Source organism: Sinohyriopsis cumingii, chromosome 11, assembly GCF_028554795.1.
Source record: "Sinohyriopsis cumingii isolate HCF-2022 chromosome 11, ASM2855479v2, whole genome shotgun sequence".
Classification (NCBI taxonomy): Eukaryota; Metazoa; Mollusca; class Bivalvia; order Unionida; family Unionidae; genus Sinohyriopsis; species Sinohyriopsis cumingii.
Window position 1 is genome coordinate 55,384,770 of NC_142971.1, and position 288,358 is coordinate 55,673,127.

At 36.7% G+C, this 288,358-nt stretch overlaps 6 protein-coding genes across 11 annotated transcripts in view; 3 read left to right on the forward strand and 3 right to left on the reverse strand.

The window, feature by feature from the left end:
* The first annotated feature begins 29,843 nt into the window (after positions 1 to 29,843).
* LOC149788487 (uncharacterized) lies at positions 29,844 to 45,346 on the forward strand. Of its 2 annotated transcripts, XM_089974482.1 has the most exons (3): positions 29,844 to 30,218; positions 35,409 to 36,548; positions 43,522 to 45,346. In XM_089974482.1, exons 1-2 carry the CDS (start codon positions 30,076 to 30,078, stop codon positions 36,499 to 36,501), a joined length of 1,236 nt encoding a protein of 411 aa, XP_089830608.1. In that variant the 5' UTR covers positions 29,844 to 30,075; the 3' UTR covers positions 36,502 to 36,548; positions 43,522 to 45,346. The 2 variants fall into 2 exon arrangements, with proteins under 2 accessions (XP_089830608.1, XP_089830607.1); XM_089974481.1 differs by having other exon boundaries at positions 35,409 to 45,346.
* Positions 45,347 to 57,035: 11,689 nt separating this feature from the next.
* LOC149788488 (ubiquitin carboxyl-terminal hydrolase BAP1-like) lies at positions 57,036 to 121,325 on the reverse strand. 2 transcript variants are annotated; one of them, XM_089974483.1, is made up of 14 exons: positions 121,199 to 121,325; positions 115,465 to 115,494; positions 108,196 to 108,250; positions 103,034 to 103,163; positions 101,101 to 101,220; positions 99,204 to 99,265; positions 97,939 to 98,081; positions 96,979 to 97,057; positions 93,359 to 93,482; positions 87,380 to 87,397; positions 81,905 to 82,520; positions 77,920 to 78,026; positions 65,043 to 65,135; positions 57,036 to 57,579 (listed from the first exon to the last, which is right to left on the reverse strand). In XM_089974483.1, the coding sequence occupies exons 1-14, from the start codon at positions 121,233 to 121,235 to the stop codon at positions 57,379 to 57,381; spliced, it is 1,815 nt and encodes a 604-aa protein (XP_089830609.1). In that variant the 5' UTR covers positions 121,236 to 121,325; the 3' UTR covers positions 57,036 to 57,378. The 2 variants fall into 2 exon arrangements, with proteins under 2 accessions (XP_089830609.1, XP_089830611.1); XM_089974485.1 differs by lacking the exon at positions 87,380 to 87,397.
* Positions 121,326 to 135,719: 14,394 nt separating this feature from the next.
* Positions 135,720 to 211,002, forward strand: LOC149788489 (UBX domain-containing protein 7-like). Of its 4 annotated transcripts, none has more exons than XM_089974487.1 (13): positions 135,720 to 135,818; positions 143,423 to 143,594; positions 145,669 to 145,733; positions 150,318 to 150,386; positions 154,188 to 154,297; positions 162,282 to 162,428; positions 166,470 to 166,560; positions 167,467 to 167,520; positions 175,092 to 175,162; positions 183,438 to 183,969; positions 190,252 to 190,331; positions 194,805 to 195,007; positions 204,832 to 211,002. In XM_089974487.1, exons 1-12 carry the CDS (start codon positions 135,782 to 135,784, stop codon positions 194,961 to 194,963), a joined length of 1,587 nt encoding a protein of 528 aa, XP_089830613.1. In that variant the 5' UTR covers positions 135,720 to 135,781; the 3' UTR covers positions 194,964 to 195,007; positions 204,832 to 211,002. The 4 variants fall into 4 exon arrangements, with proteins under 4 accessions (XP_089830613.1, XP_089830614.1, XP_089830615.1 ...); XM_089974488.1 differs by having other exon boundaries at positions 194,805 to 194,968; XM_089974489.1 differs by lacking the exon at positions 194,805 to 195,007.
* A 1,215-nt stretch (positions 211,003 to 212,217) lies between these two features.
* LOC149788490 (proton-coupled folate transporter-like) lies at positions 212,218 to 229,304 on the reverse strand. The gene is made up of 4 exons (XM_089974490.1): positions 227,548 to 229,304; positions 220,449 to 220,532; positions 215,250 to 215,406; positions 212,218 to 212,642 (listed from the first exon to the last, which is right to left on the reverse strand). Exons 1-4 carry the CDS (start codon positions 228,677 to 228,679, stop codon positions 212,576 to 212,578), a joined length of 1,440 nt encoding a protein of 479 aa, XP_089830616.1. The 5' UTR covers positions 228,680 to 229,304; the 3' UTR covers positions 212,218 to 212,575.
* Positions 229,305 to 232,508: 3,204 nt separating this feature from the next.
* On the forward strand, positions 232,509 to 235,695 carry LOC149788491 (U3-aranetoxin-Ce1a-like). The gene is made up of 2 exons (XM_089975719.1): positions 232,509 to 232,629; positions 235,314 to 235,695. The coding sequence occupies exons 1-2, from the start codon at positions 232,582 to 232,584 to the stop codon at positions 235,638 to 235,640; spliced, it is 375 nt and encodes a 124-aa protein (XP_089831845.1). The 5' UTR covers positions 232,509 to 232,581; the 3' UTR covers positions 235,641 to 235,695.
* Positions 235,696 to 288,201: 52,506 nt separating this feature from the next.
* The window catches only part of LOC149788492 (proton-coupled folate transporter-like), a 15,197-nt gene continuing 15,040 nt past the window's right edge, over positions 288,202 to 288,358 (reverse strand). Inside the window, exon 4 of the mRNA XM_089975720.1 lies at positions 288,202 to 288,358. This exon is cut by the window's right edge and continues 186 nt beyond it. The gene's annotated coding sequence lies outside the window, so the exon portion shown is untranslated.

The window sequence follows — 288,358 nt, forward strand, 5'->3', positions numbered from 1 at the left end:
AGATCTTACATATGATAAGATAAATTACATTCTCTGTTTTGCACGTTTTGTTTGAACAATGTATGTTTAGCTTTTCTCTAGTCATTTTGATCAAAAATGTCCTGATCTCTACCATATGTTGACAGGTTTTGCACCTTTTATCGTCACAGAGACCAGATTGACTAGGGTGGTCTTGAATAGTGATTGGCGTTAGCTTCGCCCTGACTAGGATGTCCTTGAGGTGTCTTGGTCTCCGGTAGGCTACTACAGCTTTGTTAGAGAGGATTAACTTTAGTGTATCCGACGATTCCACGATGGGCCAGTGTTTCCCGCTGATTTTACCTACTTTGGGGTTGTCTGGATGGTAGGTCAGGATAAATGGTATCCTATCAGCCTTTTCTTTCTTTCCATATTTTAGTAGGTCATCGTGGTTTGTTTGTTTAACCCTTTGGGTTGCCTCCGCAATCAGGTCTTTGTCGTAGCCTCGGTAAATTAAATTTCTAGATAGCTCTTCAGACCTTTTTAGGAATGTTTCATCGTCAGAGTAAATTCTGCGTATTCTCAGTGCCTGGTTATATGGGATGTTCATAATACAGTGTTTTGGATGACAGCTGGTTGGAAGGAGATACTAGAGTTTGTCGGTTGGTTTCGAGTAGATATCTGTATAAAGTTTGTTTTCTACCAGTCTGTTGTGTCCAGGAAAACATGGTTTGAGTTGGAGACTTCTGCCGTGAATATCATTGAAGGATGAAAGTTGTTTGCCTTTGATATGAAATCATCTAGACTTTCTCTTCCATGTTGCTACTTCATTTCTATATCATCGATAAAGCGTACCAAATGGTATGGTGTAAGTTCAACCGATGCTAAAAGTTGACCCTCCTGTTTTTTCATAAAAAAATATTAGCATACGAAGGGTCCATTTTTGACCCATTGTGATTCCATTGAATTGGAGGTAGTTTTCTTCATTAAATTCAAAGTTAATGAGTTAATGAGTTTTAGGACAAGCTCCAGGAGTTGGACTAGGAAGAACTCTTTGGTGTCGATACGACAATCGACAAAGCCTCTGTCAGGTTCAGGTTGCTGCTGCTGCTGCCGTTGTTGTTGTTGTTGCTGTTGCTGCTGTTGCTGCTGTCTCTGAAGTCTGTACTTCTCTGTCCATTCTTCTTTTCCCCTGTTCACTTCTTCTCTGACCCTATGCAAATTCACGTAGGTTTCGTTGAGCTTAGCTAGTTTGGAGCACATCTTCGTAGGAGGATGAGTCGACAATGGATGGTTAGACTGGAAACTGCCCCGGTTCTTAAAGTCAAAGCGGGGACGTGAAGTAAAACATCCCCACACGGTTTTCGAGCCGCAACGTTCAGTGAGTGTCATGAGAGGGATAGTAAGAAATTAAAGAGCATCAATCAAACATTCTTATAGCTAAACAAAAGACAAAGGCATTTTTTTCAAAACACAACATTTTTTATTCAAAAATCACTTAACACTAAACAACATTTCTAACATTTTTAACAATAATCCAACATGATAACATCAAACATTTTTTCTTCAAAACAAAAAAAAAAATGACAAACATTTTTCTCAATTCACACTCTACTTTAAACAGGGCTGACAACGTTGTGATTTCCACTGTTGGAAATCATTAGGCCATTGATGGACACTACGTTTCCTAGCTTGAGACAAAAGATAAGCATAATGGTCACAAAACCATCGATCTACTTTCACATCGTTTCTAGTAGAAGAACGAGGATCAAAATTAGTCACTAAATGTTCTAAGGAATAGCCCAGGCTGCGATGATGCAGAAAATACACACAATATTGTCCACACACCAAGGAATCTGTGCCTTGTAATTTCACATTATTGAATCGGGTGGTCTGAGCATTTCTTCTCATAAAGTCAATGATATCGTCTTCCAAAGGGGGCAATCCGTACGAATCGAAATATTCCACACATCCTTCTTGAGGAAAGTAGACGGCTACCCAGTGGGTTCCTGGGAGATGACTGTCGTCCGTGTTGATCACGTAAGCTAGATGGTCTTTAGGTTTGCGATGAGGGAGTTCATCTTTAGCACAGACGACAGGATTCCAAGAAGCCGTATACGAACTGTGGTTCAAAAGGTAATAAAGTTCCCAGGTATCCATGTTTTGTGTGTTTTTTCTTCTTCACAGGTAATAATAAGTCGTCAATTCGATCCTGACTTTTTGCTTGAAAATGTCTGACAAATAACCGTTTCTTCGTTTCGTCTCCTCACTCTGATTCAGGAGAGCTTCGATACGATGGATCTCTTGAGTGGTTAATGGTGGACAAGAATGTTCACGCAAGTCTTTATACCACTGGTGCCACACGTCTTCGTCCGAGATGAGACTCCAAGCTTCGTCCAGATACTCGTCCAATTTTTCTTCTTGACTCAACATCAGGCATTTATCGTGTTGAATTTGACTGGGATGATCGTTTTGACATCCATAGCAATTTTTCTTGATCAATTCCGTCATTTTGTCGACCAAGTGTTTGGCAAAACAGGAGATTAAATGGGCTTCTTGTTCTGGCCATCTTGACTTCATCATGATATCTTCTTCGTCTTTGTCTTGAGATTCTTCTTCCACGGTCTCCTCACATTCCATCTCCAAAGTTTCTCCACTAGGTAAAGAGGGATAACAGTCTTCTATGGTTTCTAGTAATCTAGAATGACTTCTCTCAAACTGTTGATTTCTATCGTATTATCGAATTCGGCATACAGAATGACGTTCACCGTTTCATCAGGGTCTCGGTCTTTAAACTGAATTTCCACACGAATCTGGCCGGATTTTATAGGGTGGAAATGTCCCTCGTCGCTGCCTTGGTCTGGAGTGAAATCAAAAGCCCACAAAGCATAGCCTCCTGCATAATCCTCGTACGTAATACCGTGACTTGTATTGGTTCCTAACTGTCCGGTGGCTTCGTACAAGGACAAGTACGATCTCAAGTAATTCTTCTTGGTAAAGTCAAGTTCAAAAGGTCGGGTACACAAGGTTTTGCCATCGCGACTGACTTCGATTTTGGATTAGCCAAAGTGTTGAAAGTAGAAAGGATTTTTTTCGGCAGCTCCGTTGAAGGCTGTATTCTCGACGATACCGACGATCAAACGTTTGGGTAACTGTCCTTGGAACAGATGATCTTCGATTCGATCATGGATCGCTGTCCCTTGGGAATGGTGAAGGTTTTCACGTCCACGCGTCGTATGGGATACTTGGCGGTCGTTCTGCTCAACGTCTGACTGATGTCGTTTCCCACTTTAGGTAACACTTCCACACGGCGTACGTAGAGTCTGGCTTCTTGGATTTTGGTTTTGTAACCGTCACTATCAGCCATTAAATGGAAAGCGGTACTGCTACGATTCAGTCTCAGGCGGACATCCACCCCGTTCAGCAAATACTTTTCTTGCAACCACATGTCCAAATGCAAACGATCCATCAGTTCTAAACTTGTGTCGACTCCCGTGATTCTCTTTCTTCGTTCTAGAAATCCATCATTGTTGTCTTTCTTTTCATCAGTTTCCAATATTTCAGACTTGGTAGGTTCGTCAGCTTCCCATACCACACAGGCATTGAGATGAGTGTTCTTGGCATCTATTCCGTACGTCAAGAGATTTTCCAGGTAGGCACGATAAGGGTAAGTATCCATGCTGCTACTGACCAGTTTGTTATTCAAGTACAAGTCCACTCCACTGAACAAGGAATGCATGAAATTGTTGACGGGAGCTACTGCTTCATCGTCTATAGGACCTCCAGTCTTATCTAGAACTTTGACTTTCAGGTACAAGTAACTGCTATTCAGATCGATGTAATCTTCGGGCTGTCCCTTGATTTCAAACTCGATGAGGGCGGAATCCGTCAAAGAGGAGACGGGGTGAAATTCCACCCACTGGGATTCTTGCATGCTCATCAAGGTGGGGGGCAAGGCAAACAGATCCAGTTCCGACTTGGAACAAGCGCAAGACTCTCGGTGCATCATTTTTTTGTTCTTTCTCAATAATCGAAAACGTCTAAGTCTCGAACGGTTCTTCTTTTCTTGGCCTTTCTAGCTTGAAGTCTGGTGAAAGGGTGTTTTCTGCGTCGTCTCTTTCTGCCTTGTCCTTGCTGAATGCCTGACTCGGTAGCGTGCAGGGCATTTACAGGTGTTTCTCGGCGACCCAAAATGTCTTTGCTCGTTTGCAGCAAGACATTTTTGCCTGCCCTCATGAAGGCTTCTTCAGGGTTTTGTTTGTCGATGATGACATTTTGGAGAAATTCTTTGCCTTGCGTCAGTGCCGCATCTTTCAAGGCGTGCAATCCGCGTGTCACCATCGGTTTCAACACCGGGGCCACCGAACGAAAGGCCGATTTTAACATATCTCCTAAACCGTGTCCTCGCTGTCGAGCAACCCCTCGGTACACTGGATACATGACTTAAGAGTCGTGAGAAAACCGTTTTCGAAAATGGAGTTTCACCGTGACTTTTCCTTTGGTGAATGGAATATTTTGTCCCAAATCTCCTTTTATAGTAATGTTGACCGTGTCCAAATACGACTTGCTGACCGGCAAATAGTGAGGATGTACAAATTCGCGGTGGACGTGGTAAGTGTTTCCACCTTCCTCGTCAGCGTTCGTGGCAGAATCCACTTTGAAAGGAATGACACGCAGTAACGGTACGGAGGTGTGTCCCACCACGTTGTACTCCACCACATCGGAATACACGAACATCAAATTCAGTCCTTGATTCAGTTCTACAGGGGTACGAAATAACTTGCTAAAAGAATCGTTGTCGTAAACGATGGGTAATTCGTTTTTCTTCATTATGGTCATTCTCATGTCAATGTCCCCGCCCAACATGTCAAACAATTCAGGACAAAATAAAATGGACACGATTTTACTCCGTTCAAATTTCATCGAGAAGCGACCAGCTGCTTTGTGGTACTCCATGGTGACACTTTTGTTGATATGCTCCAAAGCTTTCAGAAACACGCCATTAAACCTGGTGACTATGGTGCTGACCAAATGTTGACCACTAAAATAATAGCCTGGGGGAATGAACAAGTGACAGGTGGTGTACTTTTGTGTACGGGATTTCTTGTCATATTTGACATTGCTATCCATCCACTGTTGCAATTGTTCGTCATGAACTTCCACATCAAAAAAGTTTTGATTGGGAAGGACATTGAGGACTTGGGTCGGGTGAATGATTTCTACTAAAGCCACTTCCCAATGGGCTTCGTGATCTAAGGGGATGGCCTGAGGTAATTTGGCCGTGTAACAGCACAACGTGTTGTGGGGAAACACCTCCATGGAACTGTCACTAGGTAAGGTCAAGTAAAATTGGTTTTGGTGACTCATAATTCCAGAGTTCTGTGGCTGTCCGAGGGGTTACTGGACGTCAGAGGCGTGTCTCCGCCCAAAATGGGGTTGTGGTTGTTATTGGAGTGGTGACTGGCACTGGCACTGGACACAAGGTTCCCGGGGTTCCCGTTGGAAGAGAATTTCAGGGAGGGATTGGGAAGCAGGTAACCGATGCAACTACTCAATAAAATGGTCCACAATTGTTTGTCTCCTTGTTGCAAACTCAAATTGGCAATGGCTGCTCCGATGACACAATACACCACGAAGATTTGGCAGAAAAAGACGATTTGCGTTTTAGGCACACGTTCTCCACACCACACCCACAAGGGTTGTTTTTGTAAATCTTGCACAGAAGAACTAGGTGAAGAAGGAGTGGTCGACGTAGCTGCGTCTGATGTGTGAAAGGGCATGATGGTCACTTCTTCTTTTTATAGTCGATGACTTGCGAAGCGTCGATCCAAGAATCGAAACTGGGTGGATATCCTTTCCAACGTACTTTGACTTCTTTGACACGTCGTTTGCCCACTTTACGGGTTCTGCGTTCGAGAATGCTTTCGATGTCGTACACGTCGTCTTCTTTTTTGGTGACACGTTGTAACTCGGGCAAATAAAACGTTCCTTTGAGTACTTCTCCGTTCACGTCTTCCAATTTATAGACGGCAGGATGACGGCCATGCACTCGTCCAGTGACGCGAAACAATTCGGTCGTCCAGTTAGGTAAGTAACCTTTGTCGAAAGTGCGTTTGGTTTTGCCAATGCGCACCCAATCTCCTACGGCCAACTCTCCACTTTTCTTGGGGACAGCCCTCGTCGGGGACGTACCGAACAGGCGCTCAAACACCAGCACTTCGTTGTCGGGAGTCACGTCTTGCGGGGCACGTCCGATGCTTCGATGGTAAGATTGGTTGTACGCTTGCACCAGGTGCGGTAAGATGTCGATGTACTTCAGAGTGCGGTGATGCGTAAAATATTTCCACATGCGTTCTTTCAAAGTGCGTTGAAAACGTTCCACGATGCTGGCTTTGGTTTCGGGATTCTCGGTGGTAAAAAAATCAATGTCACGTTTCTTTAATTCTTTTTGGAAAGCTTGGTTCAGAAATTCGGTGCCTTTGTCCGTTTGCCATCGAAGAGGGTGACGACCGCTTTGTTTCAACACCCGTTGCAGGGCTCGCACTAACTCGCTGCTCGATTTGGAAGTCAAGGGCACAACCCAGGCAAATTTGGAAAAGACGTCGATGACACAAAACAAATATTTGTAGCCACGATTGTAGCTGGCCAAATGAGAGACATCGGCTAAATCGGCTTGCCATTGATGATCGATGCCTTCCACTCGGGTGCGACTTCTGGCAAACTTGCGTCGAATGGGTTTGTGCAAAGTGTAGGTAGCTTGTTCTTGTAACCATCGTTGCACTTGAGGTAAACGGAGACTTTTCAGTCGCGTTTTGGCAGCACGATACAATTTTTGAACTCCTGCGTAACCTGCAGAATGGGAGGGATCGTAGTAAATGCTGGCTAAGACTTTTTCCATTTTTTTGTGTTGATTGGTGTCTTAATAAGGCACCCACTCTTGGAAGAGGCTACTCTTTTTCTCTTGGGGTATTTTCTTGGATTGCAATGCTTTGCGTGTGCGACCGGCAATAGGTGTTGAAGAGGAGGAGGAGGATGTCTGAGCGGGGGATATCGGTTCTTGTTTCACTTCTGTCTTCACTTCTGTCTTCACTTTCTTTTTCTCTTGTGAGGAAGAAGGGGTGGCCATCATCTTTTTAATCCATCCAATTCTGGAGGTAGGTGGTGTTGTTAACTTGCGTACTTTCTGGTGGAGTTTGAAACCCTTCTTCTTCTTCTTCTTCTTCTTCTTCTCCTTTTTCTGTCTTGGTCACGGGTAGTGGTGGTACTGGTATTGGTACTGGTACTGGTGATGGTGCTGGACTTTTCATCGAGGTCTTAAAATCTTTCAGAGTGGGTAGAGCTGTTTCGTCTAAAGCTTTCTGGTGAAAGAGTTGCAGTCGTTGCAAAAGTTGACCGTACTTTTGCGATTTTTCTGTTTCGGACAAATCTTGGCGATCCATCAAGGACAGCAATTCGTGTTGTAACTGGGACATCTCGCTCAAATTGGGATTGGGAGGTAAATGCGGGGTGCGTTGTTCTTGCCACCGATGGTATTCCATCCATCGTTTGTAAGGCACTAAAGCTAGTTTTCGTCCTTCCATGGGGTTGTCAGCGGTCGATTCTGAGATCTTGGGACTTCCGAGGGCCTTTTTATCTTGCTCCCACCAGTCCTCCCAACACGGTTCCCAAGACTCCTTTCAGTATGGGACCGAACAAGAGGGGTAAAATACCTCCACGTTGGACCAACATCTTTTTTTGACGAATGGGAATTTTCTTTTGAACCATTTGGCGAAGAACGTGACGATGTTTGCCTAAGCATTGTTTCTGGTGTTTGGAAAAAGGGATCGTGCCTTTCAAGACGTTCAAACAACATTCGCACACGGTATCGATGACCTCTTTGGAGGCCGATTGAATGAGTTTTTTTCGTAGGGGTGGAGAAGCTTTGGACAGGACAGATAACATGTCCCCATGTTTGACTAAACGTAATGGCAGTCCTTTCCTTTTCTTTCCTTGGGGTTTTCTGGAGGGTGACATCTTTGAGTCTTCAGGAGCACCGAAAAAACACTGATACCCCCGACATGGTCACAGGCCTTTTTTATACTGAACGCGTCGCCACTGATTGTCTTTACGTCGTATCAGTTTGAGGACAGGCATGACACGTCGTGCAGGGGTACGTAACGGACTAAATCGAGCCAGTTCTTGCTTGGACAAATCCAGTAAACTTTGTAACATGCCCGATCTTTCTTGGACTTTGATTTTGGGAGAAGGTACTTTGTGAGCAGCAGCCACTGCCACTAAATTGGAGGGCCCTGCCACTGGCGAAGTTCTTTTTGGGGTCATCAACGGAGAAGTTCTTGGTGTGATCAACGTCTCCAAGTACTCTTCAGTTCTTGGTGTCATTAACGGAGAAGTGGATGAACGTGAGGATGCCGGAGACGCAGTCACCGCTGTGGCAGGTCGTGGTTTGCGAGTGTAAGGTTGCGTCCTGGCCGAAGTGCCTCTCTTGCGACTAGTTTTCTTCTGTGGGCTTTTCTTTTTCTGGGGACTTTTTCTCTGTTTCTTTTTCTGGGGGCTTCTTTTCTTTTTCCGGGGTGGTGTCTGATAAGAGGAGGGTCCCGCCTCTGGAGAAGTTCTTCTTGGGGACCTGGTCTTTTTCTTCTTGGGGCTTCGTTGAACTTTTTTCTTGGGGAGAAGTTTGGGGGCATTAGGATCCCATCTTAAGAGAGTGCGAATGATGACCCCTCCTAGAGTACCGCTCCCTCCAGGTTTCAAAATGATTTGTTTTTTGGTTTGAGTGTCGATGCGGGGATCGGCCAGTTGGACCAAAGCGACTTTGTTTCGATCGAAAAAGCGTTTGGTTTGATGAGGAATCTGAATGATTCCTTGGAGTAATTGACGTGCCGTCACCGTGAACCATCGTAAGACTTCTTTGAGACTAGCTTCTAAGACACGAGCTCGTATTTGTGGATTTTTTTCTCGACTGATGCCATACAAGGCACGAATCAATTTGACGGGAAGATGCGACTGAAGGGACGACATGTTCAAACTGTGTGAGACAGACGAAAAAGGGTCTGAGGTTTTTATAGATTTTTTATGTGGAGTGAAATGAAGTCGAGGACGGAGACGTGTACAGGACAGGCCCTCCGTCTTGGCACCAGTGGTGAAACAAGTGGGTACGAAATCGCAAATCCTCGGGGGTCGTAGGTTTCAAATCGACGAGTAAATAGGCGTGTGGAGTTTGAGTGGCATCGTCGTACGCCTGAGTCAGCCAAGGCCTTCCTAACTGTTTGGCTAAGACTTGCACTTGCGATTTATCTCGAGGGCTTTTAAACAAGACCACGTAATGCGCATTGAGACTGATGGTGCGATGGGCTTTACTTTGTTGAAACAAATTTTGGGTGATGTAAACGACACTGGCATTACGGTGATGCCCTTTGCGCGTGAACCACAGTTTAATTTCTTCTTCGTCTTCTCCTAACATGTCGTCGAAAATGACCAAATGGGTTTGACGGGAGTCAGAGACGATACCATCGTCTTCTTTAGGAATGCCTTCCACAAACACGATGGAATCGCCTTGACTTTCTCGCAAGAGGCTGTACGCCGATTGCCACTCTTTGTAACACCACACGATCCGTTGAGGTGGTCGATCGATCAAATGATGTTTATGTTCGATCAAACGTTTGACGAATTCGGTTTTGCCTGAACCGCTAGGTCCAGCAATGAGCATGTTAAAGGGATGGCGAAGATACAAAGCCTCCCAACTGGCACGATCTAAGTGTTCGTCGATGACTTTGACAGTAGAGGAAGAGGGAGCAGAGACAGCAGAGGTAGCCATAGTGTCAGAAATGTCACTTGTGACACGAAAACAAACAAGACAAGAGTTTATATACTTTTTTCAGAACACGTTTATTGAATGTTTCAAACATCAATACGAAAGACAAAAATACATAAAAGCCAAAGGCTTAAGTACAAGGATAAAAGGCACATGATAACCATTTACGTGGAATAAACACAAGTGTCTGTACAACATGTTTTGGGTAATGTTCTAACCAGTTCTATAGTAGGGGGTAAGGTCACACAAGTGTCCTCCCGAAAGGGTCTTTCAGGCCTGTCCACAACAGTCCCGCCCTGGGTGACGGGTTCTTCTGGCACCGTCACTAACACGGGTTGAAAAGTAACTTTTTTCCTTGAACAACTCTCGTGCATACTGGACCACTTCTTGGGTCCAAGCCTCAAAATCCCATTTTTTCCAGGCACGGACATCTGTCCAATGGGGATGTAAGTCACAAGCTACACACACATCGTCATACACGTCTTGGGTAGCTAAAAGTTGACGAATCTTTTTTTCCTGTTGAGGTCGAGAAGTATCCAGATGAAAACGCAAGGCTTTGAGCAAAAGGAGTTTTTCGTGACCATTTAAGGCCATTGAGATGGTAAGTACTGATCGCAAAGAGTCCACAAAGAATCGGCTGGTAAACGAAATCCCAGAAAACAAGTCACTAAGACACACACCACTTGTCGACCCAAATTGAATGGATACAGTTCTTGTAATAATCGATGGTAATGATCTACGGTTTGAATATGGTCATTGAGTTCCTTCCACGGAATCTGTTCAATGACATGTGACATAAGTCGTGGCATGGCAGCCTGTTTTTATATTCTCTTTTTTTCGGATGCAATACACGTACTTTCTAGCCAGAGATCTTCGTTCTCCAGTAGGGAATCTAAATGTTACATACTGTAACCGAAACGTCAGAGTTTGTCTAGATGTTTCGTCTTCCGCTAAGCAGATTCCACGTAACAAATGTTGGTAATCCTTTAACTCGTCTTCCTCAATACGTTGCAGTAAGTGAATGTCGAAGTAACCAAAATTATGAACATGTACATCACTGGCGACCTCAAAGTTTTGAACAATGTCTGACCACTGAAACAATTTCTGACGAATCAGTTCTCTTATACCATTCAGGTACCAGTGGTTAAAGATCTGGTGACGTAACGGATGCAATTGTTCTTTACGTTTGACTTGTATTTTTACCAGCTCTCGGTAAATCCTTTCTCTCAACTCCTCAGGCAAGCCCAAAATGTTCTCTTGTAAAGTATCCATAAGTATATACACTGTTTTTGGAATCGTTGGGTGGTGGCCAATAGCCTCGTTTACCTTTGTGCCTGATGTAATATCCACTCATAATCAGTCTTCTTATACTTTGGAACAGAGCATAATTTAAAAACGGTTGAATAACTTTGCGTTTGCGTTTCACTTGTATTTTGATCAGTTCTCGGTAAATGCGTTCTCTCAACTCCACAGGCAAAGCACGAATGTTCTCTAGCAAAGTATCCATGAATAGGTCATACTAAATCCTCTTTGGTCTGACACAAGACATGTACTGTTTGCACAGACATGGTTTCAATTCATTGTCGAATCTAAATCGTTTAGTTACTAATTTACACGTTACAATTCGTTCAGAAGTTTCCTCTTTCACTAAGTCGACATTGCGTAAAAGATGTTGGTAATTCGTTAACTCTTCCTCTGGAATTCGATGCAGTACGTTTACAATGTAGTAGATAGAATCATCCAGAACAAACCATTCCTTTTTAAAACCAGGGGGTCGTCTTGACCAGAAATATGTACATCTTGTTTTGTGGATAAGTCACAGACAAGTCCAAGTCCATAGGTCGTTATGAACGTTAGGAATATCCCCTCATTTTTTCAGAAATATCAAAGCTTGTATGTGCATTTTCCCTTTTCCACTCTATATTAGTGCTTAGATTTGTTCCAAAAAAAGAAAAAAGAAACGAAACAATTTTGAAGAAAAAAACAACTGAATTTTGAATTCAGGTTTCTCTCTGTTTATAATTTTTTTCAAGTTGATGGTGCATGACAGAGTAAATTCGCCTACCTTTCCAAAGTGAGAGACATTTCTTCACATGTCACTGCCTTTGTTAAATTCGGTTTCATTGGTTAGTTATCGTTAATCTTTAATTTTTTGATGCATTTCTTTTTGATAGAAGATTTAAGGCTTTCTAGTGTTGTAACGGTATTTATGTTGTTTAGTCTGTTGATGAAATTATCTATAGCAAAGTGCTTAAGATTTTTTCAGGTTTTTTATTATTTCAAGCCCTACAAAAGGAGACCAAGTTTGTCTTCAAAGAGGATTGAAACTCTAAATTACACGGGCGTGAAGGAAAACATCGTTATGTTCATTCTAATCATGCTTGCCGTATCTCTTTGTGTTTTAGAGGTCATATTTCTTCTTAAGTAAATACACGCATCAGTAGACAGACAGATTGGGTCATCATCCTTGAGTTTCACTGTACTTTCGGTTCTTTACTTCATACAAACCCCAAATTCATTAGTTTGAAAAAAAAAGATAACATGCCCCTCAATACTGTAACACGTCTGTTCTGACTCTACCGATGTGAGTGTGAGCGTTTATGTTAAAATGTTTAAGTGAGATATAAAAAAAAAATGGTCAGCTTGAAAACGCGAACCAATACTGTGACGCTCAGTATTTTGATGTGGTAAGAAGAAATGGTACAACACACACAAAGAGGGCTTGTAAGTTCACATTTCAGTCTGTCTGCACTGTAATGGTAACAACGCAAGACATAGGGATTACTATGCCACACAGTCCTAGAACAAAACAAAGCATCACCCGTTGTAAGCCATTTCATTGGCTATACTTATTTTCTTACCGCGTTCACTTCGAATTGACTTGAGTAGCTATTCACACAGTGACGAGAATGGCCATGCTTTACTGGGTCTATCCTATAGGCGATTTATATAAAAAAAATATTTTAAAAAATTAAACTAATGCACGAACAATGGTTCCATTGGCGATCCCATGGAAATTGTGTCCGTCTTATTGCAAAATACATCAACATTTAATTTAACCGTGCAGATCGCTAGAACAAACCTCTGATCATATACATTTTGAAAAGTGTTGTGTGACACGGATCGCCATTGTCGCTTGGTGTCTGCTTTCTTGTTCGAAAAGAGATCGTTTCGTCTTGACTATAAAAATTTAATTTGACTAAGTTTTACGCACTACTTGAACTCATACATTTCACGTTGTAGGTGTAAGCCGTCGTTCTCAGTTTTCTGGAAGTTCGTTTTTGCGTTTCTCAGATGTGATACTATTTTTTATGGACCGAACGAAATTTCTTTTGGCGTGAATCAGGACTCGTGGTTTTGTGGCATAATTGGAGAGCATTGATGAAAGCTCAGTTATGTCGTCTTCGAAATCGCTGACACGGATCTCAGCTAACACTTCAGGTTTTGTGTGAGGCGATAAGGTACATCATTGCCTTTTACTTCCTCAATGAAATCGTTTCATCTTATTGCAAAATTACATTTGACTAGGTTTCATACGCAGCAGGTCCCTGTATATAAGGAGAGTGTCTTAGCGTCAGAGTATTCATTCCACTCTCAAACGATCAAGAAGATGGAAGAGTCAGCACAGATCGACCTGCTGGTCAAATATTTGCTAAAAGTCATACGAAAGCATAATTCACAGGCGAAAGTGGCAACAAAACTTACTCTTTTGGTCGTTGATTTGATGAGAGTCATACGAAAGTGTGTGCTAATGAAGTTTGCTATATCTGCAAAGGTAAATGGGTATTTGTCTCCAGAATACCTGCTTCGTCTAAGAAAGAGAGACAAAAGTCAAGATACCTAATATCGTTGTCAGGGGAAAGGACACTGGAATTCAGAGTGCCCTACGAGAAAAAAGAAGAAACAGAAACAAGACGAAACAGAGAAGAGGGATTCAGAAGAAGAAGAAGAAATTGAAGATGATGAAGAACTTGTGCCAGTAAAGACATGGAAATGGAAAAAATTGACAATGTGAGCCGATGCGTTGGCCCTGATGTGAAATTTCATACTACCTTCTAAAAGAGAATAGACCAGAAAGAAAACGTAAGTGTCTCTTGGTCTTGACATTGTACAATAAGGATGGCGTGTTTTGTTTTTACTCACACTTTATGAAATTGTGCTCTTTCACCTCTCTCTATCCCTCTGGATCATGTTTTAGTTAGAATTGAAATGGAAGGATGTTTTCCTTCACGCACGCTCTTTAGGCATGCAAGTCCGTAAACAATAGTCAGTCTATTCATCCATCATTTTGTGTCTTGATATTTCATAAATCCCACACTGATGCCATAAAATAACGGGTTAAATGGGTTTTGTAATGTTGGGAGTGGTGGGTGGGGTGTAGGTGTTTGGCAGAGTTGGTCATTGCAGGTGAGGGCTTAGGTGCTTTCAAAAAACTTTTTCTTCTTCACTCTGTGTTGATAGTATATTTGGGATTTGTATGCGTTCGCGTACGTTTGTGTGGATAGTTTATTTGGGGTTTGTTTTTTCCTCTTCCCTGTGTGTATGTGTGTGTGTGTGTGTGTGTGTGTGTGTGTGTGTGTGTTCGCGTACGTTGTGTAGATCGTATATTTGGTTGTTTTTTTTTCTTCTTCCTCCCGAGTGTGGATAGCATATTTGGGGTTTGTATGCGTTAGCGACGTTGTGTGGATAGTATATTTGGGGTTTGTATGCGTTCGCGTACGTTTGTGTGGATAGTTTATTAGGGGTTTGTATTATCTCCCTTCTGTGTTGATAGTATATTTGGGGTTTGTTTTTTCCTCTTCCCTTTGTGTGTATGTGTGTGTGTGTGTGTGTGTGTGTGTGTGCGTGCGTATGTCTGCGCGCGTACGTTGTGTGTGTGTGGGTGTGTGCATTGGTCTCTGTTTGTCCCTATAAAACTCACTTTACCCCTATCAGATACACTCCACCTACCTACCTGCAGTAGCGTGTATTCAGGTCAGCCACTTGCAACACTGTTGACACTTATCCCCTAGTGTTCAGTACAGTGACGTCACTGACGCTGGAAATTTCGAGACTATAAATATGGACTTGGGGATTTCCACAGGTTGTAGCTATACATATATACTAGAGTTCATAAACAGGAACGTCACTCAAGCTGAGGCTATAAAAAGATAGTGGGATTTTCCAAAGGAATAACCCACAAGTTGGAGCTATAAATAGATAGTGGAATTTCATAGGAATTTTAGCTGATTATAGCTATAAATAGATACATGGGTGTTTATCGACGATCGTCACACAAGTTGATTTTGTAAGTAGTTACTATTTTTATCCATTTTATTCTAAACCGTTGTAACTTAATTTTCGGGGATATGTTTATTTTCCTTTAAATTCTGGGACAATTTCGTCATTTTAGCGTTACTTTTAGTCACATCCATTTTGTCGTTGAGCATTTCCTTGATTATAGCTATTTATAGCATCATTACAATTATGCAAATTTTTGAACACCCCAGCAAGATTTCAGGTCTTGGTAATGCTTTATATATAAATCTCACGCTTGTACTAGTGTATGTATATATGTCTCTGTCTCTGTTGTGTTTGACCCTCTACCATCATTGTCCCTAGACAATCCCACCATGTTCAATTTCCATTAACGCTAGACAGTCCCACGATTTTTCTCCATATTCAATTCCCCTTGACGTTAGAGTGGCCCACGATTTATTCCCATGTTAAATTCCCCTTGAGGCTAGAGTGGCCCACGATTTATTCCCATGTTAAATTCCCCTTGAGGGTAGAGTGGCCCACGATTTTTCTCCATGTTAAATTCCCCTTGAGACTAGAGTGACCCACGATGTTTTCCATGTTAAATTCCCCTTGAGGCTAGAGTGACCCACGATTTTTCCCCATGTTAAATTTCCATTGAGGCTAGAGTGACCCAGGGGTCTCTGTAATGATAATTCCCATTGAGGCTAGGGTGACCCACCTTACTACTAACATAAACATAATAATAATAATAATTTATAGAGGGTGATTCATTAGTCAATGACTATTCTCCCATGATGCCCTCTTAAGGAGAGTAAAGCAATACAAATTATATGAAGACATCAATAATTACTGTTTATTTTAACATGTTCAGCATTAAAATACTAAATTCTATTATCTGTTAGAAACACATGTATGCTCATGATATCTCTTCATAAATACTATAATATTTTCAGCAGATTTTACATGTAGTTGAAGTTTGTTCCACATAACTGTACCAGAGTACTTAAAGCACTTTTAAAATTGCTCTGTTCTTGGTTTTGGTGCTAGAAGGTTTCCTTGTGATATTGATCTCAACTGGTATTGTGTTGAAAAAGGCCTGATTAAGTCTCGAAAATACTCTGGTGCAGTTCCATGTAGACATTTATATAAAAGAACTGCCCTGTGAAAATCTATTCGTTCATATATTGTGAACCATTTGAGTTCTGTAAACAATGCTTTTGAGTGATGATCAATAGATGCATCTAAAATTATGCGTGCTGCTCGTTTCTGAAGTTTATAAATCCTGTCAAACTCAGATTTAGCACAGTTTCCCCATACATTTGAACAATAATCCATTGTTGGAAGAATAAATGAGTTGTAGCATAGATTGCGAGTTTCCATGGGTAAATATTTCTTGATTCTGCTGAGAAGGGCAATTTTGGATGACAGTGTTTTTTACAAAGTTGATCAATATGGTCATCCCATAATAAATTATTATCTATGGACACACCTACAAGCTTTTCATGTTTGACATTTTCTAACAGATGAATATTTATTGCAGGAGATAGTTCTGGGTTGCCTGACTTGTGAAACTTCTGTGATGTCCCCAAAATCATACAATTTTGTTTTGCCTTCATTAATTACCATCCTATTTTGTTGTACTCTAGTAAGGTCTGAGTTTAATCTATTTTGGATAAATTCAGTATCAGAAATAGATGTATACAAGGTTGCATCATCGGCAAACAAATCTGTATTTATGGATTCATTATTTAATGGTAGATCATTTATATAGATAAAGAAGAGGTGATGGCATAAAACTGAGAATTGAGGAACCACTGAATGAACAGTGCGAGTTTGAGAGCTAATATTGCCAATGCTTACTTCTTGATACCTTTGGTTTAGGTATGATCCAAACCAGTTTAAAGAAGGATTGTCGAACCTTAAACAGTTCAACCTTTGCTGCAGAATTTCATGATCATGAGCAGAATTCCATTATCCATTTCCTTCATCCAAAGATCAATTCATTTGTTAATTTCTGTTTGGCACGAGTGGTACTTTCTAAATTCTGATTGTGCTTTATGAAAAAGAGAGTAAGTTTCAAAAAATGTATAGACCTGAATGGCTACATGCTTTTCAAATAATGTTGACAATACATGTAGAATTTATATTGGTTTGTAATTCCCTGGATCCTCCGTTTCTCCTTTTTTAAAGATAGGTGTAACCTTTGTACATTTCAATGTTTCTGGAAAATTACCACTCATTATACTTAAGTTTATGATATGTGTTAATGACTTTGTACTTACTGGTGCAGCAATTTTAAGAATTCGTGGATCAATACCATCCAATCCAGATGATTTATTAATATTCACCTTAATAAAAAAACATCAGTTTCACTAACATTAGCTATTGAAAAATAATTAATATCAGGAATTTTTGTTCTTATAAATGACAGAAAAGCATCAAGTTCAATTGGGATGTTAGTCTGGTTCTGAATACAGTTACTAGAGATGCTTATGAATAAATTGTTGAACATTTCCACAATGTCTTGTACAAATGTTGAAATATCATCATTTTGCTTGAGTCTAGGGGGTAAACAACTGTTTTTGGGTGGGTTCAGCTCTTTTAGATGCTTCCACAGTGTCTTGGTACTCTTACTTTCATTAATAGCCTGTTTATAGTAGTTCTCTTTTGCCTTATATATCAGGTGCTTAGTTTTATATCTCCACTTTCTATAGGTTTTCATGCCTTTTGTTTCTTGTGGAAATTATCTCTTAGGCGTCTAGCCTCATTGATCTCAGGGGTAATACACTTGGATGTAATTTGGCATTTAACCTTTTTTGTTTTAACTGTTGCATTCTTGTCTAGGGCTGCATTGAACATCCGAAATTATTTGTCTAAGGCAGTGTTGACATAAGCTATATTGCAGACTGATTGGAAGGGATTTCAAACTAAACCATTTAATAACATTTCCTCATCAAACTGTTTAAAGTCCCTGTATTGTATTTCAATGTGTTGACCATTTTTATATGATTTCGAAAGATGTCTTCTATACAGACTGGATAGTCGTCACTCAGTGCATACACTGACACATTAATTTCACTTATGTTGTCAGGTCTTTTTAGTATCCACATGATCAATGATAGTGGCACTGTTATCTGTTACTCTAGTAGGGGTCTTAATTAACTGAATAAAGTTGTAAGTTTCAAAGTTACTTATCCATGTGAATGGTGGAATTTTCATGTAGTCAACAATAAAATCACCTAATATGATAGTTTCTAAATATTCCTTTAGTAATGAATTTTGGATTTGCACCTCAAATCTATCAATCCAATCAGCTGTGGAACTAGGTGGCCGATAAAGTGAACATAAGCGTATTGGCTTAGACTGGGCAAGGGTTACTTCGATCCAGATATTCTCTATCCCAATATTCTCTAGATCAACACGTCTGTTATAACTAATGGAACTGTCTACATAGAGAAGATCACCCCACCCCATGGATTCCCTATCTTTTCTTTAAAAGTTGAACCCCTGTATTGGAGAGCCAAATCATCAGTATCATCAGAAAGAAAGTTTTCACATAGACCTACAATATTGACTGATCTAATTTGCTGTAATATGAACTTTATTTCATTCAGTTTAGGGAGGATATGTTGAATATTTAGGTTAATTACTTGCAGACCTCTTTTGAGGAGGCCAAACACGTGACAATTTTTGATCAGAGGATTGATTTTCAGACATGGTAGTATGCAATGTATTGTTTTTAGACTAGACAGATTTCTTTTCATCACCTTGATTATTTACATAAACACATGAGGAAGGTAACATACAAGATCCATCTGTTGTACTAGGACCAAATGTAGTCGAGTTGGATATATATATATATATATATATATATATATATATATATATATATATATATATATATATATATATATATATATATATATATATTAGTTTATTGAATAAACTACTTGAAGAATGTAATTCAGACAAGCTGTTGTTTAGTACTCTCTCTCTCTCTCTCTCTCACACACACACACACACACACACACACACTTTATTATCACGTATCCACAAGGCGAAAAAATTCCGAAAGGCAGGTGCTGCCATGGTAAGAGAACATCGGAAGTGGTCGATTCTTGACTTCTGGAATATGGAGTTCGTATTTATTTGTCGATCTGAGACTCCTACCAACATTTGATGATCTCAGTTCAGTTAGGTTAGAGATATAATCTTTAGAAAGGTTGTAATTAAAACTAGTCCAAATATAAATGCAATGCAATAAGAAAAGCTTTGGAATCCAAATATAAACAGAACTATACAACTAAACTACATAAAACTATAACCTGATATATATATATATATATATATATATATATATATATATATATATATATATATATATATATATATATACACGAATACCATTTTTATCATATAGGACACCAGATTTAAATGAAATAACAAAATTAAACTTTACACGACCTCTTACACAAATTAGAATTATTGCGCGCGCACACACACACACACACACACCTTGATTTCTTTCGTATGAATCTGGAATGACTGTGTAGATTTATGAGAATGTATTACTAGGTCGTCATGCGAAATTTGTCTGCTACACACGATTGCATATAACACCGATTGAGTAACATCATTCTTTTTGGTGATGTGTGCTTAGTGGAGAGGAAATATGGGTTCGTGTGTGCAGGAAAGAGATGGGTGCCGTTTACCCTCGGACCTGGGTTCGAATCTCTGTAGAGAACGGATTAAAAAATTATCTAACCCAAATTATAATATTATTTGTATTAAAATATTAAATATCTCTCTCTCTCTCTCTCTCTCTCTCTCTCTCTCTCTATATATATATATATATATATATATATATATATATATATATATATATATATATATATATATATATATATATATATATATATAACCAAACCGTTGTATTTGCAAAACTTTACATGTCTGTTTCTACAGGAATTAAACCTTTAAATTTATTGTTTCAACTAGTTTATTTCAACTTGTTGAGGGTGCTGGAAAATAATTTTATTGACCTAGAATTGGATGAGCCATAACGACTTCTGTTATTTTATTTAAATTTATGTAAACACAAATTATATCCCGGATATTTCATTCTTATAGTAGTAGTTATAGGGAATTAATTAAAAGAAAATGTGTCGGCTGCAAAAGATAATTTTATTTGTGCTTGACTGTCTTTTTCTAGTTTCTTGGTTTAAACCGCTTGGTTTCAATGTTCTACAGCGGCGTATCCAGTAAGATTCCTTTCCTTTCCTGGTTTCGGAACTCCAGTTGGGGTTGTGAACAATTGCATCACTGAAAATGTGGCCTGGTGAGGAGAAGTGTTCTGCGACAGGGCTTCTGTACAGCTTCTTTGTCATCCAATCAGATCTATGAAGGTCGATCCTTTTGCATGGCTTTTCAGTTTCTCTGACATACTGAAGGCTACAGATCTTACATATGATAAGATAAATTACATTCTCTGTTTTGCACGTTTTGTTTGAACAATGTATGTTTAGCTTTTCTCTAGTCATTTTGATCAAAAATGTCCTGATCTCTATCATATGTTGACAGGTTTTGCACCTTTTATCGTCACAGAGACCAGATTGACTAGGGTGGTCTTGAATAGTGATTGGCGTTAGCTTCGCCCTGACTAGGATGTCCTTGAGGTTTTTTGGTCTCCGGTAGGCTACTACAGCACTGTTAGAGAGGATTAACTTTAGTGCATCCGACGATTCCACGATGGGCCAGTGTTTCCCGCTGATTTTACCTACTTTGGGGTTGTCTGGATGGTAGGTCAGGATAAATGGTATCCTATCAGCCTTTTCTTTCTTTCCATATTTTAGTAGGTCATCGTGGTTTGTTTGTTTAACCCTTTGGGTTGCCTCCGCAATCAGGTCTTTGTCGTAGCCTCGGTAAATTAAATTTCTAGATAGCTCTTCAGACCTTTTTAGGAATGTTTCATCGTCAGAGTAAATTCTGCGTATTCTCAGTGTCTGGTTATATGGGATGTTCATAATACAGTGTTTTGGATGACAGCTGGTTGGAAGGAGATACTAGAGTTTGTCGGTTGGTTTCGAGTAGATATCTGTATAAAGTTTGTTTTCTACCAGTCTGTTGTGTCCAGGAAAACATGGTTTGAGTTGGAGACTTCTGCCGTGAATATCATTGAAGGATGAAAGTTGTTTGCCTTTGATATGAAATCATCTAGACTTTCTCTTCCATGTTGCTACTTCATTTCTATATCATCGATAAAGCGTACCCAATGGTATGGTGTAAGTTCAACCGATGCTAAAAGTTGACCCTCCTGTTTTTTCATAAAAAAATATTAGCATACGAAGGGTCCATTTTTGACCCATTGTGATTCCATTGATTTGGAGGTAGTTTTCTTGATTAAATTCAAAGTTAATGAGTTAATGAGTTTTAGGACAAGCTCCAGGAGTTGGACTAGGAAGTGTGTAGTTGGATTGTCTACAGTTCTTGTTTCCCATGCTTCTTTAGACGACTGTATCCCATCTCTGGGCGGTATATATATATATATATATATATATATATATATATATATATATATATATATATATATACACACACACACACACACACACACCTGTGTGTGTGTGTGTATATATATATATATATATATATATATATATATATATATATATATATATATATATATATATATATATTAGCAGCATTTGACCCTCTCTCTATGGATTTAGTACGTACAGTCGTGATGAAGAGTGCACCAAAGTCATGTGAACTAGATCCAATTCCAACATCACTGCTGCCTGAGTGCTTACATCCGGTATTGCCTTCACTAATCTCCTTGGTCGCATGTGCAGAACATCAGCAAACTTAACTGCTAAAATGGTTTTCCTCTGGGCTGTTGGAAATTTGATTTTTGACCCCCAACATAGCTACAACTCTTTTATATATGATATAAATACTGTACTCAAAAAATGATTTAGAAGACTATCTCAAGGACTTTATTTTCACTGGAAAATTCCCAGACAAAATAACATGGAAAAACTTAATTGGGACAAGAATACAGATATTTGAAGAGAGAAAACATGAAATGAGTATCAGAAATCCATCAGAGGGATTCGGTAGATTTTTAAAAATTAATCCAGGATTAAAAATGCATCATCTATGGAAAATACATTACACTGAGTCAAGCAGAAAAATGGAATATGGGACATTAATTTGTATTGGAGGAATGCAAGCAAGACCTGGACTGTGTCCCCTATGTGGCAAAATGAGTCATGACCGTATTTTGCACATTTCGATGAATTGTGCCTTAACCTTAGACGACAGAAACCACTTGATGGAAAGTCTATTTTCGTATATACCTCCAGTGATTTACCGTGATTTCTGTGATCAGATTGATGATGTTATACTGATTATACTACTTGGTGGTTTAAATGATTTATCAGAACTCTATGAATTTGAGGCATGGATAAATATGATCAGACTATCTACCAAGTATTTCAATAAGATAAAGTATATTATATATTCGATTCAATAGAGAACTCAAACATAATATAAGGAAAGAAATACTTGTACTGGATTAAAAACGATTAGGAAACTAACTATTTTTGTTGTGAGGTTACATTTTCAAATGTTCTATCGTATATATATATATATATATATATATATATATATATATATATATATATATAGTTTAGCAATGATTTTAATTTATTTATTCGTTGCTATTGGAAATAATTCAATAAGTAACGAATCCACTATTTTTTTGATTCTATGTATTTAATTGCTTTTCATTTTTGTCATAAAATCTTCAGAAAATGGAGGAATAAAAAAAAATATCATCACCATCTCTCTCTCTCTCTCTCTCTCTCTCTCTCTCTCTCTCTCTCTATATATATATATATATATATATATATATATATATATATATATATATATATATATATATATATATATATATATATATATATATATATATATATATATATATATTAGCAGCATTTGAACCTGTCTCTATGGATTTAGTACGTACAGTCGTGATGAAGAGTGCACCAAAGTCGTGTGAACTAGATCCAATTCCAACATCACTGCTGCCTGAGTGCTCACATCCGGTATCGCCTTCACTAATTGATGTTATTAATACCTCTCTCTCATCCGAGAGATAATATTTATTCCAAAGTAGATACTTTGCAATGTTGATTACTTCGCTCCAAAAGCAGCAACGATCAAATTATTACCTCTGTCCAACAAGAAAATTTAGTTCCTTTAAATCAGTCACCAGATCACTTCGCCGTAGCTACAATGAATGTGAATCAGGTTATTTCCCCATAAACTATACTGAACACTTTGAAAGAAAATGTTTTTAATTTAAATTTGTACAATTATCTGCTAAGAATTTCAAAATCATTTACAGTATACTTGTTGACCTCTCCGGTGGCATAGTGTTTAGAGCGTCCGCCTCGGATGCAGGAGGTCCTGGGTTCGATCCCCGGCCGAATCATACCAAAGACTTACAAAAATGGAATAACGGCTGCCTCGCTTGGCGCTCAGCATTAACAGACTAGTGTTAGGACTGGTCGGCCTGGTGTCAGGATAATGTGATTGGGTGGGACATCAAGATACATGTCTACGGCATGATGCTCCAGTGATTGGCATCACTATAAACTGTCACACTGCAGACGTCGTAGCGATATGACTGAAAAATTGTTAAAGCTACGTTAAAAATCCAAAGCACACACACAGTGTAGTTGTCTATTCGTTGATTAAAAAGTAGTTTACCTTGATTTATGCTAAAACATGAATTACCTGAACAAAAAAGACATGCACATGGTGTTTACCTTTATATTCTTACCCTTCCTTTAGCGGACACATCGTGCAGACGACTAATAGCGAAATGTGTAAAGAATTCAATACATATGCAAAAGTAGTAGTAGTTCAAATTCACTTTGAAATTAAAACACGTGTCATCTGAATCGGAGACTTACATGGAAGTTATATAGGACACTTAATGTCAGTATAAGGGTGAAATTCACTGAAGCGTATGATCTACCAAAATTAAATACGACTGTGTTCGGTATAAGTCAATTTTCCAGTAAAATTTTTTAAACCAAAATCAAAAATCTCCTGGAAATATACCAGTTTTTCCGTTACAAAAAAGGGTTAGGGGACTTTTCAATAAATAAAAAAAAAATCTTTAAAGTCAGCGTGTACATGTTCAACAGCAGAATTATCATTAAAACATCAGATCTTGCATCCATAAAAGAATATGGACAAACAGTTGTATAAAAAAAAGATTTAATTGTAAATCCAGTCGTACAGGCATATTTGTATTTTTTGCAATGGACAAAATGGAGTTTTCGTTCTTGTTTAACGATTCTTCCACTTCCCTAATAAAAACAGCATTGTGCTCAAAGGCAATACGTATCAGCTATTTGTAATGTGTTACCAAATACAAAAGAAACAGAGTCAGGTTGCTTTGAATCTAATGCTATTGTGTTTGAAACATTGTGTTTTAGTCTAGAATCCATTCACATTTTTCAAAGATCTTTTACGTTATCTTCAATAATAAAGGTATCATCAGCATTAAAGATAGCGTGTACCTTTAAGTTCAGCTAGAACTTTTAAGTTCAGAGTAAAAGATAGCAAATACCTTAAGTTCAGCTAGAACTTTTAAGTTCAGAGTCAAAGATAGCAAATACCTTTAAGTTCAGCTAGAACTTTTAAGTTCAGAGTCAAAGATAGCAAATACCTTTAAGTTCAACATTAAAGATAGCTAGTATCTTTAATTTCAGCAGAATGTATGTTTACTGATATCCAAAATTGCACCTTTACAATCTTTTGCTAGCGAAAACGCATCTAAATTTGAAACACATAACTAAGATGGGTGAAAGATTTTCAGCTAACCTTTCTCTACATTGATAAGCAAATAAAAAGGATTTTTTTTCATATAAATATATGACTACATTCAGCAATTGCCATTAAAATTATTTAAGACCAGTTTGTTATTTTATTTCGAAGACCTGACCTCCACATGGTGTCAAATGCCTTTTTGAAATCGACAAATGAACAAAATAATTATTCTTTTCTTATACAGAGCGAAGTAACCTTTTTCAAAACCAGTTATATGAGAATAATATACACTTGAAATTACAAACTTTTTCTTTCCTGTTTATTATTATTATTATTATTATTATTATTATTAATATAGATGGATTTGTACATTAATTAAAAGATTTTTTAACCTTTCAAAGATGAATATAGTATACAAGATAATCGAGCAGTATTTTAACCAGAAAAAAAGTAGGTCAGAGAAACTCTTTACGATTGAAACAATTATTAATAAATACAAGTGTGTCTTTCCAAAAAACGCTGTTTTGAATTTACAGACTTGTATATTGGATTTACAGACTTCTACATTGGATTTACAGATTTGTATATTGGATTTACGGACTTCTATATTGGATTTACAGATTTGTATATTGGATTTGCAGACTTGTATATTTGATTTACAGACTTCTACATTGGATTTGCAGACTTCTACATTGGATTTACAGATTTGCATATTGGATTTACGGACTTCTATATTGGACTTAGAGACTTGTATCTTGAACTTACGGACTTTTATATTGGATTTACAGACTTCTATATTGGATTTACAGACTACTACGTTGGATTTTAAACTGTATAAAGGAAAAATTGCTTTTGAAACTACTGCGGTTGAGTTTCTTGCTAAGTTTCTCGAAAGCAACAAATTGACGTGTGGCATCAGTACATCTAATTAATTCAAATTAAATAATGTTCTAAATAGGCTATACAAACACAGGATATAAAAGAGATGATAGTCTTAACCTGAGTCTGCTTAAAGAGATGATAGTCTTAACCTGAGTCTACTTAAAGAGATGATAGTCTTAACCTGAGTCTACTTAAAGAGATGATAGTCTTAACCTGAGTCTGCTTAAAGAGATGATAGTCTTAACCTGAGTCTACTTAAAGAGATGATAGTCTTAACCTGAGTCTGCTTAAAGAGATGATAGTCTTAACCTGAGTCTACTTAAAGAGATGATAGTCTTAACCTGAGTCTACTTAAAGAGATGATAGTCTTAACCTGAGTCTGCTTAAAGAGATGATAGTCTTAACCTGAGTCTACTTAAAGAGATGATAGTCTTAACCTGAGTCTACTTAAAGAGATGATAGTCTTAACCTGAGTCTGCTTAAAGAGATGATAGTCTTAACCTGAGTCTACTTAAAGAGATGATAGTCTTAACCTGAGTCTACTTAAAGAGATGATAGTCTTAACCTGAGTCTACTTAAAATATTTATAAATGATCTGCATTTTGAAGAAAATCAGTGGGACACTGTCACAACTGAGTATATGAAATGAATACATCTATTATGGACAGAATTTCTGCTCTGGAATCCAAAAATGAATAAACCTATACAAATAAACTGCATACAGTTAAAACGTGATATTTTAAAAACGAATACAAGATCATTATTATATACGACACCATATTTAAATATGGTACAAAAACCAACTTTAGACGAGTTGTTACACAAAACCAGAATGATTGCACACATGATGGAAATATAAGTAGACAGATATAAGAAAGCTGAATGCAATCACGATTTGATTGCTTAAATCAGCAAATGAGAATGAAGTACATTTTTATATTAAAAAAAGTTTGTCCTTTTCGTGAGAAACAATGACAACTTTTGTAAAAGAAAATTAGCAGATAATTATAAATCTATTTAATCTGAAAATTTGTTTGAAATTTTCAAGATGAGAAACAATACACGTACTAAAAACAAAAGGCACCTATAAGCTTGCATAAGGGCCTAATCTGGGAAGAGGGTTCGGGACCCCAGCCCCATCCACCACCCAGCTACAAAAAAACCCAGCTACAAAAAAGAAAAAAGATACACACCAAATGTACGATCACTTGTCACTTGAAATTTGAACATCGTCTTATTCTTGCGCACGTTTAATAGGTATTATGCACACTCTGAGTAAATAGACAAATAGACTTTTGATTTGACACCTTTCGAGAAAGTCCAAGCCGTTGTGAAAATCTGGAACCTGTGACGATTATTATGGTCGGGGTGGGGTGGGGTGCTCCCAATATTTTATGAACCTATTATAGAAGTCCCACCTGTACTCTATTTTGTTGGAAGTTAAATTTAGCGAAAGATAGATGTAAAGCTCAGAGCCCCCAGTCAGCAATGCCGACGGTTAGATGGTTAAATACACAAAAAGGTTGAAATTCAGTGAATAACAATTTAATAACAATTCATTAATCAAATGATTCAAATTTCTAATTACACTCCTTCCTCTCTACCCTATTGCATCACTTGATTAGCATTGTGAGTGTGATTTCCACCTGTCTTTGTATTGATACTCATCTGTGAAATTCTTCTCTCTCTCTTATTTCTCCTCTTCCTGACCGTTCCGGTAGCCTAGTGGTACACCTCGGAAGCGGGATGTCGTGGGTTCGAACCCCGGCCGAGTCATAAGAAAGACTTACAAAAATGGTACTAACAGCTGCCTTGTTAGGCGCTCAGCATTAAGAGGTTAATGTTATGACTGGTAGGCCTGGTGTCAGGAAAATGTGACTGGGTTGGACATCATGCTACCTGTCTGCGGCATGATGCCCCAGTGATAGACATCACTATAAACTGTCACACTGCAGACATCGTATCGATATGACTGAAACATTGTTAAAGCTACGTAAAAAATCATAATCACACACACACACACACACACACACACACACACACACACACACACACACCTCTTCCTCTCCGACCTTTCTTCAAATTCCTTCTCGACTTTATCTATACTCCTTCTCCTCCTCTTCCACTTTCTCCTCCAGAGTCCTTTTCCTCCTCCTCCACTTCTCTCCTACGTCTAGACTTATGTCAACTTCGACTGTCTCGGTTAGACTCATTTCCGTCTCCAACCCTAAAATGCTTTGTCTTTCCTTAGAATCTACCTCTAAGTTTTACCGCCAAAGTATGAATGGCTTCTCTCGGAGTAATTCTATTGCTCAGCTATCTTCCTTGGCGAAAACTAATTTTTCATTTACAAGTTGGAAGGTAACATTTGCGTCGAATTGTAATCATTCCCTCCTATCACAGTTTTTGATTGGATATCGCTGTGGACAGATCCAATCAAACTTAGCGTACAATGTCCATCTCGTTGTCTGCCATCGTGGGTACGGACAAGAACACCCACCGCCCCCCCCCCCCCGCAGACTTTCTATTGATCTCTGAACAAACTATTAACATGTAGGTGTGTAACGGCAAGCCTTTGTTAAGTGATGCGAGGGATCTACCGACTTTGTCGATTCAAGATTCTGGTCTCAGGCCAGTCTTGTAATATTGCGTAAGAGTTCAACACTAGCCTCGTGTCAATGTTTGGAGATCACACACAACGCCGAGGTACTATTCAAAACAGGTAATTATAGCTTGTACACGACTTTATAGCTGGGGCTTAGCAAACATGACGTAACCCCCCCACCCCCACCACCACCACCACACACACACACACAACCTGATCCGGCTGTGCATGACCACATTAGGGTTGTTGTCATATCAAGGGAAACGATATTTATACTAAAGAAGATGGTTTGCTATCTTGATTACCTCCGTCCTTCCCCATCCCACCCCCAGCAAATGTCACTAGATTACTTCCCATAAACTACAGTGAATGTAAATATCAATTAACTGTTATATTACATGCTGAAAGGAAATTTTAGTTATATGTATGTTTATTTACTTTTATATTTGTTAGTATTTTAGAAAACTTTCAAATTTACTTCTATGTATTGATAAAAGGTAGTTTACCTTCACTTTATACTAATACATGAATTACTTGGGGGAAAAAGAAAGACACGTACGCATGCTTTATATTCGTACCAGCATCTACTTCATGCAGACAACTAACGGAAAATATGTTTGTATAGTTTAAAGTACATATGGAAACGTAGCAGTTTTATTAAATTCGTAATTATAAACCTGTCATCTGAATTGGAGACAGGTGTAGCACAAATATATAGGCCAAATATCAATACACAAACATTAAACATGTAAATCTATTTACCCAAGTATAACAACTGCCCATGACTTCCGCATTACTATTTTATTTCCTGTTTCAATTTCATTAATGTTATATCAATACTGAAAAACACAAGAATATACACCTCATGTTGAAAACAATGCTTTTATAAAGACCGTCAAATAGCGCCACTCAATATAATTAATATAGACAGGGCATCTTATATTTGATATGAAATATAGTTGTCATAAACTAGTAACGTGTATTAATCATGAAAATATTAGATGTATTAAACATGAAGCTATTATATAATTAAATAGATCTAGAGCATACATGGACATGAAGGACATGACCTGTAGGCGTATGTATGTATGCATGTGTATGTCTATGTACGTCTGTATGTATGTATGCGTGAATATAAGCAAGTACCAGAGAAAAGAAAAGTGTGTGTGTGTGTTTATTCTGGACTTGTTGATTGAGAAATAAAATTAAACACATTTCATTAAATAAAAGCGTAACATTTTCAACAAAAGATCAGCAAGTCGTACTAATTTAATTTGATTTGTAAGAGATCGTGTCATGGAATTTCACTGTTGTCAATCTGTATCGTGGGTATGGCAAGGGCACATCACCCTTGATAAACTGCGCAAACGATATCGATTTGCCGAGGACTGTCAATGCCTATCAGTTACTAACGACTCTTGGTGGGAGGCCAAGTCAATTGAAAGAGTATAATAGATCCGTATGTATTAAAAAGTAGACTTGCATGATCATGGGATCGGTCTATAAAATGGCGGACCGAGTTGAAGGAGACGTGTGAACTGAAGGTTATTTCATGGACAATAATTATGCAGTTTGCAGGCTCGTGCTCCGTTATGATGAAGGCACGATGCAGTGCTTTACCTGCATAGAACTTAACGAAATTTTAACTGGAATACGCACCTCTTGATTTTATACCTGAGCGAGAACGGCGATCATTTAAGTAGTAGACGTTTCCGATTGACCTACTTACAAAATGGATACAGATCCCCTGTTTGAACTGCTCCAGGTTATGCTGAGCAGTTTTGCTTCCAATAGAGTTAAGCCTGGAGGACACAGTGAGGATATATTCCTAGACTTAACTGAGGACGAAAAGGAAGAGCTAGAATGTTCAATATGGTAAGAGAACGTAAGACACACTATTTAACTGTGGGATGGGGTGTAACGAGTTATTGGATTGAAAAGAATATGGTACCATAAAGCTTAAACAAATACCCGTGCGCTGATTTGCAGAGAAACAAACTAATACTATCCATCAAATTAGTTGAAGATAAAAGTTAAGAAAGAAAAATATCGGTTGACAACACATCTTAGCCCCCAACCCCCAACGAAAATTGAATGGTAAGTGATGGGTGTAAAAAGGATGAAAATTTGGTCTTTGATAGAGTGATTATCTTGTTCTAACATAAAAGTGTAAAATTTAATTTAAACTGCACAAATAGACAGTCAAATCCCTTCTGTATATCTTGGTAATATTAGGTCTAACAGCATACTATGCTTGAAAATAAGGCTATAGTATCATGCTGCAGACACATAGCATCATGTCTGACCCGGTCACATTATCCTGACACTAGGCCGACCAGTTCTAACACTAATTTATTAATGTTGAGCGCTAAGCTATGCAACTGCTATTACCACTTTTATGTCTTTGGTATGACCTGGCTGGGGTTCGAACCCGCGACCACTAGCATTTACATTTAAGTACAGATGATTATAGTCCCAGGCTGCTAAGTCTATTCACAATCGAACAACAAGCAATTATCATTTAATGCAATTAATGAGGTTCCATCGTGAGATAAATGGGTCGACTGGCGAGAATAACGTGATGCGTTATGTTCAAAACAAAAGAGGGTCGTAGTATAAGTGGGACAAAACGACTGAGAAAATATTTTAACAGTTCGCCCCCAACCCTCCCCAAGCAAATCGAGAAACATGCTCCAGCTGAACAGGCATTGCATGATGAAACCACCAGTGTAGATGAACAGTCCCAGAATAATACTTTAATCTAATGAGCACGTTGTAGTTCCAGTACATAATCTAAACAAACGTATCCTCTCAAATAATATCTAAACACAACATTTATTACGTCCAAAGACTGATGTTACAACAGGAACATAAGAAACAAGACTGACCAAAACTGTGCAGCTTCATGGGTATATGGAGAAGTCGCCACAGAGTGGTTGGAGAAGTCGCCCCAAATGGTTGGAGAAATCACCCCAGAAAACCTATTTAATATTAATCTTGAAAGAAATAAGTTATTTAAAAGATAGAAATGTGTACCTTAGAACAATACTGTTAGCAACGAAGATGCCACAACATGGTGGTTACCGCATTTTTGATCGTATTTTGAATTGTTCAATTACCTAATTGATATTATGATTCATCGTGATTAACATTCGCACTGATATTCAAATATGCCACCCGACACACGTCGTTTTCCACTGAAGTCCTGTATATGTCGGACTATTATTACCGATCATCGCGGAATCGCTGTTTGCTGTTGTTGATGCTATTCGGTACTGTTACGATTGTCAGGCGTTATAGCAGACCTGTTTGTCTGCTTGTTACCAGACACGAGATAATATAGTCATCTGTGTGGTGTCCTGGATGGTAAAAAATGCATGCATCCCCGATTGTTACATCATATAACAGATTATTTTACAGTTTCCTAATTTCCCTCATAGATTTTGTCTCCATCCATTAAAAACAGACCGTTCATTGTAACTGTTTATTTAACTATTTATTTTCAATGAATGTCATTATTTTCAATGGAATTTAACGTATGCCTCTAATTTTGGTAATATATAAATTATATCAGCAAGTACCCTTTTTAGTAGTTACAAACCTTGGTTAGAATAATTGAGATACGTCTTGATTATCTGATGGCTTCACTCCGTCTGTTCTAGATTATATGTTGCACCTGTATCCTAATTCTATTTTATTACGTTTGTCATTCCAACGTAATGGTACAAATGTCATCGTACCAAAGTGTATATTCCTTTTTGATCATTTGGTAAATTTCAGTAAGTTCAAAGATATCTGCAGTAAATTTCAAAATCATTATCAAATTTGCTGAGATCATTCTTTTCATCGGACATCTGCTGAAACAACAGGAACACTTGTTTAGAAATTAATATTGTTGGTATCAAGGGTTCATTTAGTGAAGTGTTTAGAAGTGATTCGATAGCATACAAATAGCACGATTCGTCATGTTTGTAACTCTGATATAAACATTTTTGTTCTTAATCCATTTTGACAAAATCTATGCAAGTCCCATGCGAGACTGATTTAAATTCATCTATGTTCAAATAAATGTAATTAATTTTATCAAACTTACTATTAAATAGTCACCGTCATTTTTGAGTAAGTAGAGGGTTCAGATTGTCAAATAGATCGTCGAATACCTTTTCCTTCATTGAATATGTTCAGCGCGTATCCGAATACATTTTTTCTTCATTATCTTGGGCGAGCCAACGCTTGGTACTGAATAATATGGGAAATATTGCCGTTGTTTTCTATCATTGCTCATCTCTGACAGTTTATACGTCAAAACTGTTTCAATACTGGTAGCAAAAAGCATTCGTTTTGAAATCCTTACTTTAGATCGTTGCTGAACTGTGATATTTATATTGTAAAATTATATTAACATGGGGACTGGAACAATCCTCTATTTTTTTAACTCTTTTTCTTTTCTTCTTCCAGCTTTGAAAAGTAAGAAATTATCTACCAAATGAAATAACACTAAAGACATGTTTACGCTTTGTCATTCAATGTTTCCAACATCAGTTTATTATGCACCTTTGATTTTGTATGTAACTGTATCATATGAATATGCATTTTTCTTGCCACACTTCCGTTCAAGACTGTTTTCCACTCGTTGTATAATAAACCCTTCCTTCCCATTCTGCAGTCATCTTGTTTGTGTAATGTCAATAATAGAAGAATAAATCAATTATAATTGAAAGTATGTGTGTTCATATTAACTGGTTAGATTTCTTATAACAACACATACCGGAACACCACGAGATTTTTAATTTTTTTTTGGATATTACTGTTAACTTTCTTTCAGATTGACATGTCTATTATACTAACATTATTCACTAATGTGGTAATTACTCTCAAACTCGGACCAGGCTGATTCGGTACAAATTACTGACTGATTAGGCCCAGATTTCTGGCTGATTCGGCCCAACTTCCAAGCTGATTCGGTCCATGTGAAATATTATTCAGTTTAGCACAGGATTTAAATGTGACATTTGAATTTGTTTTTAAAGATGATCTTCTCATTTTGTCCCAAGTACGTCGAGCAGCTCAAATATGCACTTAAGGTAACAAAATCCCGTTAGTACGCGTGATTATGGTGTTGTTCTATATAATAAAATAACGTAATTTTGTTTATTCTGCATCGGCAATTTACTATTGAAATATTTGTTAAACTTCTCGTTCAACTTTAAATAGTTTGTTTTATTGAGAAATAATAAAATTACGAACACTGACAAAAAAGAAAAAATAAACTAAATGATGGGCGTAGTACATGTGAGCTTATAGAAACCGTCCGAATTCTGCGCATTAGCCATGATGTTGAACTCAGTAACGACCACATTTCTTAAGTAGATGTCGATTGGTTTTTTTATCGAGTTCAAGTAACATCATTCGTCATTGTTTAGCCAATCTCCATGAAAAATCAGATTAAATTATTCAATTAGACGATACTATAACCCTTTGGCTTGTTGACGGTCAGCACCAATTCAGTCGATTTCGTGTTATAGAAGCCCATGCCATAAAGTCATCTCAGGATGACTTTGGTGATTATGTTGGAACCCTTTCATATATAAAGCTGCAGACATCACATCATGCTTACACCCTCTCTATTTTTCCAAATAAAATGCATCTAACCATTTTAAGAGCAGAGCAAAAAGGGACAGAGAACACTTTTCTCGTTAAGTACAGAAGCGGAGTTGATCAAATGGAAAAGTTGAAAAGTTGCACATTTTATAGATTCAATAAGTTATTAAGTTGAAGAAAAAAAAACAATAAATAAATTCATAATAACCATGTGGCTACGCCATAGAATTATTATATATGATCCTTGGGGCGACTTATCCTGACACATGGGAAATGTTCTCCCAGGGCGACTTCTCCATAATTCGCTTTATATATATATATATATATATATATATATATATATATATATATATATATATATATATATATATATATATATATATATATATATATATATATATATATACACACACACAAGCATAAGCTGTGAAAACACATTTTACAACTGCTAGCTGCGTGACTTTTTGCAAATATCCCACATCGTAAAAAAACCTACCTGACCTAACTCCCCCAATGAGAAATAACTTAATTCTTCTAATAACCAACTAGCCAATGAGAAATTACCCCTAGTAGTAATGATTGTAAATACCTAGGTAAGTAACTAATTATATATCCTACGTAAGATCTTTATACCATTATACAAAATTTAAACTTATAATATCTTGATTACAGATAATAGTTACACTTTACAGTCATGAACGAAAATTACACATAATATAGACAAAATCATGAACCAAGAGTTTATATATATGACGTCATTAACTATATTCTGTTTCTAAGTGATCAATGATATAAACGATATGAGATAACAATATGACACACACACACACACACACACACACACACACACACACACACATATATATATATATATATATATATATATATATATATATATATATATATATATATATATATATATATATATATATATATATATATATATATATATCTTGGCATCCGTCCGTCTACGAGAGACGATGGCATAGCTCCAAAGTACGCTTTTGAAATATATATATATATAATCTGTGCGTGTGTGTCTGTTGGATATAATCTGTGCGTGTGTGTGTTTGGAGAAGGATCAGCTATTAGTTTACAGTCCTCAGTTTTGCACGTCTAATAAACTTCAGTAGTGCTTTTGGACCGTCTGTTGGTTAGGCCATTGTGCCCTAATTATACGTGGTTTCTGAACATGATGTATGTTTGAAACTGTTGACAAATGTATTGGCTCAAGAGTAGTTGAAACTGAAATGGATACGAAGTTTGAAAAATGCTCCACTTTTTCAGTTGACTGATTAGGTCAACTTGACCTACTTTTTCCTCTGCTGGTGTCCTTGTTATGGTGGCCCATTGCCAGAGTCACTTCGAATGTTCGCACTCTATAAGTCACTTCAGTGTTACACTAGCACCTAAGAACTTTCATTGGAAGGCTGCATTTATTTGCTTCTGATATTTCTTTTTCAGTTACAACATCCTCAAAGAGACAAGAGAGTGCTCAAATAAACACAGGTTCTGTTATTCTTGCATCTTCGTTTGGTCAACAAGCGGAAATCCCATTAATCACGGCAGGTGCCCGATGTGTCGGGCTGACGGGTACTATGTCCGAAACAAAGTAGTAGACGAGATAATAAATCAGAAACGAGTCAAATGCTCCATGGAAAATTGTAACTGGACCGGGCCATTAAAAGAATTGGGATCACACAAGCACAATATTTACACCACACCTAAGAAAGTCAAACCAACCCAAGAGAGTGTTACAGAATTACCTTCATTGAACAAGCAATCGAGAACGTCTCGAACGTCTGGAAGAACATCACAGTTGCCAAATAGTAGCTATAGGTCGACACAAAAGGCTTCGCAGTCATCTAGACAGAATGGTGCTTCTACCAGAATCAATGCCGCCTCTTCCACAAGAAGCACCAATAACAATACCTCATCACAAAGACAACACAACCTACCAAACCGACGGTCATCAAGGCTGCTATCAAGAGGTCAAATAAGCCAGGATCACGTTTTATCCGAGTCCAGACATCGAGGTCAGAGCTCAGAGGAGGAACCCAGTGTAGCTACACCCCGAACTCCCAGACCACCCTCGTCACCAAGACCAGCCAATCTGCCGAACCTAAGACGTCGAGTCACAACTCTGCCAAGTCTTATCCAAACTGACAATAACAATAACCAAAGTAGCACAAATAACGACGGCGATGACGATACCATGCATGCACGTGTAATTTTCACAACACCTAGAGAAGAATCAAGACCGCAAAGAGAGGTCCAATTTGTTTCGATACGAGATCGTCTGGTTGAGAGCAGAAACAGGCTGGACAACTTGATGGGTGCCTTTACTGTTGAACTGGAAAGAGGCAGACGAGAAATTTCTGAGTTTCAAGAAGAACGCGAACGCCGGCGTCAAGAACAGCTAGAGGAAGTTAGGGACCTTGGTAGACGCCTGGGTAACGTGGCAACAGAGCTTCGCCGTCTTTTGAACCAAAGGCGTCTCCGAGACACACTCGATGACATGGTCCCCACTGACGACGACGACGACGACGATGAGTAGATCCAGGCATTCAGCAACTAAATGCGAATTACTGTTTTGGATTATACGTAAGGAGATCAAGAAAAGATACTTGTCAAAATTAGTCCATCTGCCGTCACGAAATATATCAGTCATCAAGTTAGCATTTGCTTATATTTGAAAAAAAATCTGTTTAATTTAATATGATCTTATCAGAGTTTGCAGGAATATAAAATATACATAATAGTAGATGTAGAAGTTCAAAGGTCACCAGGATGCATTAGTAAAAATGTCTAAAAGTAGAAGAATCTTCTTTTTCCGCGTAATTTTATTTCAGCACTCCCACTGTGTACAACTTACGATAAAATATAGAAAGGAGGCGGGGTGAACTCCATTCTGAATGTTATTCTCCCCAAATCACAGTAGATAACAAAACAGCAAGAAAGAAAGACTAATATATAGCTGAAGTACCATGGTGTATAATTCGGTCTTTTAGAAAGAAATTTTGCTCTTTGTCTCGCGAAGTTTAAGTGTGCTACTTTTGTCATATTTTTGGTATTATATCTTTATTCGATGATCGGCAGCTTTCTCGTCGCCCTATGAGTGTAGTTATTAGACTTACCATGCAGAATAAAAATGACACACAGAATCGCAATAACGCGGTTGGCAGAAAGATTCAAGATCAAAAGCACTTTGCGTCTACGTTTCGACGAGATTACACTTTATTTGTATACGCCCTCCATTAGGCTGTGGGTGAAGACAGAACTGTATTGATTTCAAAAGGCCAAATGTCAAGGACACATACTGAAAGAAGAAATATAGTTTGTATTACCAGCTTCGTTTCCGCCCAATAATAAGTTGAACACAATCTACAGATACCAAACTTTGTTGATGACTTGCACTTTGCGTACACAAGAACTATGGATTTCGAGGTAAAAAAGTTTAAAGGCCAATGTCACTGATTTTAAGAAGAAAAATGGTTTGCACGCATTTACTCGAGTTGTCAACCATTTACAGCAACTATACTTTGCGGATGGTTCCACTGGGATTGAGGATGAACCTTACTGATTTCGGATTCAACAGATCAGAGTTCAGTGTCACTGAAAGAAGAAATTTGGTTCTCGCAGAATAATTTAAGTTCTCAATCATCTACAGAAGACCAGTTTTGTGGCTGGCATGCACTTGAGTAAGGAAAAACTATCGAATTTTGGGTCAATATATGAAATTTCAAAGTCACTATGATTGAAAGACGAATAAGAATTGATGCACAGTAGCTTGCGTTTTCCATCATGTATGGTTACCAAACTTTATGGATAACTTGCACTTAAACTAACGAAGAACCCTAACGGTTTTGTTTTGTTAGACGGTAAAAGGACAAGGTCATTGTGACCAAAATAAGATAAAAAGTTTCCGTTTTAAAAAACACAATAGTTCTAATTCATAGACCTGTATCAAAGCATGTTGATGGCTTATACTTGGTGTACGGAAGTCTACCAATTTTCGTGTCGAAAGATCATTGTGACCTAAAAAAGGAAAATGTTTTTGTATGGAGGACTATTAAACACGGAGAGGATGCATACTATGTCGGTGAAGGTACTCCTGTTTCCTTGTGCATCTGATTACGTCTTATAAAATTGTAACCTTAGATACTTCATACTGCAATTCAGTTAGAAATAACTCATATTATCAATTAACGATTTTTTAAAAATGTGTGTAGTTGTCGGCATTAATCGATACAAACCATTGGTCTCTAGTTATTGTGCTCATCATGTATTTATACGGTTGATATCTGTGTATGTGAAGTAGTTAAATACTTTGATATTTGTGTCTTCTTCAGATTATTGTAACATTTAACTCAGACCGCTCAGGTGGCCTAGTGGTTAGATCGTCCGTCTCGGAAGCAGGAGGTCGTGGGTTCGATGCCCGGTCGAGTCATTACAAAAATTATACTAACAGCTGCCTCGCTTGGCGCTCAGCATTAAGAGGTTAGTGTTAGGAATGGTCGTCCTGGTGTCAGGATAATGTGACTGGGTGGGACATCATGCTACATGTCTGCGGCATGATGCACCAGTGCTAGACGTCACTATAAACTGCCACACTGCAGACATCGTAGCGATATGGCTGCAAAATTGTTAAAAGTACGTTAAAAATCCTAATCACACACACATGCTGTACTGAGAGACGGTTGCTGGGTTAGACATTTAAATCATCTGGCGATAAAGAAAACATTGATCTTGTTCAACTGTTTTAATCTGATTTTAAAAAAAAACCTGCATGCTCAATTTTCGACAGATTTTCTTTTCAGATTTAGGCTTGTAAGGAGAAGCGATTTGCATGAGCCTTATTAATCTCTAAGAATTTTTTTTAAAAGTTTCATGGTAATAGCAAGCCATGCTTTTTAAAACTCCATGGTAATAGAAAGCCATTCTGTTTAAAATTCCATGGTAATAACAAGCCATGCTTTTTAAAACTCCATGGTAATAGAAAGCCATGCTGTTTAAAATTCCATGGTAATAGCAAGCCATGCTTTTTAAAACTACATGGTAAACTCCATGGCAATAGCAAGCCATGCTGTTTAAAATTCCATGGTAATAGCAAGCCATATGTTTAAAATTCAATTGTAATAGCAAGCCATGCTGTTTAAAATTTCATGGTAATAGCAAGCTATACTTTTTAAAACTCCATGGTAATTGCAATCCATGCTTTTTAAAACTCTACGGTAATAGCAAGCCAAGCTGTTTAAAATTCCATATTAACAGCAAGCCATACTTTTTAAAACTCCATGATAATAGCAAGCCATGCTTTTTAAAACTCCATGGTAAATTCCATGGTAATAGCAAGCCAAGCTGTGTTTAAAATTCCATGGTAAAACTCCATGGTAGTAGCAAGCCATGCTGCGTTTAAAATTCCATTGTAACAGCAAGTCATGTTGTGTTTAAAATTCCATGGGAATAGCAAGCCGTGCTGTTTAAAGTTCCACGATAGTAGTAAGCCAGTATGTTTATTATAGAGGCCATTCACATTATTGTACATTCAGAAGTAGCTCAGTTGGTAGATCATCGTAATATAACGATCACAGATTAGATATACGCTCAAATTGGGCATCAACGGGTTGTCAAGAGTTAAAATTGAGCTATCAATGTGGAATGTAAATATGAAAATATGATGTAATTTTTTTTGTTGTTTTTAATTTTGCTGTTGACAGAATTCAATGTAATTCAAAGCTTTTTAGCATGGCTTAATTTCTGCAGTAAAATTTGAGGCTGTGTCCGGTCACGATGTGCCATGGTGTGTTGCTTCAGTTGGCATGTAAGGGACCGTATGTATGGCTGTGATAGAAGGCTCTGATTTCATCGACTTTTTTCTGAATCTCGAACGTTAGTCTATTAGTATGAGGGAAAGATAAAAAATTATCGCTGAGAGAGAGAGAGAGAGAGAGAGAGAGAGAGAGAGAGAAGCTATATAATAATATAAACACTTAAATGGCATATACTTTATACATATGAATTTTTATGTATTCTGTCACTTGAAGTGGAGGTATACAATTGACCTGTATAGTAAATAATCAGGTGAAGTATGCAAACCATTAAATGCAATAATTTTTAAACAAAACATTATGAACAAGATGCTTTATTGTTATTATTATTCCTTTGAAATACATATTTAATACATATTTTGTGCCAAAATAGTAACTATCAGGTATTGAAATCTATTTAAAATTGGTATGGTTAGCATTCAAGTACAGGTATATGGTGTAGTCAGATCAACAGGGAACTTCAATTTGCATACAAGTATATGGTGTGGTCAAATCAAGTGGGCTTTGATTTGCATACAGTTATATGGTGTGGTCAAATCCAACAGGGGACTTAGATCTGCATACGATGATATGGTGTAGTCAAACCAACAGGGGACTTCGATCTACATACATGGTGTAGTCAAATCAACAGGGGACTTTGATCTGCATATGATGATATGGTGTAGTCGAACCAACAGGGGACTTCGATCTACATACATGGTGTAGTCAAATCAACAGGGGACTTAGATCTGCATACGATTATATGGTGTAGCCAAATCAACATGGGACTTTATATGCACAGTTTAATGAAGGAAGATCTAGCTATCCATTTACATTGGAACAAATGCTTTCTTGTTCCATTGTTTTAATGCCTTGATAGAATTTCATAACACAAGATGAACTGCATGCGCTTAGCACTCTTTTCAATACTATTCATTTGTGGGATAACTTTTTATTTTTGTCTGACTTGGGAGGGCTTCGGCTTCTTTCATAGCTGTTATTTTTTAAGCATCTGCTGCTGATATAAGTGTTTATAAGTAATAAATTCAGCGTTGTGACATACGTCTTCTGTGCTGAGAACTGTTCTGAAAATATTTCCTGAATCTGAGCTATACATTTAAAGATTTTAAATAAGTAACATATCCTTTAAATATTTTTGTAGACATTTACACTACATTCTTCTTGTGAATTATTTCATTTTGTTTGTTTGTTTTCATCTGTCAACAAGTTAAATTTCATAGTATATATTGTTTTTCTTTCTTTGTTTTTTAATCAAAAAATCTGTGATATGTTTTTCAAATATATATTTTCTTGTTTGTTGATACACGTATTGTTTTCATTTGTCAAAATAACATGAACACTTTGTATCATTCTTTCTTGCAAAATACAAATTATGAATCTATGGATTTCCAATGAATACACAAATCACAATCTTCTGTTCAGTTTAAACAGCATTCCAAAAATCTGTGCTAGTGTTACATGAGCATCAATTCCTAATTATCAATCTAGAAAAACTAAACCTTACCTTTTTTTGTAGCCTTAGAATATTTTTAAGTGGATAAAAGAAACTGTAAGGAACTTTAAAGTATGGGCATTCATTTTTATGTCAAAAGATGTTTGTGATCTACAGGTCCTAATCTGATTATGATTACCAAACTTTTTGGTTATGTAACACCTGCAAGTCATATTGTAGCCCTCATACAGTGCCTTAAAAATCATTAAAATCATGACATTTTTGGCTTTTCAGTGCATTAGCTCCATTTTACAATGTCACATACCACTTCACCAAGAAGTATGTTGCCTGTACAAATTTGTGGGTTCAAAGCTAATAACAAGCATTTAACTAAAATTACATCATGTGCATCAAATTGTTGAAAAACATGATTTAATAATGTTGTTGTTAAGGGTTTTAATGCGATAGGCTTTTTGTAGCGGCCAGTATGTCTTGTGGAGGAAGAACATTGGAAAACCTGGAAAATCACATACTGATGGAAAACTGCTGGCAAGCTTTTCACATACCCACATTGGCTGAGTCAGAGGCTCAAGCCCACTTGGACAGGCGAGATACCAATGACCTGTCACCTTAGACCACTCAGCTGCTCTGGGTCCAAATTTAATAATGTTTACTGATAAAGTGTTTACTCTTGTTGTCTTTTTCCTTATATGCTAGATGAATTGTCATATTTATGATACATTAGGCAAATCTTTTCCGATATATTGTCATATTTATGATACATTAGGCAAATCTTTCCCGATATATTGTCATGTTTATTTATACATTAGGCAGATCTTTCCCGATATATTGTCTTGCTTATGATGCATTAGGCAAATATTTCCCCGATATATTGTCATATTTACGATACATTAGGCAAATCTTTTGTGATATATTGTCATGTTTATTTATACATTAGGCAGATCTTTCCTGATATATTGTCATATTTATGATACATTAGGCAAATCTTTCCTGATATATTGTCATGTTTATGATACATTAGGCAAATCTTTCCCGATATATTGTCTTGTTTATGATACATTAGGCAGATCTTTCCTGATATATTGTCATATTTATGATACATTAGGCAAATCATTCCTGATATATTGTCATATTTATTATACATTAGGCAAATCATTCCCCAAATGATATAGACTTTCTTGGTACAATGCTATTACCGACTCCAGATTGTCTTAAACATGAATGTGCATGTGTGATATTATGTGAAATCTTTCATTCAGATTTGTGCATATCCAATATTCTTGACCACTGCTAATGTTTTGTCATAATAAAAGGCATGAGATATATTAAATCTGCATATCAGTCACCACAGAAGGCATACGCTGTCTTGCCAAATAATTGATTTTTTTGTCTCGCCTGTATCAAGTATTGCCTAGCAGTTACAATGCACCATCTACCCAGCATTAACCTTCTGTTGAAGTCTTTATGAAGGACAATATCACCTGTTTTCATCAGACTTTGCCCACAAATGTATCAGGAAGGAAGGAACATCTGAGATTGTCAGCCAGGAAGCTCAAAATACAAGGTCCCAATCATCTAAATTTTAGGTGGATGATCAATGGTTAAAACAGATCTGGCAGTACCTTCTATCTTTGCTATGGATGATGTGACATCACGTACAAAAAAAAATATGTTTATCAGGAGGTATATTTTTTTCTGCTAGTGTGGAAGTTCAAAAGTCAATATCACAGTGGTTTCTTATATTTATTGGAAAAAATACTTGCAGCATGTGTCTGTGGATAGGCATTCAACTTTGAACCAGATTTGCCAGTGTACATTGTGTATCCTTGTAGATTATGTAACCAGGTAATAAAAATCATGGGGTAACTTGTTAACAGCTGTACGAGAGGGCTATATATTGTGTTTCTATAAATGTATTGTTACCAGGTTTGTCACATTAACATAAGAATGTTGTTGTATTGATCAGAGGTCAAGGTCAGTGTTTGATCTTGTACTACTACGTTCCAGTGATAGTGTCACATATTAGACTCTAAACTGATGGGTTTTTCCATATGTTATCATCTTTTATAATGAAGTTGGTGTTCCTATCAGTATGTGTAACTATATAAGTGTCTCAATGCAATAATGCACCAGTTTCTTTGTTAAAGTCATTCCTTTCCAAAATAATATTAGACCTTTAGCACACAGTATTACTGTTCTTCTTATTTGCACCATATTATTCTTCTTCTTACTAATACTACCCTCATTATAATCTAACAGTATATGATATATTGAACACTGAACAAATTTATAGAGAGAATTAAACGATGGAAGTCAACACCTGCATGCAGAGACTAAAATCACTAGATGGAAGTCAACACAAGCATGCAGAGACTAAAATCACTAGATGGAAGTCAACACCAGCATGCAGAGACTAAAATTACTAGATGGAAGTCAACATCTGCATGCAGAGACTAAAATCACTAGATGGAAGTCAACACAGAATGCAGAGACTAAAATCACTAGATGGAAGTCAACATCAGCATGCAGAGACTAAAATCACTTGATGGAAGTCAACAGCAGCATGCAGAGACTAAAATCACTAGATGGAAGTCAACAGCAGCATGCAGAGACTAAAATCACTAGATGGAAGTCAACACCAGCATGCAGAGACTAAAATCACTAGATGGAAGTCAACACAGCATGCAGAGACTAAAATCACTAGATGTAAGTCAACAGCAGCATGCAGAGACTAAAATCAATAGATGGAAGTCAACAGCAGCATGCAGAGACTAAAATCACTAGATGGAAGTCAACACCAGCATGCAGAGACTAAAATCACTAGATAGAAGTCAACAGCAGCATGCAGAGACTAAAGTCACTAGATGGAAGTCAACACCAGCCTGCAGAGACTAAAATCACTAGATGGAAGTCAACAGCAGCATGCAGAGACTAAAATCACTAGATGGAAGTCAACACCAGCATGCAGAGACTAAAATCACTAGATGGAAGTCAACAGCAGCATGCAGAGACTAAAATCACTAGATGGAAGTCAACAGCAGCATGCAGAGACTAAAATCACTAGATGGAAGTCAACAGCAGCCTGCAGAGACTAAAATCACTAGATGGAAGTCAACAGCAGCATGCAAAGACTAAAATCACTAGATGTTAAGTCAACAGCAGCCTGCAGAGACTAAAATCACTAGATGGAAGTCAACACCAGCCTGCAGAGACTAAAATCACTAGATGGAAGTCAACACCAGCATGCGGAGACTAAAATCACTAGATGGAAGTCAACAGCAGCCTGCAGAGACTAAAATCACTAGATGGAAGTCAACACCAGCCTGCAGAGACTAAAATCACTAGATGGAAGTCAACACCAGCATGCAGAGACTAAAATCACTAGATGGAAGTCAACAGCAGCATGCAGAGACTAAAATCACTAGATGGAAGTCAACAGCAGCATGCAGAGACTAAAATCACTAGATGGAAGTCAACAGCAGCATGCAGAGACTAAAATCACTAGATGGAAGTCAACAGCAGCATGCAGAGACTAAAATCACTAGATGGAAGTCAACACCAGCATGCAGAGACTAAAATCACTAGATGGAAGTCAACAGCAGCATGCAGAGACTAAAATCACTAGATGGAAGTCAACAGCAGTATGCAGAGACTAAAATCACTAGATGGAAGTCAACACAAGCATGCAGAGACTAAAATCACTAGATGGAAGTCAACAGCAGCATGCAGAGACTAAAATCACTAGATGGAAGTCAACAGCAGCATGCAGAGACTAAAATCACTAGATGGAAGTCAACAGCAGCATGCAGAGACTAAAATCACTAGATGGAAGTCAACAGCAGCATGCAGAGACTAAGAAGTCAGTGGTATTGCAATTATTTTTTTTAACTCTCTCTGTGCTGAAGGACACATACAAGAGAGTTCTGAAAATTTAAAATTCTTAAAACAAAATTTTCTTATAGTCTATAATATTTACTTTCTTTGTATAACCATCTCAAAAAGCTAGTTTTACATGACTTTGTAGTTCTTGTATTTCACATAATGAATTTTGTTAAAAATGATCTACATTTTAAATGTTGACATATTTCTGACTGACAGAAATAAATAATGAATGAAAACTTGTGTATCTTTTATATGTCTGGCATTTTATATTGAAAACTGATGTCTGGTGATGTCATTAACTCAAAATTGATGTCTGGTGATGTCATTAACTCAAAACTGATGTCTGGTGATGTCATTAACTCAAAACTGATGTCTGGTGATGTCATTAACTCAAAACTGATGTCTGTTGATGTCATTAACTCAAATTGATGTTTCTTTGCAAGCTCATTACTTTGAAAAAGCAAGGTGCGATATTGTTAAATGTAAAACTTTAAAAGCAAATATACAGATGTCAGACTGATATAATTTAACTGTGAACCTTACCATCAGCTTTAGCATCTCAGATAGCCATATATCATTCTTGGTTTGACGTTCTGCAGTACCACAAACCAGTAGGTAATTTAGAGTCAACTGGAGTAAGGTACCTTGTTAAGACATGATAGTTTATATGATGGCAGGATTCAAACCTGCACTATTCAGGTCGTTGGTCCTGCATGCTAATCTCTTAAACATTGTGGCTCCTCTATCTGCTGTACAAGGATTAAATGCAGACAGTATGAGTTGTTGTTGTTGTTGTAGGGTTTTATGTCATTTTTCAGCACATGGCTATACATGGCGGCCAGTATTAATGGTGGAGGAAGAACCCAGGAAAACCCCAGAAAGAACCACCGACCCACGAGAAGGTACTGGCAAGCTTTCTCACATACCCACATTGGCCAAATCTGAGACTCGAACCCACGCAGACAGAGGTGAGATGGCAGTGATCCGTAACAGAGAGTGCTTTAGACCAATTGACCACTCGGGGCCCCCAGACAGTATGAGAACTGTGTTTACATGGTTAACCTGCAATATCAATATAAAGCAAAATCCAAAGTTAAAATAATTGGTGCAGTAGATCACTAGAAGCACACATTCTAACACAAAATTAATGGAATAATAATAATGATAATAATAATAAATCTTACTTGAACTTATATTAGTACCATATGAATGCATAATTGTTTTTGAGTTTGTATGAAAATCTTTATGTCAGTCACTTACATAGCTAATTATTTTATGGCAAGAGTTTGTAGGATGAAATTATATGAAAGTAACCAGTCTAGAAGTACTGTTGTTTATGTATGTATGTATATATGTATGTATGTATGTATGTATGTATGCATGCATGCATGTATGTATGTCACATTTTTCGCTGTTTAACAGTGTTATGGCTCTTTTATGACTATGAAGCTTCCCCATGCATCCTCAAGCAAGGTGTTCTTTAGTCCAATTTGACACCTGTACACTCATAAAAAATACTTTATTTAGATTGGCTTTGTGACTGGGTCAGTAAAAAGGACGTACAATCTAATGTGTTGGCCACTCAGGACTGAGAATAAAAAAAATCATGATTTTGAGGTTTTAAAAGCAAATGTTGCTGTGCCCAAATGTCACGGTATATAAATTTGACTGCCCTGATCCCAAGATTACAAACAATTTTCACACTAAAATTCAGAATAAACTAAAGTTCTGATGTCTGATTCTGCAAATCACTGACCAATCAAATGTTAGAATATTTAGATGAGTCCAAGCTTGAGAATTGAGCATAACCATAATGACAATGCATACAGTTTTCATGCCAGATCGGTTGCAGCCTGGGTTACAAATGACTGCGCTATCTGCCGGACACCAGGATGGAGGTGACAAGTATGCTTCTGGTGCAACTACCATCAAAGTATGGGTAAGTGATAGCATTACTATTAGAATATGGAATGTCAGGACATTAAGACCAACAGGGAAACTCATGGAGCTAACCCATGAGATGGAAGTTTCCAATGGCACATACCTTGGACTCTGCAAGACGCACTGGAAGAATTTCAGCAAAAGATCAACGGATGAAAGACACAGGATTTACTTCAGTGGGCATGAGGACAAGTATGAGCTTGGAGTTGGATTTACAAAAGGAGATATTGTGAGTGCAGTCATGGGTTGTCTACCATTGTCTAACAGGATGATAACCATAAGGCATATCCCTTCAACATCACCACCATATAAGTTTATGCCATAACATCTAAACATGATGACCAGGACATGGACCAGCTTCAAACTCTCACTTATTCAAGAAGACTGGAATGCCAAGGTCAGAGAATATTCACAGGAAGACTGGTGAGAAGTCAGTGAACCATACTGTAATGAATAAACCACAGAGAGGACTCAAGCTCCTGGATTTTGCCACCTACAGTAACCTAGTGCTAACAAACACCCTTGTCCCCAACAAACTATCCAGAAGATGGATTTAGCACAGTCTAGATGGAAAACAAACAGACTATGTCTTGGTGAGGAAGCCCTTCTGGTCTTGCATTAACATTGCTAGAACATGTAATTTCTCAAGAGCTGTTGCTGATGATGACTATCAAGCTTCATATGAGTAAGACCAAGAAGATGCAAAAAGTAAGGATCAGGTCTGAACCTGAAAAACTTAAAGATCCAAGCATGGCCAAGCATCTGAGGCTCCAATAGGTGGCAAATTTGCAAGACTCACAATTCTAGATGCTGAAGTAATAAACCTAGACTCTTTGATCAACACCTTCAATATGGCAGTAATATGCACAGCTAGAGAGATCCGTGGCAAACATCATGTGATTAAGAAACCCGGAGTCACAGCAGATATCCTCAACCCTGTTTTGTAAGGCAAAAACTGAGGAGGAAGTGAGGAGACCTTGAAAGAGCAAAAAAATACTGGGAGATTAACAACATGATTAAGGAGAGCTTAAATAGAGCAACAGAAGGCTGAATAGAGGACCAATGTAAGGAAGTTGAGAAAAGACTGAACCACAATAACAGAAAAAGACATACTGGTTGGTGAAAGACCCGACAACAGAGAAACAGGGGAGATCACCCACAATCCAAGACAAGGTTGGTAAGAGTCACACAGAAGATCAAGTGATTCTGAACAGATCGATAGACTTCTGGTGACCAAGCTGTACTAAACTTCCCAATGACCATAACAAAGGCTGACCACCCGGTCCATAGGGCAGAAATAGAGGTTGCAGTAAAAGAGTAAAGAAAGGTGAGTCAGCTGGTAGACATTATACCAGCAGAACTTGTTAAAGCAGGAGAAACCTCCATGACAGATGCACTCACAACAATCTGCAACAAAATCTGGCAAACAGGAAAGGACCCAGTCTCTGATCATCACTGTTCCTAAGAAATGGAATCTGAAGCTGTGTCAGAGCTTCTAAATAATCAGTCTGATCAGTCATCCTAGGTTATGCATAAGATCATCTTCAACAGACAGAAACCCCAAGCGGAGCACATCATTGCTGAAGAACAGGACATAGCACTACACAACAGATCATCAACAGGACCTCTCATGTCTTCATTGACTTAAAAAGGCTTTTGACAGAGTATGGTACGCAGCCTTGTGGGCCAACATGCGGATCTACAACATAAATGCAAAACTAATAAGCATTATAGAAAACCTGTATGACAGGGTAACTAACACAGTTCTCGTAAATGGCAATAAATCTGACTGATTCAGAACCACAGCCAGAATCAGACAAGGGTGCCTTCTCTCACCCACTCTCTTCAACACCTACCTAGCAAGGATAATGTCCAATGTCTTGAAAGACTATGAGGGCAGTGTCAGTGTTGGAGGCAGAACAATCACCAACTTTAATTTTGCTGATTATATCAATGGTTTAACTGGAGATGAACAAGAACTGGAAAATTTAGTGAACCATCCCAACCAAGTACAGTATCACTAAGGCATTGGATGGCAATCAGCACTGAAAAGACCAAGTTTATGACAAGCAACTCCAGTGGCATCCAAATAGAAATAAGAATGAAAAGAAAAAAGCTGGGCAGAGCAACAAGCTTCAAGTATGTAGGTGCTGTAATCTCTGATGAATGTTCAAAACCTGAGGTTCTTTCCAGGATTGAGCTGACAACAACTGCACTGGCTAGTCTGAAGACTATTTGGAAAGACATCATCATCCTTGGATCAAAGATTAAGCTTATATGCTCCCTTTTTATGTCCATATTCCTGTATGCATGTGAGACATGGACCCTGACAGCAGAACTAGCAAGAAGAATTCATGCTTTTGATATGAGATGTGATCGAAGGATCCTGAAAATCTCATAATTAGACCACATCTCTAAAGATGACATGTGCAACAGAATCCAAGATGCAAATGGACCATATGAACAACTGCTCATCACCGTAGAGAAATTCAAACTATGATGGTCACATCTCACACTCACCTGGCCTATCAAAGAAAATCCTACAGGGCACAGTGAAAGGAAAGAGAAAACATGGCAGACAGAAGAAGAGATGGGAAGATAACATCAAAGAGTGGACAAGCATGGACTTTGCAAAGTCCCAAAGAGCAGTGGAGAACAGGGCAAAATGGAGAGAGATTGTTGCAAAGCCATTAGCGGCATCCCTACGACCAGGCACGGTTACAGGGGAAATGAAAAAAAATATAAATAAGGGCTGGTAAACCAAGCTGCAAACAGATATCAGCATAATCAATGCATCTGGTAAACCAAACTTTAAACATGTACATCAATGGCTGTGAAGTTCACCTGTAATTGACTGTCATCATATCCTGGGAGTACCATATTTTGGAGTGTAGAACACACACTTGTTGCGACCCTATTTTCATACAATAAGTGCACATAGGAAGAGATAAGGGTTTCTGATCAGTCTTATCAAACATTTGATTCTTTTTAGTTGTGCCAGTCTGAAATTAATAACTATGGATGCAGTTCTTGATACTCTTTAATAAGTTGTCTATGTCTGTTATAACCTTTATCAATCTTTTAAGATGCACACCAGTTATCAAATAACTGTTCTTGCTCCCTAGTAAACTCAACATGGGTTGGGCTATTTTCTTTTTTGCAATTCTGAAATCCAACAGAGGCAAAGGACCAGCGTTGCTATTATTACCTATGAAGCAAACCCTAAAATATCAATTCTAATATACAAATTACCTGGTTCTATAAGGTGGATGCTGTGACTAAAGAAAACTAATCTATTGGTATCTAACCCTGGTGGAAACTATACTGTAATATAACTGAGTTTTCTATAGTACTCACAATAAATGCACTGAAGCATCACTACTGATACTTACAAAGTGGATGCTATAATAACAAATGTAAGACAATGTTACCTTAGGAATGGCCAAATGATGGTCTATACAGGTAAAATAAGAAAAGCGTCATGTTTATAACTATAAAGTGGATGCTATGACTAGATTAATGAAGAAAACATAACTGTATATATCTGACCATAGTAAAAATTATACTGCATATGTGTCTTCTATATCACACACCAGACATGCACATATTTAAATATAGCTAAAGAATGTGAGGGGATGCACTAGCGACCCATGCAGGTGTGTACCTAGGGCACCTAAGTGTGTAAGGACAGCAAAGTGATGATACTAAAAATTCAGAAACTTTGTCATCAAAGAAAGAAAAGCTGGAAATTTATTGATGGAGTACACTTCCTTCAAAAAGAACACTCTTCTGACATGCTTTAAGGTTGAAAACTCCCAAAATACTTGTATTCTGATTGCAAAGCCTCACTGTCTGTAGAAAGCATTCTACTTAACACAAGTGGAAGTAGGAACTAAAGTATTCACTGGATTTGGCACCAATCCCTCTATCAAGGGGAGATCACTCTAACTGCCACCTAGATGGACAGAAAACTTTTAGCATTTAGCTAAGACATTTTAACCTTGGAAGGTTGAATTTGTTAGGCAGTGGTAGTTTTCTGAAGGTATCATGATCGACTAACATATCTGAAGAAACGAAATGAATCAGAAACTTGAATTAGAGTTTCATATCCCTCATGGCAGGAAGCAATTTAAAAATATTCCAAGACCTTGACAATAAAGAGTTTTAAGCATCAGTGTACTTGGGTATATCTTGAAGGTGTGACCTAAAGTGTATAGCCATATTTGATAGAGCAGAACTATTTGTCATTGGATGAGACTGTAGGACAAGTTTTGAAAACCATGTCATCTACATCATCACAAATCATTCAATTTGGTGATCTATTGTCATATCATGTCATCTGAATCAATATGAATCATTCAATCTGGCAATCTACTGTCATATCATGTCATCTACATCAACATGAATCATCCTCTCTGGCGACCATATATCATATGTCATCTACAGCAACAAGAATCATTCAATCTGGCGATCTATTGTCGTATCATGTCATCTACATCAACATGAATCATTCAGTCTGGTGATCTATTGTCATATTATGTCATCTACATCAACATCAATCATTCAATCTGGCAATCTTTTGTCATATCATGTCACTGACATCAACATGAATCATTCAATGACATCTTCACTAGCCATCCTAGTGTTAAATGTGTGGAATAAATTCATTCCAGAAAGATAAAACATGGGTGCAAACAGTTTAATGACTTATTTAAATAAATGTAACAGTAAGCACCATAAAAATATGGTCTTAAATTCAGCACATTTTCTTAATATTTGGACTAGAACCTCAAGTGAATCTTACATCAAAAGTTGGTTTTAAAAAATATGACATGAAAGTATTTGACTGAAATTAACAAGCCATTAATCTGAGAATTAAATAAATTTGCAAGTGTAAAATAAACTCCATTTATACCAACACAATTATATTTACAGAAGATGTTCACAACCACAGACAATCTAGATTCCAATCTGCCATTACAAAAATAACCAAATGGACCGGGGTCTATACTATTCAATCTAATTAATATAGTGTTAATGAAATGTTGCAGATCCTGACATGGAAATCACATGAATCCTGGCATGAAAATCATATGCACGAGATCCTGGCATGGAAATCATATATATGAGATCCTGGCATGGAAATCATATGTATGAGATCCTGGCATGGAAATCATATGTATGAGATCATGGCGTGAAAATCATATGCATGAGATCCTGGCATGAAAATTACATGGCGAAGATCCTGGCATGAAAATCATTTGTACATGATCCTGGCATGGAAATCATATGTATGAGATCCTGGCATGAAAATCATATGTACAAGATCCTGGCATGGAAATGACATGGTAAAGATCCTGGCTTGGAAATCATATGTATGAGATCCTGGCATGAAAATCATATGTACAAGATCCTGGCATGGAGATGACATGGTAAAGATCCTGGCTTGGAAATCATATGTATGAGATCCTGGCATGGAAATCATATGTATGAGATCCTGACATGGAAATTATATGTATGAGATCCTGACATGGAAATGACATGGTGAAGATCCTGGCTTGGAAATCTTATGTATGAGATCCTGGCATAGAAATCGTATGTATGAGATCCTTGCATGGAAAATCACATGGCAAAGAGCCTGGCTTGAAAATCATATGTATGAGATCTTGGCATGGAAATCATATGTATGAGATCCTGGTAAGGAAATGATATGCATGAGACCTTGGCATGGAAATCACATGGTGGAGATCCTGGCATAGAAATCATATGTATGAGATCCGGGCATGGAAATAATATGTACGAGATCCTGGCATGGAAATCACAGAGTGAAAATCTTGGCATGGAAATCATATGCACGAGATCAAATGGTGGAGATCCTGGCATGGAAATCAGATGATGTAGATCATGGCCTGGTAATAACAAAAAATCCTGAGGTTGAGTGTCAATATTTTTTTGTTGGCCAATCACAAATGATGCAACTTTTAAAAGCAGGTTTTTAATAGCTCAAAGGGGAACCACAAGTTTTCTTCTTGTCAATATGGCTGATTTGTTGGTGAATTATGTGATGTATTATCTTAAGGGTTAAATTTCTATGAAAATCCATTAACCTAATCAAATGATAGCAGTAATGAAAACTTTTACTTGCCTATAGTATTCACACACCATCCCATTTGTTTGCATCTAACTGCTGATTTCAAATTTGAAAAGCATAAAGGATATTAAAAATGCACATTTCATTCATCAATTTATAACTTCCACCTTGATTGTCATCAGGTGGTCCCTAACAGTGTCAACTTTTTGGTGTTTCAAACCAAATGGAAGCTCCTGATGTCAACAAATAGCCACTATTCACTGTCCTTTTCTGGTTTCTGGAACAGTTCATTTCAGTAAACACTGTGTTGTCTGCATGCAATATTTGCAATGCTTAGTTTTAAGATTACTAAAACAAAATGAACAATTAAAAAGGATTAACTCAAAAATACATTAATTCAAACAGATGCCACTCCAAAATATATGGAATTAGAGGTGATTTAAAAAAAGGGAACTACATGTACATCACATCTGTTGCTTGAAATAAAAAGACTTGCCCATGCAAATATGAGGAAGATGTTGCTAAGGAAACTTCCTCTAGATTCAAAATGGCAACAAATTTGCAGTGTTGGGACCCCCTGGCAGCACTCAGGTTAGAAATTACAAATTGATGAGTGAAATGACAAAGTTTGGGCATGGTTTATATACTTGATGCCATTTGTTTTTAAAATTGTTTTTTTTTAAATACAAACAATTGGGAGTATGTATCTGAATATAGAATAAAATTTTACTCCACCAGTTTTACAGAAATTAAAATGGTCGAAAATGTTAAAAACCTAAATTTAATCATGTGAAAGGTTTTTCAGAACTTGTTCTGTTATGTTTATAACACCAGTTATAAGTAATTTCAAAGTTAGACCAACTTTTCTCCTTCTGGTCAGTAGTTATTAATACAGAAGAGTGAAAGCAAAGCATTTGTAAGAAAATGATTAAAAAACAATTGGAAAACAAACCAGTGGTAGAATGTATGGACTTTCAATGAATAAATCAGCAATATTATTGACAGAAATGGTCCATTTCATAAATGAGAAACACAGTCAGCCCTGAATTGGTCATCATTCCAACAGTGACTGAAAAATTCTGAGGTAAGTGAATTTCAGCCCCTGGATCAGGGTCTTAGCTGTTCATAGGTACATGTAGATTATATATGGATAGATATGGTGCCAGGTAAGTAATTATGTCTCATAGTTATCTTATATATGGATATATATGGTGCCAGGTAAGTAATTATGGCTCATAGTTACCTTATATATGGATAGATATGGTGCTAGGTAAGTAATCATGGCTCATAGTTACCTTATATATGGACAGATATGGTGCCAGGTAAGTAATTATGGCTCATAGTTATCTTATCAGGACCTTTATTTATTGCTTCTTTAAATTTGAATTCAAATTGAGAAAGCTGTCATGTAAGGTTCAGATTTTAACAGATAATGTTAAATAATGTATTTTGTTCTACATTTCTGTATATTATTTTCAACCAATGTGAATTCATTTTGTTGTGGCATTTGTCAGAACAGTGTGACCCCAATATAACATGCTCCATTATAACACAAATCAGGATCTCATACATATGATTTCCACGGTTGTGGCGTGGCTCCTGAAATTTCATATACATATACTTTTTTCATACACAATTTTTTTTTCTTTCTTATGAAGTACAAAAAGGTTTTATCTCGTACTTGAAACAAGTTTTTTCTTCTTATAAGTATGAAATGTAATGTGTAAAAAAAGTTTATTTTGGGATCATGCTGGGCTTTGCCAATGTCTCAAATTGAGAGTTATATTCCTTACTGGTGACAAATTATACCATCTGGCAATTTTTTAAACCAAAATTATTGACTGTTTAAACTTGTATATACAACCTTGGGTTTGGAGTGAAGAAATTCTGAGGCATCATTTAAAGAAGCCACAAACTTGATATAAAATACACTGAAATTTATCTACTGTTAGATAAATTCTTTGTTGATATTGACAATGTTAACACAGTGCACTGTTATAACAAAATATCCTTATTCTGGCACCTGGCCTGAGTACGGTATGCTGTGAGATCTCTGCATTTTTTATTTTTAAAAACATTTCTGGTAGTGAAAATCAGATGGACAAGACACTATCTCACAATGGCTCTTTCAGACAAAGCAGTGTCGGATTATTGGCTGCTTGCTAGTAATTAATATATTTTGACTGACCACTGCATGTGGATGGTAAGTGAAATTCCTCTTCTTTTCTCTCAGAGAATTAAATCTTTCAGAACACTCACATTTTCTGTAGTAATCCCTGCCAGAACAGAACAGAACACCCGTGTATTCATCATCTGTTGGCCCATTTTTTAAAATAAAATTTCTAACATGTGTGGAAGGCGGTATCACTCTGCCACCAGAAATGTGAGGAGAAAAAAAACACCGGAGATCTACTTGATGGTCTCCTTATGCTACCGGGACTAGATACTATCAACCAACTTTCGAAGGCAGGAAAAGTAACTGCTACAATCAACCAAACAACAGCTAATTCCTTTTGTTTGTTTAAAATGTACCCAGAATAAAATAGTTTTGCTGAAACTTCATAGGAAATTGATCATCTTTGAAGCACTGATCATTGCGTATAAATACTAAGCAAATGAAAAAAACAATTCAGTCTCAATCAATGTTCTACATTTGATGTTGCCACCACAATTAGAAACAGACATCTGTTTGGTCTTCCAAAGTTGTCCTTTAGCAGTAACTTCAATATCACATGCACCCTTCATCAAAGGAAGCCAACTACAATCTTCAATAAAAACAAATAACCTTTCATCAAAGGAAGTAAGCACCAAACTTAAATAAAATAAAAGCATGGAAATCTGATAGATTGTTGCATTGCAACACATTTATTGTGCCATGAAAGTTTCATTTTTGCAGGGGAAAATATTATGCTTTATGGTTGCTACCAACAGCAAATAAATTTCCAATTTTTTAAAACCATATATATATGGCTGTCAAGTTAAGTGAAGACGGGCTATCTTTCAATGGTGTTTGTCAAACCTTTTAATTTGTTCCAGTTTTCATTTCCCTATCCCTCATCCCCTGGGTAGCCTTGAAAGATGCTGCTGTCTCCAACTGACCAAAATCTAGGCCAATTTAAGTACATGTACATGTAAACAGCAATAGCCATGTGCTATTTGTAACAATTTTAGTGAAGTGAAAGTGATAATCCGATATAGATCAAAATGAGGAGTACCATTTGTTTAAATAAATATGCGGTATTTGTGTTTTCAAACAGGATGTGAGTCATGCATGAAGTTTATAACGTGATCTATATCTGAATTCATGGATTTATTATATACAAGTTCAGTACTTAATGGATTAGGGATTGTACAACACAAATGTAAGTTGTCAATATACAAGTGTTTTTCAGACTAGTTTGTTTACATTTAATCAAAAGCACATATTTTTGCTCCTGCTTTTATTACCCAACTGTCCCCTGCCCACCATATTTTAGGTCAGCTAACTGACTTGTTTGGTTATAACACAGTTCAGTCTATAACATGGTCAGATTCTATGGACCCCAACTACCGTGTTATAGCAGGGTTGCACTGTATTCAATTTCATGGACTGAATAAGAATCTGTACGTTTTCCTCAGAAGAATCTCTATTCTGTATACTTTATAATTAATCTCTATCCTGTTAACTTGATATTTTAATTTCTATACTTTACACTTTTAATTTTAATATCTATACTATCTATTTCATAGTTTAATCTCCATTCTTTATCCTCTAAATTTTAATCTCTATTCTTTAATACTTTAAATTTGTGGCTTGTAGTAACCAGGATATCCACCAAAATTGGTATACCACAAAAAAATCCCTGTGAATTTGATGCATCTTTTCACTGGTACAAAATCTATTACAAGAACAATGACTCTTTAACCATTTATTGGTACAAGAAATATCTCTCCTCAACATCAACCTATTCTGAGATAATTTACCACTTTTAAACTGACAGGAAAAACTTTCAACAGAATTTATTAAATGAACTATTGAATATAAATATACCTTTAAGACACATCAAAGCTTTATTTTTTTAATGTTTCTTTCTGAGTTTAGAGATGGAGAAAACTTCCAGAGCACCATCATTTTCCAGACATATAACAGTGTTAATCTGTTAAACTTAATATCTATTGCTTGAATTTATATCTCATCAAAAAATACTTAGAGCAGAACACTGGAAAATAAACAAAGTCAAAAGAAGTTGATGACAATCATCGTTTGCGCTTTGGTCGTGGTCTTTTCCGCTTTTCACCCTGGGAGACCTTGTTAAGACTACTGGACCCGCTACTATGGTGCTTTTTGAGCAGAGAGTGCTGCTGTACGAGATCAGCTAAATGACCTTGCTCTGCTAACATTGACAAAAACGTAATTATGAAGGGGTCATAATTGTGTCTTCTCCGGCAGTCATCAATCTAAAAATACAATTATATAAGAATGATTATGCAGTCATCAATCTGAAAATACAATTATATAAGAATGATTATGCAGTCATCAATCTAAAAATACAATTATATAAGAATGATTATGCAGTCATCAATCTAAAAATACAATTCTATAAGAATGATTATGCAGTCGTCAATCTAAAAATACAATTATATAAGAATGATTATGCAGTCATCAATCTAAAAATACAATTATATAAGAATGATTATGCAGTTGTCAATCTAAAAATACAATTATATAAGAATGATTATGCAGTCATCAATCTAAAAATACAATTATATAAGAATGATTATGCAGTTGTCATCTAAAAATACAATTATATAAGAATGATTATGCAGTCGTCAATCTAAAAATACAATTATATAAGAATGATTATGCAGTCGTCAATCTAAAAATACAATTATATAAGAATGATTATGCAGTCATCAATCTAAAAATACAATTATATAAGAATGATTTTGCAGGATGTTATTTCCCTTCTTGGATTTACTTCCATGTGTATGATTTTAACAAAAATTACCAAACAAAATCTCTGTGTCTATAAAACATACATGCCCCCAGTGAAGCCAAAATGTCCACATCCAGAATGTTTGAAAGAAAAGTTTCTAAAGTTGTTAAATATTGCTTTAAAGGTATTAAATATCTACATATGCTTAGAAATAGGTCTACCAAATTTTGTTTTAATACCTCATGTACATATGCTTACAAATATGTCTCCCAAATTTGATCTGAATAGGGGTCGTCCATTTAGCATGTACGCATGGAGGGGGTTAATCCAAATGCATATGCTTATAGGGGGTCTACTGATAATGTACGTACGCATAGGAAATAGTGTGTGTGTGTGAAACGTCGATAATAATTTGTCTAATACGTAACCTGTTCGACTGGGTTCAGTGGGTATTTGAATTTTAGCAGACACTGCAACCAGACATTCAATGTCGGTGGACTATCTGCTTTATTAAACATGTTAATATTATTAATGTTTGATAGTTTCTGCATGGATTAAATATAGGCCATTCTATATAATTGGGGTGGGGTGTGTGCATCAAGCATATGTACACAGGTGTGTGTGTGTAAAAAGTATGCATGTATACAGAGACAGGGGAAGGTGTCAAGCTTTGCCAGATTTTTGCATATGTACTAAACTGATGGCCCCATACCTCAACTGGTTTCTGCTAATCATCAAAAAATTACAAACCGTGTAAAAAGAAGTGAAAAATTGTTTTAATGGCCAGAAAATCTACTCAGATAATCATCATATACATACAAAAGCCTGCTAAATTTTATTTGCCAACCTGAAAAGGCTTTTGCTTAATCGTGCTAGCAAAGTTTCATAAAAATATTCCAAGTTCAAAATATTAAGAAATGTGTATGTATGGATGGATGGATGGATGGATGGATGCATGCATGCATGTATGTGTGTGTATTATCAGAGAACCTGAATTCACTGTATTTGAAGGATAAGACTGACAAGTCAAAAGTGACAGCACATAATTTGACAACAGTCAAATGACATCCTAGATGTCATTATAGTCAATTGTCTCAGATTTGTTTATCCATTAAAGTGTCAAACATAACAATGAACTAATATTCAAAGATGATTAGCTCTACACATGGTTTCTTTGTTACACTATTAACACAGTGTTGTTGACAAAGCTTGCCAAATCGCTGGAGGGCTATAGTCACAGTCAGCTGGTTAAACATAAGTTGAAAAGTAAAACTTCATTCTTTAGTGGAGAAAAATTTGAAGGTAGGCTTGTCAGTAAAAACAAATTTTAGTCAATTATGTTTCTCTGGTAATACTTAATGGATAAAATTACCTTATGGATAACAGTTTGCTACCTCCAAACAAAACCCTCCCAAAAAGACAAAAAAAGGACTTCTGTGTCTATATATTATACAGATGAAGGGAAGCAACTCTTAAATGTTAACTCATTTCTATTCACTAGGTGGCCACCTTTATACCTCGATGTGCCCATTTTTTGCTTGCATGAAAACTTGAAGGATGCCTGCATTGTAGGAAATGGTAGGAGGGATCATTTGAAATGTGATCAGGTAAATATTATTGGAGAAAGATAATTTAACTAAAATATTTCCTTTCCCTGTCGACCTGATCACATTACATTAGAAAAATAGGCAAAAGGATATGGAAATGATGAGCATCCTACTTCTCCATGTTTACTAAAAGGATGAACTTATAATGTTAGTTTAGCACAACAAGAGACATTTAGTTTAAATACCTGTGCAATTCAGCACTTGATTATTGTCTCACCATCAAAAGCTTCACAGGCAATTCAAGTGAAAATGAATTTCATGTCTGGGTAGAGGTTCTGCTTCCATCAGTTAAAAGTGGTCATTACCTGTGCAGCTACCACTAACCCAATGAGATTCAGTTCTCTCATTAGTGAGGCCACTTTATGAAAATGGAAGCAAGAGAAGGCAGACTGGGCATGCCAATCAGCTGATTCCACTATGTCCCAAACTGAGACATCACATTCAAGGCCTGTCTCATGGAAGTCACTCATATTTCATGAGATGAAAAGTTCATTAGTGTACGAGGTTGTGTAATTAGAATAACTGAACCATCAGTTGGGATCTATGGATAACGTATGTAGCTCACTTGCTCTGCATGTTTAAGTTAGTTTATAGTTATATCATAAACTGCATGATAGCTACTTCAGTGGTGGTGGTGGTGGGGAGACATCAGTTTAAACTTAGCAAGTTTGGCCATGTCAAAACGCAGGAGAGATTCCATTGGGAATAATGTGTGTGTGTGTGCTTTGGAATTTTAACATAGCATTAACAATTTTTTCAGTCATATTGTATGATGTCTGCAGTGTGACTGAGTATGGGAATAATGCGACTGAGTATGGAAATAATATAGCTGGACATATCAGAATTGGACCACAAGTTTGAGATTGCCTTGTTGTTGCCAAAATTGTTCCTTGAATAAGTCTGAACATGTCTGAGATCATGGAAGGAGACCTTGACTGCAATAGGGTTAACTTCCTGTCTTCAAGGGGAAGAGAAAGAAGTTCACCATCTGAGAATCGGTACAGAAAGTGGTGTGAATTCATGGATGTAACACCAGTCAATGACAATACATGATTTCCCCTTACATGTCTTCAAAATGAAGAATCTTCATTTGTTGAGATCTTCTCCATGACTGAAGCTCCAAACTCATTTTCAATCATAACATCCCTGAAAAAGGAGCCAGGAGTTAAGGAAGAAGAAATCTCTTACTCATGGAATAGTACTACATGAGCAGAGTGGAAGTTGCTACAACTCATCTGCATACATCTGTTACTAAACTGAGCAGAGTGGAAGTTGCTACAACTCATCTGTGTACATCTGTTACTAAACTGAGCAGAGTGGAAGTTGCTACAACTCATCTGTGTACATCTGTTACTAAATTGAGCAGAGTGGAAGTTGCTGCAACTCATCTGCATACATCTGTTACTAAACTGAGCAGAGTGGAAGTTGCTACAACTCATCTGTGTACATCTGTTACTAAATTGAGCAGAGTGGAAGTTGCTGCAACTCATCTGCATACATCTGTTACTAAACTGAGCAGAGTGGAAGTTGCTGCAACTCATCTGCATACATCTGTTACTAAACTGAGCAGAGTGGAAGTTGCTACAACTCACGTGTGTACATCTGTTAGTAAATTGAGCAGATCATTGATCCAGGATGTTTCATCTTATTGGGCTAATCTGATCTGATCACACTGCAGTCTGTATCCTTCATTTCTTATTTATCTTCATAATCAAAATGGAAAGAACAGGTACAGCCCATGCTTCTGGGGGTTTGGGAAACATGAACGAGAAATTTCAAGCATTAGGCATACAACTCTGGATGAAGCAGTTGTCTTCCCTTGACAATGAGTCAGCCTGGGGTTGGGGAATCATGAACGAGAAATTTCAAGCATTAGGCATACTACTCTGGATGAATGAGATAGACTTGAATTTACCTGATATTGGGGGTACACATATTATTCCCCTAACTGTGAGGCAAAGGTCTGGTGATTTCAACCCCATTGCAGATGTGTCACCACAACCAAAGTGCCAGTCATTATCAGGACCAACGTCTTCAATGGATGTGTTCTACCCACATGTGGTAGGCACTGATAATGGCTTCTCTTAAAAAAATCCATATGCCATCGACCATCACAGGTCCACTAGTAAACTAGGATTTAAAAAATGACACAAATAAAAAGGATGAATGTTTAGAATTTGGAGAAAGTATATAAATGCAATAACAATAAATGATTACATTTACAGAAAATAAAATGGTATAGCTTTCGATTTGCCAGAACTATACCAAGTGAATGTTTAGAATTAAGAGGAAGTATTCAAATGCAATTAATAAAAGAGAAATATACAGAGCTTCGATGGAAGGTCAATATTGACACCCTACAAGGGACCCGCTTACCAAGCCAGTATACAAACAAGAACCCCAATATAATTACTAAATTATATGCCAAGGCATACTCAAATAAAACTTAAAACAATAAAAAAAATTCTTCAATGAAGGATTTTATATGCTAATTTGATTATTAATTATGTGCTATGGCACAAGTAAAAAACTAAAAGAAATAAACACAATAGGTGTTATGACACCATTTTCATATATGCCAAGGCATATATAATACAGATGCAAAACACACACTCACCATACACTTAACAATACACCATTTATTAATTTTGGGGATTAGATAGAAAAAGAAACTCTCTGAATTGACCTAGAAAATGACTCTGGCAAAGTCACTGCAATAATAAATAAATGATAGGGAAAAGGGAAGGAAATTAGCCGAGGGCTTAGTAACCTTTGGGGTAAGAGTACAATTTGGTAGAAATCAGACCCACTGTCAGCTCGGACCAAGGGAAGAAAGTATACCATAAAGCTTCCTTTTGGGATAAATAAATAACTCTAAATATTTGATGGATAAAAAAGAAATCAACCCTGCAAAATTGTATACCACATCATTGTTTTCTAAACAAAAAAACACTAACAGATCTCCAAGGGAGACAGGGGAAACCCACACCAATACACTTTTAGATATAAACAAGGTGTCGCTCTAAAGTCCTAACCAGCTATATGTGCTGGGATGGGGCTTAAGGGTGTCAACAATCCACTAGTAAACTACATTGTAGCAGATCCAATCCCACCCTGAATAGGATGGCAGACATAAGAAACCCGCTCACCAAGCAATGTTTTGTCTGATGCTTTTCTGAAACATGAGCAATACTTTGATGTGTTTGAAGACACTAAGTTACTATTTGTTAAGAGTTCCATATCTAGATGGACAAAAGGTCAGACTTTTTCATACTGACTATCCAGTGGCATGTGCTAAAGGTTCTATACTAAGATGGCGTGTAATGTTAAGTGTGTGTGTATGTGTGATTTGGATTTTTAATGCAGCTTTAACAATTTTTCAGTCATATCGCTACGATGTCTGCAGTGTGGCAGTTTATAGTGATGTCTAGCACTGGGGCATCATGATGCAGACATGTCGCATGATGTCCTACCCAGTCACATTATCCTGACACCAGGCCGACCGGTCCTAACACTAACCTCTTAATGCTGAGCGCCAAGTGAGGCAGCTGTTAGTACCATTTTTGTAAGTCTTTGGTATGACTCGTCCATGGATCCAACCCACAACCTCCCGCATCCAAGGCTGACTTTCTAATCACTAGGCCACTGGAGCAGTCATAATGTTAAGAAAAGATAAGGCCAGACTTTTTCACATTGACTATCCACCCTGAACCGCAAATCAGGGAAGCAAGGTTGTTGTTGTCATTAACCAAAACCTTACTACCAGAATGTTTTATAGTGTGTCATCCAGGAAAGTCCACCTTCTGTGGAAAATGTCCTGAACTGGGATATGGCTTGCTGTCATGTGTTCTTAAAGGTACATCTTCAGTGTCTTAGTTGATGCCTTCTCTGATGCATAAATGATTCTTTTGATGAATTTGAATCGAAGATGCCAAGTTATATGTATGTGCTAAAGGTTCCATACTATAATGGGGCATAATGTTGAGAAGGGAAGACGTCCGACTTCGCTACACTGATTATTCACCACACAGTAAAAGAAATAAGGTAGTTCATGTTGTGAACCAAAACCCAAACTTACCAAATGGTTTTGTACTGTTTCTTGTAGGAACATTGGAGGCACTGTGGTGGATATCTTGAGCTCTTAGTGAAGGTCAAAGGGCTCAGCGTGGGGCTATAAATCATTATATGGAACTACATCAAGACCGCTCATATATTCATTGCAGGTCTCAATTGCTGTTGGATTTCATAACCAGAAATGTTCAGGAATAAAAGTCCTGTTCGTTTGCTTTTGTACTAACTATGTCACCCTTTACAAGCAGAAAAACTAGATTTTTTTGTGTAAAAACATTGCTTCAAGTGATCAGCTGGAGCTGGAAAACAAAAGTAGAAGGGTTCGGATAATGAAATCCCCTCTGAAAATAGTTGTATCTCTCTCCCACCATTTTTCAAGAATGGTTGGTACAAATCTGATGAAATGGTAAAAGTCTGTTACCTCAGGTGGGTTGTCAGAGTGTCATGGTGTAAAGAGAAGGCCTGTGAAAGGAGAAACAGTGTTCCCCTCTCTCTCCCCTCACTGCTTGTGAAAGTAGGACCTTATGACTTGCTGTTGCTGAGAACCGCCACTGTGAATTCCCTGGCAACAATCACCCCTTCTCATGTTCCCTAACAAGGTCATGCTGAGATATTAGATTGAACTGAAAACTAAAGGGCAACTCTTGCACCTCTTGCTTTTTCACCTCCCCAATTGGAGGCCCTAACTGAAGTTGAGATCAAAAAGGGAGGAGGTGTTTCACCTCCCCAATTTGAGGCCCTAATTGAAGTGGAGATCCAAAAGGAAGGAGGTGTTTCACCTCCACAATTTGAGGCCCTACTTTAAGTGGAGATCCAAAGGGGAGGAATTGTTTCACCTCCCCAATTTGAGGCCCTAACTGAAGTGGAGATCCAAAAAAGGAGGTGTTTCACCCCAATTTGAGGCCGTAACTGAAGTGGTGATCCAAAAGGGAGGCAGTGCAAAGGGAAATAGTAATGCTGAAATAGCTGTCATATTCTCTGGCAATAGACCCAACCAGACTGGGCATCTCAAAGTCAAGCAGACTGCTGATGTGAGGTGATGTCCATGTACAGTGGAAGTTTCTCAATGGCATAAACCTTAGCCAGCTCTTTTGTGGTTGCTTCCTGGCAATGCAGCTGTGGAGGAGGAATGTTGCTGAGTACTAGCAGCCATGGTAAAGGAGTAGGATGTAGTGTTCCAGAGATTATATGTATGAAAACTGCACACAAATACATATCAAAATAGGCAGGATAACCAAATTCCCACTATCTTTTAAAAACTGAGGAATAAACATTCTGTGGAAAAATATTGCTTGTACATTCTTACCCTGTACTTCTTCATCTTTTCTACCTCATCTTTCAGATTCTGCTCACAAGTTCCAATCTCTTTCTCCACATTCTTCAGAAGGGCTAACAAGTCCTGAAATAAGCATAATGTATCATGGTAGCATACTACTACAGTTAATAATAATACATGCAAAACATTAATAACAAAAAAAACTCAGGCACGCAACTAGAAACAGGATGAGGGTCACAAGCTCATTTCTAGAAATTCTAAGTTGTCAACAAGATAAAATCTGTCACTAAAATTATAATAAAAAATGTGGTAAACATCAGGCAAACCAGTTTTTTTTTTAATGTCCTGGACCCAGGCAATATTTTCACCTTTATTGATAATGATCACAACATTTAATGCATACTCATCGAGAAAAATATTAACTATATATAATTTGTTTATGAAATAAAATTTACTGGTCAGGCACACAATGAACTTGATTTTGGAGAAGGACATGTCCAAAATACAATTATACTTAACATAATCATGGAGAAAAAAACCCCATAACAAACAATACAAATTAAATATACATAACACCAGATACTACAAAAAAAATGCATGTCTAGGTGACTTTTCCTAAATCTGGTCAACTCCAAAAAGTCTGGATAATCCTTTTCTAGATCATCCATGTCCAGGTGACTTTTGGATAATCCTTGTCTAGATCATCCATGTCCAGGTGACTTTTGGATAATCCTTGTCTAGATCATCCATATCCATGTGACCTTTGGATAATCCTTGTCTAGAGCATCCATGTCCAGGTGACTTTTGGATAATCCTTGTCTAGATCATCCATGTCCAGGTGACTTTTGGATAATCCTTGTCTAGAGCATCCATGTCCATGTGACTTTTGGATAATCCTTGTCTAGATCATCCGAGTCCATGTGACTTTTGGATAATCCTTGTCTAGATCATCCATGTTCATGTGACTTTTGGATAATCCTTGTCTAAATCATCAATGTCCAGGTGACTTTTGGATAATCCTTGTCTAGATCATCCATGTCCAGGTGACTTTTGGATAATCCTTGTCTAGAGCATCCATGTCCAGGTGACTTTTGGATAATCCTTGTCTAGATCATCAATGTCCAGGTGTCTTTTGGATAATCCTTGTCTCGATCATCAATGTCCAGGTGACTTTTGGATAATCCTTGTCTAGATCATCCATAGGCTTTACAAGAGGGATCCTTATCCTTGCTTCCTACAAAATCATAGTTGCTGTAATATCGCAGTATTTGAAATTTGTAGTATTTTTCTGCACAGTGCCACTTACTGTTTGCTTAACTTAAATACAATGGATGACCATAAATTACTAGTTCTGTATCACCATTTATTTTGGGAAAATGTTGGGATTAATGGCGGTACAATGATTTTAAAAATGTACCCATCAATATCACTGTTTCTAAACATTGCCATACCCAATGTTCTCAAACAGAATGAATGTCTTCTTAAAATTGATATCACTGTGAACAATCTGTTAGGCAGAATAGTAACAGATAATATCCAAAGATGTCATGCAAGAGTCAGATTACATGATTAACATATTTGTTAAGAAGGAAGACATATAATATATGTTAGCATATAAGAATCAAGATGTGAAGTATGTTAATGTTGTTTTCTGTAAGTTCTGATGGCTTCTGAAGCTGACAGTTGTTGACTTTAAAACTGTCTTACCTTATCTCTTTGGGTATTAAATGTGAGTTTAAAACATGTTAATCAGTTGCATGTCTTTTTCTCCCAAATAAAACCATTTCTTATGCCTTATGGCTTTGAGAGAATTGATTGAGATATTAGCATTCTCAAATAGAACAACTGTGTGTGTGTGTGTGTGTGTGTGTGTGTGTGCGTGTAGACACACATCATCAGTCTATCTACACCAAGAAACTGACAGAAGAATGATCCCAGCAAAAAGGTTTATCAGAACAGAATATCAGTTTGTTGCTGTTTGTTTTATTTAACTAACTTCCTCGACTTCCAGTGCATTTAAAGTTGTTTTACACTTGTGCAACAAGTACATCAAGTTCACAACAATAGGACAGGTATATTGTAAAGATATTTTTTGGGGTATTACTGTGATGTCAGAGTAATCCCCCTTGCCGAACCTGAAATCTACATGGCATCTGTTCATTGATCATTTCCCACAATCATCTGACTTAAACTGGAAATTAAATGCATTTTGATAAAAAGCATAGAACAACAGATACACATAAATATCTTGAAGGTATGTGTCTCTATTTACTTGTTTGCTGATAGCTATTAAAGACCATTGATACCATAGTACTCTGGCTACAAGATGGATCAACATATATTTTGCACCATGCAAGAGGGATCAGACACAGTTTGTCTTGCGCAAACACTGTAAATAAGTGATCATACACAGTTTGTCTTTTACAAACACTGTACAAGAGGGCTCATACAGTCTGTCTTGTGTAAACATTTGCCAGAGGGATCACACAAATACTGTACAAGAGGAATCATACAGTTTGTCTTGTGCAACATTTGCTAGTGGGATCTTACAAAACCCTGTACAAGAGGTATCATACAGTTTGTCTTGTGCAAAGATCTGCCAGTGGGATCTTACAAAAGACTGTATAAGTGGGATCATACAGTTTGTCTTGTGCAAAGATCTGCCAGTGGGACCTTACAAAAGACTGTACAAGTGGGATCATACAGCTTGTCTTGTGTAAAGATCTGAGAGTGGGATCTTACAAAACTGTAAAAGAGGTATCATATAGTTTGTCTTGTGCAAACATTTGCCAGAGGGATCTTACAAATATTGTGCAACAGGGATCATACAGCTTGTCTTGTGCAAACACTGTACAAGAGGTATCACACAAATATTGTACAAGAGGTATCATACAGTTTGTCTTGTGCAAACATCTGCCAGTGGGATCTTACAAAAGACTGTACAAGAGGGATCATACAGTTTGTCTTGTGCAAACATCTGACAGTGGGATCTTACAAATGACCGCAGAAGACATCATACAGCTTGTCCTGAGCACTGTACATTTGAGATCATACAGTTTGCTTTGTGCAAATAGTTGCCAAAGGCATCACAGTTTGTCTTGTGTAAACACTGTAAATGAGTTAACATACACATTTCATCTTGTACAAACACTGTACATGGGGTGCCAAGTGGCCGAGTGGTCTAAAGCGCTCTCTGTTATGGATCACTGCCATCTCACCTGTCTGCATGCGTTTGAGTCTCGGATTCGGCCAATGTGGGTATGTGAGAAAGCTTGCCAGTAGCTTCTCGTGGGTCGCTGGTTCTTTCTGGGGATTTCCCAGGTTCTTCCTCCACCATTAATACTGGCTGCCATGTATAGCCTATCGTGTGCTGAAAAATGGCATTAAACAAAAACAACAACAACAAACACTGTACATAAGAGAGCATACAGTTTTATGGTACAAACCCTGTACACGAGGGATCATACAGTTTGCCTTGTGCAAACATTTGCCAGAGGGATCATACAAACACTATACAAGAAGGATCATCCACAGTTCATCTTGTACAAACACTGAATAAGAAAGAGCATAAACAGTTTGTCTTGTACAAATTCTGTATAAGAGGGACCATACACAGATGTCTTTTACAAATTCTGTACAAGAGGGTCTGTACAGTTTGTCTTGTGCAAACATTTGCATGAGAAACGACACAAATACTGTACAAGAGGGATCATACAAATTCTGTCTTGTACAAACACCATACAAGAGGGATAATACATGGTTTGTCTTGTACAAACACTATACAAGAGGGATCATACATGGTTTGTCTTGTACAAACACTATACAAGAGGGATCATACAAATTCTGTCTTGTACAAACACTATACAAGAGGGATCATACAAATTCTGTCTTGTACAAACACTATACAAGAGAGATCATACAAATTCTGTCTTGTACAAACACTATACAAGAGGAATCATACAAATTCTGTCTTTTACAAATGCTATACAAGAGGGATCATACAAATTCTGTCTTGTACAAACACTATACAAGAGGGATCATACAAATTTTGTCTTGTACAAGCACTATACAAGAGGGATCATACATGGTTTGTCTTGTACAAACACTATACAAGAGGGATCATACAAATTCTATCTTGTACAAACACTATACAAGAGAGATCATACAAATTCTGTCTTGTACAAACACTATACAAGAGGAATCATACAAATTCTGTCTTTTACAAATGCTATACAAGAGGGATCATACAAATTTTGTCTTGTACAAGCACTATACAAGAGGGATCATACAAATTTTGTCTTGTACAAGCACTATACAAGAGGGATCATACATGGTTTGTCTTGTACAAACACTATACAAGTGGGATCATACAAATTCTGTCTTGTACAAACACTATACAAGAGGGATCTTACAAATTCTATCTTGTACAAACACTATACAAGAGAGATCATACAAATTCTGTCTTGTACAAACACTATACAAGAGGGATCATACAAATTTTGTCTTGTACAAACACTATACAAGGGAGAGCAACACAGTTTGTCTTGTGCAAACATTTTCCAGAGCACATGTAATGAGTCTGAGCCAAGGGGTAAAATATGTTGTTTTTATCCAAGTTCACCAAAAATGTACACACAAGCAAACCTATGAAAGAACCTATGACTGGAAGCTAAACCTGTGGAAAATAAACTTGAATTTGCCTTTTACATTGACTAGAGATTTTTTCAATACAAGTATTGATTTTAAAAATAAAAGGATTTGTAGAAAAGACATGGAATCCACAGGTCCTTTCATTTCTGGCACCATGTCCCTAAATTTCTAGCCTTACAAAGCTTGAAGATACAGTCAAACCCGGTTATCTCGATTACGTCGGGGGTGTAAAAAAATCGTCGACATAACCGGGTCCGGAGATATCCGGGTTCATAAAAACAGGTAATTTTAAAAATGTCCTTGAGCATTACTCCTGTCTCTTGCTGGTGTTTACTGGAATCCCCTCCCACTGTATGTTACAATAAAATAAACAAAACGCTTAATTGATAATAAAATGAAATGAACTAACCTGGTGTTGTTATCATTTATTCCTTTTTTATCATCATAAGTAATTTATTAAAGAAAAAATATATCTATGAACTCCTTATATCACATGTAGCGTATGCATCCATTACTGTAGTGTGCATCACTTATGTCAGATAACACATGACACATTTTTATAATTGATGTGAATATTGAAAAACAAATCATGTTTGGTTGTACTCAGAGGTTTGAATATGTTATCAGATTGAAAAATGGATCAAAGAAAATCACAAACGAGAGAGTGAGAGAGAAACATCCACCGATTGCTTTCAGGCACCCGCCATTCACGCATAACACGGTGTTAGGTGCAAAATAACCAAGATTGTATTATATCCAGGTTAATATATGACAGTATCTCGCAGATAAAGATCAATAAATGTTTTTGAAAATACATGTACATGTACATGTACATTGACTGTGAGTGCAAATGACACTCCATTCGCTAGCATGGGTTACAAAGAGTATTTATTAAAGCAAGTTAATGTTGAGTAGACTACTTACCCCGCAGCATCAATGCGAGTTTGTATCAATTATGATTCCAGATGGCAAATAAATAGATGCGCGGGTGGTGAATAAACACATCCGGTAGCGAGCAGTAAACTAATTCTTTGAACTTACCGGCAGGATATCAAATACAAAGGTTATTTTATTGTCATAAAATGCTATACAATAAATCGTCATGATATTACGTGCATATGGAGCAATTTCATGACCTGAATATTCAGCCGATCAGCACTTTTCCATCTGCACATTGATTATTAATGTGTACATGTACATAATATTTCATTACTTGTATCTCCTTGATTGTTGTTTCTTGTATACATGTACTTCGGAACATAATTCATATCTGAAATGTACCTTAAGAAATAAAAGGGAAATGATAAAATACACATGTAGCTGACATCTAAGATTCTGCGTTTTCGTAAAATAAAGTTATATTGTAATTTGTACACACTCTTGTCTTTGTGAATCCTTGAATATTTTATGTAGTGAACATGATATATTCTTAATAAACTAATCGATTAAGCTACTCTTACGAACCAAAAATAGAAAGAATATGAAATAAACATGTGACTACTGCCGTAACGGACCAAAATTGTGCCTGAAAATCGATCGCTTTTGCTGACTATTTCTTGTACAATTTCTGTGAGATTGACGTTAAAAAGTTGCATTTCGTTGAATTAAGCGGGTCCACATGTTACTTCGGACCGAAACTTATGCCCGACATAACCGGGTTATCGACTTAACAGAGGTCGAGATAAGCGGGTAAAAAATAGCATAACAAAGAAGAATTTTTTCGGGACCGGACCAAAACGCTCGACATAAGCGGGTTGTCGAGATAACCGAGGTCGAGATAAGTGGGTTTGACTGTACATCTTTATGTACCTATGTTTCATTTGAGGCAACAAAGAGGCTAATTTGGTCAAAAATATATCATTTTCAATTTTATCATCAAATCATACTTTTGCATTTGTTCTCTGAATTCATGCAATTTATAGCTTGACAAGTTTATGTCTGATAATATTGAAAAATGTGACCATTAGGAGACTAAATAATGTCTTATACATAACACAGGTAAGTAATATGGATAGGCTTACAAGGCTCTGTTGGATTCTTTCAGCATGTTTAACTACTTTGTCCTTACCTGACAACAACAGAAGCCTTGTGATAAAGGAGCATTAATTACTTAACCCGCTACCTTATGTAAATGCCTTTCGATACTTCTACCCCATTCTCATGGAAGTGCCTTTGGAAACCTCCACCCGATTCACAAGGAAGTGAGTTTTGACACCTCCACACCATTTTTAAAGAAGTGTGTTTGTACACCCGCTGTAAACATCAGCCATTCTGAGCTGGTTTTGAAGATCCACCTTTGGGGAAAACCTATTATTATATATATTTATTGATGTGAACGACCTTTACATCAGATTACATGGTCATTGTTTAAGCTCTAGTCGTAATCTGCTATTTAAAGTAACTTAGTCGGATTTTCCACTCTCCGAAATGGAGGCCAGATTTGTTCAGTACTTTCTGGAGTTTGCACAATTAGAATCATGACTATTAAAGCTGAAAACCATTTATACAATGATGCCTTCTGTCAGTCGTGGTTTCCATACTACTGTACTATAGTACAGTGAGCCCATTAAAGAAAACAAAATGATTTCCTTATCTTCACCAGTAGAAGAATATCACTTTTTCATTTACTGTCCAGCAATATTTAATCCCTTCCTCCAAAAATCAAAGGTGCAGAAACTTGTTGAAATCCAGTTGACCACAGACAATTAAATTTTAAAAAATTACATGTCATGTAAAAATTAACTTCATAGCTAAAAGAATAATGGAAGGCAGTAATGATTAAAATGTTTACTTTTATTTCACCGTACCACATTGATGCATGCAATACTGATCCGTCAGATGTCAGATATAATGTATGATACTTCATCTTGTTTAATGTTACCTGTAAAAGGTACTATCATCTGGGAGTACATTTAATTCTTTTGCAAGTCTCTAAAGACCTGCTAGAAATATATGACTATTTACTTCAAAAGTCTACATAAATGGCAATTTGAGTTATGAATCCATTACTAGAGAGGGAATTTTCGTGCACATCAAAGGACGTAATTGTATGAAGCATCTGGAATGGTGTCTCCATATTATATTCAACAAAACAGTACTGAAGAAATGTACAAGCAGAGTAACCTGCATCATTGTGAAGTTGCTAAATGACACAGAAATGCAGTCTGTTGCACAACTGAATGACATAGAAATGCAGCCTGTTGCACAATTGAATGACACAGAAATGCAGCCCATTGCACTAATGAATGAGACTGAAAAGTTGTTGTTGTTGTAGGGTTTAATGCCATTTTTCAGCACACGATAGGCTATGCATGGCGGCCAGTATTAATGGTGGAGGAAGAACCCCTGAAAACCCCGGGAAGAACAAACAACCCACGAGAAGCTACTGGCAAGCTTGCTCACATACCCACATTGGCCGAATCCTATACTCAAACCCACGCAGACAGAGGTGAGATGGCTGTGATCTGTAACAGAGAGCGCTTTAGACCACTTGGCCACTCGGGGCCCCACACAGAAAAGTAGCCCACTGCATTAATGAATGACACAGAAAAGCTCATTGCACTACTGAAAAACAGAAAAGTAGTCCGTTGCACTACTGAATGATGCAGAAAAGTAGCCCATTACACTACTGAATGACACAGAAACGTAGTCCGTTGCACTACTGAATGACACAGAAAAGCAGTCTGTTGCACTACTGAAGGACACAGTAGCCTGTTACACTACTGAATGACACAGTTAAGTAGCCCGTTGCATTACTGAATGACACAGAAAAGTAGCGTGTTGCACTATTGAATGATGCAGAAAAGTAGCCTGTTACACTACTGAATGACACAGAAAAGTAGCCTGTTGCACTATTGGATGACATAGAAAAGTAGCATGTTACACTAATGAATGATGCAGGAAAGTAGCCAATTGCATACTGAATGACACAGTTAAGTAGCCTATTACACTACTGAATAACACAGAAAAGTAGCCCACTGCACTAATGAATGACAAAGAAAAGTAGCCTGTCACACCACTGAATGACACAGAAAAGTAGCCAGTTACACTAATGAATGACACAGAAAAGTAGCGTGTTGCACTATTGAATGACACAGAAAAGTAGCCCATTGCATTACTGAATTACACAGAAAAGTAGCCCATTGCACTACTGAATGACACAGTTAAGTAGCCCGTTACACTACTGAATGACAGTTAAGTAGCCTGTTACACTAGTAAATGACACAGAAAAGTAGCGTGTTGCACTTCTGAAAGGCATAGAAAAGTAGCCTGTTGCACTACTGGATGACATAGAAAAGTAGCATGTTGCACTACTGAATGATGCAGAAAAGTAGCCTGTTGCATTACTGAATGACACAGAAAAGTAGTCCATTACACTAATGAATGACACAAAAAAGTAGCCCATTGCACTACTGAATGGCACAGAAAAGTAGCCTGTTGCACTACTGGATGACAGAAATGTAGTGTGTTGCACTACTGAATGACGCAGAAAATTAGCGTGTTGCACTACTGAATGACATAGAAAAGTAGCTCATTGCACTACTGAATTACACAGTTAAGTAGCCCATGACACTACTGAATGACACAGAAAAGTAGTCTGTTGCACTACTGAATGGCACAGAAAAGCAGTCTGTTGCACTACTGAATGACACAGTTAAGTAGCCCATTACACTACTGAATGACACAGTTAAGTAGCCCATTACACTACTGAATGACACAGTTAAGTAGCCCATTATCTTATAGGTGTTGTCTAATGTTGTAAAGTGCTTAGAGCTTCTAAAGATTAGGCGCTATACAAAGTCCTCATTATTATTATTATTACACTACTGAATGACACAGAAAAGTAGCCAGTTACACTAATGAATGACACAGAAAAGTAGCGTGTTGCACTATTGAATGACGCAGAAAAGTAGCCCATTGCATTACTGAATTACACAGAAAAGTAGCCCATTGTATTACTGAATTACACAGAAAAGTAGCCCATTGCACTACTGAATGACACAGTTAAGTAGCCCATTACACTACTGAATTACACAGAAAAGTAGCCCATTACATTAATGAATTACACAGAAAAGTAGCCCATCACATTAATGAATTACACAGAAAAGTAGCCCATTGCATTACTGAATTACACAGAAAAGTAGCCCATTGCACTACTGAATGACACAGTTAAGTAGCCTGTTACACTACTGAATGACAGTTAAGTAGCGTGTTGCACTACTGAATGACACAGAAAAGTAGTCTGTTGCACTACTGAATGACACAGAAAAGTAGTCTGTTGCACTACTGAATGACACAGTTAAGTAGCCTGTTACACTACTGAATGACACAGAAAAGTAGCCAGTTCCACTACTGAATGACAGAAAAGTAGCGTGTTGCACTATTGAATGATGCAGAAAAGTAGCCAGTTGCACTACTGGATGACATAGAAAAGTAGCGTGTTGCCCATTATACTACTGAATGACATAGAAAAGTAGCCTGTTGCACTAATGAATGACACAGAAAAGCAGCCTGTTGCACTACTGAATGACATAGAAAAGTAGTCCATTGCATTACTGAATGACACAGTTAAGTAGCCCGTTACACTAATGAATGACACAATAAAGTAGTGTGTTGCACTATTGAATGACGCAGAAAAGTAGCCCATTGCACTACTGAATTACACAGAAAAGTAGCCCATTGCACTACTTAATGACACAGTTAAGTAGCCTGTTACACTATTGAATGACACAGAAAAGCAGCACGTTGACGCAGAAAAGTAGTCTGTTGCACTAGTGAATGACACAGAAAAGTATCCTGTTGCCCTGTTGAACGACACAGAAAATTAGCCTGTTACACTACTGAATGACAGAGAGAAGTAGCTAATTACCCTAATGAATGACACAGAAAAGTAGACCGAGGTGAGATGGCAATGATCCGTAATGGAGAGCGCTTTAGACCACTCAGCCACTTGAGGCCCCTCACAGAAAAGTAACCAGTTGCACTGCTGAATGACAGAAGTAGCCCACTGCACTATTGAATGACATAGAAAAGTAGCCTGTTGCACTGCTCAATGATACAGTTACCTGTTGCATTGCTGAATGACACAGAAAAGTAACCTGTTGCACTATGATATGGGTTCCACCAAGTCAAACTGAACTGAAGAGTCTCTGATGTAAAAGCATTCATCCATCTCTGAGCTCCATCATACAGCTTGGATAACATCAGTTAAGGAACAGTTACACCTAAATGCTGTGCATAAGACAACTGACCTAAACATGTGTGCTGATATGAATAACAACTTTAACTGGTCCTGGGTTAGTTCCTGGTAGAGTAACAACTTAATCTGGTCCTGGGTTAGTTCCTGGTAGAGAAACAACTTAATCCTGTCCTGGGTTAGTTACTGGTAGAGTAAAAACTTAATCCTGTCCTGGGTATGTTCCTGGCAGCAAAACAACTTAGTCTTGTCCTGGGTTAGTTCCTGGCACAGAAACAACTTAATCTGGTCCTGGGTTAGATCCTGGTAGAGTAACAACTTAATCCTATCCTGGGTTAGTTCCTGGTAGAGTAACAACTTAGTCTTGTCCTGGTTAGTTCCTTGTAGACTAACAACTGAATCTGGTCCTGGGTTAGATCCTGGTAGAGTAACAACTTAATCCTATCCTGGGTTAGTTCCTGGTAGAGTAACAACTTAATCCTGTTCTGGGTTATTTCCTGGTAGAGCAACTAATTAACCCTGTCCTGGGTTAGTTCCTCATAGAGTAACAACTTAATCCTGTCCTGGGTTAGTTCCCTGTAGACTAATAACTTAATCTTATCCTAGCTTAGCTTCTTGTAGAGTAGACTTAATCCTGTCCTGTGTTAGTTCCTGATAGAGTAACAACTTAATCTTGTCCTGGGTTAGTTTCTTGTAGAGTAACAACTTAATTCTGTCCTGGGTTAGTTCCTCATAGAGTAACAACTTATTCTTGTACTGGGTTAGTTCCTCATAGAGTAACAACTTATTCTTGTCCTGGGTTAGTTCCTGGTAGAGTAACAAATTAATCTTGTCCTGGGTTAGTTCCTGGTAGAGTAACAACTTAATCTTGTCCTGGATTAGTTCCTTGTCAATAGTGTTTGGCAGGCTGAAAACTGTGTTGGTGATTAGGAGGTCATGTCCAGTGCATTTCCTCAGTAGCATGAGTCCAACGCTGTTGCATGCCAAAGCCATTTGACAATGTGTGTGGTATTTGGATTTTTAATATAGCTTTAACAATATTTCAGTCATATCACTATGATGTCTGCAGTGTGGCAGTTTATAGTGATGTCTAGCACTGGGGCATCATGCCGCAGACATGTAGCATGATGTCCTGCCCAATTACATTATCCTGACACTAGGCCAACCAGTCCTAACACTAACTTCTTAAAGCAGAGCGCCAAGTCAGGCAACTGCATGTACCATTTTCATAAGTCTTTGGTATAACTCGACCAGGGTTCAAAAGCACAATCTCCCAGATCCGAAACAGTTGCTATAACCATTTCCACTTGACAATGACATATGGCCATGTCTAGTCTGCCTTTCATACTTCAATAAGAGACTCCAGGTCTCCCCCACATAAAAAGTTTTTTGACTGATCTCGTCATGGTTGGTCATGTTGAATGCATAGGCATTGATGATAGTTGCATACCTACGATGTCTGCAGTGTGGCAGTTTATGTCCAGTTTAGAGTGTTGTCTAGCACGGGGGCATCATGCGGCAGTCATGTAGCATAATGTCCCACCAAGTCACATTATCCTGACACCAGTTCTACCAGTCCTAACACTATATAGTAACCTCTGGATGCTGAGTGCCTGGATGCAGCTGTTTGTACCATATTTATGTGTTTGGTATGACTCAGCTAGAGTTCGAATCTACGATGTCCAGCATCCAAGGCAGATGCACTAACCACTAGGCCACTGGAGCAGTTGATACAATTTGCAATTAAAATAGCATATAACAGGCAGATGGCTGCATGGACAATAAAAATAAAAATAGGGATAACTTAAAATTCTAGCCAGAGAGACTCCATTTTCTAGATGGCACTGTGTCTAGTCAGGATAAAGCAGAATAACAGGATTCAGAAAATACATAATAGTATGATGGGCAGACGGACGTACATGTTGACTTGACTAGTACACCTGCCAAATTTCATTTGTGTGGTTTATAAATATACATCTAAATAATCAGAATCAATTAGCATATGTCAGTTAGCAAACAGTTCCAAAAGTCTTCCAATTGCAGACAGGCAGAGTTATGTACCTTTGGTTTGAAGCCATGCTGGCTGCTGAACTTGTGTTTGTGATGGGAGGTGGATGAGCCTGATGTTCCTCCATATTCACCATCTACTTTGTCTGATACAGCACCCTCTGAAACATTAATTAAACACGCATATATTTCACAAGCAAGGTTTCAAAATTTCAGATACATTAAGGAGTACTTGTCAAATGGAAGACTAAATGATGATGTAAAGACAGGATATCATAAACTATCTTGACTTCTCTTAACCCCCAACCCCAAAACAAGAATTGTAAATAACATACTATTTGCCTGCCACATGATGAAGAGTATAATTACACTTCTTTTATGCAAAACCATCTTTTATTAGTTGAAAGCTCAGGCAGTAAGAGACATAGCAGCCATTTAACTCATGTATTATCAATATCACATGGTTTGTGGCATAGGACATGAGATATTTTTAAGGCTGTTGCTGTTATTGGGTTTAATGCCATTTTTCAGCACAAGATAGGCTATACATTGTGGCCAGTATTAATGCTGGAGGAAGAACCCGGGAAAACCATGAAAAGAATCACCGACCAGACCCAAGAGAAGCTACCGGCAAGCTTTCTCACATATCCACATTGGCCGAGCCCGAGACTCGAACCCACACAGACAATGGTGAGATGGCACTGATCCGTGATGGAGAGCACTTTAGACCACTCGGCCCCCCCCTTTTTTAAAAAGTAACTATGATTCTAACTTTTCGTGGGCCCAAGTGGCCGAGTAGTCTAAAGTGCTCGCTGTTACGGATCACTGCCATCTCACCTCTGTTTGCGTGGGTTTGAGTCTCGGGTTCGGCCTATGTGGGTATGTGAGAAAGCTTGCCAGTAGCTTCTCGTGGGTCAGTGGTTCTTTCCGGGGTTTTCCCAGGTTCTTCCTCCACCATTAATACTGGCCGCCATGTATAGCTTATCTTGTGCTGAAAAATGACGTTAAACCCTACAACAATAACAACTCTAACTTTTCACCTTTTTAACCCTAAAATGAATGGGTAACTTTCTTTTCTGAACTGCAAGCCATCAATAAAGGTTGGTCAAAGTATATGAAGCAAAACTAGAAATAATGCAGAAAGCACTTTTCTTGTCATTGTGACCTTGACCTTTAACCCCAAAATCAATAAGTATTTTTCCTCTCTAAAATGCAAGCTATTTACATACACACTGTTTGGTGAAAGTAACTAATGTACAGGTCAAGTGATTGTGTGGAAGTAGTTTTCCATCATTTAGTTCCTGTGATGTTGACCTTTGACCAACCCACATAAATAGGTGCTTTCCTTGTTTAAAAGGCAATCAATGCAGGTGATAAAAACCTGTAGATATCATGTGGAAACAATTTTTCTTCTTGGGTCACTGTGAACTTGACCTTTGACCTTTTTGAACCCCCAAAAATCAATAGGTTATGTGTCCTTATTCCTAATGCAAGTCATTACAAAATGTAGTCAAGGTATCGGTATACAATTTAAGTTATTGTGTGGACAGTTTTCCTTCTTTCAGTCTCTGAGGACCTGATGTTTTCCTTTCGATCCTGACATTTTTCTCCTTGGTCTTGACCAGAATGTATCCTACTTACTGTTTGGTTATTAGATGATGGTGGAGAACTTATATAAGGAAACAAAATAAGGAACAAAATGACAGATGGACATCATGATAACATGTTAGACTCCACCTTATGGCAGGTGTATAAATTACCATTCCCAAGCAGAGAAGTGCAACTTGAACACTGACAGTTTTGGACCTATGACAAAATGGCATATTTTTAAGAAAATAATTTGACTATCAGTGCTGCAGAAAGAAAATAACAAATACAGAAAATCAATGTGTTATTGAGACAAAGCAAATTTTTAAGTAAATTAGGTTTCCCCAAGAATACTTACCCGATTACATTACAGTTAAAAGTATTTAACATAGGGAATATAAATTTATTATCTCCCATCCCTGGTCAAAAGATGACAATTGTCTTTTCCATCTATATCAAGTAGATGAAGGGCAGTAACTCTTGCTCATCACTTCTCTTTGTGGCTTCCAGGTGTTGCTAGTTTTAAGCTGAGCAATTTATCAATATGATCACATGGTGGGCAGGATGGGAGGGTTTTAAACTAATGTGATTGGGTAAGTCAAACGTTTACTTAAAATTTGAGTTCTCCTTCTTATACATATCCTGATCACATTAATGTCAGGAGAATAAATAATAGGAGGGAATGCTGGGCATCCTAGCTTTACATCATGAATCCTTCGAGTGAATAATGGCTGGATTCTCTACAGGAAAGATGATCTGTTCTTCTTACCTGGAAGCAACACAGTCAACAGTCTTGTGGTCAATGACAACCATATCAGGCTAAGATGATGATTATTGGACATTTAACTCTTCTTACTGACAAACTATTTTTAAACAGGAGAAAGTGCTGACTATGTGCTTTAGACGGCTATCTTGATTTTAACAGGATCTGGTGGTCATCTGGGTAACAGTCACTTTACCCATTAGATCCATATTTTGTCTCTGTGAAGCTAAACCCTGGAGATAGACGCTGCATGCCTACCAACAGCTTCTATTAAGTCTGAGGTTGAAATGTTATATTTGAACAGGAGGTTCACAGCAATCACTTTAATACCAAGAGGTAAAATTATCATGAGGTGACTCTGATCTTTTGAGATGTCGGAGCATGCCAAGCATACAACCCACTTCATGATAGAGTCTGAGGGGTGATAGTCTCTTTACTGCCATTCACTAGGAGAAACAGCCATTGTTTTCTTCGAAGATATTTCTGTGTGGGTGCAGACAGTATCCAGCATGGTTGTGTCTGTTGAAGAAAGAGAGCATTTAACAAGCCTCTGACTGCCCACTGGTAGCAGCCTATTCCTGGCTACAAATTTAACAGAGATCTTTATCCTGACTGATATCCCTACAATGCCTAAATATGTAAGAAATCATGAAGTGGTAGCCTTTGATGGCAACTGGGGCTGACTTGTTTTTCCTCATTGAGCCAGAGAAAAAAAGTGGTCCAGTTGTGAGATTACAATACTCTTAGGGAGAATGCTGTGGAGTCTACGCCAGTCCCTGAATACATGCCACTTTCCTTCATGAGCCTTCAAAGTGGAGAGCCTTCTTGTTTGTGAGATTCTCTAAACAACTGAAGGTTTAATTTCTTTGTGTGCAAGGTTTCCCTGAGAAGAGCCAGGAATAGAGGAAGAGTCAGTCTGGATAGGGGTAGATCAATTGCTACCATGGTTGTTTGAGACAATTTGGTTTGGTTGGATTCTTCTCAAGCAGATCAATTACAGTTCAAGTAGATCATAGACTCAGGTCTTGTCCCAAATGAGAGGGGCTATCAGAATTATCTTGCAGTTCTAAACCCTCAACTTTGTATTATTTTAGGTAACAAGATCATGACCCACAACCCTTCCCAACTGACTGAAAAGTGGAAAAGGCAAGCAATTTGATATTCCATCTTATCACAAAATGGTTGATCAACAGATGCTGCAAGATCACATGAAAGTCAAGTTGATAGATAGACAATTCTGTATGAACAATCTCACCTTTCTTGACAATAAGTCATCAAAAACATTGAGTCTGCTGGAAAAATGTCTGATTTGTACACTGATACCGAGTTGTGGGCACCAACACAGAAACTGCCAAACCAGAATGCACAAGTCCGGTGATATAATATGCTTGTTTAACTTGTGACATAAAAATATATTTAAAAAATGTAATTATAAGTTAATATGCTTCAGGACAACACACTTTTCATTGGTTTGATTTAATACTGACATTTATTTATAAAAATCCTAATTTACAGAGCTCTATCAGATTTTTGGATAAGCTCATATGAATTCAGACCACGAACATCACATGTAACTTGTCATAGGTATAGAGTATTAAAAATATTCATATTAATGTATGTGAATATTCATCAAAATGGTGTTTTGCAATCATGCAATACTGCAGTCATGCTCTACTTTTATTTACTAACCTGGCGCTTTGTCTCCTGGTGCTGTGTTAGGACTGTTTTGACAAGAAGTTCCCATTGTACTGCTTGGGGAACTAAAACAGCTTCCCACCTCTGAGGCTGTGTCTGTGCTCTCGCTACCAGGACCAGATGAACCCACAAACTTTGTTTCTATAGTCAAAGGTTTGGTAACATCAGTCTGTGAAGCAGTCTGGGGAATCAGCATACCACTTCCTCCTTTGTCATCTGCAACAGAAATCTGCACCTTCATTCCACTGTCTTTCATTGACTCCCCTTGAGGATGGAGGTGTTGAGGTTTGGACCCAGGTTCATTTTTTATTGTGGAATTCTTTACATCAAGCATTTCTACATCAACTATCTGATCTTTTTCTTTTTCACTCTCTTTTGATGGATTTGCATTGTTTGAATCATCCTTTGATTTGTTGAAACTTTGTGACAATTTTTCATCCTGTGTATTAGAATTATTTTTCCCTGCTGAAACGTCCACTGGAGTTACCTCCACTTTGGGAATTTTTGCTTGCTTTGGACCCATCATTGTGGAGTGTTCATGTGGTTTTTCTGAGATCATGTACTTATCCTTTTCAGCTGCTGTGAGACCAGGATTTGTTATTTTCACCATCTGCATGAATTATACAAACAGTAAAGTAAGAAGAACAATATGCATTAAGCAGTGTCAATAAATGGTACTTACATACTTTTACTTACAGTAATGCCACTGTCAAACAGATTTTATATTTTATTATCAAGACAACATTTTCTACTGATGAAAATGAAGGGAAAAAATGAAGCAAATTTATTCTGAATATTAATGCAAATGCAACCAACTGTTTATGCAATCTATCATACTGTTTTGATGAATGCAATGATCTATCCTTTGGGGCAATTCTAGATGTATTCCATTATACTTTTTGTCATAAATGCACTGAACTATCCCTTGGGATGACTCTTGATGTATTCCATTATACTTTTTGTCATAAATGCACTGAAATATCCCTTGGGACGACTCTTGATGTATTCCATTATACTTTTTCTAATGAATACACTGACCTATCTTTTGGGACAATTCTAGACGTATTCCATTATACTTTTTGTCATAAATGCACTGATCTATTTCTTGAAAAACTGTAGATGTAATCTGTTATACTTTTCTAATGAATACACTGACCTATCCTTTGGGACAATTCTAGACGTATTCCATTATACTTTTTGTCATAAATGCACTGATCTATTTCTTGGAAAAACTGTAGTTGTAATTTGTTATACTTTTTATAATGAATACACTGACCTATCCCTTAGGACAACTTGTTTGAACCATGATGACACACTGTTGCTGCTGCTGAAAATCTATATTGAAATCTGGTCTTTTCTTCAACAAAAATGATTATTTTGAAAGCTGTAAAGTAAACTTGTAAATTTATGTCCCTAGTAGGAAGAACCACAAAAACATTCCTACTGTAACAGAGCAAGGTACCTCAAATCTGTCAAATTTGGCATCAGTAAGGTTGGGCAAATTTGGTTCTTATTGGTGTCATTTTACCTTATTTTTCTGATTTTTATTGTGACTTTTTAGGAAAATACTTATTTGATAGAGCTTATTTATACCAAATTTGCCACAGTACGACAAAATGTACAATACAGTACAATTGTGATTTAACCATTTCCTCATGAAAATCATTCATGCAATCTGATGCTGATATCTGAACTTGTTTAGTTTATAAGATAATTAATCTATGGTTCTTTCCCTTTTGTGACTCTATTAATAATCCTCCTACATTGATATTTCTTATTTTGCCCCGAAAAATGTAGCCTGGAATGCTGTATTATGGCGGTACTTAATGTTGTTATCAGTACGTATTAAAACCGTTTCACTATTGCTGCTTGGTTACAATTTGTAAAGTTTCTATGACATGCCCTCAATCGATCGCTACAAAAAAATCTCTGTCGATCGAAGCATGTAAATGTAAATCAAACAGTATATAGTGGCTGACCCCGACCATGGGGGGAACAACTCAATATTATCGTCTTTTTAGCCTAACTTGGGTATGGTAGCATACATGAAATATAATATAAACATAAATTGCAACTTATCTACAAGAAAGAATGTCCACACTAGCACTGGCTGACTGAATGTTTCCCTCAAAACAAAAGGATCAAATGATTAAATTGAACAAACAAATGTAATTAAAGTTGAAATCAATGAATATCAACAGTAGAAATAAAAATAAAATTTCATCTAACTTTACATTAATTTTAAATGCGTGGGCAAAGAAATATAAAATTATCAAAGAACCTGTTAATATTATTATTATTGAAATATTACCAATTTAGAAAAGTTTCATTATTTTCCTATTTATGTAAGATAAATAGAATCATAAGCAAATTTTGTCAATTTTGGTCCATACCTGCTACCATGAAATGAACTTCCAAGCATTACCTAGTAAAGACATGTACTTTACCATTGGTATGTGACCTACAATCATCAAACATCAGACGATACACTGAGTATATTTCATAATCAGGACCAGTGCAGATATAGTAAGTTTGAAAAGTGTTTTGTATATGATGATCAATAGAACTAAATGCACTTTACAAAAATGTGATGTCCATTGTTCTTCAATGTAGAATTTAAAAAAATGTGGACATTTTTTTAGGAAATTATGCTTTAACAGATTTCTGTGATTCCTGGCTTGAGTTTTAAATCTGTATACAACTGATAGACTATGCATGTTCAAAATTATTCAGGAAATCCTGTTTGCCATGATAATACAGCTGAAATGATGAAACTGAGGTCTGCAGTCATTAAAAATAATGTGAGCAATATTCCATAATTAAATTCAGTTCTGTTGGAACATGAATCACAAACCCCATATATGCAGCCAAACAGCACAGTATAGTGTTATGGCTCTACATGCCCTGTCCAAACGGGACTTGCCCAAGTGGCCCATTAGCTCCACCACATGCCCTGTCCAAAAAGGACTTGCCCTAGTGGCCCATTAGCTCCACCACATGCCCTGCCCAAAAAGAGACTTGCTGTAGTGGCCCATCAGCTCCACTACATGCTCTGCCTAACAGGGGCTTGCTCTAGTGCTCCATTAGCTCCACCACATGCCCTGCATAACAGGAACTTGCCCTAATGGCCCACCAGCTCCACCACATAGATCCACCGCATACCCTGCCAAAATAAGTCTTGCTCTAGTGGCCCACTAGCTCCACCACATGCCCTGCATAAAAGGGGATTGCCCATGTGGCCCACCAGTTTCACCAAATGCCTTGCCCAAAAGGGGCTTGCCCATGTGGCCCACCAGTTTCCACCACATGCCATGCCCAAGAGGGACTGTCTCTAGTGGCCCACTAGTTCCACCACATGTCCTGCCCAAATGTGACTAGCTCAAGTGGCCCACAAGCTCCACCACGTCATGCCCAAATGGAATTTGCCCTTGAGGTGCACAAGCTCCACCACATTCTCTGCACAACAGGTACATGTAGTATTTGTAACAATTAAGTGTTAAGTTTAGGTCTAATAAATATAAGGCACAATGTTAATGAAGCTTCTGTCTGTGACAAGAGTTTCAAGTGACAGTCAAATGCACGAACAGTATAAGTGTTAATGAAGCTTCTGTCTGTGTCAAGAATTTCATGTCACAATCAAATGCATGAAATGTATAATTGTTAATGAAGCTTCTGCCTGTGTCAAGAGTTCCAAGTGACAGCCAAAAGCATTAACTGTATAAATGTTAATGAAGTTTCTGTCTGTGTCAAGAGTTTCATGAGAAAGTCAAATGCATGAACTGTACAAATGTTAATGAAGCTTCTGTCTGTGTCAAGAGTTTCATGAGAAAGTCAAATGCATGAATGGTATAAATGTTAATGAAGCTTCTGTCTGTGTCAAGAGTTTCATGAGAAAGTCAAATGCATGAACGGTATAAATGTTAATGAAGCTTCTGTCTGTGTCAAGAGTTTCCTGTCACAATCAAATGCATGAAATGTATAATTGTTAATGAAGCTTCTGTCTGTGTCAAGAGTTTTAACTGAAAGCCAAAAGCATGAACTGTATGTATAGTTAATGAAGTTTCTGTCTGTGTCAATTGTTTCATGAGAAAGTCAAATGCATGAACTGTATAAATGTTAATGAAGCTTCTGTTTGTGTCAAGAGTTTCACGAGAAAGTCAAATGCATGAACTGTATAAATGTTAATGAAACTTCTGTCTGTGTCAAGAGTTTCATAAGAAAGTCAAATGCATGAACTGTAAAATGTTAATGAAGTTGTGAATGCATGCAAAAAGGGATAAACAAAGTCACAAGTAACAATGAAAAGAAAACATCCCTTCATGACAATAAATAGATTTCCATGCAAAGGGTAAGAAATTAAAAAATAGATCAAAACAAGGAATTTATGTATAAAAGCAAACCCTGACCACACAATATGCATGCGATATATGTACACAAAAACACAATACAGAAAATATTAGATGACTAATAAAAATGTAGTAAAGAAAATCTTAATGCACGACATGAAAAAATATGTAAACCAAATACATCATTACATACAGCAATTTATTTTCCTTGTTATCATGTAATTTATTTTCATGTTTGCTTAATACTAATTCAGTAATCAATGTGAAATGAAAGAATTTGATTTGAAGGACAATTATTGCAAAACGAGTCTGAAACAAATTCATTAATCCAGACTTCTTGTGAGTCTAAATGAAAGTGTTAAAAAAAAAGTTGGAAGTTATTTTTAATTACATAAGATATGTGTATGCCATAAGGATACTGAACTAACCTACAACATATGTATTTTTAAAAAAATTGTTCATTTAAGTTGACAGAAACTGAAGTAATTTAAAAACATTGAGCAACAACAAAAAAAACACCAGCCATTGTGACCTTCTTTTGAAAAGATTTAGATTCATAATACCAAACAGCCTCCTGTAAGATTTATTACCATGTTTCTGACTGATTGTATAACTTATATACACTGATCTAAACAATGCTTACAATTGCATACTTCTTCAATCATGTAAAAAAAATTGATCTGTATATCCTTCCTGAATTTGACATGAATTCACATACTTAATACATAGTACAGTACAACTGTATAGAGAATGACAGACAAAATAAAGGACAATGCCATACCCTACATACTTAATACATGGTACAGTACAACTGTCTATTGACAGACAAAATAAAGGACAATGCCTTACCCTACATACTTAATACATGGTACAGAACAACTGTATATTGACAGACAAAATAAAGGAGAATGCCTTACCCTACATACTTAATACATGGTACAGTACAACTGTATATTGACAGACAAAATAAAGGACAATGCCTTACCCTACATACTTAATACAGGTACAGTACAATTATATAGAGAATGAGAGACAAAATAAAGGACAATACCTTACCCTACATACTTAATACATGGTACAGTACAACTGTATAGAGAATGAGAGACAAAATAAAGGACAATACCTTGTGCTGTCCAAGCATCTTGTTGAAAGCAAGACAAAACAAACAAAAAGAGTTAGTAATTAAATCCACTAGAATTACTTTCATCTGGTGTATTGCCAGATAGAAATTCTAATTGAACATGCTGTTTCTTCACCCATGATATATCAACCATTCACTGTTTTGAATGCTACCATCAAATCAGGTACTTTGACCAATTGGGACAATAAAAACATATTGTTATTCTGCTGAAATATCAAACAGTTTGGTCTGTGCTTACATAGGCACCCTATTGCAGTTATTGCAGTATTGCAATACTATTGCAATTATTATCAAAGATGACTGATGTAAATATCATCTCAATGATGAATAGTTTGCTCCCTCTGCTCAGTCCAAACTGTATCATCCATCATTTCTTGAAATTCAAATTTTGTTAACAAGTCTAGACTTGCTTGAATCCAGCTCAATTAATGCAATCGATTCCCAAATTCATCAATATCAGGAAAAGAATGTGCATTAATTGTCTTCTTAAATGTCTTACTTTTTTAAAAACACATATATTATGATTGGAGATATGATGGGATACACTACAGCAAATTTTGTAATAAACATCTCAATCACAATACTACAAATTAAATAAGCATAACATATCAACAACAGGTTAATTTCTTTCTCAATAATTTAACAAGCATGCATTAATTTCACACTGGAAATTATTTTTGTTGTAACCAATTTTTTAAAGCATACATTTTAAGCACCAAGACAAGCATGTACAATGACTTCTATAAAAACTGCAATCTAATACAATAGTTTTTCCCAAATGGACAGAATATACATGCATGTAGTATGCCAGATTATGGCTCTCATTCTCTCACATCCTAAATACTATATATATGTATGATTTGTATTCATTCTCTCACATCCTAAATACTACATGGTCCCTCTCTTGAACACCCCCCAAGCAGTGGCCACTCCATTTATACAGCCAGAATCCCTTGGTACTGATGAGTTTGTGTTCAAAAGAACCCCTCAAGAATAACCACCTCTCTAATGTGACCAGCAGAAAGCATATTCGTACAAATGTAAAATGTTCCTCTCACAAACAGCCATGTTTTATTTTAAATGTGTCCAGAACAAATAATGATTTGATATAAGTAATCCTATTATCTCTACCAATACCGATGGCAGGTTTCCATCACTAAACAAGTGTTGGCTAATGTACATATAAAACTAACATTAATATTATATCATTATCTATAAAAGAAAATGTTTACTGGAAAAGGGCTCAACAATGTTCTGATAGTTTTGGGCTTCACACAACTGTTGAGTTCTTCTCTTTGACTATTTGATGTTGTAGGGTTTAATGCCTTGTGCCAGCACAAGATAGGCTATACATGGCAGACAGTAGAAATGGTGGAGGAAGAACCCTGGAAAACCCCAGGATGAACCAGTGACCCATGAGAAGCTACTGGCAATCTTTTTTACGTATCCTCATTAGCCGAACCTAAGACCCAAACCCATGCAGACACACTTGAGATGGCAGTGATCCATAATGGTGAGCGCTTTAGATCACTCAGCCATTTGGGGCTCCCTCATCGATTAATACAACCAGATGTAATTTTCAAAATCAAAGTCAGCGTAGGCTGAATATGGATTTTGTGGATTGACAAACACAGAGAAATTAACCTTGAACAAAACAGGTTACCAGACAAAGACCTTAAATCACATGACAGACATGATGACTTCCTTCATAAAGAAGGCATTCTGTCCACTCTATGCAAGTTTTGTCTGCATAATTAAATTGCAGTACTGTACTATTAGCAATATAGGAATAAACTGTTCAAAACTGTAACATGTCATCTTGCAAATGGAGACTTATTACTTTTGAAGAAAGTCAAAGTTTTTCAACTTGAAGACATTACATATACACATCCCATTCTCTTAATCTGATAAGTAACACAGCCTGTGGTCATTTTATCCATGACCACTATACCTGGTTAAGATGATTACTGAAATCTAACCAGCAAATTTTTCCTGATAAATCCAGCAAAGCTAATAGGCTGTGTTACTTTTAATTGGGTCTGGTGATCATTTTAGATGCTGCCAATGGACTCTCCAGGTTCAAATTTTGTCTCTGTGAGGCTTAATCTCTGCGATAAAAACTAAAGAAGGTTGACTGTGCATGCCAGCCAACAGCTTCTATTATGTCTTGGATCAAAATGTTATGTTTAAACACAAGGCTCGCTCTAATTTCATGTCCTGAAATCTTCACAAGGTGACTGATCTTTCATGACATCACAGTATGCTGAGTGTATAACCCACTTCAGCCAGAATATTGGGTTTGAGGGGTGATAGCTTGCTTCCTGGCTATCATCAGAAGAAAGAAACGCTTGTGTGTTCCACAATTTCCTTCAAGTACTGCTTGATGGCGTGAACAGGGTCTTGCACAGCTGCTACACTGCGTCTATGAATGAGAGGAAGCGCATAACAACTCTCTGATTGCCAACTGATGGTATCCAATTTTTGGCTACAAAGCCTGGTTGCATCAAGAGGCCAATGAACCATCCAAGTTTAACTAATGATAGTTCTGGTCAACGGAAAGGGCATGTAATTCACCCTTCATGCAGAAGCTAATGCCATCAGAAAGCATGTTTTGTAAGATAGTAGCTTCAGCAAAGTGCAGGCAAAAAACTCAAATTTATCTGAACTGAACCAGGTCAAAACCCAAGAAAGATTACATTTTGGAAAAAGATTGAGGGATTTTGGTTGATTCTGATCAAAATTGGCTAAAAGGTCTGATAAATCATTCCTGTGACCTGTAATTGCATGAAGATGTAGCCATAATTATGATTGGTTAGACAGATCTATGAATAAAGTCACCAAACTGGAACAAATGGGCTGGCTGGAAGGCCGGGATGCCTCTGGATAGCATAACTGCATCAAAAGATAGATCCCATGGATTTGGCCAAAAAAATCTACACTCAGACTTACAGGCCCAAAAGTCATGCCCTGGTATGTGGGGGTATTTACAACCACTGAGCTGCCTAAAATTGGGGGGAAAGAGGAGGCAATGGACAGAGTTATTACCTTTGGTCTATATGAGTCAGAATAGACAAATTTTCATCTTTTCAGTAAGGTTTGATTTGGGAGGTAGCAGGCTTATATCCCTAATATTACTGTGATTGGGGAACATATTTTAAAGATAAAATGACAACAGATATACCTAAAGATAAAAAATATACAATACAAATAATTCTTAACTGCAACATGTTCAATTTACTTAATTTTAAAAGAGTGTTTTTGTTGCTCATATTACAATAATTTTAAGTCTCCTGGAACTATGGGTGTAAATAAACCTGGTATAATCTTGAAATGTGTACAATTCATAACAAACTTCACCTAAAGTGTACAACTGACTTTCATTATTTATTTCATATCAATAGTATAAAATGTACCACACTCAGTCAGTCAATGATTTCCTGTTGTTAATTTACATAGTAATTGTCTTAACTTGAATGGCTAAATGGTAAAGCACTTTCAAACTTAAATCCAGATCAAGCTGCAAATGGTAAATATTGTGTACTCATTTTTATTCATAGGATATTACTCTGTACACATTTTATTCCTGTGATTGACACATCTAAATAGAAACCCTTTGGTCTTACGTCCTCAATTCCTTTTCAAAACACCATTATTTAACAAATTTTGATAGTGTCTGCTATAACACTGCTTTTGTATATTATGCTATTCTCAGTATATCATGATTCTGTACATATCACTGATTGTCAATATAACGTTGATCAGTAAATATCGTGATCAGTGGTTATGGACCCTGACTACCATGCTATAATGACAGCTGTATTGAGCTCAGCACAAAGTTTAGTACAATTCAATGGACCAAGTTGTGCAACTCCATAGACAAAAGTGACTGAGAAAGTGGAATATATGCAAAGGTTATCCAACATCGCTGGTCCATGAAATATAGGTCAGTGAAACAATTTTCACTGAATGGTGTGGTACTCCACATGACACATCAAATACTAACGTAAGTGACTCCACGAGTAATAGTGAGAAAATTTACAAACACAAAACTACTACAACCAGGAGAAATTAACCTCAACCCAAATGTAAGCACAAATCACTGAACCATGAAATATGTCAGGCAGCTTTAGCTTTAGTCAAAAGTTTAATAGTCCAAATGACACACGTAAAGACCAATTTGTGTGACTCTACAAATAACATCTGAGAAAATGATTTAAATACAAACCCTAACATGCGTGTTAACACCAAAGAGACACAAAGTTGGAAAGACTGAAAGGACATCAGTAATCCACAGGATGGAACTCACGTACAGTCAGACCAAAAACCACCAATGGCCAGTTTGCAAACTATGAATGCTGTAAAATTATTTTATTCATGGGGCATCAAGCTTTGCAGATTTCTTTTTTCCTCTGTAAAATTCAACAGAGAGAACTAATGCAACACACAGCTGTAACACTCCTCATAAAAAAATTAAATACCAAGTAATCTGAATTAATCTCAAACAGTAATTGAGAAAATGAGCTGAATGCCAAGGTTAACAAAAATTACACAACTGTAAAATATAGATCAATGACCTAATTTTCACTAAATGGTGGCATATTCTGCATATAACATCTAAACACCAACCTTATGTGACCCTGAGTAATATTATCTAAAAAAATGAGCTAAGTGAAACCACAACCTAGAGATACTTAGCTCAACTCAAAGGCAAACATAAATCAATGAAACATGGAATGTAGGTCACAGTGACCTAATTTTTAACAATGGCTTAAGTACTTGTGTGATTCTTTTTGTAACTGCCAGTGAAAATGACCTTAACACAAATCCCGAGTGTTGATACGAAATGGATGGATGGGTATACATAATGAATTCGTAAGCTAGAACTGTTTGCCAAAATACTTAATTTACACTTTTAGAAGTGCTTCATATTTAATAATGTCAGTACTCTCCTTTACTCTATGTTCTACTGCTGATTTTATTTCTGTCCGACCCCTGTCAATGCTGTTATGCCTTTATACAAGCCTTCAAATTTGCTCACCCTTGTGAGCTAATTGTAAATGTGTACTAGCATGATAAACGCTGACATTATTAGAGAAAGCTAACTTGATTCATGATAAACTCTGACATTATCAGCCAAAGGTAGCTTTGGGAAGGCTTTACCTGTCATCATAACCTCCTTATATGTTAAATCAATAGTTCTAACATCATAGTGTTACTGGAAAGTTCTGACAGGTTAGTATCCATGTGGATGTGTACTATAGCTACCTGTTGCAAAGCCTCCAGAACAATCTGTCTATTGGTTTTCAAAGTCCTCTGGATGTGAACTGTAGCCTACCTGTTGCAAAGCCTCCAGAACAATCTGTCTATTGGTTTTCAAAGTGTTCTGAATGTGTACTGTAGCCAACCTATTGCAAAGCCTCCAGAACAATCTGTCTATTGGTTTTCAAAGTGCTCTGGATATGAACTGTAACCTACCTGTTGCAAAACCTCCAGAACAATCTGTCTATTGGTTTTCCAAGTGATGTGGATGTGTACTAAAGCTACCTGTTGCAAAGCCTCCAGAACAATGTCTATTGGTTTTCAAAGTGCTCTGGATGAGAACTGAAGCCTACCTGTTGCAAAGCCTCCAGAACAATCTGTCTATTGGTTTTCAAAGTGCTCTGGATGTGAACTGTGGCCTACCTGTCACAAAACCTCCAGAACAATCTGTCTATTGGTTTTCAAAAGTGCTCTGGATGTAAACTGTAGCCTACCTGTTGCAAAACCTCCAGAACAATCGTCTATTGGTTTTCAAAGTGCTCTGGATGTGAACTGTAGCCTACCTTTGCAAAACCTCCAGAACAATCTGTCTATTGGTTTTCAAAGTGCTCTGGATGTAAACTGTAGCCTACCTGTTGCAAAACCTCCAGAACAATCTGTCTATTGGTTTTAAAAGTGCTCTGGTTGAGAACTGTAGCCTACCTGTTGCAAAGCTTCCAGAACAATCTGTCTATTGGTTTTCAAAGTGCTCAGCTTGTGTTCATACAGCTGCAGCTTATTGGACACAACAGCCATCAGGTTGAACCGGATGTCATGGTATGGTTCTCTGATTGATCAAAATAAAAGTAAACTGTATTTATCAAGATATAACATTCAGGTCCTGCAGCCAGAATCAAACTGAAAGTACACTGGTGTGTTAATATCAATATGCAGCATTCAGGTCCTTGAGCTAGAATCAAACTGAAAGTACATTGTGTTAACATCAGTATAAAGCATTCAGGTCCTGCAGGCAGAATCAAACTCAAGTACACTATTTTAACATCAATACACAACATTCAGGTCATGCACCCAGAATCAGCCTGAAAGTATATTGTATTAACATCATTGTTATGTTATATCTATACTGTGTCCTTAACTTTTGGTCCAAGACTGCAGATTGCAAGGAACAATAAAGAGATTATTTGATTTTTGTGTTCTATATATTCAACCTCTTGACAAGTTTTTAGTGGATGAATGAGTATTGCAACATATGACACATGAGGATGTAATGTGAAATATTTCGTGTGGGGATATTTTTGGTGAAATATGTCACGTGAGGAGGTACTGAGACTGAGTTGGAATAGAGGCATAGAGATGTATTATAAAGATAAAATATTGATTCATTCCTGATTCCTATGGGTTCTTCCCCCTCAAAATCAGCCAGTATATGTATTTAATGTTGTGTTTATATGTAATTTCAGAAGAATCATTTGTTTGGATTATTCATTGGAATTACAAAGTGGTCCATGACTTTGGACTAAAATATTATTTAGGGATTGTTGCAAATTCATTCAAAGGAGTTTTGAACAAGGTCATTGTGATACACCAAAATTGTTGGCACTTCAGCATATTCAAGGATATTGGCACTTCACCACATTCAAGACCTGAAACTCATTTGGAATTCTCCCTTTTTTGGACTTGTCATAGGACTTTTAGGATTAGTTTGGATTTAATTCATAATACTGTTACATAGCTGCCAACCTTCCAGGCTCACAATTAGTAAAAGTAGGGATAAAAAGTCGTGAATTTAGACAAGAATTCGTGAAAAATACCATGACAATAACTCCATCCACTCTGACCACTCTGATCGTCAATACTACACTATATCAACTTCGCAATATAAAATTAAAACACTACATATATGCAGAAATATTTATTTATCAAGACATGACACTGTGACAGACTTAAACTTCCTCAACTGCTTGATCGTAAATTTGTTTTCTAAACAGTTCAGACTTCTTGCCGGCTAAAGTCTTATTTTTCCTCACAAGAGAAAATACACTTCGCTTGCACTGTTGCTGTGAGGAATGCACAGGAGCTGCAGCACTTTTGGTCCTTCCACAGGAAAATTTGGAATCGATTTTCAAGTCTGGCAACATTTGTCAGAACAAATGTTTAGCATGGTCTCCAGCTGATAAAGGTAGATTGTGTTCGACAAGAAAACTCACAAATAATGCTTCAGTGTTGGTAGCCTGCATTTCCTCCGCCAATTGTTTAAAATATTCCAGAGCTGAAATATGCGAATTCTTAATTTTCCCAACTTCTATGTGTTTTATGCAACCGACGAGTTCCTCACATCGTCTTTGCGATGGTGCACTGAGTGCAAAAAGCATGATGAATATCAATGTTTAATGGCAGAATGCACGGCCAATTTTTGATTTATTCCAAATTAAACTTCACTTTTTGAGTAATAGAGTTCTTTTTTCTTAGTGGTGAAGACGTTTTCAAAATTGTACATGCGATGCTGAACCGTAACTCAAATCAGTGTTGGTGACGGAGCAAAATTCCGGTTAGGCCCTGGTTTCTCTCAAAAGCATTTGTAAAACTACTCTTATACATACAGATTAAAATAGGCTAAAATGCTTGCTACCGGGCCAACTGTACTAATCGGCTGTAGATCTACTAATATCGCGTCCAGGAGTACCGGACCGTTTCGGCAACTGCGAATATCACGACTAGCGCTTAACGGGAAATCGGTTATTTTATTAAAGATTTAAAATAATTGAGGATTGGAGAATTCGTGAAGTTTTGGCTTGCGGTGTGAATCCGTGAATCGCTGAAAAAGTTGTGAAATTCACACCAAATTCGTGAGGGTTGGCAGCTATGCTGTTAGCACCACTTATATTTTCAATTTATAACTAAGAGAATTAAATTATTTGTTAAGCTTTACAAAACTTTTTGATTTTGCTTCTTTCTGTTACTTTCTTTAAGACCATAGAGTCAACTATCAATATATAACATTTAGGTCCTGCAGCCAGGATCAAATTGAATTTTTTTCCCTAGTCAAGTTAGTCTTTGAGTAAACTATCTCAAATTTCAATGTAGAATGGGAACTCTGGAATTTATGAGCAATATCTAGAATTTATAGAATGGGATGGAAAACTCTAGAATTTATTAGCAATATCAACAAGACCTCCACTTCACATGAGTAAAAAATCTGAATATTTTTCTTATAACCAATGTGAGGTTGAACTTCAATGTTTTGGCTTGCTGAACACTAGAAAACTTCTATTCTGCTGATAAACTTGGCTACGACAACCTGTCAAGGACAACAGGAAAGAAAGCTATTAAGTTGGATACAAAAGAAAAAGACAAAATGGCAGTATATGTCATACACTTAAAAGACAACAAACACATAATTTGCTGCTTCTGTGATATGAATTAAACACAACATAAATAAACACAAGATATAAGCTGATATAAATATTTTGGCAAATCCAGGAACTCAAATACTGATTTGACAACTTGAAAGGATTTGTAATCATCAAACTCAGTTATGGCTGTATATGGGATGTGTTCAGTCAAACCCACCTATGTATGCTTAACCCTAAACAATATTCAGTAAGTCTTCTTTATCTTCTATGCTACTTCAATGTAATGTGGCTGACATTTCTTTGATAAGCACACTGGTAACTAAAATGACTGCTCCCTTATGATAAAAAATTCAGCCTGAATTAGTCTAAAGTACACTATCTTTAGGACCTATTAAAATAGGGAAAATGAATTTTGTCAGACTAGACAATACCAGCTTCTGAAAGTGCTATGGATGAATTACTACATATATAAATGTAAAAAAGTTATCAGCTCTTTTTTAAAATGCAATTTACATCTGAAGTCCAGGGAGTGAAAATGACCAAGAGGAGATAACAATTTCTGAAAGGTGCACATCTGGAATAAGCCCAAGCTGTATACTCTATAACCCATAGTACACCCATCAATCATACACCAAAATAAAGGGAATTAAAGGCTCTTTGAAAAAAAATTAAGATATTCAAGGTCTTTTTTTAAATAGCCAGTATAACCCAGTGAAATTCTTTAAAATTCTAACCCTAGACAAAATACGAAACTGTAGAGTGCCACTTAATACATGAATACTAGCCACATATACCAGCCTAGTGGGCTATGCACAATACATGAGTACTAGTCACTAATTACATCCTTAAGGGATATGCACAATTCATGAGTACTAGTACCTAATACTAGCCTAGATGGCAACACACAATACATGAATACCTGTCATTAATAATAATAATAATAATACTTTATTTAAAGCTGTAACTTACCCTCCTGTTGCCATACCAAGCCTTTCTGTGATAACACGCCTAAATTTTTCTGTCCAGTCTTCTCCTTTCTCCCAGGGGCCTTAAAAAATATGGCAACTTGTTGATACTCTTTCATCACTGCTACTACCAAAAAGGGAACCATTTCATTCTTCCAACCCTTTTCATTTGCAATGTTATAGTTATTTTCATTCACTGACATTTTATGTCTATTTTAAAGGTCAAATTGAACAGTGAAAATTATCATTGCAAAGGTACTAACAAAAATAGGTTCACACTCTTGCAGCCCATAATTTCTACAGCAACAGCCCATACTTTCTATAGCAATAGTCCATAATTTCTATAGCAACAGTCAATAATTTCTACAGCAACAGCCATATTACTAGATAGCTAAAATTTCTTTCCAAGGCAACCAGTGGTAAGGCTTATGTGCCAATGTGGCCAATATGTACTATTACCCACAGTTGAAGCTTGCATGTTTAGATTAGCTATCCTATGAGACATATCATCATGTTTTACCCAAGTTTCTGTTGAATAAAGCAATGATGCAGAAGACAGATGACCTTAAAAGAGCACCTTTACAATGTTGACACCATCACCACCATTGCTGTTGTCACCAGAAAAGTGGTACTTATGTCTACTAATTCAATGATGAGACAAAATGCTGTTTAGAATAAAGTTAAAGGACTTCTTTTTATATAACAGATGAATAATAAATACAGTGACCACTACGTTGCACCATACATCTTCAAAAGGAAGGTTAAAAATTAATGATCCATGTGTACAGTTATCCTTCCACAAATGTCATAACCAGGTGTACAGATATCCTTCCACAACTATCATAACCATGCATGAAATAATATTTTACAATATCAGTCTGTCCCAAATGTTGTGACTATTGCATTTCCCTCTTACCATGATCAATAGGGTATGGTTTGAGTCCATACTGTATTCCCCTCTTACCATGATCAATGGGGTATGGTTTGAGTCCATCCAGCTCAAAGAGATGACCATTGATAGGAACATAGCTGACAAAATGGAAGGCCTCCATGATGCGTGTAGTGGATATCCCTTGCTGCTTCTCTGGTAGGCGAAATGGCTCTGCCCTATATGTACAAGTGACGCATATTTGAAACAACCTCAATGTTTAACAATGGTAGGCAAAATGGCACTATTCTATGGGTACAAGTGATGTGTACATGAAAAAACTTAAGCTTAATCTTTAACAATGGTATGTAAAATGGCTATGCCCTATGGGTACAAGTGATACATATTTGAAACAACTTAAGCTTAATGTCAAACAAGTCTTATAATTAACAATATCAAAGAACAGAATTGCCATACTGGCAATACAAAACTGGAGTATTAGGATGGCCCTAATGACACAGAAAACTGGAGTATTAGGTTGGCCCTAATGACATAGAAAACTGGAGTATTAGGATGGTCCTAAGGGCAATAGAAAATTGTAGTATCAGGATGGCCCTAATGGCAACAAAAAACTGGAGTATCAGTTTTGAACATTATGGTTGCTCTTCGTCCAAAAGCTGAAATGACAATAATAAATAGAATGTTGGATAAGTATACATCACATGAAGAAATGCTGAACCTGTAAGATTCACATAACTGAGACATTTACATGTCTTAAATTGAGATGATGAAAATTAACTCAAAGTCTTATGGCTTGAAATGGATATTAATAGCTTAAGCTCAAATTTTCTGTCTATATATAAATTTTATTTTAATGGGTCGGGAAAGTATCAGTCTGAGATACATTGGTCATCAAAGGGTCTGTCTGTTTTCATCAAAATTCATAATGATAACATGCAAAAAGACCTGGCAATGAAAACCTACCTGGCATGACTACTGTGATGAAAACCTATCTGGCATGAGTATTGTGATGAAAACCTACCTGGCATTACTATTGTGATGAAAACCTATCTGGCATGACTATTGTGATGAAAACCTACCTGGCATTACTACTGTGATGAAAACCTACCTGGCATGACTATTGTGATGAAAACCTACCTGGCATGAGTATTGTGATGAAAACCTATCTGGCATGACTATTGTGACGAAAACCTACCTGGCATTACTATTGTGATCAAAACCTATCTGGCATGAGTATTGTGATGAAAACCTATCTGGCATGACTATTGTGATGAAAACCTACCTGGCATTACTATTGTGATGAAAACCTACCTGGCATGACTATTGTGATGAAAACCTACCTGGCATGACTATTGTGGGCTTTAGCAAGTTCAGGTACATTTCCAATGGCATAGCCTTTTGTCTGCAAGGTAGGAAAATATATCTATAAATGATTATATTTTAAAAAGTTGGTATCAAACAGTTGCTAATACCTACACAGGCGCAACAATTCCAATACTGACCTACTCACAGTATAGTAAGACAACATACCAACAAAATGGCAACAATTCCAATATTGACCTACTCACAGTATAGTAAGACAACATACCAACAAAATGGCAACAATTCCAATATTGACCTACTCACAGTATAGTAAGACAACATACCAACAAAATGGCAACAATTCCAATATTGACCTACTCACAGTATAGTAAGACAACATACCAACAAAATGGCAACAATTTCAATATTGACCTACTCCCAGTGCAGTAATGTTAGTGTGTGGGGTGTATGGGAATTTACTGGATGGGTAGCACCTCTGGTGAACAGCCATGTAGCTTTGGGGTACCTCATCCACCCTTGTCCCTGCATGCACCCTGCTCTCGTCTGTGGCTCCAAGAAGCTGTAACATGTGCAGCAGCCACACCCTGGTAAACCACTTTGACTGGTGGCCTAAAACTAGGTGTGGGTAGCTGATAGGTCTTAAACCCTCTGTGAGCTAGGGCTTGCAAACCCAATCATATGAAATCTGGATTAGGTGGACTGCATGGAGGAAACTGATAGCTAATTTAATGGGCAAGGAGGTGATTCACAGCAAGGCATTGTGGAGCATGATGAAGCATCTAGGCAGTCCATGGACATCCACTGCATCTGATTCCATCTCCAGCCATTTGATTTTGTCTTGCCACTGACTCCAGATGGTCTTGGAAGAGAGAGTAAGGTCAATGACATGCAACTATTCCTCACGTTAAACTAAGTCATCCTTGGTCAACCTTCTCCCTAAAGTCCTATGGTGATTGACAAGCAAAGAAGTGGCAGGTATGGGTACACTGGCAAACTGAAATCCCAAATAATCTTAAATGTCTTATGACAATTCAAAAGTTTAGAATGACTTCCAATAGTCTTGAATGTTCTGACGTACCAAAATGATACAATTCAGAATGTCAATGAATGAGTTCTCAGTAATTCCAAAATAATGTCTTAATCCAAAGTCAATAAGCACTTATATAATTCCAATGAATAATTAAACAATTCCTCTTGAATTATATCTGAACACAACTGTAAAATCTGATAGCAAATGGATTCCAGATACTGATATAAAACAGAAAAGAATTATTTGTTTACCAAGTAACTATTTATACACATTTTCACCTGACCTAGATGCAAGTCAGTGTAATGTAAAATTCCAATCAAACTGTAAACAACTCCAGTCTAAACTCATAAAAAGTTATTTATAACCTAAAATCATTGACAAAAATTAGCCATGTAAACATCCTGTTTACATTATCTAACTTACATTTATGGACAAAAGTTAAACACATGATCTAATTTAAATATACACAACAGAGTCAACATGTATCAATATATAAATCAAGTGACCAGCACATAATCTGTATGCAAGATAATCAATGGAAAGATGCTGCCACATATTTATTTATAAATTTAAAAAAGGCATTCATGAATTAGGTACAACAATTCATGAAAGCCACGGGTAATCTGTGCAATATATCTAATACTGAGTTTAAAAAGTTGAATGACTCTCTGTGAGAACCCTCTGAACATGTGACATGGCAGTATCTCTGCATATCCTTATCAGTGTAAATAATAATCCATATGTTCATCAATAAAGATAAGTAATAATTAATATGTATATGACATTGTGAACAATGTCATAAGACATGTCAAATCATAAAACAACAAATAAAAATCATATAACAACAAATACATTGTGAAAGTATCAAGATATGTGAAACTAACCTCTGGATTCATATTTTTGGAGAACTCCTTGAACCCAGATAGAGTTTCCCCCAGCTTGACCTTCTCACAGTTTAACAGAACACTTAGCAAAGCATGTGTTGCACATGAGTTAGGGATGACCTGCAAGAGAATATAAAGAAGGGTGCCAATAGTTTTATTGAATTGGGAATATGATAAAGTTTTAACAAGCATAACAACACTGCAAATCAAGTAATGAGAATGTTATCCAGAAAGAAAATTAAAAAAATATACGACTTTTTATAAAAAGTGAAGAACTTATCATGTTGATTAAAATTTCTGGTACTAACCACTATTTTTAATGATAAAATGAGCAATATATCAAAGTTTCTTCTATTAATTTTGGTTGTGCTTTTTTTCTTTACGTTGAACAAATCAGACCATAATTTTCTTCCCTATAATCAGAATAATATACCACACAAAGGATTTATCTGTCACTCTGAAATTCTGGTGGAAAATTTATGTTATTTTTAGATTTCTTGAAGTTTCCACCCTGTCAATTTATCATGTAGTACATTCTTGATGAAAGAGATGGTAATGAGGCAGCAAATGCTTACATATTACAGCTGGAAATGATACTATGATAAAACATTCTTAGGCCAAGTATATACATTGTCAGACTGACAGGTCAGCCTTGTTGAAAGACTTAAGAAGCTTTTCAAGAGGTGTGATTAAGAAAACCCTACTACATACGTGTTGTCAGATGATGTATCATAAAAACACTGTTCCGACTATGTACATGCTATCAATGTAAAACAAAAAAACCCACACCATGTGCTTGCTATCAGACATCACGATGTATAATAAAAACAGTTCCCCCGATGTACTTGCTATCAGACAATGTATAATAAAAACACTGTTCCTACTACATATTTGCTATCAGATGATATCATGTACTTTCTGCTGCTTCATGACATGAACACAAGGATAATCTTATTAGCCCCATGCAGACTTTGACGTAATTAACCACATGTATACTGGGGTCTATTTATCCACCTGTAGACCTGAATCTTATTATTCATATGTTGACTTGGGCATTATTATATACGTATAGACTTGGGCCTTATTTATCCACCTGTAGATTTGGGCCTTCTTAGTCACATGTATGCTTGGGTTTAATTATCCACATGTAGACTTAAGCCTTATTATCCACATGCAGACTTGTATCTTATTAGCCACAGGCAGACTTAGGCCTTATTAGCCACATGTAGACTTGAGCCTTATTAGCTACATGTAGACTTGGGCCTTTTTAGCCACATGCTGACTTGGATCTTATTAGCCACATGTAGACTTGGGCCTAATCATCCACCTGTAGACCTGGGGCTTATTAGCCACATGTAGACTTGGACCTTATTAGCCACATGTAGACTTGGGCCTAATCATCCACCTGTAGACTTGGGGCTTATTAGTCACATACTGATTTGTTCCTTATTAGCTACGAGAAGACTTAATAGATTTTAATCTTTTTAATAGCATGGCAATTTTTGTGCCTTGTGCCTCTCATGGTGCAAGCTGTTACGGTAAGGTGCACTATTATCCAGATTTCCAACAATACTGCTTTGAAAACTTGCTGCAGTACTTTCATGGGCCTTACCTATTTCATTTAAAAAACTGAACATGTATATCCGACAGATTCATAAAATGTATGAATATGATTTGTGTTAGATTTACCAGAACCAGGCTGCATGCAAGTGTAAACAATATTTTATTTCCAAATCTTACATTGAGTTTACATATTATGAGTGTTTAGTAACAATTAGTGACTTCTTGCAATGTCCCATCTCCTTGCTAGATGCATGTATGTAATTCACATAAGCAAAGACAAATTTTTATATTGAAAGTTTCTGAAATCCAAAAGGCTGAAAAATGCATTAAATACTGGAAGCACTTCTCAGATTCTTATTTCATGTTTTACCTGCTGTGCAAAGAAAATGCTATTGACAATCTCTTCATCTTGGACAAAACTTTCCTCTTCTGTAATGGTTTTCCGCCTTGACCTCCGCTCTTCTATCCAGCGGAAAAGGAATATAAAGCCGTACACTGGCCTGAATAAAAAGATAACATTATCCTTATATATCATAACTTGCACATCTTAGTTGATTTTTTATCCTCTCAGGGCTCAGGAAAATATTTTCCAAGCACCTGTCAGTGGGTTGAGTTAGCTACAAGAGTTACTTGTCCCTGTCGTCCTTATAATCAGCATAATACACTTGTCCACTACACTGCTGACACTTTTACGAAAGATCCAGATGTACCTGATGCATGTTAGATACTCAAATACTCAAAAAGCATGAAAATATTATAATCTAATACATGGCTCATTAATTAGATAACTGTATACTAAAAGATGTGGCTTCTAATTCCAGAAATTGCAGTTGCACACATAGCCCTTGATTTCTACGTTGTATTTGTATTTGCAGTCTATCAGTAATCTGGGTATCATCATTTTTATTTTAACAAGCTGTCTTATATCTTTAAGAATTAGATATGGGAGAAGTCAACAGAATATCAACATTTTATATTAGCTCAGACATTGGTTAACTCACCCCAGATCACATGTATTTTCAAGACTGTGTAGCTTTATTAATACACTGTCATGGCAGCGTAAAGATGCCAGCAGATATGTGTAAAAACTTATCATAAGAAAAATACCAGTAACTTGTATTTAAAAGAAGAATTCTGACAGTATCAATTTCCACAAAGTTTCATACAACATGATCCATTTTGGTCAAGCCTCCATTTTAGAGAGCTACACACAGGTATCATAAAAAGGAAGACTCCTTATTGGCCAAAAGAATTGGAATACTTTTAGATCATTACCTCAGCAATATTTTTACCAATTAGCTGTTGTCTTGACATTCTCTACTTTATAAATAGACTGCATTAGTGTGCACTGTGTGTACGTTGGTGAGAATTGGCTGAGACACTTAAAATGCTCGATCGGAAAGCATGTTGGCAACATATTTCTTGTGAAAAGTAATGACATTCTTACAGAAATCTAGCTGGCATCTTCCCTTTAGCACAAGAGTATCAATGAAGTCTTGGAAATACTGGTGATGAGGGGAATCTGTAACATTGCCTGACAAGATAAAAATGTTCTTATTCTGTCTCTTAAGGTCTCCGAGTTTTTACTCTTAAATATTTGTGATAACTTGCTGATAGCATTCTTTACATCAAAATCACGCCTAAATTACTGCAAAAGTGTTAGTGAAAATGCAAAGACCATTAAGAAACAAGTAAAGATGAGAAACTGCAAAATAATATGCTCATAATTTTCAACCAATTTTGCATATATCCGATACCTTTGTTAAAAAAGAAACTGATAATAAAAAAAGAAAAAAGGTCATGTCATTTGCAACTTGTTCTGGACTGACTAGCAAGCAAATTAGTTATAGATTATTTATAACTGATGCATAGCAAATGTAAGGTGATGTTGAACTTCAGTTCAAGGGCAAAAAATGATCTCAGATTTATTCTCAAGTTGTGAATCTGCATCTAGTAGGCCCAGGGACGAGTACACAATAAAGTTTTACTCGTCCCAGCCAAGTTTTTTTAATTGAATGAGGCATGAACCAAAAAACGCTGTGCAAACTGAAAGATCCACAAAGTCATTATATAAAAGTTTGCACAACACTGGTAGGGTTGATACTGCTTTGAATTTAAAAAAATAAACAGTCAATCCTTATAATGAAATTCAATATCATAAATAGTTAAATAAACCCATAGTTTACTAACGTTCTTTTATTTAATTATATTGTGAATTTCACTCAGTAAGGTGGAATAATACAGAACAGTGACTACTGTACACTGGCTTTTATACATTATTAAATACAACATCTGTCAAATGGCTGCATAGCTTGGTTGGTTAGGGCATCATGCACATAATGTGAAGGCTGTGGGTTTGATTCCCCTTATGGCCACACTATTTTGTTTTCTCTTTTCTTCTTTTATTTACATTAATACATAAATACATTGATGAATTTCACAATGTACTGCCGTGTCTTCACATCAAGATATTTAAGCCGATGATGTTTATTTATTAATTTAAAATGTATATTACTTGTAGCATTAGCAAAGATATTTCACTGATTTGAAAAAAGATCTAGTACTTGGTTCATATTTAAAATCTTGCATAAGAAGTGTGAGTTTGAATGATCCTATATTCTAAATATAGCCCTCATTCAATAAGTATATGCACAAAAAATTGTGCAGGTGGACATAGCATTAAAAACAATTTGGGTTCATATAGGCATGAACCCAAAAGTTCAAATGGGCCTGGCCAATCAGACTGCTGTAAATCATAATGATTAAAGAAAATTTGAATTGCTGTTATTTGATTGGTCAATAAACTGATATGTAACCCAACTATAAATCAGGTACTCTACTACACCAGAAGCCCTTTTCTATTTGTTTGCCTGTACCTCGTTTTATTTATTGCTATCTGTCCCTCTGGGCTTATTTCTTTCTCACACATGACCTTTTGTTATATTATTCACATGACCTTTCATTATATTACTCACATGAACTTTTGTTATATTATTCACATGACCTTTGGTTTTATTATTCATAAATCGCTTGCATAAGATCTTCTGACAAAATGCATATTGTCTATCAAAATGAAACAATGAAAGCTTGCACACAAAACTGAACAATGAAGCAAACAAACAAATGAAACATAAAACATACAAGTAAACTACACTCTTTAAGAACTTAACTCTGGGTATGTATCTAAGAAATCTGGTAATGTATCTAATCAGAGGTCACGCTACCAGGCGAAGTGGGCGACTAAGTCACCTAAAAAATGTAAACTATGTCTTCTTCTGTTAGGAAAGTGAAAACGACTTTGCTGTGTGAATGTGTTAATTTTTTTAGAGGTATGTTGACTAACCATACTTTTTTAGATGCCCCCTCGCCTTAGCCAGGTTAATTCTAGTACTGTGTTATAGCAAAATGTATTCATCAAGGCATCAGTAGCTAGGCCAAGTTTTGATATCAATAATGCTGACAAACAAACTCTTGCACATTCACAGGCATGTGTTTTGAAAGCTGACTGACCACTAACCATTTTCCGAGCAATTATCACGGCCCGATTTCTGCATGTTATCCTTTGATGATAAAAACATACAAACTTGTGTTTTGAAAATTTAACAATAGTATGTAAATAGTAATTTGTGTATTAAGATCAGAATCGGTGATCTGAATATTTTAACTGCCTCTTGTATGTTGTTTTGTCACAAAATCACTGTGAAGCTTAAGTGAATTAGTAATGGAGAAATAATGGCAGACACTGCTGTGTCTGGGAAGTATCAATTTATTAGACGGTCTGTTTTCGTAAATCACTGGGCAAATATATTCAGAAAAATATATGCAATTCATAGAAAGCAAAGCCTGGGTATTACGTTATTTAAGATTTAACTTTAAATGCAATTATGTAGGTCAGACAGTGCTATGTTGTGGAATTTGCGAGAAGTGTTTTACGGTCGAAGTTGTTTTTTGATTTGACTTGTATATATGAAAATACGGAAAAAAGCAGAAAAGCAGATACTATTTAACCAATGCCTAAAATTACTACAAGTATGTACACAAATAAAGAGGCCATAAATTTACAATCCTATCAATGGACTATTGTAATGAAGTGAGTGAGTGATTGCATTACGAAAACCCATCCTGTGTTGATTCAGTTGGAAAAAAGTGTTTAGTTCAGTTACTGTCTATAAAGAAGCCACGTCTGTAATTGTATGCATTTTAGCATGTTATGTATGAATAGTTATGGCAATGTTTTATCTGCAACAAAGAAATAAGGATAAACAGTATGGTCTGAAGACAAATAAACAGTATGGTCTGAAGACAAATAAACAGTATGGTCTGAAGACACAAGTGCATTTGCCCCCATGTACATAGTACGGGGTTGTTTCAAATGGGTTTAGAAATCTTTGAAAGTGCCATTATTGTGAACTTCTAGAAGGTATTAAAAAATTCTTTTAAAAAATTGATTAAAGGTAGTTGATTAAGCATTTTTACCAACTTGCAATTACAATAATGTAATCTGGCTACTTAGTTGAAATGTGTTACAACATGGTTTCTATTATTCTCTTTTAGAGTCACATGGCCAAATAACTTGAATATTTTCTACTTGAAAATAAAGTATTGCTTAAATCCAATGTTAAATGCATATATGAATACTGGGAAATAGAGGGCATAATTAAAATAGGAGAACACACATTCTATATATATATATATATATATATATATATATATATATATATATATATATATATATATATATATATATATATATATATATATATAAAACATGTTTCTTGCTTCACATCCATTTTTCCCTGTGCTGTCCAAACGGACAAGTCACTTCTTAAAATTCAGGTCTAGCTTGATCCCTTTGTATCATTAAGAAATCTGGGAATGTATCTTTGAGAAATCTGGGAATGTATCTTTGAGAAGAATGGGTAATGCATCTTTAACTTTTTTGGGTAATGTATCTTTAAGATTCTGGGTATGTACATGTAAGAAATCTGGGTCTGTATCTTTAAGAAATATGGGAATGTATCATTGAAAAATCTGTGTAATGTATTAGACATGCATCTTTAAGAAATCTGGGTAGTGTATTTTTAAGAAATCTAGACATGTATCTGGGGCCTCGAGTGGCCAAGTAGTCTAAAGTGCTTTCCGTTACGGATCTCTGCCATCTCACCTCTGTCTGCGTGGGTTCGAGTCTAGGATTCGGCTAATGTGGGTATGTGAGAAAGCTTGTCAGTAGCTTCTCATGGGTCGGCGGTTCTTCCTGGTGTTTTCCCGGGTTCTTCCTCCACCATTAATACTGGCTGCCATGCATAGCCTATCATGTGTTGAAAAATGGCATTAAACCCTAGAACAACAACAACAACAACAGACATGTATCTTAAAGAAATCTGGGTTTGTATCTTTAAGAAACCTGGGTATGTATTTGTAAGAAATTTGCATGTGTATCTTTAAGAAATCTGAGTCTGTCTCTTTTAAGAAATTTGGGCAATGTATCATGAATAAATCTGGGTCTGCATCTTTCTTTTCTCAAACACTTACCCGTCTATTGGCTTTTGCAGGTCATAAATCTCTTCAACCTGAATTCCTTTCACACCTAGAGGATAAAAAATGTACAGATAACTGCTTATTCTAAACAATAATGGTGCTTACTGGAGATTATGGTGATCAAATAAAAACAGAAACAATGTACCTTTCACAAAGTTAAAGTAGTGTAGTCAATGCAGAACATAAATACAGTGAACCATCTCAAAAGTGAAATCCCTTAGGATCAAAATAAAAATGTATGCTTGGAGAGATTATCAGCTTACTGAGGCTTTCAGAAACATGAAACAATATCTTTTTTCCTAAGTACTTATGTGATGAGAGAGAGAATATAATATTGAGAGAACATCAGCTTGTCACATGAATAAATACAGTTATTCTGTAAAGAAACAGTCCTAATCAAAGGAAACATTTGAAAAATGAGATACTTTCTTAACTTTAGTATAAATAAGATACTTTTATAACTTTAGTACAAGTTCCTCAGATAATCCATGTTTAAATAATCCATAAAATTCATAATGTTTAAATATTCCATACAATTCATATTTAAATAATCCGTATAATTCATAATGTCTAAAAAATCCATAATAGTCATGTTTAAATAATCCATATAATTCATAATGTTTAAATAATCCATAAAATTCATAATGTTTAAATAATCCATAAAATTCATAATGTTTAAATAATCCATAAAATTCATAATGTTTAAATTATCCATAAAATTCATAATGTTTAAATAATCCATGTAATTCAAAATGTTTAAATAATCCATATAATTCAAAATGTTTAAATAATCCATAAAATTCATAATGTTTAAATAATCCATATAATTCAAAATGTTTAAATAATCCATGTAATTCATAACATTTAAATATTCCATATAATTTATGTTTAAATAATCCATATAATTCATAATGTTTGAATAATCCATAAAATTCATAACGTTTAAATAATCCATAAAATTCATAATGTTTAAATAATCTGTATAATTCATAATGTTTAAAAAATCCATATAATTTATAACGTTTAAATATTCCATATAATTCCTAATGTTTAAATGATCCATATAATTTATAATGTTTAAATAATCCATATAATTCATAATGTTCAAATAATCCATATAATTTATAATGTTTAAATAATCCATGTAATTCATAACGTTTAAATATTCCATATAATTTATAATGTTTAAATAATCCATATAATTCATAATGTTTGAACAATCCATAAAATTCATAATGTTGAAATAATCCGTATAATTCATAATGTTTAAAAAATCCTTATAATTTATAATGTTTAAATATTCCATATAATTTATAATGTTTAAATAATCCGTATAATTTATAATGTTTAAATAATCCATATAATTCATAATGTTCAAATAATCCGTATAATTCATAATGTTTAAAAATCCGTATAATTCATTATGTTTAAATAATCCACATAAGTCATGTTTATAGTTTAAGAGCCAATTGAGTGAATCTAAAGTTTTGAATACTGCTTTGTCAGTCTCCATCATCAAAGCATCCAAGTGAGGCCACATGTCTAGTTAATAATACCCTGATATTGCTGTTAAAAAACTAACAAGAAATGTTCTATTCATCATGCATACAAATGAATAGTCTGATTCAAAATTAGATAACCAGCAGATAAACACAGTCTTTCTTAAAAGACTTACCGACAAGCATTTAATTAATGTGCCTTCAATACTGGCTCTTTCTCACAGTGCAAAGATTTCAGATTAGCCTATTGTCAGCCCTAATCAATGTTAATATTAAAATCAAGAACTGTTTTAACCTCACATGACCTGTGGACATTTTCTGGATCTCTGTCTCGCAGGTAAGCCTACTACAGTACTTGCTGAAGAAAATTAATCAGTTAAAGCAAGTGTAAGGAATTTAGCAGCTAAAATACATTTCCAAGACTGGACTAAGATTTGGTTTAATGTTCATTTAAGGCATAAAACTGAAATTTGGAATTGAAATTTGTTTTGGTATTCAAAGGTGAAAGGTTTTAGTTGACTGGAGAAAAAAAATCATGATATTAATGAAGGAAAAATTTGGAATTCCAGAAATATTTTGGTCTTGAGGTGATTCTAGTACAGTGAGGGTTTGGTTTTAAGGAGTTTAACACTGAATCCCGCTTACAAGAGCCATTTAAGAAACCACAAATTATGTCCTTTATAGATACTCAGCTTTATGGAGCCGAGTTATATGGCATGATAAGTGATGTGTCTTTATAAAAACAAGTTATGTAGGTATAATAACTGGTGTGTCTTTATAAAACCAAGTTATGTAGATATGATAAATGATGTGTCTTTATAGAATCAAGTTATGTAGGTATAATAACTGGTGTGTCTTTATAAAACCAAGTTATGTAGGTATAATAACTGGTGTGTCTTTATAAAACCAAGTTATGTAGGTATGATAAATGATGTGTCTTTATAGAATCAAGTTATGTAGGTATAATAACTGGTGTGTCTTTATAAAACCAAGTTATGTAGGTATAATAACTGGTGTGTCTTTATAAAACCAAGTTATGTAGGTATGATAAATGATGTGTCTTTATAGAATCAAGTTATGTAGGTATGATAAATGATGTGTCTTTATAGAATCAAGTTATGTAGGTATGATAAATGATGTGTCTATATAGAATCAAGTTATGTAGGTATGATAACTTTTGTGTCTTTATAGAACCAAGTTATGTAGGTATGATAAATGATGTGTCTTTATAGAACCATGTTATGCAGGTATGACAACTGATGTGCCTTTATGGAGCCAAGTTATGTAGGTATGATAACTTATGTGTCTTTATAGAACCATATTATGTAGGTATGATAAGTGATGTGTCTTTATAGAACCATGTTATGCAGGTATGATAACTGATGTGCCTTTATGGAGCCAAGCAATGTAGGTATGATGACTAATGTGTCTTTATAGAACCAATATATGCAGGTACAATAACCAATGTGTCTTTACAGAACCAAGTTATGCAGGTATGATAACTGATGTGTCTGTATAGAACCAAAGTTATGAAGGTATGATAAGTTATATCTTTATAGAACCAAGTTATATAGGTATGATAAGTGATGTCTCTTTATAGAACCAAGTTATGTAGGTATGAAAACTGATGTGTCTTTATAGAACTAAGTTAATATATAGGTATGATAAGTGATGTCTTTATAGAACCAAGTTATGCAGGTATGATAACCAATGTGTCTGTACAGAACCGAAGTTATGAAGGTATGATAAGTTATATCTTTATAGAACCAAGTTATGTAGGTATGATAAGTGATGTCTCTTTATAGAACCAAGTTATGTAGGTATGAAAACTGATGTGTCTTTATAGAACTAAGTTAATATATAGGCATGATAAGTGATGTCTTTATAGAACCAAGTTATGCAGGTATGATAACCAATGTGTCTGTATAGAACTGAAGTTATGAAGGTATGATAAGTGATGCATCTTTATAGTACCAAGTTATGTAGGTATGATAACTGACATGTCTCTATGGAGCCAAGTTATGTAGATATGATAACTGACATGTCTTTATAGTACCAAGTTATGTAGATATAATAACTGACATGTCTTTATGGAGTCAAGTTATGTAGATATGATAACTGACATGTCTTTATGGAACCAAGTTATGTAGATATGATAACTGACATGTCTTTATGGAGCCAAGTTATGCAGATATGATAACTGACATGTCTCTATGGAGCCAAGTTATATAGGTGATGTGCTATTATGGAGTAATTATGTTGGTCAATGTAAGAAAGAGATGATAAATGTTGTCTTTTAAAGACATGTATTTTACAGACCTGAGTTGTGTAGGTAAATCCAAGGATAGATAAATGATAACTGTTGTCTTATACAACATGTTTTTATGGAGACAAATTACATCAGTTAATTTAAAAAAGAGATGACAAATGTTGTCCTTAAATGTGTCCTCTGTTCACAGGCGAGTTATATAGGCAAGTGAAAGAAAAGGGAGGAGGAAAAATGTCCTTAGCAGACATGTGTCCTCTGTTCACAGGTGAGTTATATAGGCAAATGGAAGAAAAGGATGATGATAATGTTGTCCTTAACAGACATGTGTCCTCTGTTCACAGGTAAGTTATATAGGCAAATATAAGAAAAGGATGATAAATGTCCTTAATAGACACATGTCCTCTATTCACAGGTGAGTTATATAGGCAAATGTAAGAAAATGAGGATGATAAATGTTGTCCTTAACAGAAATGTGTCCTCAGTTCACAGGTCACACATTTCTGTTAAGGACATTTATCATCCTCCTTTTCTTGCCCATATAAATGTGTCCTCTGTTCACAGGTGGGGCCCCGAGTGGCCAAGTGGTCTAAAGCACTCATTGTTACTGATCATTGCCATCTCACTTCTGTCTACGTGGGTTCGGCCAATATGGGTATGTGAGAAAGCTTGCCATTAGCTTCTCGTGGGTCAGTAGTTATTTCTGGGGTTTTCCTGGGTTCTTCTGCCAACATTTATACTGGCTGCCATGTATAGCCTATCTTGTGCAGAAACATGGCATTAAACCCTACAACAACAACTGTTCACACGTGAGTTATATATGCAAATGTAAGAAAAGAAGGATGATAAATGTTGTCCTTAACAGACATGTGTCCCCTGTTCACAGGTGAGTTATATAGGCAACTAAGAAAAGGAGGAGGATAAATGTTGTCCTTTATAACAAACTGTTTGCAAAATATATTTCTGTGCTTATATGTTCTGTCCATGTAAATCTGCAGTTCTTGAGATAAGTCATGGGCTAGACTTAGTGTATTAGGGCCAAGTCATGGGCTCGACTTAGTATAATCCTGGGGCTAAGTCATGGGCTAGACTTGTGTAACCTTGGGGCTAAGTCAAGGGCTAGACTTAGTGCAACTCCAAGGCTAAGTCATGAGTTAGACTTAGCATAACCCTGGGGCTAAGGATGGATCCAGGGGCCAATATTAATTACCTCTCTGAATTCCTCGTTTCATGCCCAGTCAATTGTATAAGTAGGTTGGGGATCTTAACCATTTCAGATTATAATTGAGATGCAACATGTCTGCCTTTGAAGCGTTACTGAGAAGTCTCATTCAACCCCCATTAATGCTTTAACATTTGGGTCAAAAATCACATATGTAAAGTCTTTGACATGGATGACCAACAACTCTGAGGTTATTTATGCAAAACTTCATTATTATCCCCTTGCCCCAAGGTTTTTGATCATAATTATTAACACAAGCACACATGAAGGTTTAAGGTCTCAATCTTAACCAGTGAAGGAGGAGTGGAATCCATTAAGTTATAAGAGCAAATGATGGAAGGCCGTGGTTTACTCAAAACATACAGGTAAAAATTAGAAAGACAAACATTCCAAATAAATATAAACACATTCTCACAGGATAAAAGATGTTAAAATTCATTACAAGGTAAATAAAAATAAAACATAAAGGTAAAATACAAAAACATCTTTAAAATACTGGATCAACATTTATAAATAAACCATATTGTTTTAAAAATTTCAAGATTTTCTTTGAAATATTTGATGTCAGTGTATGAAATCTTCCAAATGAGGGACTGTGTGGCAGCTTTGAATGTTTTGTCTGCCATTTCATTACCAAAATACTGAAGTGACTAGGAAGCCAACAGAAGGGAATATTTATTTCAGATTTTATATGCAAATTAAGTGTCATAAAGATAAATATGTTTGGCAAATTTAAAGTGTTGCAAAGCTTACAGTGTGGAAACAGATTTCTAAATGATGATAAAATGTTTTTTTAGGTTTCATTCTAGTTCAAAGATCTAAATGTGGCTGTAATTTCTGTGATAATAAAGGAGGCTTTATCAACAAGATGGTGCCAAGGACAAAGGCAGCTACAACCTTCTCTCATCTTTTGAGCTATCTGTGAAGAGAGACACAAAGCCACAATTGAAGTATATGATTTTATTGAGCTTACTTAAAAACAACAGGTTGGCAAGGGGACATTTTGATATGGCAAATATATAATGTTATTTAAGTTGATTTAATGACAAGATAGTAATCTGGGGAAAAATTGTGCAATAGTGGCAAGATTAAATTTTCTTGCTTTTAGAGGAGGACAAAATTTTAACATGCCAAATGGTGGAATGAAATTTGGTTTCTGATTGAACAAGGTTGCTATTTTATCTTAAAGATGGCATCATATGCAGGATTAGAAAACACACCACAAATTAAAAAAAAATGAACAATAATTTATCTATGAAACCAACTTGATCCCTTATAATGAACTGTCATAGCTTTATAATGAGTCATCCTAAACATGAGGAAAATCCGTTGTGGTTTGGAAATAAAATAAGTGAAACAACTTTAAATTTTTTGTCTTAGACCTTGATCCCAGGTTGAATTGTTTTAGCTTCATAATAATGCATGCCAAGTTTGAAGAAAATCCATCATGGACTTAATATACTGGTAAGCAAATGAAAAAACTTGAAACAAAACCGTAATACAAATTTCAGTGACTGCATCCTTGATGCCATGCTTGAAGGGGAAAGCATGAAATGTCATAGAATTAACTGGCTTAAACTTCATAATTTTTTCCCCCTCAATATGAAGAAAATGCAACAAGAGTTTAGGAAACAAGAGCAAAGTGAAACAGATTTAACCAAATCCTTATCACAAATTTTCTTTGCATGTGACCTTGACCACAAGGTAAAAGGGGCAAGTGAGTATGCCACGGTATGAACTTCCTCTTAACTACATGATGATTTAAGCAAGTATAATACAAATTTATCAAGGAGTTTAGGAGACAGATTTTAATGAAAAGCTTCAACTAAAACCTTAACATAATGTTTATTGAAAAATGCCAGCACAGACAATTTTATTGAAAAAGTGACTGTCTCAATAGAAATTTTGACTGAAAAGATACAATGTCTCAATAGACAATTTGGACTGAAAAGATACAATGTCTCAATAGACAATTTGACTTAAAAGATACAATGTCTCAATAGACAATTTGATCGAAAGAGTGACTGTGTCTCAATAGACAATATGATTGAAAAAGTGACTGTCTCAATAGACAATTTTATTGAAAAAGTGACTGTCTCTGTCTCCGCTAAAATGGGCTCGAAAACAAGCTATTGTTTTATTCATTACAGAATAGCCACTTTGCTAACAAATGTCTGATTTCAACTTTGAAAAAAATATTAACAAGACAAGAACAGATGTTGGAAGTACAGTCTCATGCTGCTTTATGTTAAAACATATCTTTAAACAATACTTACCAAAGTCTTCCAAAAGTAAGGTGAAAAGACCTGAAAAAAGATACAAGAAATAGAGAACCGATTAAGAAGATCTGATTTACTTTGAAGTCACACTCCATGTGAAGTGTGAGCACCAATGTAGATTAAAATTCTATTAAAAGCAACAGATTCAAAGAAATTCAAAAAATGTCATCAATAATGTGATTTGCAAATTACAAGAGTTATGGTTCTTGTGAATTTGTATATCTGTTCAACACATTATTGTCTACATGATGCCAAGAAATGGTAGTTAAGTGCCATTTCCAAGGACAGACAGTAGCAACTGACTCAAGACCCTTGGATTACAAATCAGATGTTCTGCCAACTACTGAAGGTACTATGGCTCCCTATAATTCCAGTGGGACAAAATAAACCATTTCAATCTTTAAGTTGTAAAACTTAAACAACATTTTCAAGGGCTCAACCTATTCTGATACTGACAAAATTCAAATATTTTACAGAATATTATCTGAATAATAATCAAATAAATATTATTCCAAACAATAAACTGATTTCTGAAAATTTGTGCATTTAAATTTGCTGAGTAAAAGAAAAGCACATTTATTGTCTTTGTCCCCTTCAAATAGTTAACTGTTCAAGTATGTATGCATGTATGTATGTATGTATGTATGTATGTATGTATGTATGCATGCATGTATGTATGTATGTATTGGGGATTTGTCTGCAATTCAACACAGTCCAGGATATAAAGTACCAAAGTAAATATAAACAAAAAATGTTAGAAAGATAAGCTCTTCCAAATAAATGTAAAAAAGTCCAATAAAAACAAGGAAAAATGTTAAAATTCTTTATAAGCTATTAAAAATAAAACAACTGGATAAAAACGGCAAATATAAAATCCTTAAAATATAAGGTCAAAATTTATTATATAAACCACACTCCTTTGTTACTTCAGATACTCCAAAATTCATTATGGTGGTACAAAATCAAAAGACTTATTGAGTTCAAATAAATTTTTTTATATTTTACAGGATGGAAATTGATACATTTGTGTTATACTGTCAGAGTATAGAATATGGTAATGAACACAAGCTAAACAATAACACCTAATGTATGCCACACTTCAATAATTGTTTTCATGTTCTGAGCTTATATGTCAAGCCGGGGCCCCGAGTGACCGAGTGGTCTAAAGCGCTCTCCGTTACGGATCACTGCCAGCTCACTTCTTCTGCGTAGGTTCGAGTCTTGGATTCGGCCAATGTGGGTATGTGAGAAAGCTTGCCAGTAGCTTCTCGAGGGTCGGTGGTTCTTTCCAGGTTTTTCTCGGGTTCTTCCTCCACCATTAATACTGGCTGCCATGTATAGCCTATCGTGTGCTGAAAAATGGCATTAAACCCTATAACAACAACAACATATGTCAAGTCTGCATTTCGCATATTTTGTCTAGTCTGCATTCACCATATTTTGTCAAGTCTGCATTTCCCATATTTTGTCTAGTCTGCTTTTCCCATATTTTGTCTAGTCTGCATTCACCATATTTTGTCTAGTCTGCATTTCCCATATTTTATCTAGTCTGCTTTTCCCATATTTTGTCTAGTCTGCATTCACCATATTTTGTCTAGTCTGCATTTCCCATATTTTGTCTAGTCTGCATTCACCATATTTTGTCTAGTCTGCATTCACCATATTTTGTCAAGTCTGCATTTCCCATATTTTGTCTAGTCTGCATTCACCATATTTTGTCAAGTCTGCATTTCCCATATTTTGTCTAGTCTGCATTCACCATACATGTATTTTGTCTAGTCTGCATTTCCCATATTTTGTCAAGTCTGCATTCGCCATATTTTGTCAAGTCTGCATTCACCATATTTTGTCTAGTCTGCTTTTCCCATATTTTGTCTAGTCTGCATTCACCATATTTTGTCTAGTCTGCATTTCCCATATTTTGTCTAGTCTGCATTCACCATATTTTGTCAAGTGCAAACTACTATACAGATTTTTATATATGACTACTTATTACTAATATTTTTTTATCATAGTAGAGATCCAGTTATTCTTCAAAAAGAAGTTGCATAAATGCATAATTTATAATTAAATCAAATATATATTAGTTTCAAAAGAAAATAAGGTAGTTTCAAAAGATAAAATACATTTTTTAAAAACAGACAGTAAACAAAACTTCAGTCAAATAAGGAAGGATATTCCATGGTCCAGTCTATTTGTTGTACACAAAACAATTCAGCAAGTCTTGGACAATTGGGCAAATTCTGGCAGGTAGTACTGCTAAAGTAAAGTGGCAAACTACATAATTTTCTATAATTAGTAATGACTTAGTGATAATTATAACAATACTCAGTACTGATATAGTGCAACTCCATATCTTTCAGTTTCAAACATTGCAATACTTAGTTCTGGCTGAAATTGTTAATAAATATGGTTAGAATTTTCTAACATGATACTACCTTTTACAGCAATAGGCACATATATAGTGAAAATATTAATTACAGTTTTAAGGATGGAGTGGGCACACACAGTGAGAATTTCAGTTTTAATGATGGAGTAGGCACACAAAATAGAGATACAGTGTGATATACTAATCACACATACATGCTATCATCATATAATGTGCATTGTTATACTCTACTTAAGAGGGCCTCAAGGGACAATAGTCATTAACTAATGAGTCACCATCTATAAATAAAGCATTATTACTATTATCATTATTATTATTACTGTTGTGGAATACATATCTTTTTCATTGAAGGTGAAAGCCTTTTAAGTGAAGTGTAGCTTTATTAAGAAATGGTATTACTGTAATCCAGAAGATGAAACATTGAATGGTTAATGATTATTGGTGTTGGTGAATGCATGGAAAAATATGAACTCAAGCAGATTATGATATATGCTAATTATTCAATATGTAAAAAATTCCTACACTCTAAAAAGCTGTCTTTATTTAGTGTTTGTTTTAAAAAAGATACAGGTGCTATGAGTATGTACATGTGCCATTTAAAAAAAATCAGTTGGGCCCCCATTTTCCTCATGAGTATTTGTAAAACTTTTGTTCTAAATAAAGACAATATATTTTACAATGCTTTCTACAGGGCAAACTGTAATAAATGGATACAGTTCTACTAAACATTGCGATTAGCAATAAAGGAACGTTATTGGCATCAATTTGCACTGCTGATATTGTGACTAGCACTTAGCAGGATAAATGTTATTTTATTCCTGATTTAGACCAATTGAGAACTTGGGAATTTGTTATTTTTTGGCATGCAGCGTGAATCCATGAATCGCTATCACAATTTGTTAAATTCATACCAAAATCATGATGGTTGGCAGGTCTGACTTTGACTTCAAGGTGGCTTTCTACAAGGTGCCTGTGAGATAATAATAACCAAGATAAGACCTAATGAGTTTGAAGGGAAACTGTAGAACTGAGTGGGTAATTTCTAAACAGAAGGGTAATCATCAGTAGCACAAAGGCAGATTGGAGCCCAGTAACCAGCAACACGTCCCAGCATAGTGTTCTCTGACTTTGCTATTCATGATCTACATCAATGACATCCCAGACACAGTTAACAGGATTATAATGATATTTGCTAATGACATGAAGGTTGATGATCAGTATGAAGCACTCTGAGATATGGCAGCTAAAACTGAATGTAGCTAAGTGAAAAGTCATGCATTTAGGATATTACAATCTGAGATCTATAGATGGAACGTTAATCAAGAGTGCAACATCTGAAGAAAAGAACCTAGGTGTTTTGATAGATGATGAACTGAAGTTCCATACCTGGGCTGCTGTAGTTAAGATCTTGTCATAAATACTCCAACATTAGACAGCTTTATGGATCGTCAAGACAAAAATTATGGGATATAAAATTTATAGTCAATTTTACCTATTTTAATATCATGGCCATGTCGCACATATATAAGCAATAATTAAAGTACTTTTTGAATGAAGAGCAAGTATACATGCGGTTAGTCCTACAATGTAAGACATAGCACATTATTTTTATTTTAGTGCTCTGTTTTACTACCCAAATAACGGGCTTGTATAGCATGTTCTGATGTTGGCTGACACTAGAACGAGCAGTCAAAGTTTCAGGAATATCTCACACACTTGGCAGCCCATATCAACACTCTTCCACAAATTGATATGTAATTAATATACTTACTGTGCTGTTTTTATCCTGGTGGAATTAAAATCTGACACTAGCAAAATGGACGCATTTTCATGTTCTGTTGACATATATTTGAATTTATTAAAATGTGATGGTAGTCGAGGTATGTTCAAGTAGGTTCATGTGGGGATGTTTCTTGAATGAAATGAAATGTTGCTTACAGTTCCAATAGGCATAATATATTTTTATTTGTTTTGTTAAAGAATATTTCAGCTTAACCTGATTTTGGCATTCTCTGCTTTCATTGCTTTCCAGCCAACTGAAATGTAGGCCAACGAAACTTGAAAACAGGTCCATTTTTTTAATGAGGATTTGAATTTATTAGAGAAAAGACATCAGAGTAAGTAAAATCTGAAGAAAAAAAAACATAACTTTACTTTGTAGAAAAGTGTAATTATTTTAGTTGCCAATTGTGTGAGATATTCCTGAAAATTTTACTTTTGTTACGATGTTAGTTGACATAAAAACAAGCTACATGGCGCCGTTAGTTAGGCAGGCAGACCCTGATGCCCAAAACATAAACATCAGCGTTGAGATCTTACATGTAGGACTAACAGGCGGTATGAACTAGAGCTTTAAAAGCCACATGCTTATTCTCTCTGCCACTGAACCGACTATTCACTGTGGAAAAAAAAAAATCAGACGCTTTATGGTACATTTTAAATCTACAAAGATTTGGGTAATAGCAGGATAGACTAGAGGTGGAGGAGGGTACCTTATGTATAGACTATAGTCTGATAATACAAACCCGTTTGTTTGTACCCCCCTACCAATTTAAATAATGGAAACCTTTAATGTGATAAAAAGTGCAAGGAACTTAGTCAATTCATTCATTGATTTAAAGTTTCTAACCTGACTCTGTGTAGAGTGGCCCTAATACCATCATCTTATGTGCGTTTCATGCTTAACGGAAGTTTTCAGTGCAATAGACGGACATGCTCGGATCCATTTCCAGTTTCTGGACAAGTCCATTTTCAGCAAAGGGGTGTATCATGACTATAGATGTACATACATAAGTCGTCTGCTTCTGATATTTACAATGTCGAATCAAGCAAAGGAAAATGACAACTACGCTTTTCATGTGGATTTAACAAGCGGTTTAATTTCTATGTTCATGTATGCAGAGGAATATAATTCCAAACTCTCAACGTTATGTAATTTACGCAATTATTCAGCGTCTGCCGAACAGAATGAACTACGTCATTATGTTGTCTGATGGAAATAAACTAGCCTATAGTGTACGCAATATGGCGCCGTGTTAGTATGTAAAGTCCGTTTTTGCATGAAATGGTGCAAGGGATGCCAGCATTAGTGCCATTCTGGTCACAGTCAGGTTAGAAATTATAAATCAATGATTCAATTGACTTAGTTCTGTGCACTTTTTATCACATTAAACGTTGTCGTTTTTGAAATCGGTAGGGGGGTACAAACAAACGAAGATGTAGAGTCAGACTATAAGTGGTGGAGGAGGGTACCATATGTACACAGATTTATGTGGTCGAGTCCTTCTGATTTGAAAGCGTGAAGTTGGATGCTTCATTTATTTATAATATTCTATTCACTACCTGGGTCGCTTTCAAGTTCTAGCCAACCTTTGTTCATCTTCACGCAATGCTCGTCTGCATTTGCAATAGTGCAAAATCATTACCTTTGTCGAGCCATTTACTGGCTTTGTGTACCGATCTCGACAAGCGTTTTAAAGATTACGATCATACACGCAATATCTTGCAACATTGAACGTTTGCAGATTTCTTGCGCATTTTGAAATAAAAAATACGTTTCATTTTAAGGAACTAGGAGGAACGTAGAGAACTATCGTTCAGTAAATAAAATATTTACTGTTGTAAAGTTTTTGACAGATTAAGAGACAAAATTCTTCAAGATATGGAATGAAGCATTCAGCTTTTAGAACACCAGGGTAGACTTAAAAAGGACAAATTACGTATCTAACTTGATATAACTTGAGACCAAGACCAATAGAAAATTGTAACTAACCTTTAGAGCTTAAGACCTAGAATCATTTCTTGATTCATCAAAGCATATAATAATAGGTTGGCAACTCATGATAACTGCAAGATCACTCATATTCCCTTCTGGTTAGTCCAACATTTTAAGACACTGACACTGATATTTATGTTTTTGGGTCATCCAACAGCAGAAATATCTGGAGAGGCATCTTATATTGTTTGACGACCTTTTGATATATGACTGAGGTCCTGATTTGTCTAATGAGCAGTGATATCAAAGTCACAACTGAGGTCCTGAGTTGTCTGATGAGCAGTGATATCAAAGGCACAGCTGAGGTCCTGAGTTGTCTGATGAGCAGTGATATCAAAGTCACAACTGATATAAAATGCAGACAGGGGTGAATTTGCCCACAGGCTAGAAACTTCGTATCTTGGAGACAGGATGATGTAAGCTTTCTCAAGTGTCCAGTTATACATATATATATATATATATATATATATATATATATATATATATATATATATATATATATATATATATATATATATATATATATATATATATATATATAACTTGTTGGTCTTAAAGTAGGGAACAGAAAAGGAAAAACAAATAATTTATTTGCCAAGAATAGAAAGTGATAATTTAAAAGGAACTTACAACATTATGATTTAAATCCCAAATAATCTGGAAAGTTCTATAACAAATCCAGAAGTATAAATTCCAAATTTCAAGAGACTTGAATGTGCTGATAAGTTCAGTCTGTAGAATGATTGTTAGTTGTGGTCAGATATAATTTGAGGTGAATCAATTTTTAAAAAATTATTCATTGAAATTGCAAAGTGCTCATTGACTTTTGGAATAAAACACCACTTTAGGGTTAATATGAATTAATTCAAAGGCATTCTGGATTATATTGTTGTGATACATCAAGACTGTTAGTAAATTAACCTATTCATGACTGATGGTAATAGTATTTCTAAATCATTGCCTACCTTACTTGATCACATTGAGTGTAATAAGACAAAGAAAAAAGACTGTATATTAGGTACTATCTCCAAGTGAGCACTTTTCAGTTTATTGGACCAAGAAAATTATTAGAGACCTGATATGCAAATGTCATACTGTTAAAGTTAGATCACTGAAAAGCTATAATAAGGAAGATTTTATCTTGAAATTATAGGGTATGGACCTGACTGATGTATTTAACTGTGATAATTATAATGATATTTGGATTCAGATACGTTTTCACTTCAGTACAATATGATGTAGCATAAGTAAAGGAGATAACATTCAAACAAAGAATAAAGCCATGGATGATATATGATATATAGAAAGCATCAAAGAGAGACTCTTGCTATATAGAAGAAAATGAAAAAGGCAATAAGAAAAGAATATTGCATACCAAGCAAGTAAGTTCAGAGAGACATTAAAAAGATCAAAGCTAAATCCTTTTACGATTAACAAAATGTGAAAATAATTCACAATAGTGACAGCAGTATTTAAAAGATCTTGGTTACAGTTCACACCATAAAGATTCTCAAGACATTGTGATAAATATGGATGGATTTGGACACAAAATTCCACATATTTAAAGTTGGCAGGTACTGGATCAAAATCCTTTCAATCTGTCCCATCTGTGAAGATTTCATGTACATGTCAAAGAATTTTATAATCTAAACCCTCAATAAAGTACAGGCACAGATAATATACCCACAATGTTCTTAAAAGATGGTGCAAATCTGGCATTTATATGATTTGTTTATGGAAAGTAACAATATTCCAGAATTAGGATGGGTTATATGTGATAGATGTAAACATGGAAATTATGAACCAGACAGAATTCTTAATATGTTCCAAAGGTCATGAGTTTATTTGCATTTTGAAAAATACCCTAGTGTATAAATATGAATCAAGTTTGCTTATGATACTTCACATCCTTGATTAATATATTTGATGATATTAAAACTCAAACTGTCAAAGATCTGATACAGGAATGATGATGCTAGAATTTGAAAATACTTTCGACATTGTAGATCATAAAAGTCTTGGTTATAAACTGAAAAGCATGGGAATCAAATCAGTTAAATGTTTTGGATCAGGTTCAGGTAACAGAAAACAAATAATTAAGGCCATTTGGGTAGAATCAAAAAAAGAAAAATAAGTTTAGATGTTCCACAAGAATGTATTTTAGGCCTCCTACTACTTTTGGTTTTGTAAATTATAGTGTTGTTAGTACTGATTCAACATGAAAACCCCTTGTGTGTTTTCATAATTGTGCCATTCATTTATATGCTGATGATAATGCCATCATTTTATATGCTGATGATAATGCCATCATTTTGTATCCTGATGATAATGCTATCATTTTGTATCATGATGATAATGCCATAATTTTGTATCCTTATGATAATGCCATCATTTTGTATGCTGATGATAATGCTGTCATTTTATATGCTGATGATAATGCCATCATTTTACATGCTGATGATAATGCCATCATTTTGTATCCTTATGATAATACCATCATTTTATATCCTGATGATAATGCCATCATTTTGTATCCTGATGATAATGCCATCATTTTGTATCCTGATGATAATGCCATAATTTTGTATCCTTATCATAATGCCATCATTTTTTATGCTGATGACAATGCCATCATTTTGTATCCTGATGACAATGCCATCATTTTGTATCCTTATGATAATGCCTTCATTTTGTATCACTATGATAATGCCTTCATTTTGTATCCTGATGATAATGCCATCATTTTGTATCCTGATGATAATGCCATCATTTTGTATCCTGATGATAATGCCATAATGTTGTATCCTGTTGATAACACCATCATTTTATATGCTGATGATAATGCCATCCTTTTGTATCCTGATGATAATGCCATCATTTTGTATCCTGATGATAATGCCATCATTTTATATGCTGATGATAATGCCATTATTTTGTATGCTGATTATAATGCCATCATTTTGTATCCTGATGATAATGCCATCATTTTGTATGCTGATTAAAATGTCATCATTTTGAATCCTTATGATAATGCCATCATTTTATATGCTGATGATAATGCCATCATTTTGTATCCTGATGATAATGCTATCATTTTGTATCATGATGATAATGCCATAATTTTGTATCCTTATGATAATGCCATCATTTTGTATGCTGATGATAATGCTGTCATTTTATATGCTGATGATAATGCCATCATTTTACATGCTGATGATAATGCCATCATTTTGTATCCTTATGATAATACCATCATTTTATATCCTGATGATAATGCCATCATTTTGTATCCTGATGATAATGCCATCATTTTGTATCCTGATGATAATGCCATAATTTTGTATCCTTATCATAATGCCATCATTTTTTATGCTGATGACAATGCCATCATTTTGTATCCTGATGACAATGCCATCATTTTGTATCCTTATGATAATGCCTTCATTTTGTATCACTATGATAATGCCTTCATTTTGTATCCTGATGATAATGCCATCATTTTGTATCCTGATGATAATGCCATCATTTTGTATCCTGATGATAATGCCATAATGTTGTATCCTGTTGATAACACCATCATTTTATATGCTGATGATAATGCCATCCTTTTGTATCCTGATGATAATGCCATCATTTTGTATCCTGATGATAATGCCATCATTTTATATGCTGATGATAATGCCATTATTTTGTATGCTGATTATAATGCCATCATTTTGTATCCTGATGATAATGCCATCATTTTGTATGCTGATTAAAATGTCATCATTTTGAATCCTTATGATAATGCCATCATTTTATATGCTAATGATAATGCCATCATTTTATATTCTGATGATAATGCCATCATTTTGTATCCTTATGATAATGCCATAATTTTATATGCTGATGATAATGCCATCATTTTGTATCCTGATGATAATGCCATCTTTTGGTATCCTGATGATAATGCAATAATTTTATATGCTGATGATAATGCCATTATTTTGTATGCTGATTATAATGCCATCATTTTGTATCCTGATGATAATGCCATCATTTTATATGCTGATGATAATGCCATCATTTTGCATCCTGATGATAATGCCATCATTTTGTATCCTGATGATAATGCCATCATTTGGTATCCTGATGATAATGCTATCATTTTGTATCCTGATGATAATGCCATCATTTTGTATCCTTATGATAATGCCATCATTTTGTATTCTGATGATAAAGCTATCATTTTGTATCCTGATGATAATGCCATCATTTTATATGCTGATGATAATGCCATCATTTTGTATCCTGATGATAATGCCATCATTTGGTATGCTGATGATACTGCCTTCATTTTTTATTCTGATGATAATGCCATCATTTTGTATCCTTATGATAATGGCTTCATTTTGTATCCTTATGATAATGCCATCATTTTATATGCTGATGATAATGCCACCATTTTGTATTCTGATGATAAAGCCATCTTTGTGTATTCTGATCATAATGCCATAATTTTATATGCTGATGATAATGCCATCATTTTGTGTGAAGATTAAAATGTCATCATTTTGTATCCTTATGATAATGCCATCATTTTATATGCTGATGATAATGCCATTATTTTGTATGCTGATGATAATGCCATCATTTTGCATGCTGATTATAATGCCATCATTTTGTATCCTTATGATAATGCCATCATTTTATATGCTGATGATAATGCCACCATTTTGTATTCTGATGATAATGCCATCTTTGTGTATTCTGATCATAATGCCATCATTTTATATGCTGATGATAATACCATCATTTTGTATGAAGATTAAAATGTCATCATTTTGTATCCTTATGATAATGCCATCATTTTATATGCTGATGATAATGCTATCATTTTATATGCTGATGATAATGCCATCATTTTGTATGCTGATTATAATGCCATCATTTTGTATCCTTATGATAATGCCATCATTTTATATGCTGATGATAATGCCACCATTTTGTATTCTGATGATAATGCCATCTTTGTGTATTCTGATGATAATACGATCATTTTATATGCTGATGATAATGCCATCATTTTATATCCTGATGATAATGCCATCATTTTGTATGCTGATTAAAATGTCATCATTTTGTATCCTTATGATAATACCATCATTTTATATTCTGATGATAATGCCATCATTTTGTATCCTTATGATAATGCCATAATTTTGTATCCTTATGATAATGCCATAATTTTATATGCTGATGATAATGCCATCATTTTGTATCCTGATGATAATGCCATCATTTTGTATCCTTATGAGAATGCCATCATTTTGTATCCTGATGATAATGCCATAATTTTATATGCTGATGATAATGCCATCATTTTGTATCCTTATGAGAATGCCATCATTTTGTATCCTGATGATAATGCCATCACTTTGACTACTCATGTCCATCCTAGATTAAGTGTCACTTCAACTACTCATGCTTATCATTCATTAATTGTTACTTTGACTCTGCAAGCTGAGCTTGGTACTATGTAAAAACTAAGAACTAAACTTCAGATGTCATAAAATAAAATAATTAGATTTCTGAAGAACATGGATTCCTTGACCAGTATTTATCAAGCTGAGCAACTAAGTGTTCACATGCTAAATTTTGTAACTGTGAGGTAACTTGAAGAATGAACCATTTTTTATAACCTCTTCATAAAGAATCTCCATCCTATTTGTCCAATAATGTGGACATGCATCAGACCAACACCAATATTTGTTTAATTAGGTGGAGTGTGGATCTGGCCAACACATATATTTATCTAATTATGCCAGGCATGCATCAGGGCAAGACATATATTTCTCAAATTATGTGGGGCATGCATTAGGGCAACACATATATTTGTCAAATTATGTAGGGCATGCATCAGGGCAACACATATATTTGTCAAATTATGTAGGGCATGCATCAGGGCAACATATTTATTTTGTCTAGTTATCTGGGGCATGCACTATACCAAAACACATACATTTGTCTAATTATGTTGGGCATGCATCAGGCCAACATATTTATTTGTCTAGTTATCTGGGGCATGCACTATACCAAAACACATACATTTGTCTAATTATGTAGGGCATGCATCAGGTCAACATATTTATTTGTCTAGTTATCTGGGGTATGCACCATACCAAAACACATACATTTGTCTAATTATGTAGGGCATGCATCAGGCCAACAGATATGTGTCTAATTATGTAGGGCATGCACCAGGCCAACACCTATATTTGTCTAATTATGTGGGGCATGCACCAGGCCAACACATATATTTGTCTAATTATGTAGGGCATGCATCAGGCCAACACCTATATTTGTCTAATTATGTGGGGCATGCACCAGGCCAACACATATATTTGTCTAATTATGTGGGGCATGCACCAGGCCAACACATATATTTGTCTAATTATGTAGGGCATGCATCAGGCCAACACCTATATTTGTCTAATTATGTGGGCCATGCACCAGGCCAACACATATATTTGTCTAATTATGTAGAGTGAGGATCAGGCCAACACATATTTGTCTAATTATGTGGGGCATGCACCAGGCCAACACATATATTTGTCTAATTATTTGGGGAATGCATCAGGCCAACAAGGATATTTGTCTGATTATGTGGAGTGTGGATCAGGACAACACACACATTTGTCTAATTATGCGGGGCATGCATCAGGCCAACATGAATTTGGTCCAAGTATGTAGAATGTGGATCTGGCCAACACATATATTAGTCTAACTATTTAGAGTGTGCATCAGGTGAACATGGATTTTTGTCTGATTATTTGGAGTGTGGATCAGGTCAATGCATATATTTGTCTATTTATGTGGAGTGTTGATCTGGCCATCACACATATTTGTCTAATTATGTGGGGCATGCACCAGGCTAACACAGATATTTGTCTACTTATGTGGAGTGTGGATCAGGCCAACACATATTTGGGGGGCCCCAAGTGGCCAAGTGGTCTAAAGCGCTTACCGTTCTGGATCACTGCCATCTCACCTCTGTTTGCATGGGTTCAAGTCCAAGGCTCAACTAGCATGGGTATGTGGGAAAACCTGTCAGTAGCTTCTTGTGGGTCGGTGGTTATTCCCTGGGTTTCCCAGGGTTCTTCCTCCACCAGTTATACTGACCGCCATGTATAGCCTATCTTGTGCTGAAAATTGGCATTAAACCATAAACAACAACAACAACAACACATATTTGTCTAATTATGTAGGGCATGCATCAAGCCAACCCATATATTTGTCTAATTATCTGGGGCATACACTAGGCCAACACATATATTTGTCCAATTATGTGGAGCATGAATCAGGCCAACACATATATTTGTCTAATTGTTTGTGGCATGCACCTAGCTAACACAGATATGTGTCTAATTATGTGGGGCATGCATCAGGCCAACACAGATATGTGTCTAATTATGTGGGGCATGCATCAGGCCAACACATATATTTGTCAAATTATCTGGGGCATACACTAGGCCAACACATATATTTGTCCAGTTATGTAGAGCATGCATCAGGCCAACACATATATTTGTCTAATTGTTTGGGGCATGCACCTAGCTAACACAGATATGTGTCTAATTATGTGGGGCATGGCCAGTAATTAAATGTGTCTACTTATGTAGAGTGTGGATCTGGCAAACACATATATTTGTAGGGCATTCATCAGGCCAACACATATATTTATCTAATTATGTGGGGCATGCATCAGGCTAACACATATATTTGTAGGGCATGCATCAGGCTAACACATATATTTGTCTAATTATGTGGGGCATGCATCAGGCCAACACATATATTTGTCAAATTATGTGGGCTTGTATCAGGCCAACACATATTTGTCTAATTATCTGGGGCATACACTAAGCCAACAAATAAATTTGTCTAATTATGTAGAGTGTGAATCTGGCAAACACATATATTTGTCTAATTATGTGGGGCATGCATCAGGCCAACACATATATTTGTCTAATTATCTGGGGCATACACTATGCCAACAATTAAATGTGTCTACTTACGTAGGGTGTGGATCTGGCAAACACATATATTTGTAGGGCACGCATCAGGCCAACACATATATTTGTCTAATTATGTGGGGAATGCATCAGGCCATCACAGGCTTTTGTCTAATTATGTGGAATGTGGATCAGGCCAACAAAGATGCCCAGCTACCAAAATTTTGTTCCCCATGTGACAAGATTTATATACACAAGCTTTCATTATATTTCCTTAGAGTTTGGAACTCTCCTCTAACATTGATTAAAACTATTTTTTTGGGGTAATTACATACATGTACCTTTAAGGCTGCAGTGTAAAATCACATTGGCACACAAATGTCAATAGATGAAAACTGTTTGTTATAACTAGTGCATAATTATGATATTATATTGCAGTATTATTTCCACTTTGAGACTATTTTATTTATAGGATCTTTAATTGTTCATACTAGTGTATATCTTTTGCCCAATGTCTTTCTTCTACCATATTATAGTCCTCATATCCAGGTACTGTATTATAGTTCTCAGGTCCAGGTACTGTATTATAATCCTCATGTCCATGTACTGTATTATAGTCCTCATATCCATATATCATATTATAGTCCTCATGTCAATATATCATATTATAGTTCTCATGTCCATGTACTTTATTATAGTCCTCATGTCCATGTATTGTATTATAGTCCTGATGTACATGTATTGTATTATAGTCCTCATGTCCATGTATTGGATTCTAGTCCTCATGTCCATGTATTGTATTATAGTCCTCACATCCATGTGTTTTATTATAGTCCTCATGTCCATATTCCATATTATATGCCTCATGTCCATGTACTGCATTATAGTCCTCATGCCAATGTATTGTGTTATAGTCCTCATGTCCATATACCATATTATATACCTCATGTCCATGTATTATAGTCCTCATGTCCATGTACCATATTATAGTCCTCATGTCTATTACTGTATTATAGTCCTCATGTCCATATAATGTATTATAATCATCATGTCCATATACCATATAATCATCATGTCCATATACTATATAATCCTCATGTCCATGTGCTGTATTATAATCATCATGTCCATATACCATATAATCCTCATGTCCATGTACTGCATTATAGTCTTCATGTCCATATCCCATATTATATGCCTCATGTCAATATACCATATTATATGCCTCATGTCAATATACCATATTATATGCATCATGCCTATGTACCATATTATAGTCCTATGTCCAGTTACTGTATTATAGTCCTCATGTCCATGTACCATATTATGGTCCCATATCCAGGTACTGTATTATAGTCCTCATGTCCATGTACCATATTATATGCCTCATGTCAATATACCATACTATATACCTCATACCCATGTACCATATTATGGTCCCATATCCAGGTACTGTATTACAGTCCTCATGTCCATGTACCATATTATATGCCTCATGTCCATATACCATACTATATACCTCATGTCCATGTACCATATTATAGTCCTCATGTCCATATACCATATTATATGCCTCATGCCCATGTACCATATTATAGTCCTCATGTCCAGGTACTGTATTATAGTCCTCATGTCCATGTATTCTATTATAGTCCTGATGTCCAATAACCTTATTATAGTCCTCATGTCCAGGTACTGTATTGTAGTCCTCATTTCCGGGTATTGTATTATGGTCATCGATCATGTCCATGTACCATAATATAGTTGTCATGTTCATGTACTGCATTATAGTCCTCATGTCCATGTGTTTTATTATAGTCTCATGTCCATGTATTGGATTATAGACCTCAAGTCCATGTGTTGTATTATAGTCTCATGTCCAGGTATTGGATTATAGTCCTCATGACCATATATTGTATTAAAGTCCTTGTGTCCATGTGTTTTATTATAGTCTCATGTCCATGTGTTGTATTATAGTCCTCATGTCCATGTATTGTATTATACTCTCATGTCCATGTGTTTTATTATAGTCCTCATGTCCATGTATTGTATTATAGTCTCATGTCCATGTGTTGTATTATAGTCCTCATGTCCATGTATTGGATTATAGTCCTCATGTCCATGTGTTGGATTATAGTCCTCATGTCCATGTATTGTATTATAGTCCTAATGTACATGTATTGTATTATAGTCCTCATGTCCATGTGTTGGATTCTAGTCCTCATGTCCTTGTATTGTATTATAGTCCTCATGTCCATGTATTGTACTATAGTCCTCCTGTCCATGTATTGGATTATAGTCCTCATGTCCATGTGTTGGATTATAGTCCTCATGACCATATATTGTATTAAAGTCCTTGTGTCCATGTGTTTTGTTATAGTCTCATGTCCATGTGTTGTATTATAGTCCTCATGTCCATGTATTGTATTATAGTCCTCATGTCCATGTGTTTTATTATAGTCCTCATGTCCATGTGTTGTATTATAGTCCTCATGTCCATGTGTTTTATTATAGTCCTCATGTCCATGCGTTGTATTATAGTCCTCATGTCCATGTGTTGTATTATAGTCATCATGTTCATGTATTGGATTCTAGTCCTCATGTCCATGTGTTTTATTATAGTCCTCATGTCCATGTATTGTATTATAGTCCTGATGTACATGTATTGTATTATAGTCCTCATGTCCATGTATTGGATTCTAGTCCTCATGTCCATGTATTGTATTATAGTCCTCATGTCCATGTGTTTTATTATAGTCCTCATGTCCATATGTTGTATTATAGTCCTCATGTTCATGTATTGTATTATAGTCCTCATGTCTCTGTGTTGTATTATAGTCCTCATGTCCCTCTATTGTATAATGTGCCTCATGTACCATATTGAGGGCCTCATGAAATTAGCTAATAATTTGGCTAAATGAGTTGTACCTCTGTCCCTTTCCTGTTTTGTGATCTATGACTGAATCTACTTGTTCTGTCTGGGTAGATATACTTCTTTATTTGAAAGATTTGAAAGGGACCTCTTCACACTATATAACATAATACCACACATCATACCATGCCAGCAGTGGAACCACAGTTGGCATATATATATATATATATATATATATATATATATATATATATATATATATATATATATATATATATATATATACCCTACAGGTGGAATCTCATGACCAAAACTAAGTTGCTAGATGGAATTATGAAGTCAGCTAACATTTAAAATAAAAAGCTTTAATGAACTGAAAATTACTATCCATGGTTTTCCTTATAACAGTATTATCCATTTCTGAACATTGATGGTTTAGGCATAAATGACCCTTTTCAACTTTCTTTGATGAACATAGCTGAAAAGTTGAATTAGAAAATAATCTTCAAATGGCATTAAATAATCTTAAAAAATATGGTGCTAGGAAAATGGCAATGGCTAAAATTACAGATAAAACATTAGTTTCATAATAAACAGTACACCAAAAGAAAAGCAAAATTAAAGACAGAGGATTTGAGCCTTTTTTTTATTATAACAAAAAACTAAAAGTATTTGACTATTGTAATATCATATGGGGAAATAATTTTGATGGTAAGAAAATATTTTGGCTGCAAATGTGTGCCTGTAAAATAATACTAGATAGGCAGTCTGGAAACATTAAAGAGACAAATATAAACATCCTTCATTTTCAGGAACAATTTCACCTATTGGAAGCCAAATGATGCATAACGTTTCCATTAATTCTGCCCCATTTTACTTGAAAAATAATTTTAAATGCAGAGAAAGCAGCAGCACCCCAAACCTTAGATCACTGCTGGCTAAAAGATTTCTAACTCCTAAAGGAAAGAAAGAAATATTTAGAAATATTTTTCAATACTCTAGGGGTCATCATAAAGAATAATATACCAAAAGAAATTACAAAATTTACTAGCATACCTGCCTTTCATGATAGGTGTATGAAATGGATGAAATCTGCATCTTTATTAACACCACATGGTCTATTCACTTACTGCAGCTACTATTTTGTATGTCAGTATATGTTGGTATGAGTTATGCAAGAGTTTAACTAGTGAACACAGATAGTAAATTAATGTGTAAATGTATGTAATTAACATGGCTAATGTATGTGAACATGTATGTGGATTTGGATAGTGATTGATTGCACTCTGTACATCAGTTAGTTTGTTTTTTTTTACTGATTGAATTACCTTTATTAAATACAATTATTATCATTATTATTATTTTATAATTATTATTGTTATTATTATTATTATTATTATTATTATTATTATTATTATTAGCATTAGTTATGTATATTTAATTTGCATTATTTCCTTTTTTTTTATTTGTTATGTTATGTGGGTTACCAGTATGTGGATTTGTATCTTGTGGCTGACCATGTTCAAAATTAATATAATTGTTTACTAGACCAAAATCAATTTTAAAAAATATTCTGTAAACAACCAACATATTGCTAATATTTTCTCTCTAATTGTTGGCTTAATATTATGATCATTATCAACAGAAGTAAAGATATTTATCATGGTCTGAGTCAAGGAAATCATGTTTACTACGTTCTTTCATATAATTTTAGCAACAGGCTGTCTAATTATAATTATGATTTTTCTAGAAATGAACTTTGGACCCTCATTTAGGATATTTTATGTATTAGTTTTTTAAAAATATAAATCTTGTTTATCTGAAAATCAGCCTATCATGCAATAAGATCTTGAGGTAGAATCATTTTTGTGTTCAGTGTTTGATTTGGGCTGGAATTATTTAATTCAAATTATTCTTCTCTGGAAATACAAAGAGTTCAACCGCTCTGGTGGCCTAGTGGTTAGAGTTTCCACCTCGGATGTGGGAGGTCATCGGTTCGATCCCCAGCTGAGTCATACCAAAGACTTAAAAAAATGGTACTAACAGCTGCCTCACTTGGTGCTCAGCATTAAGAGGTTAGTAAAAGACTGGTCGGCCTGGTGTCAGGATAATGTGATTGGGTGGGACATCGTGCTACATGCCTGCAGCATGATGCCCCAGTGCTAGACATCACTATAAACTGCCACATTGCAGACATTGTAGCAATATGACTGAAAAATTGTTAAAGCTATGTTAAAAATCAAAATCACATCTCAGTGTTCATCTATAATATTCTTGGAAGGAGACTTTGACTGGGAATTAAACTGAATTCAAACAAGGAAACTTTGGATTATATTACTGTGACTCAACAAAAGACTGTTGTTATATCATTACAGTTCAGGACAATAGAGACAAAGGACTACTGCAGGCACATCAACACCTTCAGCACTGGAAATTATTTAGAATACAACTAAATTTTATTCAGAACTTTATTGATTAGGACATGTGTTAGTAATTTTAGGATCAATCAGGGTTTAATTAACAATTTAGTAAGTTCTTTTGATTTTGCATTTTCACTTTTATTCTAGGGAAATAAACTATTTGTTGAATTTTACAAAACTTGATGGTTTTTGCTATTTTCTATTACTAACTTTAAGACAATATTATTATTATTATTATTATTATTATTATTATTATTATTATTATTATTATTATTATATGTTGATCATTTTCCTCAAAAATACTACTATAAGCACATATATTGTATCATGATGTCAAAAGTATGTGAACACCATGAGAAAAACAGCACAATTTCCCTATGCTTTGGCCTAAAGCAAAGCTCTTCTTCAGGGGACACACACACACACTTTTTATGGGATATCTCAGCAAGTTAAAACTAGCTAAACTTTCAAGTTTTGTACATTTCTCATTGCGAAATTTTAAAAACTTCATGGCATAGAGTGTGATTATTTTATTCAAACTGTATTTACCAGGTGTGTGTGGGGGGGGGGGAATAGGTGAGGGTATCCCTTGGAGAACATGGAGGGAATGAAACACCTGTTTAAATGAAACAATGAACACCGTATATACAAGACTAATATAAAAAATCAATAAAAGAATCGACGAAAATAATGTCGATCAGAACAAAAAACCATTATGGTACTAATATACAGCAAATCTGTTATGCACCATCCAATTATTTTGTAATATCCAAGTTCTGAACACAGTGAGTCTTGGTCATGTAAAAGCATATAGCTCTTCACCAACATTGTGTTGCTTTCGCTTCTGATGAAGCGCCAAGGAAGCAAATGGAGAATCTGATAGACGAGTTCTGCTCAATCACGGGTAAATACCGTCTGTTATATGTGTACATGCTCAGTATCACTATTAATTCAGTATCGCACATGGAAAGTATTTATACGATATACACTGCGTCACCAATTTTCGAACCCCCACCCCGAAAAATGGTCAAACAATGAAAACCGGGTGCATCATCATCATCATCAGACCCTTAACCTAAGAGGTATTTGAGGCACCACAGTTGACTTTACAACCAATCCTCTCCATCTTTCCCTGTTCTCTACTGCCCTTTGGAATCTCCAAATCCCATGCCTTTCCATTTTGTTCCCATCATTTTCCACAATTGTCAGTAGCCTACCAAATAGACACATTTAATTCTTTTACATTCTAGTATCTACATCTGAATGATCAGAATGCAATATCATCAGATAGAGCAATATTATCACAGCCATTAGTTTGGATTTTCTTGCAATATAATATAATAGTGTACTAATTTTCTGTTATATATGGTAATGAAACAGCCCAAAAATGCCAGCGTGCTACCAAGTTAGCTCTTTGATCTTTACCGCCAAGTGAATCAGAAATAAACAACAGTATGAACATTGAGATGGAGTTTGAAACACTGGGGAGTTCTTGTGTCCAGTACACATGTATGATAGTGATATTGGTTATAAGGTACTCTTTTGAGTGGAGCTGTACATTTGAGAGGCATGAGAGTCATTATTACCGAAAATTAACAAATGTTTCTAATTGATTATAAATTATAAAGCAAGAGTTGTGAGGTTTTCAATGATAATTAAAAAATGCAAGTTGCCAGAAATATTTGAAATAAAATTTCTCAGCAACAATCTTAACAGATCATAACTTCTGCATTGTCAAACATTTGAGGAAAAAAATATGAGATCAAGCTTTTTACATTCATTGGCCTACCTCGGAAACTAGCTCTCTTTTAACAAAACAAAAAGAACTGACAAGGAAGAAAAAAAAGATTTCTACTGGGTCAAAAGTTCCGATATTGGATGAAGGTCTTGAGTATTAGATTCCAAAGTCACATACATTTCACATTGCTGTCGTAAGAATGGGTTAAATTAAGAAGTGAATCTCTCTCTCTCTGGTCCATTTTTTTCTCAAATGGATTGTTGAAAGAGAAGAAGAGAGAGATAGAGAAGCAGAGCCAAATTAACTTTATAATGCGATAGAAATATTGTGATTTAAAAAAAAAAAGATAGGCAAGGATTTTGGACAAGGTTAAATCCAGCATACAAAGATGTTGGGAGTCAACACTCGACCCCCCCCACCCCGTAAAATGAATGGTTGGTCCCTTTCAGGCTCGTACAGTTCTCGCTCTTGATGATACAATGTATCACCCAATATAAGAAAAGGCTCTGTACATGACAGACTCGTTGATAAACTTAGCTACTCTAGAGTTTAAGCTCGATTTAGTGTAACTTTAAAGTTGTTACTGAATGGGATGGCCATGTCATAGCACTTGTATATCAACACACAATAGTGTCAGAGCACTTTCATATCAACACCTGGTATATTCCTGCAAAATAATAATTCTCAAAATTTGGAAAACTGTGTATTGCTGTTTATTCCTCCACACAAAGCCCTAACAAACTTTATTCTAATTTGGACTATCCCATACATATATACAGTAAACTGCACCAACTGGGTATGGGACAGCTGCGAGACTGCAACTACTTAATAGCCACCATATTGTTTACATCAACGTCCACTGCTGATGACAGACTTTCCTGGGCAAATAAGTCTGTTTGAATATTTGTTTCACTGAAGTTCTGTTACAGTGATGCAGAGCTGTGATCTTAGAGAAATTACATATGCTATCTCCCTGTTATTATTAGCACACAATTAATAAATGTCCTAGATTGGACATCCGTAGATGTCACTGTCGTGTGCCATAAATATATGGTTCCCACATACACAGCCAGGTGATGTCATCCATAAATACATGGCTTCTGCACTACCAGGGTTAAGCCCATGCACACAAAATAAAATAAAAAATGTCAATCAGGTCGAGCAGCAAAGAACTCTGTTTTGGACAAGGTTAAATCCAGCATACAATGTTACATTACAATAGCATGTAATGAAATAAACTTTTTTTAAAACTAACAAACAAATAATTAAATATATATATATAACACTCTACATATATGGTTATATATGATATATGTGTTCCAATCAAGTTTGTTTGCAGTGCAGATGCCATGATATTTGTTGAATTTTACAATTTCTAATTTAATACTACGATGATTTGCATTTTTCTCCTTTCTCTTACTTACGGGTAACAGTAACAGGTTTCCTTTTAGATGGCAGTTTACCAGTATTAATGGGAATTTAGTAATATTAATGGCATTATGCTAGACTAGTATTAATGGCAATATACTAGTATTAATGGCAGTTTATTAATATTAATGGTAATATACTAGTATTAGTACACTTCCAAAAACTGTAATATATGTATCAGTTCCAATTGTAGTATTTTGAGGACAGTATGTCTTATTTAATCAGGTCCTACTGCTTTATGGGTTTAAGTTTCTGCAGTAGTTTGTCAGTTCCACGTGTGGAAATTACCACGTGAGGAATCTTTTATGAAATGTTATTTTGGATGTTGTCATTATGCAGGCCCTGAAAGTTATGTTTATAGATGGTGGTTGGAGCATAGCACAGATTGAAAATCTTCCATCAGTATGTTCACCAGTTTTATTGTCTGTATAATACAAACTGTCTTTAGGAAAGCTGTTGAATCATATTTAGAGTTGTTTTAGAAGAGGCAATAGTTGTTTGTTTTTTAATTTCTGGGACATTGTTGTGTTGTGGGTTGATTGAGTTGTAATCATCAGGGATTTACAGTTTTGTAAAAGTTAACTGCAATCCAGACACATTCAAAGCTCACAGACTGCCAGTGTGCATGCGTCTCTCTCTCTTCCAGGTGACTTTTTGCAGTACTTTATGTTTTCTAATATAGTATTTGAAGTACATGAGTTCATCTTTATCTTTCCATTTTTCAGATTTTGTCTATTTTTTATATAGTCCATTTTGTTTTTGGTTTGGGCTACATAACTTATTTTGATCAAGGGGGGACCATTCTTGGTTTTAAATAGTATGAATGGGATACACTAATTTATTTAGGGCCATTGTAAACATTTTCCAGAGCTCTTCAAGACCTGTGGTGTTATGAGCTATGCAAAGCCTTAAACAGCTCCCCAGATAATGCTATACCTATGATAACAGTGATACCACACTTATGATAACAGAGATGCCATAGCTATAATAGAAATGCCATAGCTATGATAACTGATGTCATATCTGTGATATCATTGCCTTTTTGGATAGGTTGAGGCATTGGAGTAATTAGAAGATTGCATTTTCCAAGCAGTTTATGTTACTTTTTACTAAACATGAGCTGCTGTTTGATGCTTAACTTTTTCTATATCTGAGTCAGATGCCATATCCAAAATCAGCTTGCCTGTTATTTACTATATTAAGCTTGAATAGTTTAGAGGACGTTTAGACTGTGGACACTTCACTCTGTAATATTATAAGCGCAGTATTATGAATATGAGCAAAAGTGAATCATACCTGGTGGTTATAAACGGGCTAGCAAATTTAAGTGACATTGCATTGAACTCTACCTGACTTGTATCAGTGAGAAAAATTGAATGTTCATAGACACATGCTTTATAACTTTAATAAGTCGACACATTAGCTCATTATCCAGTATTTACAGTCTACTCTTCCATGCAGATACATAGTCACATTACCAGAATCAGTATTCAGTCAGAAATGACCTTTTCTTTACATAGGTTTTTGTGTCATGTGATCCTTTAACCTTGGATGTCAAGATAAATGATGTGATGATGGATTGGAAGAAATGAAAAATTGTGGTGTCCAGTTTTGTATACATTGTAAATTTGTGCTTATTAAGATTTATTCTACTTCATGACATAGGGAGGTAGAACTCAAACTCAGATTTTTAATTTTGCCTGTCCTATTTTAAAATGCCTCCCCTGTGGTTCTACCTTATGGTTTATGCAAAATCCATGTTTTCTATAGGGAATGAACTTTTCACATAACTATTCAAACATCTACAACATGGTGGGAGGACAGGAGGAAACTTTGTCTACTGCCTGCACAGACAATTTAACCCACTTGTCTCTGTGTATAAGGATATGGTCTCCTAATGTATTATGATTAGGTAAGTGTTACTGAAGAAACTTATTTCAAAAACATTATGAAACAGGTTTTATTATATCACTTTAAATATTGGGCTGTGTTGGTAAATTCCCCTACCATCAGATAAAAGGTCATTTTCTGAATACAGGTTAAAAGAGCATTTTTGAAATACATGATAGAAAGGGCATTTTTTGAGTACTGGATATAAAGGCCATTTTCTGAATATAGTATAAAAAGGTAATTTTCTGAGTATAGGATAAAAAAATGCATTTTCTGAAGACAAGAGTCATTTAATGAAGAACTAAAGGTAATGCCTGCCCTGTAGCTGATGCCAAGAAATAAAGGTACGGATTACCCTGTAACTGATGACAATAAATAAAGGTAGGGCTTGCCCTGCAACTGTTTACAAGAAATAGATGTATGGCTTGTCCTGCAACTGTTGACAAGAAATAAAGGTAGGGCTTACCCAGCAACTGTTGACAAGAAATAAAGGTAGGGCTTGCCCAGCAACTGTTGACAAGAAATAAAAGTAGGGCTTGCCCTGCAACTGTTGACAAGAAATACAAATAAAGGTAGACTTGCCCTGTAACTGATGACAAGAAATAATGATAGGGCTTGCCCTGTAACTTATGACAAGAAATAAAGGTAATGCTTGCCCTGTAACTGATTGCAAGAAATAAGGATAGGGCTTGCCCAGCAACTGATGACAAGAAATAAAGGTAGGGCTTGTCCTGCAACTGATGACAAGAAATAAAGGTAGGGCTTGCCCTGGCACTGGTGATAAGTAAAAAAGATAGGTCTGCCTGTAACTGATGCCAAGAAATAAAGGTAATGTTTGCCCTGTAACTGATGAAAAGATATAAAGGGAGGGCTTGCCCTGCAACTGTTGACAAGAAATAAAGGTAGGGCTTGCCCTGCAACTGTTGACAAGAAATAAAGGTAGGGATTGCCTTGCAACTGTTGACAAGAAATAAAGGTAATGCTTGCCCTGTAACTAATGACAAGAACTAAAGGTAGGGCTTACCCTGCAATTCAAAGGTAGGGCTTACTCTGCATTTCAAAGGTGGGCTTGTTCTGCAATTCAAAGGTAGGGCTTGCCCTTCAAGTGATGACAAGAACTCAAGGTAGGGCTTGCCCTTAACTGATTGTTACGTATATCTGTTATTTTTGTACATTTTATTCATAACTTTCAATTGTAGCCATTGTCGATTGCTAAATTTTGTATATGGATATAGGTTCTGTTTTATTAAAAGCAGAGATTGCATAGTATCAGTGATTAGTTGTTGACATGGATGTTTATGACATTAATAATAGTATTAATGAAAAAACTGGTTTATGAGTCTTGTGTTTCCCATTGGACAGATTGGTTGGATGGGTTCTTCGAAGAATTAAGCTATTCTCATTTGATTAGTTAGGTCATGTGGATTCTTTGACAATGTGGGATGTTTGCGATAGGTCATATAGCTAGTTGTAGCAAAATGTCTTTTTACCATTTATGCTTTATATAAGTGTGTGACAACTTTGACTAGTCTTATTGCTTATGTTCTTGTTGTATTTTATGTTGTGTTTAGATATTATTTGAGAGGACTTATTTGTTTAGTTTGTTCATTGGTATCTCAGAGTGCTTATTGGACTAAAATATTATTCTGGGACCATTGTGAATATGCAAAGGATTTCTGGATTATGCCATTTTGATACATCAGGACTGTTGTCAGACTAGTGCATTCAAGGATATGAAATTCATTTGGACATTTGATTCTTTTAGACTTGAATATAATATTTTTAGGATTATTTTGGACAAAATTCATAATACTGTAAGTTCCTCTTACATTTTTATTTTATAAATTTGAAAATTATATTATTTGTTAAGTTTTACAAAACTTGTTTGGTTTACTTCATTTTGTTAGATAGTTTATGACCTTAGATTCATAACACTGATGACATGAAATATAGGTAGGGCTTGCCTGGTAACTGATGACATGCAAGTTTTGTGCATTTGGTTTGAATTTTTAAGTGCCAAGTTTTGGTAATCAGCATGAATCCTGCCATTAATTATGCATCCTAGAATAGACCATGAGAAGCATACATCATTAGCAATGACATACTAAAATAGACCCCGAGAAGCATGCATAAATAGTATGGACAGAAAGCAGACTTTCATTCTATGTTAATAATATGCATGATAATGTATTTGCCCTTTATAGCTCATTGAAAATGGCGTAATTTTTGTTTGGCTTAATTTAAGACCACTTGAAGCACTTTGTTAAGTGACAAGTTGTTTCTCCAGTGTACTTGCTCCAGGACATGTGACTGTAAAAACTACGACAGTAGTGATGTCACGGTCATTGCATAAAAGCTAATAAGGTGGTGACAGGATTGATCCTTATGAAACAGAATTCCTAAAGCTTATGATGAGATTGATCCATATCAAACAGGATTCCTAAAGCCTATGATGAGACTGATCCATATCAAACAGGATTCCTAAAGCATGTCATGGGATTGATCCATACCAAACAGAATTCCTAAAGCCTGTGATGGGAGTGATCCATATCAAAAAGGATTCCTAAATCCTGTGATGAGATTGATCCATATCAAACAGGATTCCTAAAGCCTGTGATGAGATTGATCCATACCAAACAAGATTCCTGACGCCTGTGATGAGATTGATCCATACCAAACATGATTCCTAAAGCCTGTGATGAGATTGATCCATACCAAACAGGATTCCTAAAGCCTGTGATGAGATTGATCCATACCAAACAAGATTCCTAAAGCCTGTGATGAGATTGATCCATACCAAACATGATTCCTAAATCCTGTGATGAGATTGATCCATTTCAAAAAGGATTCCTAAATCCTGTGATGAGATTGATCCATACCAAACATGATTCCTAAATCCTGTGATGAGATTGATCCATATCAAACATGATTCCTAAATCCTGTGATGAGATTGATCCATACCAAACAAGATTCCTGACGCCTGTGATGAGATTGATCCATACCAAACATGATTCCTAAAGCCTGTGATGAGATTGATCCATACCAAACATGATTCCTAAAGCCTGTGATGAGATTGATCCATATCAAACATGATTCCTAAATCCTGTGATGAGATTGATCCATACCAAACAAGATTCCTGACGCCTGTGATGAGATTGATCCATACCAAACATGATTCCTAAATCCTGTGATGAGATTGATCCATATCAAAAAGGATTCCTAAATCCTGTGATAGTTGTTGAATTGTATAAGATCATTGACCAGTCTAATATATGATGTTCATTATTAACCTCAGCTGATCACCTGGATCTAGAAAACAGACATGGAAACATACAGTACAATTACAGTTAAGTGTAAATGAAGTATAAGCATTTGTCAAATTTTACAGGTTTTTAGTTTAGATGACTGGTTGTTCTTAGAGCTTGATTATGTAATACATGTATTAATTTTAGGAGCAGAGAGAGATGTTGGACAGAAGATGCTGGAGGTTTGCTCAGGGAATTTGGCTCTGGCCATTGAGATGCACATGGATGAAGGTGGCAGTGGCCTGGAGCCTGCAGCAACATGCTCAAGTCAGTCAGAATCAGCAGCCTCATCTTCATCAACTAATCAGGATGGATCCTCGTAAGTATACAAGACTACAGAGAAGAGGGTGGGGAAGACATGAAAAGGACAATAGAGTATACAGTTTTGTAGGAGTTTGGAATGGGAAGTTCAAGACTACATTTGCTTTTCTAATACATCATGATGATAATATTTTAGGCAAGTACTTACGCAAATCCAACCATCCCAGCCTAAAACTTTCAATAATGAAAGCTAAAATTGTCTGACCAAATTGTTGGCAGTCAGACAGATTGATCTCCCCTTAAATTTAAGTATTTGTTTCAAATTCCATCTGAGGTCCAGATTCTACAGCCGCTGATGCCAGGTAGGTTGCTTTCTTTAGAGACATTGCAAGAACTGATGTCAGGAGTTCCCTGTACTAAACTGTGGAGCAAGTTGAAGGAGTTCATTTAACAAGATTAGTAAATGTATAGGTAATAAATTTGTATTGGTAATAAATTTGCATTGGTAATAAAGTTTGTATTGGTAATATATTTTGTATTGCTAATATATTTTATATCTTTACAGTGGCTCTTCAGTAGAAAGATACTTGTCACAGGACAGTAAATTTTGTTGATACTTCAGCAGAAAGATACTTGTCACAGGACAGTAAATTTTGTTGATACTTCAGTACAAAGATACTTGTCACAGGACAGTGTAAATTTTGTTGATATTAATTTTCATTTCTATACAAAATGGCAGTCAAATAGAACGATGTATAAAGCATTTCTTCATTAATTAGGGATCAATATTAAACTTGGAAGCAACACATCAAGAGGCTCAAACTAATAATTACACTCAATTATTTAAAAGAATGTCTGGTAATTGGAAAAGAAGGATTACAAATTATACTGACAAGGGAAACACTCTTATGAATGTTAATTCAGAAACAATTTTGCTCTTAGCAAATAAGAATGTAATTTTTTTTAAAGATTTGGTGATTAATTTAAAAAAGATGAACCTTATGGAAAACACATTGCATGGTCCAGACAAATAAGTTGACATATAGGTGATCAGAACTGGAAAAAATCTTTTTTAGCTTGTCAAAGAAGTGCACCAAAGATACAAATTTTATTGCCGTAAGGTTTCAACCAATGTTTTTTTTTTAAAAATACATTTTTGTTTGTCAATGATGATGCATGTACTTTCTGTAATCAAGAAATTGGAAACATTGAACACTTATTTTATAAGACAACTTTCAGCTTTTAAAGCTAAAGGTTTACCTGGGAAGACTGGATTTGTGAGGTAATAATCATACTCCTACGGAATTATTATCAAAGAAATATATTCCCGTTTAGAAATTGGTTTCATCGGAAACTGAGAATCCAGTATGTAGAAACCAGTAGATAAATTCAAAAAACACATATTCAGGCTTTTGTAAGTGTTGTAAGGGACTAAATTTAGGCTGCATACATGTTGTAAGGGACAAACTTAGGTTGTGTAGATAATGTTAAGGACTAATTTAGGTTGTGTAAATGATCTAAGGGACTAAATTTAGGTTGTGTTAATCATGTAAGGGACTAAATTTAGGTTGTGTTAATCATGTAAGGGACATGATTTTAACTGTGTAGATGATGCAAAGGACAAATTTAGGTTGTGTAAATAATGCAAGGGACTACATTTCTTGACAAAAGCAGAAACTTGTATATTGTACCAACTGAGCTACCCTTGCTTCCTCCATGCAAGTACATGTATATTGTACCAACTGAGCTACCCTTGCTTCCTCCATGCAAGTACATGTATATTGTACCAACTGAGCTACCCTTGCTTCCTCCATGCAAGTACATGTATATTGTACCAACTGAGCTACCCTTGCCCCTTCCATGCAAGTACATGTATATTGTCACCATCTTTGTTGTGCACCATTTCCTTTCCTTATATCTTTGTGAAGAAAGAAAACCTGTAAGAAATTGTTTCATTCATCAAAAATGATATATGTAATTAATGGGTATTTCTGGCACTGTTATTTTTTATGTCAGATGTCAGGTGATGGCATCAAATGCATATGTCTTTTCTTATTCTGGACTGATGTCAGATGGTGGCATCTGTCTTTTCCTATTGTAGATGATGGCAAATCTCTTTTTTTTTATTATAGAGATGAAGTCAGAGCCCCCATTCCACAGAAGAATGAAATTTTGGTGGAGGATGTGCCAGTGTTTGGTTAGTACAGATTATATTTTTCCACCATTGTACTCTAGATTCAGAAGTTTTGGTGAATAGTTTGTCTGAAATATCGTTATGCTTTATTCATGGCATCATAGTTGTAGTAGTTATTGTTTTTGTCATTAGCAGGAACAAATGTACAGTTTTCTATGTTGAGATCAATTTATCAGACACTGGAATGTGTACAGTCATAAAATTTGAAATGTGCAAACATTCTAGACAAAATATACCACCATATCAGAAGTAGGTCATTGCAAATTGCAGGTCATGCTATGTGCTGTTTAGGTTTTCTGTCTGGATTAGTCCTTTTTTGACACTGTTGCAGGTGTAGTCATAAAACTTGATAGTTTGTGTACATCAAAGAGTACTTTTTCTTGGCATAGTAACCCAGTAAATCTTTTTTGTTCAGGACAGTTTCTGGGACACAATTTTAATGAGAGTGTGTCCTAAAGAGTGCTACACCATCATACCAAAAGTAGGTTATTATCCCACTTGTCGGTAAATTTCAATTTCTTTAAACACTGGCCAATACAATCATGAAACTTAATTCTCATTTTCTTGCATAAAAGTGTAAGACAGCATATGCTGCACAACTTGATTTTTCTTTTTCATCATACAAACATTGGTCATCATGGGCACTTTAAGTCTGTATGGTATTTGTATGTAAGTTTTGCTGTCATTTGACAATATTGTCCTATATGTGTTTGGTACAAGCAGGTAAGCTTTGCTCTCATCTGGTAATATAGCCCTATTCAGTGTGTATGGTACATGCAGGTAAGTATTGCTGTCATCTGGCAGTATAGCCCTATTTAGTGTGTATGGTACATGCAGGTAAGTATACCTGTCATCTGGCAATATAGCCCTATTTAGTGTGGATGGTACATGCAGGTAAGTATTGCTGTCATCTGGCAATATAGCCTTATTTAGTGTGTATGGTACATGCAGGTAAGTATACCTGTCATCTGGCAATATAGCCCTATTTAGTGTGGATGGTACATGCAGGTAAGTATAGCTGTCATCTGGCAATATAGCCCTGTTTAGTGTGTGTGGCACATGCATGTAAGTATAGCTGTCATCTGGCAATATAATAATAATAATAATAATAATAATAATAATAATGAGGACTTTGTATAGCGCCTAATCTTTAGAAGCTCTATGAGCTTTACAATATTAGACAACACCTATAAGATAAAAAACATATAATGATATTGCAAAAACAAACATCATGAAATTAGAAAATATTAAAAAACATGCTGAGAATATTGAAGGTAGGAAATATTATTAGGTCTTTAAGTTTGTTCTTGCAGTCGAAATAAGTGAGTTTTGAGAGCACTCTTGAATGGGATCACTGTGTCTTTGTGTCTAACTTCAGTGGGCAATTCATTCCATGTTGCTGGGCCCTGGTATGCAAAAGAACGCTGTCCATATGGCTTTGTTTTCATAGTGGGAATAATGAGTATACGATTGTCAGAAGAGGAGCATAAGTATCTTGCTGGTGTGTACACATGGGTGAGGTCGGATAGGTATGTTGGACTAGAGTCCGACAGTGAAACGTAGCACAGAGAACAAATTTTGTGTTTGATTCTGGATCAAATGGATAGCCAGTGTAGGTTACAGAGCAGCGGGGAGGTGTGCTCTGATTGTGGTACTCTAAGTATGATCCGAGCAGCTGTGTTTTGAACTTTTTGAAGTTTCTGGAGCAGATATTGAGATGAACAAGACAGAGTAGAGTTACAATAGTCCAGTCTTGAAAGTACTAATGAACACACAAGTGTTAGTGGCATCAACTGAAAGATATTTGCGAATTGAGCTGATGCGTCTCAGCTCAAGATATGCAGCCTTGCATATGTTCATGACATGTTGGTGCAATGTGAGAGTATTGTCCAGAGTAACACCTAGGTTTCATACTGACTGTGTGAATTTAATGTTGGTGTTGCTGATATTTATTGTTCAAGGTAAAGGATGTGAATGAGAAAGTCTTTGTGCTGTGATCAGAATGGCTTCAGTTTTATCATCATTCATCTGCAGCTTGTTACATGTCATCCATGATTTCACATCAGAAATGCACCTCTCTACACCTTGAATGGTAGCATCAATTTCAGTTGGGTGGCTAGATTTGTATATTTGGGTGTCATCAGCGTACAATTGGTGAGACTTGTTTATGTTCATGGCATATTGGTGAGACTTTTATATGTTCATGACAAGTAGGACTTGAACCACAGTAAGGCTGTATCATGAATGCCAAATACATGCTGGAGATGGTGAAGTAATATATCATGGTCTGTTATGTCAAATGCTGCAGATAAATCAAGGAGGGTGAGGACTGTAATTTTTCCGCTGTCCGACGCAGAGAGAATGTCATTAACTACTTTTAGAAGAGTTGTTGTTGTTGTTGTTGTTGTGGGGTTTAAAGCCATTTTTCAGCACATGATAGGCTATACATGGCGGCCAGTATTAATGGTGGAGGAAGAATCCGGGAAAACCCCGGAAAGAACCACCGACCCACGAGAAGCTACTGGCAAGCTTTCTCACATACCCACCTTGGCCTTTTAGAAGAGTAGTTACAGTACTGTGGCAAGGGCGATATGCAGATTGTACATTGCTAAAAAGACTGTTTGAATTCAGATGAGATACAAACTGGGATAGAACAACCTTTTCTAAGATTTTTTATGTGAATGGGAGATTGGAAATTGGGCAGTAGTTCTTTAAATTGTTACGGTCTAGTGTTGGTTTTTTCAGCAGAGGCTTTACAATGGCAGTTTTGAAAAATGATGGGAATTCCCCAGGTGAGAGAGAGGTATTAATAACATCAGTTAGTGAAGGCAATACTGGATCTAAGCACTCAAGTTCACATGACTTTGGTGCATTCTTCATCAGGATTGTACATACAAAATCCATAGAGACAGGTTCAAATGCTGCTAATGGTTGCCGCTCAAATTCTGTATCCCAACTGTATGGTGATGATGAGTCAGTTGAAACTGTGGTATCAAGTTTATCTCTAATGGTTTGTACTTTGTCACGGACGAAATTTGCAAACATTTATGGAAGGTCGACTGGAGAGAAGGTAGTTGGAAATGGTGTAGATTTGTTCCTTGACATTAGCTTGTTAGTAATCTTGAAGAGCTCTTTGCAGCCGGAACTTTCCATGATCTTAGTAGTGTAATGGGCTGATTTCGCTAAATGGACTATATTTGTGACATTCTTTTTAGCAGCTTCATAAATTTGCTTATGATTAGTGAGTCTGGTGGAAAGCCAAAACCTCTCAGTTTTACAGTGGTCTCTTTTAGCAGTGCGAAGCTGGTCCCTAACACTGCTATACCATGGAGAACACTTTTGAATTGATACTCTGGTGCATGTTTGTCAAGCAATGAACGCAGGCAGTTATCGAGTTGTTCTGCTGTAGGAGGTAAGCAAGTTGTTAGGTTAGCTTGGATGTCGTGCATTAGTTTGGTTCTATTTATCATATGGAGGTTTCTCTTAGTAGCAGATAAAGGTGGAGGATTAGGGACTGATACGTCAAGATGGCATATAATGCAGAGGTGATCTGATGCAAGGCCATGGGATACCAGGGAGGACCATAGAATGTTATTGTCAGGTCTATGTGACCATGTTTATGGGTGGGTTGGTTAACTGCCTGCTTGAGGTTGAAAAAAAATTAGCCATAGTGTGTATGGCACATGCAGATAAGTATAGCTATCATCTGGCAATATAGCCCTATTTAGTGTGTTTGATACCTGCAGATAAGTTTTGCTTTTTTCTGGCATCTTGATGTCTTGTATAATTAATACTGTAATGACATGGGCAACCATGATTGAACATTAACTGACAGAGAAGACTCATTTACCCCATGAAACTTGATTACAAATGCACACACTGATGGTGTAAAATGAATGTCTTTACACAACCTAAATGAGTTGGAAAACCATCACAAATGTAGTTAGGTTTGTTGTGGTCATCAAAAGCAGCACAAGAATGTATTTTCTAAATGAATTGTGGTTGCTGGTTGGTTTCTTTTGTTTGGTATTTTACAGTACAGCAAAGCAGCACAGAAACATGTTTGGTACATGAATTGTGGTTGCTGGTTAGTTTCGTTAGGTTTGTTGTTTAAAGGTACATCAACAGTTTGAAAATTGTATGATGCTGGTGTGTGTTATGACTCACTATTTTAACTACAAGAACAGACTTAAAAGGACTTAATGATATTTATTTCCTTAATTATTGTCTGTATGTTTTGTGATCATGTCATTTAGGTGTTTTTATATGTTATCTGATATTGTAAAGTGCTTAGAGCTTCTATGTGCTGTACTAAGTCCACAATTATATTATAATTATTATTATCAATCGCTTTGCACTCCATTTTGATCATCTTGTACATATTTTTGAAGATTTTGACCTCAATTCAGTAGAGCTATTTTTGTAAAGAACCAAAATTACGCTGCTAACTGAGAGCATACATTAAATATAATTTAAAAAATTTAATTGATAAAATTTCATCCGAACCTACTGTTCATTATAGATTTTAATTTTTATCAGATTTTAATTTTAATACACAGCAATGAAATCCCTATTTTTGTGTTCTAGGTTTCAGAGGCAGGAAGAGGAAAAGCAGATCTGTATTTGATGGCTTCAGGGACTTTCAAGCAGAAGCAAGTAAGAAATATAGATTGGTAGATAAAATGCATGTTATGTTGTGTCCTTCATTAAAACTCTGCCGTATATTGTTGATAATCATGGATAGTGTAAAAGCAAACCCGCTGTAATATTTACAATCTGTGGAAAACCAGACCATCATGATTAAAGTATTTATGAGTTACCACAAATTTTATGGGTAAATATGAACACGGTTTTTGAGTGATACTGCATGGCGAGATGAGTCCAGTATACCTTAGGACAAAAGGTGTTGATATTTTCCTATACAAATGCAGTAATCTTTTTATTATAAACTCAGTTTGCTTTTCTACCTAAGCCTGAATATTAAAATGAACACGCTACAAGAAAAGAGGTTATTTAATTTCTGTTGGATTTCAAATAAATACACAGTTGTTGTTAAACAATACACAATAACAGTATTCATGTGCATGGTTTACCATGTGCTCATTCATTCCTTTAAAAAAGAAAACTCATTTCGGTCAACTTATAATTCAAGCTCCATGTGTTTCTGTTCTGCCATTGATAGTTTGGAATCATGAGGTGGACAAAATATGAGATGCTTTGATTTGAAATTCTCAAGAAGATACAGAAAAAAATACTGTTTGTTAGGGAATATTAAATTATTATATGCTCATTTTTTTCTCTGTTAACATTTCATTGTCAGAATTATGCAGTATTTTACAATATTGCACACCTTTATATTGCACTCACCTGCAGGACATGTGTGCCCAGTAGTGTATTAGGAACTACTTTGTAAACAAATCATGTACACTCGTGTAGCAGATGCTTTACATTTTGGTTGATTCAGTTTGTTTCTGAATGAACTAAAGCAGATATTTCATGGACTGCCACATACCAGCAGCTTTGCTACATTCCATGTAAACTTTTTTGATACACTGTCTCGGATTTTGGCAATAGATGCCAGATTTCATAAAATTGCTTGGTACCTACAAATAACATGCAAGTTACAAGGCATAAACTGTCTCCTTTAGCTGGTAATAAGAATGGCAAAAATTATACTTACAGTTTTACATCCTGAATTTCCTCAAAATGTACTTTCTTAGTTCTGCAAATCTGAATTACATGAGCCATGTCATGAGTTCTCAAGCTTGATTACACATTTCAAAATTGTACTGTAATTTTGACTATATTCCAAGTGCAGTTACATCCTCCTTACTGCACTCAAAATGAATTAAACATTATATTCAATAGCTTCTGTTTGATAATTGCAATGGAAATACTTCATATTTTTCCCACATTATGATTTCAAATAGTCAGTGACAGAACAAACACACTTGCAGATGTAAACACGCTACTCCCGTGCTGCTTCAGTCCAATGTATTTCGTGTAAAATTTGCACAGATGAATCCAGTCCAGAATCATGAAATTTCATAGAATTGACAAAAATACCAAAATATATTCATTCCAGATTGAATGGAAAACTTGTTGCAATGTGGATTCATTCACAGTATGACTCCAAATTTCAATTTTAAGTAGACAAAAACGCCATTTTCTTTCGAAACTTATGTCTAGCGTGTGACAAGTTCAGATTTATCTGGGCAGAGCTATGTGCGCATTAATAATGTTGTTGTGTAGTGATGAATCTGCGCTTGTGTATTTAGTTTGGAATATGGCATACATTCATTTACTTTGTTTCTTGTAGTGTATTTTGTTTACATAATTGAGCCTTAGGTAGAATAAGAAAATGAGCATATAATAAAAAGGTTACTGCATTTGTATGGGAAAATATGAACTTGTTTTTTTTTGGATGGATATACTGAACTCCTAATTTTGTGCAGTATTCCGTCTGAAAAACTTGTTAATATTTTCCCATATAATTATTTTCATTTTGCAGTGCAGTAAATACATCCTTGGAAATGTTATTTCTGTTGGAAATATAGTCTCGATTTGTAGTATAGTTTTGCTCTGTGTATCAAGTTTTGGAACCCATGTAATTCTGATTAGCAGAAATAACTAAGAAAGTTAATTTTTGAGGGAATTCAGGTTGCAGAAATGTTAAGTACATTTATTGCCATTGTTGTTACCAGCTACAAATGACTATTTTTTTGCCCTGTCACTTGCATGCTCTTTGTTGGAGGGACCCCCAGCTACAGAGGGCATATTTTTATGCTGTGTCATTTTTGTCAAAAGAAATGAGAGGGAAAATTGCAAAGCAGTTTGGGTGTGAGAGTCCATTTTGCCAGTGGGAGATAAGACTTCTTTGACATTTTGGCTTATTGGCTCTGAGGCTCAGGTTATTCTATCAGCCGCAATGTTTTTAACTTTAGTGCTTGGACTGGCTTGTAAAATGGAACTTCTCTAGGCGATACAGGACAGCCCTTTGCCTTAATAAGCTTTTCTGTGCTATTAGTTATACCTACACTCTGAAGAGCATGGCTCATAGCAAGAAACATTGATTTGAAATTTTTTACTGAACATTTATATTAAATAAGTATTTAAATGCTGCATTTCTCACATATTTGTTGTCATATCACTGAGCATTGCGGACATCATTGTCAGTCTTTTGCTTGGTTGAAAGCTACTTTTGTGATTCGTTGAGTTCATCCACATTGTCAACTTTGTCATCTCTACTCTCTAATAGCACAAACAGATTTGCTTACTTAGCCCCAGACAAATCTAATTAATCAAAAACTCTAACATCTGCTACATGAATTTATATTGTTTGTGATAAAAAGTAGTTCCTACCACACAGTACTATTGTTATATATATGTGTCATGCAGTATTAAGCAGTGCAGTGTGGATATATACTGTATGATTCTGACAATTGAATATATAATAAACCACTTATGAAAGAAGACAGTGTATAGATGAATAACCAGAGTGTGTAGACTTATGAAAGAAAAGAAAATGAAATGAAGAATTTTAGCAGTTTTGGTGGACCAGCCCTAATGGAAATTTGACAGTAATCTTTTGGGAATCTTTATATCTGTCCACATCATGAAACTTCACTATAAAATACATTAGGATAAAGTGATCTTACATCATTCACTTCTGTATAAAATACCAAAGGACAAAGTAATCTCACATGATACACATTTGTATAAAATGCTTAAAGATAAAGTGATCATAAACTTCTGTATAAAATACCTAAGGATAAGTGATCTCACATATGACATTCACTTCTTAATAAAATATGTAAGAATTCAGTGATTTCGCATCATACACTTCTGTGACTTCAATGTACAGTGTTATATATATTAATACACAAATTAGCGTATATATTTTTTTCATCTTTATACATTTTTCATGAAATTGATTCAACAAGACCATCTTATGTTAGGCCCTAACTGGGCCACAGCATGGTTATGTCATATTTTGGAAATAGTTGCATCTGAAAAAATTGACTATAATTTTTCCAGTCCAATGCTTCACATGCAGTAAGACTTTGTTTTCCTATCCAATGTGTCATCATGCCTTAGGACTATTTTCCTGTCCAATGCTTTGTAATGCTATTGGACTGTTTTCCTGTCCAATGATTCATCATGCTATATAGGGCTGTTTTCCTGTCCAGTCTGTCATCATGCTATACGACTGTTTTCCAGTCCCTTGCTTCATCATGCTATAGGACTGTTTTCCTTTTGAGTGATTAAAAGTGCTTTGAAACTGTTTTCCTGTCCAATGATTCAAAGTCCTATTTGGCTGTTTTCTTGTCCAAAGCTTCAAAGTGCTATATGACTATTTTCCTATCCAATGTTTCAAGTTTCTGTTATACTGTTTTCCAAGCTATAGGTCTGTTTTCCTTTCCAGTGCTATAGGGCTATTTTCTTTCCTAATTTCAGAGCATCAGGAAGAAATGCTGCTTGGAAAAGCCAACAAGACAAAGAAGAGATCATTAGAAGACCTTTTTCGGCCTCCAATTGATATAACGTACAAAGGAACTTTCAGTAATGTATGTCACACCAAATTAGATTGTTCACATACTTGCAAAGTATATATATGATTTAGGCATTACATTTTAATATAGATTTGTTGTCCATGTTGATCTAGGTTTTAATTTAGTACTGTTCTGGTGGCCTAGTGGTTAGAGCATCCGCCTCGGATGCGGGAGGTCGTGGGTTCGATCCCCGGCTGAGTCATACCAAAGACTTACAAAAATGGTACTAACAGCTTTCTCGCATGGTGCTCAGCATTATGAGGTTAGTGTTAGGACTGGCCTGCCTGGTGTCAGGATAATGTGACTTTGTGGGACATCATGCTGCATGTCTGCGACATGATGCCCCAGTGCTAGGCATCACTATAAACAGCCACACTGTAGACATCGTAGTGATATGACTGAAAAATTGTTAAAGCTGCCTTAAAAATCCAAATCACACACACACACACACACACACTAAGTTTGAATTTTAAGTTTCAAGGAAATACTTGCAGATTCATGAATACTGATTGGAGCATTTTGTTTTGGAGTTTACTATTTTTGAAAATGTAAGATATTGTAGCCTGCTTTTTAAGCTCCATTAACTTGTTTAAATGTTTGGCATTTAACTGCAGTTCACAGAAACCTGCTAAAACAGGCATACAACTGACTAGTTCATTAATTACACATATTGTAGGTCTCTCTGAAATATGTTGCCTGATCATGATACCTTAGGAGAACTGCTACTACTTTACAAATCCATTCCTCCCACGGTAAAACCTTTTAGCTTAGAATCAAAAAGTTAATTGCCCACCTAGGTGGCAGTTAGATAGAGTGATCTACCTTTGATACTGGGATTGGCACCAAATCCTGTAAATACTGTAGTTAATACTTCCGCTTGTGCAGAGCAGCATGCTTTCTACAGACACAGGCCACATAATCTGCATTCAGACATTTTGGAAATTTACAACCTTAAACGTGTTGGAGGACTGTTCTTTCTGAAGGGAAGTATACTCCTTTAAATTTTCAGCTTTAATTTTCTTACTTCGATGACAAAATTTCTGGCTTTTCAGTATTATCACTTTGCCATCCGCACATGCTTAGGCATCCTTGGGTCGCATGTGTGTCCCCTCACATTGCTATAGCTATATTTAAGTATGTACAGGTCTGGTGTGTGATACAGAAAATTCATATAAAATAGCTGAATAATTTCTGCTACATTTGGATACATACAGGTGAGTTTTCTCTATTAATCTAGTCTTAGTGTCCACTTTGTTGTTTATACATGATGCTTTACTGATTTTACCTGTATAGGCTGACATTTGGGCTTTCCTACAGGTTGTTGTTGTTGTTGTTGTAGGGTTTAACGCCATTTTTCAGCACACGATAGGCTATACATGGCGGCCAGTATTAATGGTGGAGGAAGAACCCGGGAAATCCCCGGAAAGAACCACTGACCCTCGAGAAGCTACTGGCAAGCTTTCTCACATATCCACATTGGCCGAATCCGAGACTCGAACCCATGCAGACAGAGGTGAGATGGCAGTGATCTGTAACGGAGAGCGCTTTAGACCACTCGGCCACTTGGGGCCCCTTTCCTACAGGTAACATTGTCTTGAAAGTGATATCACAGTGTCTACTTCATACATATTAATAGTGACATGTAAGTTCACTTTTATGTGCGTGTATTGTGTGTATTACAGAAAACTCAGTTATTTTGCTGTATAGTTTTTGCAGTGGTTGAATATATACAGGTAAGTTTTATATCCATAGTTTACTTATAGTGTCCACTTCATGGTCAGTATCTCATCAGTTTTAAACTAAGTAACAGAAAGATGCAAAACCACGTTTGTTAAACTTAGTAAATAATTTAATTCTCTTACTTATAAAATGAAAATTTAAGAGGAAAAAAGTCCTAAATGTCTAATACAAATTCAGAAGAATAGAGTGTTTCAAATGAATTCCAATCAGTTTCAGATTCCGATTGTGCTGATATACCATTATCCTTGAATGTGCTGAAGTGCTTGTCCAGAAATTCTTTGAGTGAATTCATAATAATCCAGAAATGTAGCTTTTAGACTAGACAGTTATATGAGCACTTTGTAGTACCAATAATTAATTGAAATAAATGATTCATCTCACATTAAGTCTAAACACAAACTTAAATACACCAGCAGACTGATTATAAAACAAGAACAACACTAGGAAATAGGAATAAGAATAATTGTTCAGTTATTCTACATAGAATTCATTTAAATGACTTATTTAACAATACTTATGTCAAAATACAACCCACCTGACCTATATCTCTAAATTCAGCCATCGAGTGAAAATTACCACAAACTTGTCAAGAATTATGTTATCAAGGCTGAGTTTAAGCCTAGTAAACACCAATTTATAGCTCTACCTAAAAATAGAATCTTCAGTTGTGGATCAAAAGTCAGACACAAAATACAGATTTTTAAATATATATATATATATATATATATATATATATATATATATATATATATATATATATATATATATGTGTGTGTGTGTGTATATATATATATAACATAAGCAAATCTTCATAGATTTTACTTAATTGTATAGGCAGTCAATTAAACTTTGCTACAGGCAGCTTTTATTAGAATTGATATGTCAGTGTTCACTTTGTAAGTGTTAATAGTGATGCTCCAGTACTCAGCCAGTATAGGTGGCCATGTCATAGGTAATTGTAAGTGTTAACAGTGATGTTCCAGTACTCAGCCTGTATAGGTGGCCAGGTGTACAGGTAATTGTACACAGCCTGTATAGGTGGCCATGTGTACAGGTAATTGTACTCAGCCAGTATAGGTGTGTACAGGTAATTGTCATAGTGTGTAGCTCTCTGAGTTCTTAATACAAGGTACCTGCCACCCTTCACTATATATTGTGTGCTCTGTTATGTCTTACAAATTTAGGCCATGGACCAGACCAAGTGTAAGCTTTGTAAATATTGGACAATACAACTAACAACCACTCTACATTGTTATGACTCTACAGTCTTAAAATACATAACAGAAAATAGTACAAACCAAGATAAGTAATATTCAACAAATAATTATTTCCCTTGAACACAAAGTGAAAATTTTGAAAGAACTTACAGTATTGTGACTCAAATCTGAAAGAGTCCTTAAAGTCTAAAAATTCTATCACAAGTAAAAATTTATAGATTATTTTGAATAAACTCCAGTAATGTTCCAAATGAATTCAGTTTTGAATGTCCTGATGTGTCACTTGCCAGGAATAGTGCAGATGTGCTGAAAAATCTTGATATAACACAATGATATAATCCAAAATGTCCTTGAATGAATTCACAATAATTCCAAAATAAATTCTATCAGCTAAAACAGCTTAAATTGTTTCCTCTGAGACTGATGTTAAGACATGGAATAAATAATTCTGCTTGCTTATATACAGACTTATGACACAACAAAATGTCATGGACATAGGTTAGAATTTACGATATTTCCATCAAACTGTAGATGATAATAATAATCTTTCTCATTTGCTGTCTTGCACTTCTGTTGTATGGATCAAGTGTTTCATACCCGAAAACAACGTCATATACAGGACAATGGCATGCATAGTACGATGGCCCTTGTCCTCTATGACTGAACTCTGCCATATGGCTCTGACTTCAACAGTTCAATACCACAGCTGATCATCCATTGTCAGCCACCAGACAAACTATCTTTGTCCAATTTGCTGAAGCCATGTAATACAGGCACTCAGATGGATCAGCCTTACCTGCATAGTGTCACATGACATTCACTGCAAATGATGCAAGCTTAGTGCTGTAGTACCCAGTGATGTCTCTTCACTTTGTTCTAAAGCCTTTGGCACTCAGATGGAGCCTGTACTGAGGAACCATTCTGAGGTTACAATATTTTAACACCACAGTCGATTGTACATTTTAAGCCAAAGACAAGAGGCCTGTATGCAGCCATATCAAGGTGAAAGCAAGCCAACTGAGATATTATCTTGCACAGCAGTAAATTAAATAGCACTGTTCCATCAAAACTGGACCCTGTCATGTTTAGGATCGCAACAGGTTACTCCCACAGTTGATTTTAACATTTAGCCAGTGATGTGACATCCTTGTTTTAGCTGTATGGACTGGTTCTGTGGTACAAATATCCTCTAACCCAGAGGTGGGTAAACTTTCCAGTGGAAGTGCCGCATACACAAATTTACACCTTGTCGCGGCCACATAGTTCATTAAGTAAAATAATTAATATTTGAAATAGCAAAAACAAAAGGTTTTTCTAAATAACATCTAATTAAATTTCAGTTGTTAATATGTTGTTAATATTTGAAAACTTAAACTGCAAAAGAAGCACATTTATTTGATAAACAGAGTAACATAAACAGACTCAGTGCAAATGATGACTTGTTCCTAGTCTGCATGAAAACCCTTGGCAGGCCGCATGAAAGCCCTTGGCGGGTTGCATACGGCCCACGGGCCGTAGTTTGCCCACCCCTGCTCTAACCCATCTCCACAAATAACATCCTTGTTTCAGCTTTATGGACTGGTTCTGCAGACCAAATATCCTCAAACCCATCTCCACAAATAACTGCACAATGTTCACAAAGATAAAATGGCACTGATCTGTTAAAACCGGACTTGGCCATTTGTCTTAGATTGCAACAGGTCATGACCACAGTAGATGTTACAATGTAAGTCAAAAGATGGAATGCCTTATTGCAGTTTGCCTACTCCATATCAACAGGCACTTTCTTGGATCAGCACAGGTCATTCCATGTGCCCATTTTAGTGCCCCAGTACATGCAGAATATGTAGCTACTGCATTCTCATGTCTTTGTCACTCAAGGTGAATATTTGCTGGTGATCAAATCTGAACCAGAACATTCTGCAAGCATGGTGGGCCAGTTTCATCTCATTGCTCAGGATTCATCAGCGTTGCCATGTCCACCTAGACACGATGAAGTATGCTCACAAGCTTCATCTTCATTAATAGATCTCACTGACAAGAGAAGACTCTGCCTTCCAAGCATCAATTAATGTTAATGAAGTCTTTCACTTGTTGCCACCATAGTTTCACTCTCCTTATCTGTCAACAGCTTGGTCCAAAGTTCCAGCATTTGTTGACTTGCTAATCAATAAATACCAACCAGTGTTCAACTGTTATCACTGTTAGGTCAGTTGTCTGACTATGTAGAGCATTACAGATGCAAAGCAGCCAAAGGAGTGATGTAGCTGTAATCAGTAAGCACTTCAGATGCCATCTTGCATGGTGCAGTAGGGACCGATTATTGTGGAGTATAAATCCCATAACTTGCTACTAATATAAAGAATTTGGCATTGTTATTGGAGAGACAATGGCCCTGTTCAATCACTTTATTACACTGCCATCTCAATCTGACCACGTGAGATCAGTAATGAAGCCAATCCTGCCTTTTATGTTGAATTATGAGCCAGCTTGCATTGATTATCATCCTGTATGCCATCCCAACACAATATTAATGCTCAGTCTACCCATAATGCAACAATGCACAGAGCTTGTTCTCGGGCTGGTTGTACCACATTGTCTACTTAATGTGGGCGCTTCTCTGTTGAAAGAGTACTGTTACACAGTCACCACTTGCATCCTGAATCATGAAAGAATCTCCTGTCAAGTGTTTTAGTTCATATCCAAAGGCATTGGCTTTGTGCCCAAAGTGGATCTATTGTAGGTACTGACCTGGCTGAATAAGATACTATGAACTGATATCGAGGGCTTCATTTTTCACATCTCATATTAGATCCGCTTCTTACTTGTAATGACAGAAATCATTAGCAAGACACACGCTTTATTAATTGACCTGAACAACTTGCAGTTCTGACAGGATGTGAGAGTAAAACTCATGATAGTCTCTATTTTGTTTGCCAAAAACATGCTTCCATTCATGGGGAATTCCTGTATCAAGGTGAGATATCATTGTAACTGCCACTTAGCTTTTTAGCCTGGGAGGGCTGGATTTGCAAGTTAATAGTAGTTCTCTTAACATTTTATGATTGGGTAGGTATTATTGAAAAAACTTATTTTACTACAAAGAATTGTTTCTTAATTATGTACTGGTAGATGAGTACTATTCCCTCCTTGTAGACGTAGGTCAGTATGCCCCATATTTTATACTTCACTGACTTTGGATAAATGTTGAATTTAATTTTAATTTCTCGTGCACTGTTCATGCTGGAAATATGGCATTGATGACGGTTTGCATCACTGTTAGTAACACATCCATATGAAAAAAGCAAATAATTTTTTTGCAGTTAGTTTTTGGCATGCTGTATGCATGCTATCCTTCATAGAATAATTATTACATTTCTATTGTCTTAAACTAAGTAATAAAAAAAAGAGTGAAAACAACAAGTTTTGTAAAATTCAACAGATAATTTATTTCCTTAGAATACAAAGTCAAAATGAAAACAGAATTTACAGTAATGTGAATTACATCCCAAATGGTCCTAAAAGATTTATCACAAGTCCAAATGTATAAAGTTCCAACTGAATTCCAATGGTATTCCTGTTAAATTCCATATTATTTAATGTGTTGATGTGCCTGTAGTTTCAAGAATGCTAATGTGCTAGTGTCCTGTAGTGTGCCAATGTGCTAACCGTCTTTTCATGTATGATAATAATATAATCCTAAATGTTCTTATTTGAAATCACTATAATTCCAAATTAATGGCCCAGAATATTATATATGAAATACTGAAGACAACAAAAATATTAATTCTGCCTTAGATGTTAATTGCAAGAATGAGTAATTTCTCAAGTAAAAAAGATTATAAAAAAAGCTGAAAAACAAATGTAGAAGCAAGATGAAGGTCACAAGTTCATTTCTAGAAAATTCTATCTTCTCAACAAGGTAAAATATGTTCCTAAATTTATGATAAAGAATTTGATAAAAATCAGGTAGAATTATTTAAGTGAGAGAATTCCAATGTCCCAGACCCAGACCCCAAAACATGTTTACTTCTATTGATAATGATCCTAATATTTAACCCACACTCATAGAAGAATACTAACTATATGTTTTGTTTACAAAAAAGAGTTATTGGTCAGGTACACAATGAACTTGATTTTGGATAAGGTCAAGTTCAAAATACAATTATTGCATAACATACAATCATAGAGAAAAAACTAGTAATCATGGAGAGAAAAAAAAAACCAAATACAAATTAAATATACATAACATAATGAAATTTCATGAGATAATGCATTTTATTTTCTGAATTTAGTGACTTTGTTGAAATTTTGTGTTTAAAGTGCATATATTGTGTACTACAGTATTTATGTTCAAATCAGACTGTAATGCCTGTATATATCACTGCTACTGCTGCACCCTTACAACCAAAGAATGTGACTGTGACCTATATTTTATGCCTCACTGATAAAGGTTAAGTATTCATGTGTGTGATTTGGATTTTAACATAGCTTTAAAAATATTTATGTCTGTAGTGTGGCAATTTATAGTGATGTGTGGCACTGGGGCATCATGCCACAGACATGTAGCATGATGTCCCACCCATTCACATTAACCTGACACCAGTCTGACCAGTCCTAACACTGACCTCTTAATGCTGAGCACCTAGCGAGACAGCTGCTAATAGCATTTTTATAAGTCTTTGGTATGACTCAGCCAGGGGTTTGAACTCGGGATTTTCTAACCACTAGGCTATCAGCGAGGTCTTTTTAAGTATTTAACACATGGCCATGTGGTTTTTGTATTTAGCTGATGTCCAGATTGATTTTTCTTATTTTATTGTTAGTCTACTGAGAATGCCATTTTTAACCAATGCATTTGTAAGTGGGAACATATATATTTATGTAGGCTAAATGGTTGTTAGTGTTCATTGTACTTTGTGAAATGATGAATCTGAAGATGAGTATGGCATTTCTAATAAAATGACACTAGACTGTACCTCAGTCAAGAAAGATTCCAATTAACTGAATCAGTTTGCTATGATTTTTTTTTCCTTTCTCAGGCAAAGGAAGCAGGAATGTCACAGCACCGTTGGTTGATGGTGAATGTTCAAAATGTTCAGGAGTTTGCCTGTCAGGCACTTAACAGAGATGTATGGAGCAATTCAGCTGTCAAGGCTATAATAAAAGAGCATTTCATTTTCTGGCAGGTGAGAACATTCTATTTTGTATTTTTGTGGTGAGGGCATAAGGTGTTTCCCATGTCTGTACAGCCAAGCCCATCATCTCTTCCTGGCCCATCACAAAGTTTAACTTTTGATGACTCAGTATTTTGGTGTGAGGCTTTGCATTAATTTGATTTTCATCATTTCCTGGCAAATTGTCATGGATTTAGGACCCCTCTTTCTCCAAGATGTTTACTCTTTGATTTAAAAACTCAGTTCAAGAGCAGATCTAACCATTAGCACTTTTCCTTGTAACATTATAGTGGCATTGATAGGATCAGTCATTTTTTTCACTTAGTTGAGAAAGGCTTGATTTAGCTGATGAAGACTCATTGATGTGACTCCCAAAGCCAGGGGAATGTGTAGGTGATAGAACATTTGGCGTGCATTTGGGATATCTGTCTTTGAGTCATTGTCTGGCTATGCACAGTTTTATCACTGACCTATCATGTATGTACACAGTAATTATATCAAATATGTACACAGTAATTATATCATATATATACACAGTAATTAAATCATGTATGTACACAGTAATTATATCATGTATGTACATAGTAATTAAATCATGTATGTACATAGTAATTAAATCATGTATGTACACAGTAATTATATCAAATATGTACACAGTAATTATATCATGTATGTACACAGTGATTATATCATGTATGTACACAGTAACTATATCATGTATGTACACAGTAATTATATCATGTATGTACACAGTAATTATATCATGTATGTACACAGTAATTATATCAAATACTTGATGAGTACCATTAGTGAGTGAGTTCATGATTGTATAAAGAAATGAATTATTAACCTGGTCACACAACCATGTATTATTATATATGTTAGGAGAAATATTGGTTTTCATCTCTGTTTCATCGTCAGGAAGATACATTAGTTGTACTGATTGTTTTCATGCCGAGTGAATGACCACATATTGCCAATCATAATAGTAAAAAATATTGAATCATCACAGTTTGTATTTTCTTATGTCATACAATAAAGTCACATTCTACCTTTGATGCAGATGGTGTACATAAATGCAGTATATACTTGCTTATAAGTTGATGTTTTTTTTACTGAAAATTCAATACATGCAGAGTGGGCATCATCTAGGGGTAATGTTTGCAGCATGTACAAATACTGCCAGTTGAAATATTTTTTACAATTCCATGCCAATATTCAGAAATGCATATTTTGCATGCACTGTGGTTATCTGTTTATTGACATTATTCATTACACAATGCTTGCATTTACAAATATTTGGAGTATACTAATTTTCAAAATATTTTGGGTAAATTAAATAATACCCACAACAAAGTTCAATGTTGGTCAGTGTTGTTTACTAGCAAGTATCTTTCGAATTTGATACTTAATCAGTGACAAGTAGATTCCTACAACTTCTTGTGCATATCTGACCTTAATCCCTTAATTAAACACACACACACACACACACATACACACACACACACACAATGATGACTATAGTGCCAATTAAAACTAAAGTTCTAATTCTGTAAAATGAAATGTTGCAAAGAAGCATTAGGAAGATAAACACTTCCAGCAGATGTAAGATTAAAGAGACCCAAGTGGGCATGATGTCAGTCACATGGCTTGCAAATCTTAACAGTTGACCTTGTCACTAAGCATTCATACTTAGTATTGTAAGAACACAACCATATGTAAACCATCTCCAAAACTTTATATCAGGTCAATTTCACCTCTCATACTGTATAAGTTAAATGCATATTTAGTATGCATAGATCTCATACCTCATTGAACTTACCCAATATCTTGATGATATAAACCTATTTACCAAGATTTATCAAAATTGGATGAGAAATATAGTTTCTAGAGACATAACAAGTTTAATCAGATGCAGATCACCTCCTTAGTATTTGTAGATCTCACTTATTACTGAACAGTATGTGTCGATCTCACTTATTACAGAACAGTATTTGTATATCTCACTTATTACTGAACAATATTTGTAGATCTCACTTATTACTAACAGTATGTGTAGATCTCATTACAGAACAGTATGTGCAAATCTCACTTATTACAGAATAGTATGTGCAGATCTCACTTATTGCAGAATAGTATGTGCAGATCTCACTTATTACAGAACAGTATTTGCAGATCTCACTTATTACTGAACAGTATGTGCAGATCTCACTTATTACAGAACAGAATGTGCAGATCTCACTTATTACAGAACAGTTTGCAGATCTCACTTATTACAGAACAGTTTGCAGATCTCACTTATTACAGAACAGTATATGCAGATCTCACTTATTGCAGAACAATATGTGCAGATCTCACTTATTTCAGAACAAAATGTGCATATCTCACTTATTACAGAACAGTATTTGCAGATCTCACTTATTACAGAACAGTATGTGCAAATCTCACTTATTAGAGAACAGTATATTCAGATCTCACTTATAAGAGAAAAAATTTGTGCACATCTCACTTATTACAGAACAGTATGTGTCTATCTCACTTATTACAGAAGAGTATTTGTAGATCTCACTTTTTACAGAACCTGTCTAAGACCAAGGTAATATAAGTTGACTTAAGCTAGACCAATATTTGATTAGAATTTGGTCTCCACATTTGTAACAGGTTCAGTCAGTCATGTACAAAATTAAGTGGTGAATATGCTTATTATAGAAATTATCAAAAATCTTTGATTGCTATAAGCCCATGTTCCAAGTTTGAGCAAAATCACATCAGAAATATGGCCTCCAGATGGTAACAGGCAGTTATTAACAGATGGATGATGCATGGTGGATGCCAGCCATACAGTAAGATTATTTGGTCTTATGTCTCGGTGAGCTTAAAATTGCACACATCAAGGGAGGTCTTAAATGTACTGATAAAACTTGACAGAAAACCTGCTGGATAGTCTTAAAAATACTGATAAAATTTGACAGAAATGACACTGGGAGATCTTAAAAATACTGAAAACATTTGACAGAAATGACCCTGGAAGATCTTAAAAATACTGATAAAATTTGACAGAAATCAGCCTGGATATTCTTAAAAATACTGTTAATCTAATTATAGATTATAATTGATAGTCAGTTGGTTGAGCAAACCAATAAGATAATTGATTGTGAAACTCCATAATTGATTGTGCAGAATGGGAGACTACTTTTACATTTTAGTTGCATGCAAAACACAAAGGTTAGTAAAACTCTTGTGTGATTGGTAAGCTATATAGGACAAATATTGTCATGATTACATGATTTTGTCATGATTACATGATTTTGCTTTTAAATGGTTGAATTATCACATTTAAAAATATTTTCATGATTTGTTTCAGTTTACATGTAAGTGCCTTTGATTGTAGTATTAGCAAATAGTGACAAACAACAAATGTATATCATGTTTTACTTTAATTGATAGACATCATATATGCATGAAAGGGTTTTTGGGATTGCAACAGTTTTCAGTTACATAAAGTTGAACAGCCATAGAAAGTTGCTTTCATTTAACAAAGTTGTAAAACTAAAATAACACACAGAAAAAAAATGTAAAATTTGTATCATGTTAAAAAAATACATGTCATTAAAAGAGTTTACTCCTGTACATTTATTAACATTTTGAACTCCTGAGCAAAAATATAACTATTTCAAATAATTAAAAAAATTGCTCATAGTAACTGATTATAATCATTTATCAGTTGGGAAAGTGGAACCAATTATCGAGTATGAAATTCTGACCAATTCCCATCAATACTTAAAGCTACTGATTAAATTTGACAGAAATCATTCAGGAAGGTCTTAAAATACTGACTAATGCCACAGTTGAGGGATATTTCACACTAGTTCCTGCTCAGTAACAACTCTGGTAATTTATATTTGTAATTTCTTACCTTTAAATTACATTTAATATTTATTCTATTGTGTTTCATATTGATATTATTTAATATTTATTCTATTGTGTTTCTAATTGTGTTACTCATTTAATATTTATTCTATTGTGTTTTATATTGGTATTACTCAATTTCAGGTGTATTATGACAGTGAGGAGGGAAAAAAGTTCACGCAGTTTTATAAAGTACATGATTGGCCTTATGTTGCTATACTGGATCCACAGACAGGTTTGTTTTCATGTATAGAATCTTTATAAAGTACATGATTGGCCTTATGTTGCTATACTGGATCCACAGACAGGTTTGTTTTCATGTATAGAATCTCTCTGGCCACTAAAGTATTGAAAATAAGTAATAGTGGCAGTATATTTTTCTTTCAGATAAAGATTTTACATCTTGTTGGATTGGAATAAAAAATTGTCAAGTTACTTAAATATCAAATGTGTTATTATTCATGGAAGCTGTTCAAAGAAGTTCAGCTTGAGAAATCTTGTCCATGCAAAGAGATTTTCAGTCTCTCTGTGGGTTTTGAGTCTTAGGCTCGGCCAGTGTGGGTATGTGAGTAAGCTTGCCAGTAGCTTCTTGTGGATCCGTGTTCTTTACAGACTTTCCCTGGGTTTTTCCTCCACCATGTATACTGGCCACCGTGTATAGCCTATCTTGTTCTGAAAAATGACGTTAAACCCTATAACAACAACAACAACAGTATTCGTAAACTATATGTATGGATTAAATGATCAATGAGTAGACTGTATGTATGGATTAAATAATCAATTAGTAGACTATGTATTGATTAAATGATCAATTAGTAGACTATGTATTGATTAAATGATCAATGAGTAGACTATGTATTGATTAAATTATCAATGAGTAGACTTTCTGTGGATTAAGTTATCAATGAGTAGACTGTATGTATGGATTAAATAATCAATTAGTAGACTATGTATGGATTAAATAATCAATTAGTAGACTATGTATGGATTAAATTATCAATGAGTAGAGTGTATGGATTAAGTGATCAATGAGTTGACTATGTATCAATTAAATTATCCATTTTATTACAGTGTTCTTTATTTAATAGAATTTTTTTTCTGTAATGATTCTGCAAAGTAAATATTAATATTCTGCTTGTAGGTGAAAATTTGGTGATTTGGAACAATTTGGATTCTGCTTCCTTCTGTGATCTTGGTAAGTATTTTTACTGTTCACAGATAGTTTTATTTGTTGTTGTTTGTGATTATGTCAATTTTAACAGTGTTGGCTATATCACAGCAAGGAAGTGGGAGCTTAGTGCCGTTAGCAACGATACCCAGAGCTTAGTGCCGTTAGCAACGATACCCAGGGGCAGCCAACAATTTGCAGGTGCATAATAACCTCAGATGTAATTAAAAATCATTTCACAAGGGTGAATCATAAGTTTAGATTGGATGATGAGTAATTCAAAATTATTTCACAAGGGTGAATCGTAAGTTTAGATTGGATGATGAGTAATTCAAAATCATTTCACAAGGGTGAATCGTAAGTTTAGATTGGATGATGAGTAATTCAAAATCATTTCACAAGGATGAATTGTAAGTTTAGATTGGATGATGAGTAATTCAAAATCATTTCACAAGGGTGAATCGTAAGTTTAGATTGGATGATGAGTAATTCAAAATCATTTTATAATGAATGAGATGAATATCTGTTTCACCAAATAAGAATTACATTACGTAAATGCTTTCATAATTTTAAAAATAGTTTCATTACGTTTTTTCTTAATTTACAGAATATTAGGCTATAGCACTTGAGAAACCTGACAAAGATATTGCAATCAGCCTGTTGTTGCAGCATTCATCGGACAATGCATCGGTCTTCAAATAAAGTCACATCAGGTCACATCCCATCATGTTATAAATGAAGACCTTTTAAAAACAAAATCGCGATGAAAGGCCATTTTGATTGGATGGAAAATATACTGTAACATCTAAAAAATAATTTTTTGCTCATTTATGGCACAGCACCGCATGTAGGTTATTTACCGATGTATCAACAGGATAAAGTGCCTTGCCCAAGGAAACACTATGGTTGCTGACCCAGTCTGATCTGTTTTATGTAGTATTAAAACTTACACCTTCTGGTTGTCAGTCAGGCATACTTACCACTGAAGCACAGTGACTTGTAAAATTCATATAATAGCATAATTCTTGTTTTTAAAAATAGCAGTGGTCATATGTATATAGCAAAGGTCACATGGTTATTTTACAATGAAATGCATAAAAATAGCAGAGGTCATATGTGCATATTTTACAGTGAAATGCATCAAAATAGCAGAGTTCATATATTTGTATAATTTTACAGTGAAATGTATCGGAATTCAACTGTGAATTTTTTTAAAGCTTATTAACTTGACTTTGCAGCATAGTACATGAAAAGCTTATTAAATTGACTTAGCAGCATAGTACATGAAAAGCTTATTAACTTGACTTTGCAGCATAGTACATGAAAAGCTTATTAACTTGACTTTGCAGCATAGTACATGAAAAGCTTATTAACTTGATTTTGCAGCATAGTACATGAAAAGCTTATTAACTTTGCAGCATAGTACATGAAAAGCTTTTTAACTTGACTTTGCAGCATAGTACATGAAAAGCTTATTAACTTGACTTTGTAGCATAGTACATGAAAAGCTTATTAACTTGACTTTACAGCATAGTACATGAAAAGCTTATTAACTTGACTTTGCAGCATAGTACATGAAAAGCTTATTAACTTGACTTTACAGCATAGTACATGAAAAGCTTATTAACTTGAGTTTGCAGCATAGTACATGAAAAGCTTTTTAACTTGACTTTGCAGCATAGTACATGAAAAGCTTATTAACTTGACTTTGCAGCATAGTACATGAAAAGCTTATTAACTTGACTTTACAGCATAGTACATGAAAAGCTTATTAACTTGACTTTGCAGCATAGTACGTGAAAAGCTTATTAACTTGACTTTGCAGCATAGTACATGAAAAGCTTATTAACTTGACTTTGCAGCATAGTACATGAAAATGGGTGAGAAAGGTAATAACTATTCTGGGTTTTGTAAATATATAAATATTTCTGCTGATCACATTATCAAGATATGCTAACCATCATCAAAGGGAATGTATGACTTTGATTTTCTTTTAGACACAGACAGACTTTTACAGTCACTTCAAAAATACCACATGGCCTGATTGACATTTTTTTTGTATTAGCTTATTTTCTCTGTGTTTATTTTCTACCTGTGTTGATGTTTTCTTATTTTCTACATATGTTTATTATTTACCATCACTTAATTTCACATGTGTGCATTTTATTCAGTGTATTTCAAAGGTATAATTGTTCCATGGTATAACTGTTGCATGGTATAACTGTTCCATTATATAACAGTTCCATGGTACAACCATTCCATGATACAACTATTCCATGTTATAACAGTTCCATGGTACAGCCATTTCATGGTACAATTATTCTGTGATATAACTGTTCCCTGGTATAATTGTTCCATGGTATTATTCCATGGTATAACTGTTCCATGGTATAAGTGTTTCATGGCATAACTGTTCCATGGTATATCTGTTCAATGGTACAGATTCCTCAGAAATAATATATCATTGGGACATACATATTAAAGATTGATAATTTGGTTTATAACATCCTGAGACAAAGGTGTAGCTTCATTTGATTATTGAAAGTAGACAGCAAGAGCAAATCAGATATAGACCTGCAGTTTGATACAAATTATGTTTATTTAGTAATTCATATTGGATTTAAAATTATCATTATGTCACAGACCCAAAGTGGTTATGGGATGGTCTATTGTCCATTGCCAGACATATGTCCATCCATTAGCACAAGTTTGTTATTACTACTTCTCCTAAACTAGTTTGAGGATTGCCATGAAACGTCACACACACACACACACACACACTCTATGATCTAACTGGTCCTAAATGAAATTTGTGCCACTTGGATATCAAATATGGACACCACATTGTCCATCTTTAAAATCTTGTTATCACTACTTCTCATAAATGGATGGTGATATCAGCGTATGATTTTCACTAAAACATTTCATGTGATCAGTCCTAAAATAAAATGGTGCCAATCCCTTATGGTAACCACAGTTTTGGAAATCTTGTTGCTACTCATCCTGAAATAAAAGTCATATGAACATGGTCATATCAACATATCATTTTCACCTAAAGATTTTTTATAATGTCTAGTTGGTTTTAAATGAAAATAGTGATTTTCTAATGTCCAATATGGCCACCTCTACATCCATTTTGAAAATCATCACGTCTCTTCCTGAATGGACAGTCATATCAGCATATTGCTTCTTCTTCAGGTATATTACCCAATCATAATATCTTAGGAGAACTACTACTACTTCGCAAATTGGTCCCTCCCAGGTATAGGGGCCCCGAGTGGCCAAGTGGTCTAAAGCACTCTCCATTATGGATCACTGCCATCTCACCTCTGTCTGCATGGGTTCGAGTCTCGGATTCGGCTAATGTGGGTATCTGAGAAAACTTGCCAGTAGCTTCTCGTGGGTCAGTGGTTCTTTCCAGGGTTTTCCCCGAGTTCTTCCTCCACCATTAATACTGGCCGCCACATATAGCCTATTGTGTGCTGAAAAATGGCATTAAACCCTACAACAACAACAACCCTCCCAGGTATATTACCCAATCGTAATGTCTTAGGAGAATTACTACTACTTTACAAATCAATCCCTCCCAGATATATTACTCAATCATAATGTCTTAGGAGAACTACTACTACTTCACAAATCAATCCCTATGTTTTTGCTAAAAGTTATCTGCCCACCTAGGTGGCAGTTAGATAGTGAGCTCCTCTTGACACACTTAAGCTACTTCTTCCACGTGTTCCAAGTTGTATGCTGTTGACAGAAATAGAGCCTTCACAATGTATTACCAGTTTTCTGTAAGTTCTCCCAATGGGCAAGTTGGAGGAGTCTTCACTTCAAATAGTATACTCCATCTTTTATTTCTTTGAGAACAAAGTTTTGTTTTTGCAATATTATAACTTTGCCATCATCATACACATAGTTATAGCTGTAATTATATAGATGTGTAGGTCTGTTGTTTGATATAGAAAACTCATAATATTGCTGTATAATTTCCACTACAGTCTGATACATGCAGATACTAGCCTTCTATATGCCATACTTCACTGAATTGACCTGTTTTGGCCATTTTTGGCCTTTCCTACATGTAACATTGTCTTAAATTGATACTGTAGTGTTTACTTTGTAAGTATCAATAGTGATGTTTAACTGCATACACTGTATCTGCTGCCATATGTGCTATTTTGCAGGTCAACAAGTTTATATAGGATATGGCTACTAAGTTTGTATAAACAAGTTATGTGCAGGGCTACTACACTTGTTTACAATTTCTGCTTGATTTGTCTTACACATTAGACCATGAGCATGAGTAAATACAAGATCTGTAAAAGTTAGAAATATGTGACTGACAGATTTTTTAATGACACACAGCAGTTGGTGCACACCATTGTGGCCATGGGCTCTATATTTGATGTAGTTTCTATGGCGATCTTTCAGCAAAATGAACAGAGCTTATCTTCTCCCACTCCAGATCCCACATGACATGTATGGGTGTCTGTTTCCAGTAATGATCATCATCTTAAACAGAGCTGCCCAACATACCCTGGCCAATACCATATAAGCAGCTATGAACTCAACTGAGGGAACAAGATGCAGTGCTCTCTACCTCCACCTTTCTTAAATACCACCACGAGGCCAAGCTACACTGATAACCTTTATTATCTAATCTCCACTTTAATGATCAGGTTGTTAAAATCCACAAACAAGCCACCAAGGAGACCAATTTCCTTCCCTCACTGTCTTAGCTACAGTGGAAGGATTCACAAATGAAATGAACAAAATGGATGCTGCTAGGACACAGGTCACTGGGAAGCAGTCCTATAGAATCTACAACCATCAAAAAACACAGATCTGCCAAACAGAAGTAGATGAGAGGCAAAGAGAGAGGTCATTTTCACCAGCGTTTCTGTCTATGACAGCCTCCCGATATAAAAATATGACATTGTCTTTAGACATTGGGTATGCCCATTATGTCCAATAACACATACCATGCAGGCATCAATACCTCAGATACCTAACTTCCTACTATGGCTCTTTGATGAGAAACTATGACTCTTTGATGAGAAACAGTTAACACTAATTGCAGTTCCATGATTGATGACTCCATGCATCATCATGGAAGAGAGGATATCAAACAAATCAAAAACCTACCCAATCTTCTAATTTCAATCACACACATCCAGATACATTGTTCATGTGCGCAAAGTGGAATCCATTATGGGTACTAACCTGGCTGAACAAGACAGCCTTTGAACTGGTCACAGGGGTCTCTTGTTGGTTCATCTCTGATATAAGACCTGCTTTCTAACAGCATTTGCAATGGCATGCGCAATCAGCAAAATACATGCTCTGTCTGTGGACCTGAACTACTTGCAGTTGCACCAAGATTGGTCAGTATCACTCATGCAGGCCCTTGAACAGATTCCCATCCAAGTGGAATCAGACTTTTGTAGTGGAATCACTGTCTACCATGAACACTTCATCTCATTGTCTTCAGCAGGACCCATTGCTTGTTCCAATGTGTTTCTTAAAGAGGACCGAGGTGTTGCATCAAAGTGGATCCTGCCTCTTCTTATCCCTCAAAGAGGGAAAGGATGATATATCAGCACAGACACTTTTGTTCTAGATAAAGTGATATGAATTTGCTATGCATTTTGGCTTAAGAAGTTAGGGCAGTTGCTACAAACATTGCATTTCAGCAAAACTGTTCTCTGACATTATCCATGCTGTGGGATGGAGATCTGAGTCTTTTATCTCAGAGATCTTACGTTCCAAAAGCCCCATCAGTTTAACCTGATGGGGTTTATAGTGTTGGTGCAACAGGTTAACTTCTAGGGTCTTTCAACAGCTTCATAAAGATATGGCTTCATGATTTCTGTTAGATTTGTGGGAGGGAAAAGTTTTCTCTTTTGAAGTTGCTCCTGGACATATTAAATTTATTCTCCATTTGGCTTATCTTGAATCTGTCTCACATACCTCAGGGGACTGGAGATGGCCTCTCTGGGTAAGGGATTTAATTCTGTCCACTAGTCTTCATTCAGCTTATCTTGAATCTGTCTCACTTACTATAGGGGACTGGAGATGGCCTTGCTGGGTAAGGGATTTAACTCTGTCCACCACTTACCAATTAGTTATAATGATCAGGTAACTTGTTTGATGAAGAAACCTATTTTTTCTTGTAAAATAGGTTTCTTCAATAATACCTACATGATCATAATGCACATAATCCTCACAGACTTCCCACAGTTACATATAGATAAGAGAGAGAGACAGAGTACTGCTTGCTCCAGCAATAACTGATGTATTCACATGATTTGGTGCCAATCCCTATATTTAGTCAAGATCACTCTAACTGCCACCTTTAAGCTCAAACATTTTAGCCTGGGAGGGATTATTCTGTGAGGTGGTAATAGTTCTCCTGAGGTATTATCATCAAATAAGTATTATTAAAGAAACATATTTTACACAAAATAATTGGTTTTCACAAAAAGACTTCTTATGATGTCTAGTTGGGCCTAAATGAAAATGGTGTCGATCTAAAGTCCAATATGACCACCTCAACAGCCATGTTAGAAAATCTTTTCGTTTGTTATTACTAAATGCAAATGATGACAATATGATATCCAGTATGGTTGCCATGTCAGCTATCTTGAAAATCTTGTTATTTCTACTCCTGCTTAATGAATTGTCATATCAGCGTGGAGTTTTCAGCACAAGGTTTTTTATCATGTCTGGTTGATTCTATATGAAAATGGTACAAACCTCATATCTAATAAGGGTGCAACAGTGGTCCACTGGAAAATTTGTTATGGCTTCTACTCCAGAACAAAAAGTAATATTGCCATGGTGTTTCCTCTGGTTGGTTGCAAATTAAAATGGTACCAATCTGGTGTTCAAAATGGCCACCATAGTGATCATCTTGAAAATCTAGTTATTGTTACTCTTCTTTAATGAAAAATAATATTCCCGTATGGTTTTCACCATGAGATTTCTCATGAATGTTTCAGTTTGTCCAAAATTAAATAGTACCTATCCAGTGTCCAATATGACTACCACTGTGGCCATCTTTAATGAAAAATAATGTTCCCATGTGGCTTGCACCATGTGATTTCTCATGAATGTTTCAGTTGGTCCTAAATGAAATAGTGCCTATCCAATGTCCAATAAGGCTACCACTGTGGCCATCTTTAAAATATTGTTATTACTACTTTCCCTAATAGATGTACATATCAACATGGGTTTTTAGAAAAGTTTTTTTATGATGTCTGGTTGGTTCTAATGAAAATGTTGCTGATCTGGTGTCCAGTTTGGCCACCATGGCAGCCATCTTAAACATCTTGTCATCTCTACTCCTGATTGAATGACTATATCAACATGTAATGTTTGCTGATAGATTTCTTATGGTGACTGGTGGCTGTGATGCAAATGGCACTGATCCAGCTTCAAATTTGGTTCCACAATGGCCATCTCTTTGAGAGACTTTCTTCATTATTATTTTGATCAAATGTGGAAGGCAGACCCTACTTTTAAAATAATTTTGCATAAAAGAGATAACATTTCTGGTTGAGAAGTTACCAATATATTCTTTTCTTCTATTCCAGTCACAGAATTCCTCTCACAACACTCACTCATAGATACAGGATTTTCCCCACCTGCCAAACAGAAGCAAAGGGTAGGGAAAACAAAATCAGAAAGAATGTTCTTGTGTCTAATTTTCGCTGGTTTTATTTGGGACAAACAATACTTTTCGTCACTTTTGAAATCATTGATCAATAATATAGCATGTAAAGATGATGGAATCATACTTGCTAAAAATAATTTTTGAAAGAATAAAGAATCAATGTATAGATTAACTTATAAATGACCTTTATTAGATTCAGACTGGACTATTGTTTATGGCTGAGCCAGAAAGTCGTATTTAAAGATGTTTGACTGAATTTGCCATCAGGCAGTATGATTCATGCTGGGAGTGTTTAGGACATAACAGAGTGAAAGTCTTTCAGCTGAAGTGAACAAGTCACTCGAATGACATTGCAGATAAACATAATCTTTAGAGTATGCTGTAAAATTAAGATCCAACCCATTAAGCCCTCCAACCCAACTACAGAACTTTATACAAAGATAAACAAAATGCTATTCATGCTTATGACCTTAGATGATCTTCCTGCCTTGACAATACAGATATTGACCTTGACAATGCAGATATTGACCTTGAGTCACAATGCAGATATTGACCTTGACAATGCAGATATTGACCTTGACAATGCAGATATTGACCTTGAGTCACAATGCAGATATTGACCTTGACAATGCAGATATTGACCTTGACAATGCAGATATTGACCTTGAGTCACAATGCAGATATCGACTTTGACAATGCAGATATTGACCTTGACAGTACAGCTATTGACCTTGAGTCACAATGCAGATATTGACCTTGACAATGCAGATATTGACCTTGACAATGCAGATATTGACCTTGACAATGCAGATATTGACCTTGAGTCACAATGCAGATATTGACCTTGACAATGCAGATATTGACCTTGACAATGCAGATATTGACCTTGAGTCACAATGCAGATATCGACTTTGACAATGCAGATATTGACCTTGACAATGCAGATATTGACCTTGAGTCACAATGCAGATATCGACTTTGACAATGCAGATATTGACCTTGACAGTACAGCTATTGACCTTGCAAATATCCAAAAGCTGTTTGTATATGTAACACCTCCTTGACACATCATACAACCCTAAGTACTTTTTACTCTGCATGAAGGAAAATAAAATCTGAGACAAATCCATCTATTCATTGTATAAAGAACTTGTAAGAACTACAAAAGAATTTATACTGATGATCCAAAGAAAGGTGAAAAGGCTGCAGCAGCTTTCATTAGTGGAAATCACACTACAAAACTTTCTTTGCCAGATATTGTGTCAATATTTTCAGCAGAAATCAAGGCAGTAGATCTTGCCCCAAAATATTGAGTACTAAGTCATCTCTGTTTCACTATGAGTACATCAGTCACACCACAATAGAAAGTTGGAAAACTCATTGCTGACCAATATTCTCATTAAACATTCTGAATTGTGAAAGAGCAGATGGTGCTACCAAAATGGGTTGAATCTCTGCAACCATAGAATGTTAAAATGCCTTGCACTGATTTCAAATCTTGCTTCAAAACTTCTTATTTAATAATTGGCAGGCTTCATGGAGTGATACTGTCAGTATCATGCTCCACATGACCAGTCTCTCCTTAAGTGAATGGCCTCCAGTCAACAGAACCATCCACAATGAGGGAGTAATTATTGCATTAATTAGAATTGGTCATACAACCGACTCTTACACATTAAAGGGCAAAGATCTATGTGTTTTTTGCAATGAACCCTTTACTGTGAAGTAATTTCTGTCTGCTTTGATAATAATAATAATAATAGTAATCTTTAGAAGCTCTATGCACTTTACAATATTAGATAAATATATACAACATATACAATGAAAAGATTACAAAAACAAACACCATGAACTTGAAAAACAATAACATGCTGAAAATAATTAGGAGTTAACTGTTACTAACTCCTTAAGTCTGTTCTTGTAGTCAAAATAGGTGAGTTTCAAGGGCAGCCTTGAATGAGATCACGCTCTCCTTGTGTCTAAGATAAATGGGTAGTTAGTTCCATGATCTCTACCATGACTGCAGTCCTTACGGAAATGTTCATCACATTGAAGGAACTAATTGATATTGTAAATGCAATTTGTATTTTAAATTCTTCTGGATATTTATATGTTTTTCCTCTGTTCATTTTTAATTTGGTACATCACTGATGAAATGTTTGGTAAATCGTATAGCTGTTGAAGGGATCTGTGTGTTACACTAAATGTTGGTAAAACTTAACAGCTGCAGAAGGGATCTGTATGTTACATTAAATGTTTGGTAAAACTTCAGCTGTTGAAGGGATCTGTGCGTTACATTAAATGTTGGTAAATTGTATAGATGCTGAAGTGGTCTGTATGTTACTTTAAATGTTTGGTAAAACTAACAGCAGTTGAAGGGATCTGTGTGTTGCTTTACATGTTTGGTAAAACTTAACAGCTGTTGAAGGGATCTGTGTGTTGCTTTACATGTTTGGTAAAACTTAACAGCTGTTGAAGAGATCTTTGCTTTACTTAAATGTTTGTAAATGATATAACTGCTGAAGGGATCTGTGTGTTACATTAAATGTTTGGTGAATTGTATAGCTATTGAAGGGATCTGTGTGTTACATTAAATGTTTGGTGAATTGTATAGCTATTGAAGGGATCTGTGTGTTACATTAAATGTTGGTAAATGGTATAACTGCTGAAGGGATCTGTGTGTTACATTAAATGTTTGGTGAATTGTATAGCTATTGAAAGGATCTGTGTGTTACATTAAATGTTTGGTGAAACTTACAGCTGTTGAAGGGATCTGTGTGTTGCTTTACATGTTTGGTAAAACTTAACAGCTGTTGAAGGAATCTGTGTGTTGCTTTACATGTTTGGTAAAAACTTAACAGCTGTTGAAGGAATCTGTGTTACATTAAGTGCTTGGTAAAACTTAAGCAGTTAAAGGGATCTGTGTGTTATATTAATTGTTGGTAAATCATATAACTGTTAAAGGGATCTTATGTGTTACATTAAATGTTTTAAAATCATATAGGTGTTGAAAGCATCTGTGTTGCATTAAATGTTGGGTAAATCGTATAGCTGTTGAGGGGATCTGTGTGTTAAATTAAATGTTTTGTGAATCATATGTAACTGTTGAAGGGATGTTTGTGTTACATTAAATGTTTTGTGAATCATGTGTAACTGTTGAAGGGATGTTTGTGTTACATTAAATGTTTTGTGAATCATATGTAACTGTTGAAGTTTCTGTGTGTTACATTAAATGTTTTGTTACATTAAATGTTCTGTAACTGTTGAAGGGATTTGTGTGTTACATTAAATGTTTTGTGAATTGTATGTAACTGTTGAAGGGATCTGTGTGTTACATTAAATGTTTGGTGAATCATATAGCTGTTTAAGGGATCTGTGTCTTGCATTAAATGTTTTGTGAATCATATGTAACTGTTGAAGGGATCTTACTTTTATGTTTCATCATGCTTATTTTTTTCTTTGTTTTACAAATAGAAAACTTCCTCATCCAATACCCAGCTCATTTTAGATAGTTGTTTGTGAATATACAAGTGCAGATTTGCTTGTCTTTGGCAGTCATACAGTTTCCTATTCTCAGTCTTTCATGAATTCAGTGAAAGTTGTTACTTTATTTATACTCTAATTTTGTTAATTTTTATAGTCTAATTTTGCAATATTGAGAACACACAGACACACACACACACTTCTTTAATCTGATTTATAATTCGCATCTTTTCATATTTGTTCTTTTCTCTTCGTTATTTCTGTGTTTTAAATTATTGTTTTGTTTCAATTGTGGCTAATTTATTATAGTGATCATCCATTTTTTTTTATATGTGTCTTAATTTCTCCATCCAATAAGGGCCTGGAGTGGTATAAAGTGCTCACTGTTACAGATCACTGCCATCTCACCTCTGTCTCTGTGGGTACGAGTCTCGGGTTTGGCCATTGTGGGTATGTGAGAAGCTTGCTAGTAGCTTCTTGCGGGTCGATGGTTCTTTCCAGGGTTTTCCCAGGTTCTTCTTCCACCATTTATACTGCCTGCAATGTATAGCCTATCTTGTTGTGAAAAATGGCATTAAACCCTACAACAACAACAACATTCTCCATCAAATACATTACCCAATCATACTCTCTGTTACTTCTAAATCCTGCCCTCTCTGAAAGGCAAAAAACATTTCTGCCTATACAACTTAATTGTCTAAGGGAAGTAACTCTTACTGATTAACTCGCCTATATTCCCATTAGGTGGCCACCAGTATCTCGGATGTAACTAGTTTGAACTTTTGCGAGTGTAAACAGTGCTCCTGGAATCCATTTAACCATTTACTTAATTTTGACCATCTGCCATTTCTTTTCAGTGCTACATTAATTCAGAAAGATGTTATATACATTGTGCATATATTTTCATGATTTTCTGTGAATTTATTTGTATTTTTGCAGTTATCATAGCAGTCATTATTGTCGGTGTGATTGTGATTGGTATCACTTATCTAAGTGCTGTTATATTTCAGTTTATTGTGCTCTTTTAGGTTTTCTTGGCAATGCAAGTTCACCCTTAATTTAACGGTTTATGTGTTTGTTGTATGCACTTATATGTACATATGTACATGTTTGTTTGTTTTTCTCTTTCATTACAGAGATGTCAACTAAATTGCAGATGATTTAAGGTTTTGGAGGACAATCATGAGATGTGTTTGACCTGCACAAAGTGTTTGACATCACAAACATGTAATGTGTGTTCATTGTAGACAGAAGACATCTGACCCAATGTTTTAAAATGGCATCTCAAGGGCTGTGAGAAAAACAAATCACAAAAAAAATCATCAGCATGAAATTGCAAGTCACCACCTTTTTTCAGAATCATAAAGAATTTTATGGGAGATAGCAAAAGGTCACCTGCACCCCTCCCAAGAAGATACCAAAAACAGTGCCAGTGGCACAGTGACTGCTGGTCCAGTAAGTGCCATGACAGTTGATTCCATTCAAGTATTGGAATTGTAATTGATTTGTATTTTACAGCAGGTATTTTTTTCAAAGATGTTGATGAGTAATTTTGACGAAAATATAAATAGGTATCCCACAGGATATAGGTCCATTTTCCCACCCATGCATGCTTTTGGAAATATTTAATCTCAATATGTGGGATTACTAATCGACTTCCAAACTGGGCATGTGGGATTACCATACGACTTCTTTGGCCAGCTTAGCCTATAAGTCATATATTGTGTGCCATGCAACCATCCAGACAGCTTGTGTATGACTTTGCGATCATGTTTTTGCCATCTCAGGCTGGCAGGGTGGCTGCCCAACCATATCTCTCAACAGCATCTTATGCCCAGCAGACCACACAGCTGATGGCTGGCTGCCAGTCAGACTGACTGACTCTGTGTTACATGGCTTTTTTGAGCCTTCCAGCCAAATCCCATACTGCTGCATATTATCCATATGTACTTAGTCTGGACATAGACATTTCCACCTTGAACATGTCTCTTACACTATGTTATAAAGAAAACAAACTCTCCTTCCCTATCAAGCCTCCTGCCAACAGTCAGTGACTTTCCATTAGTTCTACCCACTGTGGATGCCAGGTTTCTTCTTTATCACTGCACTTGGAGCAGCCTATTTCCAGTTGGGTGATCCAAGTCACTTTGGAGGGTCTCCAAATCTCATTCATCTGGCCACCTCCATTTTCATTGTCCCTATTCATGATGGAACACTCCATGAAAGTGGATGTTCTGCAAAAGGGCACAGAGCTTTTGCTTGTGAAAATGGTAGTGTATCTGGTCCAAAAACCACATATCCTGGGTTTCTGTTGCATAATCCCTCTTGTTACAAAATCAAATGGCAACTTGAAACCTGTGATAGACTAAGCTTGCTAAATCAATTTGTTTTTGCCCCAAATTTCAGGATTGGGATGGCTCTGTTGGTTGGTCTGTTGTTCTTTTAGAGCAATGCAGCAAATATGTGATCAGTCATGACTTGTTAGATATGTTCTTCCATATTTTGATTTATATGGTACAAGTCAAAATCCTTCATTTCCCGTACGATCGGGTAGTATACCAATTCTCTGCTTTTTTATTCAGCCTCACTCTAAGCCAGGAATGTGCGCCTTCCTCCAAAGCATGGGCTTGATAGTGATTTTTAAGCCACACCATATTAGGTAAATTTGACCAGACAAAACCAGGGCATGGGCTATATGTAGACATATCCCCATTTATGATGTTCTCCTCCACATCAACAGAGGTGTACCAAATGACTTAATTCAGTTGGTATGTTTGGTTTTGGTTCATGCAATTTAGCAAGGATAGTGAATGCAGAGGTCAGACCTCATCACCTTGCTCATCTATATATGAAGTTCATAACAAGTGTCAGCTTCTTCCTAAATGCATTGAAGGTATTGTTCATGTGCCAGAGAGATGTTAACCAAGACAGTTATTTTAAGTGAGGTGGTTTCTTCAGCTCTTCCTATTCAGTGTGGTGGTAGATGTTACAACTTGTCCAACTTTACATGTGCCCGCAAAAGATGCTCTTTTAGCACATTCGTTAAACCTGGTTTGCATAGGAAAACCTTCTGAACAGCTAAACAGCCTTTTGCTCTGAAAGGATTTGAGAGCTTTCATACACCATCATACAGTTATCATACAGTTGTCATGTACCTATCATACAGTTATCATACAGCTGACATAGAGTTATCATACAGATATCATACACCATTATACAGTTATGCAGCTTTAATACAGCCATCATTCAGCTGTCATACAGTTAATCAGTTATCATACAGCTATCATACAGTTATCATATGGTTATCGTGCACCTATCATACAGTTACATACAGTTATTATATAGTTATCATGTCATGTCATACAAGACATGCTTGCTTATAGTGTTAGATGTCTATCATACAGTTATCATACAGATGTCGTACAAGACATGCTTGCTTATAGTGTTAGATGTCTATCATACAGTTATCATACAGATGTCGTACAAGACATGCTTGCTTATAGTGTTAGATGTCTATCATACAGTTACCATACAGATGTCGTACAAGACATGCTTCCTGATATCGTTGACTTGGAGCATTGAGAGTAAGCAGGCTCCATGCTGTCCCTGTGAATCTAAACTGTCTACAGTTCATTCTGATGGTTTGGTCATTATAATGATGCCATAGCCAAGAACAGACTTCTGGCAACCAGAAAGTAATTTTATGACTGTTTAAGGTTGCAGGATCCAGTATGTGCTGTCCGAATCTATCATAAATGCATTCAGATGGTTTTGTCCAGATGGCAGCAGTTTTTCTCCCACTACTTTTAGGAAAACAGGATAACACCACAAGTTTTAATCCTCCAGGCTAAAGCGAATCATTCAGCCAGCATACTTGAAACTTTCACATGAACAGGTTTGTCTGATGAGGATTTCAGCTCATGAACAGGAACTATTTCAATGAATCTTTCCTTTTAACACAGTGTTTCAATTAAAAACATGATGAAATACATGGTTGGCATGCCCTGTCCACATTTTTAACTTTCTATTTGCATGATATGACCTCACAAAACAAGGAGTTGAATCTCATTCATACTATGGTTGCTGCCCCACCATTCACTGGCTGACACCATTTTAGATGCAACTGCATTTTTGGGTATGACCAGTCATCTTGCTACTGTATTGTAATCATTTGTGAAGTGCAGGAACCCACCGGATATTTCCTTGCATGTCTATATACTTTTAAATTCAGTTGTGTCAACTATCGCTTGGAGAGGTATAGAGTTCTTATAACCATACAGGGTGCTTTTAGATAGAGGCATTTCCTCCTCCACTTATTTTCCTAACTTAACTGTAATTGGTTGCTGTATTTAGCAGAGAAAGGACATTTTATGGTAAATTAGGTTTCTCCATTTCTCGAAAAAAATTCATACCCAATCACATTACTATAAATTCCGTCATCCCCCAATCCCTACCCCCCCCACCCCACCTTCATCTCCACCCCAACTCCTGGCAATGTGAGCATCCTGTCTCAGACAATGCTCAAGTTTAAATTGACTGTATCAATTGCACAGAATGCCACTTAGTGGGGTAACGTGCAGTAATATGTAAGAGTTGTTTCCCTTGGTCTGTATAACATAAACATGGAGACCTTTTCAAGTCTATGGGAGGACTAAACTCAAAAAGTAGCAGAAGTAACTCCTAAACTTAATGTGATCTGATACATTTTATTGTAAAAGCATAATTTACAAGAAAATTTCCTTTTACTCATGTAATTTGATGCCCACATTCAAATGATTTTCAGGAGGAATCTAGCATATTAGATGCATCAGAAAATGATCAGCTCAACATTGCCATCCATGCCTCTCTTCACCAGCAGCATCAGACAACAGACAGCTCAGGGAACAAAAACAGAGGAATCAGTGTTGAGTCGGACTCAGATTCATGCAGTGAGCTGGAAACATTTAGTGACTCAGATTCAGAGCAAGGTGACTTGCTAAGTGTGACTCAGAAAGACTCAGTAGTCTCTGCTTGTAAGGACATTAGCAGTGGTGCAGCATCTGAAAGTGATCTACATGAATTATCTTCCTCAATAACTGCAGGGTCCAGCATGAAAAGTGATAATAGGACAGAGGAAAAGCGTGATCATTCTGTAGAAGAAAATAGAAAGGACATTACTCAGGGAAGTTCTAAAGACTTTACGAAAACTGTAAGAGGTTCTGAGCTTTCAGAGGCAGAGGCTAGTGATGTGGAGTTGTCTAGTCCAGAGAAATCAGCCAACACTGATGATCAGATTGTCACAGGGGACTATAGGACATATTTTGGAAATTCTGGAGGTTAGTTACAAAATGCATATTAGCTAATATTATACTATTAATAACTGGTAAATCTAATTATTACAGACTTCATATTATTATTATTATTATTACAGGAAGATTAACCTGGAGATATGCAAATATGATGTGCACTTTTATGCACCAAAAAAGAATTCCATGTAGAAATCAATCCAGGAGTTATAAATGGGAATAGAATTAATGCACATTTGTCCAACCTGTCTCTTATAATCTCATGATTTTTAACATGTGCCAAAAATGTTTGCATATTGGAATTAATTTTCTGTTGTTCAAGCACAAAATACAAACAAGGTTTCATAACTGTTTATTGTTCATTTATACATTTGTTCTATGTAAATTAAAAATTAATATTTTCAAAATATCAGTTCTGATTAGGGAGCACATGGTTTTTACAACCAAACAATGATATTTTGCATAAATAAAGACATGAAGATAAAAGAATGTAATGATAGGCTATAATAAAAACTACATTAACAACGGAAACTTGTCCTATTTCACATGTTGGCATCATGTAATGTAGCTAGGTTTATACTGCTACTACTATTACCACTACTACTAATAATAATGTTGTTGTGTAAAGAGGGTAACTCAGTTAAATACAACCAATCTCCCTTGAGGCCCTTTACCAAGAAAGGAGGCTTGTCCTATTTTAGAGTCTTGTTTCATAAAGTATCTAGGTTAATGAGAGTCTTGTTTTATAAAGTATCAAGGTTAATGAGAATCTTGTTTCATAAAGTATCTAGGTTAATGAGAGTTTTGTTTTATAAAGTATCAAAGTTAATGAGAGTCTTGTTTTGGGGTGCTCAGCAGTTATTTTGCATAGGGTTAGGATTTTAAAGAAAAAGAATTTCCCCGGCTTTCCTCACTGGTTATACTGGCTATTTACAAAAGACCTTATCAATTTTAGGTATAATTCAAAGAACCTTTAATTTCCTTTATTTTGGTGTATGAGTGATGGGTGTACTATGGGTTATAGAGTATACAGCTTGGCCTTACTTCATATGTGCACCTTTCAAAAAAGTGCTAGCTCTACTTGGTCATTTTCACTTCCTGAACTTCAGAGATTAATTGTATAAAAAAGAGCCAATAACTTTTTTTACATTTGATATATTTGGTAATTCATTCGTTGCACTTTCAGAAGCTGGTATTGTCTAGTCTGGCAAAATTCATTTTCCTTATTTCAATAGCTGCTGTGTATAGTGTACTTTAGACTAATTCAGGCTGATTTTTTAACACAAGGGAGCAGTCACTTTAGTTAGCAGTGTGCTTAAATCATGTAAAATTTCCAAAAGTACAATATCCAAAGAAATATCCATATTACATTAATGTAGCATAGAGGTATGCCAACATTCTCTCCATTGTGCATGTTTTAAATGCCAACTACTTCACCTTACATACGTCACTCTTTCAAAAGTACATATTAACTGCTGAGTGCCCCCTATTATGTACTTTTGAGAGAGTGCCCATTAACAATTATTTGTTGCCACAATTTTCAATCACACTTAAACTAGACATTTATATCATCAGAGTCTATGATGAGTTTGATCTTGAGCTAAGTGCATGCATACTAATGAGGTGGTCTTAGTTCTGATTGGCTAACCTACTTGCTCCTCTTGATGCTGATTTGATTAAACTTGGAATATATGTTTATATCATTAAAATCTCTGATGAGTTCCATATGGAGACAGATTCATGCTTATTACTTAGGTGATGTTGTGTCAGACTGGCTGACTAGAGTTTTCAATTCTGGAAGCTATATTTCTGATTTAAGTTTGCTCAAACTTGAAATATGGGTTTATTTCATTGAAATTATCAATGGGTTTGATGAAGACCACAATATATGCATATTAATGAAGTAATCTTCTATCTCAGGTTGTATTGGCCAATCCAGTTTTGCTCAGACTTTGAATATTTGCTTATATAAAGAAGATTTTGAACAAGTTTGATAATAAGCAATATGCACACAAAATGATGATCTTGCTTGTGATCGTCTGAGCTTGGTGTCATTCTGGAAGCCATGTTTGTGATCTGATAAAACTTGAAATATTTCTTTATATCTTCCAGATGTTGGTGCTTGTTACCACTCTGGAAGCCACATTTGTGATTTAATGAGCTTGTTGCCATTTTGGAAGCCACATTTGTGATTTGATTTGAATCAGATTTGAAATTTAGTCTTATATCATCAAGATCTTGGATGAGTTTTACAACGAGTATGATCCACAAATACCAAAGAGGTTAATCTTGCATCTGATTGGCTGAGCTTATTATGATTCGACTTTGAATTTGGCCCAATATCTGGCAAGCTCATTGATGAATTTGATAAGAGCATGAGCTGTGCATATTAATGAGGTGATCTCACATCTGATTGGCTAGCTTTTTACCATGGTGGAAGGCATATTTCTGACCTGATTTTTATCAAACATCGGATATGTGCTTATGTCATCAAGGTCACAGAATCTCATTAGCAAGTAGGATCTATTTAAAACCAATATGGAGATCTTGCATTTGATTGGCTGAGCTTGTTACCACTCAGTAAGCCATATCGTTGGTCTAATTTTGATTAAGCTTCAGATATTATTTTATTTATTTCATTGATGTAAGACTGGTTGAGGTATTTTATTCAGTGATGTATGACTGGTTGAGGTATTTGATTTATTTCAATGGTGTAAGACTGGTTGAGGTATTTGATATATTTCAATGATGTAAGACTGGTTGAGGTATTTGATTTATTTCAATGCTGCAAAACTGGTTGAGGGATTTGATTTATTTAACTGATGTAAGACTGGTTGGGGTATTTGATTTATTTCAATGATTTTAGACTGGTTGAGGGATTTGATTTATTTCAATGATGTAAGACTGATTGAGGTATTTGATTTATTTGAATGATTTAGGACAGGTTGAGGGATTTGATTTATTTCAATGATATAAGACTGATTATTCTATTTAGCCTAATTAGCAGTTTTTCTAATGAATTTACAATGATATGAACAAATATCTAGAGTATGTTGTTGTTGTTGTTGTTGTTGTAGGGTTAATGCCATTTTTTAGCACACAATAGACTATGCATGGTGGCAAGTATTAATGGTGGAGAAAGAACCCAGGAAACAACCACCGACCTACGAGAAGCATCTAGAATATGATGTTCTAATGTAATATTTCTTTTTATCTAATAGTCATTTGGTCAGGTTAATGCAACATGTTATCTGACAGTCATTTGGTCAGGTTAATGCAACATGTTATCTGACAGTCATTTGGTCAGGTTAATGCAACATGTTATCTGACAGTCATTTGGTCAGGATAATGCAGCAAAATGTAAATAGAATAATTCTTCTCAGATAAATGAGATTAGACTATATTGTTGTTTACTTGAGTTTGAAATCAGAATTCCAAAGTTAAGTGAATGATGAAAGGCAACTAAAAAATAATGAAGTTTCATGCATCTTAGCATGTGATTTTATTTTTTAAATGATAGTACATGAAAATTTGATTTTTTAATTGATAATACATGAAAATTTGTGTACCTTGTAGTACATTGCCTTTTGTAGGGTTTTTGACAATTGATGTTTTGAACCATGTTAGTCAGGAAGTTAGGATCATGTTATAGATGAATTTTTCATTGCCCATTTTAGCATTTTGCCTATAGATGTCTTGGGCCATTTTCTTCAGAAGTTGTCATCTTGTAATAGATGAATTTTGCAGTTGCTTTTTTAGCGGTTTAGCAATTGATGTTTTTGGGCTACTTTTGTCAGGAAGTTGGGATCATGTTATAGTTGAATTTAGGACATTGACAGTTGATGTATTGGGCCATTTTTGTCAGAAGTTGGGGTCATGTTATAGCTGAATTTAGGGTTTTGACAGTTGCTGTATTGGGCCATATTTGTCAGAAGTTGGGATCATGTTATAGCTAAATTTAGGGTTTTGACAGTTGATGTATTGGGCCATTTTGGTCAGAAGTTGTTATAGATGACTCTAGTCCTGATTATGAAAACTGAAAGGCAACAGGAACAGACAGTTCTGCAAACATGGACTCTATTTTTTACTGAAAACTCAATAAGTCAAACCACCAAAATGTGTTTCTGGTTGGCCAACCATTCCTATTTCTCATTGCTGATCCTAGCACTTTTTTCTCCCATGACTTTAAAAAAAACCCCACATTAAATATCTAATTAATAAAAAACAGCCTATCCTTATTTAAAATTAAATTTTTTTTTCTCTAATTTTAAGTTATAGCATATGTTGTTATAATAACATCTTTTTAAATATTTACACCATAATGTACCAACAGAAAATAACATTTTTACCTTGATTATTTTAAGTTTTTGAAACAGTCATCATGGCATAGGAATTACCTTGGGCATTGGTATCACATGATTAAAACATTATAGCAAGTTGTTGAATTGCTTGGCATCCAGCATGATTTAACCATTATAGCAAGCTGTTGAATTGCTTGGCATCCAGCCACCATAAACCATTATAGCAAGCTGTTGAATTGCTTGACATTCAGCATGATTTAACCATTATAGCAAGCTGTTGAATTGCTTGGCATCCAGCCACCATAAACCATTATAGCAAGCTGTTGAATTGCTTGACATTCAGCATGATTTAACCATTATAGCAAGCTGTTGAATTGCTTGGCATCCAGCCACCATAAACCATTATAGCAAGCTGTTGAATTTGTGGCATCCAGGCTCCATAAACCATTATAGCAAGCTGTTGAATTGCTTGGCATCCAGGCTCCATAAACCATTATAGCAAGCACTTGAATTGCTTGGCATCCAGCATGATTTAACCATTATAGCAAACTGCTGAATTGCTTGGCATCCAGCCACCATAAACCATTATAGTAAGCTGTTGAATTGCTTGGCATCCAGTGTGATTTAACCATTATAGCAAACTGTTGAATTGCTTGGCATCCAGCATCCTTAACCATGATATTAATCTGTTGAATTGCTTGACATCCAGCATGATTTAACCGTTAATGCAAGTTGTTGAATTGCTTGGCATCAAGCCACCATAAACCATTATAGCAAGTTGTTGGATTGCTTGGCGTCCAGGCTCCATAAGCCATTATAGCAAGCTGTTGAATTGCTTGGCATCCAGCATCCTTAACCATTATAGAAAGCTGTTGAAGTGCTTGGCATCGAGGATAATTTAACCATTATAGCAAGCTGTTGAATTGCTTGGCATCCAGCCACCATAAACCATTATAGCAAGTTGTTGAATTGCTTGACATCCAGGCTCCATAAACCATTATAGCAAGCTGTTGAATTGCTTGGCATCCAGCATGATTTAACCATTATAGCAAGCTATTGAATTTTTGGCATCCAGCCTCCGTAAACCATTATAGCAAGATGTTGAATTGCTTGGCATCCAGCATCCTTAAACCATTATAGCAAGCTGTTGAATTGCTTGGCATCCAGCATCCTTAAACCATTATAGCAAGCTGTTGAATTGCTTGGCATCCAGGACCCTTAACCATTATAGCAAGCTGTTGCATTGCTTGGCATCCAGCATCCTTAAACCATTATAGCAAGCTGTTGAAGTGCTTGGCTTCCAGCATGCATGCACCATTATAGTGAGCTGTTGAATTGCTTGGCATCCAGCATCCTTAAACCATTTTAGCAAGCTGTTGAATTGCCTGGCATCCAGCATCCGTAAACCATTATAGCAAGCTGTTGAAGTGCTTGGCTTCCAGCATCCGTAAACCATTATAGCAAGCTGTTGAAGTGCTTGGCTTCCAGCATGCATGCACCATTATAGCGAGCTGTTGAATTGCTTGGCATCCAGCATCCTTAAACCATTTTAGCATGCTGTTGAATTGCTTGGCATCCAGCATCCTTAGACCATTATAGCAAGCTGTTGAAGTACTTGGCTTCCAGCATGCATGCACCATTATAGCGAACTGTTGAATTGCTTGGCATTGAGCTTGCTTGAAGCATTATAGCAAGCTGTTGCATTGCTCGGCACCCAGCATCCGTAAACCATTTTAGCAAGCTGTTGAATCGCTTGGCATCTAGCATCCTTAAACCATTTTAGCAAGCTGTTGAATTGCTTGACATCCAGCATGACTAAACAATTATAGCAAGCTGTTGAATTGATATAATTTTTTTATCAACAGTCAAGCTATGATTATTTACATTAACATGAAATTAATTTATTATTACAGTTGGCATTTCATAAGAATAAAAAACAGTATGTTAAATAATGTATTTAAATTTGATATCAGTTTCTGGTATTCAGTCTTTACCCTGTTTTTTGTTACAGATGCAAAGACCAATATTTTATTCAGATTTCCAGATGGCAGAAGGGAACAGCTAGTGCTTCCAGCTTCATCAAAGTTAATGGTAGGTTGATATATTAAGAAAAAGGCAAAGCCTATGGTAGGTTGATATAATAAGTATAGGTCAAACTCTAAGGTAGGTTGATCTGATAACAAATAGGTCAAAACCTATGGTAGGTTGATATAATAAGAAATAGGTCAAACTCTATGGTAAGTTGATATAATACGAAATAGGCAAAGCCTATTTTTGAAAGATTAGTGCACATTAATTTTTATGTTTTGACTGATACATTGTGAATTCATTAATTTGTGTGTGTGTGTATTGACTGACATATTGTAAATTCATTTATTTTAACGAGTATCAATTTTCATGGTTTTCAGAAAAATAACATTTTCTTCATTACTTAAATTTGCAGATTTTATTGTCTTATTGTTTCCCAAGTTGATGTATTGTTTATTGGGTCCATCAATTTGTGGGTTGTATCATCTATACATGAAACATGGTGCCCAATGAAAACTAAGGAGTTCAAAGTATTACATTTTACATACAGTGGAAGAATACACAAAAGTTGCAACAATACTATTTAGTGAAAAGATAGAATTGCTTTTCATATTACATGACTTTTTGTGCTCAGTTTTGCAGGTGCAGATATTGCATTGCATATTAATATCTTGAACAGAAATTTACATTTAAAATCATAAATTTGTGTTAGGAAATATCTCTTATCACTGCTGTTTTGATTTTATTGTTCTGAAATTTGCATTCTCTGCTGGAGTACCAATACAGAGTAAATCATCAGAAATCAGAAGTAAAAACCAGAAATTATAGTTTTTTTCAGTAGAAATACTGTGCAGGACATAGAAATTACGAGAAGAATTCACTTCATGAGCAGCAGAAAGCACCACTCAAGCTGCATTCACAGTAGTTACCTGGCATTAACAGTAATTACCTTGTCCCAAGCATACAAGCATACAAGTTCATATGTTTAGAACATATTTTCCTCTTCATATGATCTTTTATTTGAAACTGGTGCTGCATATTTGGATGGTTTTTCTAATGGGGAAAAATGTGTAGTTCTTACAACTGATGAACAAGTTAGTTATAATTATAAAAAAGATTGAAATATGCTATTTGTATAGATGAATAGAAGATGACGGTACAAACATCAGAATGACACACTGGTTTCATTTGTGACATAGCAGTCAAGATGACATATAGCTGTCATGAAATCACAATATTGGTGCCACAATGGCCATCCTGATCCTCATCAGAAAACCAGTATTGGATACACAATGGCCATCTTGATACTCACCCAAAACCCATTATTGGTGCCACAATGGCCATCTTGATGCTCATCAGAAACCCAGTATTGGTGCCAGAATGGCCATCTTGATGCTCATCAGAAACCCAGTATTGGTACCACAATGGCCATCTTGATGCTCACCAGAAACCCAGTATTGGTACCACAATGGCCATCTAGAAAATCTTGTTATTACTAATCCTGAATGAATTGTTATGTCAGCATGTGATTTTCACTTACAACTTCTTGTGATGTCTAATTGGTCGTTAATTAAAATGGTGCCAATCTAACTGGAAATATGGTCACCACAGTGGCTGTCATGACAATCGTGTTATGGCTACTTGAAAATGGCTGGACATGTCAACAAAAAGACTCCTCATGATGTCTAATTGGTCCTAAATGAAAATGGTGCCAATCTTGAAAATCTTACTGTTGTTGCAAACTGGAATGTCATATAAACATGTTTTTTTTAACAGACAACTTCTTATGATATTTTATTGGCCTTAGATGGGAATGGTGCCAAACCGTCATCTACAGCAGCTAATTTTAAAATCTTGTTACAGTGTATTGCTGATTATCAGAGATTCAGCACCCAGCAGTTAGAAAGGAAGAAATATTCTTTTCTTGAATTGCTGAAATTCTTTTCATCAAGTAGAGCATACATTCTTTCAAGAGACTCTTCTTATGGAAAGAGTCCTATAATTATCCTTTCTTCGGGTAAGAAATATCTATATTTAGTATATTTGTCTGTAATTATATTTTGTCTCTGTTTAAAGAATAATTGGATTAATTATTTAAAATTTTCACAGGATTCATTTTATGTCATAATTTTTGTCTTTGGTGCAAGAAAGCTCCCTTCAAGACACCCATAGGATAGATAAAAGACCCAAGAAAACAAAAATTAAAGATCAGTTGATTTTAGACTGCATCAGTCTTATCCCAAGCCAATTAATAAAATTAAAGATCAGTTGATTTTAGACTGCATCAGTCTTATCCCAAGCCAATTAATAAAATTAAAGATCAGTTGATTTTAGACTGCATCAGTCTTATCCCAAGCCAATTAATAAAATTAAGGATCAGTTGATTTTAGACTGCATCAGTTTTATCCCAAGCCACTTAATAAAATTAAAGATCAGTTGATTTTAGACTGCATCAGTCTTATCCTAAGCCAATTAATAAATCAAAGATCAGTTGATTTTAGACTGCATCAGTCTTATCCCAAGCCAATTAATAAAATTAAAGATCAGTTGATTTTAGACTGCATCAGTCTTATCCCAAGCCAATTAATAAAATTAAAGATCAGTTGATTTTAGACTGCATCAGTTTTATCCCAAGCCAATTAATAAATTAAAGATCAGTTGATTTTAGACTGCATCAGTTTTATCCCAAGCCAATTAATAAGATTGTGCTTATTGCCAAAGATGGCCATGTTATGACTCCAATGTCTTATACTATTGATTGGGTTTTGCAAATGTTTTACTGATTTTGATTGGGTTTTACAAATGTTTTACTGATTTTGATTGGGTTTTGAAAACGTCTTACTTATTGTTGATTGGGTTTTGTAAATGTTTTACCGATTTTGATTGAGTTTTGAAAATGTCTTATTTTGATTGGGTTTTGCAAATGTTTTACTGATTTTGATTGGGTTTTGAAAATGTCTTACTTATTTTGATTGGGTTTTGCAAAATTTTACAGATTTTGATTGGGTTTTGAAAACATCTTACTTATTTTGATTGGGTTTTGCAAATGTTTTACTGATTTTGATTGGGTTTTGCAAATTTTTTACTGATTTTGATTGAGTTTTGAAAATGTCTTATTTTGTTTGGGTTTTGCGAATGTTTTACTGATTTTGATTGGGTTTTGAAAATGTCTTAATTATTTTGATTGGGTTTTGCAAATGTTTTACTGATTTTGATTGGGTTTTGAAAATGTCTTAGTTATTTTGATTGGGTTTTGAAAATGTTTTACTGATTTTGATTGAATTTTGAAAATGTCTTCTTTTTGATTGGGTTTTGCAAATGTTTTACTGATTTTGATTGAGTTTTGAAAACGTCTTATTATTATTGTGTTTTGCAAATGTTTTACTGATTTTGATTGGGTATTGAAAACGTCTTACTTATTTTGATTGGGTTTTGCAAATGTTTTACTGATTTTGATTGGGTTTTGAAAATGTCTTACTTATTTCGATTAGCTTGGGCAGCAGTCAATCATATATAGTTGCTGCCCATTGATAGAAAATGGAAAGAAGAGAAGATGAAATATTCATTGAAAACACTGGTGCATTTATATCCAAAGCAGTGTCCAGGGAGGAGAAAATGTACATGTAGACTTGGCTGTACAAAATAAATTCTTGGGTAGAATGATTACTTGAGGAGGAGGAATTCAGATCCCAGTAGAGAAGGCTTGCGACTTTGGCGGCATTTTATGCTCACAGGCACTTGGGCCATGATTTAATAATTTCTGCAATAAATTTAATTTGTTCAGCAATTTATTCTTTGAATCAGTCATTGTTGAGTCTGACTGTAGCATAGTTTGGTGCAATATTCTTGTCAGCTAAAATATTTGTGTCCTGAACCATAGACGTGGTTATTTTAGTGGACAGAGACATTGAAGAAAACCATGCTGTAGACTGACTCTGCAAAGACTGATCCAAAGCATATAATAGTGGAAAGTGAATATTTATTGCATAAATTAATAAATCCCTGTGGCAGTCAATTTTGATAATATTTATTGCATAAATTAATAAATCCCTGTGGCAGTCAATTTTGATAATATTTATTGCATAAATTAATAAATCCCTGTGGCAGTCATTTTTGATAATATTTATTGCATAAATTAATAAATCCCTGTGGCAGTCAATTTTGATAATATTTATTGCATAAATTAATAAATCCCTTTGGAAGTCATTTTTGATAATATTTATTGCATAAATTAATAAATCCCTGTGGCAGTCATTTTTGATAATATGTATTTGAATTCTTAGATAAACACGTTGCAAATAAGGGTATTTTGTGACCCACATTTATTTCAAAATTACTCACTTTTTTGATGTGGCAGAGGCCATTGGAGCCCACTCACTCCATTTGTGAAATGAACACTGCAGTCAGTTGCACTGGGACAAAGAAACCTAACAGGTCTATTTCTGTTGCTTTTTCTGACAAGACATAACTTGACTTTTGGAAGGGAGATGACAAGTTTATCCTTATTGACAAGTTTCACTGTTGTCTACTTTTTAGGCTTTGGTATTATTTGTTGAAAGTCTGGGCTACCCTAATGAAAGTTTTGAGATGGTGACACAGTTCCCCCGGAGAAACTTGTCAGAGCTTGACTTTGATGCAACTTTACAGGAAGCCGGCTTTCATCAGCAAGAGGGCATCTTCATACAGTTCAGATAATGCTGGTAGTTATCCTAGATCTTCATACAGTCCAGATAATGCTGGTAGTTAGTTCATTTTTCCCGTCACTTTAAGATCTGTAATGTTCCTTCATGTCAGCCAAATGTTCCATCATGTCAGCCAAATGTTCCTTCATGTCAGCCAAATGTTCCATCATGTCAGCCAAATGTTCTATCATGTCAGCCAAATGTTCCATCATGTCAGCCAAGCGTGTTTAGGATCTGTTCAATCTCATTAACAGTTGCCATTGGGAGAATTACAAGTTAGTACATAGTGTTTCACTTTCCATTATAATACTTGACTTTGGGAGAATTACAAGTTAGTGCATAGTGTTTTACTCTCCATAATAATACTTGACTTTGGGAGAATTACAAGTTAGTGCATAGTGTTTCACTCTCTATTATAATACATGACTTTGAGAGAAATATAAGTTAGTTTATAGTGTTTCACTCTGTATTATAATACTTGACTTTGGGAGAATTACGAGTTAGTGCATAGTGTTTTACTCTCCATAATAATACTTGACTTTGGGACAATTACAAGTTGGTGCATAGTGTTTCACTCTCTATTATAATACATGACTTTGAGAGAATTACAAGTTAGTGCATAGTGTTTCACTCTCTATTATAATACATGACTTTGAGAGAATTACGAGTTAGTGCATAGCGTTTTACTCTCCATAACAATACTTGACTTTGGGAGAATTACAAGTTAGTACATAGTGTTTCACTCTCCATTATAATACTTGACTTTTAATTTCCAGTAATGTCACTCTAGACATGAGAAATATTACTAAAAATTTGCAAATGCAGCCTTTTGATTAGTCAGGGTATTTTGAAGTAATGTTTGGAGTCAAGCAAAGCTTTGTGAAGGAGGGACTAGGGAACATTTGACCACTTAATACTTCCCATGTACATCAAAATTTCCACAGTGACCATATATGTAAATCGTTTGAAGGAATGAAAGTACTGAAAATATTTTCCAGACAGCTCAGTCTATAATAAAAGTGATACAGGTCATGTATGTACTTTTACTTGTCATAAATTAAATATAAATTGTTGTTTACAAATATAATACTAATTTTGTTTAACCAACATTTGTTCAGTCCTGATTATGGAATGTTATCCACCTTAACTGTCAACTGGAAACTTCAAGACGAAAATTATCAATCACTATGGACTTTAAAATGGTTGCCAGGTAATACACTGGGTCAGGAAAAGAACATGTTGAGTCAAACGGTCACAATGTAGGGTAGTACGACTTTGTTTATCAACATGGACAGTTTTCATTGTGACATCACAGCGTGCTACATTCAATCTGAATAGTACTGGATCACATCTTTAGGTTGATTTCATCCAAAACTGTTGATGTACTTTAACATTGGTTTTCCCATATATCTACTTCTGGGGGGTGGGTAAATAATGATCTTCCAGAGGAATATGGATGTATACAAATCCAAATAAAGTAAATAATTGCCATTTAAAGGTATGTAAAATCAATTTCTAAAAATGACACCCATTACTGAAATAATTGGCATTGAATGCCTGCATGACCTGTATGACTATTAATATAGTTCCAACATTGTGTTAAGTTATTTTGTACAAAATGAGTGTAGACTTATGAAGTCAAGTATATGATGCTAAAGTGAATTTTAAGCCAATGTGTGGTACATAAAAGTAAGTTTGAACTTAGATAATTCTTGTAATAGTGTCTAGATTTCTTTCAAATTGCAAAGATATTGTACCTTTATGGTAAGCAATTTTCCTTTAACAGTGATTCCATGCATTGTTGCTGATTAGCAATAAAAAAGTGAATGAGCATGGGCAGCATTTAAAACAAACAGTGAAATCACTGATTTTTATAAGGTACCAGTTTTCATTGATTTCATGGTTACTACAAGGATTGTTGTCCAACCAATCAACAATCATCCTTCTGTAAAGCCAGTATGACCTATTCCACTTCCCTGCAAATCATGAACTTATACATCCAACCGACAATGATACTCAGTAATATTGTTAATACCCATTCCACATTCCTGCAAAGTATAGATACTACTGACAGTGGTCCTTCACAGTAAAGTGGTTAAGACTCCTATCACATCCCTGCAAAGTAAAGATCCTACTGACAGTGGTCCTACACAGTAAAATGGTTAAGACTCCTATCACATCCCTGCAAACTAAAGATCCTACTGACAGTGGTCCTACACAGTAAAGTGGTTAAGACCCCTATCACATCCCTGCAAAGTAAAGATCCTACTGACAGTGGTCCTTCACAGTAAAGTGGTTAAGACCCCTATCACATCCCTGCAAAGTATAGATCCTACAGACAGTGGTCCTTCACAGTAAAGTCATTAAGACCCCTTTCATATCCCTGCAAAGTATAGATCCTACTGACAGTGGTCCTTCACAGTAAATCATTAAGACCCACTGCACATTCCTGCAAAGTATAGATCCTACTGACAGTGGTCCTTAACAGTAAAGTCATTAAGACCCCTTTCATATCCCTACAAAGCATGAGCTTATAGATTCAACCAACATTGATCCTTCAGGAAGTCATTAGGACCTTTTCCCTATCCATGAATTTAAATATTAGTGAATATGTCATTTTCAGCAAAGCCATAAAAATTGCTATCTGTACAAATGAATGAATTCATCATATTATCATAGCATTATTTTCACAATGTTACATGAATTCATTGTGTTATCATAGCATTATTTTCACAATGTTACATGAATTCATTGTATTATATCACAATATTATATGATAATCATATGTCACATCCTCACAAATTATTAGCAGTTTTGAGTAACAAACTCTGCTCAAGTATTGACAGTTGTTTTTGCCTTTTTAATACCTGTTTGATGATGTAGGGTATTTCTTTTAATTAAATGATGTTATGAAAGAATTTGATACTTTTATAATTGAATCAGCTAAAGAATAGCTCATGATTAATTAGGTCACACCTGCAAATCATAGGCAAGACATTGGTATCACTTTTCTGATGGTATCATTGGTGTTGTTGATGTAGAGGTCAGATAATTTCTCTGACACTTATATATATACAGTCATGGCATTCTGTTGGTGGATTCATTGCGAGGGTAATGCCCATCACAGACATAAGGAGGTCACAGTGACTTTCTTTTTTCATGCTTTGTGGATTTGGCTAAGTAGTATGGAATATGGTCTTGACAGTTCAGCTCAAACATAGCATTCTGTAGGAGGCCTTTTTTATTTTTAGCCCTCCAGAACACAGGCCAGAAGAGTTTACAGGATGATCTGTTGTCTGTGCTTCTGTTAGCACCAGTTAATCACAACTCCTGCTTAACCACTTAAATAATTGCCTTGAAACTTTGCACTGGGATATATATTATTGCTGCTAAAGTGGTCGTCTTGAAACTATTGATTCATTTCCAGAATTGATGGTCATATTAACACAAGTTTTCAATTAAAAAAAAGTACTTAAATGTCTAGTTGGTCCTATATCTCCCACCAAGTCAGCCATCTTATTATCTTACTCCTGGAAGAATGGTCATATCATCATGTCACCAAATGAAATCTGGTATCAAGTTGGTCTTCAATGAAAATGGAACCTGTTTGAAATTTGATATGGTGACCATTATGGCTGTGATCTTGAAAACCTTGATTTCATTATTGCTAATATGGAAATTCCCACTGCCATGGCATTTTCACCAGAATACTTCTTACTGTGTCTAGTTGGTCCTTAATGAAAACGATGCTTCTTGGACATCTGTTATGACCTCAGTGGCTGTCATCTTGAAAATCTTAGAATTGCATGGTCACATTAACAGGGGGTATTACCTACAGTTTTTTCAACTGGTAAAATGTCAGTCTCTTAGAAGGACATTTATTGGAACACAATATGAATCAATTTCAGTAGAACCAGTCTAAAAAGAACTTAAAATATTTTTGGATAATAATGTATGTCCTATAATTTAAACTGAAGAAAAAAATAAAATAGTAATTAAGTAACACTAAAAGTTTATATAATTTGATAATTTTATTTATACGACTAGTTTGTTAAATACCAGTGAATTATTACAGTCTAGTGAATTATTACAGTCTAGTGAATTATTAGTCTAGTGAATTATTACAGTCTAGTGAATTATTACAATCTAGTGAAAAACAGATTTTTAATAAGGAAAGAATTTTGTAAATTTACTGATAATATAGTATAGGCTCGAGGCTGAAGAACTAACAGCATCTCTAATGTACAGAAATAAATTTATCTAAGTGTCGGAATTTGCTTACTGATTTAGATAAGTATGAAAAAGAACTAACATCATCCCTGATGTACAGAAATAAATTATCTAACTATCAGAGTTTCTTTCCTGAATTAGATATGTATAAAAAAGACTTTACTTTAAGAAGAGCATAATTCTTGTAAAAATCATCCCCATTTATAATTTATGAATATTTGCTAAAACTTTACATTTTAAATTCTTATATATTTTTGAAGCAAGTACAATATGTTTGTTTAAATAAATGGTAAATAATGCCATATTAAATTGCCTTCAGTCTTTCATTTATATGTTATCACATGAACTATGCATTCTTTTTACGAAGTTTCATATATTCAGTGCCAACACCCAAAATATCTTTTAAAAGTATACTTTCTAATTTTTGCTGTAATAAAAAATAAAAATATAGCAGATGTGTTTTTCTCCTGAAACACTTCAAAAATTGAATTACTAAGAGAAACACAAACCAGGACCTACAACAAAATCCTGAGACGTTTGGTAGCCAGTCAGTCTAGGCTAATTGAATTTGGGAATCAAACCAAGAAACGTTTCTTCCAGAGTCCTAAGCCTTAATCACTGAGTCTCAGATGTCACATCTCACCCTGGGAGGTGATTTTACTTGTCTCCAGGGGTCAGTTAACGGCAAACTAGGATTCCATACTTACTGTACAGATTAATTCCCCAGTGTAATGTCAAGGAAGTGTATATACTTTACTTTTCATACTTTACAAACAGTGCGTAAGTTATGAATTGGGGACTAGTCCCCAAAGATTGTGGAGAGATCCCAGGGACAGTGCTGGTTGTATAAATGACTAATTGATTGTATGCTGAGAAAGTGATACTGTACATTTAGACCAGGAAAGGAGATAAATGACACCAAAATAAACCAACATTATATATAGACCAGGAAAGGAGATAAATGACACCAAAATAAACCAACATTATATATAGTCAAGGAAAGAAGATAAATGACACAAAAATAGACCAACATTATATATAGTTTAGGACAGGAGATAAATGACACAAAAATAGACCAACATTATATATAGTCTAGGAAAGGAGATAAATGACACAAAAATAGACCAACATTATATATAGTCTAGGAAAGGAGATAAATGACACCAAAATAAATCAGCATTATATATAGTCTAGGAAAGGAGATAAATGACCCCAACATAAACCAACATTATATATAGTCAAGGAAAGAAGATAAATGACACAAAAATAGACCAGCATTATATATAGTCTAGGAAAGGAGATAAATGACACCAACATAAACCAATATTATATATAGTCAAGGAAAGAAGATAAATGACACAAAAATAATCCATTATCGTATATAGTATAGGACAGGAGATAAATGACACCAAAATAAACCAACATCATATATAATCTAGGAAAGGAGATAAATGACACCAAACTAAACCAACATTATATATAGTCAGGGAAAGAAGATAAATGACACAAAAATAGACCAACATTATATATAGTCTAGGAAAGGAGATAAATGACACCAAAATAAACCAGCATTATATATAGTCTAGGAAAGGAGATAAATGACACAAAAATAGACCAACATTATATATAGTCTAGGAAAGGAGATAAATGACCCCAACATAAACCAACATTATATATAGTCTAGGACAGGAGATAAATGACACAAAAATAGACCAACATTATATATAGTCTAGGACAGGAGATAAATGACACCAGAATAAACCAACATTATATATAGTCTAGGACAGGAGATAAATGACACCAGAATAAACCAACATTATATATAGTCTAGGGCAGGAGATAAATGACACCAAAATAAACCAACATTATATATAGTCTAGGAAAGGAGATAAATGATACCAACGTAAACATTATATATAGTCCAGGAAAGGAGATAAATGACACCAAAATAAACCAACTTTGTATATAGTCTAGGACAGGAGATAAATGACACCAAAATAAACCAACATTATATATAGTCTAGAAAAGGAGATAAATGACACCAGAATAAACCAACATTACATATGCACCAGGAAAGGAGATAAATGACACCAACCTAAACATTATATATAATCCAGGAAAGGAGATAAATGATACTAACGTAAACCTACATTACATATGCACCAGGAAAGGAGATAAATGACACCAACATAAACCAATATTAATAACACAGTGTAGCAACTTTGTGCTCCAAGTTTTCTTTCACCTCTGCATTTTCAGTATGTGTGTGAATCTGCATTCGCAAACTGACATCTTAACTAACATAGATGGATACCAAGCCCACTTAGACCCCTTGTTTGAAAACTGTATTACACTTCATTTGGTGTTGGGGGCATTCTTAATGCACTCAGTTACTAACTAGACTAGTTTATAATTGTATATCTAATTCTGTAAACATTCATTTATTGATTAGCCTCTAGTTATAATGTATGTCTAATTCTGTAAGCACTCAGTTACTGACTGGACTCTAGTTATAATGCATGTCTGATTCTGTAAGCACTCAGATACTGACGACTCTAGTTACAATGCATGTCTAATTCTGTAAGCACTCAGTTACTGACTAGACTATAGTTATAATATATGTCTAATTCTGTAAGCATTCTATTACTGACTGGACTCTAGTTTATAATATATGTCTAATTCTGTAAGCACTCAGTTACTGACTGGACTCTAGTTATAATGTATGTCTATTTCTGTAAGCACTCAGATACTGACTGGATTCTAGTTTATAATGTATGCCCAACTGTCAGCAGTATGGAGCTTGGTGTGTTGTTTGTTTGTTCTGATGATGATGATTTCAAGTAAACAGCATTAACCTTGATTTGTTGCTACAGTGTGCAACTGCAGGTCTGGATCAATGCTGTTCGCATTCATCTTTATTGATTGTGTAACAGGTTGTAACATTTTATTTCATATTTATCAGATGAAAAGCCCCCACCCCCAGGCCGTTTGAAAAGAAGGTTACTTATTTACTAAATATATCTTTGCCTGGTAATAAGTTCATCCTCTATTACCCTTGTACTCTCCTATATTTTGAGTGCACTTTGGTGGAAGCTTGATATAGCTATCATCTTTGCACCTCTGTCCACACCCAAGAACAACTTCAGTGGTAAAGTTATCTACATCACCTGAGCTAAATGAAAGATTGGTTCAGCAGGAAAGGGTTTTTCAAAAACATATTTATTAGGTTGGTCTCTGTATAACAGATTTATTAAGTTGGTCTCCTTGCAACAGATTTATTAGGTTGGTCTCTATATAACAGATTTACTTGGTTAGTTTCTTTGTAACATATTTATTAGGTTGGTCTCCTTGTAACATATTTATTAGGTTGGTCTCCTTGTAACAGATTTATTACAATGGTCTCTTTGTAACAGATTGATAAAGGTTTGTCTGTTTTATAACAGATTTATTACATTGGTCTCTTTGTAACAGATTTATTACATTAGTCTCTTTGTAAGAGATTGATTAGGTTGGTCTCTTTTATAACAGATTATTACATTGGTCTCTTTGTAAGAGATTATTAGGTTGATATCTTTGTAACATATTTATTAGGTTGATCACTTTGTAACAGATTTATTAGGTTGGTCCCCCAGATCTTATTATAAGAGGAAAATCATAGGTGTCCACAGTTGCTCAATTGTAGTCTTGGAGGTGAAGGAAACCAGAGAATGTTAGGAAACCATTAACCTTGGGTGGTTTGTCTGTGTATATTTGAAAATGTTTCAAATGTACCAAGAGAGAATGTTGTTAGAGAGCTATTCAGATTTTCAAAAACTACTTTATATTTTGGGGTTTTGCAAATGTGTCTTGATAAATGGGGCATAAGATGAACATTATAGCAAGACCGAGAAACTCTTTAAAATGTGTCACTTTTAATTATGTTGATTTATTCTAACTTGCATGCTCTTTATATTTCATGATAATAAGAAATTTAAAACTCTTTAACCTATTGTATACATTGGTTGTTATGGAGATGTTCAGGAATTGCATTCAGCAGTATGCATCATCATTGGAGGGAATTTCTCTCTACTACCTCATTAAATTTGTCTTTTCTAAGGTTATGTACATTTATAAAGAAAGGTACAGGAAATCAATGTTTATATTACTAAATCCATCAGGGACGTTGCTCAAGTCATATTACTTTTATGAATGGATAATGTTATATAATGCAAATAAGACAAGCTAGATTTGTATATGTAAAATGTAGGTTTTTATTGCAGCCATAAGTGTCAAGGTTCACAAAGTCAAAGGGAAAGAAAGATTGAATGTGCAAAGATAATTTGTATGGCAAAATAAATCTTGGGTGTTTACAGATGTGCCTACACAGATCCAAACACAGATGTATGCAACTATGCACATACAGATCCATACAACTGCATACACAGATGTGTATAACTATGCATATATCGATCCTAACAGCTGTATTCATGAATGTGTACACCTGTGCATACATAGATGCATATAACTGTGCATAAACAGATGAATGCAGCTATGCATACATAGATTCATACAACTATGCACACACAGATGTATACAGCTGTGTACACAGATGTATATGACTATGATGCATAGATGCATAAAACTATGCATACACATGTATACAACTATGCATACACAGAGCCATACAACTGCATGCACAGATATTTACAATTATGCATACATAGATGCATATAGCTATGCATACATGGATGTATTCAGCTATGTGTACACAGATGTATGCAACTATGCATACATAAATGCATACAACTGTGCATACATAGATTCATACAACTATGCATACACAGATGTATACAGCTATGTGTACACAGATGTATATGACTACAATGCATAGATGCAAATAACTATGCATACTCATGTATACAACTATGCATACGCAGAGCCATACAACTGCATACACATATTTACAATTATGCATACATAGATGCATATAGCTATGCATACATGGATGTATGCAGCTATGTGTACACAGATGTATGCAACTATGCATACATATATGCATATAACTGCATACACAGATGCATACAACTGCATACACATATACAACTATGCATACATAGATGCATACACAGGTGGTGAACTATGCATACATAGATGTATAGAACCATGCATACACATGTATACATTTATGCATACATAGCTGCATATTACTATGCATACACAGATGTATACAACTATGCATACATATGTGTATAGAACTATGCATGCACATGTATACATTTATGCATACATAGATGCATATTACTATGCATACACAGATGTATACAACTGTACATACATAGGTGCATATAACAATGTATACACAGCTTTATACAACTCTGCATACATAGATGCATAAAGCTATGCATACACAGATGTATGCAGCTATGTACTACACAGATGTATACAACTATGCATTCAACCATGCATGCAAAATTTCATTAGACCAGGGTTGTTTCTGAGTAACTGTACTAACACTGTTTTACAAAAAGGTCAACTCCAGCAGGAAGGTAACTCCAAGATAAAAGTTCCAACACTGTAAACAAATGCAAAGTTCATTAAACAGCATGGAAATCAAATTAGGTCATCTACACAGTAAAGATATAAATATCACACTAGATTTCACTTGTTTGCAGGAAGCACTTTTTCATGTTGGTACTAAAGTTGCTAGTCTGATGGGAAGATGTATGGACAGTTGGTAGTACTTGAAGTTGGGACATACTTCTACACAGGCCCCTTTCCTACAGATGGGAGTACTTGAAGTTGGGACATACTTCTACACAGGTCCCTTTCCTACAGTTGGGAGTACTTGAAGTTGGGACATACTTATACACAGGCCCCTTTCCTACAGTTGGGAGTACTTGAAGTTGGGACATACTTATACACAGGCCCCTTTCCTACAGTTGGGAGTACTTGAAGTTGGGACATACTTCTACACAGGCCCCTTTCCTACAGATGGAGTATTTGAAATTGGGACATACTTCTAGATAGGTCCCATTCCTGTCATGAAGTTGCTCTTCCTCTTGATAATGCACAATGCAAAAACATAGACAGCTCTATATGTGATGGTGCAAGTTGCAGAGGAACCTCTGAAAAATTAAGAATGGGATGCCATCCTAGCTGGACATTGAGAAAACCTGGGTTTTGGAGGGGTAAGAGGGGTGTTTAATGGCTGAATACACATTTTATAATCATGTTCAGATTAACTCTCAACAAAGAGCTCTTTCTAATGAAGTTGTTCCTTCTTTTTTCTATAAATAGTTGTTTCTAATGAAGTTGTTCCTTCTTTTTTCTATAAATAGCTGTTTCTAATGAAGTTGTTTCTTTTTTTCTATAAATAGCTGTCTCTAATGAACTTGTTCCTCCTTTTTTCTATAAATAGCTGTTTCTAATGAAGTTGTTTCTTCTTTTTTTCTATAAATAGCTGTTTCTAATGAACTTGTTCCTTCATTTTTCTTTAAATTACTTTTATTTTCACAATAACCAACCTTACAAAGATTGTTAACAACATTACTTCAAGAGGTTTCAACAAATATTGTCACTGTTTTTCTTTGATTTCAAAACAAGATTACTTCTTTTAATATCAAGAGACATTTATTTCATGAAACAACCATCAGTCTTGAAACACAGTTCCCTTTTTTGTTCTGTTAATAAAATATTGAACCTGTGATTGCATTGCAAGTAAAAGTGAAACTTTTCATCCTTTAAGAAATGTCTTAGTGCCAATTCATGAATTTGAAGATCAATAAAATCTTTGGAACTTGCTTTTCCATAACGAACCGTATCTGTAAAAAAAAGCCTTTTATTCACCAAATACTTAAGTCAGTCGATTACCTCACTATGAGTAGGCAAATTTATAATAGTGTTTGATTGATCAATTATGACCAAAACTGAACCACTCCAGTGGCCAAGTGGTTAGAGGTTCTGCCTCGGATGCAGGAGGTCATGGTTTCGATCCCTGGGCAAGTCATATGAAAGACTTAATAAAAATGGTACTAACAGCTGCCTTGCTTGGCGCTCAGGATTAAGAGGCTAGTGTTAGGACGGGTCAGCTTGGTGTCAGGATAATATCACTGGGTGGAACATCATGTCTGTGGCATGATGCCCCAGTGCTAGACATCACTGTAAACTGCCACACTGCAGACATGGTAGCAATATGACTGAAAAATTGTTAAAGCTACGTTAAAAATCCAAGTCACACACACACACACACACATTGACCAATACTGCTAGCTATTATGCAGGTTGGATCTGCATGCATCTTTTCTTTTATTCCACCACCTTTATTTGATTTGGCATGAAAGACATAATTAACATGTTAATACAAAGCAGTTCTGCTTTTAGTTGAATGTAACAAATACAACAAATATGTCTGCAAGTTGGAAATTAATACACAGTCAACATTTAATTATGTTCACTGTGGACATAACTGTGATGGTAACCTGACATTTTTCACCAGTCAATACAAGGACATGTTGCATTTATGATGATTGCACTGAAATCAAACTAAAAGAAATAAAACACGGATTTCACTTGACAAAACATATCTAATTGGTATGTATTAATTTATCAAATGTTGAAAAGTTTTTGAATATTGTTATTTATTTACAATGTATTTATTTTAAAAGAAGATTAAAGAAAATATATGACTTATTAAAAGTTAAGAATTTCACAATGTTGATTCAAATTTTGGGGCACTAACGACCATTTTTGATGATAAAATGAGTGATATACAAGGTTTTATTTACCTGATGATTTTCTTCACGTTCAACCGATAGGGACCAATTTCTTTAGTATATTCTAGCAAATAAAATAGGATTGACTCCATATTTGTAAGTGGGGTCAGCACTTATTGAGGGATTGGTGTTTCTATATTTTTTTTTCTTCTTCAAATTCAGAATTGACTGATAAAGAGAAAGCTTGTGTCACATATTTTGAAATCCTTCAATTGCTTTTGGCAGGGTCATCTTGATTTGGTCCTGTCTGTCCATACATTTGCTTTGAGAAACATTACGTATTTAGGCATGCTCCCATCACTTATAGCAGGGGCATCTTGCTTCTGTCTGTCCACATGTGCTTTGAGAACCTTTGTATCACATTGTTTTGTTTTCTGTCAATGCTATCATCAGGGACTTCTAGATTTGGTACTGTCTGTCTACAGATGTACCTCAAGAGATTTGTATCACATTATTTTGTATCCTGTCAGTGCTATTATCATGGACATCTAGATTTGGTTCTGTCTGTCCACACATGTACCTCAAGAGATGTGTATCACATTATTTTGTATTCTGTCAGTGCTATCATCAGGGACATCTAGATTTGGTCCTGTCTGTCTACGCATGTACCTCAAGAGATTTGTATCACATTATTTTGTATCCTGTCAGTGCTGTCATCAGGGACATCTAGATTTGGTCCTGTCTGTCTACACATGTACCTCAAGAGATGTCTATCATAATTTTGTATTCTGTCAGTGCTATCATCAGGGACATCTTGATTTGGTCCTATGTGTCCACAAATGTACCTCAAGAGATGTGTATGACATCTTTTGGTGTCCTGTCAGTGCTATCATAAGGGACATCTTGATTTGGTCAAGATATGTGTATCACATCTTTTGGTATGCTTCCATTGTTTATGTTAGGGGCATCTAGATTTGGTCCTGTCTCTCCACATGTGTGTTTGAGTAGCATGTATGACATATTTTGTTATGTGCCCATTGCTTATGGAAGGAACATCTTGATTTGGTCATGTCTGTCCACATATGTGCCTTGAGGAACTTGTATGACATATTTTTGTATTGCTTTAGGAAGGAACATCTTGATTTGGTCATGTCTGTCCACACATGTGCCTTGAGGAACTTGTATGACATATTTTGGTATGTGCCTATTGCACATTTATTTATTGTACATATTTTCTTTCTCACTACTTAAGCATGGTGAGACTTAGTAGTCTCTTTTCTGTTAAACAGTAACGTTGTTCAGTTTTGCATTTCAGTATTTCAATGTTGTATAGCTTTATCACTAGTTACTGCATTCAAGTGAATTGTATCACTATATGTTTAGCATTTATGCTGTGGTGTGCTTGGGGTTTCTGTTTTGTCTGGTCTGTGGTATGCTAGGGATTTCTGTCTTACCTGTCTGTGGTATGCTAGGGATTTCTGTCTTGCCTGGTCTGTGGTATATGCTAGGGGTTTCTGAATTGCCTGTCTGTGTTATGCTAGGGATTTCTGTCTTGCCTGTCTGGTATGTTAGGGGTTTCTGTCTTGCCTGTCTGGTGTGCTAGGGGCTTCTCTCTATTTGTGTTATGTTAGATGTTTCTGTCTTGCCTGTCTGTGGTATGCACAGAGTTTCTGTCTTTCCAGTATGTGGTATGCTTGGGGTTTCTGTCTTGCCTGTCTGGTATGCTAGGGGCTTCTCTTTATTTATGTTATGCTAGAGGTTTCTGTCTTGCCTGTCTGGTATGCACAGGGTTTCTGTCTTGCCTGTCTGTGTTATACTAGGGGTCTCTTTCTTCTTTCATGCCTGTCTGTGGTATGCTAGGGATTTTTGTTGTGCCTGTCTGTGGTATGCTAATGGTGTCTGTATTGCTTTTCTCTAGTATGCTAGGGTTTTCTCTTTTGCTGTGGTATGCTTGGGGTTTCTCTCTTGCTGTGGTATGCTAGGGGTTTCTCTCTTGCTGTGGTATGATAGTTTTTTTTCTCTTGCTGTGGTATGCTTGGGTTTTTTCTCTTGTTATGGTATGCTAGGGGTTTCTCTCTTGCTGTGGTATGATTTAGGTTTCTCTTCTGCTGTGGTATGCTAGGGTTTTCTCTCTTGCTGTGGTATGCTAGGGGTTTCTTTCTTGCTTGTGTTATGCTAACAGGTTCTGTCTTGAGTGTTTGTGATATACTAGGAGTTCCTCTCTTGCTAGTGTCTCTGCTTAAGTATAATGGTGAAGAATGTTAAAAGTTTGTATTCAAGTTTTTGAAAGTTGCATATCATCTAAAAACTGGCTGCATTCAAGTGAAACTCTTTGATAATACAACCTTGATAGTACAACTTTGATAATACAGCTTTGATAATACAACATTAGGTCTAAAGTTTATACTCTGATATGCTTAAGATCATGTCTTGTCTGTCTCACCTGCTGAAGCACCATGTTGAACAATGTTACTCTTGTATGTTAAAGATTTTGGAAAGTCAAATATCTAATACAACAGTGGCTGCACTCAGCTGAAAGTTTAGAATTTTATCACTGTAGGTCTAAGCATTTATGCTGATATGCAGTGACATCCTGTCTTGCTTTTGTCACCTGCTTATGATTTGCAGGGAGATCCTGTCTTGCTTGTGTCACTTATGATTGCTTGGAGATCTTGTCTTGCTTGTGTCACTTGCTTATGATTTGCGTAGAGCTCTTGTATTGCTTGTGTCACTTATAATTTGCATGGAGATTTTGTCTTGCTTGTGTCACTTGCTTATGATTTGCATGGAGATCTTGTATTGCTTGTGTCACTTGTTTATGATTTGCAGGGAGATCCTGTCTTGCTTGTGTCACTTGTGATTTGCAGGGAGATCCTGTCTTGCTTGTGTCACTTATGATATACAGGGAGATCCTGTCTTGCTTGTGTCACTTATGATTTGCAGGGAGATCCTGTCTTGCTTGTGTCACTTCTGATTTGCAGGGAGATCCCGTCTTGCTTGAAGCAAAACGTTTGGTTCATTATTGTGAAAATTGCTAAAGTTTTGCAAATCACATCTTCTAGATCAGTGACTGCCTTCAGCTGAAATTTTAGAATAATGTTAATATGGGTATAAAGTTTGTATGCTAATTTATAAGGAATTCTTGTCATGCTTGTGTCAACTGCTTGGTTCCTCATAGTGTTCACTGTTCATATTTTGTGTTAAGTTCTTGACACATGTTGAATATTTCTTGCTGCATTCAGCTGAACATTTGGTATACTATAGGTCCACATAGTTGAAGTTTGTGTTACAGTTTATGAAAGTCCTGAACAGAGGTGATACTTACAAAAATTGGATGCAGATGAGAGCAGGGTCAACAAAATACTTGTTTACCATTGCAACCTTTGTTGATGAAAAATAAATTCTGAATGGCATGTTTGTATGAATATTTTGATTATATAGCTAGAATTTCATGTCATTATAAGAAAGTGTCATTGAACTTTCTGAATATAGACCTTTTGGTTTGCAGTGGTATACATGTTCTGGAAAAAATATGTTTAGTTTTGTTTTTGTGGAGAACTTCTTTTCCTTGGAAAGTGGAAGTTCCTGTTGTTAGCAATAGCAGCAACTATATCCTCATTTTACTATTGGTTATTTATGCCTACATGAATTATATCCTCATTTTACTATTGGTCAGTTATGCCTACATGAATTATATCCTCATTTTACTATTGGTCAGTTATGCCTACAGGAATTATATCCCCCATTTTACTATTGGTTATTTATGCCTACAGGAATTATATCCCCATTTTACTATTGGTTAGTTATGCCTACAGGAATTATTTCCCCATTTTACTATTGGTTAGTTATGCCTACAGGAATTTTATCCCCCCATTTTACTATTGGTCAGCTATGCCTACATGTAAGAGCTTGACCAGGAAAGAGGGATTTGTTCCAAGATGTCACGTACAGATTCTGTCATGCTCCTAAAGCAATTCTATGACTCTTTCTAAGTACTTTCGTATAAAGTCAGAGTTTCAATACTGGGAAACTGGAAATCAGTTGTGAACATGTGACTCCAGCGTTAAGTATAATAACAGCAAATCTGCAATTCTCCAGCAACAAGTTCAATAAAAATTGATTGCTTTTTCTGTAATGGCTGCATGCTGATCTTAAAAATGATGTTACATTGTTATTTTGAATGATTACAATTCATATTTGCATAGGTAGTGTGTTAAAAAAATGACTCCATCTGGTGTTAGATGTGCATGAAAGACACCAACCCATTCTGAGTCTTGCAGACTTTTTAAATTTATTTATTGTATTGAAATATTTGGCATTCTGACTTATGCAGAAAAAATTCCGGAAAATAAAAATTCGGAGGGAAGACTCTTTTGCACATGACTGTTCTGTGTAGACACATCTAGGATGAAGGATGTGTCTACACCAATATGATCGACTGATACATAGAATATACTTTTTTAATGTGAAAAATTGAATGTACACAACAGAAAACTTGTCCGATAGATTGTAAATAAGCAAAAAAGCATTGGTGAAGTGAGGAGAAAAAGAAGGTGCAAATGGGAAACTCTTGTTTGTAGGTGTTATTTTGGCCAAAAATGTTGAAGAAATTCAGTGTCCTGGAATTGGAGAAATAGAAATGCCATTTGTTCTCAATGAACCTTAATTAAGTGTTTATAGATCAATTTTAAAATGCTATGAGGCTTGATAGAAGTTTGGTACTTTTAACAAACATATTATCAATTCCATACGGTCTGTTTAAATCTGACAAATTTATATTAAGGTTCTTGATAATTATGCTTTTAGTTTGGAATCATTGTGTGCATACATGTTTGTTGATTGACATCTATATGTGCATACCTATGATTGGGTTGACATCTTTGTGTGCATACATGCTTATGGGTTGACATCTTTGTGTGCATACATGTTTTATGGGTTGACATCTATGTGCATACATGCTTATGGGTTGACATCTTTGTGTGCGTACCTGATTATGAGTTGACATCTTTGTGTGCATACATACCTATGGATTGACATCAGTGTGTGCATACATGTTTATGGATTTACATCTTTGTTTGCATACATGCTTATGGGTTGACATCTTTGTGTGCGTACCTGATTATGAGTTGACATCTTTGTGTGCATACATACCTATGGATTGACATCAGTGTGTGCATACATGCTTATGGGTTGACATCTTTGTGTGCATACGTGTTTTATGGGTTGACATCTATGTGCATGCCTGCTTATGGATTGATATTTTCGTGTGCATACATGCATATTTTACCGACATTTCCATCCCAATGTCACAAGACATTTGCAACTGTAAATATCAAATGCCATAACTATTTGTATTGTGAATTTATTTTGAACCTTAACAACTGTTGTAGAAATAAAGTTTTATATTTTTGCCTGTAATTTAACTGAAAATTAAGGATCTGTAATAGTTGTCTGTACATAAATTTCTGAAAGAAAATTAATTTTGGTAAATTTTACCTGTTTTCTTATTACTGCTACAATAAAGTGTATTATTCCCTTTGTTAATTTTTTTTAGTTAATTCCCAAGTATGTAAATTCATACTTTAAAAAAGGTAGTCTTTTTGTATTCACATTATTCCTTGGACCTTTAAAGGTGTTGTTGGTAGCAACCATGAAACTCACGACAGTTGGTACAAATAAACAAAAGTAGATGCGTCATGTGGAGCTAGTCATCTTCGCTTTCATTCACTTCGTTTGTTATTTCGTCTTGCTTGTAGAGGCAAGACAGCCATCTGAAAAAGTTACACTGCTTATTAAAACATATTCAAGTATGAGATAGTATCTATCTGTTTATCTATCTGTCTGTCTTCCTGTCTGTCTACCTACCTACCTACTTTATTTTCCTACCTACATACCTGTACACCTAATACAAATCATATGCAGATATTGTCTGTATTCTCTCCGTAATAGTCCAAACGTAATTTTGACTCCAAATATTGACATGTTAAAGAGAGTTCCCAATACTGACATGTTAAAGAGAGGGGAGTTAGTGATAGACATGTACTCATTGCTAATGGAGCTATTAACAACTGTCAATCAATTATGACCGCTCTGGTGGCCTAGTGGTTAGAGCATCTGCCTCATATGTGGGAGGTTGTGGGTTGGATCACCAGCCAAATCATACCAAAGACTTACAAAAATGGTACTAACAGCTGCCTCACTTGGCGCTCAGCATTAAAAGGTTAGTGTTAGTATTAGGACTGGTTGGCCTGCTGTCAGGATAATGTGACTGGGTGGGACATCATGCAACATGTCTGTGGCATGATGCCCCAGTGCTAGACATCACTATAAACTGTCACACTGCAGACATCATAGTGATATGACTGAAAAATTGTTAAAGCTTTGTTAAAAATCCAAATCACACACACACACACTCAGTTATGTGTTAAGAGTGATAACTGGACAGTCCAGTCACCAGCCACCAGTCCAACCTTTCATTCAAGGTCAAAAACTCTAAGACAGAACTCTGACACCTTGATTGATTTTACTGTATAACATGTACATATTCATATTGTAATAACTTCTCTTGTTTTCAACTGGTATTGACCAAATTTGTAAATTGTACAAAGAAAACATTAAGTTTTATATAAAGTTTATATGCCATTGAATAGGCAAAGAATGTATGATGAAACATCAGATCTTTGCCCAACTGATTTGATGATTACAGCATTACCAACATAAAGCAATTTAACTTTTCTTCCTGCTCATGGAATGAATATTAATGTATATTATCAAGGATTAGGTTATATCCATACACTTTATTTTAAAGAATGTGACCTTGCCACACGTCTTTGGAACAAATTCACATAAACCTTGAAGAATAAAAAAATGTTGATTTGGTATTTTAGAACTGGAGATGTTTGATATTGCTTCTGCAACTCTACCATATTTTTTTACAAGTAAGACATTTTGGAATTTGAGAGAGAGAGAAGAAAGACTTGTAAACCTACTATAGTGGTAACTTGCATATAATAACTCTCTGTGTTTACAAGAGATCCAAATTATAGTTACCCTTAAAGACAGTTTCTTCATAATGATTGTAGATGAGCCGATTATCTGGTTAATTGCATTTTGTGGGTTAAATGACATTTTAGTTAGCACATGATATGCCATACACAGCAGCAAGTATATATTTGGTGGAGGAAGATCTCTGGAAGAAGCTACCGTTTCGTCGGGAGCTAAAAGCAAGCTATCTCACATACCCACTTTGGCTGAGCTGAGACTAGAACCCACATGGACAGAGGTGAGATGTGCATGATCTGTAAAGGTGAGTGCCTAGACTAGTTTATTCACTCATACAGATTACTATCCCCCAAGAATTGTACATATTTACAATATACATGTATCTGTGGCTTATTACAATATACATGTATCTGTGGTCTATTACAATATACATGTATCTGTGGCTTATTACAATATATATGTATCAGTGGCTAATTACAATATACATGTATATGTGGCTTATTACATTATACATGTATCTGTGGCCTATTACAATATACATGTATCTGTGCCTTATTACAATATATATGAATCTGTGGCTTATTACAATATACATGTATCTGTGGTGTATTACAATTTACATGTACACCACTAAAGAAAACAAAGCCCCATGCACCTTGAACCCTCATGCTGCCACTGCATTTATATTCAAACATATTATTTAATGACCCATTTAATCTAGAAATGTCTATTTAATTCTGTTAATTATTTGACCCATTTATCAAGAAATGTCCATTTAGTTCATATAATTGTTTGACCCATTTGATCAAGAAATGTCCATTTAGTTCTTTTAATTGCTTGACCCATTTATCATAAATGTCCATTTAGTTCGATTAAATTGTTTGACCCATTTATCAAGAAATGTCCATTTAGTTCTATTAATTGTTTGACCCATTTGATCAAGAAATGTCCATTTAATTCTATTAATTATTTGACCCATTTAATCAAGAAATGGCCATTTAGTTCTATTAATTGTTTGACCCATTTAATCGAGAAATGTTCATTTTATTCTATTAATTATTTGACCCATTTAATCCAGAAATGTCCATTTAGTTCCATTAGTTATCATTTAATCCAGAAAGGTCCATTTAGTTCCATTAGTTATCATTTAATCCAGAAAGGTCCATTTAGTTCCATTAGTTACTGTTTGACCCATTTAATTCAGAAAAGTCCAATTAGTTATATTAGCTATCATTTGACCCATTTAATCCGAAAATGTCCATTTAGTTTTTCTTTTTTTGACTGTATTTGATCATCCAGATAATCTGTGCCTCCCCCCCATGGGTCCAGATAGTCAAATTTGTAGATGTTTAAACATATAGCAAAGCACAGCTTACATCATGAAGACCAATGCTACAACATTAGTGGCAGCCATGATGATAAAGGTGAAGCCCCTCATCCAACTGACTGACTGGGAGTAGATTGTATTGAAGATGGACGTGCTGACAAGTATACACACCACCTCGGCTTCAGTGAGACCAGCTAGGAGTGCACCTGTGGGTATAAAAAGTATTGAAGCTAGACATGCTTACAGCATTACACATCACTTTGATCTCAATGAGACCAGCAAACAATGCACCTGTGGGTGTTATTTAGCATTGATTGATAGGTACTTTCACAGCACAATAGGATAATTTAGTGATTTGTTTTTGTCATCTTTATGTCAGTTGTACTGAAACTCTGGAATTCACTGTGCTAATTGAATTCATGTTTGTTGTGTTATTGGAATTCACTGTGCTAATTGAATTCATGTTTGTTGTATTATTGGAATTCACTGTGCTAATTGAATTCATGTTTGGTGTGTTATTGGAATTTACTGTGCTAATTGAATTCATGTTGTGTTAATGGAATTAACTGTGCTAATTGAATTCATGTTTGTTGTATTATTGGAATTCACTGTGCTAATTGAATTCATGTTTGTTGTATTATTGGAATTCACTGTGCTAATTGAATTCATGTTTGTTGTATTATTGGAATTCACTGTGCTAATTGAATTCATGTTTGGTGTGTTATTGGAATTTACTGTGCTAATTGAATTCATGTTGTGTTAATGGAATTAACTGTGCTAATTGAATTCATGTTTGTTGTGTTATTGGAATTCACTGTGCTAATTGAATTCATGTTTGTTGTGTTATTGGAATTCACTGTGCTAATTGAATTCATGTTTGGTGTGTTATTGGAATTTACTGTGCTAATTGAATTCATGTTGTGTTAATGGAATTAACTGTGCTAATTGAATTCATGTTTGTTGTATTGTACTGGAACTGTTATGTTTGTTATGTTATAAAGAACTTGAATTCATTGTCCTGGCTGAATTCATGTTTGTGTTATAAGCAACTGTTTGTAGATATTTAATATTTAATTTATTGTACTGATCATGTTTATAATGCAAGGTTTGCATGGTGTGAACTTTATATAGTTCCTATATTCTGACAGTTTTGTCTGGTCTGGCATTTACAAGTTTTAACTAGTCTGGCATATATGGTTTTCGCTGTACTGGTTGAACAGCTTATGTGATGGCCCACTGTCTGTCTGTCAGTTGCCACAAGTTTGTTATCACTACTTTTCCTCAATAACTGGGAGGATTATAATGAAAAATTTCACACATATCCCAATGTCTAGTTGGTCCTAAACTTCACATATATCCCATTGTCTAATTGGTCCTAACCATCACACATATCCCAATGTCTAGTTGGTCCTAAGCTTCACATATATCCCAGTGTCTAATCGGTCCTAACCTTCACACATATTCCAATGTTTAGTTGGTCCTAAGCTTCACATATATCCCATTGTCTAATCGGTCCTAACCTTCACACATATTCCAATGTTTAGTTGGTCCTAAACATATCACATATCCGAAAGTCTTGTTGGTCCTAAACTTCACACATATCCCAATGTATTGTTGGTCCTAACCTTCACACATATTCCAATGTCTAGTTGGTCCTAAACATCACACATATCCCAAAGTCTTGCTGGTCCTAAACTTCACACATAATCCCAATGTCTTGTTGGTCCTAAACTTTACACATATCCCGATGTCTTGTTGGTCCTAAACTTCACACATACCCCAATGTCTTGTTGATCCTAAACTTCACACATAATCCCAATGTCTTGTTGGTCCTAAACTTTACACATATCCCGATGTCTTGTTGGTCCTAAACTTCACACATACCCCAATGTCTTGTTGGTCCTAAACTTAACACATAATCCCAATGTCTTGTTAGTCCTAAACTTTACTCATATTCCAATGTCTAGTTGGTCCTTTAAACATATCTTAATATCTAGTTGGTCCTAAACTTCACACATATCCCAATGTTTTATTGGTCCTAAACTTTACACATATCACAATGTCTTGTTGGTCCTAAACTTTACTCATATCAAAATGTATTATTGGTCCTAAACTTTACTACTAATATCCCAATATCAGGTTAGTCCTAAGCTTTACTCATATCCCAATGTCTTGTTGGTCCTAAACTTTATAATTTTCCAAAATCTAGTTGGTCCCAAGCTTTACTCATATCCCAGTATCTTGTTGGTCCTAAGCTTCACACATATCCCAATGTCTTTTTGGTCCTAAATTTCACACTTGTCCCAATGTTTTGTTGGTCCTAAATTTCACACTTATCCCAGTGTTTTGTTGGTCCTAAACTTCACACATATCCCAATGTCTTCTTGGTCCTAAATGTTACACATATCCAAATGTCTAGTTGGTCCTAAGCTTCAAACATATCCCAATATCTTGTTGGTCCTAAATTTCACACTTATCCCAATGTCTTGTTGGTCCTAAATTTCACACTTATCCCAATGTTTTGTTGGTCCTAAACTTCACATATATCCCAGTGTCTAATTGGTCCTAACCTTCATACATATTCCAATGTCTACTTGGTCCTTATATACTTCAGACATATCCCAATATTTAGTTGGTCCTAATCATTACTCATAGCCCAGTGTCTTATTGGTCCTAAACTTCAATCACATCCCAATATCTAGTTGGTGCTAAACTTTACTAATATTCCAATGTCTAGTTGGTCATAAACTTCACACGTATCCCAATGTCTAGTTGTTTATGTACTTCACACATATCCCAATGTTTAGTTGCTTATATATTTCACACATATCCCAATATCTAGTTGGTCCTAAACTTTGTACATATCCCATTATCTAGTTTGGTCTAAACTTTACTCATATCCTAATGCCTAGCTGGTTCTAAACTTTACACATATCCAAATGTCTTGTTGGTCTTAAATTTTACACACGTCCCAATGTCTAAGTGGTCGGAAACTTTACACACATCCCAATGTCTTGTTGGTCCTGAACTTGATACATCTCTTAATGGCTGGTTGGTCCTAAACTTCTACATATCCCAATGTCTTGTTGGTCCTAAACTTCACACATATCCCAATGTCTTGTTGGTCATAAATGTTACACATATCCCAATGTCTGGTTGGTCCTAAACTTCATACATCCCAATGTCTTGTTGGTCCTAAACCTCACACATATCCCAATGTCTTGTTGGTCCTATATGTTACACATATCCCAATGTCTAGTTGGTCCTGCACTTGAAACATATCCCAATGTCTAGTTGGTCCTAAACTTCTACATATCCCAATTTCTTGTTGGTCCTAAACTTTACACATATCCCAATGTCTTGTTGGTCCTAAACTTCACACATATCCCAATGTCTTGTTGGTCCTAAACCTCACACATATCCCAATGTCTTGTTGGTCCTAAATGTTACACATATCCCAATGTCTAGTTGGTCCTAAATGTTACACATATCCTAATGTCTAGTTGGTCCTAAACCTCACACATATCCCAATGTCTAGTTGGTCCTAAATGTTACACATATCCCAATGTCAGGTTGGTCCTGCACTTGACACATATCACAGTGTCTGGTTGGTCCTAAACTTCTACATATCCCAATGTCTTGTTGGTCCTAAACTTCTCACATATCCCAATGTCTTGTTAGTCCTAAAGTTTACACATATTCCAATGTCTTGTTGGTCTTAAAAGAACGCGGCATCCATCAGACATCCATTGTGACCTTGAAAATGGTATCAGGTTTCTAGCTGTTTGGCCGACAGTTTATCTTGAGATTCATAGCTTGGACTTTTAACCAACACCACCCAATGAACATTAAGACTAATAGTGCTACGTGCATTACTTTTAACCAACACCACCCCATAAACATTAAGACTAATAGTGCTACGTGCATTACTTTTAACCAACACCACCCAATGAACATTAAGACTAATAGTGCTATGTGCATTACTTTTAACCAACACCACCCAATGAACATTAAGACTAATAGTGCTACGTGCATTACTTTTAACCAACACCACCCAATGAACATTAAGACTAATAGTGCTACGTGCATTACTTTTAACCAACACCACCCAATGAACATTAAGACTAATAGTGCTACGTGCATTACTTTTAACCAACACCACCCAATGAACATTAAGACTAATAGTGCTACGTGCATTACTTTTAACCAACACCACCCAATGAACATTAAGACTAATAGTGCTACGTGCATTACTTTTAACCAACACCACCCAATGAACATTAAGACTAATAGTGCTATGTGCATTACTTTTAACCAACACCACCCAATGAACATTAAGACTAATAGTGCTACGTGCATTTCTTCGCTGAACTAAACTTTGAGTACTCATGATGTTCTTTACTTGTGAACCAAATTATAATGTCTTCTTTGAACATGTCATCAAAGATGACAAGATGTGTTTGATTGAAGTCAGGTTTGATCGCATCGCCTTCGTGGATTTTCATTGACTTTCTCTGAGTAGCGCGTAAGCCGATCGTCACTCGTTGTAGCATCACACAATATGGTGTAAAAAAAAAAAAAAAAACGATCAAACTAAAGGGATTTGACAAATTATATTTTGCCGGAACCATTGGGTCCAGCCATGTGCACGTGAAGGAGAAGAAACAGTGCCTGCTAATAGTGACTTTCTTACTATTCGTCAGTCACTTTGAGGACCGAGGATGGAGCCATAACTTTCAAGTTGTGTTTGGAATTTTGAGATTCCTTAAATGACACAAGACATTTTATACATTTCATTTTTGACAGTGTAATAAAAACATGGTCACCTATCAAACAACATAATTACTGTTTTTCTTTCTTTCACCAGTCCCACACGATGTCTTTGGCGTAATCGGCCACTTCTTGTGTCCAGGCTTCAAATACAAGACTTTTCCAGCCATGTACATCTTCACAGTCGCAAATCTGTGTATTCCACACGTATATTAACTAGGTTCGTCACTTACCTTTGTCACATTTAAAAAGTGCAATCAGTCTTCCTTTGGTCGAGTGTGCAAGTCACGTAGTAGTAAGATTTAACTATGGCGATGGACTTTAATTTTTTTAAATAAATTAACTATTACCAAATACGCATTAATGTAAGGTATATACTTATTTGTAAGTTGCTCAAACATTTGTGTAGAGATAGCGATATTTGAAGATATGCAGCTTTAAGGCGAAAAAGACTCCGCCAGGTAGATTTTAGACGTACCTTGCTTTTCAGGACCCGCCTTGTGAGATGCTATCCCTCTTACTATTGGGAGTGGCATTAGCATGGGTATCCCCACTGCGACAGCTGAAAGAGTTAATTGGTAGGCCATGTTATTTTGTTGTAACTGGGTAACATGGGTATCACCACGGCGACAGCTGAAAGAGTTAATTGGTAGGCCATGTTATTTTGTTCTAACTGCATAACATGAGTATCCCACTGCGACAGCTGAAAGAGATAATTGGTAGGTCATATTATTTTTTGTAACTGTGTATAACATGGGTATCCCCACGGTGACAGCTGACAGAGTTAATTGGTAGGCCATGCTAAATTGTTCTACCCGGGTAACATAGGTATCCCCACTGCGACAACTGAAAGAGTTAAATGGTAGGCCATGTTTTTTGTTGTTGTTCAAACTGTATAACATGGGTATCCCACTGCGACAGCTGAAAGAGTTAATTGGTAGGTCATGTTATTGTGTTGTAACTGTGTATAACATGGGTATCTCACTGTGGCATCTGAATGAGTTAATTGGTAGGCCATGCTATTTTGTTGCAACTGTGTATAACAACGGATATCCCCACTACAACGGCTGAAAGAGTTAATTGGTACATCATGTTATATTTTGAACTCTATGACATGGATATCCTTACTGCAAAGCTGAAAGAGATAATTGGTAGGTCATGTCATTTTGTTGTAACTGTGTATAACAATGGGTATCCCCACTACAATGGCTGAAAGAGTTAATTGGTACATGTTATATTTTGAACTCTATGATATGGGTATCCTTACGGCAACAGCTGAAAGAGTTAATTGGTAGGTCATGTTATTTTGTTGTAACTGTATGTGGTAACTTCATGGCATGCATGCACCGGTTTATCGGCACATAAACATAACCATGGCTTTTCAGTGCAGAGTTTGTTTAGGTATCCCAAGACGCAATACAAAATAATTATAAAGGAAAGAAGGAAAACAAAAGAAAGAAAAAAGGGTAAAATAATTAAAATGCACAGTCGAATTATTATATAAACCACACACTTTTAAAATGTTCAAGGCCTTCTCACTAGAACATTATCATGTGATGCATCACAGGACAAAATACTATTTATTAGTCGCCTCTTGCGGCATGCAGTAGGATGTACCTAACCCACTCTACATCCCCAAATCCACATGTATGTATGTATGTATGTATGTATGTATGTATAGGATTCAATAGCACACCATCACAATGCGGCCTATATAGGGTATAGAACAAAAGCTGGTAAGCAAAATATGGCAAAGTCAAAGCCTTTGCCAAAACCCCAGTAAGACAATCCCCTACAGCCAAATATTGTGTCCACCACGAAACAAAAGACAAAGGAAGACAAAACCCTCCAGCCAAAATAAGTATCTACCATATGAAACAAAAGATAAAACAAGACACACACCCCGCCCAAATAAAGTATCCACCACGAAACAAAAGACGGAGGAAAAGATGCTGGGAAACTTTACCCAAAGATCATACCAAAGAAATATAAGGTAATTTCTGGTCAGGTCATGGGATACCTTCTTTTGTCTCCCTTTACCACGAGGAAAGCACATCTAGCTTATCGAAAAATAAATTTCCTCTAAATATAGAAAGGTAAACACAATTTGAAAAAATACATTATTCTTTTTAAATGTATCAAATTCTCGAGGTAATTCTTTAAAACTGAGATAATATTATCAAACTGGCGGTTTTACCTTTTTTGTTACCCTTTGAGCCCACAGATACCAGTCCTCGCCTCGACCCAAATGATATAATTATCCCCAACGCAATCGATACCTGTTGGTCACTTTTAATTTTGAACGCGGGATGCAAAAACACACGTTACATGAGTGAGCCAGTCACGGAAGTAGATTCTCATTCGGATGTCCGTGAGCCCAAAAGTTTCCCCAAAAGGGTAAAACTCTATACTTTCATACTACTTGAGTAATAACTGTTGTGATTGTGGAAACGAAATTCCACAGAGTGTATTCAGACAGGCTGGCATATGGTACCTATCAATAAACACGTCCACACACTGCGAGCTAATGTGTTTTCGATCGAAAACCAGTTTTGTAAAGATTGTTTTTATTTGTGTTTGTAAGTATCTGTGATTTTCGTTTCCGCCAGCACAGTGAATCTACTTAATACAGACAGTCTTGTATTACCATAAATCAATAGCTCAGTATTGATTTTCTCCAGTGCTGTGCTTGCACTGTTTTTATAGCAATGTTTTTATATAAACAAAATGAGAAATATATTAGTCGAGTTGTGAATATTGTATTGAAACAATGCTGAGGCGGTTCATGTACAAAATGTTGAGTGCTACTGATTGCCTAAATATATAGAAAAAAATATACTCTTTCACTATCGATAAATTGAGGTCTTTGTTGGTTCGAATGCATCATACACGCTCATTGAAGAAGCATAAAAGATGTTATGGAAGAAAAACTCGAATATCCTTTGTATCAATCCATTTAAAGAGTCTTGATTCATTGGTTAAGGCACCAATTGTATGCATATTTAATTTGCACTATTTGTTAGCTAGTTTTTTTATTTTTTTATTTTATTATATGTTGTGGGTATCGTAACATTGTATCTAGTTGCTAACATTGTCCAAAATCAGTGACAACTTTGTAAACAACATTTTATTTTGAACGATGGTTGTGATTTTGGTGATGGAGTTTCCAATTTTAACTAAGATCCATCTACGACAATGCACTTTTGACCATTATCCGGGGTCTCTTTTTACGTCATAGGTTAAAAATAAATCTTGTTTATTTAAACATTAGTCATTCTAGCTTTAAGATCTTAGCAGAACCAATGCTATTATTGCTGTGTCCAGTATTTCATTTGGGCTGGAATTGTATTCATTCAGAATATTATTCACTGGAAATACGAAGTGTTCTTCAAAAATAACATTCCTGGAAACAGACTTGAAAGTATAGTGAAATTTCAAAAATGGATATGTGTTTGTATTATTGTGATCCGTGTAGTTGGTACATCACCATTATATGGGCCACCACAAACACATCAACCCTTTCAATTTTGGATTTAATTTGGATTTCCACTAAAGTTTGTTCAGAACTTGAATCATTTGGACATGTGACTTTAATTCTAGGATTATTTGGGGTTCTTTTTTTTACATTTTAACATTGCATTCGTGGGAAATAAATTATTTGTTGATTTTTACAAAGCTTATTGTTTCTCACTCTTTCCTATTAATTATTTTAAGACCATTTAGTCGTAATACTACAAAATAGAAACATTTGTTATCTCTTAAAGGTCACTGGCCACCTATAGTGTACAAACGTGTGATATTATTATAGCTATAAACAAAACGCATTGGTTATATATGCGCACCATAAAATTGTTTAATTACACTTAAAACTCGGTAGTTTCTGCGTGCCAAGACCGGATATGAGTACATTTATCCCTTCTATTCAACCTAGCCATTCAAGTGCTTAATTTCCCCACGTACATGTCTGTGTGATATAGCGTACGATCGTGCTTTTGTACAGCAAATATGGTGCACTGTTTTGCATGCGGATGTAACCAAAAGAGTGATGATGGGAAAAAGCGTTCTTTCTTTTTCCGAAAAACCATGTTTACCAGGAAAAAAGTGTATTTAATCTGCGTGATCGAATAGGGGAGGGATGGGAAAGTTGTATCATTTATGCCAGATTATAGTGAATTTGGCCCAAAGACAATTCGGCCCAACTCGAAATACAATTCGGCCAAACTTAACAATAGTTTGTACGTTCTTTTTCTTCAACAAAAAAGTAGATGCTATGCAAGATAGGTTTTAGGGAAAAATAACTAAATTTAACCAAACTATTTTGATATTCTTTGAAAGAAAATAATCATACTTCGTAACGTACATATTTATGAGAGAAAAAACAAACTGACATATCTTGCTTGTTCTAATTAAAATATTTACATAGATGTTTTATGCTAAAAATATATGCATCTGCACAACGACATTCTCAGTTTAAGTCTACCGGTCAAATTATCAATAATCATTTATAAAACAAAAATACGTAACAGATAATATTCTACATAATACGTATACATTTTGCTAAGGGTAGTGCACATGAGATATTATAACAAATATACTTAATTTTAGGCTTCACGTTGTAACAGTTGCATACAATGCATACTAGATTACACATGAGAGAGAGAGAGAGAGAGAGAGAGAGAGAGAGATTAATGTTGAGCATTTTGTCAGTATTTAGTTGCTGCAATATGAAGCTCTTACCAGTTAATTTTATTGTTTGTTTTTATTTTTCAAGTTGTCTTAGTGTTTGCACGCGTAAATTGAAAGCCTGTCATTACTGGTCAATATCGTCAATCATATTAGCTCCATTATTCCGTACAAATTAGAAAGGAAATAATTTTGTGTTTAATTTGTGTCCCCCCCCACACACACACACATGGTACAAAATAAATTGATAAACATACACATGTTTGAAAATAAAATTGTTATCATATATTCCTTCTTTCTTCATCATGCGAAAATTATTTTTAAAAAAATATATATCCACGAACTCCGTATATGTAGCGGATACCGGCTTGCGTATGCAGCCTTAGCGTAGTGTGTATCACTTATGTCAAATAACAAAATCGCAAATGAGACGAAAGTATCACCCGATTGCTTGAAGGCACCTGTCATTTACGCATGATAAGTTACTTATTGCAAACTGACCCAGATTGTATTGTATCCAGGTTAACTATAAGTCAGTATCTCGCAAATAAAATTAAAAAAAATCATTATTTTAAAATACATTCAATGCGAGTGGAAATGATACTCTTTTTGCTAGCATCTGTTACAAAAATATTATTAAAGCAAGTTATTATTGTGTATACTATTTGCCCTGCAAACATCAATTATGACTACATATGGCAAACAAATAGAAGCCCGAGTGGTCAACACAACTGGCAGGGAGCAATAAACTCATTGTTTAAACTTACCGACAGGATATCAAATACATAGGTTATTTTACTACAATGCAAACCAACCCCGGAAACTTGACTGGTATCTTTTTAGTGTGCCGAATTTTTCTTCTGAAGTCAGCCGACGAAAGGAAGTAAAGTTTGGTTCCTTTGGATTCTTTAAGTGTGCCAGTTTCTTTTATCTTTTTCTTATATAAAGTCTGCCGACATAGGGAAGCCAGCATTTATTCTTTTTACTTGTATTAACGGGAATTTTCAAAATAAATTGAAACAATGGAACAGTTTTGAAAGCGACACAATCTAGTGCGTCGTGCACGCATACCGATATAAGGCTGAACAGTAAATTAGTTTTCATTAGTTTCGTCTAAATATTCTCTATCCACAGTTTATAGTGTTTTATTTTTCGACAACAAGAAGCATGTTCTTCGTCTTATAAGGATAAATGTGCGTCATTTCCGGTTGCGTCCTCTATAGGTGGGAAATCGTAACTAAGGGGGAAGTAACATCATTGTATACTTCTATTTCGAGTAATGAAATTATTTCTTCTTTACACTTCATAATTCTTTTGTTCTTTTTGTGCGAGTATAGCTATTTTTAATCATGTAATGCAAATCTGATATAAACAGGAAAATGTTGGAGTATGGCCGGTGACCTTTAAGTAAACATATTATTCTTATACAATACACATACCGCACATGAGAGACACCCAGTCGGAAAAATATCAAACCTTCAACGAATGTTGCGAGCGAATACTATTGTGCCACATTGGCAAAGCTTCAAGAAAGCCCACGAATAATATTGTGGCACATTGGCAAACTCTTAAACAAAGCCCACGAATACTATTGCGGCACATTGGCAAAGTCTTAAACAAAACCCACGAATACTATTGTGGCACATTGGCAAAGTCTTAAAGAAAGCCTACGAATACTATTGTGGCACATTGGCAAAGTCTTAAACAAAGCCCACGAATAATATTGTGGCACATTGGCAAAGTCTTAAACAAAGCCCACGAATAATATTGTGGCACATTGGCAAAGTCTTAAACAAAGCTCATTAATAATATTGTGGCACATTGGCAAAGTCTTAAACAAAGCCCACGAATAATGTTGTGGCACATTGGCAAAGTCTTAAAGAAAGCCCACGAATACTATTGTGGCACATTGACAAAGTCTTAAACAAAGCCCACGAATACTATTGTGGCACATTGGCAAAGTCTTAAACAAAGCCCACGAATACTATTGTGGCACATTGGCAAAGTCTTAAAGAAAGCCCACGAATACTATTGTGGCACATTGACAAAGTCTTAAACAAAGCCCACGAATAATACTGTGGCACATTGGCAAAGTCTTAAAGAAAGCCCACGAATACTATTGTGGCACATTGGCAAAGTCTTAAACAAAGCCCACGAATAATATTGTGGCACATTAGCAAAGTCTTAAATAAAGCCCACGAATACTATTGTGGCACATTGGCAAAGTCTTAAAGAAAGCCCAAGAATACTATTGTGGCACATTGGCAAAGTCTTAAAGAAAGCCCACGAATACTATTGTGGCACATTGGCAAAGTCTTAAAGAAAGCCCACGAATACTATTGTGGCACATTGGCAAAGTCTTAAAGAAAGCCCACGAATACTATTGTGGCACATTGGCAAAGTCTTAAACAAAGCCCACGAATAATATTGTGGCACATTGGCAAAGTCTTAAACAAAGCCCACGAATGCTATTGTGGCACATTGGCAAAGTCTTAAACAAAGCCCACGAATAATATTGTGGCACATTGGCAAAGTCTTAAACAAAGCCCACGAATACTATTGTGGCACATTGGCAAAGTCTTAAACAAAGCCCAAGAAATAATATTGTGGCACATTGGCAAAGTCTTAAACAAAGCCCAACAAAAGCTGTTAGAACTAAGACCAAAGTGGATAATCTTTCTATTCCATTCTTCGCACAGCAGGCTAACGTCAATACCAAGCAATTTTTCAGATTCTTAAGAAAAAAGTAAGCAAATAGCGACTGAAGTTTCTGATTGTTTTCTTCGCTATTTGTTTTTATATTGGAAATGTTGAAATTCTCACCGTTAAGTAAAAAACAAAACAACCGCTAAAACTATAAAACTTAATATTTTTCCAATTAAATTGACACATACCTACAAATAGCATGATATTGTCCTTTGCCAGCGCTGTCAGTATATAGAAACCAATGGAACTGAGTAAAGCCAGGATCCCTGTTGTTCCATGGGAGAAGCAGTTCAGCAGTGGCTTGATAATAAACAGACCGATGATAAAGTTCGCGAGTGTCAACGCTGAATCATACCATCCAATGGTCAAAGACGGCCAGCAGAAGGGAGATCCCAATTGCAGGAGGGTCACAAGTCCACTTCTGGCCATCAAAGGCAGTAAAACCATAATGAACACGATCAAGCATAGCCAAAAGGTGGATCTGTCTTGGCCTTTCTTTGCACTGGTGTAAAAATCAGTGACGTTTTTGTATAAAGTGAGTACAGATGTACTACGTTCTTTCTGTGTTTCTCGAGTCTCAGAGAACCAAACCATGCCAACAACAGAAGCAAGAAGGCACATTCCCGCGGAAGTTAGAGTTGGATGGAAATATCCATAACGCTTTATGAAGTAACCTGTTCCGGTGGAACTTACAAATTTTCCAGTTCCTTTCAAAGATTCCATAAAGGCCATACCAACGGTTCTTGAATTTCCCACCGGTGTAATATCTGCAGTGAAAGAGTATGTGGCCACGCTTTGTGTCAAACTAGTCCCCAAAAGTCCATCTAAAGCATGTGCAATCAGAAAGTATGAAATATCCAATTCAAAATAAATAATTATAGCGGCTATGGATGCCTGTAAGAAATATCCAAATATTGGTAGAATGATTATAAATTTTCGTCCAATATAATCGGACAGAGAACCATAAATGGGTAACGTAAATAGAGTTATTGAATACTTCATAACAACCAAGTAAAGTTCCCAATTCGATGCATTGGCCTGAGCCTCGTTTTCAGCATCTTTTGTTACATTTTCATCTCCCGGGCAATTTGTATTAGTCGAAATATTGCTCCCGTTGAATGTAACGTTTCTTCTTGCGACGGATTGCTTAAACCAATAATATATGTACTGTTTACTTGTAGAGAGGTACATTTCGTCTGCACCCTTATACAAAAGAACAATTGCTACAATAGGTAGGTATCGGTGCCATGTTTTAATTTCTGTACCTCCTTTAGGTATCAGCTTGTCCGATTCATTTTTAGCCATCTGCTGATTTATCATTGAACCAAAATGTTTCTGCAGTTTTAGTTCACATTACATGCATGATCAACCATTTGCATCCATCTTTATGTGCACATTTTTAGACAGTCTGAATACACGTCTTCGTTTTAAGTCCAAGTTTTAGTTTCGTGTCTTCAGTTCTGTGAAAATCAGCAAGACGCCTCTACGTTTATCTACTGAAAGTAATTTTCTCAACACTTTCCGAAGATCTTGCTCAGTATAGCTGTATGACCTTTTTCTTCTGATCAATCACAGTCTAAACAATGTTCAGTGACTTCATACTTTGTTTAATTTCCCTATCTTTTTATGGTAAGTATTTTCTTCCGTTTGAATCTGGTGTGCAAAAAAACGCATAATATTAATTCATTGTGTCGAGATCAACTTCCTTCAGAACTTCCGTTTGCTACAGTTTCACCATGTAAAAGTATATCCTTATATTTTCACATATGCAAAGACGAAATTTCCCTTTATGTCATGCGACATATTGGTTTATGTGGTTACATAAATTAAAATGAAGCAAGATAAATGAGTACTTTGTGAGCAGCCGGCAGCAAGAAAACGATTACTTTGTGAGCAGCCGACATCAAAATAAACGAGTACTTTGTGAGCAGCTGGAAGCAAGATAAACGACTACTTTGTGAGCAACCGGCAGCAAGATAAACGACTACTTTGTGAGCAGCCGGAAGCAAGATAAACGACTACTTTGTGAGCAGCCGGCAGCAAGATAAACGACTACTTTGTGAGCAGCCGGAAGTAAGAAAATGAGTATTTTCTGAGCTAGAACAGATAAATGGAAACTTCACCATCTGTCAGATATGCAAATGATTTTTGCTGAAGAAATTTGACTCTACGCCGATCGCGTCTCTTTGAAGTTATTTCCATTTACTGCCTTGACAACAATGATAAATCTGATGTGATACATTCGTAGAATAGGATTTGCTTTATGGTTAGATAACGTCAAAAGTTGACAGACTTGAAAAACATGTAATTTACTATAACAGATAATAAAATGTTCCAGACGGCTGGAAAAGGAAAACTCCCAAAATTTCAGCCCATCAGTGAAGAGAATGCTACATATGAATTTCATGGGCTTATTACAGAAGAACCTTCTAAGCACTGAAGTTCTGCACTTAATAATACTTTTCAGATATAATTCATGTTTTGGTACAAATATATTTTAATTCGCCGGTTGCCTAAAAATCATGTTGTTGGTTTGTTGTTGTTGTTTTATTACACGATGAATTATATCCGGTATTAATGTGGGAAAAGAAAATATCTTCCGTTTGTATATGGTGTGTACAAAACTTTAAATTTTCAGAATGGACATCAAATTCCAGTATGAACTTCCTTAATCGTGACGTAAGCATTATCACCTCATTTTCTATTACTTAGAACACCCATTTCTTTCTCAAATCTTCGCAGATATAAACTTTGTTTCCATCTGCAAACTTAAGAAAAACAATCAAACATTAACATTTAGACAATATTTTGATAAAGTCTGGAACGTACGTGCCGAGTTATTTTGAACCGTCATCATGAAGCTACCAACAAGATTTAATTCACAGATAGCCATGAAGAAATTGATCTTGGTCTTGACAATAATGAATGTTAAAGCTCAGTGTGGAAGAAGACCATTTATTCAAGGAAGTTATCAGTCACATGTTATATCCAGTCTGTGTTTTATTGAATGATTATATCCAGTCTTATTGTGTGATCCACAATTCTTAGTGGTGTAATTATATAGTATACCATCTCAATAATCTACTTTCCTTACTTACATCTAAAATATGGACGCTGTTGCAGGTCAGAAGCCATGAATTTAATCCATTACTAATATGCAGGTAGAATAAGTTGATAACTTTGTACCCTGGCGAATTTTAATCAGGTTGGGTTCAATGACATATCCATATGATTGATACGGTTCTCAAAGGGAGACGCAGAACTATTTTTGGGATGGGGTGGGGTGCGGGGAGCAAACATGTTGTGGTCAATTATAAAGTTTTACGGATGTAGGCCAAAACATATTGTAATAAATTTGGAGTATGCGCATTAGGTTATAGCGCCCCGTTTTAATGAATTCTTAGATTTTTGTGATTACTTGTCTGATTATTGGAATTCGTTGCGGTAGAAATATTTCTTTGCCCGAAATAATTAGCCAGTTACTAGGAGCAAACGTCACGGAGTAAAGTGTTAGTGAGTTTCCATGATGCCATGGTTCACTAGTAGTGAATTCAGGTCAAAACCGAATGAGTGTCCCTGAAATAACAAAGTCCCTATTAAAATCTAGTGGTGTACATTGGTGTGTGACTGCAGTGGTAGTATTTACGGTAGGAAACCGGTAAATTACACAATGGAATCAATAAGAAGGGACTCGGCAGATACCGTTTATATCGCCATGGTGGCAAAGGTGATGCAGTTGTACTGGCGAAATGGAAGTACGTCACAATTAATACTTCCAGTTCAGTACCCACGAATGTAGTTCTAGTCTATTTTTAGAACATGTTTTCCTCTCTCATTTTGGTGTTGATAGGAGAGTTTTATTTATGCATTTTTGGTAGGGATTTAAAGGTAACTGTTTATTCTTGATAATATGAGCTCAGGGTGTTGTTGTCTGTATGTATTTCGGCGACAGTGCACAGTGAGTAATAAGGCCTTGGTGATGATCCGGAAGTGAAATCTGTGTTCTATTTACATGCTGCTATGTTGACAGTCCAGCATCTCAAAAACGAGCTGGTCAACATTTGACAAGAACTTCACCGTGAAGTCATCATTGCAGGTATTTTAGATTTACATATGATTTGCAATGATTGTCACACAGTGGAAACAAATGTAGAGAACATATAGTAAAATTAATTGTGTTCTATGTCCAAATGTGCATGGAAACAGTTTTACTGGCCTAAGGTGGCGTATTTAAAATAGTTCCATGTGTTAAGGGACAGTCGTATAGTTTCTGCGGTGTGAACTGCTGGTGGTACGGAAACCTAACAAAGAGAAACCATGCAGATGTGCGGTTGGTAGATATTTGGCAAGTTGTGAGATATGTGGTCTTGCATTGATTAGAGTAAAATTTATGTATAGAACGGACAAGTCGGGCTTTCTAATTTACAACTGAAGTTGTATGGAAGTCGTTGGAAATTTGGGGTAAACTTATGACTTCTAGCGTGAATCGCGCCAGGTTTTGACAAGTAAAGACCCCTGGATTGTAACAATATTTCGAGTTGAAATCGGTGGGAGAGGGGCAAGTGCAAGTGCCCCCCCCCCATTGCCCCTATGTACATGTACCCGTGGTAAGTCTGTCTGCTTGTCTGTCTGTCTGTATGTATGTATGCATCTATGTATGTCTGCTTGTTTGTCTGTCTGTCTGTCTGTCTGTCTATGTATGTATGTATGTATGTATGTATGTATGTATGTATGTACACCGGATGAACACAAACTCCTGAATAACATTATCGTAGCATACTGACCGTTGCGTCATCAGTAGGTTACTAGATCGTGTTTCCCCTCACTTATTTAGTCAAAGGCAAATTTCAGAAAAGTATTTCCTCCAGTTAATATGAAGTACACTATGTCTGACACGTATCCATCATATTTTTTTACCTACTAATATTTAGCTTCGGACTCGTATTCCATGGATCTCAATAGTGTGTCTATGTGCAAGAGATAAAGCTCAGATAAATATGTGTGTGTGTGTGTGTGTGTGTGTGTGTGAGAGAGAGAGAGAGAGAGACTTTCCAATTAAGGCCTTTGTATGATAGATGTGACCCAATGTCAGGTACATTGCAATCTATACGACAATGGATCAGTGTCCCAGTTTAATTCACCTGTTATTTCCCAACACGAGTAAATTCTCCTGGCACGTTAGCAGACAACATTGCTACAAAATTCAAAACAAAATAATCAAAATGCATGTAGAATTACTCATTGCTGCAATAATATCATGTGCTGTTATGGTAAGTACTCTAATATACAGTATCCTCTGCTTAATTTCGAAAGTTTTATTTTAATGGGTGATCAGAGAATACCCCTCCCCAGCTATCGAAATAATTGAATATGCATAAGCCACTATTTAGCGTCATAATGTAACAGCTTTCAAAATGGGGAGGCAAAATTAAACTATATTATTTCGAGATCTACCTGGCTGATATATATATAAATGTTCATAGGCATAAAATTTAAAGCATAATTTGCACATTAGATAATCCCAGGGGCCTCGGGTGGCTGATTGGTCTAATGCGCTGGCCTGTACCGATCACTGCCATATCACATTGTCTGTGTAGGTTCGAGTCTCGGTCTCGGCCAATGTGGGTAAGTTAAAAAGCTTTTCAGTAGCTTGCTGTGTGCCCGTATGTCTTACCGGGGTTTTCCCTAGTTCTTTCTCTACCAGTTACACTGGCCGCCACGTATAGCCTACATAGCACCGAGAAATGTTGTTAAAACTCAAACAACAACAATATTAGATAATCCCATACTTATTAAATGATTCTACTTCTGCTGGGTACATTCTCTTAGGTAATGATCAAGTTCGACTTACATTTTATATTACGGTTAGTATTTCTGCTCATAAAGAGACAAAATCTGTTTTATCTGCAATGAACGAGAAATTAAACTACTGAAATATCAATTTCCAGCAAGCATGGTTCGATATCAGGACCTTTAATTATGATGGCCCTGTGTAAAGTGACTAAAATATAACGCCATCACGTGACGTCGTCTAATCCCGCGTTTTTGTTAATGGATGCACTCTGACCTCCTGATCGCTCCGGTGGCCTAGTGGTTAGAGCGTCCGCCTCGGATGCGGGAGGTCGTGGGTTCGATCCCCGCCGAGTCATACCAAAGACTTAAAAAAATGGTACTAACAGCTGCCTCGCTTGGCGCTCATCATTAAGAGGTTAGTGTTAGGACTGGTCAGCTCGGTGTCAGGATAATGTGACTGGGTGGGACATCATGCCACATGTCTGCGACATGATGCTCCCGTGCTAGACAACACTAAAAACCGTGCTAGACAACACTAAAAACTGCCACACTGCAGACATCATAGCGATATGACTGAAAAATTGTTAAAGCTACGTTAAAAATCCAAATCACACACACACACACACACACACACACACTGACCTCCCACACCAAAATAGCTGTCAAAATATCTAACAAGTTGTGGAAAAAGTCAGAGGAAACACGGACTAAATAATATTGTACTGGAACTCGCTCGGCTACACAATCCCGATTCTCGCTATCTCTGGTTCTTTAAGATAGGTCTTTGCATTTGGAATGATACCCTGCTGAATATATCTAAGGACTGGCGCTCCAGAGTGCTCAAGAGTGCGACAGATTTCTACCCTGCGGGATACCGTCTTATTCCTGGCTTCTTGTTGCCGACTGGATCGCCGATTGAGTCACTGGGTTGCTGAGTCATCGACTGGGTGTCCTGTGGTCACCGACTGTGTCGTCGACTGAGTCGCTGGGTCGTCGCCTGGATCGTCGTCTGGATCACCGGGTCGTCGACTTGTCGCTGACTTGGTCGCAGAGTCGCCGAGTGTGTCGCAGATTTGCTTGCAGAGCCGCGGACCGGATCTTCCTCTGGTCGCCGACTTGTTCGCAATGTCGCGGACTGGGTCTTCCTTTGGTCGCCGACTTGGTCGCAGGGACGCCAACTGGGTCTTCCTCTGGTCGCCAAGTTGGTTGCAGACTGTGTCCAGAGTCGCCATTTGTGTCGCTGACTAGGTAGTACAATCGCCAACCGTTCGCAGAGTCGCCGACTCGGTCGCGGACTTGGTCGCAGAGTCGCCGACCGGTTGGCAGAGTCGCCGACTTTGTCGTTACTCGCTCAAGAGAGAGAGAGAGAGAGAGAGAGAGAGAGAGGAATATCGCTAAATGATGAGAGATGAGAGACCTTCAGTAAATGTGTATTGTTGCCAGATTGCCGCGTTTCTTGGGCGAGCCTTGATCGCCTGTATCCTGGTTGACAAACGACCTTGTCCCTACACTTTTCAAATTCCCTGGCCTGACCTTTTCATGTCGGGCGAAATACGTCGAAATGTGCTTGCTCTGGCGGGGTGATTATACTGCTCCACTTATAAGTGGATGTCTTCACACAATACCGTTTCAGAACATAGCGCTATTGCAAGCTATATTTGGCAAGTATATATACCTAGGCGGAATAACGTGACCCAGAACGTGACCCAAAAGATGCTAGATGACACCACAAAGCCCGCTAACATTTAAAATCAGAACATAAACTTTAAAGAAACGAAAATTGGCTTATACGAATATAAATTTAGTGTCCATGGGTTTTTCTCATTACACTATCTATATGTTTGTCAATTATAACGTTTCTGATAATGTCAATTTGGAGGAATTTATGAAAGTTTTACAGTTTTGAATATGGAATTGAAATGTTTTCCAGGGAAAATTAAGTTTTGATCTTCCCTTAGTTGATGCATTTTTTTAATGTCCACTACATTCAAGTTTTTGATTCCCAAATATATAAAGCACTATTTCGCAATAGCGTCGTCAGACTTCAGGTTCGTAATCTAATCCAAAGACCACAAGGTTCCGAGTTATGCCCCAAGAAGTTGGGTAATATCGGTATCCAAGTTGATAAATATACCGACTTTTTCAATATTTTATCTTTTAGGGTGTGTGTTTGGGTCAGGACGAGCTTGCCAGCTGTAAATCGTCCGTTGATTGCGGTGACACGGAATGTTGCGTGGCAATGGACAAGCGCATGCGTAGATTCATTTTCTCTGTTTCTGGCATTTGTAGACCCAGGCGATATCAAGGGCAGGCATGCCACGTCTTTATTACCAAGGATCCGTTTAATCCAAACTTTTATCTGAATTATTGTCCTTGTGAGGAAGGACTTGAATGCAGGGGAACAACAATAGATGGCGCGGATGGGCCACATGCTGTTCACCACGACCCGAAGTGCCTACCAATTCAGGCAACCAACACAACAGTTTAACCAAGAAGAAAACGTTCTTCTGTGTCACTGGAGTTTTAATTACCTTTTTTAATCCTTATTATTGAAATGTTGCTTTATTTGCATGTTTAATAAATATAATTGTGGAAAAAGGTTTAGTATTTAATATATATATATATATATATATATATATATATATATATATATATATATATATATATATATATATATATATATATATATATATATATAGAGAGAGAGAGAGAGAGAGAGAGAGAGAGAGAGACAGAGACAGAGAGAGAGACAGAGAGACAGAGAGACAGAGACAGACAGACAGAGAAAGGTGGTTACATAATGTTATGTATATCCATATCGTGTGTTTAACTTTGTCTCTGATTATCGATTATAATGGTCATTTGCAAACAACGTGTTTCGTAGCTAACTACCTGGGTTCTTCCTCCACAAGTTACATTGCACTAGTCATATAGGTTCTCTGGCGCTGAAAAATGACGTTAAATCCAATGATAACGATAATAATAATAATAGAACTACGTTTTGTTCATGATCGTAGATTATACTTTATGACAGTGATTAGTTGTAAACAAGATGTTTACTTTAATTGGAGTTCAGAACACTGGGTTTTCGCTTGGAAAAACTATAGTCTACCTGGTGTTTGCCATGTTTATTGCTAAAATTTAAATATACAGACATGAATGTGTTTACGAATTTGATGGAAATGTCCACGGGAAATGACGTTAAGTCCTGGGCATTTTGTTCTATCGTAAGTCTCGCAGTCTGTATGTAAGGGAGACCAATCCTACTTTAATTACATTTTTGTGGAATCACTTTTAGTTGTGTTCAGATATAATTTGAGAGGACTTATTTAAATTTTTCATGAGAATTACAAAGTGCGCATTGACATTTTGGACAAAAATATTATTTTATGATTATTGTGAGTTCATTCAAAGAATTCTGGATTATATCATTGTGATACATCAAGACCATTGGCACATTAGAACATTCAAGATATGGAGTTCATTTTGGAACTCTATACTTTTGGACTTATGACAGAACCTGTAGGATTATTTGAGATTTAATTCACAATACTGTAAGTTCTTCTTAAATTTTCTTTTTATGACTTAGAGAATTAAATTATTTGTTGAATTTTACTAAACTTGCTGCTGTTGCTTTTTCTGTTACTTGTAAGCCTATAGTCATAACAGTAAGCCAACACGATTTTATTTTATATTAAAATCCGTGGTAGAGAGCAAATGGGCAAAGGAAAACTCAATGGCAGAATGGCCATCCTGTACAAAGGCTGGACTAGGGCGGCTTGCTACTAACAACATGCCTTTTTATCCTGAGAGCGGCTTTCAACTCATGACACAACTTCTTATCTTGACATTGGCTGTTGAATTCCTGTGCAAACTGTACAAATAAAAAATGCAACTTCTACGGGTAATTATAACTGTCATCATCGACGCTCAGAAAACGTTTTGAAAAGTAATGGAGAACAAACTTGTTGGATTAGTTTACTGGGCAGACAGATCTGGAACATAAATGCTTTCCACAGATGCAAGGGTGAATGTTCATGGATTGAAAACTTTGATGAGTAAAACTATTTGCGTGAATGATTATTGTTCAGAAATCTAGACTCATCTATGTTCAATTAAAAGTTCATATTTTGGTCAAATAAAAGGCGCTATGAGGTATGATCTCGTAAAATTTAAATTATCGTCGTCAAAGCTTCACTTTAGTGTGTCTTGAATCCTTGGTTGTTTTGTTTCTTTTTTTATAATTTGGCAGTGTGAAACTGATGCATTGCATACAATTTGATTTTCATCACTGTACGTGGTTTGAGAATCAACTTATTCATTTCTCTGTGTGTGTTCACCGGACATTGTGAGTTTTTACTGGAACTTTACACATATCTGACAAGAAAAGCCAATATGCCTATTTAAGTCTAACGAAAAGTCTTCGAGATATAATAGGCTGAAGCGAATAAAGTGGCTAATGACACAACTCAAATGTTTTTCAAAACGTTGCATCATGTCATATAAAATACATATAGATTTCATGTCACGTTATTCACGTTTTGCTTGAGTCTTAGTCTCTGAGTTCAATTTGTAACATCACCAGGCATGCCAAACAGCCACTTCCCTCTGAGCGCAAAAATGCTGCAAGTCTGTTTTTTTTTTCATAGCAGTGATAAACCTTAGAAATTTCATTTCATCCGAAAGGAAAAAGAAAATAAACGGTTCGACTCCTGCAAAGTTATTACTTTTGCTAGATATTAAAATAAATCTATTGAGGAAAAGCCCATGTCGATATGATCATCTGAGAGCGGTGTTGATATAGCAAGATATAGATGGTAGCCGATATGGCGGCACATTAGAGATCAAATCAGGACCATTTAAACGTCATAAGATGTCTCTTGCTGAAACACCCACGTCGAAATGACTTTCCGTTCAGGAGCAGTAGTGTTAACAAGATTTTCAATAGGGTCGCTATGGAGGCCATATTAGACGTGTGAGCAGCATCATTGTCATTTATGACGAACTATACATCATGAAAGATCTTCTAGTGATAACTCATGTCAATATGACAAATCCTTTATGAGTAGTGGCAACAGCAATATTTATTTGATGGCTGCCACAGATGCTATATTCGATGTAATTCGGAAACATTTTCAATTAGGACCAATTCGAGATTATAATAAGTTTTTTTTTTTCTTGAAAATACCATGTCGATATGAATATCCATTCTGGAGAAGTAGTCATCACAATATTTTCAAGACGATTGCTATGTGACCAAACCGGATATCCAAGTCATGCAATTTCATTTAGGACCAACATTACATTTTGGGAAAATGCGTGAGTAAAGCTTCATCACAATCCTCAAAGTAGTCTGTGAGTGGCAATACAAAGAAGTCTTTGGATAGCGATACAAATTATTGTGTGAGTGGCGATGCAAAGTAATCTGTGAATGGCGATACAAAGGCGTCTGTGAATGGCGATACAAAATAGTCTGTGAGTGGCAATGCAAAGTGATCTGTGAGTGATGATACAAAGTAATCTGTGATTGGCGATACAAAGTAATATGTGAGTGGCGATACAAAGCAGTCTCTGATTAGAGATTCAAAGTAGTCTGTGAATAGCTATACAAAGTAGTCTGTGAGTTGCAATGCAAAGTAGTCTGTGAACGACAATACAAAGTAATCAATGAATGGCGATACAAAGTAGTCTATGAATAGCGATACAAAGTAATTTGTGAGTGGCGATGCAAAGTAATTAGTGAATGCCGATACAAAATAGTCTGTGAGTGGCAATACAAAGTAGTATGTGAGTGGTGATATCATGTGATCTGTGAGTGGCGATACAAAGTAATCTGTGAATGGCGATACAAAGTAGTTTCTGAATAGCGATGGAAAGTAGTCTGTGAATGGCAATACAACGTAGTCTGTGAATTGCGATACAAATTAACTTGTAAGTGGCGATGCAAAGCAATCTGTGAGTAGCGATACAAAGTAATCTGTGAATGGCGATACAAAGTAGTCCCTGAATAGCGATATAAAGTAGTTTGTGAATGGCGATATAAAGTAATCTGTAAGTGGCAATACAAAGTAATATGTGGATGGCGATACAAAGTAGTCTGTGAGTGGCAATACAAAGTAGTCTGTGAATGACGATACAAAGTAGTCAGTGAGTGGTGACACAAAGTAGTCAGTGAATAGCCATACAAAGTAGTCTGTGAATGGCGATACAAAGTAAGCTGTGAGTGGTGATGCAAAGTAATCTGTGAATGGCGATGCAAAGAAATCTGTGAATGGCGATGCAAAGTAGTCCGTGAGTGGCAATACAAAGTAGTGTGTGAGTGGCGATACAAAGTAATCTGTGAATGGCGATACGAAGTACTCTGTGAATGGCGATACTAAGTAATCTGTGAATGGCGATACAAAGTAGTCGTTGGATAGCGATAATAAGTAATATGTGAATGGCAATACAAAGTAAACCGTGAATGGCGATACCAACTAGTTTATGAATAGTGATAGAAAGTAATCTGTGTATGGCGATACAAGGAAATCTGTGAGTAGTGATGCAAAACTAATCAGTGAGTAGGAATACAAAAGTAGTCTCCCCTAATGGCGATACAAAGTAATCTGTGAATGGTGATACAAAGTAATCTGTTTTAGTCCTCTACAGTTCCATTGCCAAATGAGTAGCTTGCTTTCATAATTTATATTAGCGTTTGTATTCGCTATTCGCTATTGTTTATTTATTTGTGTTAATGTGGTGAGTTTAATTGGTGTTGGGGAAATTTTTTCAAGTAAATGGATGAGTAATAGAAAAATGTTTTGTTTTTTAATTTGACTGTTATTGGTAATTTGTTGAATTCCTTCGTGTAATGCACTAATGTAATTGGATATTAGACTAGGATCAATATTGTCATTGATGTCTGCCCCACTGATTTGTGCACCTGTAGTAGCGATTTGGTTAGCATCATTTGTAGATTTATTTGTCTTGGTGTTTTTCTCGGTAGGTGTTTGTTTTGGCATATTTTGTTGATCTGTGGTTCCAAGGTTGCTTCCGTTCTTAAGAGGTGTGCTGTTTTTGTTGATGTAGTATTAGGACTCTTTGTTGATTTGGTAATATCCATATTCTCAGTTGTGCTCGACTTCTAAGTCTTAAACATCTTCTTTGCTTCATTGTAGGAGAGCTGGTTCCTATCCATAAGCTGAATGATTTTATGCTGTGCTGTGGTATGCGCGCATTCCTGTGAGGAGGGTGTGTGGTTTCCTCGACAGCTGGCACATTTTTGTGCTTTAGCTGTGCATTTCTGTCTGTGCCTGCCTCCACATTTGTAGCATCTAGCATGATAAAACAGAGTGAGGTGAAATAACCCCAGCGTATACATTTATTGCAGAACATGGGTTTGTTAATGTATATTTCCAATATTTTTATTCTGCATATTGACATAGTTTGATGGATTTGGGTGGGAGGTCATCCAATTCCAGAAGGACTGTGGAAGTTTCCTCACCCTGGCTATTTTTCATACGTATGGCTCGTTTATACTGTACCCCATAACAATCTCAGTCATATTCAATATCAGCAATACTTAGCCATCGTTGAGCACCAGTTTTTGAAACAGGTACTAGAATTTCCACTAGTTTGTTTTTCGCCATTTGTGGTTTGTTGGCAGGTGTTTGTATCGGAACAAAGAATGTGTCCATAGCACACAATAAATAAGTACAAAGAAGAACAAGTATAATCTGCTGAGAACGACCTCTCATCAAATGCTGCTGATAAGAATTCACCGAAACAGGTAGAGAGAGACGGGAAGAAGCAATCAACACGTGGCACCTCACAAAAATGTAGGGCAGCCAGTGATACGACGCACCACCAGAACCATGTCTGCAAACCGGTGGAGAACAATATTTGCGGTACCGAAGAAAGACCTGACACCATAGAAGTTTTAACACTAGGTAGTCTGCCAAAGAGAAAGGAGACGTAATTCCAGTGACGCCACCGAAGAAACAAGCTATGGAAACCCTCTTATACTGGAGCAGCTAACCAACTTTCCGGAAGAAGCCTGTTCCATAATAGCAGTCACAGTGAAGAACCTGGGGAAGAAAAAAAAAAGGATTGCTACGATTGCCTGAATGTATTTAGTTTTCATTTGGCTGAAACCCGTTTTTGATAATATCTTTATTTTAATATCCTAATTTTATGTTTTTTTACCGCCATCAAAATTTGTATCCTCCTATTTTTTATTATGCGTGATACAAAATATGCATAAGTCATTTTGACGTCATTGATTGGTATTTATTAGTTTTTTGTATGTACACTCTGTACACAAAATTCCAACTTTAGTAATGAATCATTTTTGAAATTTTTTAACTTAATTTATTTGATGAATTGCACAGGTGGCTTACACATTATTGTTATTTTTTTACTGTCCACTAAATAACTGGATTAGATTTGGTTAGTACGGACTGGCGTTTCAGGGCTCTGTGTCGGTTGCGCTTGTTTCCGGGTACCTCTCCTCCCTTGCCTCTACCGGACTTATGTACCATGACGGAGATGTGGAACCATTTCTACCCGTGTAAACCTGGGTGTCCTGATATGACGTCATAGTGGCGACCAATCGCTACAGGCATCACATACTGCCTTGGTTGACACCCTGCTCAGCTGATGGCAGACTGAATTAATCATTTTTATACATAGGTGCGTGTGTTGGGTCTATTCCCACTCGTGTACAGCCTTACATTCAGGTCGTTAGGGACTTCAAATAGTCCTACGACCTGACGGCTCAATTAAACAGTGTTCTGTGAACACATAAATGCCTGAAGGATGAGGCACTAATTCCTTCCCAAAGGAACAATTAAACGTCCTGCAGTAGTAGTGAAGTGGGGCGATAGGGCGACAATGGGAATTAGCATTAAAAACACCCTGGGCCTGTATAGCGACAAGGGAAATTTAACATTAACCACCCTGGGCCTGTATAACGACAACGTAAATTTAACATGGGCAAAAACCCCTGGGCCTGTATAGCGACAAGGGGAATTAACATGGGAATATATTTTGGGCCTGTTTAGCGACAAGGGAAATGGAACAGGGTCGGGACCCTATTTTAATAAGGTTCCGACCTGATGGGTCTATGGAAATGGAACAGGGGAAAATTGAAACAGGTAGGGGTCTCTATTTTTTTTAAAAATAAAAATAAAAAAATAGATAGGCAATGAAAGTCAAGGTCTTTTCGAGACCTATGAGTGGCCCTGAAAAGGGCCTTTGGGTTTCTTCTTCTTCTTCTTCTAACTCCTCCACTTCTTTAACCATCTTTTCACTTTTGCCACTATTCCGCTCTTCTTCTTCTCCTTTTCTGGCATCCAGTCAGGATGGCCTAGAGCTCTGAACTTTTCCTGAACTTTTATCCAATTCTGATTGATCCTCTCAAACTCTTCCTTTTTCTTTAAATTTTCCTTATCCTTTCTTTCTTTACTCCATTTCTCCTTTATCTTCTTTACTTTTTCCACCATCACTTTTCTGATTAGTTCTTCAGCTTTCTTTGTCTTTTCCAGACCCCTTTTGACAAAGGGCCAATCTGACCATTTCACCATTCCTTCCAAAAAACACCTTACTTCTACAACATTATCCATGGCCTCTTTTAACATTCCAATTTTGACATAGGGAGGATTAATAAATCCTCTCAACTTCTTCACTTCTTCTTCTATTAACTTCTCTATCTTCTCCCTGGCTACTTTTAGTTTGTTAGCAAAGTCCAGACTGTTTCTTATTCTCCATTCTCTTTCAATTCTTTCCACTACATATTCACTGTCTATCATCCAGTAGTATGTTTCCTTTAAGTTGTTGAACAGGTCAGATACAGCTACCATTTTCTTTTCGCTTATTCCGTAGAATGGCGCGAACGACGAATGTTGTGGGTGCGTATACGAAAAGCGCGGACGTGAAGGAAAACATCCCCATAAACCCCAAACTTATATTACCTAGATCATCACTTAAAACGCGCGGACGTGAAGGAAAACATCCCCTACTTTTCTCATCTCATATTATCTACTATCCACACAAAGTTCATGAGCCATATAATCTAACCTCATTATATACTATCCACACACGTCAAGCAGCAAAAACATGACCATAATCTACTATTCACACAAACGTACGTGAGCGCTTACAAACACAAACACATAAATACACACTAGGAAAAAAGAGTGAGTGTTTATATTCACACTACTCTACATACACACATTGGCAAATCGATTGTTATTTCTTTTCTAGAGGTATGGGTAACCCTGAAAAGGGCTGTTTTTTTTCCAACTCCACAGACACCTGTTAGTGGTTGCACCTCACCGGCCTGGCACCGCAAACGCATCTCCTACTCCAGTCTCCTTTCACTCTTTTCGCTGGGAGTGCAGAGGCGGGATGAGTGGCTTCAGAATGCCAATCTTCTGTCTCTGGGATTCTGAAATTTCCTTGTTGTGGCTGTGGTACAGCCATTCCTCTCTCCTTTTCCTCCTCTTCTTTTTTTCTTCTCTCCTCCTCTTTTATCATTCCTTCTTCCACTATAGCCTCTGCGGCCAGATCATTCAGTATGAGCCTGGCATATTCCAGGTGCACATGAAGTTCAAGAAGTTTCGCTAGCCTTCTGCTCATTTTCTAGTGTTGATCAATCAACAAGGGTAGCTAGACTGCTGAGCGATTTTCAATTTATACGAAAAGCGCGGACATGAAGGAAAACATCCCCCTAAAACAAAACTTACATTACCTAGATCATGACTTAAAACGCGCGGACGTGAAGGAAAACACCCCCAAGACCCAAAATTTATATTACCTAGATCATGGCCAAACAACGCGCGGACCTAAAAGAAACACTCACTCACTTTTTTATATTACCCATCACTATTCTAAAACATGTTGACAAGCCACTTAACGAAAATACTTACACACACACACACACTTTCTAAGTAAGATAAAGAATTCATGTGCTTATACACGCACTTCTATTTTTTTAACTTATTATAGGCAATCGATTGTTATTTCTTTTCTGTAGGTTGGGGTAGCCCTGAAAAGGGCTGTTGTTTTGTTTGTAAACTTGAAGCTATGGCCATCTTTTTGGTTCTAAGATTGCGACCTCCTCTGACGACAGGCTTTCTCGCAGGATAAGGTCTGCTTCTTTGGAAAGAGAAGAAGAACTCTTTAGTATAGATACGACAGTCGACAAAGCCTCTGTCAGGTTCAGGTTGCTGCTGCTGCTGCTGTTGTTTCTGTTGCTGATCTCTCTGCTGTTTCTGAAGTCTGTACTTCTCTGTCCACTCTTCTTTCTCCCTGTTAATTTCTTCTCTGAAGAGCTCTTCTATCAGGTCTTCAGTGACTTTTAACATTCTCACATTCTCTATCTCTTCTGGCTTCGGTATCAGACTGTGTCTGATCCTATGCAAATTCACGTAGGTTTCGTTTAGCTTAGCTAGTCTGGAGCACATCTTCTTAGGAGGATGAGTCGACAATGGATGGTTAGACTGGAGACTACCCCCGGTTTTAAAGTCAAAGCGCGGACGTGAAGGAAAACATCCCTACACGGTTTTCGAGTCGGAACGTTCAATGAGTGTCATGAGAGGGATAGTAAGAAGTCAAAGAGCATGAATCAGGATACCTATAGTTAAACAAACCACAAAGGCATTTTTTTCTTCAAATCAACATTTTTTTATTCAAAATCACTTAACACTAACAAACAACTATAACATTTTTAACAATAACCAAACAATATAACATCAAACATTTTTTTCAAATCACAAACATTTTTTTCAACTAACACATTATTTTAGACAGGGCTGACAACGTTGTGAGTGAAATTGTGATTTCCACAGTTGGAAGTCATTAGGCCATTGATGGATACTACGTTTCCTAGCTTGAGACAAAAGATAAGCATAATGGTCACAAAACCATGGATCTACTTTCACATCGTTTCTAGAAGAAGAACGAGGATCAAAATGAGTCACTAAATGTTCTAAGGAATAGCCCAGGCTGCGATGATGCAGAAAATACACACAATATTGTCCACACACCAAGGAATCTGTGCCTTGTAATTTCACATTATTGAATCGGGTGGTCTGAGCATTTCTTCTCATAAAGTCAATGATATCGTCTTCCAAAGGAGGAAATCCATACGAATCGAAATATTCCACACATCCTTCTTGAGGAAAGTAGACGGTTACCCAGTGGGTTCCTGGGAGATGACTGTCGTCCGTGTTGATCACGTAAGCTTGATGGTCTTGAGGTTTGCGATGAGGAAATTCATCTTTAGCACATACGACAGGATTCCAAGAAGCCGTGTACGAACTGTGGTTCAAAAGGTAATAAGTTTCCCAGGTATCCATTTATTTGTGTGGTTTTTTTCTTCACAGGTAATGATAAGTGATCAATTCGATCCTGATTTTCTCTTGGAAAATGTCTGAAAAGGCGTTTAGTTCTAACTTCGGACCCTGGTTCACGAGAGTTTCGATGCGACGGATCTCCAGAGGCGTTAATGGAGGACAAGAATGTTCACGCAAGCCTTTATACCACTGATGCAACACGACTTCTTTCGAGATGAGACCTCAAGCTTTGTCCAGATACTCGTCCAATTTTTCTTCTTGACTCAGCATCAGGCATTTATCGTGTTGAATTTGACTGGGATGATCGTTTTGACATCCATAACACTCTTCCTTGATTAATTCCTTCATTTTTTCTGCCAGGACTGTAGCAAAACAGGAGACTAAATGCGCTTCTTGTTCTGGCCATCTCGACTTCATCATGATAACTTCTTCTTCTTCCACAGTCTCCTCACATTCCATGTCCAAAGTTTCTCCACTAGGTAAAGAGGGATAACAGTCTTCCATGGCTTCTAATAGTCTAGAATGACTTCTCTTAAACTGTTGATTTCTATGGTATTATCGAATTCTGCATACAGGATGACGTTCACTGTCTTGTCCAGTGGCTTTGCAAACTGAAGTTCCACACGAATCTGGCCGGATTTTAGAGGGTGAAAATGTCCCTCGTCACTACCCTGGTCAGGGGTGAAATCAAAAGCCCACAAAGCATAGCCTCCTGTAATCTTCGTACGTAATACCGTGACTGGCGTTGGTTCCTAACTGGCCGGTAGCTTCGTACAGGGACAAGTACGATCTCAAGTAATTTATCTTGGTAAAGTCAGGTTCGAAAGGTCGGGTACACAAGGTCTTGCCATCGCGACTGACTTCGATTTTCTTCACGTCGAAGTGTTGAAAGTTGAAAGGATTTTCAGTGAAGGCTACGTTGAAGGCTGAATTCAGGACCATACCAAGGATTAAACGCTTGGGTAACTGTCATTGAAACAGATGATCTTCGATCATGGAATGATGGTTAGCGGGAATGGTGAACGTTTTCACTTCCACGCGTCGTATTGGATACTTGGCGGTCGTTCTGCTCAAAGTGTTACTGATGTCATTTCCCACTTTAGGTAATACTTCCACGCGTCGTACGTAGAGTTTGACGTTCTCGATGTTGCTTTTGGCAGCACTATCAGCCAACAAATGGAAAGCGGTACTGCTGCGATTCAATCTCAAGCGAACATTTACACCGTTCAGCAAATATTTCTCTTGCAACCACATGTCCAAATGCAAACGATCCATCAGTTCTAAACTCTTCTTATTTATGATTTTACTTCGTCTTTCCTCAAGGCCGTCATTGTCTTTACTTATTGTATCAAACTTGGTCGCTTCGTCAGGTTCCCATAGCACACAGGCATTGAGATGGTTTTTTCTTGGCGTCTATTCCGTACGTCAAGAGATTTTCCAGGTAAGCACGGTAAGGGTAAGTATCCATGCTGCTGCCGACCAGTTTGTTATTCAAGTACATGTCCACTGAGCTGAACAAAGAATGCATGAAATTGTTGACGGGAGCTATATTCTCAGTGTCTTCTATTGTACCATCGTCCTTATCTAGAACTTTGACTTTCAAGTACAAGTAACTGCTATTCAGATCGATGTAATCTTCGGGCTGTCCTTTGATTTCAAACTCGATGGGAGCTGAATCCGTCAAACAGGAGACGGGGTGAAATTCCACCCATTGGGATTCTTGCATCGTCATCATGGTAGGTGGCATGGCAAACAGATCCAGTTCCGACTTGGAACAGGCGCATACTGTCGGTGCATCATTTTTGCTGTTTCTCAATAATCAAAAACGTCTAAGTCTCGAACAGTTCTTCTTCTCTTAGTCTTTCTAGCTTTAGACGTGTGAAGTCTGGTAAAAGGGTGTTTTCTTCGTTGTCTCTTTCTGCCTTGTCCTTGCTGTGGCTTCAGGGAAGCGGGAATGCTTGACTCGGTAGCGTGCAGGGCATTTATAGGTGTATCTCGTCGGCCTAAAAGGTCTTTGCCCGTTTGCAACAAGACATTTGTACCTGCCCTCAAGAAGGCTTATTTGGGGTTTTGTTTGTCGATGATGACATTTTGGAGAAATTCTTTGCCTTGCGTCAGTGCGGCATCTTTCAAGGCGTGCAATCCGTGTGTCACCATCGGTTTCAACACCGGAGCCACCGAACGAAAGGCTGATTTTAACAAATCTCCTAAACCGTGTCCTCGCTGTCGAGCAACCCCTCATTACACTGGATACATGACTTACGAGTCCTGAGAGAACCGTTTTCGAAAATGGAGTTTCACCGTGACTTTTCCTTTGGTGAATGGAATATTTTGTCCCAGATCTACTTTTATAGCAATGTTGACCGTGTCCAAATAAGACTTGCTGACGGGCAAATAGTGAGGATGTACAAATTCGCGGTGAACGTGATAAGTGTTTCCACCTTCCTGGTCATTGTTCGTGGTACTATCCACTTTGAAAAGAATGACACGCAGTAACGGTACAGAGGTGTGTCCCACCACATCGGAGTACACAAATATCAAATTCAGTCCCTGGTTCAGTTCTACCGGGAAACGAAAATACCTCGCAAAATGCCCGTTGTTGTCAATGTCTGCGATGTGAATCCTTTTGGTCTGCTTATCCGTGACCATATTGAGGTCTCCACCCAAAATGTCATACAATTCACGGCAAAATTTAATATGTATACTTTTTTCCTCACTTTCAAATTTGATTAGTAGACGATGAGACACTTTATGGTACTCAATGGTGACATGTTTTTTTTAAGTCCAGTCAGAACTTTGTCAAATGCTGCATGGAATTTGTCAGCGATTGGCTCCACCAGATGTTGACCACGAAAATAATGGCCTGGGTTAATTTTAAAGTGATACATGTAAAAAGGAGGAGAAGTGTCACTGCTGCTGCTGCGGGGTACTGTATCCTTCGGAAGTGATTTATGTTGATTAGTGGTAATCATGGTTTGCTGCACTGTTTGGTGCAGAATTTCGACGTCAAAAGTGTTTTGAGTTTCAGTGATGTTTTTGATTTGTGTTGGGTAAATCATTTCTACCAAAGCCACTTCCCAATGGGCTTCGTGATCTAATTGGATGGCATGAGGTAATTTGGCCGTGTAACAGCACAAAGTATTATTGGGAAACACCTCCATGGAACTGTCACTGGGTAAGGTTAAGTAAAATTGGTTTTGGTGACTCATAAATCCAGAGTTCTGTGGCTGTCGGAGGGGTTGCTGCACGTCAGAGGCGTGTCTCCGCCCAAAATGGGGTTATTGTTGTTGGAGTGGTGACTGGCACTGGCACTGGACACAAGGTTCCCGTTGTTAACGTTCGAGGAGAATTTGAGGGATTAGGAAGCAGGTAACCGATGCAACTGCTTAATAAAATGGTCTACAATTGTTTGTCTCCTTGTTGCAAACTCAAACTGGCAATGGCTGCACCGATGACACAATACACCACAAAGATTTGGCAGAAAAAGACGATTTGCGTTTTAGGCACACGTTCTCCACACCACACCCACAAGGGTTGTTTCTATAAATCTTGCAGAGAAGAACTGGGTGAAGGAGTGGTGGCTGCGTCTGTGTGAAAGGGCATGATGGTCACTTCTTTTTATAGTCGATGACTTGCGAAGCGTCGATCCAAGAATCAAAACTGGGTGGATATCCTTTCCAACGTACTTTGACTTCTTTGACACGTCGTTTGCCCACTTTACGGGTTCTGCTTTCGAGAATGCTTTCGATGTCGTACACGTCGTCTTCTTTTTTGGTGACACATTGTAACTCGGGCAAATAAGACGTTCCTTTGAGTACTTCTCCGTTCATGTCTTCCAATTTATAGACGGCAGGATGACGGCCATGCACTCGTTCAGTGACACGAAACAATTTGGTGGTCCAGTTAGGTAAGTATCCTTTGTCGAAAGTGCGTTTGGTTTTGCCAATGCGCACCCAATCTCCAACGGCCAACCCACCACTTTTCTTGGGGACAGCCCTCGTCAGGGACGTACCAAACAGGCGCTGAAACACTAGCACTTCGTTCTCGGGGGTCACTTCTTGCGGGGCACGTCCAATGCTTCGATGGTAAGATTGGTTGTACGCTTGCACCAGGTGCGGTAAGATGTCGATGTACTTCAGAGTGTGGTGATGCGTAAAATATTTCCACATGCGTTCTTTCAATGTGCGTTGAAAACGTTCCACGATGCTGGCTTTGGTTTCGGGATTCTCGGTGGTAAAAAAAATGAATGTCACGTTTCTTTAATTCTTTTTGGAAAGTTTGGTTCAGAAATTCGGTGCCTTTGTCCGTTTGCCATCGAAGAGGGTGACGACCGCTTTGTTTCAACACTCGTTGCAGGGCTCGCACTAACTCGCTGCTCGATTTGGAAGTCAAGGGTACGACCCAGGCAAATTTGGAAAAGACGTCGATGACACAAAACAAATATTTGTAGCCACGATTGTAGCTGGCCAAATGAGAGACATCGGCTAAATCGGCTTGCCATTGATGATCGATGCCTTCCACTCGGGTGCGACTTCTGGAAAAGTTGCGTCGAATGGGTTTGTGTAAAGTGTAGGTAGCTTGTTCTTGTAACCATCGTTGCACTTGAGGTAAACGGAGACTTTTCAGTCACGTTTTGGCAGCACGATACAATTTTTGAACTCCTGCGTAACCTGCAGGATGGGAGGGATCGTAGTAAATGCTGGCTAAGACTTCTTCCATTTTGTTTGTTTGTTTATTAATAAGACACCCACTCTTGGAGGATGCTACTCTTTTTCTCTTGGGGTATTTTCTTGGATTGTAATGCATTGCGTGTCCGACCGGCAATAGGTGTCGCAGAGGAGGATGTCTGAGCAGTGAATATTTTTTCTTGTTTCACTTCTGTCTTCACCTTCTTTTTCTCTTCTGATGAAGAAGGGGTGGTCAACATCTTTTTAATCCATCCAATTCTGGAGGTAGGTGGTGTTGTTAACTTGCGTACTTTTTCTGGAGGAGTTTCAAACCCTTCTTCTTCTCCTTTTTCTGTCTTGGTTACTGGTAGTGGTGGTGGTAGTGGTGATGGTGCTGGACTTTTCATCAAGATCTTAAAATCTTTCAGAGTGGGAAGAGCTGTTTCGTCTGAGGCTTTCTGGTGAAAGAGTTGCAGTCGTTGCAAGAGTTGACCGTACTTTTGCGATTTTTCTGTTTCGGACAAATCTTGGCGATCCATCAAGGACTGCAATTCGTGATGTAACTGGGACATCTCGCTCAAATTGGGATTGGGAGGTAAATGCGGGGTGCGTTGTTCTTGCCAACGATGGTATTCCATCCATCGTTTGTAAGGCACTAAAGCTAGTTTTCGTCCTTCCATGGGATGTCAGGGGTCAATTCTGAGATCTTGGGTCTCCAGAGGGCCTTTTTATCTTGCTCCCACGAGTCCTCCCAACATGGTTCCCAAGACTCCTTTCAGCAATGGGCCTATCAAGAGGGGTAAAATTCCTCCACGTTGGACCAACATCTTCTTCTTTTGACGAATGGGAATTTTCTTTTGAACCATTTGGCGAAGAACGTGACGATGTTTGCCTAAGCATTGTTTCTGGTGTTTGAGCAAAGGGATCGTGCCTTTCAACACGTTCAAACAACATTCGCACACGGTATCGATGACCTCTTTGGAGGCTGTTTGAATGAGTTTTTTTCGTAGGGGTGGAGAAGCTTTGGACAGGACAGATAACATGTCCCCATGTTTGACTAAACGAGGAGGCAGTCCTTTCCTTTTCTTTCCTTGGGGTTGTTTAGAAGAGGGATGTTTTTTGGAGGGTGACATCTTTGAGTCTTCAGGAGCACCAAAACACTGATACCCCTACTTGGTCACACACCTTTTTTATACTGGAACGCGTCGCCACTGATTGTCTTTACGTCGTATTAACTTCAAGACAGGCATGACACGTCGTGCAGGGGTACGCAACGGACTAAATCGAGCCAGTTCTTGCTTGGACAAATCCAGTAAACTTTGTAACATGCCCGATCTTTCTTGGACTTTGATTTTGGGAGAAGGTACTTTGTGAGCAGCGGCCACTGCCACTAAATTGGAGGGTTCTGCCACTGGGGAAGTTCTTGGTGTCATCAACGGAGAAGTTCTTGGTGTGATCAACGTCTCCAAGTACTTCTCAGTTCTTGGTGTCATCAACGGAGAAGTGAATGAACCTGAGGCTACCGGAGACGCGGTCACCGCCGTTGCAGGTCGTCGTTTGCGAGTGTAAGGTCGCGTCCTGGTCGAAGTGCCTCTCTTGCAACTAGTTTTCTGTGGACTTTTCTTTTTTGGGGGACTTTTTATCTGCTTCTTTTTCTGGGGGCTTTTCTTTTTCCGGGTTGGTGACTGGTAAGAGGAGGGTCCCGCCACTGGAGAAGTTCTTGGAGACACGGGTCTCCTTGGGGACCTGGTCTTGCCACCGTGGCTCTTTTTCTTCTTCTTGGAGCTTCGTTTGGCTTCTTTTTTCTTGGGGAGAACTTTGGGAGCATTAGGATCCCATCTTAAGAGAGAGCGAATGATGACCCCTGCTAGAGTACCGCTCCCTCCAGGTTTCAAAATGATTTGTTTTTTGGTTTGAGTGTCGATGCGGGGATCGGCCAGTTGGGTCAAAGCGACTTTGTTTCGATCAAAAAAACGTTTGGTTTGATGACGAATCTGAATGATCCCTTGTAATAATTGACTTTCTGTCACCGTGAATCATTGTAAGACTTCTTTGAGACTAGCTTCTAAGACACGAGCTCGTATTTGTGGATTTTTTTCTCGACTGATACCATACAAGGCACGAATCAATTTGACGGGAAGATGCGACTGAAGGGACGTCATGTTCAAACTGTGTGAGACAGACGAAAAGTGTCCGAGGTTTTTATAGATTTTTTGTAGGGGTTAAGTCGAGGACGGAGACGTGTACAGGACAGGCCCTCCGTCTTGGCACCAGCGGTGAAACAAGTGGGTACGAATTCGCAAATCATCGGGGTTCGTAGGTTTCAAATCGACGAGTAAATAGGCGTGTGGAGTTTGAGTGGCATCGTCGTACGCCTGAGTCAGCCAAGGTGTTCCTAACTGTTTGGCTAAGACTTGCACTTGCGATTTATCTCGAGGGCTTTTAAACAAGACCACGTAATGCGCATTGAGACTGATGGTGCGATGGGCTTTACTTTGTTGAAACAAATTTTGAGTGATGTAAATGACACTGGCATTACGATGATGCCCTTTGCGTGTAAACCAAAGTTTAATTTCTTCTTCGTCTTCTCCTAACATGTCGTCGAAAATGACCAAATGGGTTTGACGGGAGTCAGAGACGATTCCGTCGTCTTCTTTAGGAATGCCTTCCACAAACACGATAGAATCGCCTTGACTTTCTCGCAAGGGGCTGTCCGCCGATTACCACTCTTTTTAACACCACACGATGCGTTGAGGTGACCGATCGATCAAATGATGTTTATGTTCGATCAAACATTTGACGAATTCGGTTTTGCCTGAACCGCTAGGTCCAGCAATGAGCATGTCAAAGGGATGGCGAAGATACAAAGCCTCCCAACTGGCACGATCTAAGTGTTCGTCGATGACTTTGACAGTAGAGGAAGAGGGAGCAGAGACAGCAGAGGTAGCCATAGTGTTAGGAATGTCACTTGTGACACGAAAACAGACAAGACAAGAGTCTTTATACTTTTTTCAGGACACGTTTATTGAATGTTTCAAACATGAACACGAAAGACAAAAATACATAAAAGCCAAAGGCTTAAGTACAACGATAAAAAGCACATGAAAACCATCAACGTGGAATAGAAACAAGTTTCTGTACAACATGTTTTGGGTAATGTTCTGACCAGTTCTTTAGGGGATAAGGTCACACAAGTGTCCTCCCGAAAGGGTCTTTCAGGCATGTCCACGACAGTCCTGTCCTGGGTGACGAATTCTTCTTCTGGTACCGTCACTAACACAGGTTGAAAAGTAACTTTTTTACTTGAACAACTCTCGTGCATACTGGGCCATTTCTTGGGTCCAAGCCTCAAAATCCCATTTTTTCCATCTGTCCAATGGGGGTGTAAGTCACAAGCTACACACACATCGTCATACACGTCTTGGGTAGCTAAAAGTTGACGAATCTTTTTTTCCCGTAGAGGTCGAGAAGTATCCAGATGAAAACGTAAGGCTTTGAGCAAAATGAGTCTCGTGAACATTTAAAGGCACCACTTTCATGTTAAATGGGGTGGTAATTACTGTTCGTAAAGAGTCCACAAGGAATCGGCTGGTAAACAAAATCACAGAAAACAAGTCACTAAGACACACACTATGCGTCGTCCCAAATTGATTGGATACAGTTCTTGTAATAATTGATGGTAATGATCCACGGTTTGAATATGGTCATTGAGTTCCTTCCACGGAATCTGTTCAATCACTTGTTACATAAGCCGTGGCATGGATTCCTGTTTTTATAGTCTCTTTATTTCGGAAGCAATAAAGGTACTTTCTAACTAGAGATCTTCGTTCTCCAGTTGGGAATCTAAATCTTGCATACTGTAACCTACACTTCAGAGTTCGTTTAGAAGTTTCCTCTTCCGCTAAGCAGATTCCACGTAAAATATGTTGGTAATCCTTTAACTCGTCTTCCTCAATGCTTTGCTCTAGGTGAATCTGGAAGTAACCAAAATGAATGAACATTTCATTCATTCACTAACTCAATGTGTTGAACAAGGTCTGACCACTGAAACAATTTCTGACGAATCACTGAAACAATTTCTGACGAATCAGTCCTCTTATACCATTCAGGTACCAGTGGTTAAACATCCGGTGACGTAACGGATGCAATTGTTCTTTACGTTTGACTTGTATTTTGACCAGCTCTCGGTAAATGCGTTCTCTCAACTCCACAGGCAAAGCACGAATGTTCTCTTGTAAAGTATCCATGAATAGGTCATACTAAATCCTCTTTCTGACACAAGAAATGTACCGTTTGCAGAGACATGGTTTTAATTCATTGTCGAATCTAAATCGTTTAATCACTAATTTACACATTACAATTCGTTCAGAAGTTTCCTCTTTCACTAAGTTGACACTGTGTAAAAGATGTTGGTAATTCGTTAACTCTTCCTCTGGAATTCGATGCAGTAAGTTTACAATGTAGTACATAGAATCATCAATAGCAAACCAATCCTTTTTTTAAACCAGGGGGTCGTTGATCAATGTCTGTCCAATGGAACACTTTCAATTCAATCAGTCCTTGTATAGCATTCAGGTACCAGTGGTTCAAACACCGGTGACGTAAAGGATGCAACTGTTCTTTACGTTTCATTTGTATTTTGACCAGCTCTCGGTAAATGCGTTCTCTCAACTCCGCAGGCAAAGCACGAATGTTCTCTTGTAAAGTATCCATGAATAGGGCAGTGAGTACAATTCACAATCTTCTCCTAGAGCAAAAGTAATCCACATAGTAAGTAATTTCTGACCACTGCCATTCAGGGTAACGTCCAAGAATCTCATTGAACTCTTTTGATGTAAACGGTCTAGAGTGATATAATAGGATGAATGCACCCTTGACCCAGAGAAATCTAACACACTGGTTGACTTTTTTTCACATTCCTCTTGTGAATTTCTCGGCAGAAAAGTTCTACAGTTACCCATTGAGATTTCACTCTGGCAAGTCCCTGCCAATCTTCCTTGTAAATCTTATCTTGAAGTTCTTTAGGTAATGATTCAATATCGTTTTTGAAATGGAGTTTAAATACTGGTCTCGGTGATGTCCAACATTTGACTCCTAACCAATCTGGTTTCTTCTTCTTCAACGACATGGTAAGTTACTTCAATGTCTCGGTCCCACTAAGGGTAAGTAATGACAATTCGGTGACCATCGAGCATGTTCTAGGTAGGCCGAATCTTCTGGTTCCCAGTGATGAAGTGACACACCGCAACTGAAGCACTTGACTTTATCCCCTTCGCCCAAGTAGAAAAATCCGGCTCTGGCTAATTCTTCGTGGGTTGGTCCTCCCAGATATTTAGGCCATTTTCCTTTGAACGATTGAAGACGATTTTCAAAGTCGCAGTATTCAGACAAACGCACAGGAAACGAATATTCGTCTTTCACAGGATCGTTTCGATGAGGGTTGGGTGACATGGACAGGAGTTTGCTCAGGGCTGGATGACATTCGTAGGGAGGTAGACGCGAAGGTGAACATCCACATTTAAAACGAAACCCAGTAAAGTGTCCAAGAGGACGAGCGGCATCGCTTTCGCATCCCTCAGGTTTGTCACGCACAGCATCACTTTCCATGATAGGGGTAGTGAGAACAAAGTTCCCATGATGCTTTACGCCATCGCTAAGGTCACAACGTACAACATCGTTCCCATCGCAAGGCACACAATCGCATTCTACTTCAGAGTCCCCAAACTTGAATTGTGTCTGTCTGAACTTGTTTTGTGTTTCTCTGAAAGAATTCATCTTGTTCGCTTGGATCTTGGTAGTCACAATGCACTATCGATCTTGCCTAGGGTTCGTTTTTATATACAGACCAATACCGACGTGTCCATACGGTAAGGTGAAATGAATGGGAAGTCGCACTCGCTTCTGGTACACGATTTGATAGAATTTTTCCAAGGGTCGACTGACGATGTGGTGAGTGGGTAAACGTACAATCTTGTTGGGCTGATAGGTGGTCACTTTAAAGTGTTCATCTTCTCTAGACTGCAAGGCTTCTTTCAATACGTCAAAGCTCACCACTCGACTGGTACAGAGTAATCCTTTCACTTTACACTTCGTGTGCACTTCTCCTTGTTTGTCCCGGTATTCGTAGACGTAATCTTTAGGACCGTCACTTGCGAAAATTAGAATCTTTCGTCGGGGTGCTCGTCTGTCCAGGCTCCTAAACGGTCTTCTTCGATGTCCGGGTGCTGTTGACTCGGGTGATGGATGTAAATGCAAATGTCCGTGTCAAAGTACAGGACGCGTTCCCCTAACAGTTCTAAAGGTTCGTACAATTTTAAGCGAGCATGAGCTGTCACGTAAGGCGCAATGATGACATTTCTAAAGGGGTCAACTTCTACAAAGTCCAGATCTTCTTCGTAATTCACTTAGATCAAATCTTCGCGAACGACCTCCACGTTTTTCTTGAATTTAGTTTTGTCGTGAATCATCTGGAAGTAGCGGGAAGGTTCTGTCAAATATTCCGTCTTGGGTAAACACTGTCGTTTAGCCATTTTTCCCCACAAGCAATTTACATCACTTTGGCAAACGATCGCCTGCCTTCGTTTTTCTTGATGTGATCTAAAGTGATGCCTTCTTGTACCCAGTATTTCTCTTTGAATTGCATTTGGTCTTCGGGAGTGTGACACCAGGACGGATAACCACTGGCTTCTTGCTTCAGTTTCAAAAAGGCATCCACGTGGTCGGCGAAAATGCCTTTCTGACTGGGGTCTCCCTTGTGGTATTGTTGTGTCTTGGGAAAGTGGCAACTTTCGTACACTTCTAACAGTTGGTATCCCATGTCCATAGCTTTGAAAAATTCTACGCTGACCCAGTTTCCCGTCAAGGCCCGTTCTTCCTGGGTGTGCTGACAAGGCTGATCTTGGTTGCACGTTTCGGCACAAGTACGGCACAGGGGAAACATCAGTTTGCCTTGACAATGGTGAAGTAAGACGGGATGGTATAGGTTCGTGGGAGGCAAAACTTTGCACTTGATCAAGCCTTCATATTGTCGAATGTTGACCAGGTCGATGTGTTCCGTCAGCAATTGTGGGTGCCCTGCAGGAAAGTGACAATATTTGCACATGTAGGGATACAGCGAACACACGTCCAAGTATTTGATTTCTTCTCCTTTCTCTTCGTCGGCTTGGTACAGCAAACAGGTGGCATTGGTCCTTCCTTCGTACAAACTATCCCTCGGGTTCAGGGGCTCCATGAACTGGTAACTTTCCACGATGCGTTTAAACTCGGGATCGGTTTTCAAACGTTGATCGTACTCGTGTTCCCACATTTCCACTACTTGGTATCCTTCCTGTTCTAACTTTAGGCGCCGCTGACAAGTGGCCTGGTACAAGTCTTCCATGGTTTGTTGTAAAAACTGATTTTTAGTGCCACGATCAGGGTAACAGACGGGACATCCGTGAAATAACCAACCGTTAAACTCGTACACAATCTTGGGGTTTTCTAAGTCCCAGCCATCGACCGAATGCATTCCAATGGTCTTTTCGCTCCCTCTGTTGCGGGCATGCTGAATCCATTTGTCTTCCTTGTCGCACAAGTAATGTAACTAGCGTAGGGCTTTGATTGAGTATTGACGTTTGACAAAGTTACTTGTTTGAGGACTGATGACAGCCACGGTGTTTTCAGGCATGAATCGCTGCCGGTACACTAAGGAACATGCTTTGGCAATGGTGCAAGCTTCTTTCAAAGGATCGACCCCTCCATGTTCCATGAACAGTTCTCGAAATTTTCCACAGCATCGCCGTAAAATGTCCACGTCGAAACGGCAATACTTTAACATTTCTTCCTGAAAGTCGAACGGGTCGGAGGCATGGACCTGGTACCAAGCGTAGAAAGCTTCTCGTTGTTCGGTACCATGTTGTCGGGGGTCGTAATAGTGAGCCTCAGGCAAATGGCGTAGAACGGCATGTTGATTGGCTTCCGTATTGAAAAAGTGTGGAAAGTACCCTTTAGCCGTTTCTGTCATTCCAAACGTTTTAGGCATTCGACTCAAAGGCATGACCAAGTAACTCATCGAATCTTTAAACTGCACTTGTCCCACTTGCATGAAAATGATTTTGGCTCCGTTCAAAGTCACTTTTGGACGCTCGGTACCATGTTCCATATAGTATCTGAGAAGAAACTGTCCATCGTATCCGGAGAAATTGTGAGCCATCACCGTGGCATGACGATGACAATCTCCGTAACGTTCGATGTCCTCTTGGCTCCACGTCTTGTCGATGGGGTCTAAGACCCATTGAGCGAAATCGGCTAGCGTGTTCGGTCCTCGAAAGATTTTTTCACGCCCTCCAGGAATCTTACTGCAGTGAGGGCAATGGCTGAAAATAGGTTCTTGAATGCACTTCTTGCACGCTCGACGACCCACGCAGAAATTAGGAATGTGAATGCCAGTCTCTTGCATGCATTCAAAATCGAAAAAGATGAAATTGCCTTTCTTCTTGTGACCGTCCTCTTTCTCTGTTTGGGATTGGTATTTCTGCATGTAGCATTGGTGTTCCAAGTCCACAATGTGGTGACTAATGTGACATTTTTTCTTTCCTCTACAAACGTGTGCCTTGGTATTATTGGTAAGTATGCCTTGTCCACACGTGGGGCACAATCTCAGGAGTTGACAAGCACATTTCTTCTGTGAACCTTGTGTGTTCAAATGTTGCTGGTAACAGGCAGGACTGACAAACGTCCGCAGACAAGCAGGACAATGCACTCGTTTTTGTCCTTCGTTCAGACAGGGTTGAGAGGCCAAACATCCTGAGCATTTCGATCCGCAATGTTTGTGTTGCTCTCGATTGTTATAGCCATAGTCACATTTCTCACAGTAATAACTTTATCCCAGGAATGCGGTGATACTGGTAATGGTATCGAAATGTTCATCGTGATGATAGAGGTGAATGTATTTTCCATCCTTAAAGTCTTTCCCTCTAAACAACAGAGGTCCGCGCACTTCTTGAGGGTACACTTTCAAGGCGTAGCGTGGAGCTAGGATATCTTGCAATTTTTGCATCTCAGGAATGCCAGAGGGTGTGTCTTTGGACAGACCGACTTGTTGTAACAGAAGTTCTGCTTCGTTTTGTTGTTTGGCTCGGTCCGATTTTTGAATAGATTTCCAGGTTCTTTTCCATTCTACCGTGTCGTTCTTGTTGGCATAGGTTCGCCCCAACACGATGGCTCGGGCTAAGCACATCTGGTCTCGAGAATTGTGAATTTGGACGAGACTACGCTTAATGCTGCGAAGACCGTTCACCAATAAGAAATTTTTGCGCTGTCCGGTCCCTTGAGGAGGAGAAACGTGGGTCATGTCCAGTGTGGCTTTTCCATCGGTGATGTCAAACTGGTCATTAGATTGTTGTACGTGTTGAATCTTGTCCATGACTTTGGAAGCGGTCAATTCTGCAGGGCTGCTAAACTCGATCCAAACAGGGGATTTCAAGCCGTCGTGTTGTATAGAAAGTCTCAAGCGATCGTCTTCTTTGGGTTGACATTGTCGCTTGAGTGTGGTGAGCATAGAACCGCAGATCTCGGTGATGAACCCTTCTGCTTTCTCTAACGGTACTTCGGACTTGAAATCTTTAAACTTCACCCTGTATTTGTAAGCCGTGGTTCTAAATTTTCTAGAGGGACGCTTTTCCGTCTCTCGAATGGAATAGTACTTTTCAGGGTTGACTAAGGGTGGTGAACTTTGTTTAGAGGAAAACTCTCTGGGTTTGGATTCTGGTTCACTCATGTCCTCTTCAAAATCACTGGCATGAATTTGTGCCAAGACTTCACCCTGATACGAGGCGATAGATCACGTTTCTGCCTCTTACTTTCTTCTTCTTTCTTCTCAAATGAATTGGATCGTTTCATCTTGATAGCAAAATGTCAAATGACTAAAATTTAAACACCATGGGCTACTTTATAGACATAGCAGACCAACGTATATAAAGGGTGTGTGTCTTGTTCTTTCACTATTCATTTCACTCTCAAACCGAGCACAACGATGGAAGAGACTACACAAATCGAACGTTTCATCAGAGCGTTGCGAGGGGTCATTAGAAAATTCTCTTCAGACCAGTCGAGGGACTACTCTCCTTCCTTTCAAGATAAAAGTCAAGAAGAAAGGGCATTGGTCTTCAGAGTGTCCAGGCCGTCAAAAAAGCAAAACAGGGTTAAAAGAGACAAAAGTCAAGATACCTGTTATTATTGTCAAGAAAAAGGACATTGGTCTCCAGATTGAACTAAGAAACAAGAGGAGTCAGAAGAAGAGAGGAATTCTGGAGAGGAAGAAGAAGAGGAAGAAGAAGAAGAGGAAGAAAGCAGACAGGTGAAGAAAAAGAAACAGGAGAAGAAAAGAAGAAAGGAAGAAAGTGAGGATGAAGAGGAGGAAAAGACTGTGACGGTGAAGAAATTCAAAAAACAGAGAGAGTGAACAATGAGACAGAAGAAGTCTATGAACTTTTTAAAGTGTTATGTTGTGAATTGTGAATTGGATTGTAAATATTTATAGAAGAATAAATTAGATATAAGGGTAAGTGTCTTTGGGTTTTGATTTTAAAATAAGAAGCTATACTCACGCACTCATACACAGACACGTACTATAGGGGTAAAATGTTTTTTTTTAGTTATTGGCAATTGAAAGTCTATCTCTTTTCGAGAGACATGGGTGGCCCTGAAAAGGGCCTTTGGGGGTAGAGGTGAGTTTAAGCAATCAACTTGAACTGTCTTAAGCCTTTGCCAAGGCCAAGGCCTACTTCTGGACTGCGTAATGTTGATGATGATGATGATGTGGTTGAAATCACTAAGGGTGGTACGGTAGGCTTAGTCACAGGGTTGGAGTGTTTAGCTCGGGAAGGTCGTATTCTCTTCGGTCGTAATAAAGAAGTCTGATACATTTGTTTCAGACTTCTTAACTCTGCTAAAATGTCTAACAGTACCGTGACCGTTTGACTTTCACACCCTCGTTTCTTTGCTGCTGCTTCTTCTTTTTGTTTTCTTACCTCTTCTTCTTGCTGCTGTTGCTGTAGGAGAAAAGCTTGTTCCGCTTCCTTTTGCTGTTGTATAAATTTCTCCAATTCTTCTTTCTGCCTCTGTCTAAAATTTTCCACGTACGGTAATGAAGGAGAAGGTGGCAAAGGTTCCGGAACAAATTCTTGCGAGGTAAGAAAATCCACAAAATCCCAATTCACCTCTTCTGAAAGTAAGTCCGAGTTCCCTTGGGTAGTCTCCACGGCTGGTGCACCCCAATTTATCGTTTTCTGAGTTTCTGTCATGTTGAAAAACTGTAACATGGATTGACTTCGCACAGGTGCTTGCAAATCTTTATAGGACATGTGACGTCACAGACTGCTCTCTTCGGATTGGACGTGGGCTGACTGAATTTTGTAACGCGTGTTTGGATTGGTTAACCAACTCAATCCGTTTCAATCCTTCCTCTCCCTATAAATAAGCGCCGTTTGCTGCATTCCTTCACCTGTTCTCGGCACCCCCAACATGTGGACCACAGTCAAATCATCAACTCTTGTTTCTTCCATGATGTTCCGGACGGACATACCCATGTATGTCCGATCCAAGTGGACAGTTGTCCACAGGACAGACACCAGCCTGTGGATACGAAGGATATATGTGGAGAGGCAAAGATGCCTAAAGAGAGTCTTAGTATATGGCCCTGCAGTCACGCGCAGCTTAAGAAGAAGAAGATCTCACAGATGCCCTATATGTTAATATTAAGGGTATATTAACATAAAACCAAAGGCCCTTTTCAGGGCCACTCATAGGTCTCGACAAGAGATTACCTTTCATTGCCTACCCATTTTTTTTTTTTTAAAAATAGAGACCCTTCCATGTTTCAATTTTCCCCTGTTCCATTTCCATAGACCCATCAGGTCGGGACCTTATTAAAATAGGGTCCCGACCCTATTCCATTTCCCTTGTCGCTAAACAGGCTCACACTATATTCCCATGTTAATTTCCCTTGTCGCTAAACAGGCCCAAAATATATTCCCATGTTAATTCCCCTTGTCGCTATACAGGCCCAGGGATTTTTCCCCATGTTAAATTTCCCTTGTCGCTATACAGGCCCAGGGTGGTTAATGTTAAATTTTCCTTGTCGCAATACAGGCCCAGGGTGTTTTTTAATGCTAATTCCCATTGTCGCCATATCGCCCCACTTCACTACTTGCAGTGCAGGAATAAACCGTGATACATGCATAGTAGTTCGAAAATCAAGTTAATTTAAATAGTCAGTCAGTCTGGCTACCATTCTATCATTCCATTCACATTCCACAAGAAGACCGGTGAACATCGTACAGCTCTACTTCTGAGCGTCCACGTGGCGGCTACGAATTAACCACGAAGAATGATGAAATGATGAGCCACCAGCCATACATAGACTAAGTTGTTTGCCCGGGACAGCAATGAGTATTGCCTAATTACTTCACTGGAAAGCGACTCCATGGGGATGGATGGAATCTGGTTTCTTACGGCGCCATTTTGCGGTCTTTATCTTTAGAGCGTCAGCTGATACTTTGTCGAGGGCGGACGCGGGGAACCGCAGAATTGCGGAAGAACAAAGATAGATGGACGAAAATACCTACATGACAATGGTCTCCACTATTGAATAATAAGGGAGTGTACTGCTGATGCAAAATGAAGACCTTGCACTTAAAGTGTTCAAGCCATTACTACCAGCTGGGAAGCAGAAGTCCGGTCGCGGTTTGGATCCCTCAGGAGAGGCCCTTTCAAGAGTAGGACCGCCGATGTATTGAGACTGAGCAATAGCAGCGCTGTAAATCAGGCGCTGCCTTACTTATGAGGCCCCGGGATCACTCGATATTGAAAAGATCGAGCTACCTAACAAATTGCCGTAGGAAGTCATGCAGTTTCCATTTGGCTTGAAACTGATTTAGATAATATCTCTATTTTTGAACATAATTTGATCATTTCGATACCACCGTCAAAATGTTACATACCAGACTGGAACATTATAATGCGTGATATTAAAAAAATTGCTTTTGAGTCATTTAGACTTAAACTGATTGGTATTAATTTAATTTAGAGGAAAGATAGTACACTTTGTACATTAAATTCAAACTATTTATTTGCAGGAAATTTATTAAACTCCTTGGATTTGGTTGATTGCACAGGTGGCTTACGCATTATTGGCATTTTTAATCGTCCATTAGTAAAACTGGGCTAGATTTGAAATAAGTACGAGCTGGCTTTTTTGGGCGTACACAACATCCGTGGCCTGCTTGCCGAGTTCCTTGCCTCCTGCCTCTCTCGGACATTCGTAAATCGACGGAGCTGTGGAACAATTTCCACCCGTCTAAAGCCAGGTGTCCCGATGTGACGTCATAGTGGCGACCAATCGCTACTGCCGTCACATACTGCTTTGGTAGATACCTGGCGCAGTTAACAACAGACTGAAATTCATTACTTAACATGAGCGCGTGCTGGGTTGATTCCCACTCACGGTGGCCTTTCATTCAGGTCGTTAGGGACTTAAAATAATAGTCCTACGACCTGACGGCTTAATTAAACAGTGTTCTGTGAACACATAAATGCCTGGGGGATGAGGCACTAATTCCTTCCCCCAGGAGCAATTAAACATCATGCAGTACACGAATAAAACTGACGTACATGCCCTTGTTGGGCGAAAACGTCGTTAATACAATTTAAGTAAGTCTGGCTACCCAGCGTTGACTAGTCAACACCTCTGGAAAATGAATTTGTTCAACAACTTGAAAGACAGCTGGTACTGGATGGTGGATGCAGCCTATGTAGTGGTAAGGCTTGAACATGAATGGAGGTATCCAGTTACCAAAGGCTTTGTGACAAGTCAAGTGACCAGTCAGAAAGTAGCCAGGGATCTTGTGAAAGGCATGATAGAGGAGGAAGTAAACAAGTTAAGAGGCTTCATTCAGCCCAATTACTTTGTTTCTTGATATGTATTTTTTTTATAACTAAGGAATAAAAATAAAATGAGAACACAATAAAATGGTTACTGCATTTGTATGGGAAAATATGAACTATTTGTTTAAATGCTAATATTGCAATCCATGGTCGTTCATATTTTCCTATACAAATGCAGTAACACACACACACACACACACACACACACACACATTAAACACACAGAAAACACAGATGATGCGTCGGAGAAGGCATCAACCGAGACGTTGAATTTGGACCATCATTAAAACGTAAGACCAAGTCATATCTTAGTTCAGGACACATTATAGAACAAGGTACACTAATAAACATTTCAGTTCGCGAAATACGAGCCACATGGTCTTGGCTTTAAATGTAATTTCTCAGTTTGGGACATAGGGGAATTAACTGACTGGCACACGCATTTTGCCTTCTCTAACTTCCATTTGCATGACATGGTCTTTCTAAGGAGAGAATTGAATTTCATTAAGTTAGTGATACCTGCTCAAACACTGACCACACCCATTCATGAAAGCACGACCTCTGACCCAGACATGAGTTTGACTGTTTCACTGGATTTGTCTGTGAAACTTTTCATGGTGAGACAATTATCAATTGCGGAAGCTGACACGGATCTCCCTCGGGTAGAGGTGGATGATTTGCATTTCCTGCCCCTTCTATGCTTTTCCTAATGTAATTTGATCAGCAAATAGCTTAGTAAATTATGTTTCTCCGATAATTTTTTCTTGATCACATTACAGATAATCTCGAGGCCCCGAGTGGCTGAGTGGTCTAAAGCGCTCATCGTTACGGATCACTGCCATCTCACTTCGGTCTGCGTGGGTTCGAGTCTCGGGTTCAGCCAATGCGGATATGTGAGAAAGCTTGCCGGTAGCTTCTAGTGGGTCGGTGGTTCTTTCTGGGGTTTTCCCAGGTTCTTCCTCCACCATTAATACTGGCCGCCATGTATAGCCTATCTTGTGCTGAAAAATGGCTTTAAACCCTATAACAACAACAACAACAACAACAGATAATCTCTGCCACCTTCTACGCGATGCGAACATCCTTTAAGGCCTCGCTCAAGTAAAGCAAAACTGGGTACTGCGGTGGCCATTTGGAAACGGGAGTTAATAGGAAGCGTTGCTTCCTAATGTCTAGGCCTATATAATGTATAGACATAAAAAGTTTTTTTCTTCTTCTCCGTCCTTAATGTAAAGTGATCAGGTAACTATTATTAGAGAAACATAATGAAAAATAATGTGCTCTCTATCATTAACTTAAGACACGTCATTGAGATATAAACAGTGTAATACGTTATAAATAATATGTTTATTGACATCAATATACCACATCACGAAGTTCATTGTCATCAAAATATGTTCTCGTGAACGCTTTCTTTAATAACATATTATATTAAAACCAGCTTCTATGCTTCTGTCTGCTGACATTTGGGATTCTCGTGTATTATAGTTCCGTTACTCTCATGAACGCGTTCCCCACGACATTCAAGTCCTTTCTCGCAGTCACAGTAGAACTCGTGCAATTCTGGGTTGAGGAAATCATGGCCGATGACGTTGCATGTTTGGTCCAAGGTTCGGTAATGCCGGCAGTAGCCGTGGTCATGCTGGAAGAAATCTCCCAAGAAAAACCTCGCACCTCTGGTTTTGCTGAAGGGAGTGTGCACACAGCATTGATCAGTTGGGCAGTCAGTGTCGTGGTGACAAATCTGGTCTTGTGCCTACAAGTTTGAGAGATTTTTCATTACAAGGGAACAATCGGTTCCTAAGACACTTCAAGTCAGGACTTGTTTAAGTTATTGACAACAAAATGATATTTACACATTGCTTTCCGTATTGTGATACTGCAATTAGTTTTAAAATGTGCCTGCTATAGACATATATGCATTTTTTCAACCAGTTTTGTCATTTGCTCCAAGGGTTTAACAACAAGTCATACATTAACATTTTGAGATTTTGTCCCTTGAACAGAATAGTGTTCTCTAGCTCCCTTTTCCTTTCCAATCGTACACCTACACATAAAGAAATAAACCAAGCAATACCAGTTTATGCTGACGACTCCATCCCTCATGTAGAAAAAGTCACACGTCAACAAATGAGTCAACAAGCAACGTACAAATAGGTAAAATAAGTATAGTAACCCTGCAAGATGATAAAACCATTTGTTCACCCACCCACCCACCGACTCATTCTTCTTTCATACATATGCTATGTATTTAAAATCACAAAGTTAAGAATGAGTAGGAAGAGTTTATTATGATGGACCTTTCAACACACACACACACGTCTAATAACTTTAACTGTATCAAAATGTATATTTTATCCACATTATCACATATTGTTCAGCAAGGGCTTTCAGGGTTGCAGATCGACTTTTAGCTTCATTTTCAAAGACCAGGTTGTAATTTTATGTCGTTTACCTTAATTTTATAGATTTTCACATGTTTTGTCACTCTGTGCCCAGCATACATTGCGGCATAATTATTTCCCGTTTTTACATGTTAATCAGAAAACATTATAACAAAACATTATAGCCATGACGTTCTTGATGGTACAGCTTTATATCGCATGGACAACTTACATGCAAAGTATCATTTATATTTATAGAGGTTACCTTCAAAATTACATACATTACACGATTAAACTTTTTCATGACATAGCTTAGAGAAATAGAATAATGCAGATTCAGAATGCTTACCAGCACGTATATAAGATAAGACAGTACGATCAATGCCGTCTTCATTGTGACTGTACAGGGAGTATATTATATGTCACCAACGAGCTTTATATGAACGTTCCAGGTTATGAGAGAGAACCATATGAAATGACGTATTTGTACCTAGCTTATCAAAACAATTCCGATAGTGAAACAACAGACGATCTTATGAATTCCCCATTTTTCCGTTTGTGTAAGTGTCAAAGCATGGCATCGAGGCCAGTTCATTTTAGTACGTATCAATGTACAATGTTCCTCTAAGAAAACCTTTTAGTCTTGTGATGTGTAATGTATGTGCTCAAACAGATGTTTCTGTCTAAAACAATCAACAACTGTTTATGATTTTCTCTTATTTTCGATTCATGATTGATATTGTATCTGCCGATATGTAGTTATGTATACTAACATTTCAACGCATTCTCTATTCTTTACAATATGTTAACGTAGTTTTGATTACCAATATGAGATCCGAGTAGTATAGTGTTATGAATTGCGGTCTAACAGGAATTAACATTGTGCCATGTGAATTTACTATAACATCATTTAAAATAATGCCGTTATCATTGTTAAATTGCCATTAGACAACCATGTCTTCTTGGTTGTTATATGGCATACTGAAAATTGAACATTAGTCTATGGGTTTATCATACTGTGGCTGTATGTGGGCAAGTGGAAAATGTTATAACTACACATACTAACCAATATGCCGTTGGGACTGACCAGCAAGTAGTCATCTACTAATCATAATCTACTCCTTTACTTTCCATCACCACACAATTATTATCCAAAACGCCAATTTGAGTGACCAACATTTAGTCATACATTTTTCAACAACCCGTCATCTCCTAGCCAACACTCTTCATTAACTATCCAGAAACCAGTTATCTATTATCCAACGTATTATAGGAGTAACCACCATCCTACACTTGCTAATAAACGAAAAGGGTAAAAATATATACAAACACTATATATTAGCAAACTGCTAGAGTGACCAACACTCACTCAGATGCTAACTAGTGAAGGGTAGGATGTAAAAGATGGAATGAAGCAAGACATCATCACACACAAGAAGGTAGAAATTCACACACATACATACACAAACATCATCCAAAAGGGAAAGAGTGCTTACACAGACTATACCCAAAAACAGAATTATATACTTTTATGCTGGGTTAGAGGTTTAAAATTTAGTTGCGAATATGCAAAAGAGAAAGACATACACAAACATACAAAATATAGATTGGCATTGATTGTGTGGTATCTCTGTTTCTAAGATAAATCGGTGCCCCTGGAAAGGGCGATTGGAGTTCTTAATAAACATTAGTCAAAACATCCACAATGATTTTCTGTTCTTCTCCTCATACTTGTTCGCACTTCTGGCCTATATACCAATACGATTTTCAAGCACCCTTGCCATTCGATGCCCACTCTTCTCTTCCAAATAGTTGTACCTGTTATCTTAGAAATGACCCATAATGGCTAAATAGGTCTTGCAATGATGGTCGATGTTTCTACTTTCGTCCACTCCGTTACCAGATAATATCTTGATCCAGGGCAGATGACACAATTGGTCATATTATAAGGTCTCAGACCGGATCAATACTGATTATGAGGATGCACCAATTAAAATGCATAAAACATAATTCAGTCAAGGTTTGTTTACTATGATCCAAATATTTTTCCATTATAGTTCCTATACTGCTGTAATTAAGCTACTGTATTTGTGTGATCCTTCAGTAAATGTGTCTTTTACTCGGATGATCGTTCCACTACAGGTGCTGCAGTGAGTTTTCTTCCAGAGAAGAATGACTTCAATTTTAGTCTTAGCGATTTCTTAACATTGCATTAATATTTGCCTGTCTCCATCATTACCAGCCTATTGTGATGTAAACAAAGAGATCGAGACTTTTTTATAACGTCAGAGAGAGAAAAGCAAACATTGCTTCAACAACAAGAAGAGCAAAAATGAAGCATAAAAAGAGATGCAAACTTCAAGCAGTGAGAAGAAGGTAGGGATTGAATACAAAACTGGCAACGTGTTGCATAATATTTTGATGGAGTAAAAACATCTAAGAGAAATATCTCAAACTTCTTTGGCCAGAACTCAGAGAAAGAGGCCTTCATAATCCAATAATTCTAAATCTTCTAGGACTACACTGACGTCAACTCCTGACAGGCCGGCAGCGACAGCAGTCACTTACATTTCTACAGCATCAGGATCAGGACTTGTAAAAAATTAAAATAATTACATAGCCCACCAAAATCCTCAGAATGATATACTGCTTAAATTATTTTCAGATTATAAAATCTAAATCGCTCCATCCCCAAACTATGTGTTTGTTGTCTCTGCATGTTATCGTATCGGTACTAAAATAAATAAAACAACAAGGACATTGTTAACTCATGTTGTGTGGTATACTCTTGTGAATAGGAATCATAATGAAATTTCACAAGGCATCACAAAAGTAATTATTTTAAATTATTTTTACGGGTCGACATTATGCTTAACCCATATATATATATATATATATATATATATATATATATATATATATATATATATATATATATATATATATATATATATATATATATATATATATATATATATATATATATATGAGAGAGAGAAAGAGAAAGAGAGGTAACCTGCTCAAATTCAGTTTGAATCATCTATCTTTTGCAGAACGAGATAGAGAAAGATTTCTTCAAACTCATTAACAATCCTTTGTTTGACAGGACCAGAGATTCGTCAGAAAGATATTCTTGTTGACCATGTCCACCGTATCGCACCCCCACCCCATAAAACCAACTTTAAAATCTTATTGCTTACTTGGCATTCGAGGCTCTAAAGATCTTCGATGGTGAAGTTTTGACTCACACAGTAAATAATCGAAGCTGAAGTTCACAAAGCCTATCTACGCTGGCACGTCAATGTTGTTCTTTTCCAAATTACTCATGTACCTGTTTTATCATGATAAGATCAAACCACGGAATGGTGACATCGTCAAGATGTTTTACACGGACCTTTTATGAATATAAACACCAATTACGTATACACGGAAATGAATGAGGCATCATTTATCAATGAGTTTGACACCAGTGAGTATCCGAATGATCATCCGCTGTTTAGTCACGAACATTAAAAGTTGTTGGTAAGTTCCAAGCCTTTAAAAAATATGTATGGCTGTGCCAGACCATTCGTTCGTGGTCGGATACCGCACAATCTTCAGAAAGGCTAAAGGTGTCTCACACGACAAATCTGATGGAGACAAAATATATCGGATGGGTGTGTATAACTGTATACAACGGTGGATATTTCCAGGCGGAATCACTACTTACATATACTGGCATGCGCATATACCAAAATAAACATTGGTAGCAGTTCCTTATGTGCGAGAAGAACTTGCAATTCCTCTCGCACGAATGCTCTACAAAAAGATTTAGCGGCTTCGTCATCCACAGTTGTCAAATGGTAACGTATTGGCTGCCTCAGAGTAACAATCCAGTTTGAGGCTGTAAATAGGTAAATGAATCATACTGGGGATGATGTACGAGCCATGCCGACTTCTAACTACCACGGTGCATAACAAATACTTGTTCCGTGTGGATCTAACTTCGGTGGTTGTGAATCCTTTTGTATGTCGTGGTGAGAGTCTTCTGCCGAATTGCTTTAGTAGCTTTTAACCTGATTGTATTTTCATTATTCAGCGCTTGTATGACTGATGCCAGTCGTTTTACCAATTAGAGTGATCGCTCTAGGGTAAAAGGTCTCTGAAACCGAGACCTCATCAACAAATCCTGCGTATGCTGATGTTCGAATAAGCGTTACACAAGTTTTTGTCCTTTAACACTAGTCTGGTCGCGATGTATGTTAACATATCAAACACGAACTTGCCCGTTATATATTGTTAACAATGCAGCAACGTCTCCGAGAAATTCCTTGCCAGTATTAACTTGCAACAGTAGTGGCTGACTTAGTGGTGAACGGACACTAATACGTTTAAGTTGTCCGCGTCACTTGCTAAATCGTCAGACGCCAACGCCTCATCTTCTTTGCGTCTACTGGCAACATCTACAATAGTTAACGTGTACTTGTGTATACATTTCTGGACGAGAAATAAATAAAATATAAGCCAGGCGATCTACGTTTGGTGTACTCAAATCAAGCTATCACGGGAAATCTTTAATGGCGGTGGCAAGTAAATTTGCCACAGTGCTTGTTTGAACAACTACTCTCTAACAGCCTTGCTGAGTTCGCTTAATTTTAAGCAGCAACCTCACTTTTCGAATATAGGCGAGTAATGTAGTAGATCAAGATTAGTTTCATTATATAAATGTGCGGTACCTCAAATTGCCTTACTATGAGCCTCTATACCTCCTTCGATGATCCGTCTAACAATAATTCACCGAGTGTAGGATTAATCTATATAGGCACGTTCTCGCACACAAATTTTGTTTGATGTCGTATAAGAAAGATCATTTCGGTAACATACAGCACAAACGCGGTTTATAAGTACTTATCCAGGTTTCGGGAGGTAATCAAGTCGTATATTGATACATGTACCAGGCATGCATTTATTGCATCTACGTCCCGGAGGGAATCACATATGATTTTCACCAGGTTGTTTGCTTCGTAGTGTTACCGTTAGCTTCGCTAACGTAGCGTCGACAATACCTCCGATATTTGCTAAACCCACGCTTGAGTTTCCAAACGGTTCCCACAAACAAGCTTTTTGTCCACTTAGAACACAGTGATCATAGCTCTGCCGTTACGTGTCTGCACTCGCATTGGATTTGCAGTACGAGTTATGAATGATGCGGCACCGCTCACAAAACGAAGGCAACATTGTGTTTTATTTAATGTTGCCTATATATATATATATATATATATATATATATATATATATATATAAATTCGCCGTCATTGAATTTTGTGCAAAAAAAGACTAAACATCACAAATTGGGCCAAGACTAGGGTAGTCCTAAAATTTCGCAACCGTCACCAGTTTTAGCATAGACTGAATACAATCCAGTTTGATCATGGACTAAATACAGACCAGTTTTAGCATAGATTTAATACAATCCAGTTTGAGCATGGATTGAATACAGACCAATTTTAGCATTGACTGAATACAGTCCGAAAAAATGGAAATAAAAGATGACCAATAATTAAAATTGTACTGAAATTCCAAGACTCACATATCCCTTTACAGAGACTGAAATTCCGAGACTCTTCCATACTTTTACAGACACTGAAATTCCGACTCATACATTCTTTTATAGAAACTGAAATTCGGGGACTCATACATACATGCAGGGACTGAAATTCCGCGACTCATAAGTAGTAATAGGGGATACTTTATGGACAATGGAAATTCCAGTCAAAAAAGGTCGTGGGAACGTTTACAAAAAGGTCGTGGGAACGTTTACGGACAAGATTTTCACAAACCCTCCCTACGGGAACGTTTATGACAATGGGAATTGAACATGGGGAATATTGGGACTGTATACGGACAAGGGAAAGTGGTGTTGTTGTATAGTGTATAGGGACAATAGGAATGGAACAGGTGAGGTGACGTCACGGTATTGGAGGTTGGCAACAATGTGGGAATAGCTTGACCTCAATCAGACCAAACAGCGGAAAAAAAACTAGAACGCTTGGCGTAAACGGGACTGACGGGACATATACTTGTATAACACATTTCCCTAGAATTGTATTCCTGTTTATGCCATAGTTTTCTTGGCAGCTGTACTGGAGTATGATATGGTTGCTTTCTTGAAGTTTGTTTTTAGCTACTTGGTCAGCTTTTCGTTTCCTGGGATGTTGATATTTGATGGTACCCACATAAATTCGATTATCCTGTCCTTGTTTTCCATCTGTCTCAGTAACAGGTTGGTCTCTTTGACGAAATTGTCGCGGCAGGTGCAGATGCCGGATTTCAGTGATTTGAAGACACTTAGAGAGTCACTGATAATTAGTGCTTTGCGAATGTATGTCAATTTCACCTATTTAATGGCTTCAATTATGGCCCTAAATTATGCTGTGTAAATAGAGCAGTTATCTGGGCGTCCAGGTCCAGGCTCTGTGTTTTTCCCGGTACTACTATAGCGGCTGATGTTCTGATAGGATTGTATGTTTTTGATCCATCGGTGTAAATCTTAATATAATCTTGATATGATTTTTCTATGTTAGAGAGTATTGTAGATCTTATCTCTAGAGGTATGTCATTTTTAGGTCCAATCCTGGTTACGCTGAAATTGATATGCACTGTGTTGTATGTCCATGGTATGGGATCAGGGTATGCGGTTTGTTCAGCTTGTATGTTTGGAATTTCAAGATGTTTGGTTAATTCGTGAATCTTCTTTCCTGCTGGTGTCTCTAGGACTAACTTACATCTGAAGGGGATTCTACATTGTGCTACACAGATCTTTGTTGGGTGTGAGTCTTCATGGATCGATAATCTGGACGCATATCTTAGTAATAGTTCTTCTATTCGTAGAATAAGGGAAGGTTTCTCCTGTTAAGATTTGTATTTCCTCTCTTGTGGTATTGTTATGCACACCTGTGCATATGCGGAGGGCTTTTGCATGAATATTGGAATATTGTCTAGCTTTTGTAATAGGTATGACTTCGACGAGCCATACACCTGGCACCCATACTCCAACTTAGATCTCATTAATGATCTGTATAGGATTAAGAGCGTATCCTGGTCCGCTTCCCAGTTTAATCCTTTAATGTTTTTGACGAGATTCAAGTTCGGGTTACATCTTCGAATAAGTTCCTGGATATGATATTACCAGGTAAGATGCTCATCACAGTACATACCTAGGAATTTGTTGACTTTTTCGAATTTAATTTGTGTATCTTGAATGTATAGGATTGGGTACTTTATTTTGATCATGGTTCTAGGTGTAAATATAATTCCTACCGATTTTTCTTTTGAGATTTTGAAACCCCACTTACCAGCCCACTTTCCAATCTGACTTAAGTTCGGTTGGATTTCGCTTATTATTTTGTTGCTGGCAGGATTCCCTGCTCTCCATATACCGCTGTCGTCTGCAAATCGGGATAAATTTATTTTATTGAGGTCAACAGCGCGCTCCAGATCATTAATCATAATATTGAAGAGGGTAGTACACTGCCTTGTGGAGTGCCATTTTCTAATACGTGGTTGTCCGAATATTGGTTCCCTATTCTTGTTCTAATTTCTTGACCGGTGAGGAAGATAGATATCCACTGGTGCAAACAGCCGTTGATATCGTAGTGGTTTAGTTTCGCAATAAGGCCATTTTCCCACACTAGATCGAACGCATTCTCTAAATCAAAGAAAATCGCTATTACATTTCGGTCGCGTTTCCTTTTAGCGTTAAATGCTAATTTAACACTCGATTGCAGCCGGAATAACTGATCTAGAGTAGACCTTTTGTTGAAAAAGCCGCTTCGATTTTTAGAAATTTGGTTGTTGCATTCCAAGTGATGTTTAAGGCTGTTGTTGATCATAGTTTCCGTCACTTTACATAGCGTGAATGACGGATGCTTGAATTTATATTTGTCAAGCACGGACATGAGAGAAAATATCCCTTTCACTCACTTCACATATTATCTACTATCGACACAAACAATTATGCCAACTCATACAAACCCCAAAATCTACTATCTACACACAGGAAGAAGAAAAAACTATTATATACCATCCAAAACCGTAAAACATCTACCATCTACACAAATGTACGCCCACAAATACACATACACACATACACACAAGTGTACGCGAATGCACACACATATCAGGAAAGGGGTGAGTGTTTATAATGACACTACTCCACATTCATTAGGGTTTTAAAATCTTTCAGATTGGTAGAGTTGTTTTGTCTAAAGCTTTCTAGTGAAAAAGTTGCAGTCGTTGCAAAAGTCGACCGTACCTTTGAGCTTTTTCCATTTCGGACAAATCGCTGCGATCCATCAACGATTGTAATTCGTGTTGTAACTGGGACATCTCGGTCGAAGGAGGATTGGGAGGCAAATGCGGGGTCCTTTGTCCGTTGTTCTTGCCAACGATGGACATATATCCTTCGTTTTTAAGGTGCTAAATTGAGTTTTCGTCTTTCCATTGGATTTAAATGGTCACGTCTGAGATGTTTAACTCCAGAAGTCCCTTTATCTTCTTGGTCCTTTTTGTCTTGTTCCCATGAGTCCTCTCGGCATTTTCCCGAATACTCCTTTCAGCAGGGGTACTAACAACATGGACAAAATTCCCCTTTTGACGAATGGGTATTTGCTTCTTGACTATTTGGCAAAGAACGTGTATATGCTTGGCTAAGCATTCTGTATGGTGTTTAGAAAACGGTATTGTGCCTTTCAAGACGTTCAGGCAACATTTACACACGGTATCAACCAAGCCTTTGAAGGATATTTGAATGAGTTGTTTTCGCATGGGTGAAGGGGTTTTGGACATGACGGATACCACGTGCCAATGTTTGACTAAACGAGGACGAAGTTCTTTCCTTTGCATTCCTTAAAGGTTTGAAGAGGAAAGTTTTCTGGGGGTCGACATGTTTTGTTCCGGAGCACAAAAACACTGATTCTCATTCTTAATCGCAGGTCTTTTTTTATACCGGAATGCGTCGCCACTAATTGTCTTTACGTCGTATCAAGTTAATGACAGGCACCACACGTCATGTAGGTATTCGCAACGGACTAAATAGGGACAGTTCTTGCTTGGATAAATCCAGTAGACTCTGAAACATGCCCAATTTCTCTTGGACTTTGATTTTGGGGGCAGGTATTTGTGAGCAATTGATACTGCAGCTAAAGTGGAGGAGGGTGTCCCCGCTAGAGGATAAAATTTTGGAGACGTGTGTTTCCATTGTGTCATCAACTGAGGAAGAACGGGTGTCAAAATGGGTTTGGCAGGCATCACCAACAACGGAAAAGTGGAAGAACCTGAGGCAACTGGATACACGGTCACCATCGCTGCGGATCGTGGTTTGCGAATGTAAGGTTGCGTCCTGGCGGAAGTGTCAATCTTGCGGGTAGAAGCTGTTTTCTGTGGGCTATTCTTTTACAGTGGGCTTTTCTTTTTCTATGGATGTGACCTGGTCTTGACACCTTTGCTCTTTTTCTTCTTTTGGGTTCGTTTGGCCTTTTTTGGGAGTGGCTCTTTTCTTGGAGAGGACTTTTGGGGCATTATGATTCCATTTTAAGAGGGAGCCAATGATGACACCTCCTAGAGAATCGCTACCTCCAGGTTTCAAAATGATTTTCTTTTTGCTTTGAGTGTCAATGCGGGGATCAGACAATTGGATCAAAGCTACTTTGTTTCTATCAAAAAAAGCGTTTGGTTTGATGTGGAACGTGATTGATGCCTTGCAGTAATTGACGTGCTGTCGTAAGATTCTTTGAGACTGGCTTCTAAGACATGAGTACGCATTTGTGTATTTTGTTCGTGGATGATGCCTTTGAAGGCACCATAACCAATTTGACGTGAAAATGTGACTGAAGGGACGTCAACCCAAATTAATGTGACACTGTTCTCGTAATAAGTGTTGATAATCCTCCACCATTTGATTACTCTCGTCAATTTCCTTCCACGGAATCTGTTGTATGGTAGCCCATTTTTTATACCTCTTTGTGTCGGAGGCAATAGGTATACTTTCTGCACAGAGATGATCATAAGTCACCTCTAATTGTCATAGAGTGAAAGTAATGGACATGGTGAATAAATCCTGACCACTGCCATTCAGGTTAATGGTCAAGTATGTCAATAAAATCATATAATGTAAACGGTCTAAAGCGGAATAATCGGACTTGATCCAGAGAAATCTGACGAGTTTGTTGACTTTTTTCACTTTCCTCTTGTGAATTGCTCGACTCAAAAGTTCTGTAGTCACCAATTAATAGTTTGCTCTGGTAAGTCCCTGCCAAATATCACTGTAGATCTCTTGTAGTTCGTTCGGTAAACCTTGAATATTAATTTTCATATGGGGTTTGAATACTTGTCTCGGTGTTTCCAACGTTTGACTCCTAGCCACGCTGGTATATTAACCTACATGGTATGTCACTTCAATGACTAGGGTCCTACTAAAGGTAGATAGTGACAATGCGGAGACCATCGAGCATGTTCCAGATAAGCCGATTCTTTCTGTTCCCACTCGTGAAGTGACACACCGCAACGGAAGCACTTGGCTTTATCCCCATTACCCAAGTAGATAAATCCGTCTCTGGGTAATTCTTCGGGAGTAGGTCCTCCCAGATAATTTGGTCATTTTCCTTGGAAGGTTTGGAATCGGCTTTCAGAGTTGCAGCAATCAGGCATTGGGTTACATGACATCAGTAGGGTGGTATCTGCATGGTTTCACGCGAAGGATGACATCGACAATGAAAATCAGTAAAGAGTCCACGATAATGAGTATCATCTCCTTCGCATCCGTCAGGTTTGGCACGCATAGCATCAGTTTCCATGGTAGGTGTATTGGTGGTAGTAGTAGTAGCTGTCATAGCAAAGTTCCCATGATGTGATGCTTCATCGCTGAGGTCATAGCGTACGGCATCGTTCTCATCGCGAGGCACATCATCGCACTCCACTTGAGAATCACCGAAGTCTGTTTGAAAGGATCCATCTTTCTCACTTGGTCTTGGTAGCTACAATGAATTATCTGTCTTGAACGTTGTCCCTTTTTATATGCTAACCAATATCGACGTGACCGTACGACAAAGTGAAGTGGCTGGAAAGTCGCACTCGCTTGTGATACACGATTTGATACACTCTTTTCGAAAGGTCGTCTGACGATTTGGTGAGTGGGTAAACGTACAATTTGGCGCAGTTTGTAGGTGGTCTCTTTAAAGTTTCCATCCTGTCCAGACTGCAACGCTTCTTTTAAGGCCCCTAATTTCATCACTTGACTGGCACGACAAATGAGAGTCAATCCTTTCACTTTGCACTTCGTGTACACTTCTCCTTGGTTGTCCCGGTACTCGTAGCCGTCATGTTTAGGACCACCACTAGCAAAATTTAGAATCTTGTCGTCGGGTGCTCGTCCGTCCAGTCTCATAAACGGTCTCCTTCGATTTTAGGGTAACAGTGACACAGGCTATCGATGTAGATGAAACTGTCCGTTTTAAGCGATCATGAGCTGTCACGTGAGCCGCAATGATGACAGTTCCAAATTCGTCGGCTTCTACAAAGTCTAGTTCTTCTTCGTAATTGACCAGGATCAATTCCTCACGAACGACATCCACGTGTTTCATGTATTTATTTTTGTATTGAACTATCTGGAAGTAGCGGAAAGATTCTGTTAAAAACTCCATCTTGGGTAAACACGTGTCGTTGTGCCGTTTTACCCCACAATCAATTTAACATCACTTCGGCAAACGATCGCCTTCCTTCGTTTTTCTACACGTGATCTAAAATGATTCCATCCTGCTCCCAGTATTTCGCTTTAAATTTGTTTTGGTCTTCGGGAGTGTGACATCAGGAAGGATAGCCACTGCCGTCGTGTTTTAGTTTCAAAAAGGCACCCACTTAGTCTGCAAAAATGCCTTTGTGAATTTTGTCGCCCTTGTGGCACTGTATTGTCGTGGGGAAGTGGTAAATTTTGTACACTTCTAACAGTTGGTATCCCATGTTCAGAGCATTAAACAATTCCACGCTAACCCACGTTTCCTTCAAGGCACGTTCATCCTGGGTGTGCTGACAAGGCTGATCTTAATTGCACATTTCAGTGCAAGTACCGCACAAGGGAAACACCAGTTTTCCGTGGCAATGGTGAGGTAACTCGGGATGGTAAAGTCCGTGGGAGGCAAGACTATATTTACTGAACCCTTTGTATTGTCGAATGTTTTCCAGGTCGATGTGCTCAGTCAGCAATTGTGGGTGCCCTATGGGAAAGTGACGATATTTGCACACGTACGGATACAGGTAACACACGTCCAAATATTTGATTTCTTCCTAAGCGTGATACAGCAAACAAGTGGTCTTGGGTTCATTGGGTCCACCAGTTGTAACATTCCACGATCTCGTGTTCCCATATTTCCACCACTTAGTATTCTTGTTGTTCTAACCTCAAGCGCCGCGAACAAGTGGTCTGATACAAGTCTTCCATGGTCCGTTGTAAAAACTGATTTTTAGTGTTACGTTGAGGGTTGCAAATAGGACATCCGTGAAATAAGCATCCATTAAACTCGTAGACGAGCATGGGGTTTTCTAAGTCGCAACCATCAACTGAATACGTTCCGATGGTCTTTTCTCCTCCTCCGTTTCGGGCATGTTGAATCGATTTGTCTTTCTTGTCGCACAAGTAATGTAGCCAGAGTAGGGCTTTGACCGAGTATGGACGTTTGACATAGTTCGTCGTTTGAGGGCTGGTGACAGCCACGGTGTTTGGGCATGAATCGTACACTAAGGAACACGCTTTGGCAATGGAGCAAACCTACTTCTGTGCTCCATGAACAGTTCTCGAAAGTTTTAACAGCAAAAATGTCCACGTCGAAACGACAATATTTTAACATTTCTTCCTGAACGTCGAAGGGGTCCGAGGCGTGAGTCTGGTACAAAACGTATAACTCTTCTGGTTGTTCGGTTCGCATGTTGTCGGGGTCGTAGTCGTGAGCCTCAGGCAAATGGGGTAGAACAGAATATTGATTGGCTTCGGTATTGAAAAAGTGCGGAATATAGCCTTTGGCCATTTATGTCATTCGGCTCAATGGCATGGCCAGTTAATTCATCGACTCTTTAAACTGTATTTGTCCCACTTGCATGGAAATGATTTTGGCTCGGTTCAAAGTTACTTTAGGACGTTAAGTAATTTGCTCCGTATAGTATCTCGAAAGAAACAGTTCATCGTATCCCGAAAAATTGTGAGCCATCACGGTGGCATCGCGATGACAATCTCCGTAGCGTTCGATGTCTTCTTTGCTCTTTGTCTCATCGATGGGGTCTAAGATCCACTTTTTAAACGCAATTGGTCCCTTTATATCCATGTCAGACCAGTGTATATATAAAATGTCTTCCATTCCAGTATTCATTTCACTCTGAACGCAACCAGAAAGACGGAAGAGCCCACACAGATTGAAATTTTGATCATAGCTTTGCGAGGTGTTATACGAAAGTTTGATTCAGACAACCCAACGGACTACTCCCCCTACTTTCGAGATAAAAGACAAGATACTTGTTATATCTATAGGAAGAAAAGGCATTGAGCTACAGGGTGTCCAGACCATCACAAAAGCAAGACAGGTATCAGAAGAGACAAAAGTCAAAATACCTGTTATCATTGTCAAGAGAAAAAACATTGATGTTCAGAATGCCCTAAGAAACAACAGGAGCAAAAGGAAGAAAGGGGTTATGAACAGGAAGAAGAGATACCCTCCTCACAGGAAGAACTCAGACACGTACAAAAAGAGAAAAAAGAGAAGAAAAGAGGACGAGGATAAAGTGAGGAAGAAAAGGAGAAAGAAAAAATTTGTGAAAGTGAAGCAATTAAGAAAACAAAAACAGAGAGTGAACAAAGACACATAAGAAGTATATTAACTTTTTAAAGTGTTGTGTTGTGATATTGGATTGTAAAAATTGTATTAGAATAGACCAGACAGAAAAATAAGTGTCTATTGGTTTTGATTTTCATAATCATAATAAGATTCTACACCCACACACTCATTCACTCACACACGTACATCATGGGCAAAAAAAGGGATTTTGAGTTTTAAGTGATTTTGGCAATACGAATTCTATCTCTTTTCGAGAGAGGTGAGTGGCCCTGAAAAGGACCGTTGCCTGTTTGTTTTTAAAAAAAACAAACTCAGGAATGAGGCGTAATCAGCTTTAATTGCCGTAAGCCTTAGCCACGGCCAAGGCCAACTTTTGGACTTGCTCCTGTGGATGATGATTTGGTAGAAATCACTAGGGTGAATATCTCAGGTGTAGTAACAGGGTTGGGCTATTTGGCTTGGGAATGTCTTTTTCTCTTGGGTCGTATTTGTTTCAGACTCCTTAACTCTGTTAAAATGTTGAAGAGTACCGTCACTCGTTAACTTTCACTGTCCTCCATCTCTCCTAGATCTTGTTTCACCTCTGCTGCTCCTTTTCCTGATGGTTCCTTCTGGCCTCTTCGTCTTCTCGCTGTTGCTGGTGTAAGTGAAAAGCTTGTTCTGCTTCTTTCTGCTGCTGTAAAAATGTTTCCAATTCTTCTTTCTGTCTCTGTTTAAAATTATCGACGTGTGGTAAGGAAATATAATTTGGCGATGGTGCTGGTTCCGGAACAAATTCTTGCGAAGAAGAAAGAAAATGGACTAAATCCCAATTAAAATCCGTCTCTTCTGGAGGTAGGCCTGTGTTGACTTTGGTAGCCACTGCTATGCCATCGCTTCTTGTCTCCACGGCCGGTGTACCCCAATTTATCGTCTTCTTATTTTTCGTCATGTTTGAAAACTCTCTTGCACTAATTCACTGCGCACAGACGCTAGTGCATCTATAGAGAGAATGTGACGTCACAGGCAACTGTCAAGACAGACTCCGTACTGTGACTGAAGTTTGTAACGCGTGTTAGGATTGGTGAAAAAATTCAATCCGTTTCGATCCGCTCTTCCGCTATAAATAACCCTGTTCACTTCATTCCCTTCACCTGTTCTCGTCACAAGATGTGGACAAACGTAGAATCATCCAACCTCGTATCATCGATGCCGTTCCGCACGGATTTACCCATGTATGTGCAATCATCACGGACAATTATCTTGGTCACCGATACGAACGTTTGGAAACGACAAATCTATGTTGAGAGACAAGACTGTCTGAATAGAGTCCTCATATACGGCCCAGAAATCAGAAGAAGTTTGACGAAGCGAAGAAGACATATACGATGCCCTCTATGTTAACGGAATGATGTTATTAAAAATCCAAATGCCCTTTTCAGGGCCAGTCATTTACCTTGAAAATATTTGCTTTTTTGCCTATTTGTTTTAGTCGATTGTATAGTTGTTTGTGTGATAGATTGATCCCTATAAAACAACCCCACTTCTTGTCCGTATACAGTCCCAATATTCCCCATGTTCAATTCCCATTGTCCGGAAACGTTCCCACGACCTTTTTGACTGTGATTTCCATTGTTCGTAAAGTATCTTCATTTACTACTTTCACACATACTTTTGCAGAGACTGAAAATCCGAGACTCATACATGCCTTTGAGGCTTTATCCGCTATTGACTTCCATATGAAGTTGAAAAATAATTAAATGTAATTCCCGGATAAAATTTGCGTAGGGGTTAATAACGAGGTCAACAAATGATTAAGATTTAGAATAATTGAAGTTTTCAGAAATTATATAGTACTAATTGGTGTCAAGGTTAGCTTTTTCAAACGCTTTAAACAACTTTTAATAATTTCTATTTATTTCCGAAAACCATCTTTACAAGTCTATTCAATTCCGCCAAAAACGTGATGCCCAGTGATGTAAGCTCAGTTACACACTATGACCTGTGATGAAATATTTCTGCATTGTAATTTCTGCTTCCTATCTAAACCGCTTTTATTTTGGCAATATTAAGTTCCGTCCTGAACTCCTAGCAAAGAAGTTTAATACGTCAATAGAGAAATTCAGAAATTTAAAACAGCCACCAAGAATTAAAGTAGTCATCTGCAAACTGTGACAGTTCTGTTTGCTTTCGCTTGATACCTTTTATGTTTTTATTATTCTTTAACAGGATAGACAAAAGTTCCACACATCATAAGAAAAGATATGGGGATATTGGATCAACCTGCCTATAACCCCTGCAAATTTCGAAAGACACTAAAAAAAATCAATATTATAAAACTACCAGTGAGAGAAATATTTTTTTTTTAGCCATGTGCCTCATACATGGTTCAAAATTAACGAACGTTAGAACATTATGAATACATTTGGAAATGGAATAAAATGTTTTCTTTAATATGTAAAATATTATATATATATATATATATATATATATATATATATATATATATATATATATATATATATATATATATATATATATATATATATATATATGTTCCGTAAATTCTGGCATATGATATTATTTGATTTTCGTAATTTTTATTCGTGGTCGTATAGAATATTTTTTATAAGTTGTGTGCAATTTGGCTCTGTTGAAGACACAAATCACATAGGCTCTATAAATACTAATCGTAATAATAAGGCTTAAAATGGAGCTTATGGCTTATTTTCTAAGTGACTGATGGGATATGAATGTTTCGAGAAGAATTATGCGGCTTCCCCATAGGTTGCATGAGGTGATGTGAATATAGTACGTTGTGACCTAGTACGTGGGAAATCAATAGTGTATGTTTTTATATGGCGAAATACATTGCCAAATACAGTCAATTTACAGTGTATATAAGGAGAACATTAAGCCTTCAGTTTCATTCCAATTTATGGAGTCATTCACACTTTTGTGTTCCTAATGTAAGTCTGCAGAAGTATTTTAATGCTGTACTTAGGTATTTTTCGAGAGGAAAAACATTTGTTTGGAATGTTCAGTAGTGATAGAAAGTGCTCATTATTTAGACAATAATATTATTCTCAAACTGCTATAAATTATTTGAAAGAATTCTGGAGAACTACATCTTGACAAAGTCACGGTTGTTGGAAAACCAGTACATTTCCGGCATTGAAATTGCATGGGACTTTTCTTTCATTTAGGACTTTCAAAGGCTTTTGAAAGGATAAATTTCGATTGACTTCATTATACTTAAGTTCCTTTCACATTTTTCATTTATCACTTTAATAATTGAATTGTTTGTTAAGTTTTACAAAACATGTTGGTTTTGCGTCTTTTCAGTTACTTATGTTTGTGACCATAGAGTCGTAACATATACGATACTTATATTTTCCACAATATCTCTTCCTTTTGCAAAACCAATTTCATTGTCAGATATTATTTTATTCAAAATTGCCTCAGTTCTTTTGGCAATACATCCTGATACCAATTTGTAATCAACATTAAGCAGAGCGATTGGGCGACATTTCCCAAGTACATTGTGGTTTATCCGCCTTAGGTATGGATGTTATGTTACTTCTCTCAAAACAGCAAAGATTGGTTCAGTTTCAAATGCCTCGTTAATTGTTTTTTTTTTTACTTTTCATACTGTTCAGACAATCAATGTCTGTATCTGTTATCTCTTTCTCCTCTTTGGATAGATTATCATAATACTCTTTAACTTTCCAAAGAATATCAATCTGACTAGGAATAATATTTCTTGTATCCATCTAGTTTCTATTTTAGAGATGGCAAAATAATTTATTTGAATTTTGGAGTGAACATCACCTATTGGTCTACTATCCATCACTTCAGTGATTCATTATGTTACACAATTTTCGTTCCTGGGTAGTAAATGTTATTTCGTAATTGCTTATTCCTAAAAGGTATAGAAAATGGCTTTTATTCCCTACAAACTTTGCTTTTGTGGCTGGGACAGTGATATTTTGAAACTGACATGTTTTCAATGAGAAAACGGGGGAATATGTGTCTTTTAGTTCACATAAAGTCAGAAAAAACAACATATGAATCACAATTAACATGTATTTATACTAAAGTAACACCAAAATGACCACAAAGGATTTAGAAGTGAGTAGTTTTTCGAGATTTACGATTATACTGTAAATCATTTTCACGAATCGGCCAACAAATATAATCTCCCATCATGTTCACGTTATACTGTCCCTGGTAGTCCTATATATCCTGATGGAAACGCTCGCCTTACTCCGAGGAGTACACTCCATTGTTCTCCTTGAATTTATCAAGATGAGCATCAAGGATATGGACTTTGAGGGACATTTGTTCCGTAGTTCTTCACCAGAGTCTTAACCAGCTCCACATAGTTTTCGGCCTTGTGATTGCACAGGAAGCCCCGAATCACTGCGACAAAGCTGGTCCAAGCCACTTCCTCCTTACTAGTGAGCTTCTTGGAGAATTCGCTGCCGTGCGGTCCGACGAAGACACCGGCTTTGACTTTCGCCTCAGACAGCTTAGGGAAGAATTCTTGTAAGTACCTGAAGGCTGCCGACTCCTAAATTTAGAGCAAATACGAATTGTTTTGTAAGGCCCAATTTGATGTGCAGGGGTGGCATCAGCACCTTTCGGGGGCCACCGGTGTCCCCCACTTGATGTTGTTCCTCCATACAGAGAACTCGGTTCGCTGTGGACAGTCCGGCCTTGGTGTCCCTGCTGTCCCAAAGGCAAACATAGCAGGGAAACTTGGTTAAACCGCCTTGGACACCCACCAGGAATGCCATCATTTTGAGGTCTACGATGACCTCCCAGCCGCACTCATCATACTTGAAGGCGTCCAGCAAGGTCTTGATGCTGTTGTAATCCTCTTTGAGGTGCACCGAGTGAGCCAGGGGAAGTGATGGGTACTTGTCCCATTATGGAGCAGCACGGCTTTGAGGCTCCTGGATGAACTGTCACTGAAGGGGTGCCACTCATTCTGGTTAATGGCGATTTCGATTGCCTCGAACAGGCTGGTCACATTGTGGTAGAAGCAGAGCCCATCTTGACGGGTGAAAAAGCTCGAAAAAGCTTGGTGACTTCCTCTTATCTGCGACTTGCACACTTTCACCCAACAAGTTCCACTGCTTGAGCCTAGACGTCGAAAGCTCGGCATTGTACTTGGTGAGATCAAGATCTCTGAACAAGTCGTTGAGGTCTTTTTGGTTGGGGTAGTATGGGTTTCTCTCCTCAGCTTCACCTCGGAAATTGTCATCTGGAACTACAACGTCTTCCTCGCGTTCTGACTTGCTGCTGTCTGCTAAAGACGGCTGCTCTCTTTCCGGAGGAGTGGGTTAGGGGAGCTCAGGGCAGTGTGGCACCGTGGTGATGGATGAATGAAGGTCCGGATACGTGATAGCAGGTGCATTCTTGCCAGCCGACGTATGGAAGGGTCCACCATGCGGAAGTAGCAGTTGTTTGAGTGGCCAATGGGTTCCCGCCAACTTTTTGGGATAGCGAACTTCACGGCTTTCTTTTCACCTCTGTACCATCCTACAAAAATACAATTATTTCATACATGACATATGTGTAAGATTCTCACAACATTTTTCATATAAGATATATTTTTTTACTAATATTGAAAATTGTAAAACATTTTAAAATTCAAAGCTTTTATAATTTTAAAAATTTTAACAAATTGTATAACATAAAATTCTGAGCAACAATTGTCCATCTTACCTTCCAGAGTTTTTTTTTTTTTTGCAGTGCTCGCAGGTGAAATGAGGTCTTGAGGGTTTGTCTTGATATCCGACCGGCATGCCGAAATATGCCTTGTAAAAAGCCTCACACATCTTGGCAGATGCTTCCACGCAGTACTTTATCGCTTATGTCTTGATAAATTGGCCGCAGACATAAAAAATGCGTCTGGTTGATGCCTGCAGCCTCTTGATGCCATCTCATAACAATGCAGATATGTATCCACTTAGGCAGTTGGAACTAAACTGAACTGGTGAGCTTCTTAAGGCCCCTGTATTTATACTACTATTTATACTATTGGTTGGAAAAGTTTAGAAAGTTCTAGAAGTTACTTCAAGTTTACTCAGCACTTAATATATATGGAATGTTGTGGAAAATAGGTAAATTTCAAATTATTACTGACATAGTCACGAAAGCAAAGTTTGTGGGGAATAATAGCTATTTTTCTATACTTCTGAGGCATAAGCATTAGGAAATAACACATACTACCCATGAACAAAAGAAAAAAAAAACATTAGTTACGTTATTTTCAGTTTGCAATAGTTTTGGCAAACGCCATCTCGTTCGGAAAATTTGACAATACTCTGGGAATCATTGTTTAGGACCCTGCTGGGTATTTGTTTGCATTCCTAAATATCACAGTGGGGAATATTTTGATTGTAGGGATTAATCCCTCTGGAAGACATCTTTGGCGTTATGAGGCGAAATGTTTTATCGACTCGGTTTAATAATTTGAGATTATAAGGATCAGATTCCAAAGTGTGTAGACAATATTGTGTGCATTTTCTTAATCAACGCAGTCTGGGATTTCCCTTAGAACATTTGGTAACTTATTTTGATCCTGAATAGTCTGTAAACGATGACAATATAGAACGATGGTTTTGTGAACATTATGGATATCTCTTTTCTTTATTTCAGAAGTGTAGTATGAATCAGTGGCAAACTGACAGCGTATCAGGTCAATGTAACTAAAGTCTGATTCCGGAACGATGTCAGCATTGTAAATAAATTCATGTTAACTACTTTTGGTATTTGCAAATAAAGAGTTATAAACGTGTCCCAGTCATCCTCCTCATAGCTGATGTTCAGTTTGCGGGGCTTTAAAACAGAAAGTACTGATTTAGACAATAAATTATGCCTTGTTTTTTTAATGTATATAGATTCAATTTTAAAGATGCTCTTTCATCTTCTTTCACTCAATATTTGTGAAAACAACATCATTGCTATCTTTCACGTCTGCGTTCCAAAATCAGAGAGGTTTTTCGTTATTTCAGCTAACCCATCGTAAACTTTAGTGAAGTGTGATTGTATGCTTGAGTGATTTCAGCACCCTTTTTTTTTTACATCTTACCCTTTTCGTTATGTAGTTGGTGAATACTGTTTAGAAATTACACATGGCGTTTGGATAATATTTATGGAGTGTTGGACACTATATTAAAAAGTGTGGGATGGTTAGTGTATTTGTGAGATTCCTTTCCATTCTTTTAGATCATCCCCTTTTGTTATGTAGGTTTTTTTTCCCGAGACGTTTTGGAGAGTATGTATGGGGTGTAGGAAAGTACTTAATAAGTGAGCGACAGATATATTTAATGAAAAATTTACCCCACCCCCTTATTTACATTCTACCCTTTTTGTGTGATAGTATGTTTGCATGTAATTGTATATATTTTGTGTATAAACACTCCTATCATTTCGTTGGATAGCATGTTTGTGTGATTCATCTTACTTCTTTTACATCTTACCCTTTTCGTCGGATAGTACGTTGTGATTTTTCGTTTGACTACACAAGGCGTTTTTGATAGTATTGATGGCGAGTTGGATAGTCTGTGTGATTCATCCTATTTCTTTTACATCAAAAATCCTTTTCTTTGGATAGCAGGTTGTGATATTTCTTTTTACTTCACATTGCGTTTTGGATAGTAGTGATCGGGAGTTGGATAGCAGGTTGTAGTTTCTCTTTAGACTACACAAGGCGTTTTGCATAGTATTGAGGAGTTGGATAGTACTCAAAACATTAGTGTTGAATAGTAAGCAAAAAGTGGGTGATGATAGGAAGGCGTGTGTTGCATTGTAACAACAATGTGGTTGCTGGCTATAAAGTGGTGTGTGTGTGTGTGTGTGTGTGTGTTGAATTATATATACAAAAGTTTAACATTACATTTTCCCATGTAGAATTTATACCATTTTCCCAATAAGACATTTAACATTACCGTTCCTGTTTGTCTCCATAAATACAGTTGTTCCGTAAACACTTTTGTCCTTATACTTTTGTCCCCATAATACTATTCCCATTTAAATCTATGGACAATAT

Bases quoted from the DNA above. Each gene is read 5' to 3' on its own strand.
- LOC149788487 (XM_089974481.1), top strand. From the start codon at position 30,076: ATGGATACAGATCCCCTGTTTGAACTGCTCCAGGTTATGCTGAGCAGT. The intron at 30,219-35,408 runs GTAAGAGAACGT...TTTCTTTTTCAG, and splicing joins GAGCTAGAATGTTCAATATG to TTACAACATCCTCAAAGAGA.
- LOC149788488 (XM_089974483.1), bottom strand. From the start codon at position 121,235: ATGAACAAAGGTTGGCTAGAACTTGAAAGCGACCCAG. The intron at 101,221-103,033 runs GTAAAACATGAA...ATTCTCTTGCAG, and splicing joins GCATTTTCTTTGCACAGCAG to GTCATCCCTAACTCATGTGC. The intron at 99,266-101,100 runs GTTAGTTTCACA...CCTACCTTGCAG, and splicing joins CCAAAAATATGAATCCAGAG to ACAAAAGGCTATGCCATTGG.
- LOC149788489 (XM_089974487.1), top strand. From the start codon at position 135,782: ATGGAGAATCTGATAGACGAGTTCTGCTCAATCACGG. The intron at 143,595-145,668 runs GTAAGTATACAA...TTTTTATTATAG, and splicing joins ACTAATCAGGATGGATCCTC to AGATGAAGTCAGAGCCCCCA. The intron at 175,163-183,437 runs GTAGGGAAAACA...AATGATTTTCAG, and splicing joins CTGCCAAACAGAAGCAAAGG to GAGGAATCTAGCATATTAGA.
- LOC149788490 (XM_089974490.1), bottom strand. From the start codon at position 228,679: ATGATAAATCAGCAGATGGCTAAAAATGAATCGGACAAGCTGATACCT. The intron at 220,533-227,547 runs GTATGTGTCAAT...TAACTCTTTCAG, and splicing joins CAATATCATGCTATTTGTAG to CTGTCGCAGTGGGGATACCC. The intron at 215,407-220,448 runs GTACGTCTAAAA...TTATACCCACAG, and splicing joins GGCGGGTCCTGAAAAGCAAG to GTGCACTCCTAGCTGGTCTC.
- LOC149788491 (XM_089975719.1), top strand. From the start codon at position 232,582: ATGCATGTAGAATTACTCATTGCTGCAATAATATCATGTGCTGTTATG. The intron at 232,630-235,313 runs GTAAGTACTCTA...TTTATCTTTTAG, and splicing joins TAATATCATGTGCTGTTATG to GGTGTGTGTTTGGGTCAGGA.